The sequence below is a fragment of the Emys orbicularis genome, chromosome 5 (genome assembly GCF_028017835.1).
Source record: "Emys orbicularis isolate rEmyOrb1 chromosome 5, rEmyOrb1.hap1, whole genome shotgun sequence".
NCBI lineage: Eukaryota > Metazoa > Chordata > Testudines > Emydidae > Emys > Emys orbicularis.
Window position 1 is genome coordinate 85,611,377 of NC_088687.1, and position 288,358 is coordinate 85,899,734.

Sequence of the window (288,358 nt, forward strand, 5' to 3'; positions counted from 1 at the left end):
CGCCGCTCCCCAAAAGCATGAGACACAAAATGAGGTGCCATTGCTAAAAAGATAGCAACGATCTGATTTTAGTGAACGTGTTATTTCTCGTGCGTAGTTACACTGGATTCTATAATAGGAACTTCTCATCCCCCAGAAAGTGTTTTCTGCTGAATGTCAATCGCTGTATTGAAATACCTCGTTTATGTGATGATATGTCGCATGAGACTAAAAGATGTAACCCGAAAAAACTGATCTGCACAAAATGTCCTAGAAATCACACTTCTATTCGGGACCTGCCAGTTGTGATTTCAAATGGTAATTCACGTTGTGTTTTGCTAAATGCCACAGTAGTGGATCTAACCCAGAGAAAGTATTTGCACTATTCAAACAGCCATGAACGATCTCCAACACCTGAGATTATGCTTGAAACCTTCAGCAGGGAGCTGTCTCGTGGACTTGAAAGCTAGTGGGGAAAGGGATGATGGAAGCCTAATGTCTTCTGCACAAGAAGAAATAAGTTACATTGGGAAGAATGAAAACTCTCATTCGTTCAATTTGTGTAATTTGGGAAACTACCATTTTCAAATTGCATAAAATGTTCTGCATGTAATAGTCTGCTGGTTATGATTTTATTATAATGGAATTTACACATTTTGAAGTCCTTGCTCATGAATAATTAAAACCATAATGATGAACAGTAACAACATAAGTATGGATCCACAAACCAGTTAAGTCACAAAAAGTCATACATTTTACTAGGAAACTAAGTAACATTAAAATAAGCAAAGTTTAAGAAATGTAGGTAGCTTTTGTTTGCCAGATTTTGACCTGTCATTTATGAAGAAATAAAAATAAAATCCAATAGTAGAAAATTCACTCCCTGCCAGAGTTGTTTTTCAAAATGTTTTGATGATAATGTTGACAGATAGTCACATTAAAAACCTCAACAGTAAAGCTACAGGCACCTTTTCCTGCTTACACTGAAGTCTGATAGCAAAACTCCCACTGACTTCCATTGGAGTAAGATTGGGCTCATTTATACCAGAGCTGCAAATGCTGTTAGAGCTCAATCCCAGCCAGGGAACCCTTGTCTCCCATTGAAGTTCCTATGAGCTGAGGGTGCTCAACACCTGAGAGGAGCAAGCCCTAGAGACAATTCTGTGGTGGATTGTGTTTAAGGCTAAAATCCTGCTGGCCTTACTTGAAGGCAACTTTCATTTGCTTGTTTTGTACCAGACCTGATGCCGCCCACTGCATTCCATTCAAGTTTTAAGTCTGACTCTTGGCATCTAATCATCCGTTTCAAGTATCCTGTTGCACTGATGAAGGGACTGTCCAACCCTCAATAAATCCTCCATCTCTTAATTTGCCCTTAGTACACGGAGTCTGGCTACAGCTGAGGAAGTAGCTGACTGCCAAGTGCAAAATACCCATCCTGAGGGCACGACCCAGAATGTGAAGCAATAGATATCACATCTTATGCAGTAGTCTGTATCTGCCTCGACTTCCCTCCTTTTGGCTGGGGTCTTCCATTGCACCACTTAACTGTGCCTCAGTTTCCCTGGTAAAGGAAGGCAGTTGTCTTACCTCTTATTGAGATTTGAGTAGGCTTCCTCACACCTTCCCTGCATCATCTGTGTGAAGCACCACTCCTCTTTAAACCTGCCCCACTGGAGACTGAGACTGCTACCTGCTGGGGCACTCGCCACACCATATACCTTCTCCATGCACGGGCTGCAGTCACTGGCCTTTGGCCCTGCATTTCCTCTCCAAGTTAGATCAAAGCTGTTCGATCAGTAACATTCTGCCTGTAGCAGATACCCCCACTCTGTTGGCTGCTGCCCAAACTATACATGGCCTGCAGGGTGCCAGTAGGGTGGCTTCACTACCCCTTAGTTTCCAGACACTAGGATAGACCCCTTAGTTTCCAAACCCTGCAAATATCCCTGCCCATCACCCATAGCTCTGTCATGCCTGGTGGGAGGGGGCAGGGGTGAGCAGAGCCCAGAAAGCCATCCTGGCTTACAGGAGCCACTTGTAGTCCACTTCTGGTCAGAGGGCTTATAGGAAGGGATTGGAGGACCATCATGTTTGTGTTGTGATTGCCCTTAGTTGCACTTCTTTACTGTAGCTGCTTTGGGATCTGCCCCACAGGATAGGCAGCAGTGGCTACATCAGAATGTAGCACTGATGGAGCATGGAGGCATGTGGATGTATGAACGCAGAACATATTAAGGAGAAAAAACTGGCAGTTGAGCCTGAGTTAAGTCTGCACTGGATGTTAGGCTGAGGTTAGGACTGACCTGGTATTTAACTAAAGAAAAAAAGTGGATCCCAGACACTGAGCACTGAAAGATTTTTCTAGATTCAACACAGGTGATAGCACTTTAGGCCTGGCCAAATGCTTGCACGTAGTTTGCACTGAAAAAGTGAAGGGAGCATTCTACTCCTGCTTACCAAATGCAAGTGCAGTATTAAATCCAATAGTTGATGAGATAATTGCTCAGAGGACAACATCCAAAAAGAGAACTAGAGATGTCCTTGTCTTACTATGCTTCAGCACTTAAGGATCTGAGCTTCTTGGCCAGTAAACACCACTGAAAAGATTAAATTGATATATTGAAGAGCTGTTGAAATGGCAGGTGCCTGCATGCTCTACTGCAGTAGGTATCTTCAGAGGGGCAGCTTTATATGCCAGAAGCTGCAGATCCTTACAGGAGACTGCTGGGTGCTGACTTCCTTGCCTTCCAAAAAGAGCAGGATGGGACTTAGTGTTAGATTCGACTTCGCTTCAGAGTGGGCTTTGAACATATATATTCAAGCATTTGCACTGGAAAATTTCTGCAAATTCTAATCTTCCACTGACTGCCCCGGAATCCCCTTTGATCTCAACAGGAAGCCATTTCGGAGGTTTCTTTGGCTCATCTCAGAAATTGCTATTCACACTTGTTTTCATCCCCGTTGTTGTGAGGTGGCAGTTTTTGAGAAGGACATCTCACCCTTCAGAAGTTGTTACTGCTACTCTTGGAGGGTTGTAGACAGACAAATCATTTAGATGCCACCTGATAAGCAGTATATGAAAATGTCAGGAATAAAATAAAATAAAATAAAAACTCTAATTCACAAGAATTGGAATACACAAGTCAGGCAGTATCATGGACAGTGCATGTGATATCATGATTGCTGCTTGCCAAACAAACCACATCATGTGCATTGCTCTTCCTTTTATAACCACTCTAGTTAGTGCCTTGGAAAACTGAAACTGTCTGTTTTACCACCCCTAAATCAGTTGTGCATTTTGGATTTGTGATTTTCCAAAATGTGACCTAATGAAGTACAGACATACTTGAAATGAGTAACAAGTGACACAGTAATGGTTGGTGAAAGTGGGTAATTGAGAAAATCAGATTTGAGATTTTTACTTGTAGCCTGATTCTTCCACTTATATATGTGTAAATCAGGACAAACTACACTGTGATCAATGCATTTAATAGGTGTGAGGTCAGAACCAAGCCTTTGGCAATTTTGTTTTAATGCATTAAATAACACAATGTCATAAATATCACTGATTTGACTTGTTTGTATATGGAAAGTAGGTCAGTGAAGCTGCCCGAGTACCCCTGGCAGGTGATGTACCTCAGGGATACCTGCCGGTCACACAATCCTTCAACCTTACTTTGAGTACCTCGAGTTGTGGTCCCTTCTGCTTATTCCAAGTGCTGGTGCATAGTCAACATAACAATTCAGTCCTCTGAACACTCTCTCATTCCTGCTGTACCCAAGAATTCTTAATCCTGGACAGCTACTGATTGTGGGAGCTGAACTGGAGGAATGTTTTTGGATATAATGGGCAAGGAGAGGTAAAATGTCTTATTTCAATTAACACTGGTTTTCTTTTTGTTATTTTTGTTTGTTTATTTGAGTCTGGTTTAGTCAGACCAAAACAGTATTAATTATTAGGAAATACACAACAAAAGTACTGAACACGTGACGTATTTGATGGCAAAGAGATACTCGCATAGAACATCTGTTTCTCTTAACTGAGCCTCTCTAAAAATTTGAGAACGTGTACTGTATTTAATCAAAAATCCAAACAGGCTTTTGAATAGGTGTTCTTGGGATGAGGGCTGATATGTCTGAATTTGAGTAACTAAATGGCCCAATCCTGCACATGCATGTTAATGATTACTCATATGGCTAAGGGTTGAAGGAGTGAGTCCATGTTTTCATTGCAGGTTGACAGATAGGGCTTGATTCTGATGCACTGCAGGTACAACTATAGGGCCTGATTCTGCCAGCCTTACATCACTAGCCCTGTTGACATGAATAGATCTATTTGATTAAGGATCAGTCATGTGACTAATTCCTCTCATTACAGCAAGACTACACACATGATGAGTGTAACTTGTGAGTAGATTCATAGATTCCAAGGTCAGAAGGGACCATTGTGATCATCTAGTCTGACCTCCTGTATAACACAGACCATAAAACTTCTGCAGAATATTTCCTAAGACATATCTTTTAGGAAAAACATCAATTTTGATTTAAAAATTGTCAGTGATGTAGAATCCACCCTTGGTAAATTGTTCCAATAGTAATTACTCTGTAAAAAAAATATTCATTTCCAGACTGAATTAGTCAAGCTTCAGCTTCCAGCCATCGGATCATGTTATACTTTTCTCTGCTAGACTGAAGAGCCCATTAAAAAATATTCAATCCCGCTGTAGATACTTATAGGCTGTAATCAAGTCACCCCCTTAACCTTTTCTTTGTTAGGATAAATAGAGTGAACAATTTGAGTCTATCACTTAAGGAATGTTTTCTAATCCTTTAATCATTCATCTGGCTCTTCTCTGACCCCTCTCCAATTCATCAACATCCTTCTTGAATTGTGGGCACCAGAACTGGACACTATTCCTGCAGCAGTCACACCAATGCCAAATACAGAGGTAAAATAACCACTCTATTCCTACTCAAGATTCCCTTGTTTAGGCATCCCAGGAGGGCATTAACTCTTTTAGCCACAGCGTCACACTAGGAGCTCATGTTCAACTGATTATCCACCACAAGCCCCAAATTATTTTCAGAGTCCCTGCTTCCCAGGATAGAGTCCCGTAAGTTGGGCCTACATGCTTTGTTCCTAGATGTATACATTTAGCCATATTAAAACACATATTGTTTGCTTGCACTCAATTCACTAAGCGATCTAGTTTGCTCTGAATCAATGACCTGTCCTCTTCATTATTTGCCACTGCAAACTTGTCTTGTTTGTCTTCTGCAAACTTTATCAGTGATGATTTAGTGTCTTCTTCAAACTCTGATAAAAAGTGTTAAACAGCATAGAGTCAAGAACTGATCCCTGTAGAACCATACTGGAAACACTCTCTCAATGATGAGTCCCTGTTTACAGTTACATATTGAGACCTCATAGCCCGTTTTTAATCCATTAAATGTGTGCCAGGTTAATTTTATTTTGTTCTAATTTTTTGACCACTATGTTATGCAGTACCAAGTTAAATGCAAGTAAGGCTTGCAGGATTGGGCCCGTAAAGTGGACAAGGAATTATGCGTAGGTCTACAATACTATACAATAGTAGTTAGGGGCTGTTCTGCCTTTTGTATAGCAAAGAAGTGATTCTGTGCCTGCTTTTATGAAAAGCATAGTGTCCATTGATAAATACGCCCTCCTGCAAGGCACTGAACACATCCTGTGAGATTGAGTGCCTTCAGCAATTCTCACAGGTGTTAGCACCTTGCAAGATTGAGCCCGTAAGGCCCTACTTTCAGAGATGCTGATAGGAAATTCCATATTTCATTTTGCAGGAAATTTGTTTTCATTCCAAGTCAGAACAAAACCAAATATTTTTCCAGTTACTGTACAATGGTAGAATGAAAGTGAACAGTAAATAGACACATGATTCCAGGCTAATACGGATATTGAAAACAGCTGCTCCTCTAACTAGAACACAGTACTTAACTTATTTCCTAGATCAAAGTATCAAACAGTTTCATTATGATACAAACAGGAGACACTTTGATCTAGGAAATAAGTTAAGGCATTTCAATCCGTACGAAGTACAGATTGAAACGCCTTAACCACCTTAAAAATAAAATGTTTTGATTACAGTGTCACACCATGTCACATCAGTAGTAGTATATAACAATTACCGCTACTCCTGATGTGTCATGAAATAATGTTCAACATAAAAGTAAGTACATAAATGTAAAACATTTTGAAGTTAAAATTGTGTTTCAGAACAAAACTTATCTTTTTTTAAACAAATTTTCTGAAGTATTGAACCACAGTCTCCTAAGCACTGCACCATACAAAATTTCACTTAAGGTGAAAGAGGAAGTATCTTGTATAACCCCGAGGGCTCCACCACATCATTTTATAACACAATGTGAGTACTCTAGAACATGATCAACATAGAGGTGGTATAGCATCTGGAATATTTTAAAGCTTAAAATTGGTCATGTAAAACATAGAACTATTGATTCATCCTGACACTCACTGGGGTAGAGGGCATGATAACTGGATGAAGGTATTATGTAGATCTGTGTGAATAATGGATTTTTTAGTATTTGGTAATTACCAAAAAAAAAATTGTTTCCGGTCAAACAAAATGTTTCATTTTGAGCATTTTTAATATTTGGTGTTTTAAATAAAATTAAAGGAAATTGTTAAATAAAAAGTAGTTTCAAATTTAAAAAAATAAATGTTTTGTTTCAAAGGTGTTAAACCAAGATATTTTGATTTTTGTAATGTTTCTTTTGACTGAAACTATTCAGCAAAACTTACATGAATTCATGAAATGTTTTGGTGTTGCTGAATCAGTATTTTTCACTGAAAAAAATCTGCACAGCTCTAGAGTTACAGTAATATGGTCTTCTCTGAGATTTGATCTTTCATTTCAGGTGGATGATTCCAGACTCTGCCCTAGTATAGTTGCTTACACTGAAAAGCCTACTCATGAGTATGAAATGTGCCTGATTTTCAGAAATGTTCAGCACTTGTTTCCATTGACTTTGGTGGTGTTCTTAAAAAACAACAAAGCTTTCCTTATATAATGCTTTTTCTTTTGCTGTTGAAAGACTAACAGCGTTATTCCCAATTTTACTGTTTCAATGGTCTATGTTAAGGGTAGGACTTATATGATTCTATTTGACACGAGATTTAAATAAACAGAGTGCATTTATTTCATTACACATCTAAATAACCAACTTGTGTGATACCTGGAGTTGTGAGCCTGCCCTGTGTATATCTGTGTACTGTGTTCCTACACATTACTGGTTCCTGTTGTCCACCCTTAGGAGTGGATTGTAGTTTACTGGTACTTATAAGCTTGTTATGTAGTCCAGATGAACCAAGGGTCCTGGATACCTGGTAGCATGTATCACTGTGTGCTATAGTGCTTATAATCAGAAATAGTTGGTGGAACCCTACAGTAATCCTGCTGTGATCTTTTGGTCACATTCTCCATTTGACACCCTACAAGGATATCAATGGGGGTTTCAGGTGACTTGGTATCTTTTTGATGTCATGACATGTCCTTTGGTGGCCAGATATGGTCTTTATAGTGGCAGTTCTGGGTGCTTGTTGTGCAACTCTAACACATAGAATCCACTTTTACAAACTGTGGAAGCTAAGGTACTGATTCAACAGCCTAACCATCTGCTAAGCCTAACTGATACTGTATCTGTCCCAACACTCCTAGGTTATTAGCTCTCCCATCCACCTATCATGCTGCTTTGCTGCCTGCCTATTAGCATCTAGCTTTGCTACCTTACAAACTCTGGAGTGCATACTGCCTCCTACTCACACATTTATTGTCTAGTTTCATCCCTGTGTCTGACCAGATGCAGGGTGCTTATTGCTCCTGGGGAGGAGTAAGTGATTTGGGGCAAGAGGTTGCTATTCCCCATGACATATTTAGGACCAGAACCATTCCCTCATAATAGGAGAAACATGCTAAGTAATTTTATTGAATTCAACGACAGCAAGTTTTCTCTTTACTCCTTGCCTTTTTATTTTCCTTTAAGTGGTAGTCTTTTTTCTCCTCAGAAACTGCAGCATCATCTTGTTTTTCCTTGAATTCTTTTCCATGGAAGCTGTTTACTCAATCAAGTTACTAGTTTCTCAGTTTTGTGCTTTTGCAGAAGAACCAGGGGACCATGTTTAGAGTTGAAGGCTACTGAAATGGAAAAAGATTGCTAATGCAACTGGTACTAGCTATCAAAATTCAGCCAGTTCAATTTCCCATCCAATGGTGAAGGGTGGAAAAGTAGATATTGGCTCAGAATAAAGTGAATGGGGAAGAAAATATGAAGGTAGTGAGGGAGAATGGGAAGACCTGGGAGGATAAGACTCAAACCAAGTTTGATGAGAATATCAGTCATCAGGAAAAGAGAAGGAAGTAGTAGTATTTAAGACTGGGATGAGATGTGAAGGGCCTAAGTTGCCACCACATTATTTAAGTTTTATGCCTCTGATACACTATTGAGATCAGTGGAATTACATTGGCATAAAATTGGAGTAAACTGTGGTGAATCAGGCTCATATGGTTTATTTGGAAATAAATTTCTAGAATATCTAGCATTGGACATTACTGAGACAAGAAATATGTAAACAAATACGTTAGTGGAAAAATCACTAAAAGGTTTTGAAAATATGAATTAAAATAATCTGAGGTTGCATCATGCATTAACCAATCTTTGACAGAACTCAGCAAAAAAAGGAACAGTGCCATGACTGCTTTTTTTAACTTCATCCCGCAAACATATGCTGAGCATTTTGCATGATTTAGAATATCATCATCAATAAAGGGAGCATTAATAATATCTTTGTCTACAGTGTACCTTAGATTTTAGCACGGACAGAACCTATTATGACAGTAGACACTACTGGCTTTAAAACAAACACATGCCATATGGCCAGGATAAGTTTTGCAAATGGGTTTAAAGCTTCACATGGGTGGTTTTGCCTTTCACCCTGCGCCTGTGAAAATAACCATATGCATAGCACACAATTTCTACAGATTCAGACAAATGGTATACTACTGTGAGCATTTTCTAAACTTTTCCCTAGGAGAACAAAAAATCTGTAAGAACAGATGGAAGCTTGGAAACCCAAGTAGGTCAGTTTTCTAAAGATACCAATTGTGCCCCTCAGAGTTTTTTTTTCCCCAAGTACTTGATCATCTCCAGACAACTTTCTTGCTGCCTTTGGTAATTTATTCCATATATTTTACCTAATGTCTCTGTTAACACATTTCGTTTTCCTGATAGTTACTGCTATTTCCAGATCACTAATATAGATGCTAAATAAATCCAGGCTTAATGACCATTCTTTCAGTAACCTATTCATCACCTCCTCCTCAATACAATGCATTGGTTTTTATCATTATTCTTGTGTAATACCCCTTCTGCTAGTTAACAGTCCATGAGACAATGTAAGGCACCACCACAAAGTAGGCTCTGCTCATCAGCTGACCAAAACATTGAAATAGTTATTAAATCTTTTAGTGGCTCAGTGTCAAAAATCTTTGCATCTCACCAAGTGACCATACAAATAACACACCTGAATGACTTCAGAAGGGAAGCACCGCATCTTGCAGTGCTCAGTAATCAAAGGATACTTTTCTTTTTAAAGTGAATTCCGAGCTCTTTAAAGGTACCTCACTGACAGTTCTGAAGACTGAAGTCTTCTATACATAGAAAAGATACAGTATACACAGTGGGTAGTAGTACAGACTCCATTGTCAATGTGCCTGAACTTCTACTAAAAGGGACAATTTATAAGGATGAGAGGGTAGTTCTGTCTCCATGCTGATTCAGCCATTGGCATCTCTGCTGAAACTGCAAATTGTGATAGTGGTTATATTGACATGAACAGTGTTATGCTAGGATCTGCCAGGAGATAAGTCTATTTTATTCTGTTCAGGTTCTTAGACCATGCTGATAACCTGAGATCAGAATACCTAGTTCTCTCAGTTCACACTAGCCATCAATCAGCTATGAGATTTTTGGACAGTATTGACCTATGCTAAATTTGAAAAGGTGAACTAGAGGTGAAAGTCTTCACATGGGACAGGGAATTAGGACTCCTGAGTTTTAATTCTAGCTATGCCAATGATTTGCAGGGTGGCTTTAGCCAAGTCATGTAACCTCAGTTTCATGTTCCCTATGTGCAAAATGGCAATAAAATACTTTTTTAACCTACCACACAGGTTTGTGAGGATTTGGTAATGGGCATGTTACACTGGTCTACAATTTTTGAGAAGTCGTCTGCTTCAGAGATAAAATGTGCTATTTATTATGTATTTTGATGTGCTGAATTCAAATATGACAATTAAAACAACTGATTGGCTACTGTTTCTAAGATATTTAAGTTTTTACATTTTATGTCTATGTATATTGTGTAGATAGTAGAGTTTTAATCATAAATTGTAAACCTAGGTCTTTTCATGTGTTTATGGTTGCTTTACATGATAATATTTCACTTGTCCTGTTTATGTAACACTTTAAAAATCAGCAAAAGGGTTATAGAAATAAAATTAATTATGAAACAAAAGGCAAAAAACTATTATGTACATAGTTTAGTCCTATTCAGTGTCTACTCGGCGCTTCTTGGCTTGTCTCTTGTATTCATTAAATGGAGCATCTCTTGTCACTGTCCAGCAATAGTCTGCAAGCATTGATGGGCTCCATTTGCCCTGATAGCGTTTCTCCATTGTTGCAATGTCCTGGTGAAATCGCTCGCCGTGCTCGTCGCTCACTGCTCCGCAGTTCGGTGGAAAAAAATCTAGATGAGAGTGCAAAAAATGTATCTTTAGTGACATGTTGCAACCAAGGCTTTTGTATGCCTTGAGGATGGTTTCCACCAACAACCTGTAGTTGTCTGCCTTGTTGTTTCCGAGAAAATTTATTTCCACTAACTGGAAGGCTTTCCATGCCGTCTTTTCCTTGCCACGCAGTGCATGGTCAAATGCATCATCTTGAAGAAGTTCACGAATCTGAGGACCAACAAAGACACCTTCCTTTATCTTAGCGTCACTTAACCTTGGAAATTTTCCACGGAGGTACTTGAAAGCTGCTTGTGTTTTGTCAATGGCCTTGACAAAGTTCTTCATCAGACCCAGCTTGATGTGTAAGGGTGGTAACAAAATCTTCCTTGATTCAACATGTGGTGGATGCTGAACACTTTTCCTCCCAGGCTCCAATGACTGTCGGAGTGGCCAATCTTTCTTGATGTAGTGGCAATCTCTTGCACGACTATCCCATTCGCAGAGAAAACAGCCGGACTTTGTGTATCCAGTCTTCAGACCAAGCTAGAGAGCAACAACCTTCAAATCGCCACACAGCGGCCACTGATGTTGGTCATAGTTTATGCACTTCAAAAGTTGTTTCATGTTGTCATAGGTTTCCTTCATATGGACTGCATGACCAACTGGAATTGATGGCAAAACATTGCCATTATGCAGTAAAACAGCTTTAAGACTCGTCTTCGATGAATCAATGAACAGTCTCCACTCATCTGGATCGTGAACGATGTTGAGGGCTGCCATCACACCATCGATGTTGTTGCAGTGTCGGAGAAAAACTGAGTTCTCACTTTTTGTTTGGGTACAGCAAGTCAGAAGCTTTATTAACTCTCACAATTGTGCAGAGGGAGAGAGCCAAGCAGGTCTCTCTCACTGATACCTAATTACAACAAGCATTTATACCTTTCATTACAGAAAATAATGAGGGACAGCTGCATTTTGTTATACATAAGCCATCTTGATATCTTATTTCTTAATTGTTTTGACTTTTGCCAACATACAATATTTCCTATACCTTATTTACACAAGGTCTTTTACACCTTATCTATACAAGGTCACAATAACTTCTCACACAGTACTTTCTCACCCGCCTCACACAATCCTCGCTTCTACAAATCTCGCGTTATCAGGGCTACAGTTAGCCTGACTCTTGCTAACAAACTGTCATGCATTGCAGTTCTTTTCTGACAGTTCTTTTTCTGCTTCCACAACCCCCCCTTTTGTACTTCTAGTACAACAAACATTTTCAAACCTTTATTTGCATTAAGTCCTGGACTTTAGATTCTATATTAGATGTTTTAATTTTAGGAGTTTTGATTGGATGTAATGACAATGCATGATTAGCATGAACATGAAAGGTATTACTATTATTACGTCTTTTACAACAACAACAACATAATTCTAAAATAACTAATAACAATACAAGCAATAACATTTCCATAGCAATACTATAATGGGGTTGTTGTACAGCCTTAGTCACAAAGCACAATACATCATACTTAGTACATAAAGTGGATACTCTATAAGCTGTCTGAAAGGCATACTTTTTAACTTGATATATGTTTTGAAGCATGTGAATTTGCCCTTGTACTTCAGAGATTTTCTGAATCTCTGGTAACAGTGAAAACAAATTTTGAAATTTATCAGGTACTAAACTAGTCCAATTAAAGGGTATCTGGAACCTAAGGGCTACTTGGAAAGCTCTATCTGCAGGCCAGTAAATAATATGATTGCCTGCAGTGGTAGTGAGATTAAAATGTATGTCTTGTAATGTGGTGTCATTAACATACACACAGGTATCGTTAGCTTGAAAAAGTAAGTGTCCTGTCAGGGTAGTTCCTTGTCCCCTACCCTCCCAGCAAACGTAGTCATAAACAGTGACAACTTCTCCTGGCTTCAGTTTACGGTTACACTGAAGCTGTGGGGTTCTAATGGCCAAAATGTTTACTGACTTTTTAACCCCATCCAAATGTGAGGTGTAATTCCAGGAGCACTGACTAAAAATCGATTGGGCATATCAGATGGTCTAATTTTTCAGATGTCTCGGTGAATTATTCAATTCCACATGCATCCTTCCCATGGACCCGGCAGGATACGGTATGTAGGAGCCCACACCCCCTTTACCGGTCCATATGCTTGGAAGGAGCACTGAGAACGTCCGCACTTTCATCCAGAAAGTTTCCAAGTAAGTCTCCATGGCCACAGATCAGATGGTACTCCTGATGTGTCTGTAAGGGCAGTGGGCCAAGCCTGATGTTCTAGATTATTTCGAATGGACATCAGTTGGTCATTCAGGAAATCCTGAGTCTCTGAACATGCTAGATCCCACTGCAATGCCTTCCCAGCCTCAGTGATATTCAGTACCATCTCTTTTAGCAACTTCTGGGTCATAGAACTAAGGGCGGAAATAACATGTAACTCACCAACTCCAGCCTGTACCTGGGTTAGTTGTGCTCCAGAAACAAGGCCAATGGCCTTTTTTAGTTGGCCCAATTTCTCATTATGTTCCTGGTTCTTAAAAATATTTCACACTGCTGCTGCACTATTGGCCCCATCCCACAGGGATTCGGTCAAGTCTTTCTTCTTTTTAGAGGAAATAACCCAAGCCCTCTGTTGTGCTAATTTAATGGCAGCCCCCTGTGAACAATTTGGGTATTTGTCTGATTATTTACTAATTGGGTGACCAAATAACAATAAGGGCCTTTCTCATTTAACACAGTACAAGTTCCAGGAACAACCATTATATTTACTTCATTATAGAACCCATTAATTGCAATTATTAATTCTTGGGGTTCGCTGGTAGTGATATCATGTATTTCTATTTCTACTGATTTATTTGTTTTTTATTTAATTGTTTGCTCATATACATTATTCTGAACTTTAAAGAATAATTTCTTTGAACAAAATTTCAGTAAATCACTAAGATGTGAAAGCCTTGGCCACTGGGTTTCATTGGAATATACAGTACGGTTTGTATCTGGGTAAGTTACAGTGGTGGTGGCAGGGGTCAAGGGACTAGTGGGTGTAGTCCTAGTGGTGGCAAGGCGGTTTTGATATTCATCTTCTGAAAGCCAATTAGGAAGGGCAGTGCACCCTGAAGGTACCTGTCTATAAGCACAAAGTCCTGATCCTGGAAAGAATCCACCCCACCACTGGACCCCGCATTCCCAGGAACGGTCCCCACAGTTCCCTCCTTGCCAATAAACGATGCTTCGTCTTTTCCACCAGGGCCAGTTCTTAATGTCTTTTGTAGTCAGGAATTCCTGGACTTTGGTGGTTTCAGCAGAGCGAGTGTTTCTTTTTTTTTTCTTCAAAAGCAGTTGTGATTCACCATAGTGCAGGGGAGAGGTTACTAGCACTTCACTCTGTACTGGTGTGATTTCTGTAAAAGAATTCAAAGGCATTGTAGATCTGTCAGTGGACAAGGGAGAGGTTACTAGCACTTCACCTTGTCCTTCTTCTCTGCTGTCCAGGAGGCACAGCAGAGCTAGCAGGAGAAATAGGCTGATCAGCAGCTGGAGAATCCTCTCCAGGTGGAGGGGTCTTTTTGCAGTGAGAAGCATGGTTCCAGGTGGGCAGTCCTTGGCACTTTACAGCGGTGTTGGTGGTTAACAGGACTTGGAAAGGGCCTTTCCAGCATGGAGCCAAAGCAGTCTTTTGTTGATGGACTTTACATAGACTCAGTCTCCTTGTTTCAATGAATGGCAGGGCTGCTAGGGTCTTTGGGTAGCATTTCTTTTATTTGTGAGAAAAGAAACCTAACACATTTCATTAATGCCTGGCAGTGTTTTGCAGATATCATAGTTGTTGGGCACATTCAGGCCCCCCCTTTTCTTGGCTGTCAGCCAAGTCTTAGCTGTGGGTAGTATCCTTGGATGGGGCCAACGTCTTATTTTTGGACTGAGCTTGCTAGCTATTTTTTTTTCAGTTAACTCATTCTGTTTTTTTTTTTTTCCCCTTTTTGGCTTTTTTTAACTTACAAAGGAAACTTCCACTCTTCACTCATACACCTTTTTTCAACAATGAACACATACACATTGCCATTATACAGTACATTAGTCTTATTATTTAATGTATGCCATGTACACCCTTTCAGTAAAATAACTTTATTACAGAGCTTTGGAGCAACAAACCAGGACAAGCACACCCACTTTTGAGGAGTTCACTCGGTACAACCTCAGGTGTCCAATAGCTTTCCTCCCTCCCCAGCCCTCTGGCTAGAAATTTGAGGTAGCCAGAAGGATCCCATGGGCAATATGGGGAGTGGGTTAACCTTCCATGTCCTTGCTTCCAAAGACTGTTGGTATGCAAATTTTAACAACAATTTTTTTCAATTAAAAATCTGGCCAATGAAGTTTCTTTTTCTTACTTAAGCAACTGTATTAGACTTTAGTATATCACATTTCCTGATTTATTCAAACACTTTTTGTATTCCAAGTTGAATAAAACAAGTATCTGCTTTTTGATTTAACCCTTCTATTTAATTTTGAACTAGACTGTCTATGAAATTATTAAACCCAACAATTCTGGCCACAAGACAAACACCACAAGACAGGACAAAGAACACAAAAATAATTTTTATTGTACCAGTAAATGCATGGTACATTGAATGCTGTTCAGCTGGCATTCGTTTTCTTTGATGATCTGAAAGACAAAAGAACAGAGGTCTACCCCTTTTGGGTAGTCAGTCATTGCTTAAAATATTTTTTTTATATACACATACTCTTGTTGATTTTAGACAAAACAGAGGAATTACCCCATATTTTCTTGTATTTTCAGGTTTCAGTGGCTTCTACCTTATTAGTTAGAAAATTGCATTAATACAGATGCTTTCTGGCTTGCTTCCAGATCCAAAGCTATCCACAGCTTAAAGATTCTTACTTTAAAAGGGACACAATTAACTTTCCTAGACTTTTGATTGCCTTTTACTTTTAGCTTCTGCTTTCAAACACCCAGTGATCTGAAAAAGACAACACAACCTATATTGGTAGGTTTGCATTTCTTTTACCTCTGCTACAATATACACTGCACATGTTTTGGGGAAAATGCACATCCTCTCCACAATTCAATTTTTATAACACTAGCCACATCAATTTCTACACAAGGTGTAACTGTTTCTTTTGTGCTTACAAAATCTCCATGCACCCCTAGTAAAGTGACAGCTCGACCACACAGAGCCAGGGGCACTGTCCTTCTCTATCTTTTTACCAGATCTTTTATCTGCTATTTTGTTACCCAAAAACAAATTCAAATCTTTTATTTTCCTGGCTTTTGACTACCCTGCTGCAGCCACAACCTTTGGTCTTTAGTTAAAACATTTTAAATTTTGTAAAGCATTAAGTCACCTTAAGGATTAAATGCTAAACACCATATTAAACAACACTAGTTTCCTGTGTCTGGCAAAAGTATTTTCGGTTTTTGCAACTTTAAACAATACCAATTCATTTCAAACTTATAAAACACAGATTGTATACAGCAGGAGTGTTTTTCAGCACATTTGACTAACTTATTCATAGTTGAATAATTCCACTTAAATAACCTCTTGCCTGAATTACTTACAGACATTCCTACCAAGTTTCACTGCTTGATTCCCTCTAGCAACTACAGAGTTAACTTTTCACTTTTTTTTTTTAAATCACTTGCTTGTCTCTCAAAACTACACCCAATTAACTCAGATTTTACCATTCCAATTATTGTTCTGGGGATTTGAAATCCCCCTGCTTATAATTACTTACTTTTTTCCTTCCACTGTGCCCTCAAAGTTTCCAACCTGTTTTCCAATCTTTCTAGCTATTGCCTGCCCGCTTGGGCCCAATCCTGCTTTTCTCGCTGAACCGTCCCTTCCATGGGCACCGGCTTTTTTCCTACCAATTTAGATAGGAGGGTGGGCTTCTTAACTAGCCCCCACCCTTCCTGGTCTCTTCTCTTAAACATTCTTACTCACAAGGCTACCCGAGTCCTCCCTCGTGAGGCTTGCCACTTGGGCAAAACGCATGGCCCATTGGCGTTTAACTATTCAATTTTCTCTTGTGGCAAACACACTGCTGTTACAGCATATGCAAACACAAATGGTTAAATTCTGACAAGTCCCTGAAGGACCGGTACTTGCTTAGCCAGTGCTTCCTTTTCTGCCTGGAAGTCCTGTCTCAAGGCTTGCAACTTGCCCTGGGCATAGGTTTGAGTTGCTGCCTGGTTCATGATCTATGCTCTTAATTGCTCAATTCTAGTTATCAAGTACACAACTCTTCCTATTACTCCAACTTCTTTATTGCCCAGTCCTGCTACGACTGGGGTAGATCCACCTGACACCCTTCCCGGTCAACCGGGGTGGAGAGAGGAATGCTAAATCCCTTTTCGGTTCTCAGATTTACTGCGGCTGAGATTAGGCACACTTTCATACTCACACACGTATGTCCAGACTGGCCACGTCTGTGTATAACGTTGAGAGAAGGTGCTGTGCAATCTCCAACTTGCTTCCTCTCTTGGGAGGGCAGTTCTTTTACACCCTGAGGTCTCCTGGGGCGTCTTTTCAGTGATTCCAGTCCAGGCCGGCTGCCTGTGGCTTCTTCAGCGTTCCCAAACCACGCCGGCTCCAGGGTCGCAAAGGCAGACTGTTGGATCTCACTGGACAGTTAAGCTTTGCAAATGTAATCTCAGCACTGTAACTTGTATTGCCTTTGGTTTGACTATGTCTATATTTTTTCACAGCCAGCTGGGGCCGAAAGCAGTTTTTCTTTGTACTTAGCCTGGTCTGCATTGATTCTTGACCTTGAACGCAGATTAACTTTCTCTTTATCTCTGGACCAAGCTGAATTTCAAATTAACCCGTTCCTTTCCTTAATAGACAAATTGCTCCCATTGTGTGTCAGAGGCTTTCTTTTTTGGTGATTAAAAGCTCCTCTGAGATGTATGATCTTATCTAGATTGAAGGTACCTTCTAGTGGGCATTGTTTAGATGAATTTTCACGCGTGTAATGATTCCAATTCTCTAAATACCTGCAGGTTGATGGACCATAATGTACGTACATGAAATAAGCTGGGGTACCCTTAGGGGGTGAGAGGGAATCCTTAGACTGTCCCCCACCCATTTTCCAATCACACACACAGGGAGGAGGATGCCCTGTCCGCGCTAGCGGCATATAAACTAAGGATCTCTTCCTACAGGGTATTTACACAGGAAAGACTAACGAGGATAGCCATGACCTCCTACACCTTCCTTCAGCAAAGAGCGTCGGCTAATCTCAGAGAGACGGCGCCGCTTACTCTGTTGCATCCAGTGAGATGGTCAGACTGTCAGTGGCTCACACGGAGAGGAAAAGGGGAGGGAAGATGGGTTCACACACTCCTAGACCCAGGCAGCCTCCTCGCCGGACGATGCCAGGCCGAGTTAGCGTACCGTGGGTCGGATCTCCTAAAAGATCCTCTAGTTACCGGGCTTGCGTTAGAGTAGTTCTGGTCACGAGCCAAAAGACTTCGCAGAGTACTCTGGGCGTCTTCCGGTAACACTCAATTCACACTGGTGTACACACACACACACACACACACACCAAGGCCTTACTTCAGGTACTATTCCCAAGTACTTCAGGTACTATTTCCAAGTACCTCGATGCATTACTCGAGGCGGTAAAAACCCCTCTTGAGGCGGTAAACAACCCCTCTGTCCGGACTATGAGGCGGTAAAAACCCCTCCTGCTGAGGCGGTAACAACCCCTCAACACAGGTGCAATCCTATGCACCTCGCATATGCATACAGGGGGCGGCAAACAATTCCCCTACGCCGCTCAGCATCTGACCTTGCTGCACAGTTAATAAGTTCGGATGGCGTGAGCCCAACAGGGACAGACGGCCCCACGGACAGTCCTCCTTCGACACCCCAATAGAGATTTCAAAAGGTCTCCTACCTCTATTGTGGCGCCATGGGGTTCGAAGGGGAACGATCCGTAGTAACTGCCGGTGCCTCTGAGGGCGTTGCCATCCCGGACGAGCCCCCAAATTGTCGGAGAAAAACTGAGTTCTCACTTTTTGTTTGGGTACAGCAAGTCAGAAGCTTTATTAACTCTCACAATTGTGCAGAGGGAGAGAGCCAAGCAGGTCTCTCTCACTGATACCTAATTACAACAAGCATTTATACCTTTCATTACAGAAAATAATGAGGGACAGCTGCATTTTGTTATACATAAGCCATCTTGATATCTTATTTCTTAATTGTTTTGACTTTTGCCAACATACAATATTTCCTATACCTTATTTACACAAGGTCTTTTACACCTTATCTATACAAGGTCACAATAACTTCTCACACAGTACTTTCTCACCCGCCTCACACAATCCTCGCTTCTACAAATCTCGCGTTATCAGGGCTACAGTTAGCCTGACTCTTGCTAACAAACTGTCATGCATTGCAGTTCTTTTCTGACAGTTCTTTTTCTGCTTCCACAGCAGGCTACAAGATCACCTTCCATGAAGAAGAATGGGACAAGATCCTTTTGACGGTCACGGAACATGGAAACCCTAACATCACCTGCCAGGAGATTCCACTGCTGTAGTCTGGAGCCCAACAGCTCTGCCTTACTCTTGGGTAGTTCCAAATCCCTGACAAGGTCATTCAGTTCACTTTGTGTTATGAGGTGTGGTTCAGAGGAGGAGGATGGGAGAAAATGTGGGTCCTGTGACATTGATGGTTCAGGACCAGAAGTTTCATCCTCTTCCTCTTCCTCGTCTGACTCAAATGAGAATGATTCTGGTGCATCAGGAACCGGCAGTCCTTCTCCGTGGGGTACTGGGCGTATAGCTGATGGAATGTTTGGATAATGCAGAGTCCACTTTTTCTTCTTTGACACACCTTTCCCAACTGGAGGCACCATGCAGAAGTAACAATTGCTGGTATGATCTGTTGGCTCTCTCCAAATCATTGGCACTGCAAAAGGCACAGATTTCCTTTTCCTGTTCAACCACTGGCGAAGATTTATTGCACAAGTGTTGCAGCATATGTGTGGGCCCCACCTCTTGTCCTGATCTCCAATTTTGCAGCCAAAATAAAGGTGATAGGCTTTCTTAACCATAGTGGTTATACTGCGCTTTTGTGATGCAAAAGACACTTCACCACAAACATAGCAGAAGTTATCTGCACTGTTCACACAAGCACGAGGCATCTCTGCTCACTTTGGCTAAACAGAAATGTGTCCCTTTGCAAAATCAAACACTGACAAATAAGAGAGCACGACACTGTATGATTTCTAGAGCTGATATAGGGCAATTTGTTCAGCAGAGTGATGTAAGCTTCGTTATGATTGCATCATCCATGACTTCTAGGAATAACATGATGCAATTCATATCATGTATGACGTAATACCAGCTTCAGATTGCATCATTCATTGTTTTGCCTAAAAAGCAAGTACTGTCCAAACCCAGTCATAGATTTATTCATAGATCCAGTCAAAGATGTATTTTAGTCATTTCTGGTTTAAATTGAGATCCCTTCCCTTTATAACTCACTTATCCTCCGCCATTCCCAAGTCAAGGGTCGTATACACTGACCCAATAGCATATCTTGAAAACTAGAGCCAATCAACAATTTTAAGCATCATTTTCGTTCTCAGTGACCCAGAATTAGTAAAGTTTGACTACATTTATTTCAGAAGCATTTTTGCTGTAGAGCAGTGTTATAAGAAAGTAGATTAGTGTTTTGGCAATACACTGAAGATGTAAAGTGCTATATAAATGCCAAGTATTATTGCTGATTATCTTGGGCTCTCTAGTCCTCCATAAGCTATCTTTTCATGTTAGCCCCCCCAGACTGTCAGCAAACAGTCCACTAGAATCTGTGCAGAAGAGATGATACATTAAAACCAACACAGAAGTGTAAAGACAACTAATCAGTCATTAACTACCACTCACAACGAATACAATCATCATTAAGCATAGGCCAATGATGTTTAATAGATTAGAGGTTTTACAAGGAACATATCTGAAGCAATCCTTATGCTTAAAGTTCACATTTCTGTATTCTTTATACTAAACTTTTTAAAACAAAGGAATTAATTATGAAATGCAAACAGCAAAAAGCAACAGTGAAAACAAATAATGTAACAAAAACCCCACTGATTCCAAATTAATTTTGAATAATTTGATCCAATTAGCACCGGGTATTGTTCACATGAAGGTTAATTTCAAGCTGTTTACAGAAGAATACTGTACTCAGAGGCCCTGATCCTGAAAATACTTGGGAATACTCTCATAAGTAAGATTACTCACATGTGTAAGTGTTTGCGGAATTGAGTTCTTATACTGTTATTTAAATAAATCCATTTACAGAATTAAAACCCCTCTTCACCTAATATGGCAAAATGCTTCTATTTACAGCTCTCAGAAATCTTTAGAGCTCTTGAAATCGCATAGGCCAACACCAATTATTTTGTACTCCATGAAAGAAGTCAAGTTGAAATTAACAGAGCAACAAGGATTCACTCTCTTACAACAACAAAAAAGTACCTAAAACAAACATGTAAACAGATATCATTTCTGGCTTTTTCAGATATCAAACTTTTTCCAGTTTCAGTAAAAATTTCAAACAAACCAAACACCCACCCATACTCCCTTTTAGCTATATGCCTGGCCGTGCTGTAACATAGCAAAGAGGAGACATTTAAATCCAAGTCTCACAAAATGCACAATTAGCTTCTTTTGCAGTAGGATTCCCTTTTTTATTTCTTGTTTTCCCCTCCAGCATGCATGATATGCAAGTAGTACTTTTGAGTTTAAGGAAGTAATGAATGCTGGAGTTTGCACTCCTGTTATTTGTTTCATTATGCTTCTCTTACTCTAAATGTTAGGTGCATGGAAATTTAAGATGGCTGCCACCATTTGAACTGTACAGTTACTCTACTATCTACTGCTAAACATTTCTCAGCCCAAGTGCTTTCTTGCTTTTTAGACAGAGGCTTTTTTCAGCCTCCCATGGTTTTCTTTCCCCATCTATACCTGATAATGATTTATTTAGCCCAATTTGTCTTTCTTTGTAAGGAATTGTGACTCCCTTAAAAAAAAAGTGTGTGTGTGTGAGTGAGAGAGAGAGAGAGATAGATAAGTGGAAAGTTATATCCAAGAGCACAAAAACTCTTCAGGTGATTAACTGGTACCTGAACTTAATGTGTCTCAGTGCTGGGGAAGGAGTGTCCACCAAACAGACCTCCTTTAGAGCTCACTCACTTCAGTTAAACAAGATGAGGGACCCTGAGAGAACACTTAATCTATTTGGGGCCTGAGATCATCCTGCAATCTCCCCCCTCCCCCATATGTAGAGTTCTGGGGCCCAAATTCTTTACTGATTTACACTGTTCATTCCTACGGACTTAGAGGTTGTATGGTGCATAGACTATTCCTGGGGGAATTGTGCGCCAAAAAATAAAAAAAATCTGTACCTAAAAAATCTACACACAATATTTTAAAATTCTGCATATTTTATTTATCAGTGCAGTTCTGGTCTCCTATGTTTAAAAAGGATGAACTCAAACTGGAACGGGTACAGAGAAGGGCCACTAGGATGATCCGAGGAATGGAAAACCTTTCCTATGAAAGGAGACTTGAGGAGCTCGGTTTGTTTAGCCTAACCAAAAGAAGGCTGAGGGGGGATATGATTGCTCTCTTTAAATATATCAAAGGGATAAATACCAAGGAGGGAGAGGAATTATTTCAGCTCAGTACTAATGTGGACACGAGAACAAATGGATATAAACTGGCCGTGGGGAAGTTTAGGCTTGAAATTAGACGAAGGTTTCTAACCGTCAGAGGGGTGAAATTTTGGAACAGCCTTCCGAGGGAAACGGTGGGGGCGAAAGACCTCTCTGGCTTCAAGAGTAGGCTAGATAAGTTTATGGAGGGAATGGTTTGATGGGATAACGTGATTTTAGTCAATTAGGCATTAACGAGCCATCGCTGGTAAAATAAGGGTCCGGCTGTAGAATCTTGCCTGTATGCTCGGGGTTCTACTGATCGCCATATTTGGGGTCGGGAAGGAATTTTCCTCCAGGGTAGATTGGCAGAGGCCCTGGAGGTTTTTCGCCTTCCTCCGCAGCATAGGGCAGGGGTCGCAGGCTGGAGGATTCTCTGCGACTTAATTTAAAGACTTCAAGGGAAAGTGGGTGGGTCAGCTTTTGTGGCCTGCATCATGCGGGAGGTCAGACTAGATGACCATATTGGTCCCTTCTGACCTTAAAGTCTATGAGTCTATGAGTCTATTTATCAAAATAATGCTATATAATCACGCTGGTTTCAATTATTTTGATAATTTATTTAAACTACAATACAATGGATGGAGAATGGGAGTGGGGAGCATTGGAGAAAATCCAACCCCCCTTGCCTAATAGTAATGTAGCTAGGTTTGACCCTTTATTTCTAGTTATTAGTCAACAAATATATGCAGCCATATGCTCAGTGTTACATCACAGAAATTGAAAGAGCAAGTGAGGGCTGGGGAATCAAACTCACAGTTTATACTGGCTACTGACTACCCCCAGAAAAGTCAGTAGCAAACAGTTCATGTAGCAGAGTTTGATAGGAAATTTTTTCAATCCAAAAATTTAGTTTCAGTTCTAATCACTAAAGCATCATAAGCATTTATAAGGCCATGCTGTCCTTTTCACCACTCTGGCTATGTAAAGGAGCCTTAAAACTTTTACACCTGTTTTATACTCCTGGGGTAATTCACAAAGACAATGGGAACAATTTACTAAGCAGGCAGGCACATTCTGCTCTGTCTGAGGGGAAGGTGTCTGCTCCACACCTACCTCCTCAGAAACACCCCAATGCCCTGCTCCTCCATGATGAGCATGCTGCAAAAGCAAGCAAGAAGGACAGAGTGTCTCTCTCACACACAACTGCCCAGCCCTCCCCACCCCCAGCAGTGATTTACATCTTTACCGGCTGCTCCAGGTGCCCGAACCGACCTGCCTGCGATGCCGGGAAGGGGCGCGTGACCACTCTTGTGGCTTCCCTTTGCTTCCCCATCAGAATTCATTTTTCTGCAGGGAAACAAAGAAATCTGCGGGGGACATAAATTCTGCACATGTGCAGCGATGCAGAATTCCCCCAGGAGTAATAGACATCAGAGAATTTGTCCACAGAGACTGATAGATACTCTTACCTCTAAGTTGTGGAAATTGGACACTGGATCTCCTTCTGTCCCTAATGAAGCAATTGCCTAATCCTGATCTCATTGAAGTCAAAAGCACAGTCAATATATCAGAATCTCACAGTCACTATAGTGAGTACCAGATGAGAGAATCTATTTAAAATTCACTTCAAAGTCACTAACATTCGAGAAAGAAAATGAAACCTTAAATAAGAGAGTGAAGCCCTTGGAGAATAATTGAGAGTGGTAACCTATGGATTTTAGTTATAATTTAACCCAGGTTGAGCTACAGAAATCTAAATTCTGTTTCAGACTTGATATTCTGTTTTGGAAAAGAAGCGTGCCTCCCCTAGAAGTTCAGTGTTTAGCAGGGTCTGTCCTTATACATTATTATGCCCCCTTTGATCCCTTGTGCAGCAGCATTTGGACCAGTTACAGTTAGTCCCTCAATCATAATTATGTACATATTCTGATGTAAATTTATTTTAGTGGAGCTGTTTTGATTTACATGAGCTGAGGATCTGATTATCTATAATAATTATCAATCCTTACCAGAAAATACAGTTTTAAAGTACAAAATTTAAATAATAAAATTAAATTAAAATTAAATTAAAATATTAAAAAATTTTCTTAACTCTGAAATAACCGACATGATGTTATTTTAAAGAAGGAATTACAATTGTCAAAGTGCAAAATGATTAAGGTACAAATAAGGATTTCAAAACTTGCAGGATCATAAAAAGTGCTTTGGTCTTAATTGACTGTGAAGAGTTACAAAGGGATCTCATTAAACTGGGTGACTGGAAAACAAAATGGCAGATGAAACTCAATGTTGATAAGTGCAAAGTAATGCTCATCAGGAAAAAATAAGTCCAACTATAAATACAAAATGATGGGATCTAAATTAGCTGTTACCACTCAAGAAAGATTTTGGAGTCATTATGGATAGTTCTCTGAAACAATCTGCCCAATGTGCAGCATCAGTCAAAAAAGCTAATAAAATGTTAGGAAATTCTAGGAAATGGATAGATAAAACAGAAAATGCCACTATACAAACCTATAGTACCCACACACCTTGAATATTCTAGGCAGTTCTGGTTGCCCCATGTCAAAAAAAGATATTAGAATTGGAAAAGGTACAGAGAAGGGCAACAAAAGTGATTAGGGGTATGGAACAGCTTCCATATGAGGAGAGATTAAAAGGACTGGAACTGTTCAGATTAGAAAAAAGATGACCAAGGGGGGATATGATAGAGGTGTATAAAATCATGAATGGTATGGAGAAGGAACAGTGAAGTGTTATTTACCCCTTCACATAATACAAGAAACTAGGGGTCAACTGACAAAATTAATAGGCAGCAGGTTTAAAACAAACACAAGGAAGTACTTCTTTCACACAATGCACAGTCAGCCTGTGGAACTCATTGCCAAAGGATGTTGTGAAGTCAAAAGTATAACTGGGTTCAAAAAAGAATGAGATACTTTCATGGCAGATAGGTCCATTAGCCAATAGCCATTAGCCAAGATGGTCAGGGACACAACCCCATGCTCTGGGTATCTCTAAACCTCCTCCAACTGCCAGATGCTGGAACTGGACAGCAGGGGATGGATCACTCAAAATTGCCGTGTTCTGATCATTCCCTCTGAAGCATCTGGCACTGGCCACTATCAGGAGACAGACTACCAATAGATAGACCCTTGGTCTGACCCATTAGGGCGGTTTTAAGTTATTAAGTACTTAACAGCGACTTTCTGTATTTTTTTTCCCCACCAAAAAAAAACATTATTCTTGAGCTGCTCACTCTGATGCGCAGCTTCTGAGTACAAGGAATTCCCACAGCATCCTCTTCCTGGTCCCTATTTGTGTTGGTATTACAAGCAGGTATTGCTGCGTTCACATCTTTTCCCCCTCAGCTCACACTGCGTGGGTGTACTGTACAAGCTTCACTGCCACTCCAGGATGAATATAGGTTACCAGTGACTTGGCTGAATACTTTTATTTCTCCATCTAGTGAAATTACATGAAATAATGTGTCCTCTGCTTACAGTACTTGACAACTGGCCCTGTGATCATTCCTAGAAACATTGCAACATGAGAAGGAAAAGCCAAGGGGCATGTTAACAGCTTTTCAGATAAGTACTCAGGCACCTAGATAAATAATTCACCACTGTGAAGAGCTACTCAGATGTTTGCAGATGCTTGAATTTTCATGTGTGTTCCTCATGGTGTCTTTGAAATTTTTCTGGGAGTAATTATGTTCAAAATATACATTAAGGTAGAAAGGGAACAAATACTTCAGGATAACCAAAGCAGGAAATAGGTTCAGTAGTTTGGGATCAATGTCAGTGGGACTTTTTCACCAAGTGCCAACCTTGAAGTTTGCAGGTTCTTGTACCACCACTGCAATTAGACACAGTGACAAAGAGCCTGACCATCAACCTGCACATCAACTGCTTCTCCCATTGTCAAGCAGCAATTCCAGACCATCCAGCTTTCCCAACATCTAGCATAACTGTAGGTCTCTTGTGGATTCCCCAGCTGACAGGCTTCCAAACCTCAATTAGTCAGTCCCTAGTGCCAGGTGCACCACAGCTGAGGCAAGTATTGTACATGCTTTAGCATCTAACTTTTTTTGCCTCTAGCACCTGGTGTGTTCCAATACCACCTTCCAACATTCTTCAACACCATGCTCCTTCCAGGGCCCCAAACACCATGCTCCTAACTGTCAGAGACTTATCCTTCCCCACCCCCCACAGGAGGAAAAGAGCAGCCACAGAATCACCATTAACAGATTCATCATTCTGCCCTTTGCTTGACCCAACACTGCTCAGCCAATTCATCACTTTAGTAAACCTTTTCTTGTTCAGGAAGAGCCACATACATCAATCTTAACCTCCAAATCCTCAGACCTCTACCCTGTGACAAATACCCTTAACCAAATGCCAAAATTATCCTGCTACTTGAGATGCCAACCACTCAGACCAACAGCTCTTGTAGCTCCCAAAGCTATCCCATGACCTGATGTGACCTCCTTTCTAGCTTCCAAATTCCTACACCCCCTTATTGCCAAAATCCATTCTAAAACCTATGTGGGTGCTGGTGGTGGTCTGTGATATACTGGCAACTTCCAGTGCTAAGCTCCTCTTAATTGAACTTCTTCCCAGCTGCCAAAACCCACCAGCCACTCATGGCCAGACACCCCAAGGTGCCCACATGCCAGCTGCAAGAACCCCAGGGAAGAGTACTCTTGCATTTGCCCAAATTCCCTTGCTGTTGCTCACCTTCCTGACACAGTTCTCCAGCCACACTGCTGCATATCTCATAGCCACACTATCCAAATGCCAACATCCTTGCAAGGTCCCATAACATAAAGCTGCCCTCACTTTCCTGGCTATCAAAACCAACAAGACACCCCAATAACAGACCCTCCCCTCAAGAAGCTTAGCATCTAAATTAGAAATAATGCAGGCAATGGAGTCACAGAAACAATGACTTTCTTCATGTTTGGCACCTCCCTTGTTAGTTCCACATTTTTAAAAAGGTTAGCTATTTGTAGCAAAGCTTTAATTGTAATTTCAAGCCTTTTTGCTCTGCCAGGAATATCGGCTCTAGTAAACCCCTATTCTTTCTCCCACTCCACTCATCTCTAAGGCTACAACTTTATTGCACAGATTGACAGCATAACTAAAGATGGTGTCAGACTCTACAGTCTGAAGCTCATTATCCAGAGCCACAGGTCTTGAGTCTGCATAGTCTGAATACCAAGGCAGGAACATATTATAGAAGAATTAAGGTCTGAAGTTGCTTATTTCCAAACACTTCTCAAAAGTGTCAATTCCAAACACTATTAATTGTCAGCTTTTATTTAGAGAAATTTATTTAGCACTCAGGGAAATTTCTCACTCCATCTAGATAGACAGAGCCAAATCCATTCCAGGTGCAACTCCTTTGACTGCCAGTGGAACTACACCTGGGCAGAATTTGGTCCACTCTCATTCTTCTTGCATTTGTATTTCAATTATGTGCGTTTTAGGGCGCAGGAAAGTGAAGGACTAGCAATTTCAGGACAGCAGGCAAGAGCAACAAGCAATGTTGCCAACCCCTCCCCACTCAAAAACCATGGGCCAATTGTGAAATTGGCTTACAAATGATGAGATTTATTTTTTATTTTAAATTCCCATTTTTTGGTCTATTTTCTGATTTTTCTGGTTGTATTTCAGAAAACTCAGTCTAAAATGTACAAAACAACACACATTTAAATGCAGGGAGAGGATTCCCTTATACTTTCCCAATATCTTTCCTCGATCCCCCCTCCTCTCTCAGCTATGCCCTAGGCCTGTAGCACCTTCCCTTCAATGGACACTAGTAGGGCTGATTAAAATAAATGGGAACATTTTTATTCAACTTTTCACGCACAAAAAAACCCTATTCCTTTTTTGTTGAAAAATTCCGAATTCAGCTCTAGGAATGACTCCCCCTCCCCTGCCACTCTCCCCCCACACAGCACTCTCTTCTTACATGGATATTTCCCCCTCTAGCTCCCACCTATGGATACACTCCCCTGCCAACCAACATCCTTCTCCCCCCCGCCCCCCATTTTCTGGACATTGGATCTTCCCAACATCTCCCCCTGTTTCCTTCATACCCACGCAGGCACAGTGACTGCTGATCCCTGCCCAGACACTACCCCTGGCTCTCACCCAGGTTTCTCCCCTTGGTTACTTCCCTGACCAACTGTCCCCCTTGTTCCCATCTTCTGGCTATGTCCCTTCCATATAGCAGCACAGTAGCAGTGGGATACACAGGGGAGAGTGCAGATGGGCTAGAGCTGAGTCCTTGCAGGCCAGAGAGGAAGGGGGACAGACACTCCTGGGATTCCCCAACTCCGCCCCTTTGCTCATGTGCCCCTTCTGCTTGCTCCCACTAACTGACACCCCAGTGCTGTCTCTATCCCCAGAGGCTGCTGCTCCCATGCTTTACAAAGGAGGCAGCAAGTGCAGCAGCATTCTTTGCAGGCAGCAGCCAGAACTACAGCCCAATGCCTACCCTCTTGCTCCCAACAGCAGCCTCTAGTCCCTGCAGCCAGAATTGCAACATCTCTTACAGCTGATGCAGAAATCCTGAGCTGCCAGGAACTTCTTGTGAAAGCACAAGAAGCCAATATTATGGCTGCAAAATCATGGGGCTTGCAACAGGGTGACATCCTGCTTGTCTTCACAGACTCAGAGACCTTTGGTTGTTCTTAACTCGTTCTTAACTAATTCCACTTTCTCCTCAGTTCTCTGCCAACGAGAGGGAAGAACACTTCTTCCCAGAGATCCTTCATAGTCTAGCCCTGGGAGATTATACTGCCTTCCTGTTCCTTCTTATATCTCCTGTGTTAATGGACTAATTTGCTCATTAGTCCTTCCCCAGCCCATTCTAATACACTAATTAGGCCCCATTAAGTCCCCCTAGGAGGAATTAATTGGTGTTTAAGTGACCAGAATGCTGTCTCAGCTTTTAGTTCCCAGCACTCCGTAACACACCACCCCGTCTTGCCTGCTGGTCCTATTTTTTCTTTCTTTGGGCTCTTCCTCCCCTGCCATAGGTGTTACTTCATCTAAGTCTCTTCTTACCCCCAGGATGGTCATCCGGGGTCCCCTTGTGCAGGTCTAACCCACAGAAATCCCATTTGGTGGGTGGAGGTCACCCCCACAATTGTTTCTGCCAACAGGTTCTCACACCTGGGGGCAACCTAGGGGACTAGCCTCCCTACTCTTGATCCATTGACTTTGTGGGGCCTGTGGCCTCTTCTCCATCACCTGGTCGCTCAGGGTCCCCATTTCTCCCAACCCTCCAAACTGTCTGGGCTCTGTCTCCCTGGTTTCTGCCATGTGGGGTGGGGGAGGTTCTGATGACCACTCAACCCCAGCTACCAGGCTTGGGCTATTTATTACCCCTGCCTCAAATATCTTCTCTTTCCTCTCTGTTTCTCAGGGGACACTGCTTTCATTCCCTTCCTGATGGCCTGTTGTCCTAAGTCCATTGTTTGCCAGTCCATCTACTTTCAGTTTTGGTATTTCTTCCCCTCAGTTTTATTTCCTCCCTCCTGGGTTTCATTTTCCACTGCTTGGGCTCCCTGGTTCCATACTGCATCCTAAATGGGAATGGGATCCAATCTGTGCCCAATACAATGGGATGAGCCACCTGTCTACTACTCCAAGCCTTTTCCACCCAAACCTTCCTTTGATCTCCAGGGGTAGCTGGGCCATAGGATAGTACTTCTCCCCATGGATCCATTCCAGTTCTAACCCCCCTCCTGGAATCATCCAGTGGGGTTTCACCAGCTTCTGCTGGATTAGTAAACAGCTCAAGACTGTGTCCACTAAGCCTCTTAGTTTCCTCTTCCCCACCATTAGAGGTGTGGTTTAGTTTTTTTCTTTCCCTGTCCAATGGTCCCAGCACAATCACATAACTCAGCCCAGCAACATTGCATGTATGAGCAGTCTCTTTTTATGTATCCCTGATGCCCACACCAGTAGCACGATGGCCCAAGCCCCCACTGGGGGTTCTGCTGGGCTCTTCCTTTTTTCCCCCAGGCCTTTTCTGAGGGCAAGTTCCCCTGCTCTACTCCCCTGGTCTAACCCCCCCTAAATGGTCATCCCTGTTTCCTGGGGAGGACTGCCCCTATACATTCTATCAGTTTAACACCCCCTCCAGTGTGGCAAGCTGATGTGTCCTGACCCATACTTGGGTGTTTTGAGGGAGGCTCTGTAGAAACTGTTCAAGCATCACAGCATCCATAATCACCCCCACACTCTGGTTTAAAAACGAGTTTTTAGAAAATAATAATTTTGGGGTTCTTTGTATTTTAGCCTTTTACTTTTTCAAACTTTTCTTTGTTGCCATGAGGATTAGCAATGTACTTAAAAAAAAAAAAAAAAAAAAAAACAGGAACTGAGATTCTCATGCATTAACCTGATTCCAGGGACCAGGGCTTTAAGAAAAACACCAAATTTCATGGATTTAGGAAAATATTGCAAGAGTTTTCAATACTGAAGTCTCATGTGATGTACTGACTTGTGTAGTATATGCTGAAGCAGCTACTCTACCACACTGAACAAAGGGCTGCATTTTTGAAGCTGAAGGACTTAAGTTTGAGTTTGGAATATACAGACCATCTCTTCTGAGTATTTATAAAGAGACATATATACATGTTCTAGGAAGAAAAAAATAAAACATTACCATTTTATTCCATTGGTTTCTCTGCACTGAGAATTTTCCCATAGCCCTATTCAGCAAGTGAAGCAGAAAGAGCAAGAGAAGGATTGAGCAAATCTAAGGTTTTGTCTACACTAGCACTTTTGTCCGTCAGGAGTGTGGAAAACCCCCCACACCCCTGACCAACATAAGTTTCACCGACAAAAGTGCTGGTGTGGACAGTGCTATGTCAGCGGGAGACGCTCTCCCCAACCACCGCTTGTTGGGGGTGGTTTAATTATGCCAGCAGGAGAGCTCTCTCCTGTCAGCACAGAGCGGCTACATGGGAACCTTACAATAGTGCAGCTGCAGCAGTACAGCTGTGCCGCTGCAAGTCTGTAGTGTAGACACAGCCTTGGAGAGGAAGAGAAAGATGTTCTGTCACCCAGTGATTCATCTTTTTCCTCGATACTGTTAATACTCATTTATAGGAGAGCATTAATGGGATAGTATTTATTCTGTGTCTTTGGCATGTTCTGCAATGTCCGATTTTGAGTCATCTTGCAAAGCAGAGAAAATAATAATTTTTAGATAATGAAAATGCCATTTAAATCCTCAGATTTAACAAGCCAGACTAGATTGTATAGAAACCATGTTTAACCACACTTAAGGCCAGATGCTCAGCTGGTGTAAATCGATGCCCTTCCTTTGAAGTCAATGGTGCAACATTGGTTTGCAGCAACTGAGGATCTGGCCCTTAGAATCATAATGAAACAACCTACCTAGCTGGGATGTACAGATGATATCAGTAACTACGCAGTAGGAAATGAAGCTGAAGACAGTTTCATACTATTTAACTGCTGTGAAAGAGAATCAATTCTGAACTTAAACAGTTTGATACGAATTTTGCGACATAAAAATGAGGGATAGGCAAACCAGTTTGGATGTAATAAGAATTGAACTGCACCTTTCCTCAGAATTCAGATCAAACCTTTACTGCAGTTTGAATAAGTCCAGCTCACATTTGTTTTCTCATTTTCATGTGCCACTACCCTCTCTGGTTTGGGCCAAGGCTGGAAGCAGAAGTAATGGAATACAGTGAAAGGGCATCCCTGTGGAATTCTCTGACCAGGACATACCGTAATATATCAGAAATGCTGTGAGACAGTTTCCACTCCTGAGACTTCCAGTTCCATGTCAGGACCAAAGAAAAAAGTGAGCTTTGGATAAGTACCTAAAGTTTTGAGATATACCCATCAAATTCACTGATACACGTGCTATCACCTCAAACTGCAGAGACCTAGATGCTTTTAATTGGACCTTACAACATTACAACAGCTTCAACAGAGTACACAGGGATTGGTTCATAGTAGGGACAAGCAGCACTCCTGGAAGTTACAGAATTACAAGTAATGTCTGAGCTGACCCTTAAATAGATGGTGCAGATGGCATGTCAGTCTGAATTAGTGAAACTGCAAGTGATACAGCAAGATAGTGCTGGAAGCCTGGTGCACCAAGTAGGGAGGAAATCTTTCCCCCATGAGGAAGAGAGAAATAAATGAAAACTCAAGAGGATGCAGGTATTGTTTTCATGAGGGAGAAATGCAGCTGTTACAGAAATGTAGAATCTAGGACAGAAAAAGTATTGACAGAAGACATAGGCTATTGGGAACTTTCTCTGTGTTTCTGGTCCCAAGCTATGCTTGAAGTGTTAACCCAAAGACAATTAATGTTGTTATCGCTATGAGATAATTTGGGAATGGATGCAGCTGTGGTGTCAGACGTCCAGAACAGAGGTTTAAAGTGGAACTGAAGGAACCACATCTGTCCCCCCCGCACACACACACACACTTCTCTGTTGGTGCTTAGTGCTGTCTGCAAAATGAGTTAAATGATATATAGGTATTTTAAAGAGTCTACCCCTGATAAAGACTAGGATTACTTGACAGTGTTTTCTTTGAGTACTATACTGCTCATATAAAGTCTAATCAATGAAATGGATCTCCATGAAAGAACTGCATGGAAGAAGATGGAATTACATTGAGGGATAAGCTGCATTAATTGTGGCATTACATGTTTGGTTATTTCCATTAAAACAAGAAGTCCATAGCCTATGTGGTCAGTGTGATTGGAAGATTCTTCACAGTGGTGAGAAACTAGAGCAGAAGCAGAATGACATAACAGTCATGGGATCATTACATGCAATCTTGTCTCCATGAGGAATGGTTAGAATCAGGCATTTAAAAAATCACCAATGGTCAAACCACAGGATACATCACTTAAAACTATCAGGTGAAATAAAAATAATGAGTGATAAATCACCATAGTAATTCATGTGGCACCCAGAGGGCAAAAGCAGAAGGGAGGAGAGAACTTGTGTTAAGCCTCTATTTTTGGTAGTTCCATTATTTTGTTTTGTATATTTCCCCTTTGGTACCTGTCCTAGAAAACCAGGTTAGAATTCATAGGCCATATAGAATAGGTGGATGTTGAGCAGGGATCTGAAGGAGAGAGTGCGAGAGACTATGTGAAAGAAGGAGTTTCAGGTGTATCGTGCTGCTTGGAAGAAAGCATGTGTGGAAGGAAAACACTAAGGAGTTGGTTAGACAGTGATGTAAGAGGGGCTAACCAGGGTGAGAGTGGTGGGCAAGGTGGATAGTTTTGCAATAGCATTTTGGGAGGAGTGGAATGGAACAAGGTAGGAATCAGGAAGGCCGGAGATGAAACAATTGTAATGATATAAGAAAGAGATGATCAGGGTTTGGACAAGGGTTTGTGCAGTAAGAATGGGGAGGAAGAGGAGGATTTTTGGAGATGATGGGGACTTTTTTTTTTTTTTTTTTTTTACAGGATTTGGCATCAGTGTGAGCAGAGAAGGAGGGCAAAGGATTGAAATGATATATAATATTTACTATTTAGAGATATTCACAAAGTCAAACATTTGTATGACACAATAGACATTTTAGAGTATCACAAGGGATTAAACTTTCAAGTAGCATTAGATTTTTCTCTCTTTCTACCTCTTAACATTAAATTGCAACACAATGCTAACTAGGGAGAGGCTAATAGCTACTATGGATGCCTCCATGATCTCTCAAAGCCTTTACACTATTCTTATCACCATCTAAACAACAACTATTTAGAACATGTAAAAGTATTACAGATTTAATCCCCTCCATCCCCATACTCTACTAAAGAGAGTTAAAATCTCTTTTCTTATATTTGTATACTAAACTTGCTGCTCTAGTCCATCCAAAATGATGCTGCCATTATCATCTTTCTCATCCATTGATTCAGCCATGTCCTCCATCTCTTTGACACCTTACTCTAGCTCACTATCGTACTGTATATCAATTGCAAACTTCTTGTCCTTGCTTCCATGGTCCCACACCACACAGCCCCTGCCTACAGCACTTATCTTGTTCCCTTTTGCATTCCTGCCACCCTCTCTTCTCCAGCAGTGATGACAGCCTCGATGCTTCTTTTATCTCCTCCTCGACTGTGATAAATGAAGAGAGAGAGAGAGTGAGTGAGTGTGTGTTACAGCCAGTTAGCTGTAAAATCCCTCTTGGTAGCTGTTCTCTACTTGCTTTACCTGTAAAGGGTTAAAAAATCCCCAAGTTTAATTTAAAAAAAAAAAAAGTGGGCACCTGACCAAAAGAACCAATGGGAAGGTAGAACTTTTTAAAATTGGGAAAGAAACTTTCCCTTTTTCTGTTGTTCTCTGGAGAAGGAGAGACAGAGCAGCAATGCTATAAACAGGAATGCTGTGTAAGGCTTGAACCAGGTATAAAAATTCATCTTCCATACCTAGAAGAAGAAATCATTGGACAGGGCATGTTTAAACAGATGCAATTAGGTTTATTTCTTTATTTTGGCTTGTGGATCTCCTCTGTGCTAACCCCAGATGCTTTTGTTTTGCTTGTAACCTTTAAGCTGAACCTCAAGAGAGCTATCTTGATGCTTAATTTTTGTAATTGTTTCTTTTAAGATCTAGCAAAAAGCCTAAGTTCCAGATGTATTTTCTTCCTTTTTGTTTTTAATAAAATTTACTTTTTATAAGAACAGGATTGGATTTTTGGTGTCCTAAGAGGTTTGTGCATGTTGTTTGATTAGCTGGTAGCAACAGCTAATTTCCTTTGTTTTCTTCCTCAGCTCTTCCCCGGAGGGGGGCAGGGGGCTTGAGGGTACCCCACAGGGAGGAATTCCCAAGTGCTCCTTCCTGGGTTCAAGGGTTTTTCTTTGCATCTAGATGGTGGCAGTGTTTACCAAGCCAAGGTCAGAGAAAAGCTGTAACCTTGGGAATTTAATACAAGCCTGGACTGTCAAGTATTAATTTTTAAAATCCTTGCGGGCCCCCACTTCTCTACTCAAAGTGACAGAGTGGGGATTCAGCCTTGACATCGACAAATGTCTCCGTGCTTTCTTTCGTGCTGCCCCTTGCACTGGGAATGTGTTCCCTAAATCTATTGACCAAACTATCTCCCTTGCCTCATTCAAATCCTTCCTTAAATGATTCACTTCTGCCATCACACCTGTGTAAAGTGAGGGAGGAGAGGGATATTAAATGCATAGACTCATAACATTTTAAAATCAAGTTTTGTATACATCTCACACAGTAGCCACCGGATAATGCTACCGTCTCTCTTCTCCTTATTAACCGGTCTATAACCTTTGTCCAGTTCTGAGTCTCCTTTATTGTCATGCTGAATTTAGATTGTATGCTCTTCTGGACTGGGACCATGGCTTACATTTGTTTCTTTATTTTGTTTTACTTGCATATTTTTGGCCACTCACAAAATAATAAGCGATAACAATAACACATTATCCTTGAGGGCTTGTCTTTCTCCCCCTAATTAATCCTCTCATTTGACTGGCTTGTTAGAGAAAGCCTCTTTCCATGTTTACTTCATATAGGTTGAGGTAAACAATGACATTTTCCAGTTTGTTCTTATTGGTTAGAGTTCCCTTCCTTAAATTGCTCACCTTTGTCCTGCTTGTTGACTCATCACCATATACACTGGGCTTTTAAAGCTGGGTTGAAAGTTCAACATTTTCCAGTTTTTCATCGACTAACAAGACAAAATTCAGAAATCTTAGCACACAGAATCCCTCGTGACTGATTCAGCTTTATAAAATACACAGTTCATTGGTTTTAACAACATAGATTTTCCTCTCACATATAAGTACATTGTAGGGTCCCAAGTGCTACAAAATGCTGCCAGATGCCCCTGAAATGTGGACTCATTCTAACAGCTATACAAAGGCAATACAGCTCTTTGCTAAACTCATTTATGGGGAAAAGGCTGTTACTGTACTTGCTTTATCGAAGTGTTATTTTGGCAGCTCAGGTGCTTCTGTAATATATACTTTGAAGTACTGGTATATTGTTTCGTAGGGGCTAAATAGTGCTTCATAGGCACAGCCTGGGGCAAGGAATGGTGAGGAGGCACACCTGGGGAGCATTGTCCAGAGACAATGTGTCTCTGACAGACAGAATATTTCTGCAATTCCCTTGATGTGTAATACAGGGAGTGATGACTACACCTCACTAAGGATCTGCTCATCTAAGTTCAGAAGCTGGAATTTTGGCCAGCCCTTTCATGAGGGAAATCATGCCTCACCAATCTATTAGACTTCTTTGAATGGGAGGTGGGGTGGGGAGGGGATACACAAACATGTGAACAAGGGTGATCCAGTGGATATAACATACTTATACTTTCAGAAAGCCTTTACAAGTTCCCTCACCAAAGGCTCTTAAGCAAAGTAAGCAGTCATGGGATAAGAGGGAAGGTCCTCTCATGGATCAGTAACCGGTTAAAAGATAGGAAACAAAGGGTAGGAATAAATGGTCAGTTTTCAGAGAAAAGTAAATAGTGGTGTCCCCCAGGGATCTGTACAGGTACCAGTGCTGGTCAACATATTCATAAATGATATGGAAAAGGGGTAAACAGTGAGGTGGCAAAATTTGCAGACAATATAAAATTACTCAAGTTAGTTAAGTCCAAAGTTGACTGCGAAGAGTTACAAAGGGATCTCACAAAACTGGATGACTGGCAACAAAATGGCAGATCAAATTCAATGTTGATAAATGCAAAGTTCTCTTCAATGTCTTCATCAATGATTTAGATAATGGCGTAGAGAGTACACTTATAAAGTTTGTGGATGATACCAAGCTGGGAGAGATTGCAAGTGCTTTGGGGGATGGGGTTAAAATTCAAAATGATCTGGACAAACTGGAGAAATGGTCTGAAGTAAATAGGATGAAGTTCAATAAGGACAAATGCAAAGTACTCCACTTAGAAAGGAACAATCAGTTGCACACATACAAAATGGGAAATGACTGCCTAGAAAGGAGTACTGCAGAAACAGATCTGGGGATCATAGCAGATCACAAGCTAAATATGTAACACTGTTGCCAAACAAGCAATCATCATTCTGGGATGTATTATCAGGAGTGTTGTAAGCAAACATGAGAAGTAATTCTTCCGCTCTACTCCGTGCTGATTATGCCTCAGCTAGAGTATTGTGTCCAGTTCTGGATGCTACATTTCAGGAAAGATGTGGACAAATTGGAGAAAGTCCAGAGAAGAGCAACAAAAATGATAAAAAGTCTAGAAAACATGACCTCTGAGAGAGGGTTAAAAAATGGGTTTATTCAGTCTGGAGAAGAGAAGACTGAGAGGAGACTTGATAACAGTTTTCAAGTATATAAAAGGTTGTTACAAGAAGGGGAAAAAATGTTCTCCTTAACCTCTGAGGACAGGACAAGAAGCAATGGGTTTAAACTGCAGTAAGGGTGGTTCAGGTTGGACATTAGGAAAAACTTCCTGTCAGGGTGGTTAAGCACGGGAATAAATTGCCTAGGGAGGTTGTGCAATCTCCATCATTGGAAATTTTTAAGAGCAGGTTAGACACACACTTGTCAGGTATGGTCTAGATAATACTTAGCTCTGCCATCAATGCAGGGGACTGGACTAGATGACCTTTTGAGGTCCCTTCCAGTTCTATGATTCTAAACCTGAAAGCCTTTAATTTAACTCATTCTATTGTGATTATTAGCCTACGTTATTAAGTACATCTGGAATATTATGAAAGATCTCCCAATGCCCTGTAGTCTCCCCAAACATAGAACTAGTGGGCCATTTGAGTGATAATATTTTGTTAAAACAGGCTGAGTTAACAATAAAGACAAATTCTCCACTCATTTGCATCATGGGAAATCCTGTTGACCTCATGATGTCGGTAGGACTGGACAGCGTCTAAATCATCATAGAATTTGCAATGGAATTTAACCATACTCTGACTTCCTTGGTTTGGTTGGCATGAGCTTTTTCTTTACAACACCAGTATGTGATTGTGATTGTGTGCGTGTGTCTGAAAGTATTTCTGAAATAACATTAATTTAGGTGCCATTCAGAAACTACCTGATAAAATACAGGATTAGTAATATAAAGATAATAAAGAATGCAACATGCCTTTCAATTCAATTATAATATACATATATTATAAGCAGTTCTAGGCAGGGCCAATTCAAGCAGATTGGGAGCGCAGATCACAAGTGGCTCTTCTGCAGATGCTGCAACAATTGAAAGTGACATGGAATAGGATAGAAGAGGAAAAGAGCGATGGACCTGTCCAGCCAGCTTCAAAGAAGTCTACTCTTAAAATCTAGAGTCCTCCCTTCTCCAAATTCATTCAAAAGGACTATTTGTATGTAGAGAAATGTGTTTGATGCCAAATTTATTTCAAATGGGGAGAGGAGCCACGCTGGTGCAGTGAGGGAGGGAGGGAGAAAGGGGATTTCAATTTGCCATTCCAGATGGGTCCAGGATGACCAGCACAGTTCTGTGTTGCTTAGTCAGCTTTAGTGAAATAGATTTTATTCTGGTTTCACTAGATTTTGGAGACATTTGGTCACCTCTCCTCTCAGCCAGCTCCATGGATCGGAGGAGGGAGGCAGAGAGTAAAGCTGCTCAGCACTTGTTTTCCAGAAGGACATGAGGAGCTAGAAACAGAGGAGCTGGGGCTGCTGCAGCACCTCTAAGAGGAGGGGAATCAGGCACACAAGGCAAAAATTCAAGAGGAGGAGCTGAGGCATACTCAGGGAGGAGAAGGACAGCAGTAGCCCTGCAAAGAAGCAGCAGTAACTGGTTGACTTTGTGGGGAGAGGAAGGGAATTGATTGTTTGATTGGATTTGGTGGTGTTTTTCAGTCTGGGATTTTTGTCTCTTTTCCACTTGTATAGCAACTTGGTAGCATCCCCTTAAATAAAGTGTGAGCCCTCTAGTGGCACTCTCAGTTTCACTGTATTCCTGGATTAGGATCCCATCCTTGTCACCAATTGGTGTGTCTTTTGCTCTTTACACAATAAATATAATATGAAGGACCCACACAGGCACAGTGGGGTCAAAATAACCATATTTACTACCTATATACAGTAGAACCCCAGAGTTACAAAACACCAGTGTTACAAACTGACCAGCCAACCACACACCTCATTTGGAACTGGAAATACCCAATCAGGCAGCAGCAGAGACCCCCCTCCCTCCCCCAAAAAGGCAAATACAGTACTGTACTGTGTTAAACGTAAGCTACTAAAAATATAAAGGGAACGTTTTAAAAAAGATTTGGCAAGGTAAAGAAACTGTTTCTGTGCTTCTTTCATTTAAATGAAGGTGGTTAAAAGCAGCATTTTTCTTCTCCATAGTAAAGTTTCAAAGCTGTATTAAGTCAATGTTCAGTTGTAAACTTTTGAAAGAACAACCATAACATTTTGTTAAGAGTTATGAACATTTCAGAGAGTTACAAACGACCTCCATTCCTGAGCTGTTCATAACTCTGAGGTTTTATTGTACAACATACAAGGATCAGCTACAATATATATTGCTTCTCTGGCAGGTTTATATACACAGACCACAGTGGATGCTACCTGAGGGCTCACAAACTATTTAAAGGGATACTACTCAGTTCCTATAAACTATGCCAATTTTTGTTGGGGGGGGGGGGGAAGGGGACGACGACAAGGGAAAGTCAATTCTTAATGTGCCTAAGGGACTTTACATTCCTAAGATTGGCTCTGGCAACTAGATGCAAAGTAGCAGGAAGCTACACCTATGCTCCTAGAACAGGGGTCTCAAACTCAAATGACCAGGCGGGCCACATGAGGACTAGTTTATTGGCCCGAGGGCCGCATCACTGACACACACACCCCCGCTGCCCCCAGAGGGGGCAGGAGGGGTGTGGCGGGGGCTCAGGACAGGGAGTTGAGGTGCAGGGTGTGGCAGGGGGCTCAGGGCAGGGAGTGCAGGGTGCAGCAGAGGGCTCAGGGCAGGGAGTTGGGGTGTGGGGTGCAGGAGGAGTGAGAGGTGCGGCAGGGGGGCTCAGGGCAGGGAGTGCAGGAGGTGTGCAGGGTGCAGCAGGGGGCTCAGGGCAGGGAGTTGGGGTGTGGGATGCAGAAGGGGTGAGGGGTGCAGCAGGGGGTCAGGGTGCGGCAGGGGGCTCAGGGCAGGGAGTTGGGGTGTGGGGTGCAGGAGGAGTGAGGGGTGTGGCAGGGGGTTGGGGTTCAGGCGGGGGTTGGGGTGCAGAAGGGGGCTCAGAGCAGGGAGTTGGGGTGAAGGTGGGGTACGGGGTGCAGGCAGGGGGCTCAGGGCAGGGGGTTGGGGTGTAGAAGGGGTATGGGATGTGACGGGGTCTCAGGGCAGGGGATTGAGGGGTGGGGTGCAGGAGGGCTTCAGGCTCTGGCCCGGAACCACTTACCTAAAGCGGCTCCGGGGTGGCAGCGGCGCACACCGGCGCCAGGGCAGGCTGCCTGCCTGCCCTGGCCCCGGCCCTGCGCCACTCTGCTCTGGGAAGCAGCTGGAACCATGTCCCTGCAGCCCTTGGAGGAGGGGAGGATGCAGGGCTCCACGCGCTGCTTGCTGCTCCTCCAGGTACCTCCCCCGAAGCTCCCATTGGCCGCGGTTCCTCATTCCCGGCCAATGGGAGCTGCAGGGGGGGGCAGTGCCTGGAAACCAGGGCAAAACAGGGAGTCCTCTGCTCCTTCCCCCCTCCCCCCGGCCGCAGGGATGTGATGCCAGCCGCTGCAGGGAGCGGCGCGGGGCTCGAGGGGGGCAGTCCCACGGATGTAGGTTGCCCACCCCTGGCCTGGAGGTAGGGTGGGGGGGGGGTGGGGGCGCGCACGGGCTGCTTGGCGGGCCGCAGGAAATAGCCCTGCGAGCCGTGTGTTTGAGACCCTTGTCCTAGAAGAACTTTGAGCCACTTTTGGACCAGTGCTATGGAGCATCTTTGGGCCATTCTGAGCCTCAGAAAGAGAACTGAAGTTCTGAAGTGGGAAAATATGTTTAGGGGAGGAAAGGGGGCAAGGCGAACTGTAGAAGGAAAGGAGAACAAGGGGTAGGAAAAGAAATCAGAAAGAAGGATGTTGAAAAGAGAGCGAGGACGGTAAAAAGAACTGGGGGAGTAGAAATACAGGGAATATAGGAAAAGAAAACTGGAGTAAAGATAAGAAGAAGCAAAAACAGAAGAAGCAAGAAAGAGGTGACAGACTTGGGGAAAGGGAGAAGTGGGAGGGGAATGTATCTGAACATTTTCAGGTCATGTTAGGTTAAAAGAAGAATGAGAAGGGTGACCATCAGAGAAGAAAGTCAGCAAAGGACGCAAGCGAAAACACAAAACAGCAATGAGGAATATAAAGAGAAGGAGAAAGGAACAGAGGAGCATTTTTTGTTTTGAAGAATTGGTCACCCCTACTCAATAGCCATCACCTGGTCTGTGAAATGAGGAGTGGAGCATGCTCAGAACAAACTGCAGTGATAATTGGGCCTACCCTAATTGTGAATTCAACTGTAAAAAGTAAGTGCAAGTTTCACTCCCTTTTTGGGTCCTGAAAGAGACTTTGGGGGCAGGGGGAATAAAAAGAACAGACGGCATCTACTGAAGAAAGCTTCATCATCCTGGCTGCCACCTCCACCATGTCTTGGGGCCCCGGGCCTTCATAATTGTAATCATGAGAGATGTCCTGACCAGATCGAGCCAAAGAGGGACCCAGATGACATCGCCACCTTGATCAGCTCCAGATGAATCCTAACTACCACCTGGGATGAAACAGGATCGGACTTTAACAATGACAGCAACACCATCAGCTCCAGTCCCTCTCACCTAACTTCTTTCCTCCCCCAAAAGGACGGTTCTGACCATCTTTGATACTATCTGAGAGACTGTCAAACGGGGGGGTTGGGGGAGGAGGTTTCATTCTAAAGACTCTCTCCAGTTAAAGGGAAAGGAAACAAGGGATGTAGTCAAAATGAAAGTCTTATTTAATACATAGAGAGACAAGGTGGGTGAAATAATATCTTTTATTGGCCCAGCTTCTGTTGATGAGAGGGACAACTTGGTTCAATTAAAGATTTTACCCCTATCTCTCTAATATACTGGGCCCAACACAGCTATAACTACATTACATACAATAATGGAAGTGATTTAATACATTACATTTCAAATGCTTTAACTGTTTTTCCTTCTTTTCTTTATCTTTTAATGAAAGTTAAAAGGATGTTTAATGGTGTGTTTGCCATGGTACTAAGCAGGCTGCAGTCTCTGTATGCCAAACCCTAGATCTTGTTTAACACTGTTTAATGTTGGAAAGTGATTGGGTTACGTGAACGCCTTTGGCCTATATATTCCATCTAAATTAATACAACAGCCCTTCCAACATTGGTCCCCCTATAACCAACTGCAGGTTCTGCATCCTATGCCTGAAACTTGGTCAGTCTTTCTGTTCTGCTCTTTGCTTGAATTCAGATTACCTTTTTTACAAGTCTTCCACTTCACCATGGAATTTAGCATTCATTAAGAAAAAAACACAACAATCTGTTCTATTATCTCCCACAGACAGTAAGTTATATATTTCCTTGATTTTTCAACAGACTGGAAATACTCACATTTTATCATCATCTTCATTATAAGTTTTGATTCCGCTGTACTGAAATTGGCCTTGCGCTTCAATGATGACATCTTTTCTGGGCTGCTGATTCCAAATTGTTTCTGAAATAACTAAATTGTGCAACTAAAACACACACATTGCATGCTCATTGGAGGCAATAACACATGCACACCCAATATTGTCATGCAAATCTGAATTCATTTAATGATCACACATAGAAAAAGTATTAAATAACGGTTGATCAAATTAGTGAAACCAAAATTATGCTCTTAAAAAAGGCATTGACAACATTATACATTGCCTAATAACACTGGAAAAGTTAACCTTGTATGTATACCTATAGTAACTTTATGTATGTTCATACAGGGCTACAGTGTGTCTATAAGGCACAGCCCTAAGTATGGGAAACAATCCCCTGCAGGCTTGTCACTGTGCAGGTGTGCACATGTGTAGGCTGATCCATGAGCTGTCCACACCCTGCTCCATCATCAGCTTTCCCCTGCCTCCTTGTGGGGCTGTGCACTCCCAGGACTGCATGGTGGGAAGCTCCCCTGAATTCATGATTGTGATTAAGCCTTTGCACCTTTCCCAATGCTCCATGCACCATTCCCCACTGCTCTCCTACACAAGAGCCAGTCACATTGTGGCACTGAATATATGATATAATCATTGCTTTACTTGTATTTATTGGCACTTTCAGTACAACCTTCACTAGTTTGGAAATAGACTAAGAAATTATACTTAAACCAGACATCCAGATGCCAGAACATTTAAATCAGCAGTTCTTAACGCGCGGCCCAATTAGCACACAGCTGAGGCCCAGCTTAGCTGTGTGCTAAAGTCCAGCCTGCATGCCAGAGTACGCCAGGTTCCTGGCCACCTGGTGCAGAGGGGTCTGGGCTGCCCTGCTGCCTGGCGCAGAGTGGTCAGGGCTGCTGGCCCACACCGGTTGGTGGGAGTCTGGGGTGGGGGCTGCCGGCCAGCCCTGCGGAGTCGGAGGTTTGGGACTGCTGGCCAGCCCTGTGGGGTCATGGGCCTGGGGCAGCCACCCAGTCCCTCGAGCTCTGGGGTCTAGGGCAGCTGCGTTGTGATGACCAGGGTTGGAGTAGCCACGCAGCGGGGGTCCAGGGTCAGAGTACGGGCTGCTGCTGTCCTGCCACCCAGCACCTACGGCGGAGGTAACATATTGTGTCCCACAATGTGTAATAAGTTGAGAACCACTGATTTAAATAGATTTAGAAAAATATTATTTTCTACCAAACAAATTTCATCCTTCTGAGAGTAAAGACATGACAAATGGGAGAGTCACATTCAAAAATGAATCCAATAATCACTGAATGACTGGTGAAAAATTTGAATAGGAGCTTTTGAAATGAAGTGATCACTTTACAAAGGTCAAACTCTTTAAAACAGGCATCAAAACTGGGACATGAATATTGCATTTGATTTTCTGCAACTCCAGATATGCCTGTAATAGTTAGAGGGAAGTGTTAGCTAAATAAGGGTATTCCTTATTCTATTGGGGTGTAATATGCACTCACCTCTTCTGAATACAGCTACAGGTCTGTCGCATCTTACGCGCTGTGACAGACCCAGACCAGTGGGGTACAGGAGTCTGGTAGAGGGCAAATATACTGGTCACTGGATGAGTAGTTTTCTGTTCCCTGAGTGACCAGTGCAGGGGCTGCACTAGAATAATCAGGAACCTGCTAGAACCAGTTAAGGCAGGCAGGCTAGGACACCTGGAGCCAATTAAGAAGAAGCTGCTAGAATCAATTAAGGCAGGCTAATCAGGGCACCTGGGTTTTAAAAGGAGCTCACTTCAGTTTGTGGTGTGAGTGTGAGGAGCTGGGAGCAAGAGGTGCAAGGAGCTGAGGGTGTGCTGCTGGAGGACTGAGGAGCACAAGCGTTATCAGACACCAGGAGGAAGGTCCTGTGGTGAGAATAAGGAAGGTGTTTGGAGGAGGCCATGGGGAAGTAGCCCAGGGAGTTGTAGCTGTCATGCAGCTGTTACAGGAGGCACTATAGACAGCTGCAGTCCACAGGGCCCTGGGCTGGAACCCGGAGTAGAGGGCGAGCCTGGGTTCCTCCCAATTGACCTGGACTGTGGGTTCTTCCAGAGGGGAAGGTCTCTGGGCTGTTCCCCAACTCACATGGTGAATCTCTGAGGCAAGAAAATCCGCCAATAAGCGCAGGACCCACCAAGATAGAGGAGGAACTTTGTCACAGCGCATTTAACATGCGCGATTTCAACTTTACGTGGTCGGCAAGAACAAAAAACAAAAACAAAAAAAAGAGAAAAACAACAATTTCAATACTATACCTGTAGTGCGGGCGATTTTGCCCGCCATTGAACTCAATGGGGTTTTGGCTATATGCAGTTTTCGCTTTACGCGGTAACTGCGGAACGGAACCCCCGCGTAAAATGAGACAGACCTGTATAGTCCAATTATCTTGAGACAATGACCTGCTAAGGATTGTTATCCTTCCATCACTTGTATATTTCTCACTTATAATTCCTGAGCCATCAGTAGTTCTGACAAATATATCAGTAATAGTTCAGAACAAAGAATTAAAGTGAACCAAGCCTGACCTTTGTTTAATAGGATAAATCCATGCTGTGGTCCACAAAAATAAATTGGCCAATACATTACAGTCTGGGCTAGAGTGCATAGAATGAAATATTATGGTGTGTTAAGACATACAGTATATTAAAAACCTAACAGCAAAATCCACCAACTATATTTGGAGAACAAAATAACTTAGGAAGCACTATAGTTTCTGCTAAAGAAATGGACACAGAAATAGAAGAACCAGTCAGTACTAAGTTGTCTCATAGCGTAAGTTTTTTGTAGACCCAGTAAAAGAGAATCTTTCTAGCTGGGAATCTTCCTAGTCCTTTGTCAATATTGACAATTACAGCCGGATAAAATCTCTTTTCAAACAAATTCTTTGGGAATTCATTTTATGTATTTTATCATCTTTGTAGTTCTGTGAAACCTGACCATGATTCATCAGAAGGGATTCAGCATGGCAGGTTGACCTATAATAATATTTCTGTGAATAACCCACCCACACCTGAAATAAACTAAAGTAGGAGATGACTTTAGGATAAGGAGATACAAATAAATGGTGCATGTGTACATTTGGGGAAAAATAAAATGAAAATGTGTAACAAATAAGAGTTAGGCACAATAACATACATTTATTTGACTATGAGACAAGCCAATCTCTCTCTTTATGTTCTTGTATGCACCCATCATTATAGTACCTGAGCCCTCACACAGACAAGGACAGAAAGTCTGTTTAATGGCACTGTGTACACACAGGTTGTAAATTAGATTGAAAAAAAGTTATGATACAAAACAATTAACATTTCCAACCTCTTTAGATTGAAAAAAGAAAAAACAAATTAACCCCACCCCAGTGACAAAAAAATCCCCAAAGACCAAGCACAAATGACTTTTATTCTTTTTTCTGTCTCACAAAAAGATGCTTGGCTATACCATATTCCTCAGACATGTGTGTTTTCTGATAACCCTCCTCAGACGAGGCAGGCTTTGCTAAACCAAAACCATGTGACTTAGGTGACCAATACTAAACAATCAATCCAGCTCAAACATCAAAACTGTAACACAAAGATTTGTTGCAAAATTTCATCATAATAGTGAAAAGCTTAGTGGACAGGTTTTTTGTTTTTTTGTTTTGTTTTACAGATTCAAAATTCTCAGCCATTCTGTAGTTACATGGAATATCTGCCAATTGAAAAACAGACAAATCTCAATTAAAATGTTTTTGCAAGATATATTTTACCTCACACCTTTGGCAATGGTGTAGAGGTTCAGAAAAGATGATTTTAAGTGAGTTTTATGCTAGCAAAAATTTCTGGATAGATAACAATGGAGAAGTCTTCTTTTTGCAGATCAAGTAGAGTGAGAAGTAGCATTGCAAGCATCCACAGAACACCCTGACCCTGACAATATGATTTAGTTTTAGAGTTTGAATTTTTAATGCTGGAAGGGTAATTCATTCTTCATCCTCACTCACTCCTTATTCTGTCTTCTGAATTTGCCAACAAGAATAACTGTTAGCGCTAATATGATATTTTATTGGTGATATGGACACTCATCTCCTTGGAACTCGATTGAAGCCACCAACTCATTTCACATAAGTCACTGAAAAATGAGCACCTATCAGATGGCTAACACAACTTGCATAAGCTTAAGCAAAATGGTGGTTTCTTTATAGGAGATGAAGCACTCCATTGAAGTCAATTGAGCTAAGCTGATTTATACCAATTGAGGGGATAGACTTAAATTTTCTATAGTGAAATTGCAAATTGGTTAAAAAATGACTCCAAGAGTATGTGAAATTAACAAATTGCAAAAACATAGATTTATTATTATTATTATTAATTATTTAACCAGTGCCATGGTCTGCTATGAGTTTTAAAGATCAAATAAAAGGCAGTCCCCTGCTCTGAGGAGCTTCCACAGTAATTCAGATATAATACAGCAAAGAGTGACAATAAATTAAAGGTGTTTTGTGTGTGTAATGTTACTGCTACAATGATTAGGTTATGTCATAGACCACATAAAAGCTTACAATTCAAGTATTATGCCATGGCTTACTATCTTTAGCCATGTAAATTACGTTAAACAGAGATGCATCTGTTGATAAAGATGTTGGAAAGTACACTGACTGATATTTAAAAGGAATCCACAGTAGGGAGTTGGGATTTTAAGGGAGCACAGTATACCTTCAATCGGCTTTCAACTGATTAACCATTGGGCTACATCACCTGTGTCAACAAAGTGGCTGTAGGTCTGATCAGCATAACTCAAACTGACAGTGCTAGAAATTGCTGGCAGGTGTGTAACTTTTAATTAGCACAGCTGACTTGTGAATGAAACCTGTGCCATTTCATGTTCAGGTTATTGATGCAGAATTTTTCCGCGCCAAATCACAAAGGTCTTGGGAAGGCAAGAATTGGACATGATGAAACCGATGTCAAGAAGCAGATGGAGCAACTCATCCAATTTCTTTTCTTATACAAATAAATGTACTTATCCATCAATGCTGTTATACCAGCAGAGTTCTCTGTTTGTTAAAGACACCCCGTTAGACCAGGAAAAGATTAAAGAGTTTTGTCTAAAAGTATTTTTCTGACAGTCAGCTTTCTCAAAATAATGGCAAATGTTAACCTGTTGCCATTGATAAACATTTTGGTTTTAGGCTGGCCCCTTGTGAGGTGGTTGTATTACAATACAGTGTGATCTGATGTGTCTGTTAACATACGTTGTGACTGATATTCTGGCAGCTGGGATACCTTTGGGAGTTTTTTCATTTGGTGACTTTATAGACATAGGACTGTGCATACAAGTGCAGAACCATTCATTCTGTTGCCTCTGACTCACTGTGTCAGGCCAAACAGGTCTTACTGACATCGCCTAACGGGCTGGCTGAGACTCTTCTAATGCAGGAAGGGCTAGAAGAAGGAACAATTTCTGAAAGGGGCTCTAGGAACAGTCAGGTTCAGGAGGTAACTCAACCTGAAGTTCATGCTTGTTTTTTAGTTAATAATAAAGGGAAAACCCTAGATGGGGGGGTGAGTTTTAACAATATAATCTCTGTGGTAAGAGCAGGTAGGAATGCCATCAATTTAACATAGGTTACTTCTAGTACACTGAAAAGACTTAATATTTTATTTGATCTCTGCAAAAACTGAGTAATTGCGAGAGCAAAGAACACAAAGGCTCAGTTTAGTAGCAGGCAAATCTATTTTATTGTTTGGAGCCCTAATCTTCCCAATCCTACAATGAGAAACAAATTTTTGCATGTGATTACAAAAAGGTTTGTGAAACCTGCTCTTCAAATCCTACTGTATGTTGGTTTTCTAGTATTAATGACCGATTTTTTTCAGTATGGATACAAACTATTTCAGTAGCACATTATGTATAATTTAATAGAAGCCAGCAGCTATTAATGTCATTTCTCAACAGGGATCCAGTAGTACTGCAAAAATCCAAGGACTTCATTAGTGCTCACATTGGAGTTCTTAGCTTCACAAGAAAAATTTTGATAAATTTTGGGGTAGGGAAGAAAGCTAGATTATCATATGTTGCAAAGTCTTTAGACAATGCTGGAGGATACTCTAAAGATGTGGACACTCGCATAGGAGCAGCTGCTTCCATGTTTTGGGCACTTCAGTGGTTTCTGTGGGGACATTATGACATCAGGCTTGTTATGATGCTGCAGAACTATAGAACCACAGTTATACCCACTCTATTGTATGGCAGCAAAAGGTGGGCACTGAAGAAGTCTGAAGAATGATGGATTGATGTTTTTAATTCTCGTTGTCTTCGTAAGCTGCTCCATATTAAGTGGCAGGACAAGATCAGCTATTCATAGACAAACCCAGAAAACTCCTACATCAGCACTGGTTTAGTTTTAGCAGCTTTCTTAATACAGACATCATATTAGAATGGAAAACCAATGAATTACAAAGCTTGTTTACCAAAGAATGCCACTACACTGCTGGTGATCATATCATCACCAAAAACTTGAGTGGTGTAAAAGGTCACCAATGATGTACATGAACTGAATATTCAGGCCGATTACTTTAAGGACCTAGCTAGAAATTGAGCTAGTTGGTACTTTATCTGCAAGGAGGTTACATGCCTTTGGGATTTGCCATGATGATAAAGATAAGTAGAATGGTCCTTAGGGAGATCAAACATGTTTATCTTAAAAATTGGCACAAACAGGGAACGTAAATTTCATATAACACAGTTATTGTTCATAGATTCCCTTACCCTATGTCAAATATTTGTAATTCACACCTTTCGTCAGTAGTGCTGGCCCTGCCTTCCCCTACAATCACAAATGTATAGTCTGAGTAGCTAAAAAAAGTCCAGCTCACTGAGTAGCACTTACTCATGTGAGTAGTACTTTAATGGGGCTACCCTCAGAATAAAGTACTATTCAGTGAAAGTGAAGCAGGAATGGTGTGGTGATTTGAGGAATCTATGTATAGCTTATGAATTCCCTTTGACATGGGGGGGAATCTTTATGTGTATCTGAGACTGCAAACTCCATTTTGAATGTGGGGCTTGCTGCTTTCGCTGTTGTCCTTTTATCTGCATGTTGGACTGAAATTTCAAGGGATGATGGCACAGGGCTAACAATAGAAGGATGCTAAACCTGAGTTGTCCTCTATTTGAATAGAAGCACCCTTGGAGAAAGAGTTGGCTGTCACTCATAACAACTAGACTGGCCAGGTGAAAAACAGATCATTTGATGAAGCTGAACACAAGGTCACCTGACAAAGGAGCTAGGAGGTTATAAAAGACCAGGTCCCTTACCAGCTATTTTGAGTAGAGACCAGAAGCAGAAGAAGCTTGGTTAGGAGAGTAGAAGGGCATTAACTGCAGAGCTCAGGGGAAGAGACTCCATGACTCTGATGAGAAGCTGTGTGAAGGAGTAACCTGGACTACTCAGAGGACTCTGCCCTAAAATTAAAGGACTCTCTGGAGTGGTGAGGAAACAGACAGGGAAATGGCTACAGGTGTGTTGATTGTTTTGGCTAGATCTGTGTATTTCGTGGGCTATCTAAGAAAGGAGTAATGGTGTTTAGAATCCTGTGCAAAGTCTGTCTGTATGTCTGTTTGCTTTTGCTGTCTCATGCCCCTGAAGAGTTAAACTGTAAACCCAGAGTACCCCAAGGTGGAATTATGGGAGAGGGCGTATATAAAAATAAAAACTCTGGGGTGCCAGCTGTAGCTCCATGGGCTAGGCAGTTGGACTGTAGGGTCAGAGATCTCAGAAAGGGGGTGCTTGACAGAGGATCTTCACACTGAGAAAGTGCCCAGAGATCCCAGCCAGTGACAGTGCCTAGACTCTGTTCAGATTCAGGAGGCTTAAAGCACCCAGGGCCCAAGGAGGTGGGTTCCAAACATAACAGCCTTGTGAGTGCCCAGCCTGAGAGCTCTGTCTGAGCTCTGTGTGTGTCACACAGGGGCTTGCAGTTAATAAGCAAAAACTACCTGTAGGTAGAGATTTTACAACTGGTACTTCAAGGTGTCCTTTGATATTGTGTGAGTTCAGTTGCCAGTTTAAATGTTTTGTCTTAGCTAAATAAAGAGTCTTGAATGGATATATGTTGACCTATCTTTCACCTTTTAAAGCTCAGCGAATTCCTGCTATTTTTCTATATTAAGATGTCTTTATGTACATTGATAAAAGCACTTTGATCAGACCAAGTTGTTTGGTTGAACCAGTCAGTCTTCATTACTAGGAAACATTTTGCAATCAACCTTTTTCATTTCTCTGATGTATTTGTTCTAGTCATATTGATAAAAGCACTCCAGTTTTCCTGTCTTTGCTTTTGATCAAATTTTAAATATAGAAAGTCATGTTCCAAAACATTCAAGAGGGGAAAAAATCATCCTTTAGTTAGTAGTTAGGCATCATGGTGATAGGAAGCTTAGAAATGCTAATGATAGACAGATACATGCAGGTAGATTTTGCTGCCTCATTCATAGACAATAATGCTCATGCAGGGACATGAGGTTCAGGAGCCCACAGACACAAATGTCAACTATGGAGGAGAAAGGACAAGTATCTGTCTTATATGGTCCTTATAACAATAGTATCTGAGCACCTCTAATCGATTTTATTCTTACCTCTGTGACATAGGAAATTAGTGTTCTCATTTAGGGAGGGTGAATTGACAGGGAGACTAAGTGATTTGTCCAAGTTCACACAGGAAGTCTGTATCATAGCTGTGAATTGATCCCAAAGTTCCAGTCCAGTGCCTTACCCCAAGGCCATCCTTCTCATTTTATAGATTTTGTATAAGTGGTATACTATTAGGTCAACCTATTTACAGCTCATTCCTCAGCTGTAGGCATTTGCAAATAACTACCACCTTATATGTGCCCACAAGGAATAGTTGATGATATAATATTTATATTGAATTAATATTCCCAAGTTTTAAAATAAAGACATATATAAACATCTCCCAGCTTTGGTGTATACATAGATGTGTTTGAAATCCAAACCCAGATCTGGATTTCACAAATTGTCCCTATCATTATAAAGGCTCATGTTAGAGGAAGAGGGGCAGGATTGGCACCATAGATATCCATCCTATCCTATAGTAGTACCATAAAATACTCCAACTTGATTTTTTAAATAGAGTTTTAAAAAATGAAAATAATATTTTGTTTTCCTCCTTCTAGCTAGAGAATATTCCAGCAGATTAAAATCCAAACTAATGGGTGGGAAATGTTCATATGGCCTTTAAAACTTCCATGCCAGTTTAAACCTAATGTTAGTTAAAATGGCAGGAATAGAAATTGCTTACAAAACCCAGAGCTCATAAGGGAAATTTTGAATGGACTTAGCTATAAACAGCCTGCCATGGCACTGCTGTAGTGTGACAATTTCCCAAAATGACCACCACAATACATATTTCAGTAATGAGGCATAAAATACAGCATGGTTATCACAAGGTAATCCAACTCCTGTGCTGTCAGCAAGCAGGAAAGGACACAACTATATATCCATAAGGATGCAGTATGACTAGCCTCTGGAGTTGTCTATTGTTGTCTTGTTAATTATGTCATTGCATGTTCAAATGAATTATTTAAAAGAATCATATATGGATATGCTTTGATTCTTGTAAAAATGCTAATTATGAACAGAGTCAGGGTGCAAAACTAATAATCTGCTGCTAGAGTTTCAAGCAGCCAGTCAAATATTCGTTGGTATAAATTATTTGATAACTGCTGTTATTTTTTCAGCCTTGTTATTGTACAGTTTAATGTGCTTGCAGAATAAACATTTCCTGAATGTTGCATTCTATTGATCTTGAGAGAGTTGAAGTAGCCTCTCCATATCTGTGATGGAAATTTAAAGCAGAGAGAAATTTAAAGCTTTCTTGAGCTTCTTACCAGTCTCAGCTAAATATTTGATTGGAACATTTATAGTGTATGTGTTACAGGGTGGGCCAGTCTATCCAAGAAGAGCTTTATGAGAATGAGTCCATTTCAGCCCACCTGTAGGTAATTAGTTGCCTACATGGCTGCTTGGCAACTAACTGGCTAAGAAAAGACTGCCACAGATCAGTTATAGGGGATTGTTTCTAGAGAGAAGATGCTCTTAAGGAGACGAGCTCCTGGGAAACAGAACAGGAGAACTCCTAAGGAAAGGACTTTAGGGGGAGTTCTGCATGATAGCTTCAGGAGATCCAGCCTCTGAGGAGCTGTATGTTGCCTGGCTCTATGGAGGAAATCAAGGCTTAGAGTATCTTTCAGATTAAAGGGCCTGAATATGGGACTGGTAGACTCAATTGTGTCTGCCTGGGTGAAGGTCTTTCTCGTATTGCTGTTGAATTTTCTGTTAATAAATGAGACCCTCAGAAGAAGCCTGGTTAACTTACTGATGATTTAATTGGGAGAAACTAAGATAGGGTGCACCTGTAGTGCTGCACAGAAATGTGGGAACGGCACATTATTATAGCATATACAAGGCTAAACTATGTCTGGAAGGAAAGAGCTAGCAGGAGCACTAAAGGCAATGGGCTTAATCTGGCAGGGTGTTAGGCATTCCACTAAGGGAGTGAGTGATGTCAACTCTTGTTGACTTCAGTAGATGATGAGGGCAATCGGGACTTCACGGGGAACATTCAACACCTTGCCAGATCAGGGCCATTGTATCTCTGATTAAAAGGGAATGTGAAGCTGCTGCTTCACCCCTTGACTGGACTGAGTGAAGTGTAGGCATTTCTCTGTCCCCACCCGAACTAAGTAGCCAGCTCTACTGGCAGCTGTGGAGCAGGGTGAAGGGAGCATAGCGGTATAATTCTGCCCCTTCTGTACCCTTCCCTACCCAATTTGGTGAGGCTACTGCCACTGTGGCTACTATTATCACTTAGGATACAATGCTGCACCATTGAAGTGAATAGAAATTTAGCTAGTGACTTTAATGAGAGTAGAATCAGGCTCATAATCCTTGCATTTCCTGAGCAGAAAGAATGCATTTATGTCTGGTCCCTGTACATGGGTGCAAGGAAGGAAAGCTCATTGTGCTGTCTTCCCCCTCCTCCCATCTGCCTTCTCTGTATGCATACAGGGATGGACACAGTAGAGCCCACAGTAAGCAGTTGTTTGAAATAGGCCACATCAACATTGTGTCAAAATAAAAGGCTTACAATTACACTAGCTTGGTCCTTATTTAAATTAGCTCTTTAAAATGATATTGCAGCCTGATCCTATAATGATGTATAGTAACAATGTGACTTTGTAAGGCTGGGAGTCTGTTTTCCAGATACACCTTTTCTATTGTTTGTTTGTATTGTACTGACCTCCTCTGTAACCTGATTGAAGATAGTTCATAAAGTTACTGCTAGGCAGGTGTGATCTGTTCATGTGCAATATAAAAATATATTAAGGAATTATGCAGAAACTCATGGGACCAAATAAACATCCCCTTGAAGAGAAGGGGGCAAAAAAAAAAAAAGCTATTACGTGTCCAGTAGTACCAGCTTTGGTCACTTATGACTGTCCTTACTGTAGCATAGATAGGCTATTGTGACTAGGTCCTCATTCAGGCACAATGTTTGACAGGTTTTGGTAGGAGGAGCTGCTTCTTATAATGGATGCTTTCTATGAATCTACAAGCAATGGTGATCTGTTTCCCATTTATCTGTCTGTCCAGTGAGCTCCAAGTTGCAGAATAACTCTCATTTAGTAAATTCTTCAGAGATTGGAATTCTCCTTCTGGTCAAACAGTACCCTCTAATAAGAAAACATTCTACAGATACAGTAGAAGCAAGAGGAAGACCAAGGACAGGGTAGGCCCGTTACTCAATGACTTTAGTAAGACTTTTCATACTGTCTCTCAAAGTAGGGAATGGCGCTACTGTAAGGTGGGTGCATAACTGGTTGGAAAACCATTCCCAGAGAGTAGTTATCAGTGGGTCACAGTCAAGCTGGACGAGAATATCAATTGGGGTCTTGCAGGGATCAGTTATAGGTCTGGTTCTCTTCAATGTCTTCATCAGTGATTTAGATAATGTCATAGAGAGTACACTTATAAAGTTTGTGGATGATACCAAAGGCAGAGGGTTTGCAAGTCCTTTGGAGGATAGGATTAAAATTCAAAATGATCTGGACAAACTGGAGAAATGGTCTGAAGTAGATAGGATGAAATTCAATAAGGACAAATGCAAAGTATTCCACTTAGGAAGGAACAACCAGTTGCACACATACAAAATGGGAAATGAGTGCCTAGGAAGGAGTACTGCAGAAAGGGATCTGGGGGTCATAGTGGACCACAAACTAAATATAAATTAACAGTGGAACACAGTTGCAAAAAAAGCAAACATCATTCTGGGATGGATTAGCAGGAGTGTTGTAAGCAAGACCAGAGAAGTAATTCTTCCACTCTACTCTAGCTGTGGCCTAATTAGTGCAGAGTATTGTGTCTAGTTCTGGGTGCCACATTTCAGGAAAGATGTGAACAAATTGGAGAAAGTCCAGAGGAGAGCAAAAAAAAATGATTAAAGGTCTAGAAAACATGACCTATGACGGAAGATTGAGGAAAAATGGGTTTGTTTAGTCTGGAGACGAGAAGACTGAGAGGGGACATAACAGTTTTCAAGTATATAAAAGATTGTTACAAGGAGGAGGGAGAAATAACCTCTGAGGATAGAAGAAGCAATGGGCTTAAATTGCAGCAAAGGTGGTTTGGGTTGGACATTAGGAAAAAACCTCCCTAACTGTCAGGGTGGTTAAGCATTGGAATAAATTACCTAGGGAGGTTGTGGAATCTCCATCATCGGAGATTTTTAAGAGTAGGTTTAGACAAATGCTTGTCAGGGATGGTCTAGATAATATTTAGTCCTACCATGAGTGCAGAAGACTGGACTCGATGACCTCTTGAGATCCCTTCCAGTCTTACGATTCTATGTTTCTATCTTTCATTTTTTAGTCTGCTATCACTCCTTAATTAAAATCTTAACTTTCCTCCCTAGGCCATCAATTTTAAAGTCATCTTTTACCTTGAAAATTTCCTCCCATATCTACCTGTATTAAGTCTGCTTATCATCTGTTACATATACTGCTAGCTATCTTAAGTAATTTTGTATCTGCAAACTTTGCCACCTCACTGTTCTTCCCCCTTTTTCAGATCACTTATTGACATGCTGAACATCATAGTTCCCATTATAGGTCCTCAAGGGATCCCTACTATTTACCTTTCTCAATTTTGACAACTGACCATTTATTTCTACCCTTTGTTTCTTATCTTTTAACCAGTTACTGATCATGAGAGGACCTTCTCTCTTACCTAATGACTGCTTACTTTGTTTAAGAGCCTTTGGTAAGGGACTTTGTCAAAGGCTTTCTGAAGTCCAAGTACACTATATTGACTGGATCACCCTTGTCCACAAGCTTGTTGATATCTTCAAAGCATTCTAATAGATTGGTGAGGGATGATTTCCCTTTATAAAAGAAGTGTTGACTCTTCCCCAACATATCATGTTCATCTGTGTGTCTGATAATTCCGTACTTTGCTGTAGTTTCAATCAATTTGCCTGGTACTGAAATTAGGTTTACTGGCGTTTATTGCTAGGGTTGCCTCTGCAGATTTTTTTAAATAAAATTATTAAATTAGCCACCCTCCTGTCATTTGGTACAAACGCTGGTTAAAGCAATAGGTTACATACCACAGATAGTAGTTCTGCAGTTTCTTATTTGAGTTCCTTCAGAACTCTTGGGTGAATACACTCTGGTACTGGTGACATAGTACTCTCAAATTTATCAATTTGTTCCAAATCCTCCTCTATTGACACCTCAATCTGGGACAGTTCCTCAGGTTTGTCACCGAGAAAGAATGACTCAGGTGTGGGCATCTCCCCCAGATCCTCTGCAGTGGAGACCAAAACAAAGAATTCATTTAGTTTGTCCACCATAGTCTTGTTTTCCTTGAGTGCTCCTTTAGCACCTCAATCATCCAGTGGCCCCACTGACTGTTTGGCAGGCTTCCTGCTTCTGATATACCTAGAAATATACTTGCTTTTAGTTTTTTGGGTCTTTAGCTAGTTGATCTTCAAATTCTTTATTGACCTATTTTATTATACTTTTACATTTGACTTGCCAGAGTTTATACTCTTTTCTAGTTTCCTCACTAGGATTAGACTTATTTTTAAAGAATTTTTGTTTTAGCTATAACCACCTATTTTACTCTGCTGTTTAGCCATGACAAGAAGAAGAGCTCTGTATAGCTCAAAAGTTTGTCTCTGTAACCAACAGAAGTTGGTCCAATAAAATATATTTACCTCACCCACCTTGTTTAGCCATGGTGATATTTTTTTGGTCCTCTTAATGGTTTTTATTTAGGGTATAAATTTAGTTTGAGCCTCTTACGTTGTTTTTAAATAGTCTTCATGCAGAGTGCAGGCATTTCACCCTTGTGACTATTCCTTCTAATTTCCATTTAACTAGCTTCCTTATTTTTCTGTAGTTCCCCTTTTTGAAGTTAAATGCTACGGTGGTGGGGTTTTTTTGTCATTTCTCCCCCCAGCTCCCCAAGGATGTTACATTTAATTACCTTATGGTTGCTTTTACCGAGCAGTTCTTACTGAACAGATCAAATCACAACCAAATATACCCAAGGGGAACTTGCATTTTTGAAGGAATTTGGAACTTTACAACTAAAGGACAAACATTTAACCTACCCTCAACCATAACTAGGTCTAACAGAGAGATAACTTCCCAATTAGAAAATGGGAAAGAGGAAAATAGATGCACAAAATGCCCCATAACATTGTATCCTATTTACATTGAATCATCTTTAGTATTTAAAGTACAAAATCCACGCAATCTTTCTGTGATATGACCCACTATAATTCTGGATCTGGCTACAGTCTGAGCTAAATGTCAGCACATGTTGTAAAAAACTCTTCATTTTTTGTTTGTAACATCTTGGCTTCTGTCAGTGTAACCCTGACCCTTAATATGATTTAAAAAAAGAGAGAGAGATGGATGGGCAGTATAGCAAGGGTTCTGCTGATGAATGTTCCTTAGATTCTTCAGCAAACATCTTAATTTAAGGACAAAATCCTATTCCTAGATCTGCTCATTAAGAAGTAGTAAAAAAAAAAATATCCAGTGAGTCTTCAGCATGGATCCTTTGCCTGAGAGCCTAAAGAGAACCACAAATTTATTTTAAAAATCTCATTAATTTTACACCAGTCTCATGATTTTCAGAGCCTGATTCATTATTTTTTGAGCAATTGGGGGTTGACAGTACTGAGGCATTAACATTAGTGTCCTTCAGCTGTCAGGCCCCACCACCAGGTTTCATTTAGGAGACAGCCTACCTCCAAAGCCTCTGTTTATGTGTAACTAGTTGGACTGAGCCAGTTCTTTGAGGGGAGAGGAAGGAGACTGCAGATACAGCAACACAATGGAAAAACAGAGGTATTCCCTCCATCTTTAATTTCCATCCTCACTGATGAAAATCTGGAAGGAAAGATTAAAATGGGGACCATTTAAAGGAGATATCTTGTTTTAAAGGACATTTGTGTATTTTATTGTTACTATCACTTGCTTTCCTTGCTGCAAAGCATTGTGGGTACCGGGGGTTATAAAATCTTGCCTCAAGCAAGCTGAGATTTCTATGATCAAAGGAGGGGCTGCTAAATTAATGATTTTAACATGATTATTTTTCTTTAAGAATTGGAATCTATATTTCAAGCATTCAGCTTTGTATAAAGCAAACAAACTTAGCACTCTACCAAACTGGCCTTGGCATATATGTGGTATTTTTTCTCTTTAAGGGAAGAGAGCTTCCTTATTAGACTGCCTACCTTATTGTCTATGGAAGCCATTTACGGAAAACACATCATCAGAAAAATAATGTTATTGAAATGTTGCCAGCTAATATGCTTTCCAACTGCATTTTCTCCCTAACACCATGGTAACACTTTCCCCCTAATTATTAAGCAAGCGCTTACATCTGCTTACATCAATGGGGGGGGAAAATGCCCAATTTTCAGACCAAAGGGCTTCTGTATGTCATTTCTGGAGCATGCCTGTCTTTGCCGTCACGTGAATGTATACTTGATGAAAAGAGCTATCCAGATTAACAAAGAAGAGAGACCTCTTAGTTAATTTCACTTTATACAACAACAGGCTTTGCTTAATAAACTCTCCATTGTTGTGTGGCTTTAAGCAGGCAAATACAGCAGGGATCCTAGCATGGAATTAAATGTATAATGGCAACACAAAGCTTCCTGGGCTATTTTAATATAATACACCTGTGCTTGTTAATTTTTTCCAGATGATTTTTATCCTTCTCCACAAGAGATAAATCCATATTATCATTCGGTCATTGAACAGAGCTTCTGCTCAACCCTTTTAACATTTTTAACACTTATTGAGGTTATTTACCTTTTGTTCTATACCTGTGATCTCCCTCTGCATTTAGTGGAGCAAAATAGACATGCAAAGTGGAGCTGAACCCTTCTTTGTAATTACTATTCCAGCTGCAAAGTACTTGCAAATAATCTCATTTCCCTTATTTTACTCTCTGCACAGACTCATCACTGACAGAGCTCACATCCACATACTGTGCCGCCTTAATGAAAACAAATTGTACCTGGGACACAGAATCCCAGTAACTTTAGAGTTATCAAGTAGAAAAACAAAGTAATTAGTAAGCCCTCGTAGTGATGGGTTGTCATGCTTGTAACTCAGTATCTGACACTCTCACTTCTATTCCAGAGATTTCAAGTTCAGGTCCCAACTGAGGCACACATCATGCTTCAACAACTATCAACCTAGTCTCTCTCATACCACATGGCTCACATTCAAATGTTCTTTCAGCTGAAATTAATGTGCATATTACAAGCCATTTAAAAGCAGAGTCATGGCTCGGCCAGTTTCATAGCTCTTCCCCATGTTCAAAAATATATTTTACATTTGTCCTTTCCCCAGAAGAATAGTATAATTACACTACAGACTAAGCACCTGTCAATGTCCGCTGAAGTGGGCTAGCAGGTAGAGTGCTGGACTAGGCCTCATGCGACCTGGCTTGTATTCCCAATCTGACTCTGACCTGCTGGATGACCACGCACAAGTCACTTCTCTGAGCCTCAATTTCCCTGGCCTACCTGTAAAAAAGAGATGGGTTGGGGGGATGCCTAGATACTATGGTGACTGGCATTCTATAAATACCTTAATAGGTAGATAACTGAGCATCATCTGCCCAAACATCAGTGGAGAAAAGCTAGCAGAGAGTTAACACAGCCAGAAGTTACACTGATTGATCAGAAACCTCCTTTGCATTGAGGAAAACAAGCTGGGGGAATCCTGACAGCAGTGGGGGCACATAATTCTTTGCATAGGCCCAATTTATGTGACTTTATAATTGTCACTTTGATTGTTTTTGGAAGATACGTTTGGAAATTTATACTTTGGTAGTATTGATCTCTCCATGTTGTGGAAACAAGCTGAAGAGAGATCGTTAGAAACCTTTTGTGACACTCTGTACCTCAGGAGAACACCCAGCACCCCCACGTTCATCCTTGTAAAATGATTGTCTGGTATCCAATGCAAAGTTTGTCATGTCGGGTGTCTTTGGAAGGCTCACTATGCACTGAGCATTGTTGTTACAGCAATGTTATAGGTTAGAATTTAATGTATATAGTTATGAGGCTGAAAATGTGTCTTCGTGGCTTAAAATAAGCCCAGGCAAAAACTCTCCAAGAGCAGAGGGGCAGTTCACACCTCATCAGGGCATATTTGGGACAAAACCCAGCCTAGCCTCACAGGAACAAAGGATGCTGGCCTAGGCAGCAACAAAAGGAGTTGTTGGACTCTCAAGTGAGTCACCCCCCCCCCCCCCTTCGTTTGGTCAGTTTGGGACTGCGATGAGGTAATGCTCACTTGACTCTGAAGCGGGGGGGGGGGGGGGGGAGACAAAGCCAAGAGGGAAGAAAGAACATGATAAAAGGGAGAGATGTTTGCCATGCTCTTCCTCTCTCTTCCACCTCCATCTACAGACATCACCACCAAGCAACTGAAACGCTGATCAAAGGGGAGAGTCTGGCTGAAGGGCAACCAGACAGCCTGTGGTGAGAAGCATCAAGGTTGTAAGGGCATTGAAAGTGTTAAGATCAGCTTAGAAGGTGTTTTGCTTTTATTTCATTTGACCAAATCTGACTTGTTATGCTTTGACTTATAATCACTTAAAATCTATCTTTGTAAATAATAAATCTGTTTGTTTAATCTACCTGAAGCATTGCATTTGGTTTGAAGGGTGTCAGACTCCCCTTGGGATAACAAGCCTGGTACATATCAATTTCTTTGTTAAATTGATGAACTCATATAAGCTTGCAGCGTCCAGTGGGCATAACTGGGCACTGTACGACGAAGGTTCCTAGGGTTGTGTCTGGGACCAGAGATATTGGCTAGTGTCATTTGGTTGCACAATCCAAGGAGCAGCTTACATGCCAGAGGCTGTGCGTGAACAGCCCAGGAGTGGGGGTTCTCACATCAGAGCAGAGTAAGGCTGGCTCCCAAAGTCAAGGATTGGAGTGACCTAGCAGCTCACCGGTCCAGATAAGACCAGAGGAGAACGTCACATATATCCTTTATATATCCCTGTTGCAGGGTTCAGGTAAAGTTTTACTTCAGAATGATCAAAGTAAAATAATATATTTCAATGGTACTTAAATTTATTTATTTATTTATTTATTTTACAATACCAATGGATGATTGACATTCAAATAGCATATGACATTGTACACAAAGTCATTATTTTAAACATAAAAATATAAACGAATGTATATACTTTCCTAACCTAATTAGCTCTTGTACTTTGGTTATTAACCTTATAATTAGGGATGGGTGATAATGTTCAGAAAAAATGAAACCAAATCTGAACCTCCATCCTTTTGAACACTTGTGAGGTTTCAAATGTTTTGGTTACCTTCAATAATTGTTTTGAGTCCATTAGATAACTGTATGGGTGGATTATTGGAAGGAAACATTAAAAAGCCTGAGTAGTAACCATTTCAGTGATTTGCATTCCATCCCACATTTCACAATATTTGACATTGTTTGAATAATATCTTTCATAATATTTAAGCCATTTTAAAATACAAACCTTACATATTCATTTAAACTTCCATTGTCAAATTATTGTACAGGTGTATAACAGGGACAACATGCTTACCTGACTTTTCCTCCTAGTTAATTTTAGGAATGGTAAAGTACAGAAATTGTTATCTCCAAGTTTGGTTGAGTTCTCTTGGTCTATCAGGAGAAACAAGACATCATTTGTACGTGAAAATATTTTACATCCTCATCGCAACTTTAACATCTCTCTCAATAGTTCTTTTCCCAACTGTCATAAAAAGCAGATGACCTTTTATGTATTTTGCATATTTATTTAGTTTTAGTTTGAAAGTGCCTATCTTTAGCTCTATGCACTTGTGTACATATATATTAAGCTGTTCAAGCCATTCTAATATATCCTTATAAAACCTAATCACTAAGCCATTTTGACAAAGGTTATATTGCAGCCATTATGCATAACAGATCAGATTAACACAGAACAATTTGACTCCCTCCTAAAAATCTTACCCACACGTTGTACTGTTCAAAAGCATGAAACTAAGAGCCCCTCACCCCCATTTAAATGTTTTCTCCTCATTGAGATAAAATGGTGCATTGATTCATGCACTTGCTTGCACAGGCTGCATGTAGGGATGTAGCTCAGTAGTAGAGTGTATGCATGTGAGAGACCGGTATGAAGACACAGTATGCTCCAGTTTTGAGGAAGGATGGTCCAGTGCACAAGCTTGGGTTGGGAAGAACTGGGTTCAATTACTGCTGCACCACAAACTTCCTGCATTACTCTGGGCAAGTCATGTGGGATACTAAGGTACAGAGAGACTATCTGTAAAATGGGGATCACAGCACTGCTCAACCTCACAGGGGTATTATGAGGATAAAGATATTGGAGATTGTGTAATGCTCAGATACTACAGTGATGAGGGCCATGTAAATACCTATGATAAATAGATAGGATGGTACCACACAGACCATTCCTCTGTCAAGAAATCAGCAGTGCCCACTATGCGCCCCCCCCCCCCCCCCCAAGCGTCCTCACTGACCTCTGCCTCTCTTGTTGACTTCTCCTCGTGGCTTTCCAGCCATCAACTTAAACTCAACATAGCCAAAACTGAACTTCAGAACTTTCCCCTCAAGCCCTCCTTACTCAGTAACTGGTCAGCAGCACAGGTCACTCAGGCACTGTCTTTGACTCAGCACATGCTCTATGCCCACCCCTCCTGCCCACTTTTAAGTATTGCTGCTCCGTCCTACATAACATTTCAAAGATCTGGCCTTTCATCCTTGCCCAAACCACCAAAACTCTCATTCAGGCCTTTATCATTTTGCATTTTAACTCCTGAAAGTAGAGCTGAGCAGAGAAAGGTAATTCCATTGCATTGAGGATTTTGATATTTCAGAATTTTGTTTTGTTTCTATTGAAAACCAAAAATTTCAAAATTCTCCATGAAAAGGAATAGAATCCTGGCTCTGGGACAGTCTGTCTGACAGCTGTCCTGCAGCTGCAAACCCTGAGATCCCTAACTCAGAGGCACTCCCCAAGTGGGCTACTGAAGAGCTTTGAGTCCTAGGCTCCTCTGCAGCCTAGCAGGAGGGCTACCAATGAGTTGGCAGGAAACCAGGCAGGTTTTGAAACCTGCTTAGAGCAGGCTGGGAGTTTGGAACCCTGCCTGAGCTCCATGGGGAATTCATCAACATGGAACCAGTTCTGTGAAATGTTTCAATTTCAACAAGTCAGCAAATTCTGATGAAAAATAATGTATTTTCAGAATTTTTCTAACCATCTTTAACTGCAATGTGGGACATCTGAAGTCTTGGATCACACATGGAAGAATTATTTACAGTGTAAGTTAAATATTATAAAAGGAAAAAAAGGTGGAAAAGTTTGAAATGTTTGATACAACGCAATTTCTTCCAATATATACCACTTCAAATATATGCTAGCTCTGAAAACTGTTAACACTACTTGTTTTCAAATTAGTGCACTGGGGCTTATGCGAATGAGTCATGCTATCGCTAATGAGAGGTCTGAGTACAGTTCCTCATACATACTGTAAAATTCTTCTCCCCAAATGAATACTCAACTATTGATAAAGAAATTCAAAGTTAATCAACAGCAGAAGGGGGTTTACAAGAGATGTTCATGAAACAAAACTATAATCTTTGAGAACTTTTTTTAAAAAGAAAACCGCTTGCTTCTAGCTCTGATTACAGTTAGTATATTTTTATAGTCATGGTTGGTAGCTAATCCTACAGACATTTTTATTCATACTTTTAAAGTTATATAAGGTTGCCATCCAGTAGGCCTCATTGTGACAAAAGCTCATGCAACATAGTGTCGCAAGTGAAGAATATTTGTGGTGGCTTAGACAGCAAATAGCCATTGATCTTTGATTTCTAAGGCCTGCTGTGTTAACTAACACAACTTGTGACAAAGGAATTCAGGAACTTATTACTTGATATAAAACTATCCTAATTAGCCAATTTCTCTCAAACTAGCTCTGCCTTTTTAGTTTCAATCAAGATCAAAGCAAATAAGTTACAGATTCCCACTTCAATATGCTACATCACATACAAAATCCTTGCTGCCAAGTGAACTTTATTTTCAGTAGCAGAAGAATGCTTAGACCTGTCAAAAATTTGTTAGCTTCATGATGGGCTCCATGAGCACCTTTTTCTCTCTTTCATTTTTGTTATTTTATGCACATTTGTGTGGATTTGAATGCCAAATTTTAGGGGGAACTTCTCAACCTCAAAATTAAATTAAGCAAGAACCATAAAGTTTTGCTTTGCATCAGGTAGAAACCATGCAGAACCACTGAGTTGCATATGCTTTCCAAATGAAGCCATCAATCAGCCTGGGTTCACACAAAAGCCTGTCCAAGTGTGCTCAAAACTAAGGTCGGGTTAACAAACATCTGCAAATTTGGCCTAGTGTTTGTTTTTTAACAAAACCCAGAATGAAACTTTCATACTGATCTCAGTAGGATGGTGTTCCAAGACCCCTCTCACATGAATATGTTGATCATCAAGGCATTTTCAGACAGATTTTCAATGGTAGGTGCCAAAAGATGAAGATAGGTGCCTAGAGGGATTTTTAGAAGCACCTAGGTGCTTAACTCCCATTGATTTCAGATACTCCAATGGGAGCCAGGCATGTAGGTGCTTCTGAAAATCCCACTAGGCACCTATCTGCGTCTTTCGGCACCTAAATACCATTAAAATTCTGGCCCAGTGAAATAAAGTTCAGATTTCCCCCCAAAAAATATTTAAGATGACATCTGCAGTAGCTCATTCCATGATCTGGCTGTATGTACAGCAAGCTACTAATAAGAGAGATGAACTCTGTCTGATCAACCTTCTCCCAGCTTGTAAATTCATTGAAATTTCACCTAACCATCTCTGAGAAAGAACAAGTGAAAACCACAACAGTGTGTGAACAAATTGAAGGGAGCATGAGAATCTTCGTGTTACCCCTCTCGGAGCACATTTAATCCCCCCCCCCACACCTGTAACTATAATAAGCCCAACAGAAGTGGGGGGGGGGGCAGGTAGGAAGTACATAAAGTAAGCAATTTTTTCTCACTGTGTTTATTTTAATGTATTAGACACAATGCAGGGAGAAGTCTCATAGGCATTCCCTATGTGCCATCCACCCTGTACATTGACTGAAACGAGGTCCTGCTAAAATAATGATTGTCTAATTAATTAGTTTTTCTTTTGATTTAACTGAAAGCCCTTATCCCTGACTCTGGGCACTTTTAGAGCAATTAAAATACACAGCTACAAAACCAGAACTCACACCATTGTGGACTGCACATGTAACAATTGTCACCCGCAATGCCAACATGTCTGACCCCTTTACTCATCAACCCAGCTCCCAACCCAAATGTCCAAGAAACAATGATGATCACTGCAGCATGCTCTGCAAGTGCCATGTCACTACCCCTCAGCCTCTTAAGCTGTGTGTAAATGCATAGACACAAGGATGCAAAACTTTAATGGGGGCATTTTCATGACTTTTGAGTAGCTAACTTTGCACCCTCAACATTCTTTAATGTAGATCTTGTATGGCATTTATTTGTTGAAGTTTTCCCAATTCTTTTTGTGGAGCTATTTATGTAGTAGTAATAATGGTTGGTGCAGGGCCAGACTGTGCTGAGGGGAAAAACAGGTGTAAAACCCTACACTCTACCCTGGGGCTTCTCTAGATTGCTGCTCTGGGAGTGGGGAGAGCAGGTTATACAGACCCTACTGTTCTCCACACTAATTTACCACAATTGACAGCCTATTATACTCACTGTTCTGAACATTTGGGATTGGCAGTACTGAAATTCTTTCCCTGGACTGCTGAGGGGCAGGACAGCTATACACCTCTCCTTAAACAGGGCTAGACATAATGGCACCGTCTAGCCCACCAAGATTAATATTTGTAGTTATTGTAGCTCACACTAAAAGCAGTAAAAACCCCGCCACACATCCCTCGTGTCATAACAAGCTCACAAAACAAACTGTTAAGATTCCTTAGAGCAGGGATAGGCAACCTATGGCACGCAAGCTGATTTTCAGTGGCACTCACACTGCCTGGGTCCTGGCCACCGGTCCGGGGGGCTCTGCATTTTAATTTAATTTTAAATGAAGCTTCTTAAACATTTTAAAAACCTTATTTACTTTTCACACAACAATAGTTTAGTTATATATCATAGACTTAGAGAGAGTCCTTCTAAAAATGTTAAAATGTATTACTGGCACATGAAACCTTAAATTAGAGTGAATAAATGAAGACTCGGCACACCACTTCTGAAAGGTTACCGACCCCCGCCTTTAGAGGGTGTCTGAGACCAGTTAGGAAAAGCAGTTGCCTTTTGGTGCATCATGTTAAAACTGTTGCAGCAACTGCAGAGCCTTGGTGTGTTCCCTGAAAGTTTTTTTCAGTTTCAGGAGTAGAGAGTACAAAAGTTTGAAAAGGAACCCTCTGAAATCAAATGGCGGTTCCATGGCAGCATTCAGACTCCCCACCATTCCTGAGTGTTGAGGGACCGAGATCCACCCAGATAGCAACTGTGTTTTAAAAGGGTTAAAAGTTTCACCAGGTTGTTTGTTTATTTTGCATTCCTCAACATATTCATTTTATTTTTAATGACAATAACAAATTTGATCAGAACCAAAGCAGGCAACAAATTCTGGCACTCATGACAAGGCAGCATGTATGGCATTTCTTCTCTACTGTTAGAGGGCAGGCTAATTCTTCCCCCTCTCAAATACTTTTACAGCACATCATCTTCTCTACCCTTGATCTCTCCCTTCCTTTAAATCGGGGGGTTCTCAAACTTCTTTGCATCAAGACCCCCTTCTGACTACAGGACCCCAGGAGAAGGGACCCAAGCCTGAGCCCACCTGAGCCCCACCACCCCGGCCGGGGCCAAAGCTGAAGCCTGTAACCTGAGTCCCACCACCCAGGGCTGAAGCCCTTGGGCTGTGGCCCTGGCCAGTGGGGGTTGAGCTTCGGCCCCGGGCCCCAGCAAGTCTAATGCCAGCCCCGGTGACCCCATTAAAACAGGGCTGCGACCCACTTTGGGATCCCAACCCCCAGTTTGAGAAACTCTGCTTTAAATCAATGATCAGTATAATGCCCTTTTGTCTGTAAAAGACAATCAGTGGGTGGAATACTTTGCCTAATAATATAGTCATTGTAAAGTCATTAGAGGTATTCAATCTGAGATTAGATAAGTATATGGAAAGTATAATATGGAGTTGGTCCTGATTGATGCAAGGAATTGAACCAAAGTTGAATGCCTTGCATCACTTGAGAGTAACTCTATGCTATCCTTTATTTTTGATACAGTTACCTTTTTCAAATGACATTGTCTGCACTGAGATTCCATTCACTTTCTACTGCTTTCCATTTTTCACAAACCATAATTAAAAGTTTGGGTTTTTTTAGTCTCAAAATTTACAGCAGTTTTCTTCATAGACTAAAAACCTTGACTGACTTTCAGGTTTTCCCAACTCAGTTGATTTAGATGTAAACTTAATTTCTGTTAAAGGCACAAACTCTTTGAATAAAAATGTATGAACCTGTTTATATCAACCCTTTGATCTTGCACACCGTTTTTGTTCTGTTTCAGTTGCTTAAGAAAATGTCAGTCTGGTATATTAGACGGATTGTCACCTCTCCCTTCTATTGGGGTCATGCCAATTAGGAAGCTTTAGTTTGTGCACAGTCATGTTTTCCCCACATTGACAGGGTCCCATGCTGGTTAACTTTCAAAGTTGAATCCTACAGAGAACCAAGCACTAAGCAATCCTGAGCAAAAACTGCCACTGGCTTTACCATTAATAGGACAGTCAGGGACTGACCCAAAATACTGGCTCAGTTTATTAAAGACTGCACCAGTAAACTTCCCAATCAGCTTCTCAACACAAGAGTTATTAACCACTCTAAGCCATTTAATAAGCAGATGCTTTATTAACAAAGTTCTTTGAAGTAATTGTTATATCACAGTTCTTTTCTCATGGTAAGAGATATAAAGGAAAAAGGCCATCTGATCCAACATCCTAGTCCTTTATTTGATTTATCTTAATCTTAGTCATTAAAAAAAAGATCTACTATAATTATCTCATTTATTTACACTTTCAACTGCAATTGCATAGTATTACAGTGTAAATTATTCCATGATTATTAATCTTTGCAGATAATATTTCTGTATTCCATATTTACTAATGAGTTCCTAAATTTTCTAATGATGTTCATTAGATTTTGAAAGCCTCACCCATGGATACAATTTATTTCCATAATTTACATGTACATCTCTACCCCGATACAACGCTATCCTCGGGAGCCAAAAAATCTTACCGCGTTATAGGTGAAACCGCGTTATATTGAACTTGCTTTGATCCGCTGGAGTGCGCAGCCCCTCCCCTCTGGAGCACTGCTTTACCGCGTTATATTCGAATTCGCGTTATATTGGGTTGCGTTATATCGGGATAGAGGTGTATATTTTCTAAAACCTCTGTAGGGTCACCTTGAAGTCTCTTCCTTTCTAACATTATGTTCATTACCCTAAACTGCATCCTATGTATGGACCCAATCCAACACACACTGCAATCAATGGAAAGACTCCCATTTACTTCAATAAGAATTCAGACAAACCCCATGGCAATAACATCCTGTGTAGTGCAGTGTATTGCAGTGACCAATACACCACTTAACATTCCAATGAGATGTAACAATAATAGCATCACCTTCTCTTGTTTTGCTTTTCATCCCTGTTTGCTTTTTTTGACTACAGTAGGGCATTGGGCAGATTGTTTTATTTCTGTGTTTTTACATTTCCCTTTATTTGGCCATTTTATACATTTGTCAGTGAGTGGTATTATCTCTGACAGCAGTTACTAGCTCATGTTGACAAAGGTATGGAGCTGCACTGTCCAAATGCTCGCTGGCACACAGGGGAATGTGCAGGCATATCATCTGTGGGGATGGTGCAGCCAACTTCCCTCTGTTCACTAGGCCAGGACCAGAGCAGGGCACTTTGGCCCAGCCCCTTCGCCATCTTCTTAAATGTGGATTGAGCCCCTAGTGGTACATGGAGGAAAGGTTCCTTGTGCAAGGGACAGGGGAAGAAAAGCAGCTTGCTTCCTCTCCCCACCTGTGCACCTATTCTGTACCCAGAAAAAATTGGCCCTTCTGTTTTTCAAACTCCTTTCTAGTCCTATAAACAAACACAGAGCAATAAATAAATAAGTACAAACAAGGTAGCTGGTTCTACCATGGCACATTTCTTTCCTTGCAGAAATGTTATATTTATCAAAGTCAAATATTTTGAGCCAACTATGATGCAATAATGAATACTTCAGTAGTAGATTTTTTCTTCAGTGACACAGTGCTTAACACCACAGGGTCTGCAGGAAATAACACTGGAACTTCAAACAATGGAAGTAAATTAGCAGGAAAGAAAACAAAATTAACAAAAAAGTTGATGCACTCTTTGGGCAACACTTGTAAGAAGTTGCATGTATGATACAGGAAAAAAGTTGTGAAAAATACTTAGCTTTGGAAGATTGCTTTTTATATGGATTTTTGCTGTGGTTTTAAATGCTTCACAATTTAGACATTTGGTAATTCAATTAATTCAAATCTGTTTTTAAAAGAAAATGTGAACTAGCGAGAAGGCCACTTAAGTTTTGTACCTATATTTATTCATACTAGCCAAATTTCTTTTAAAAAGCAAAACAAAAACATTAAGTAGTTGCACACTCCCATCTAGTGGGCATCTAACATAACTGCAGTTTGATTTTTGAAGAAGGAAAATGTGTTGCTTGGACCCAATATTGTACAGTACAAAATAAATAGAGATTTTAAAAAAGCTGCACTGAATGCCTTGTCTTTTTTTGTACAATACATAACAGATACACAGAGGAAAGCTGAAGTATTTTATTAATAATTTATTGTCAGTAAGAAAGACTGGCTAATGGTAGTTTTCAGTAAAAACCTTTACAAGACCATTGCATCACAAATATACAGACACTATAAAAACTGTGTCATGGTGGTTTTGGTTCTAAACAGGTATGCAGAGGGTCCCCAACACACTTTCCAAGAAGGGGAAAATGTTTACAATTCTAAAATACAGCAACCCATTTAAGACATTTCCATATATCTGACCCAGAAAATATCAGATCTCGTCTAACCTATGTACAGCTGGAATCGCATGAACATGCTGAAATCCTTATAATGAAATGCCAAACCTCAGTGGGGGGAAAAAAAATACATACAGTGAAGCCCTGATTATAATAATAGTCAGGGTTCTAGTTTAATGGCACACTAACACCACTCGATTCAGTGGAAAACAAATTCACAAAATATCTACAAAATCTAGTTAAAACTATTAAAATCAAAACTGTACATAAAATTTACAAAAAAAATTGGAGAAAATTAATTTGCATTAGAACTATATAAATACATGTATCATGCTAACATGGTGAAGTGGTATGTGGTTTGTTTGTTTTTTTAAATTTCTTTAACACACAAAGTAAGTACAAAAAACACTTTCAGAAATGGCACAGCCAATGGAAACCTTTGATCTGTCCAATTACAGTAGGTCAGGAAATGGAAATAGGCTAATATGTTGAAATGAGCTGCATGATCCAGTGCAGCCATGCCAGTTTTAGCTCACTAAACAAACGCATTCAAGCACTGCTGCCAAGAAGAAAAAAAAAAGCTCTTCGAGAATCCTTAAAATTCATTCAAGCCTAGGCACTTTTGTTGAGTGTGAGTATCAGACTTCTGTATGTTGTTGAGAATCAAGTGGAGGAATTGTCACATCTTCAAAGTGGCCGTCATCTCCACTCTCATAGTCACTCATCATTACCTCAGACCCCATTTCACAGCATGCTGACACATCGGAGCACGAAGCCGTGGAAGTGTACACAGACAGGGACATGTTGTCTACAGTGGGTGCTTCGAAGTCTCTATTGTACCCTAAAGTGTAAGGAGCATAAGGTTCTCTATAATTACTGTTGACTCCACTGGTTGTGTTCTGAGGTTCTGACATATCTGCTGGGTAGTGATGGGGAAGGTACTGATTAAGGTTGAACCTCTGCCTGCTTCTTGTAGAAGAACCCAAGCTGCCCACCGCCGGCATGTCTCTGGGTGGCTGTATGGATTCAAACTGGTCACTGTATTCTGGTGGTAACGGCGGGAGCTCATCGGGTGCAGGAAAGTCATCAGGTGGAGGTGGGAAATCACTTTCTATGTCATAGCCTCCAGGATAGTAATCTGTATCAATGGCATTTGGATCTGTGTAAAGGGGAGCTGGCTCTTCAACCACCTCATAATTCGGGTACTCCTGGATACCGGGCAGTTCAACACTTGGCATCCAATCTGATGTATCCCAATGATAACCTGCAGTGTGAAGTGGGTTTAAAAAAAAAAAAAGTTGTATTAGTATTTTGCCCTCAAAGTACACTTGTACTGGAAAATCAACACATTGTACTGAAGACAACATGACCACTAGTAATAAGGACATAACTTATGTTAATTACTTCTGGAGCAATCTGCTCCCGGTTTCACAAAGACATTTAACACAAAACAACTTTATGGTATGCCATGCATTAAACATTTTATTATTTTGTCCAAATTTGGAGTTTTAATATTTTGGTCATCTCACCAAAAGTGGGAGGCGCTGCAGTTCACCTATGGGATGTGCTGACACACACAATGGTATACAATCATTCTTTTGGTAAAAAATAACCAAAACAGCCTCCCTGAGGAACCTAAATTCCTATGGATCAACACTTGTTGTGTAGTTACTGATTACACTGATATCAGTGGTCTTTTTTCCTATGAATATATATATTTAGAATATATAAACCTTGTGTTTCCTACTAAGAGTAGTAATCTATGTTTGGTAAAGTATATAGAATGTTTAAAGTAACTTTACCATTCTACTTAAGATTAACATACTGATTCCACTAATTACTGTCCTTCAACTCTATGACTACTTCAGTAATGGAATCCTGCAGCATATAATTATTAAACATATTTGTAAAACCTTTTCATCTCTATTAGTAAAGACATTTGCATTCAAACAAAAACAAAATCACAAAATTAAATTTATCATGCATAAATAACAGAACTGCTCCCTGTTTGTAAGCTTTTTTTCTGAGTAAGTATAAAATGCTCCATTGGAGACTGGAAGCCAAACTAGTATCAGTGGTGGAAAACACCACTCAGTTTAATGCCTTTTTACTTTTCAGATAGGCACTAAAAAGGAAAAATGTTACAGGATCTAAATAAGATGTGAAGTCTAGCAAATAAACAGTAATTACTGCAAACAAATACACAGCAAACAACTGAAGGTAAGTCAGTATTAAAATCCAAATATTAACGAAGAGTTAAGTGAATATCAATGAACAACTGCATGCAGAAGTCACCTCTTGAATTGCTGAGGTCAGGAACAGCAAAAGACTCTTTAGATGGCAAAGTGAGAAGAAAAAAGGAGAAAAGATTTGAATTAGGAATCAAATAGGTGAACTAATGTGAAGGCATACAAATAACAGCTATACAGCATGATGCTTCTGATGGACATGCTATGCTCCCTTACTTTTCTCTATTATAATATTGGGGAGGGTAAATCTGCCATTAAGGGCATGTCTACACTGCAAAGACAGCTGTGGCCGGCTTGTGTCAGCTGACTTGGGCTTGCGGGGCTCAGACAAAGGGGCTGTTTAATTGCTTTGCGATGGTGGTGTTTGGACATCGGCTGCAGACCAAGCTCTCGAAGCCTTCCACATTGCAGGGTCCTAGAAACCAGGCTCCAGCCCGAGCCCAGTCATCTACACCGCAATTAAACAGCCCCTTAAGCCCGAGCCCCATGAGCCCGAGTCAGCTGGCTGGGGCCAGCCGCAGGTTTATAATTGCAGTGTAGACCTACCCTGAGTTACACCTGTGCTACCAATGTAATGGGTTATACTGGGGTAACAGAGGGCAAAATTTGCTTCCTGTCCTGTTGAATCTAGAAGGGCTGGAGCGCCTACTTTAGACACATGGATTATGAGAACATGGGGAAAGAGAGAATGAATACAAATGTAGAGACTTCTCAAGATATTGCTGAGCAGAGGCAAAATCAGTCCTTGGTTAGGCAAAACTCCCAGTAAAGTAATTTTTGGGAGTTTTGACTGAATAAGGGTGGCAGGATTTGGCCTGATAATTGCTTCTTTGTTCTGCATGGTTTTATATATACACCTCTACCTCGATATAACGCTGTCCTCGGGAGCCAAAAAATCTTACTGCGTTATAGGTGAAACTGCATTATATCGAACTTGGTTTGATCCGCCGGAGTGCGCAGCCCCGCTCCCCCGGAGCACTGCTTTACCACGTTATATCTGAATTCATGTTATATCGGGTTGCGTTATATGGGGGTAGAGGTGTAATTCTTCTTACAATAAACAGAGCTCTGGGTTTTCTTTTTAAGCATAAGTCTACCACTAAATGCATACAGAAGATGTAAATTTGCAGGGTGTTTGGTAAAGCTTCAGGGTAGTTTAAATATCAACCCAGGTAAAATATTAAATGATTAAAAATAAAAAACTTGAGTCTCTGAAGAATTGTTTTAAAGGATACTAAATGTCTGCATCTCTCCATCTTATCTTGATACTTGGCTACTGTTCAGATCACTTGTAACTCCCAATAAAAATCCCACAAACATCATTTTTTTCTCCTTTCTAACCATTAGAACCACAGAAAATTGCATTAGTCTAATTTTTTCAAAGGTTTCTTCCCACCCATTCTCACAACTCTGCCCATTATACATGGAATACACTGTAATTTGAAAACCTTTGATCAAGCACTAGAAAAGTATACTAGTGAAATGTTTTCCTGGCACTTGTAATTAGAAGGGGAAGTCTGTGCTTTAATCTACTTGCCCTTCTGTTTATATATTTACTCTAAATACTACATAGTACTTAGTTTTTATAGGGCAGTAATTCAAATGGAAGCCACAGCTACAATAAACAATTTTATATTCTAGAGGTGGCTTCACTCTGAACAAGGTTTTAATTGATAAATCCTTTCTAGGAAAGCGTAATACATCCTTTCTAATTAAGGAATACAGAATATTCAGAGGGGCAGGAATACACTTTTTCTCAGTAGCTGATCCCTGGAGTCTATTTCAGCCCAATGCCTGAATCAGCCTCTGCAGATCCATGAAGGGGATGGGAATTAATGGATTATTTTCATTGCATTGGATCCTTTGCCCTCACCCTTCCTCTGGCCTGCTGAAGGCAACTGGTCTGGAATGGGATTCCATGCAGTTCACAGTGTATGCACTCCTGCATGGACTTGACTATCTAGTCCCTACCTTGACTATCCAGTTCAGACACCAGAAATACCTTGGGTTTGCAGGTAGGGGGACCTCTGCAGCCACAAAGCAAGGGCTTGGGATTTGATCCACAGTCAATATTTTGAGCACATAATTTTATAAGGAAAGCAGTCTTTGTGTTACAGATTCTCAATATACCAAAAAGTGAGACAGACTCATTGGCAATGTTTTGTATCTTCTGGAGATGATGGAGTGTAAATAATTACATTATTGAAAGTTGTGTTTGTGTGTGAGGATGAGAGTAGGGGCTGCGCGCTGGCCCAGATCCAAAGACCATTGATGTCAGTGGGTTGATTCTCACTGATTTCAAAGGGCTTTGAATCAAGCCCATTGTGCCTAAGGCAGGCAAAATGCCAACCGGAATGCATGAGCCCCACCGCTTCCCTTTACTTGGTGCAATGTGTGCCAACTCCCCTCACTGCTGGCCCAGCTCTGTTGCGCAGTTTTGAAGGACAACTAGCCCATGGCAGCACTCTCTCCCCACCCTGTCTACATGCTAGAGCCTTGTGCAACAAGACTATAAGGACTAGGATTGTGCCTGACATGCTGCACAGGTATTTGTGGAGAGGAGGCACCTCCAAACAACAGGCCAAATTTTGTTAGGTGCGTAAATTTAGGCACTCACATTTGAAAAATTGTCCATACATTTTATATATCTGTACTGAGAATACACACAAAAACAGGAAAACAGACGCTACTAAAAAAACACACATTTTCTGATCAGTAAACAACATTTCATAGTTGCCCGTCTACTTTACTACCACATTACTACAAGACAAAAACATGCAATATTCTGCCAAAGCAGTAAATAAAAAAGTGAAAACACATATATACCTTCTTTTTCCACCGAGTCAACAACAGCATTGACAAGGTGTATTACAGTCACTATGGAAGCTTGTAAATGGTATGGAAGGAGCAAATTAAAACAAACCTATAGTTAGTATCAATTTAAACAGCATACATGTATATAAAGACATAACAATAAAAATAAGTTTTCAGTGCTTTACTACCTTAACAAATAACAACGTAAAATGAAATTATATATACAGTCTTTAATTTATTCTTCTGTATAATGGCAACTTGATATCATAACTAGTCCTGAAACCCAAATAATGTATGCATAAGCACAGGGTTTTTTGGTTAGATAGGAATTTCTGAAATGTTTTGTCACCAAATGACTAACTGTGGTACTTACTCTAGAAAGATTATAAAATGGACTTTTCTAAAGGACACCAATGGGGAGGTTAAAGGTATTAAACTAGGGCTCATATATATATTTTCCACTTTAAAACCAAAAATTATTGGGGAATCTTCCAATGAAATGGGATTGAAAATACTAGTGAGGATATAAAAGAGAACGAATAAGGAAAATACCAAGTATCTACATAGTTACCTGAGCAATGTGTTTTTATAATAACTAGTTTTTATAGTAATATAAGCTGCACTAGTAAGCTAAGTGGTCTCGTGCATAGCTGAATTTCAAAGGCCTTAGCACGTGCTATGCCAAATCAGTGTCACAATACTATTCTACTTAAAAACAAACAAAATGAATACAAATGAAAACAAAAAGCTTACTAGACTGTTTGTGTGTGCGTGCTCTCTGTCTAGGGAGGGGGAAAGTAACAGGAGAAAAAAGAAGTACTCTTGCAAAGTCAGATTCTACCTCATGTACACATTATTACTGAAGTGACTAGCAGTTGTATGTACAAATTTGAGAGCGGATTTGGTTTCATGGACACCTTTCTGACCCAATGTCCAGCAGAAGAGCTGAGTGACATTCTCTAGCTACCAAAATGGCATGAAAGAAGCACTGCTGTGATGCTAAAGCTGCCTGTTTTGGGATATGGTATTAAAAGAAATTTCTTGCATTAAAGTTAAAATTGATATCTGGCTCCTTTAAAGGGGGAGGAGGGAAGAAAGAAAAGTGACTGATTACCGTTCTGGCCAAAACTGTTCTAAATGAGGGTCCAAACTTGCCATTGCTTCATGTCTAGAACTCCCACTGAAGCCAATGGGAGTTTTGTGTGCCTCAGTGGTTTAAAGTGGATTAAAGGTTAGTCTCTCCCCTATAACTACATTTTCATTGCCTTCATTGCTCCAGGTAGGATATAACGTGACATATGGTACTTTTCACATCTATCTTTATCCGTTCACTTTCCCATCAATATGTGATTGAAATTCCGGGCAAAGATATTTGGAGAATATGAGGTGAAGAAGTGCTATTAATATAACAGCAGCTTGCTTTTTAATGAAAACAGACGTTTAAAAAAAACCACCTGCTTATATATGTCTCAACATTTTGCCAATAGACAGGGTATCATTTTATTCTGATGAGCTCTTATGTACACCACTAATACACATGTAACTTCACACTAATAAAAAGACAACATTCTACTTTGGTGAGAAGTAGAATTTACTTTGTTCCTAAGTAATTAAGGAAGCTCAAGTAGATACATAAACAGACATCTTAATTTAATCATTTTGGATTTATTAACACAGGTAAGGTTACTATCCATTTAGAAAACCGTGTTCAATCATTTTCCTTAACCTTGAAACTTTGTAAATGAAAATGATGTGTTCATATAAAAGCAAAAGGTGTCTGTAATTAGAATGAAAATAAAATTGAATGAAAGCTTCCCAATTAGTAAAAAGCAAAGACTGAAAATTAAGTTCCCAGAGTCACCATCAAAATACTATTTACACTGATTATAGAATAATATTCTTGTTTTATGTATTGGCATGTTTTTGATACACAGACGTTTTGTACATATTCATATCTGATCATGACAAAAGCCAGATAATTACTACTGTACTTCTACAGTAAAATCCCTTTTGCACAACTTCCTTCATTACTAATATAATCCAACTTACAAGCAGTCCCTTAAACTCTGCTCTCACTCAGTACTGATCTGATCCATATGGGAGCTGAGGCCGCAGCAAGAAAAAAAGGAAACAAATGAAACTGTAACACCAAAAAGTTTTACTGAAAGCTGAATGTCAAAGCTAAAACTACACTTGTGCAGAGGCTAATTTTTTTTTTATAAAGAGGACCTGGATAAACTTGTAACCAATGATTACATATATCAAGAAACTTTTATACCTCCTAACACCACCAAACACCTAATACTGAATTTGTCGTTGTTAGTACTTTACAGTGGAATAAATATTTTGTCAGGATACAGTATTTAACATGAAATGTAATATAGCTGAAACACTTATTTAATTTTACAGGTTTAAGTAGCCTTCAGGAACTAACCTATAGAGTATGTAAATAAAAATATCATATATTACATATATATACATATATATATATAAAATCTATCTATGGATATAGATAACTATATACACATCTATATGGGGTGATAGGCAGGGAGGGAAACAAATGCGCGTGAGCAATAGAAAAGAATGATTAGGCATTACATACCATTGTCATCGCATGACTCTGATTGGAAGGAGCTAAGGGACTGGACCTCAGACATACTTCCTCTAGTGCTGTAAGGATGAGAGGCCTTTTCCTCCAGAGGCTTCTTTGAAAGGCAAGGATCAAGATCTACTACTTTAGCTGAAAGCAAAAAGAAATGTAATGTCAAAAAATTAATGTACTATGGATTGAACATTCTTCATAAAAATTAATGCCCCCAAGGAGTCTGAAAGTATTTGTGACAAAACCTCCGAGCAAGAGGCAACTTCCACAGCCAGTAAAATATATCTGTGTACACTGTTCCTCGTATGTGATGTATCTCGTGTCCTGCTGTTTACAATAAAATCTAATCGACTCAATATTTTTTTCTTTGTGTAAAACACATCCATAAACTCATAGCCCTATATTAGTACTATAGACGCAAACTCTGAATTCTAAATATAGTTGTACCACAAATATATTTTAACAAAAGATGATTGCTTACTGTCATAGTCAAAATCCCAGCTAGGTTTCTGAATTGAGTCACTGTCTGAAGGAGAGTTAGATGGAGGTGGCGGAGGCAAGTTAGGTGCCACGCTGCAGACAGCCACTGCCTTTCGGTGGCCATGTACAGAATCTGGGTTAAAGGTACTAAACTCCGGATGCTCTGGGATGGTCGACCCCTCAAAAGAATTCCTGTCAAGATTGTTCCTGGAGTCACTTGGAATGCTTGGAGTATAAGAAATGGGACGAACAGGCACCTGGGGTGGGATATCTGAGTAAATGTTCTTATTCAGTTTTGAATCAAAATATGGTCTTTGCAAGAAAGTTGTTGTTGTTCCCAGGTGTTTATCTTCAGACTCTGTCTGGTGTTTCTTCTTTCTACTGATCAGTTTGCGGCAGAAAACAAAAATCCCAACTAATAAGAAGATTCCCGCTATGAAAACAATAATTCCGATTACTTCTGCTAAGCTAATGTTCCAAGATGTTGAAACGTATTTATTGAGAACAATCTCTGCACAATATTTTCCTCCAAATCCATGGCTACAATTGCAGTGATATGAGCCATATGTGTTCTCACAAAGGGCACCATTGAGACATGGGTTTTCTGTGCATTCATCAACATCAGTCAGGCACCTGCCAGAGCAGAGAAATAATAGTGAACATTGATGCTAATTAACTAATACTACATGAAACTCCTAGTACTCAGCAGTTGCAGATTTGTTTTGTTTTTTAATATACAGAATTTACATTTTGCTGTACAATTTGCTATTTTATTATTTATTGTTTTCTTATCTGGGGAGTACAAATACTATTTTTACCTGCATTTTTAAACTGATGTTTCCCCCAAAATAAAAAAGGGGTTGTTAACTCTTCAAGTGTGGAGGGCACATAAATGTTACCACAGCATCTAGGGGGTCAAGCATAAATTTCTCATTGCTAAGTGACATCCATTTTACACTTTCCTAAAATATAAGCATTTCAAAGATGACAAGGCTGAGACACCAAACTTTCTTCACCATTTCAACCTTGTACCATCAATATTAACTGAACTGCTTTGTCTATGTCCAAACTAGAGTCCCTAAACCCATATCCCATAATGGGATCTACTGATGTGAATTCCACTTGGGTACAGGCTTCTGTATAAGTGAATCCCACTGGAGGAGCTGGAGCTTCAGTTGTAAGCTTCATGCCTCCTTATCTGTGGTTTTTCATCTTGACACAAACAATTTTATTAGGACAAGATTTGGCCATCCTTATTTATGCTGAGCAGCACCTTATACTGCAAATAGCAGGAGCACCCATGCTTGAGGTGTGATAGGGAAATTCTAATGCTTTTTGCTGCCAAGCTGCTGAAGTTATCTTTGAGCACTTTGTTTCACAGTTGTTTCTGAGCAATGTGAATAAGGACAAAACATTGCAGTTTACAGAATGAACTGCAAATGACATTTTCAATTTTCCATTACAGCATTAGTTGATTAAAAACAGATTAGGACAAGACTGCCTCTTTTGATCCTGACACAAAAATATTAGTGCTTCCTTATTTACCAATGTACAAACTGAAAATATTAACATACTGATGAGTCTTTCCTCCAGAAAGGGAAATTAGGTCTATAAATTCCAAACCAGCTGATATGGAAAAGACAGCCCTAAAAGAAACACTTTTCTCTTAAGACAGTGTGGTTCCAATGATCAAATGTGCAAGGAATACAGCTTCCAAATTTATGTTGTTTGCATTGTGATGTACTACTATGAGAGCTTTGAAGTTTTAATATTCTGGACAGTATTTGTCATGAAGGAATCCAGATACATCTCTAATGTGCATTTGAGTAAGATATAAACATTGTGCATACAAGGTAAGCACCTATTTTAGAACTATTAAGGGTGGGGCATACTAAGCATAATTAATCTGAGTGACAGAATCTTCCTGCAAAATCTGAGTTTTCATTGTTACAAAATTCTAAGGGTTCCGGCCCAAGCTAAATGTTCTTGTGTTTGTACTAATTCAGTTATGTGCTAATAAAAGTAATGTTGCTAAAACTGTAAATGTAACCAGATGTACGAAGCTACTAACCTTTCTCCACGAAAACCAGCCTCACATTCACAAACGGGCCCATCCAAACTATCAATACACTTGCCACTGTTTTTGCAAGGGTTGTCTTTACAATATGGACCCAACTGACACCTGGAAAGGGAAAAAATGTATAAATTATTTTCTTCCCATAAATGGTACAAAATACAGCCCTGATCCTGTAAGGTGTTGAGTGTCATCAACTTCAACTGACTTCAGTGGACACAAGGGTGTCCGAGACCTCACAGGTCAGGCCCTAAATAAAGTAGATGGAAGAAGATATACAGAATCTTATTTATATTGTAGGACTCCAGAGGCATTCTTGTTACAGTAACACATTATAGATTTATATAAAGAGTATAGACATTGAATGTAATGACTTGCATTTTTATAACAAACAATGAAGACGTACCTCTGACCAGTGTACTGTCCTCTGCACTGGCAGACAAAATCATCACTGACCGAAATACAAGTGCCACCATAAAGGCAAGGATTGGAGGCACATGGATTGACACTCACTTCACAATGGGTTCCCATAAACAAAGCAGCACACTTGCAATAATAACCTAAAGTCAAGCAAACACTGTATGAAAGGCATGCCTTTAGTGCATTCAAAGAATCTACCATTTCAAACCTACAGGGGTGGGATGGGGGAAAGGGCAGGTTTGTAGTCAATATCTCCTCTGAAGGGAAAGGAAATCTAACTTCTCAAGTTTTAATCAAACAAATAGAAAAAAGAACACAAAATGGCATTTGGATGGAGACAATATTTGTTAATAGAAATATAAACAATTCCAGAACCCACACCCACACAACACCCCTCAGAAAAAACTTATGGCCCAGGATCAGAGGATTGGATAAGTGACTTAAAACAACCAGCAAAAGAATAAATAAAGCCTACCTCCATTGGTCAGTGGATTGCATATGCCTCCATTCTGGCAAGGACTGCTTGAACAGCCTTCAGTAGCAGTGAGTAAACACCCAGGAGATACATCTACAGATTCTTCCATATGTGCATAATTCCGCGGTTTGCTGTTTAGTGGTAGCTCTTGCCCATTAAGTACAATGGAATCCATACATCCTCTGAAACCATTGCTGACCTGTGGACTCCTCCCATGCCTTGTACCTTGTTGCCGAACATGTCCACCAAAAAATACATAGTTATCTAGGTTTAGTGTTCTAAGCGTGCCAGGAGCAGTACCAGATGCAGTGTGCACCCTGTCCAGAACCAGCCGGGCGTAGTTTCCATCCACTTCAAGAGACACTGAATGCCAATGACCATCATTAATCTGAATACTCTGTACTGAGACAATGCCAGGACCACTGCCACAGTCAAATTTATACTGTAGCCTCCCATGGTGAATCTATGTAGGGGAAAAACAAAAACAAAACAAACACCCACACATCACTAGCTTTTATTTTACTTTGTGACAATCAACCAACATTATCACGTTAAGCAAATATGCTAAATAGTTATGCCAGTAGAGGTTTTCAATTATGTTAAAGAAATGACAAAGCATTATTAGATGTTGTTCATACAGGAGGTTTATTGATGTTATATTTCATGATGATGATGAATCATTGCGCATATGGCTCTTTGTTTGGCTTAATTAAAATATCTGTGCTTTACTTTGTCTTTATTTTTTCCTGTGGTAAAGGATGCGACAGATTGTTAAACAGATTAATTAGAGAATGTTTGAAGAACCAGGGTCTCCCTCTTCAGTGTTCCCACTTGGGAGCGGTTTCAAGAATATATCCTCAATATCATTTCTGTATGATATATCAGCATATTTAAAAAAGACTGATCTTTATTTTAAAGTTGATAGTTTTAGATAAATACCATCAGCTGTAACAAGAGTGAAGGATCAGTTTTATTAAAGAAAAGGAATTATTACACATTAAAAAAAGCTTTTGATAAATGTTTGCTGTCATCTGGATAAATAACAATACATTTTTTACTTTGAAGGCAATATTCATTATGAGAATTCTGCAATGATGGAATTATTAAATCTTTAAACTCTGGTAATAAAAATATCTTTTAATTAGGCTGATGTAAAAGCAAAGTATGAGGTAGAGATCTATGCAATGGTAGATTATAATATTACCTCTAAGATACTATAGTCTGTTCCTCGGGCATACATGACAACTGCATGGGTTGAATATGTTCTAAGCCTCATTGTGAGCTTCATTTCCTCTTTGTTTTCATTTTCCAAGAGACGATATTTCACATAGCTGCTCCCAGTAAATGTCACCGACGAACCAACTGATGCTTAAAAAAGACAGACAGGCATGAAATGGTTTAACACAAGATTAAAGCCAAAGTTCCCTTTCAAAGTACTGCAGACTTATCCAAAGCATTTCAGAATTAAAATCTCACCAGGACACTGGCCAGGCTTGTCACTATGGCAAACACAGGTGTACTTTCCTTCCTTAAGATCTGCTATACATTCAGTACCTTCGGGGCATGGGTTTCCTTCACACACATTATTCACAAGGGGGCACTTCCCTTCTGTAAAACAGAATAAGTGGTTTATTTTTCAGGCATGGTAATTTAAAGCAAAACCACCTTGAACATAAAATACAAAACAAAGTTCTTAACTTTAGACAATGGGAATGAAAGTGGTAGTTATTTTGGGTGACTGACAAGAAAATAGGCTAGGCAGCAAGTATATACGATAGCTATGGAATTCCTAAACAGTCATGATTTCAACACCTGCCAGCAGAAACTCTGAAATAAGAATGTGCCGGCTTACCAAGGTAAATCCAGGTAGATATTATTTTAGTGGAGGTTTTGTTTGTTTGTTTGTTTTGTTTTTTTGAAGGCCATCAAAAGATGTGAACCCTCACCTACTATAAAACCTTAATTATTTTAGAAAATAATACTGTACCTATTTTTTTTTATTTTTTAGAAAAGATTCATAGGACAGATCCTCACCTGGTGTAAATCAGCATAGCTTCATTTACTTCCATGGAGGGTCTGACTCGATCCATCCTGTTCTGCAGCCATGTTTTACTATGCCAGTTGAAGGTAAGGCTCCTGGCACTGTCCAGATGTTGTGTGGAGCAACATTCTAAGCAGCACCAGGGAGATAGACAGGTGCTTTGTGTGGACTTGCATGTCAAAAGACAGGCAACTATCTGAGCCTTCAATCAAGAAGCAAGGTAGGGCTGCAAAATGGGATGTTCACTTTTATAAAACAAATAAGTAGAATGCTTTAGAAACTAAAAACCCTCTTATGGCTTTACACTGGATAAGCTATCAAAAGGTGGACAGCTGTATGTGGGGCAAGAATGACCCCAAAATCATTTCCTTATTCTTCTCTTATTTAGCATGAAAGGGCGCAATTGTGTCAATGGTGGCTATAGCATATTTTTAGTGTTTGGACTATAAAATGAATGTACCATTAATGTCTCTGGTTGTTTGAAATTATACCATTTATTTTCAGGGTACATCTTTTCCTTACCTTTGCAAAGACAAACTGCTGTTCTGTGATGACGTGGAGTGACAAAACTCAGCCTGGCTGTGCTGTGGGTTGACATGGAATTCTCATCTATGGTCACTTTTTCTTCACAAAATTTCCAAGGACAATCCAGGCCTGCACAAAGCTTGTGGAAAACGTCAAGTATCCGGACACCTAAGATCTCTTCAAGGTCAGCTACAGAGGAGTTTATCTTCTGGAGTAGAATTCTGGTTGGATGTTGAGAACTACCAGATTTCTCAACAAGCAGTAGTACATCGAGGTTTGAAGGAGGATCAGAGGGTTGCAAACTAACAATCTGTATGTCACTTCTTCTCACACCCAAAATATTTCTTAAAGCTCTCTGGAAATTGCGCCAGTAGTCACCAATGAATTCTTCAGGAGCGAGGTTTGCAAAGCGTATAGCAATGCTGTGGTTTAGCAATTCTTGCGTGATTTGTCTGATGTGCACTGTAATGTCAGCTGCAGTAGTAAATTTTCCATCTGTAACAGTGACATTCAGGAGGTACTGTCCTATGTCTAGCCTTTTGTGTGCTATCAGTTTACCACCTGTGCTAGAGACAGAGAATAAGGATTCCATCTTGGGATCCAAACTGTATGTTAAAGTGTCATAAACATCTTGATCAGTTGCATGGATTTTCCCAATGACACCACCTGAATATTCTTCTCCAAAGGCTGTAATAAAGATTTCTAGAGGCAGAATTGCTGGGGGATAGATGCTCTCCTCAATAATTCTAACGTCAATGTAAGTCAAAGATGACAACTGAGGTTTTCCATTATCTGCCACCTATTAGAAAACAGAGAAATAAAGAATCAATTTCTGCTTTGTCTCATCAGATTTTAACAGAAACATTTATTGTACTGTAGAGAGTAAAACACCCTTGCAAGATGCTGCTTTCAGAAAAAGTTATTATTTTTCTTATAAGAAGATGCCTTATTAAAGTTTCATACATAACACAGGTCTTGATAGAAAACCTAGCAGCGACAACATAAATAGCTCATATCAAAATTATAGATGTATTTCTATTATCTGTGCAATACAATTTAAACTCATAAAGCAGCAAGGACACCTTTTAATACTGTCACTGCTATTTATTAAAACAGGGAAAAAAGTTGTCAGTGTGAAGCTCCAAACACGCTATTACACAATACTAGCCACTGATTCATAGTTTTCAGGCAATAATATCACAGCAAATATGAAAAGCTAAGGTTCTGAAATAAAGTTTCAAGTCCTAGTGATTCACTAAGTATCTAAAAAAAATTTAATCTTCAAAGATTAAACAGATACGCTGTTTATAAGAGTACATTTCTTTGCATTTCCAGATGTATTAACAAATAAGAAATGCACAGTAGCTCGTTTCAGACAGCAGATGGCGCTTGAAGTATTTTTTTTATTTCAAACATGGAAATATCTTACAAAGTCACAATGACTCATGCAATAAACATCCAACACACACACTTCTCCATACAGTCATTGGGAGAACCTCAGTTAAAACAAATCCAAATTGCAAAATGCCAAACATTACATTAAACTGAAAAGGCAGAAAGTTATATTTAATTATATTGTGTTTCATGATTTGTCATTGTGATGAATAAAAACATCCTGTGATGGTATTTGTTTCAAATAACTATACAAATTATCTTCAACAGTATCAGACTGTGTAGCTCCAGCAAAATTCAAAGACTTTTTAAACATGATGCCAGTGAACCCACAACCCATTCTGGCACGAGGACACATATTGTGATACAAAGAGAGGAAAAATAGAATAGGAGAGTGAGATAATGTCCTCCCATCCTTTCCCTTCCATTTTTCTCATCCTTCCCTTCTCAGTTGTTCTTCTCTTTGCATTACCTCTCTGGAGCAGAGTTCTGTCACAGAGAAGTGAGCATTGCAACTCTAATAGGACACATGGTACAGAGTGGCACAGGAAAATCATGTTGTGTTAAAAAAATCTGTATAGTTATTGTATTACTATTAAAAATGGTTAGTGCTCTTGAAGATAGGCACAGGAAAATCATTTTATATTTTCATACACAAATCCAAACTTATGAAAATCTGAACATAAGATTTTTAAAAGGTATTACATGTGTGCAATATTTACCATTTTAATATTGTATAACACTGCTCTACAGCCAAAACGCTTCTGAAATAAATGTAGTCAAACTTTACTAATTCTGGGTCACTGAGAACGAAAATGATGCTTAAAATTGTTGATTGGCTCTAGTTTTCAAGATATGCTATTGGGTCAGTATATACGACCCTTGACTTGGGAATGGCGGAGGATAAGTGAGTTATAAAGGGAAGGGATCTCAATTTAAACCAGAAATGACTAAAATACATCTTTGACTGGATCTATGAATAAATCTATGACTGGGTTTGGACAGTACTTGCTTTTTAGGCAAAACAATGAATGATGCAATCTGAAGCTGGTATTGCGTCATCCATGATATGAATTGCATCATGTTATTCCTAGAAGTCATGGATGATGCAATCATAACAAAGCTTACGTCACTCTGCTGAACAAATTGCCCTATATCAGCTCTAGAAATCATACAGTGTCGTGCTCTCTTATTTGTCAGTGTTTGATTTTGCAAAGGGACACATTTCTGTTTAGCCAAAGTGAGCAGAGATGCCTAGTACTTGTGTGAACAGTGCAGATAACTTCTGCTATGTTTGTGGTGAAGTGACTTTTGCATCACAAAAGCGCAGTATAACCACTATGCTTAAGAAAGCCTATCACCTTTATTTTGGCTGCAAAATTGGAGAGCAGGACAAGAGGTGGGCCCCATACATGTGCTGCAACACTTGTGCAACAAATCTTCGCCAGTGGTTGAACAGGAAAAGGAAATCTATGCCTTTTGCAGTGCCAATGATTTGGAGAGAGCCAACCGATCATACCAGCAATTGTTACTTCTGCATGGTGCCTCCAGTTGGGAAAGGTGTGTCAAAGAAGAAAAAGTGGACTCTGCATTATCCAAACATTCCATCAGCTATACGCCCAGTACCCCACGGAGAAGGACTGCCGGTTCCTGACGCATCAGAATCATTCTCACTTGAGTCAGACGAGGAAGAGGAAGAGGATGAAACTTCTGGTCCTGAACCATCAATGTCACAGGACCCACATTTTCTCCCATCCTCCTCCTCTGAACCACACCTCATAACACAAGGTGAACTGAATGACCTTGTCAGGGATTTGGAGCTACCCAAGAGTAAGGCAGAGCTGTTGGGCTCCAGACTACAGCAGTGGAATCTCCTGGCAGGTGATGTTAGGGTTTCCATGTTCCGTGACCGTCAAAAGGATCTTGTCCCATTCTTCTTCATGGAAGGTGATCTTGTAGCCTGCAACAACAACATCGATGGTGTGATGGCAGCCCTCAACATCGTTCACGATCCAGATGAGTGGAGACTGTTCATTGATTCATCGAAGACGAGTCTTAAAGCTGTTTTACTGCATAATGGCAATGTTTTGCCATCAATTCCAGTTGGTCATGCAGTCCATATGAAGGAAACCTAGGACAACATGAAACAACTTTTGAGGTGCATAAACTATGACCAACATCAGTGGCAGCTTTGTGGCGATTTGAAGGTTGTTGCTCTCTTGCTTGGTCTGCAGACTGGATACACAAAGTCCTGCTGTTTTCTCTGCGAATGGGATAGTCGTGCAAGAGATTGCCACTACATCAAGAAAGATTGGCCACTCCGACAGTCATTGGAGCCTGGGAGGAAAAGTGTTCAGCATCCACCACTTGTTGAATCAAGGAAGATTTTGTTACCACCCTTACACATCAAGCTGGGTCTGATGAAGAACTTTGTCAAGGCCATTGACAAAACACAAGCAGCTTTCAAGTACCTCCATGGAAAATTTCCAAGGTTAAGTGAAGCTAAGATAAAGGAAGGTGCCTTTGTTGGTTCTCAGATTCGTGAACTACTTCGAGATGATGCATTTGACTGTGCACTGCGTGGCAAGGAAAAGACGGCATGGAAAGCCTTCCAGTTAGTGGCAATAAATTTTCTCGGAAACAACAAGGCAGACAACTACAGGTTGTTGGTGGAAACCCTCCTCAAGGCATACAAAAGCCTTGGTTGCAACATGTCACTAAAGATACATTTTTTGCACTCTCATCTAGATTTTTTTCCACCGAACTGCGGAGCAGTGAGCGACGAGCACAGCGAGCGATTTCACCAGGACATTGCAACAATGGAGAAACGCTATCAGGGCAAATGGAGCCCATCAATGCTTGCAGACTATTGCTGGACAGTGACAAGAGATGCTCCATTTAATGAATACAAGAGACAAGCCAAGAAGCGCTGAGTAGACACTGAATAGGATTAAACTATGTACAAAATAGTTTTTTGCCTTTTGTTTCATAATAAATTTTATTTCTATAACCCTTTTGCTGATTTTTAAAGTGTTACATAAACAGGACAGGTGAAATATTATCATGTAAAGCAACCATAAACACATGAAAAGACCTAGGTTTACAATTTATGATTAAAACTCTATCTACACAATATACATAGACATAAAATGTAAAAACTTAAATATCTTAGAAACAGTAGCCAATCAGTTGTTTTAATTGTCATATTTGAATTCAGCACATCAAAATACATAATAAATAGCACATTTTATCTCTGAAGCAGACGACTTCTCAAAAATTGTAGACCAGTGTAATCATTGTAGAAAGATGGGCTTATGTCTGGGAAGCTGACTTTTAGTAACCCAAATGTTTAAATAGGGAGACAGGACTCAAGCGCATGCTATGTTTGGTTTTGCCTAGATTTCTGACTGGTTGTTCTAAACATAAAGGGCAGAGTGTGGAAGTGAGAGACCCTGGTTCAAGTCCCTACTCTGACTGGTTCAGAGGTCTCCGACATCCCAGAAGACTTCCCTAACCACTTGGCTAAGGCCTATTCTTGGGTGCCTTTCTCTGTTCATGGAAAAAATGGGAAAGGTCGTGGTTTCATCCCATTGTGGAAAAAGACAATGTTGGAAATCTCAAATATTTTTGCAGGATGGGAAAAGTTTCCCTACCCAGCTTTAGTGGAAAGGAAAGCTCTGTTTTCTCACGAATGTTAAATATTAGTTAGGGGAATAATTTGGAGCTTTGGGGAGAGAAATTATTATTGGCCTTTAAAGAATGTGTAGGAACAGAGCAGAAGATTTCTCCCAAAACAAGAAGTCTAGAAATGAAATGTAAGACCTGATCACGTGCAACATTTTGGGAAATTTTTTAGCCCTAGGATCTTGATTCCTCTGTTCATAGTTATCTTATTTATCAGTTTATAGCTGAATTAAATAACATCTGATAAGACAATGAAGAGTTGTCTGATCTTTTCTTATGGCACAGTCATCTAACAGATATAAAAACGTATCTGGGAAAACTAAGCTATCAAAGAAAGTGAGATTTATTGAGTTAGACCATCTTCCCTTTATTTTAGATTGCTTTGATAGCAGCCTGTTGGGTTAGAGATTAAACCAAAGTATAAAAAACATCTGGCACTTGAAAAAGTTACAATATCAGAGACAGATCTTCAGCTGATGTAAAATCTGTGCAGTTCCATTGACTTAAATAGAATCAATGAAATGTGCTGATTTACATCAGATGAGAATCTAATCCATTGTGTGGAAACACTGTTACAATACAACATGTAAATTAGTATCTGATGTGTATCGTAAGAACCAAAATTGTATTGCTATTGTTCTTATATAGAGCCATGTGAAAAGAAGACTGTGCTATATAAAGGTATTTCTTCATCAATAGGTAATATTTCAGCGCTGCAATGCTGTGAAGTCTTTATTAACACCCCTGTTATGGACATGTGAACATTCTCTAGCTTATTCCTCCAACTTTCAGTTGGAAGCCACAATAGGAAGAAGGATGCAATAAGGCACTGCCCTCTGTTACCACCAGTAGATGGTCTCAGGAACAGCACTGCAGATCTAGAGCAGGGGCTCTCTACCTTTTTCTTTCTGAGGCCCCCCAAAATGCTATAAAAACTCAACGGCCCACCTGTGCCACAACAACTGGTTTTCTGCATATAAAAGCCAGGGCCGGCATTAGGAGTTAGCAAGCAGGGCAATTGCCTGGGGCCCCCATGAAGCTCAGATGCTCAGGCTTCAGCCCCAGGCGGTAGGGCTCAGGACCCCCCAGCTTCAGCCCCACGCAGTCGGGCTTCAGCTTTCTGCCCTGGGCCCCAGCAAGCCTAACATTGGCCCTGGTTGGCGGCTCCCCTGAAACCTGCTTGAGGCCCCCCAGGGGGCCACAGACCCCAGGTTGAGATCCACCGATCTAGAGTCTGGCTGTTTTCTTGTGCAGTAAAATGCCTGATAAGAAATGAAGGAGAGGGACAGATTTCTGAAAAACAGATGCAAAATGAAGGGGTGGACAAACACATTAGGACAGATATTCAACCTATTTACTCCTCACTTATGCCTTAATCCTGCAATGAAATCCACAAAGAAAGACCCCGCACCTGCTTGGAGTCCTGCTGAGGTCAATGGGGTTTGCCTGTGGCGATCTCATTGCAAGAACCACTACTTAGGATATACAGATCATGTCACACAAATGCAAATGGCCATCCTCCAACCACAGGGGAAAAGTGAACTGGGTAATTAAACTGGTTAAAAACACGAACTGGCTAAAGATAAGCCTTTCATACCTTAATATGGAGAAAATAATGATCCTTCACTTTGCGTTTCAGTGCAACAGATGTGGTAAGCACTCCCTGGTGGTTAATCTCAAAAGTGTTCTCTTCATTTCCACTCAGAATGGTGAAGATGAAAGGTGGACCATTATGGGAAGAATCCTTGTCTGTCACTGTGAGCTGGAGCACACTAAATCCAACAGGCTTATTTTCCTATAAATGTATAGGAACATTGCATCAGACAGTTTCATTATAACAATGTAATCAGTGAGATACTCTGATTCGGTTTTCCTTTCCACAACAGAAAAAAGTCAGTCGGTATCACAGTATTGTCAAACAGTTGTTTTTTCTACTTCCCGGAAAATTTTCCAGTTCTTTTGGGTTATTGTGTTAAAAAATGTCATGGCCTTGAAACTCCATTTTTTTTGACCTTTGGTCTTAATGAGCACTGGTACCTCTGAGTTAATTATTAACTCACCAAACATTCAAATCTAGCTAATGCTACCTATTAAGGATAATCACAGTACCTGCACATAGATGAGCACATGGACTGCTTTTCTTCTGCAAAATAACCACGAAGTGGGAGAAAGGGAGATGAGTCCCTGGGTCACAACCTGGCCCAGAGCTCCTAGTGGGGCAGTGGGTAAATGCCACAGTTTAGCCCCCGTTAAACAGCTCTCAAGTCGAGCTTTTTACACTTATAGATCATCTAACTATTTGCATCACTGGGATGCAGCAGGGTTTATATACACTTGGAAACCAACTGATCAGATTTGTCAACTACTGTACTCTACAAATCTCTATTTCCTTCTGGAACAAAGATTATACACCATTTCCCGCAGAATATTTAAATGTGACAGCTGTGCTGCACAAAGCCTTTTTCACTTTAATATGTTGGTAGAATGATGTGGTACTGAATGCAGGATATCAGTAAAATGCCATCCATTAAAAAAAATATCCACCCTCCCAATAGCACCCCCTCCGTTTATCAAATTTTGAGCCCTTTTGCTATTGTTCTTTGAAAAGGTTCTGGGACAGAGATGACTTGAGGAAGTAGGTGAAATTCGCTGAGGTCAACAGTTTAGTGGTCTGAGCTTTGCAGCTGATACTCTTCATGCCAGCAAGTCCATAAAACAGACCAGGGCCATATTTTTAAATGTGGATGCCTAAAGTTGGACACATAAGTGGCCTGATTTTCAGAACTACTGAGCACTTATGGCTCCCACCTCATTTGAATCCAGTGGAGCTCCTTTCCTTGTTACATGTGGGTGGACTGGAGGGGATTTCACCATTCTCCCTGAGGTACTCTGGCTGATTAGAAGGGAGTGACATTGACCTCATGTAATACAGAATTATTTCCTCCTCTCCTCCAGCTAGAGTGAGCTGTTGGGGAAGAGGAAACTCCAAAGATGTACTTGAGATGGGAACCAGTGACCAGGTTTCCCTTCTTGACTCTATGGATATTCACTGAGTGACCTTGGGTATGTAGGTTAGGGCAAAAAAGTGGCCATAAAAAACTGCTCATATTTTGGGGGTGAGGATGGGCTGCACATCACTCCACAGATCTGGGTTTTTTAAGATAGGTGTGTGCTTAACTCCCACTGGTTTGTTGGAATTAGGCACCTAAATACCTTTTAAAATCTGGCCCACTGGACGAAAAGCACAATCCTTTGAGAGCACAAGGGAACATGCACCCAGCAGCATCTATTACTTTCTTGAACAGTGTGCCTTACTCCCATGCTCTAAGAGTTAGAGTCGAGGCAGGTGCATTCACAGCACTTTCTGACCACTTTGGGGAGTCTAGTACAGCTGTTTGGTCTAGACTCCTCAAGTTCATGTGCATTAGGAGTCCCTTTATTTCCCCTATAAAATGGAAATAATAATTTTACCTACTTTCATAGAGCATTTTAAGAGTCTGAATAAAGGTGCTATGTTAGGATGACTCACTGGATGAGTTATGACTCCCTCATTCTGGTCCGTGTTGACCCATGCCAGCAAGAGAAAGCATCTGAGGAGTTGCTCTAATTTACATCACTAGCATAATGTCTTTAATGCAACTATCCCAAGTCCCTCTTACCTCCTTCAACATGGTTCCCATGTCAGAGGAACGGGAACAGCTGGTGCAGGAGCTGCCTCCACCAGCAGGAAGTTCCCTGTATCTGAGTGAATTACCTGCTAGTCATTTGAGAATATGGTCCATTATTACCACCTTATAATGGAAAACTAAAGCTTGTGTGTTGTTATAGATGAATTATACTTTTGGGATAGCACTCAGTTATTGCTTCTGTCATAGACACATTTTTGTGAATATGGAGAATTCTGAGCACTATTTTTATTTTCATATGCAAGGACAAAGGCATAAACCACAAGAGCCAAACAGACAAGTTAGCTATGATCAGTCATCAATATGAGTGAAATATGGTTCAGGGTTTCCCTAAGTCAGGAATACTTGCTTATTTAATCTTTTTTCCAGTGCCATTATGTCCTGCCCAGTTCAGATTTGTGTCATGCCCCTGGCATACACCTGAAGGGTATAACCAATACAAAAAACTTTCGTATTTCAGAGAGTTAGTTTGATATCATATTATTTTGTTATATTTTATTCTGAGTATTCCTGCTATCTCTATTTCCTTGTTTCAATACTTAAATCCTCAAAACATCAGTTCACATCTACCATCCGTACAACGTGAGATGTGAATGACATTTCCTTTACAGCTGCTCAGCATCATCTCTTAATCAGCCGAAGAGTGCTATGGAGCAACATACATTAAATAATGGTCTATGTGCAGGAGTACAGAACACCTGCTTTACAATAACAGAGCAGCTAAAATATAGTTTTCTAAGCATAATCTCCATCTATTATTAGCAAAATAGGTCAATTGTAATGTATGTATTTTTAAGATGTACTGTATATGTATGTTGAATGTTGTACAGTGTAACACAAAATAAAAATGGAATAATGTACATGTTAAAAGTGACACATCCTATGAATGAAGTATTTCTCTGCAACTTTTGTAACAAGGTGGCACAATATGGTCCTGATTTTACAACACTTATTTACACTGATAAGCACTTACTCAGGTAAACAGTCCAATTTATATTACTTCAGCCTTAAATAATAAAAACATATATATATATTTTTTTCTGTTGCAAAAATTTTCAAGTCACAGATTAATATCCAAAAACTGTATTTAGTTTGATTGTCGTAACATCTATAGTGCTATGTTTAGATTACCTGGATGATAACACTATAGTTCCCCTTTGAGAATACTGGAGGATTGTCATTTACATCTGATACATCAATATTTACAGTAGTTGTGTTGACTCTGGATGGATTTCCATTATCTGAAGCTTGAACTGTCAAAGTGTATCCTGAAATCTTAAAACATAAAAATAAAATAAAAAAATTCACACATTCATTAAAGAAACAAAAAGGTGACAAACTGAAGAATTTGTATTAATTGAGAAAAATATTTGAACCCACATAATACACTGGTACTTCAGACGAACAACAAGGCTCTAATATATATATCATATACTATAATTAATAAAAGACCCTCTTACAATCTGAATAAAATAAACACAAACTAATGCCATAAACAGATGCTGTCACTTTTTAAAATTGTCCTCATTGAAAAAATTACATTTACCTTAATTTTAAAACACCTGAAGTCATCAGAATTTACATAAATATCACCCCAGAAAATGGCAGTGTAAGTTACCTGTATTTTAATCTAACCAACTGAATAAAAAAAAAGTCATAAAACTTACTTACCTCTTCTCTGTCTAGAAGTTGAGTCACTTTTATTTCACCCTTGGTAGGGTCAATTGTAAAAGGACTCCCCTGATTGCCATCTATAATTAAGTAGTGAATGTGATTGTTTGAAGGTCCATCAGCATCATCTGCCATAACCTAGAGGACATCATATTTTCATGTAAAACTGATCTAGGCAGACACTGGTGCTCTTTCAATAAATTCATTCTAATGGAAGGCACTGCTGTTTCAGGTCTAGCATATTACAGAGTTATCAAGGCAAAAACTCCAATATTTGGAATATACCAAAGTCAGGTAAACTAATTTCTCTGGAATCTCTCTGCAAATGAAATCATAATTCATATAAATGGACTACAACTAGTACAAAATATTCTACACTTTCCCTATATGTTTTATATTCCCAGTTCTGAAAGATTTCCTAAAAAGTTAACAATTTACAAATTAGTATTTATTTCTCAGAGAGAAACTATGATTGGCTCAACTGAATAAAATAGAGAAAAGATAAAACCAAAACCACATAATAATACGTACCGTAATGACCGATTGTTCAAGCATGGCATCCTCACTGATTACTGCTGTGTAGGTGTCTTGGCTGAACACTGGAGTGTTATCATTGATATCAGTTACATTGATATTCACTGTTACAACATCACTTAATGAAGGTGTGCCTCCATCTGTGGCTTCCACTGTCAAGTAATACTCATGGGAACTTTCATAATCCAGGCTTTCAATAATAAAAATGGCTCCTACAAAGAAAAAATTCATACTTTGATATTACTGTACTACTACATACTATTGCTTTTCAGTTTGTTTTAATTAATTTCCAAATAGCTCAATGACCTGATTAATCCCTGTGTTATGATAGTGTAAAATGGGAGATACACAGCAATGAAATCAAACCCTAAACATTCAGAAGCTGCTGCAACGAAAAACTGTCTCAGAGCCAACTCGTTTCTTCTGACTCTTACTTTCCTTTGTTCTTTTATTGCTAAGGATGTCTAGGAAAACATGTCCTGTTTTTATTTTCTATCAAAATAAATAAAATAAATGAAATAACCTTTGATTTCACTTAAACAGAAACCAGATTTGATGTCAAAAATAGAAGAGTATTATGTCAAGTATGTAGTAAGCAGTGGGAGCAGTAGAACTGCCCAGGCTATACACAGGTTTTGCACCAGTAGAAGGATTTTGGTTAGGGGTGTGATTCTTTTTTAAACCAAAATGGTTAAAGTGGTACCACACTGTTATACCAGACACAGTTATATTTATATGAAGGTGCCTAATTCCAGTATAGTTTGTTTCCCTTCCCATATGACAATAAGTTATATTGGTATAAGCACTTTTATACCAGTATAACTACATGTGGGGAGTGGGGAAGGAGTTGTACCATTTTAACAATAACCAAAGTAGTACAACTTGTGTGTGCAAATAAGGCCTTAGGAGAGAGAAACTCTTTTTCTTGAAAACACCCTTTGCAAAAAAGCTACAGAATATACAGGAATTATGATGTAAGGAGAACTGAGGTATAAATTACTCTTTACTAAAGTAGTAGAAATGGACAAAATTTTCAAAAGCATTTAAGTGACTTAGCTCCGCAGTCCCACTGACTTTCAGTCCTAAAATCCTTCATCTTTAGGCTGGACACATAGTTCTATCTTTCCCTAATGCCATACCAACTCTTCTATCATTACCATCTTTGAGGACCAATGATCAGTTTTCCTTGTCGGTTTAATCTCAGGTCTCTCTTTGACAAAACCTCATTTAGATTATAAATAATGGCTTTTGTGAACAGACTGTTATCTGTAATTATACTTGTTGTTTTTTGTTTGTGTGTTTGTTTTTTATTTTTGGCATGGTGGTTAGGAAACTTCTAGTCTACTTTGTAGACTAAGTAAAGGTATCCTAAATAGCAGCTACCAAAAGCATTACATACAGTTAATTTTTCATATTCTATTACACTTCTTTCCAAGAGTATTTTTAACTGAATGAACATCTCAGCAGACAGTAACAAAACACATCAGTTTAAAGTATCACTGACTTTACAGGACATATGTTTTAAGTCTATCTGCTTGGTTAATCAATTGCATGATGTGTAATAACACACTGCTTGGTGAAAATGATACAGCTAAATATACATTAACACATATGTTTCTGTTAATTCACCCTTATGTTCTGTTACCTGTTGCTGAATCAATACTGAATTTTCCATGTTCGTTTCCACTGACTATTGAATAGGTGATCTCAGCATTGGCTTCAATGTCTCTGCTAGCAGCATAAATCTGAAGGACTTCTGTTCCAATTAAAGTGTCCTCTGATACAGTAGCACTGTACTCTCTATATTCAAACACAGGTGGATTGTCATTTATATCCAAAACAGAAACCACAAGACTACCAAGAGAGGACAGCCTTCTAGGTAAACCTTGATCTAAAGCTTTTAAAGTCAGAGTGTACACTGCCTGCAACTCCCGATCCAAAGGCTTCTCCAACCGAACAATTCCAGAGAATTCATCAATAGAGAACTGTCCATCAGCAGAGTTCACTAGTGAGTAGCGAATTTTACGGTTCATCCCTGCATTTAAAAACAGAAGAGCTTTTAATGGAACATGAAATGATAGCTAAAATGCATTGCTATCGTGATTAATCTAGATAACAATACAAATGAAAAAAAGTGTAAAAACTGACATCCACATTAAAGCTAATTTAAATAACTATACAGGCTACTGTCAAGAGTAGAAGCTACTGATATGGTATAAACTATACCATAGGCTTCGTGACTTCGACTACAGAAAGAGTAAAGTAGCTATCTGTTTTATTCACAGTCTCTGTTAATATGAAAATATTGGTTAGTAATACACATTTAATTATAACTTCAAAATGATAATTTCTACTTTAGAAGGTTAAATCCTTTAAAAAATATTATATATATACACACACACACACACATATATATACACACACACATACATAAACACACATATATATAAAGGGCCAGGCTGCATCAAATAACTAGGCTCTAATCCAGTAAGTTTATTTAAGAATCAAGTACACGAGATGAACAGGAACACCTTCTCTGGCAAGAGTTCTGTATTAAAACAACAACATAGCATTTTGTGCCATTCAGTTTTCTATGAGCCCCAGAGACTGGCAAAGTATGAAACTGGCTCTCTGCTGCTACCTTTTATTATGCAATTTAACTTTATCAGAACACATAATGTTTTTCTGAGCACCGAAGCAATACCAAACATTACAACTTGATCATCAAGACTTGACAGGTATGTGACAGTGTTGTGCCCTCAAACACAGAAATCATACGCTTCTGTAATTCTCCTGTTGAGTTTATAAGCACAAAGCATGACTCTAAGTTCGTTTTAATGTCACATTCAGGCCATATTCACATAAAACTTTATAGCTAAACAATGATGAACAACAAACTACGTATCTCTATACCACTGCATATCATATAACAGTACAATTAATGGAGCTATACCGTATGATACTGTCATGGTCTATTAGACTGAGGGTCATGTTTTAAAAATGTGACTTCTGTTAGCAGACACTCCCTCGAGCACACAGAGCCTGAAAATAAGGACTAAGCCAACAGACTTACAACACTGTAAAATTAGTGTATGTGAGAGGAGACTTGGGCCCACACTTTTCACTTCCCTCCATATTTTGCACACCATTAGTTACAAATAGAGCTAGCTGGGAATTTTTTGATGACACAGTTTGCCAGAAAATACAGATTCATAGAAACCTGAAGTTTCTCAGGACTAGGATGGAAATTCTCATCAAAACCAGAGAGAGGGAGAAACCCACCCTAGAACAGCCAACAGCCTGGTGCTTAGGGTACTCACCTGAATGTTGGAGACTAGGGTGACCAGATGTCCCGATTTTATAGGGACAGTCCCGATATTTGGAGCTTTTTCTTATATAGGCACCTATTACCCCCATCCCCTGTCCCAATTTGTCACACTTGCTATCTGGTCACCCTATTAGAGACCCAGATTCAAGGCTCTTCTGAATCAGGCATAACAAGGACTTAAACAAGGGTCTCCCACTTGCCAGATGAGTATAGCTCAGTGGTTTGAGCACTGGCCTGCTAAACCCAGGGTTATGAGTTCAATCCTTGAAGGGGCCACTTAGGGATCTAGGGCAAAATCAGTACTTGGTCCTACTAGTGAAGGCAGGGGGCTGGACTCGATGACCTTTCAGGGTCCCTTCCAGCTCTATGAGGTATATCTCCATATATATATATATATATATATATATATACACACACACACACACACACACACCTTGGCTACTGGCTATTCTGCGGTGGATTTTGGTTTCATCCTGATGTGTAATGGGAAAAATGTTTGAAGTTTCACATTTTTTTGCGGTGTGAAAACTATATCCTGCCTAGCACTAGATACAGTACATACTTTCAAAGCTACTAAGATGAAAATTGTATCGAATTTACTAGACCTAAACATATCATTTGGCGACCTGATCCTGAGAAGTACTAAGTGCCTGCAAGTCCCACTGAAAGACACATCTAAGTCTCCACTAGCGAACTATTACTATAATTAGTAAATATAGTTAAGTAATATGTACCTGCATCTGCATCTGTAGCCTGCACTCTTGTCAATAGTGTTTTAGGCTCAGTGTTTTCAAACACTGTAATGGAGTAAGGATCAGCTGTAAACTCTGGGGCATTATCATTCACATCTTCTAGAGTGAGAACAACATGAGCCTTGCAGAATCTTCCTCCTCCATCTATGGCCTTGACTAAAAGATTATAAACTGCTTGCTGCTCACGATCAAGTGGTGCTAATGTTTTCAGTTCACCTATAAACAGAAAAACAGATGTAAAATAAATTAACTTACTTGAGTCCCCAGAATTAAGTATCCCATAATGATTTGTACCATGATGTTTTTATAAAATTTTTCTTCTTTTTTAGTCACAAAAGCTAAATAACCATTTTCCTTTTGAGGATAATTTTGTCAATGGCTGAGACAACAGCTGTAACACACTAATGAGCCCCATATTGGGCAAAACATGTAAATGGCTGTCTTTTCAGCTTATAAACGTTAAACACTGAAACCTTTTGCTTTCTAAAAAATCCCTCTGAAATTGAAATTGACCAAATGTGCAGCACGCATAACACAGAACATATACATCTATGCCTACACATACACGATAGTGCATGGTGCTTTATTTGAAAACAAACATTTTAAATAAAAGAAATGTTTGAATCCTTGTTTTAATGAAATGCAAAGTTAGAAGAAAATGTATGACATATTATCCGTGGAGTGAGGAAAGGGAGAGATGGTCATGTGAAGGTTACAAATGGTTTGGGGTGAGGGAAGGCAGCAGCTTCATTATGTAGTAAAACCAAAAATGAGAGATTTGTGCCAGTGATTTGGTAGGGAAGACCTCCCCTTTGCCCAAACCCCTAGGAAATCCACAAGCTCCGCTCTCAGGCCATTAAGTTGCAATCCTTGCATGGGAAACCTACCCTTGGCTCCCTCCCTATGGCTCCACCATTTACTTTGCTTTATTTTTGTTACCCTTTGCTTCTGCACCCTGCATTGCATTGGTCTGGAGAGTGGGATGCTTAGGACCTCAAAGTGGTCCAGCTTGACCTAACTCTTGCTTAAGTAGCTCTGAGAGGCATGAAAACCAACCAATAAGAGTGTGATGGAGTGCAGACCACTCACTTAATGCTTCCAAGCAAGTCTGGGGTGGTTCTGGTTCACTCATCCTATTTAATTCCCTGCCCGAGCTGCAAAGCTTTGAGAACACCGGACTTCCCTTTTGCACTATTCTCTATGTGTACAGCAAGATTTTGATCCAGACAGATGGTTGGCCACCAGAATATGACTGAAATGAAACTTGCTACTTTTCAGGTCAAAAGCTATGGCTAGTAACCAATACATTAAATATGAAAAAGAACAATATTTAAGGTATCCTTTTATTCTGAACTTCTTTGGCATAGACGTCTGATAGCAATTAAAGAAGCCTGACTTTTGGCTTCAAGGTGTTTTATATTTTTAAAGAACATAAGAATGACCATACTGTGTCAGACCAATAGTCCATTTAGCCCAGTATTCTGTCTTCCAACATTGGCCAGTACCAGATGCTTCAGAGGGAATGAACAGAACAGGGAAATTAACAAGTGATCCATCCCACGTTGTTCAGTCCCATTTTCTGGCAGCCAGAGGTTTAGAGACACCCAAGGCATGGGGTTGTGCTCCAACCATCTTGATGGACCTATCATCCATTAATGTATCTAATTTTTTTTTAAACTCATTTATACCCTCGGCCTTCACAAAATCTCCTGGCTAGGAGTTCCACAAGTTAATTGTGTGTTCATTTCTTTTTTTCTTCTCCACATACTGAATGTTTACTGTTTTCCTCTAAAACAATTTAACATTAAATTAACATTTTAAAAATAAATAACATTTGTTTTTGTGCATGCATGCAGATTGATTTAAGTATCAACATTTACATATGTTTTATTTAGTTGTAAATATTTTTTAAAAGGGCAGTGTCTGCAGTTTTATATGTAAAATTATATATTATGAATTTTACCTGTGTCTGGACTGAGCTTGAATTTTTCTGCTCCAGTGCCATGCAGCGTATAAGTAATTTCTGCATTGGAACGAATATCTGCGTCTGTAGCAGAGACCTGCATGATCAGTTTGCCAGGAAGGGCATCCTCTGGAACAGTATCAGTGTATAAAGCCTAAAAGGTTTTAAAGTAACATTGAAAGATTAAAATGTATTAGAGAAGCAATGCTTAATGGAGGAGGGAAAAGAGGACAAGGACAGATGAAATTATCTGCTTGACTTTAGAGGATTCTGGAACATGTGAAGTGAACCAGAGGTTGAAACATCTGAAAACAATAAAGATGTGATTTTCTAATTAATTGCCTCACCGTTAATAAATTATTCAGTGAAGTAATTATTTATTACTGACATTCACAAACTCGAAGATTCTGAGTGCCAAGGCACAACCAAGAATTCCAAACACCTGAACATCTGATTAATTACTTCCTGATACCCAAACCCGTTGGTGTTGTGAATTTCATTCAACTTCCTATCTTGAGCTACTGATAGGTCATATTACCCAGGTCTGGTCTGACCTACAAAGAACTGATTCACCCCTTTTATAAAACAGCATAAGACCTATAGGTCTCCAGTTAGAAACAAAAACACAACACAAACAGGCTTTAAAGACATAGGTGAGATCTCATCGGTGAGATAGCAGAAGTACATTTTTTTTTTTAAATCAGAAAATCAAAAGTGGCAAAGGATGGCTTTGTCAGCAGGCTTGGGGACATATATGGATTACAGAATTCTAGGACTTTGACAGTGCAATTTCCCTGGCTGTACAACCCTTCCACTCCTATCAAGGATAGCTCTGGCACCACTGAGCACAGCACTCTTTTAACTTCACCTCTATTAGAATGTATACAGCAGTATCATTCTGCCAAGTGCAGGTACCTAGACTTCTTTGGAGCCACACTTCCTATGGAAATCAGTTAGTATGCACTGCCATGGCAGCAGCATAAAGCATGCTCTCTCTTTGCTTTATCTTTGCAATGCTTGCATTAACATGGGAATTTAAGAACTGAAATTCAATTCATAGTCTTCCAATCCTCTGCATAGTGGCACACTGAGTTATGAGTAGGTTGCTGGGTCAGGCCTATGAGTTTTTAAATTATAGTGAAATTTACCCAAGAGACTACCCTTATTCGGCAACCTCTTGTCTTAGTGGCCCAAAATACATTTCTTCTCCACATTTATTAGAAAGTCACTTCCATAAAGCAACCAATTTTTGTCAGTCTCTTGAGTGGTCACCTAAGATAAAGAAGATTTTACAACGAAAGTGTACATACACTGAAAATGGCTGCCCATGTAAAATTCAAGCCTACCTTTTCACAAACAGGACTGTTGTCATTAGCATCTAGAACTTTAACCTCAACCACGGCTTTTGTTGCAAAGGTCCCATCAGTAGCTGTAATATTTAGAAGGTAATTGTCCTTTTCTTCCCTGTCCAGAGATTTTCTGACATAGACTTTCCATTCATTCTGCATGTTTTCAATTGCAAACTGTCCAAAGGGATCACCTCCTAAACAGTCAAAAATATGTCATTCAAGCAAAAAGATATAATGCTACTATTTAGGAGAAAAGAAAAATCTAAAAAACCCCAACAATCACACCTCATGGCTTTCTATATATAAAAAAAAAATCTTGATTTTTTTGGGGGGTAAAAGTAGCATTTTAACTCGGGTCTTATATAAATACACATAAAAAGAATTTAAGTGCATTCAGTATTTGCTATTAATGTTGCCATGGTGATTAATGTAGCATTACAGAGGACGACATATTTAAACAGTTACACTAAACAGAAAAACATTTTAAAAATCTACGGAAGATTTATTTAAACTATGTTCCATCTATTATCTTATGGATTTTTTTTTTGCTTTGTTTTTCATTGCATTATTTATTTTAGTCTATCTCTCTCTTCCTGTAGATATAAATATCACAAAGACAAAATGAATTCTAATTAAACCATTTTTAAACAAGGTAAGTAAAAGAAAAATGATGCATCCTGATGGCTTCTGAAATATTTTAAAAATTCAAAAAATGGCTTGTCACAGATGACCCATTTCTAATATTTTGTAATCTTTTTAAAGTGTAAGAGTTACCTCACTTCATTCTAGTTTTATAAATCAAGTTAATATTAAACGTTTTAAAATGTTTACCTGTAACATAATAGGTGACTTGTCTGTTAGATTCTTCTGTATCAGCATCAGTGGTACTTAAGATAGCAACCACACCACCAGGTGGATCATCTTCACTAACTGTCCCTTTGTATATCTCCGCAGTAAAGCGTGGAGGATTGTCATTCACATCTGTAACGGTAACTTCAACCACTGTCATAGAAGACAACTGAATTTTTTCACCACGATCAGATGCAACCACTGTAATTTTGTACTTATCCCGTTTCTCATGGTCAAGCGCTTTGAGGGTGGTAATCCAACCTGTTTCCATGTTTATGGCAAAAGACTCTGTGATTTCCAGTTCTTGTGATGGATCTAAACTATATGTAACCTGCCCATTGAGTCCTGAATCCAAGTCAGTTGCTTTCACTTGGATGACTCTCGTTCCGCTTGGCATGTTTTCCACAATGAATGCTTCATATGGACTGGACTCCAAAACTGGTTTATTGTCATTTGCATCTTTTATCTGAATGCTTATATCTACCGAGGAAACAACATTATAACTGTCATTCGTATAATGTGCTAGCACTGCAAACTGATACCACTTAGTTGTCTCATGATCAAGACTCTTCTCAAGTTTCAATCTTCCATTGTGTCGGTCAATAACAAAGCATTCATCCCTATTGCTTTCAGGAGTGTTCCCTTTAACTAGAGTGTATACTAATGTTTGATTATGCTCTGCATGTATAACATCAATCTCAGCTCCAATAGGAATGTCCTCGGAAACAGTATAAGAATAAAATGGCTCTGCAAATTTGGGAAGAGTCACTTCTGGTGGGAGTATTCTAATATAGATAGGAACCACTGATTGTTTTTGGGGGGATCCACCATCCCGGGCTTTAACAAAGAAAGTTAGAAACTCATTTTCTAAACCAATTAAGCTTTCTTTTGTAGTAATTACACCAGACAAAGGATCAATTTCCAAATTCTCGTTGACACTTTCAGACTCTGCTTCAATGGCATATGTAATGTCTGCATTTGTACCCTCATCAGCATCAGATGCCAAAACTTTAGTGATAAATGTTCCTCTTGGAACATTAGATCCAATATTCACTTCATACTCTGTTGCTCGGAATTGAGGGGCATTATCATTATCATCTGTAAGTATCACATTAACATTGCAAAAAGCAACTTTTCCTCCAGCATCCTTGGCCATTAAACTAATAGAAGTTACCTTTTCTGTTTGTGTTTCACGGTCAAGCTTTTCAGAGGTAAATATTTGACCTCTCTCATTAGTATAAAATCTATCTTTGGCAAAGTCATTTACAATATGATAACTGATTTGGCCGTAAGCCCCAGAATCTTCATCTGTCACTTTAACGTCAGTCACCAAGGTATGCAATGGAGCATTTTCAGCTAGTTCCACTTCGTACTCATTCTGACTGAAAACAGGGCTATTCAAATTGGCTCCAGTAACAGTTATCTGTGCCTGAGCTGAACTTCTAAAGACCCCATCAGACACAGACACATTAAGATTGTAAAGACGCTTCAGGGTCTGTTTGCGTGGGTTTGAGATGGAGATGATGCCAGTTTTGCTATTAATTACAAAATTCATGTGATCATTGCCTGTCAGAATTGAATATTCCAGTTTGTTTACATCTGAACTGTCTGCATCTGAGGCTTTTACACAGGTTACAAAGTGTCCACGGGGAGCCAGTTCACTAATTTTAGCCTCATAAAGCAGTTGGTTAAATAACGGTGGGTTATCATTGAGGTCAGTTATATTGACAGTTACAATAATGTCACTGCTCAATGGGGGCATTCCACCATCTACTGCCCTTACTAGTAATTTGTGTTGCTGGATATGTTCATAATCCAAAGTTCTTGCTGTCAGAATGAGCCCACTGCTGCTATCTATGTGGAAATACTCGTGACTCTTGCTATTATTCTCAACCAAGTGATAGGAAATCCTTCTGTTTGTTCCAGAATCAGCATCTGTAGCACTAACTTGTACAACAGATGTTCCAATTACAGATGCCTCAGAAAGGATTGCAGTATAAGATAGCTTTGTAAACAGAGGATGATTATCATTTATATCTTCCACTATTATATCTACAAACACCTCAGCGTGAGCCCCAGTTAGAGAGTCAGTTGCTCGTATGCTCAGTTTATAGGCGGGATGGGACTCAAAATCTAGAGTGGCAACAACAATTATAACTCCAGTACTGAAGTTGATAGTAAACTGATTGAAAGGATCTCCATCTGTGATACTATAAAACACCTTAAGTCCTTCTGGGCTGTTTGCTTGTACATGGACAACAGGGCTATGCAACTGGATGTTTTCAGGTATCTCAGCGCTATAGAAAGGCTTTTCAAAAACTGGCATGGCTTTATTCATAACAGTGATTGGGACTGTAACTTCAGCAGAAAAACTTGGTTCTCCTCCATCTTTTGCCACCACTGTGACAAGATATTCCTTATTTAGTGTGTCTGGTTCAAACTGTCTCTTGAGTGTGATTTCACCAGTGGGCCCAATATGGAAGTGTTCATGATGGTCTTTAAGGTAATAGCGTACCTCTCCATTACTCCCTATATCTTTATCTACTGCTGTAACACGTCGAATAATGTGGCCCACTTCAGTGTCTACTTTAACAGCAGCATAATATGGAAGATTGACAAAAACTGGACCGTTATCATTTACGTCTTCTATAGTGACCTTCACCACAACATGTGCAACTACTGATGGTTTATGCTCCTCTGTCACTTCTACCACTATATCAAAAGATTCTTGTTGTTCTCGATCAAATGGTATTCCTGTGGTTGAAAGTACTCCTGAAGTGTAGCTGATTTTAAATCTACTGTCTGGATTTAGAATATGATAAAACAAAGGCTCATTTATTTGATTCCCTACAGCAGTAATGACAGCTATTGTTTTCACCTCAGTGGAATTCTCTCGCACTACTGCAGAGTAGGAACTCTGTGTGAACTTGAGTTGACTTGCTTTGCTTTCCTTCACATTAATTTTTACAGATGTAGTGCTTGCAAATCTCCCATCAGATGCTCTGACTGTTAATTCATATCTGCTTCTTAACTGACTTGTATTTTGTACAGTTATAGTTCCAGTCTTAGGATCTATTGAAAATTTGTCTCCAATGTTACCTTCAGTGACAGAATAAATTAGTTGTGAAAAAGCTCTTGAATCAGCATCTGTAGCATTTACGGTGATGACTGTCACTCTTTTATATGTAGGCACCAAAAGGGATGCCTCATACAAATCTTTTGAAAACACAGGAGGACAATCATTGATATCAATTACATAAATAGTAACATTAGCTGCATATTCTGCAAATAAACGTGGTGTCCCCATATCATGTACTTGTACTGAAAACTGGAAAATGTTTGTCTCTTCGTAGTCCAAACTCATTATGGTACGAATGGCACCAGTGCTAGAATCAATGGCAAAATACTTGTGCACAGATGGTTCAACAATTTGATAAACCAGCAAAGCATTTGATTCTTTATCAGCATCTGTAGCTCGAATTACTAATGGGATATTCTTGTCAGTTAGAACTACACTGTTAATTGAAGCTGATTCACTGATGAGTCCTGTGTATTCTGCCTGCATAAAAACTGGTGAGTTGTCATTCTCATCCCGAATATGCACGAAAACAGTTGTATTAGTAGACAACCCAGCCATGTTGGTTCCTTGAACAGTTATCATGTAAAAAGACAAAGTTTCAAAATCAAGTATCTTCTTAGAGGTGATGACACCTGAGTTTGGATTGATATCAAAGGCATCACCTACATTACCATCTTTTATCTGATAAACTACAGAAGACTGACTATACGCAGTAACCATTCCAACAAAACTACCAATGCTGGCACCTTCAGTGACTTCTGTAGAATATTCCTTCAGTGTGAATTTTGGTGAGGCATTATCAGAAATTGTGACAAAGATAAGCACTGAAGTTACTTCGCTCATTGGAGGATTTCCTTTATCTGTAGCTTTCACCACCAAATTGTACTCTCCTTGGTTACTACAATCTAGTTCTTTTGCAATTCTAATAGTGCCCAAGATGGGATCTATAGTAAAAGAATTTCCAATATTCCCTGCAGAGAGAGAAAAAAAAAAAAGTTAACAATGAAAGAGACAAAGATACATGTACAAAAATTAAGAGTCTGTGCCCAACTGGCCATAAACTAAAAGAATGCGTACATGTTGAGAAGCAAGGGAGGTATTAATGTTTCTTAATTTTGTTCCAAAACAATTTCTAGTCATCTGGAATTTTCCTATAAAGAATTGTTAGTACTAATTTTTGTTTTACTCTAAGATACTTTGCCTTAACATAACTGGAATAGTTGTCCAGGCCTAAAATAAAATGCAGAAATGTAGACTGTCTTAAAATATGCCAAGTTTTCTATAACCTTAAAAAATTACTGGTGATGTTCCTTCTTTAAATCAATCTTCTTAATGAGCTCATGGTCAATCAAATCAAAGAAGCCATTAAACACAAAAAAATATATTTAGGAACTCGGGTTAGTAGCATAACAGTTATATTTCAGGAATTAAAATTAATTGCCTCGTTTGTGGAAAAAAACAGTGCTTTTAATGTGTCTCAAGTGCATCTCAATTAACTGTTAATTCAAATGTCCTTTAGAAGTAATGATTTAAATTAAAGATTCCTTAGTGAATTAGACACTATGGAATCCCTCAGTAATTGATGAACATCATTCAGAACAGCTATGAACATATGACATGCCAACTAATACACAGCAGTGAACTGACTAAGCTATTTGAGGTTACTACGGGTGTCAAACAGGATATCTTACGTCACCCACGCTCTTTTTATTAGTAGTGAACTGGGTAATGAGAAAGACCACAGAACAATCAGAGGCATACAATAGAATTTCACACAGAAGTTAAAGGACCTTGATTTTGCAGATGACATCAACTTGCTATCCCATACCCACAGGATTTTACATGCAAACCAAAACAAATGATCTCCAAGGTTGAAAATCAGCACCAAGGAAACAAAAACCATGAGAATCAACACACAACAAGAAACATCAATAATGCTTTCTGTGACTGACAAAGAGGAGGTCTAATATTTCGCATATTTTGGAAGCATTTTAAGTACAACAGGTGAAACAGATGAAGAAATTAAAGCAAAATAGCAAGAGCTAGTCAAGCCTGTGCAACTCTTAAGCTGAGCTAAGAGAAACAGAAACCTTGCCTTCCAAACTAAATTTTGAATATTTAACACTATTGTAAAGTCGGCCTTACTATATGGCACTGAAACTTGGTCTTATTAAGACCTTAGTATCTAAATTCCAAGTTTTCATAAACAGCTGCTTTAGACAAATCCTCAAAATCAGATGGCCAGGAAAAAAAAAAAAAAAATCACAAATGAAAAACTCTGGAGGAGAATGAAACAGAAAGCGATAGGCCAGGAAATTATGGAACAAAAGGGAGATGGGTAGGACTTGCATGGATGAAAGACCCAAATAACATAACAAGACAGGCATTGGACTGCAACCCCTAGGAGAAGAGGTGATGAGGCAGACCAAAGAACACACAACAGAAGCAGAACATGGAAATACACAACAGAAGCAGAATTGAAAGCTATCCAAATGACATGGGAATAAACTAAGACTGCAACAGGAGACTGGCAAAGACGGAACGCAGTGATGAAGGCATGGAATAGAGAGGCAACAGAGAGAGAACTAGAGCAAACATTTCCCTCCCTAAATTGCTACTAATTAATGGGCTATACCCTGTGCTTTCTGAATTTTACCAGCTGCAATTTGATATATAACAGTTGAAAACAAGTAGTTATGAATAAGCCTTTTACAAGTAAAAGAAATTGTAATGGATTTTGCAGCCTGTAAGATTTCAACACATGCACTGAATTAGACTAGAATTTGTGATTCCTCAAAAGTTTAATTACAGAGCAAATATAGCAAATATTACTAAAACCATGTTCTGAACAGGGAAATATTTTATTTAAAATGTTTGAATTATGCAGATGAGTGGGCAGTTGATATTTTCTTTTCTGTTAGTTAAGGCTCTAAGCACAGTGGCGTTCTTAGAATATCCCATTACAAATCCCATCAGCCATTACAAGCATTTAAGGAATGTTCATTCCATATGCTTAGGACATCAACCATAATGCTTTAACTTCCCAGTAGTTGACAATTCTATAAAAAACTAAGCTAAGAAAGATAAAGTTTAACATTTACTCCCACAAAAATCTGGAGAGATTGGGGGGGGGAGGGGAAAGGAAGGGGGGGGAGGAAGGGATGAAAGAGAAAGAGAGAGAATGCTCAAATTCTTTTCTTGAAATGCTTTGGCATCATAAAATGGAATGCACTGTTGATCTAGGTAAGTCAAGAATAGAGTTTCACGAACACTTACATATTACCTTAGGAAATGTGTAATATTTATACAAATAATAGAAAACAACTGATACGTTTAAAGGAATTTATCATGTTTACTTGTTTTCCTCCTTAGAGCATCATAATCAAATTTATTAAAAAAAATATGAAAATAAAGCATGTATTATATTATAGTTGCAATGGTTTATATATTTGAATGAAATTTCAGCAATAGAAATCTCTTTTTTAATTATAATAATGAATCTGTACGGTTTAAAAATGCTTTAATGGCATTTAATATAAGATATAATTTTGCATTAATGATCACATAGTTTGTGTATTTTTTGTACTTTTTAATAAAGTTTCAGATGCTTGATACTGACTTTTGTTTTATAACATTTTGTAAAGCTAGAAAATAATTTAACTCCATTTACAATGGTGGGGTTTTTTTATTGCTAACATAAATGCAGAGCATGTTCATTTTGCAGCATGTGTGGTCGGATAGTTCAGGTGCTTGGCAAGGGGATATAGAGCTATTCATATATAATTTACTGGTGTGACCAAAAGTCATTACCGACTGGTGGATGCTTGGTAGTCCAAATAAAATGAGTTAGTGATCTCAGTCTGGTTCCTGTGGTATTTATTCACTTCTTAAAGCTACTATCATTGCCACTTGTGGGCACCTTAGGAGAGACGCCAACAAGACAGGCATTGGAATGAAGAAGCATGAAAAGTGAACTGTCACAACCAATGATCTCTCCATGTAAGGGATGAGAAACACTGGTGAGTCAGGTATGGGATGCTGTCCATATTGTCACTACTTTGTGGATAAATGGAAGACCTCTAATGCGAAGAAATCAAGTGTAATTAATTAATTAACAGAATGGAAAAAGTAATGTATTAAAGAGATACTGTGAGGTTAAAAATAAGTGTCCGAATCCTAGATTCCATTTACTTTTCACTAATTATAATATTTATGTTTTTTTAAGGGTAACTTTTTTTCAATTTTCTCCACTAGGAGAACAAAAAGAGATGAATCAGTTTCACATTTATTTCTATTTGGTTCCTAGTCATTTTCACTTTGAGGTTCTCAAGCAGTAGCCAAATGAAATAATGTTTAGGATGTAATAATATGTCCACTTGAATTTGTAAGTTTTTTTAAAAACATTATAGAAGCATTTATATTGGCCTTTGATTTTATAATGGCTTATTTTTACATACTTACATTTTAAGCTAACTATGACCAAACAAAGTAAATTTTAAACTATATAGCAGACTTATGAGACTGTGGATGTACCTGACTCAATAGAGTACACAATTTCTGCATTTTTCCCTTTGTCTTTGTCTAATGCTGTTACTTGGAGTACCGCTGACCCAACAGCTGCTGACTCATATACCCGTCCTTCATAGGGAGAGCTGGTGAACCACGGCACGTGATCATTTGTGTCACTAACATTAATGACAATTCTAGCAAAGTTGCGTTTGACAGGAACATCTTGATCTCGTACCTAAAACAATGAACACATTATTAATCATTAGCACCAAACTTTATTAATACAACTACTAATCCAACTTCTGAGAGAACTATTACGAATTTAGGCCTCGAACCTTACCATTTAAATAAATGGGACTACTCAAAGAGTGTAAAGTAAAACACATTTGTAAATTTCTCCAAGATCAGGACCTAAATGTATATCAAAAGCATACTAACTGTAATGTGAAAAAGGTAATCATGTTATCTGTTGCAGAATAACAGGTATGCTTGTTTACCATCACTGTAAGTATATGTTGGTGGATGGCCTCATGATCCAATTTTTCAGATGTATAAAGAGAGCCCGTTCCAGGATCCAAACGAAATTTCTTGAGACTGATGGGATCAATGCTACTCTGCATTGTATAAATTAGTTTATTCTTCTCGTCCCTGTCGGTGGCACTGACTTGCAAAATTTCTGTCTCTGGCACTGTGTCCTCAGGTATAATGACTTCATATTTTGAGGTGGAAAACTGAGGCCTGTGGTCATTTGTGTCTATCACTTTGATGTATACCTAAAATGACACAATGGAAAAAAAGATTATGTTGATAAATATTGGTGAAAATACAGAAGAAAACAGGACACTCAGGAATCAGGAGAGAAAAAAATAAAAATAAAAAAGATACACAGAATAAAGCCAGAAGTCCAGACAGTTAAAAATCTTTAAGAAGAGGTCTCTTAAATAGAAACCATTTGTGTATACTGTAAATGAAAAGAATGTTTACTTATTCTACAGTAACTGTGGTTCTTTGATATGTTATAGTCAGTGTGGATAGTGCTGTAGGTGTTCATATGTCTTATGGGGAGAATCCCAGCAGGGAAACTGTGGCCAGATTCCATGCTCTTTGCACTGCCAGACCAATGCAGTGCAATGCAATGGGGACAGAGTTGAGCACAGTATCTGGTTCAAAGTATCTCAAAACACTGCAAAGTACTGAGTTAAATATCAGCAGTGCTGTGATTGTGTAAGCAAATATAGTAGCTCAGCATTCATTCCCACAGCCATTAACATTAGAAAAAATGGTTTCCTACCTTTTCGTAACTGTCATTCTTCGAGATGTGTTGCTCATGTCCATTCCACTCTAGGTGTGTGCGCATGCCTACATGCGTGGCCGTTGGAGTTTTTGCTTTAGCGGTATCCGTAGGGTTGGCTATGGCGCCCCCTTGAGTGTCGCGCTCATGCATCAGTATTTCAGGCACCACCAGCCCTACACCCTCTCAGTTCCTTCTTGCCGGAAACTCCGACAGAAGGGTAGGAGGGCGGATAATGGAATGGAAATGAGCAACACATCTCAAAGAACAACAGTTACAAAAAAAATTTCTTCTTCGGGGGCTTGCTCATGTTGATTCCATTCTAGGTGACTCACAAGCAGTGTCCATGAAGGTGGGCTCAGAGTTCACGGTCATGCAGTTTGCAGCACTGCTCTGCCAAAGCCAGCGTCGTCTCAAGCTTGTTGGGTAAGTGCACAAGGAGATGCGAAGGTGTGGACAAATGATCAGGTAGCGGCCCTACAGATCTCCTGGATTGGAACCTGCACCAGGAAGGCCGCTGATGATGCCTGTACCCTAGTCAAGTGTGCCATCATGATTGCCAGCGGAGGCACTTTTGCCTTCTCATAGCAGTATCGGATGCAGGCAGTGATCCAGGACAAATCCTTTGAGTAGACATCGGGTGACTCTTCATTCTGTCTGCCACCACAAGGAACAATTGTGTCGACTTATGGAACGGCTTTGTCCTTGCTATATAGAAGGCCAGTGCCCTCCTGACATCCAGGGCGTGCAGCCTGCGTTCCTCGTCTGACATATGAGGCTTTGAAAAGAAGACAGTTAAGTATATGTCCTGGACAGTATGAAACTCGGAAACTACCTTGTGCAGAAATACCAGATGCGGTCGCAGCTGGACCGTATCCTTGTAGAATACCATATAGTGTGGTTCTGAAGTAAGCGCCCTGATCTCGGACACTCTGCAGGCTGACATTATCACAACCAGGAACAAAACCTTCCAGGAGAGAAGCAGGAGAGAGCAGGAAGCCAGAGGCTCGAAGAGAGGCCCCATGAGCCTCGACAGCATGAGATTCAGGTCCCAGGGAGGGATGGGATCCCAGACATGCGGGTAGAGACGCTTCAGACCTTTCAAAAACTGTGCCATCATGTCACGAGCGAAGACCGACCTGCCTTGGAATGGAGGGTGGAAAGCCAAAATAGTGGCCAGATGGACACTGATCAATGACAGGTACAAACCTTGGAGTTTGAGGTGCAGAAAATAATCCAGGATCTCCTGCAGTGAGGCCTGCTCAGCCTGGATATGCCGTTCTGAGCTCCAGCATGGGAACCTTTTCCACTTGGCCAGGTAAGTCGCTCTGGTGGAGGGTTTCCTGCTACCAAACAAGACCTGCTGAACGCAGGCCAAGCATTCCCGTTCATTCACATTTAGCCACGCAGCAATCATGCTATCAAGTGTAGCGCCGCCACGTTTAGGTGCAGAAGTCTGTCTTGGTTCTGGGACAGCAGATTTGGCCAGCGGGGCAGCTAGCGAAAGGTCCAGCAGCGTGCTGAACCAGTGCTGGTGAGGCCACGCGGGGGCTATTAGGATAACGTTCGCCCTGTCCTGTTTGATCTTTATGAGGACTCTATGAATCAATGGCGCTGGTGGGAGGGCATACATCAGAGCCCCCGACCACAGGATGAGAAAGGTATCTGACAGAGCCCCTGTCCCTCCCCTATGTCGAACAAAACACATGGCACTTCCTGTTCTGCCTGGACACGAACAAGTCCACCTAGGGAGTCCCCCACCTCTGGAAGATTGTACTAACTACCGCTGGATGGAGTGACCACTCGTGGTGAGACGAGAAGGTCCTGCTTAGGTGATCTGCTAATACGTTCCTGGTCCCGGGCAGGTGCATGGCTACCAGATGAATGACATGTCGCACACAAAAGCCCCAAAGGCGGAGAGCTTCTTGGCAAAGGGCCGACAACCTGGCTACGCCCTGCCCGTTGATGTAATACATTGTGGCAGTATTGTTCATCAGGACCTGCACTACCTTGCCCTTCAAATGGAGCAAGAAAGCCTGGCAAGCCAGGTGAACTACTCTGAGCTTCCTGACGTTGATACGGAGGGCCAGATCGTCCCTGCGTGCTGAGCTTGCCGAGGTCCGAAGCATCAGAGACCAAGGTCAGTGACGGGGACAGGGCCACCAAGGGAACTCCCTCCAACACTGACCATTCCATTCCAGTCCAACCACCATTCCATGGACAACCGGATGTGATCCAGCACCCCGACACCAGCCACCCTTGCAGAGGCTGGAGATAGAGCCAGGCATGGCTGACTATGTATGTACATGCAGCTATGTGGCCAACAACCGCAGGCAGGTGTGAGCCGTGGTGAGCGGGTGGTTTTTCACATGGGATATCAGGTCTGACATGGCCTGAAAACGCGCCTCCAGAAGGACGGCTCTGGCCCACGTGGCGTCGAGAACTGCTCCAATGAACTCTACCCATTGCACAGGCTTTAAGGCGGATTTTTTGTCATTTATCTACAGGCTCAGGTTGCAGCAGGTGGAGAGCACCAGATCGAGGCTCCTCTGCACTTATTCTGGAGATCTGCCCTTGATGAGCCAATCGTCGAGATACGGGAAGACCTGGACCCCTTGACATCTCAGGTAAGCGGCCACTGGTGCCATACATTTTGTGAACACCCTTGGGGCTGATGAGAGGCCAAAGGGCAGCACCATAAACTGGAAATGGTATCTGCCCACCATGAACGGAAGAAGCATCTGTGACCATGAAACATGGAAATAAGCGTCCTTCAAGTCGAGGGCGGCGTACCAGTCTCGCAGATCCAGGGATGGAATGATGGAGGTCACGGAGACCATACGAATCTTCAACCTCATGAGAGACTTGTTGAGGTGTCACAGGTCTAGAATAGGCCTGAGGCCCCCTTTTGCTTTCGGGATCAGGAAGTAGCAAGAGTAGAACCCCTTTCCCTCCTTGTTCCAAGGGACCTCCTCCACTGCCCCCAGGTGAAGTAGGTTCTCGACCTCCTGAATGAGGTGTTGCTCATGAGAAGGGTCCCTGAAGAGGGACGGGGAAGAGAGGGCGTAGGAGGGAGGGGCATCCGAGAATTGCAAGGTATAGCCTCAAGATACTATCTCTAGCATCCAGCGGTCCGAGGTGACCCGCGAACCAGGCTGAATGGTAGGGACGGAGACGGTTGAGGAAAGAACCAAGTGGATCCGGGGGGATGACTGGGGTGTTGCTCTCGAGCGCACCCTCAAAATGAGCGCTTCTGGCCTCCTGGATGCTTTGCTGGACTGGGCTGCGTGGGTGAGCAGGAGAAGGAAAAGCAGTGACAACCAAAGCTCCTGTCTCTATCCTTTCTCCTTGCACACCCCTGTCAAGGCTGCCAAGGCCTTGGTGATGGGGATGGCCAGAACTGCTTCCTTGCAGACTGCGGTGTATGCATGCCCAGTGAGCAAAGGGTGGACCGAGTCTGCAAAGAGTCCATTCCCAGCAAATGGGAGGTCTTGGTTTCTCCCAAGAAATGCAGACCGCAATCTAACGGTCTGAAGCTAGGAGCTTTGCCTCATGACCACCGCTGATGTGACCACCCTAGCTGCCGAGTCTGCCCGTCCTATGTCATTTGAAGAGAGCATCTTGCTGCCACGGTAACCCTCCTCCTTTTCAACCCTTTTGGAGGTGGGAGGGATGGATAATGGAGTTTGGTAGAGGGCCGTGGCAATTTTCAGGACCCCATCATGCACTAGTAGTGCAACACAGGCAGGGGTAGAGGCTGAGAGCACATTGAACAAGGTGTCCGCCTGCTCGGCCATCTCCTCCACCTGTAGGCCCAAGTTCTCGGCCACCCATCGAAGCAGGGCCTGGTGTTCTCTTCGTGCAGTGGGCTGGCCCTCGAGGGTCCCGCCACTGCCTCAGCCAGGGATGAGGACAATGATTTTACCACCTGGGGAGGCCCGGAGCATCATTGTTTTGGCGTGGGCACTGGCTTCTCTACCCCAACCTCCGAGCACGTTTCCCGCACTGAGCCCGGTGCCGTCAACTATTGCTCCAAGGTGGTGGCCGACGAGTGGTGCGAAAGGGGCATCGGCATCACAGGCATGCCCCATGCACTCCAATAGGGCCACTGTACTGGCCACTGGTCATGCTGCCAAGGCAGCGCTGTAGAAGTCGACACAGCTGCCAGTGCCCAATCACTCTGGTGATGCCTTGGCAAGGAGCTAAACTGCCCTTCCATGACAGAACAACGCCCTTCCGGTGACCACAGTGGAGCCGTCGATGCCTGCATTTGTTGGCTGACCGTCACTTCGAATAGGAGGCCCGGTGCTGGGGCGACCAGTATCATGACAGGAATATGATCGGCGGGAGGCTGAATGATGCTGGTAATATGGAGACCAGCACCTCCCTCTAGGCGACCTGCATCGAGAGGGCGGAGACAGCGAACACGGTGCCAGTGATCTAAGGTGAGCCCCTGAGGATCTGGGCTGTGAAGCCGGAGCTCTGCAGCTCAGAGTTGGAAAGCACTGCCTCGGCATAGGAGATCAGCGGTGCTCAACTGCCCTTTGGGGTGTCTTGGTGGCTGGATTGCTCTAGTAGGGAGCCTTTGCTGCTTCCTGCGGCACACATGGAGCCAGCAGCGCTGGTAGAGGCCTCTGCTCTTTAGGCGCTGGGACAGCCTGGGAAGGCGTCGACCCTGCCACAAGTCTGGGTCCCCTACTGCTCCCGGGAGTCGGCATTGGATCCTTTGAGGGACTATGGGCCTCGACTGGAAGCATGTCCACATGGCTCAGGTGTGGGTGGGTGGCCAGAACTGGGTCCTTTGTCCAATACCCCATGGCTTTTCTTGCTCAGTGCCGGGAAGCCGTGTTTCTTGGTTGTCTTTCTGGGTACCGGTGCCAGAGAGCGGTGCCGGGCGGAACTTGGTGCCAGGGGTGCGCTACACACCGCGGCAGAGGTACTAGGGGTAGAGTCCAGTCGGGACAGCTCAGAAGCCGGTCGGAGAGCAGCCTCCATGGGGGGAGTCCTCAAATGTACATCACATTCTTTCTGGGTCCTGGGTTGAAAGTTTTTACAGATACGACACTTGTCCTTCACATTTCATTTCCCCAAGCACTTGAGGCAACTGCTGTGGGGGTCACTAACAGGCATAGGCCTGTTGCAGCCTGAGTAGGGCTTAAACCCCAGAGACCTGGGCATGCCCTGCCTGGGGCAAAGTCCCCAGTGGAACTCTAACTTCTAACTACACTTAACAATTACTTAACTGCTATAAACAAACTATTTACAAGGTCCTAAGGCTCAAAATCAGAAGAGACGAAACTGCTAGCCCTTGCTATGCAAGGAAAGGCATTCTGACTGACCACCACGGGCGGTAAGAAGGAACTGAGAGGGCGAAGGGCCGGCGGCGCCTGATATACCGACACATGAGCACTGCACTCAAGGGGGTGCCACAGCCGACCCTACGGATACCGCTAAGGCAAAAATCACCGATGACCACACACGTGGGTGTGTGCACACCTAGAATAGAATCGACATGAGCAAGCACTTGTAGAAGAACTGGTTTAACTGAGAAGGGGAATGTTGAGCACAATACCAGTATTATCAACTTTAACTTCCCCAGGTACTACCAAATGACACAAGCAGAAGGGACCTCAGGGTTAACACTTCACTAAGGAAGTGAAGGACAATTGTCTTTATCAAAGAGGATTCCCTTAATAGTGTACTATATTGTTAATGTTGAATATGAGCTCAAATCTTGCTGTGGAACTGAACACATCAGCTTTAATTCCAGCCACAAAAAGTGCTGCCAACTAAACAACTTAAGGCAAGTTCCTCAAAGAGGACTTAGACACAGAGTTGCAACACCTAACGTTTAGACACTCTGCCACCTAATGGAATCCACAGCGCCAAGTTAGGTACCCAGGATCCCTATATAATGCATGGGAAGAGTTAGGGAACAAAAGCCATCAAGCTGAGTGGGGCACTGCTTAAAACCAGACAATAGGAAGGAATGAGGAGAGGGGTGTAGACTATAAACCATACACCACAGAAAGACTTCAGCGCCGCTGTACCACTTTAATGAAAACGCTCTCCACCTTTGGCATAGTTATTCCACCTACCCGAGAAGCAGTAGCTATGTTGACGGGAGAAGCTGTCTCTCCAACATAGTGCTGCCTACACCGGGGGTTAGGTCAGTATAACTACATCGCTCAGGCGTGTGGATTTTTCACACTCATGAGCAATGTAGATATACCACTGTAAGTCTGTAGTGTAGATCAGACCTAAGTCTGGGTTAGAGGAAGGCACCTCCCCCTGCTCGGGATTCACAGTTGCACTCTCCTGGAGTTATGTGCCTAAGCTCCCCCATTTTTGTTTTAAAGAAACTCAAGGAGAAGAACATGCCCCCTTTTACCCAATACCCTAGTGGTCAGAGGACTCACCATCTGCCTAATGTGGAGCAAGGATTTGAATCTAGGTTTCCCTCCACCCAGGTGAGTGCCTTACCCACTGGGCTATATAAGGTATCCCGCTGCACGTGTCTCTCAAGCTCTCCTGTTGAAGATGTTCCACTGTGTATAAATAAGCATGAGAGCAGGGACATGAACTTGGGTCTCCCAAGCAAATGCTGTAACCACTGAGCTATTGAGTCAGTCATTCTCACTCGTTCTGTCTCTGGCTCAAACATCAGTCAAGTCACAATCAAGCCCAAAAACTTAAGACTCTCATTTTATGTTTGACCTAGTTGTGAAGTTGAAAAACTAAATTTTAAGTTTCAGGATGAACTTCTCAATCATTAAGGTTATTATTTTGTCTCTATCTACTTCCATGATGGCAGTGTACAGTGTCTCTGGATGTGTAAAAAAATAAAAATAAAATAAAAATGTATATGGATCAAATTTTCAAAGCTATTTCAAATCAGTCTCTACCTGGCACTGACAATTTTCACAAACAAGTTTTTCACATAATATTTTCAGATCCTCATTTTTACACAAACAAAAATTGGATGCAAAAAATTTATAGGTGTAATTTTAGAGGTCACTCCAAAAAGCATAGGCTTCTGCGTAAGCACAATACAAACCACAATCTGTATGATACCATCTTAACATGAAATCCATAATACAATAAAAATAGCTATATAGAGCAGAAAGTAGGGTATAGATTACATTCAAAAGAAAATATTATAAAATTGCTTTGAATACAATAAGGTAGTAGCTTGGAGGGAGAAGATGCAGATCGCAGGAGCATACCATAGAAATGCTTGATGCTAACAGATCAGAATGGGATCTCTGAAATAAAGCAATCTCAAACCACAGAGTTTCAAATCATTTTACAGAGGTATATAAATGGCCTTATCACACCACTGATCTGCGCACACATTCTTCACTGACATCAATGAGATCTGTGCATGCAGATCTAGGGAACAACAGAGTTGAAAGTAAGCTGGAATACAAGGATGAAAACCTATTAATGGTATCACAGGCGACAGTTAAATTGTGATAGGAATATATTAAGATGGAACTTATAGAGAAAATACATGTCATTGCCACAACAAGTAAAACTCCAAAATGAGAATATTCATCCACAAAATAAAAAAAATGTTTTCAAAAGATGAAAAATTATTCCCCCTTGTAAAATATAGTTTAAAAACAATTATTTTCTTTTTTGTATTTTTACTAGTTTACCTTCTTGTTTCCTTATGTAGTTTAAGAAAAATTTTCTCTCCTTCTTACTCATAATTATATCTATCTACAGTTATATTCTTGCTCATGAATAGTCTGTTTTAAAAGTTAATGCTTGTGAGATAAAGTAACCTTATTCTACTAACAGAGAAGTGTTTCTGTTGAGCAGTGTGGTCATTGTAAGCAAAACGCAAATTTAACCAATGAACGGCATTCTATCCTCCTTTCCCAAATTGACCCCAAAGAATAACATATGTATACATTTTACATAAAGCAAAATTCAATATTCTGCTTCTAGAAAAGCAACAAGTAAATTGCTGTAATTAGCCTTAAACTACCTTATCTATTACTTCTACTTATTGAAAAATGGATAACAATACCAATGGTTACAAGTGGCAGAAGTAGTAAACAGTATTTTTCACAAAAATCAACTGAGTAGTTCATGCATTTGTTCTTATTTCCCATGCATAATCTTTCCCATTTAAGGCCAAAATAGTATAATCCAAAAGGATTAGTACTTTGAATACATTTGATTTTTTTCAATGCTACTGTCCCAGTCATCTCCACCACGGTCAAATATCGTTACAGAAGGCCTGGAATTTGTTTATTCTCTTTGTGCATCATGCATTCAGCATTTAGCTGCATATGAAACTCTAACAGCTTCACGCCTACTGCCTGGATATTTTTCAAACAAGCAATTTAAATAAAGTCATGAAAGAGTCAAATGTTCCACAGATGTTCATGGCTTACAGCCAACCAAATAGTTTATAGTTTAGAAGTCAGATACAATAATATGATAAAGTCATTTCCTTTTGCAGGTAAAATTTAAGATTACTTAAGAAACAACTACTACTGTTAATCAAGGCTTGTTAAACTGCTCTTTGTATTCAAGTGCTTAGTCAAAGTATTTTGTGTGTTAAAAGGTGTCCATGGAGGCTTATTACACTTAATATTTCTGAACACAATATTCAGATTTATAATTTATTTGTGCTTATCACAGTTTGCTTACTACTCATCAGTTCTTACAAAGATCCAGCATGACTTCAGCATTTGAACTATAATCATTGTTATAAAAAGTGTCAGGATTTAAGTGCAACTCTATTTTCACATTGGTAGTCCTAAATAACTCATTTTCAGGGGAAATAAATTAACGTGTCTGTGAAATCAACTAAGAGAGAAGGTGGGTGAGGTAATATCTTTTATTGGATCAACTTCTGTTGGTGAAAGAGAAAAGCTTTTGAGCTACACAGGAGCTCTTTTTCAGTTAAATCAAATGTGAGGATGCATTCCTGAAAAAACGGTTACTTACCTTCTGTAACTGTTGTTCTTCGAGATCTGTTGTTCACGTCCATTACACATTAGTTGTGCGCGCGCCGCGTGCACGAACGTCGGAAACTTTTTCCCTCAGCGGCTCCCGTCGGGCCTGCAGGGTCTCCCCTCCCGCCAGAGCGGCGCCCCGCTCTAGCGTATATATATCCCTGCCGGCCCGACCCTCCCTCGGTTCCTTCTTGCCGGTGACTCCTACAGAGGGGAAGGAGGGTGGGAAGTGTAATGGACGTGAACAACACATCTCGAAGAACAACAGTTACAGAAGGTAAGTAACCGTTTTTTCTTCTTCGAGTGATTGTTCACGTCCATTACACATTAGGTGACTCACAAGCTTACCATTGGAGGAGGGTAGGAGTCAAGGAATAATCGACTGAAGCACAGCTCTACCGACCGCCGAGTCCTCTCTGGTCTGATGATGGATCGCGTAGTGGGCTGTGAACGTATGCACCGACGACCAGGTGGCCGCTTTACAGATTTCCTGGAGTGGAACCTGCGCCAAGAACGCCGCCGAGGACGCTTGGGCCCTAGTAGAGTGAGCCCTGATCTGCGGGGCTGGTACGTTAGCGAGCTCATAGCACGTGCGTATGCAAAGCACAATCCATGCCGACAAGCGTTGCGTCGAGATAGGTTGGCCTCTCATTCGCTCCGCAATGGCAATGAACAGTTGAGTCGACTTGCGGAATGGCCTGGTCCGTTCTAGATAAAAAGCCAATGCCCTACGGACATCGAGGGTATGCAAGCTGCGTTGGCTTGGGTCCGAGTGTGGCTTAGGGAAGAACACCGGTAAACAAACGTCCTGTCCCATATGAAAATGCGTGACCACTTTCGGAAGGAATTTCGGGTGCGGTCTGAGCTGCACCTTATCTTTATAAAAAACTGTATAGGGAGGTTCCGAAGTGAGGGCCCTCAACTCCGAGACCCTCCTAGCCGATGTGATGGCCACGAGAAACGCTATCTTCCATGAGAGGTGCATGAGGGAGCAAGAGGCCAGGGGTTCGAAGGGTGGCCCCATGAGCTTAGTGAGGACCAGGTTGAGATTCCACGCAGGGACCGGCGGGCGCGAGTAGGGAAACACCTTGTCCATCCCCTTGAGGAATCGGGCTACTGTGGGGTTAGAGAACACTGAAGCCCCCAACTCCCCAGGGTGGAACGCCGATATGGCAGCCAGGTGCACCTTAATTGAGGCGGGGGCGAGCCCCTGATGCTTGATGTGCAGCAGGTAGTCCAGAATCAATGGGACTGAGGCCTGCAGAGGCTGGATGTGATGAGGCTCACACCAGTGGGAGAACCGTTTCCATTTGGCGAGGTAGGTCGCTCTTGTGGAGGGCTTCCTACTACCGAGGAGGACCTGCTGGACCTGATGGGAGCACCTGTGCTCCATATCATTTAGCCAGAGAGAAACCATGCCGTGAGGTGTAGCGACGGTAGGTTCGGGTGGAGTAGGCGACCTCGGTCTTGCGTGATGAGGTCGTGATGGAGGGGAAGGGCGATCGGAGTGGTCACGGACAGTTCCAGCAGGGTCGTGAACCAGTGTTGGCATGGCCACGCCGGGGCGATGAGGATGACTGTCGCCTTGTCCCTGCGGGTTTTGAGGAGGACCCTGTGGATGAGCGGGAATGGGGGGAAGGCATACCTCAGGCTCCCGCCCCACGGAATTGTGAAGGCATCTGCCAATGAGCCCGGACTGAGGTTCTGGAATGAACAAAACTGAGGGCACTGGCTGTTGTCCTTGGTGGCAAAGAGATCCACCTGGGGAAACCCCCACCTCCGGAAGATTAAATGCAGGACGTCCTGTCTCAACGTCCACTCGTGCATGTGATAGGACCGGCTGAGGCGGTCCGCTAACCCGTTTAGGGCCCCCGGGAGATATGTCGCTAGTAGGTGGACTGAATGGGCTATGCAAAAGTCCCAGAGGAGGAGCGCCTCGTGACAGAGGGGAGAGGACCGGGACCCGCCCTGCTTGTTTATGTAAAACATGGCGGTAGTGTTGTCCGTCAGAACTGACACGCTGTGGCCTTCTATGGTAGCGTGAAAGGTCTGGCAGGCGAGGCGAACCACCCTCAACTCCTTCAGGCTGATATGCAGCAACTTTTCTTCCCTGGACCATAAGCCCTGAGTCCACAAGTCCCCCAGGTGCGCCCCCCAACCCAGGTCCGACGCGTCTGTTACTAACGTCAGAATGGGTTGCGGGGTGGCGAAGGGGACCCCTGCGCAAACTTGCTGCCGATCGAGCCACCAACGGAGGGAGTTCGACACCCGATCCGGGATCATCACGACCAGGTCTAAGGGGTCTCTGTTGGGGCGATATGTTTGGGCCAGCCACAACTGCAATGGCCTGAGTCTTAGGCGGGCGTGTCCGACTACATGAGTGCAGGCCGCCATGTGCCCCAAGAGTTGCAAGCAACATCTGGCCGTGGTCGTGGGGAATTGCTGGATGGAGCTCACGACCTTCTGAATGGCCAAGAACCGCGATACGGGAAGACTCGCCCGTGCCGCCACTGAGTCCAGGACCGCCCCTATGAAGTCTAGTCTCTGCGTGGGGACCAGAGATGACTTGGGTACATTGACCAGTAGACCGAGCTTGCGGAACACCTGTAGTGCCAACGTCACATGGGAGCGAACCTCGGCCTTCGACCGGCCCGCAAGGAGCCAGTCGTCCAAGTATGGGTAGACACGCATCCTTCTTTTTCAAAGAAAAGCTGCCACCACGGACATGCATTTTGTGAATACGCGCGGGGCCGTTGCCAGGCCGAAGGGCAAGACCGTAAATTGGAAATGGCGCCGGTTGATAGTGAAGCGCAGGAACCTCCGGTGGGCCGGGCGGATGGCGATGTGAAAGTAGGCATCTTTCATATCGAGGGCAGCGTACCAATCTCCCGGATCCAGGGACAGGATAATAGTACCAAGGGAGACCATACGGAAACGTGTTTTGAGCAAGTATTTGTTTAGTTTGTGTAGGTCCAAAATAGGACGGAGGCCCCCTTTTGCTTTGGGAATGAGGAAGTATCTGGAATAGAACCCTTTCCCCCTGAGGTCCGGAGGAACCTCTTCCACCGCTCCTACTGTGAGGAGGGTCTGCAACTCCTGCATGAGGAGTTGCTCATGAGAGGGGTCCCTGAAGAGGGACGGGGATGGGGGGTCGGAGGGAGGGGGGTCGGAGAACTGAAGGGTGTAGCCCGCCTCCACCGTGCGCAGGACCCAGCGGTCCAATGTTATATTTGACCAAGCACGGTAAAAATGGGACAGGCGGTCCCTGAAACACAGAGGGGGATCCGGAATAGAGGTTGGTACTCTGTCCTCGATCGCAGCTTCAAAACCCTTGCTTGTTTCCCGGCTGCGGCTTGCCTTGGCCATGATTCTGACCCTGGTTAGGCGTGTTGTTGCGTCTACGCCTGTTATCCCTGCCCCTCCTGCGGTACGGTTCCTGTCTAGGACGAGGGTGGTACTGTCTCTGCGGAGGTTGGGGCTTAAAGGGCTTCCTCTGCGTCACTGGGGTGTGCATCCCCAACGACTTGAGGGTAGCTCGAGAGTCCTTGAGGCTATGCAGTCTGGCGTCCGTCTGGTCCGAGAACAAGCCTGATCCCTCGAACGGAAGGTCTTGGAGGGTGTTTTGCACCTCTGGGGGAAGGCCGGAAGCCTGCAGCCACGCCGAGCGTCTCATTACCACTCCTGACGCGATTGTCCTAGCGGCTGCGTCCGCGGAGTCAAGGGAGGCCTGTAGAGAGGTCTTGGCTACTGCCTTCCCTTCGTCTACTATGGCCGCAAATTCGGGTTGCGAGCCCTGAGGCAAGGCTTCTTTGAACTTGGAGACCGATGCCCAGGAATTGAAGTTGTGTCTGTTCAGAATCGCTTGTTGGTTTGCGATCCTCAACTGGAGGCCTCCGGACGAGTAGACCTTTCTCCCAAATAAGTCCAAGCGTTTTGCCTCCTTGGCCTTGGGGGCTGGGGCCTGCTGGCCATGTCGCTCCCGTTCGTTGACCGCAGAGACGACCAGCGAACATGGTGTTGGATGAGAGAATAGGAAATCAAATCCTTTAGATGGGGCGAAGTATTTCCTCTCTAAGCCTTTTGCAGTAGGTGCAGTGGAGGCTGGTGTTTGCCATACCGTCTTATAATTGGACTGGACCGTCTTTATGAGCGGGAGCGCGATCCTGGAGGGGCCCTCCAGGCTTAAAATGTCGACCATAGGGTCCTCCTGCTCAACCGTCTCCTCTGCTTGCAACCCCAAATTGAGGGCTACTCGGCGGAGCAGGTCCTGGTGCGCCCGATGGTCAATCGGGGGAGGACCGGACACGGTTGTGCCTGCCACGGCTTCGTCTGGCGAGGAGGAGGAGGTCATGGCCTTTTGCGCGTCTTCCTCCTCCTGCAACTCCTCATCGGCTGGGTGCTCCTCTGGGGTGCGTTCCCTGACGTGGGTCTGGGATGGTGCCGGGCTCGGTGCCGAGTCAGCCCTTTCCCTCTCTGGCGGCCTGGAGACCGTAGCCTCTTTGCGAGAGGGTGGGCGCCACTGTGGAGAGCGGGACCGGTGTCCCGAGGGGCCAGATCTCGAGGTCCTGGACGGGGGGCCTTGTTGGTGGTAGGCCCAAGGGGTCCAGAATGGCCATTGCCCTGGATGGACCCACTGTGGGTGCCAAGTGGCTTCGTACTCCCTACTGGCCTGTGCTCTGTGGGCATATCTGCTGGAAAGGCCCGCGTCCACCTCCGAAACTACGGACGGTGATCTAGAGGGCCACGGCGGTGCCGTGGAACGGTGCCGGTCCGGGGTCGGAGAGCGGTGTTTTCGTGACCGGGACCGGGAGTAGCGCCTTGCTGACCTGGACCTGGATCGGTACCGGTGACCCCGGGACCGGGAACGACTGCGGGAGGACGGTCTCGGGGATCGCGCAACCGATACGTCCCGGTGCCTACTCGAGCCGGGCTGCTGGGTCGGTGCCTTGCGCTTGTTGGGGCCCGACGGTTGTGCGGCCCTCTGCGCGGAGGGAAGCCAGGAGTCCACCGAGGTGGAGCTCGACCGGGACCGGCGCCGTGAACGGTGCCGAGATGGCGACCGTGATGGGCGCATCATTGCCGGCTTGCCTTTGGATGGCAGTCTCGGCGGAATGTCCTTAGCGCGGAGGGTGCCCTCAGCGGACAATTCAATGAGGTCCTTTGCTGCCTCAAATGTGTCCGGGGTGGAGGGCTGTTCCAAAAGTTCCTCCAGCCCTTCCTCCTCACTCGACGCGCCTATCCCGGGGCTCGATGGGCCTTTCGACGCCGGAGCCACTGGCTCCGGGATATGTGCTGGGGCCGCAACGGCCTTAGGAGCACTTGCGGTCTTCGCGGGCGCTACCCTCTTGTGCAGGGAACGCCCTCGGGCCTTGGGTTGGCCCTTCGATTTAGCCGGCGAAGACGACCAGTGCCGGAGGTGTTCCCGCTGATTCGGTGCCGTGGGCTTAGGTTGCCCCGCCGGCGTCGGATCACGAACCGATGCCGGGGCACTCCGCACCGAGGTTGACGGTGCCGTTGAAGTGGAGGGCTGTAACGCTGTCTCCATGAGCAGCTGCTTCAAGCGAAAGTCTCTCTCTTTTTTTGTCCTAGGCTTGAAAGCCTTGCAGATCTTGCAGCGCTCCTTTTGATGTGCTTCCCCCAGACAGCGGAGACACGAGTCGTGTGGGTCGCTTACTGGCATAGGCTTGCGGCACGTGGCACAAGCCTTAAAGCCTTGGGCGTGCGGCATGCCCCGCCGCCCAGGGCCGGTGCCGGGGTTGGTCAAACACCCGACACAAAGAAGTTTAAGTCTTTCTAAATAGCCAGGGGCTTAACACTAACTACTGAAGAACTGATAACTGAAGATAACACTGAGTACTATGCTAAGGGACACTCTCAGACGAGAGATAGAGATGTTCCAACGTCGCCACGGGCGGTAAGAAGGAACTGAGGGAGCGTCGGGCCGGCAGGGATATATATACGCTAGAGCGGGGCGCCGCTCTGGCGGGAGGGGAGACCCTGCAGGCCCGACGGGAGCCGCTGAGGGAAAAAGTTTCCGACGTTTGTGCACGCAGCGCGCGCACACCTAATGTGTAATGGACGTGAACAATCACTCGAAGAAGAAACATACCCTCTCAACTCTAGTCCTGTGGCACGGCCGGCTCTAGCTTTTTTGCCACCCCAGGCAAAAAAAAAAAAAAAAAAAAGGCGGCCGGACTGCTGAAGCAAAAAGAGGGCGGTCAAGGCTGCTCGCAGGGGGGTAAAGGGCGGCACCCGGCCGCTCCCTCCACCCGTGGGCAGCCAGGCGCTGCAGCCCGCTTGGAGCCGGGCGAGAGGGGCTCCCCCCTCCGGCCTCGGGGTGCCTCTCCCGGCCGGGCAGGCTCGGGCAGGCTCCGAGGGGGCCGCCACTGACAGCGCTGGCTGGGGTCTGCGACCTCCACGCGGGGCTCGGCACAGTGCAAACGGCGCTGGGATCCGCTGCCCGCCGGGCCGCCACAGAACCCTCCCTCCCTCCGGTGCTCGCCGGGCTGCCGCAGAACCATCCTTGCCCCCGCTGCCCGCCGGGCCGCCGCAGAACCCTCCCTCCCTGCCTCCGCTGCCCGCCGGCGAACCCTCCCTCCCTCCGGTGCCAAAGTTTGGTTGCACTTTCACTGATGGCAGCAGCAAGAACTCACATTCTCCCTCTAGTGTTTAGGGGCCCCTAAGCTTTGTGGGGGTCATAGAGAGCAGTTATGCTCCTGACGAATTCCAACACTAAGGAAAAACATTTCTTAAACTTTTTTTCTCTTTTAAAAAGAAAGGGAAATGCAAAAGACATTTTTAATATATGAAGGCTGTGCTAACAAGTAAAAATAATGCTAAATTTCAACAGCAACTTTAGGTCTCTACACTGTACAAATGTAGTAAGTGCAGCTCCTGCTTTTTGATCAAATATTATGTAGCTTAATATAATGCTGTTTGTGTCATAACGCATATGCCATAAATGCATGCAGGAGTGTGCAATGCTGCAGGGATGAAATGGTATTCAATCCTTCACTTTAGCTTTTCTTGACATTTATATTTTAACTGTATACTTTACTTTAACCTATATGTCACATTAAATAATTTTTCCACATTTAATTGAAAATAAAAGATAAATAGCTATAAGTGATGCATACTTCATGCTCTAACTGAGGAGCTACTATAGATTACAGAGAATCGTATCATACTCTTCCAGTCCAATTCAGGGGTCTTCCATGAGTGGATCTACTCCCTTCAATGTGGACGGGGGACTCAGCCACCTCCATGGTATTGTCCACTGCAACCTGGACCTGCCGGAGTGCTCTCTGTGCATCCAGGTCCACACTTGGGAAGGAGATTGGGATGGGTTCTGGTGATACATGTCATATCCTCTCTGGCCACAGGCTGCATTTTCTTCTCTGTGTTACCTCCCCAAAGGCTATCAAGCCAAGGAGAACTCCCTGCTAGTGAAGTTCCAAGCAAGCCAGAGCTGGTACAGAGACACATGGCCTCTCATGGGTCCTCCAGCCCTACACCCTTTTCCATAGGTGGCAAACCTCACCTCCCCTGAAAGGTGATTTGAGGGAATCTCCACAATGGATATGTTAACTGAAATGTCATCATACGGAACTTATTCGCATGGCTTTTAATGCAGGAGGGGGAAGAGATGGCTCATAATATGTTGAAGTTAGCTTTTTGTTGCAGAATAACAATGATATTGATTCTATACTGAAAGTTTTCTATCCACAGCTCTCAAAGTGATTTACAATGATTTATTTAATGCCTTGCTGAAACACTCCTGGAGGTTGCTGATTTTTAAAAATTATTAATCCTTTTCTTGTAAGTGAATCACATATGTAAGGCTGAGCTCCTGTTTTTCATTTACTTTGATATTATAGGAATAATCTGAAAGTTGTTAATTCAAATTGTACTAATCTATTTACACAACCTTTCCACTTCAGATGCCCAACACTAAGGCAGTATCAACATCATAATCCACTTCTTTTTCAGATGCAGTCCCTAATTTATACATACCATATGCATGTCCAGAAAAAGAAGGGCTACAAGTTCTTCATTCACAAGTTCTTCTAACAAACACTATTAGAAATCCATTACCTGGGTGCTGATAGAGCTGGTTCCATCTGTCGCCTCTACTGTCAGGTTGTAATTTGATTTCTGTTCTGCATCAAGAGGTCTAGCTACAATGATGGTTCCAGTGCCCTTGTCTACATCAAACCGGCTGTCGTAGTTGCCACCTGGTTCAAGAAATTGAAAGAGACAGAAGTTCATAAAACACTGCAGTGGTGTACTTTCTCAGGTACGTACACTTTGTTGTCTTAGGACATTTAAGCTTGGGTATGAGTTAATCCTTCATATGGCTTTGGATAGAGCCTCTTTGCTGACTCATGGGATGGCACTGATTGCATCCTGTGGGAAGATTCTCAACTCTCTACCTTCTGAAATCTTGATTTAAAGATTGGATGCCTTTCTAAAGATATGCTCCAGCTCCAACACAGACTACTGAGCTTGTTGCAGGAATTACTGGTTGAAATTATATGACCTGTGTTTTGCAGGAGGTTCTTTCTGGCCTTAAAATCTATGATGAATAGCAAGTCCTCCTAACCAAGAGGGCTGTCACTATTAGGGTCTTTGAGGTCAAGGTAGAGGAAGTAATACCAAAAGATGGAAAAATTCGAGAAAAATCACAAAAACATAGCTCCTTGAAAGGCACTAAGCTCCTTTTCTGAAACAAATTTGTTTACTTCTAAAACTTCAAATTGACCTAAGAAATATAGTTCAATAACCATGTTGAAATGTAGCTCAGCAACCAACAGCCAATCATTTAAATGTTTAGTTGATCATAATAATATTTGTGCTACTCTAACCAGTTTGCCCTGACAACATACTAGCTTTTAAGACCAAATGTTGTTAGCAGTGATAAATACTGGCCATTAACATCAATTGGTTTAGACTTTTAGATAAACTATTTAAAATGAAGAAATTAGTTTCTATTGTTGTCAACGTAATGTTAGTTGTGGCTAACCCATTTATCCTAATTACATTGTGCATATGTTTTTCTAATTATATATTTAGAAGCATATTATTTAGACATAACCAGAGTGATTTTTGTAAGATATTAAATGCATATATTAGGAAATCACTGCATTTCAACTATAAAAAGAGACATGCATAGAAATGAGGGACTGAAATATCAGGGATGGTAAAATTCTACTTAATCAAAATAAGAACAATACTGAAATTAGTTCCATTTCCTGAAAACGTTTGCCTTCAGAAGTTGCAGGACAGATAGATCAGATAAGGATAGACATCTGGAGCAGGGGTGGGCAAAATACGGCCCGTTTAACATTTCTGTCTGGCCCGCCAGGCTCTTTGGCTGCCCCCTCGTGATCTCCAGGGCACTAAAAGTCCCGTGGCACAGCGGGGCGCTCAGGCAGGCTGCCTGCCTGCCGTGGCCCCACGCTGCTCCCAGAAGTGGATAGCTGCTGCAGGCAAGTCTCTGTGCGCCCCTGGTGGGGGGAGGTGGGAGGGGGCTCTGCACGCTGCCCCCGCCCCCAGCACCATCCTCACAGCTCCCATTGGCCGGAAACTGGTGCTTGCGGGCAGCACAGGGAGAACCGCTACCTCCCTCCTCCCAGAGACGTGCCGGCCGCAGCCACTTCCGGAATCGGCATGGGGCTATGGCATGGAGGAAGCCTGCCTGAGTCCTGCTGCGCTGCCTGTCGGGAGCCGCCTGTGGTAAACGCCTCCCGGCCAGAGCCCATAACCCACACCCTCTCCTGCACCCCACCACTCTGCACCAGCCCGGAGCTCCCTCCTGCACCCAAACTCCCTCCCAGACCCCGCGCCCCCTCCATTAATATAGTAGAAATGTGTGGCCCGTGACAACTTATCAAAATTTGTGGAGTGGCCCCCCTGCAAAAATTATTGTCTACCCCTGGTCTGGATTCTGCCTTACTGATTGACAGATATTTAGTAACTATGAATGATAAGTGTACTGATGACTTGGGAGTCTCACTACAGCCCAGCTCCTGTCCCAGAGGAAGTTTCCTTAGCATGACCACAGATATAAATTGAGCAATGTGAAACTCAGCAGTTTTGGTTTGAATGGGTTTTATACATAAAATTTTGGTTTGGTTTTGGGCCAGAAGTCAAACTTCAGAAAGTGTGCCCATAAAATTATCTTTTACTGCTGGTAGGTTATATAATTTTTTTTGGATGACAGAAAGGGAGAATTTCATGTCTCAATTTAGTCACAATCACCACTACAGTAAAACAGCAGGGTGAATGAATGAGAGCATATCCAGTTGCACTTCTTCTGAAATAAAGACAATCTCAGCAGCAGACTTTTAGTTTCTGGCCTGGAAAGCCTACAAGTCTTGCAGCGTTTTTACAAGGAAATCACAGATGCTTTGCCTAATATTACTATTCTATTAGTGCTGATATCTGTCAATCTCCTGAAGCAGCACCCAGTCCATCTGGCAAATGAAAGGTGCAGACGCATAAATTTAGGCCAAAATCCAAAACTAGAATTCTGATGTGATGCTATGTGTACTTACAGATAACATAACAAAACGAAAAGTCACAAAAGCATCTAAGCAAACTTTCATTCTTGAAGAGTTAATAAGATATTCTAAAATTGCGTGTTTTATTTCAGATCTCATAATTGGTTAATAAATTATGTGATCTCAGCAGATACCTTCTGCTGTACAGTTCAGGTCACAAGCCATCTGAAAGATGTAAAAAACTTCACTAGCAAGTTTGTCTCCTGGCACAGCCAAAAAGAAAGAAAGCATGGAAAGCAAGCACAGAACATAAAAGAAAGTCGTCAATGAAATTATTTCATGCTATTAGAAACAGTCAAGAGGTACAGTAAGAATTTGTAAGAACAGCTGATAATTTGACAATGCGATGTAGTCACATAGCTATCAACCTATTCAAAATACTTTGTTATTAAAAAATAAATCTTACAATGCAAGCAACAAGTTACAGCTCCTGGACCCAGTTCTACCATCAATCCACACACAAAACCCCAGTAGGAGCTGGACTTAAGGAACAATAGCAGGACAAGGTCACTTGTCTTCAGTATGTTCAAAAAAAGGTTAAGCATATAAATATGAACATTAAATGTTTAAGCTATGCAGCATGCTGAGAAGAAAAATCAAAAGAAAAATATTAGAATATTTACACACTATACACAGTACATAGTAGTTGAAACAAAGGAAACAAATGATAAAAGTGTCCAATAGCATAGTTTGGGCCCTACCAAATTCTGGGTCCATTTTGGGCAATTTCATGGTAATAGGATTTTTAAAATCGTAAATTTCATGATTTCAACTATTTAAATCTAAAATTTCATGGTATTGTAACTGTAGGGGTCCTGACCCAAAAAGGAGTTGGGGGGGGGGTTTCCAAGGTTATGGTGGGGGGGTTGCGGTACTGCTACCCTTACTTCTGCGCTGCTGCTGGCGGCAGCACTGCCTTCAGAGCTGAGCAGCTGCAAAGCAGCAGCTGCTAGCCAGGAGCCCAGCTCTGAAGGCAGAGCCACCAGCAGCAGCAGCGCAGAGGTAAGGATGGCATGGTATGGTATTGCCACCCTTACTTCTACACTGCTGCCTGCAGAGCTGGGCCCTCAGTCAGCAGCCGCCACTTTCTGGCCGCCCAGCTCTGAAGGCAGCAGCGCAGATGTAAGGGTGGCATTGTATGGTATTTCCACCCTTACTTCTGCTCTGCTGCTGGTTAGGCGCTGCCTTCAGAGCTGGGCGCCCGGCCAACAGTTGCCGCTCTCTGGACACCCAGCTCTGAAGTCAGCGCAGAAATAATGGTGGTAACACCGTGACCCCCCCCAAATAACCGTGGGACCTCCCTGCAACTCCCTTTTGGGCAGGACCCCAAATTTGATAAACACTGGTCTCCCCCATGAAATCTGTATAGTATAGGGCAAAAGCACACAAAACACCAGATTTCATGGTCCGTGAATATGGTAGGGCCCCAAGTATAGCATGTTCCAAAACCAGCAGTCACAAGATCCTGTTTCATGAGACATCCCAGCAAATACTATTGCTTTACTCCACTGAAACTGCCTTATAAAAGTCACCCATAACCTCCTTCTTTCCTAGTCTAAGGTCTCTTCTATGGACTTATTTTTCTTGCTTTCTGTTAACCACTCCTGAAACCATCTCCCACTTAAGCCTCGATGACTCTTTCCTTTCATGGTTCCCTTCTGTCTGCCTGTGGTCAGCAGGAGATTTCTTTTCCCATCCACCCTGGCTCGGCTGACCTAGCTGGCACACTGATGGGAGCAGCCTCAAATCTCTGCTTATATCCTACCCCTGCCCACCTCTTAACTTACCTATTCCCCTCCACTGTCCACCCACGTGTGCATGGGGATAGGAATAATAGTCCCTTGCTTGTTCTCTCTCCTATGCAGTTACTAACAATGCAAACAGCCCTTAGAGGGATGCAAGGGCACATCTATGCTCCCTCTCTCCCCTACATAGGTGTGTAGGGCAGAAGACTTTTATACCCCTCCCCTTTTTTTATTTTCATGCATTTGTTGAAATCTGATTGTAATCTTTGGACAGTGACCTGTCTTTTAAAATTCTTTATAAAGTGCCACACAAGTGTATGGTTCAGTAAATGTTTAATAGTAACAACTATATCACAACCACCACAAATCTCACTGGAACATGAAGCCAGCCTAAATTAAAACTAAATATGACTATTCTTGAAATCCTTCCCTCACAATTCAAACACAGTCCAGCTCCATGCACATGGCTAAGATTTTCAAAGGCAAGTAAGGGAGTTAGAAACCCAACTTTACTGGTTTGCATAGGCTCCCACTGACTTTACGAGTTTCGTGCCTCATCCCCGCAGATGCCTTTGAAAATCTGTCCGAGAATATGAACGGATCAGGCAGGTTGTGACATGACAAGCCATACTGCATCATGGGATATTTCCAGAAGCAGGTCCTGGCAATCTCTGATTTTGAAAGACGTAAGTGGCAAAATAAGTTATTTGTAATATCGGTTTCGTGTTGAATTCTCCCCACACTCTTTCTTTTTGGGGTATCCAGCAAATAACCCTGCAGTTGCTGGGTCCTGGGGAAGAGCTGCAGCAGAGTGCTAGGAGGCGGAGTGTCGGTGGGGCCATGCAGGGCTGTTTGGGGAGGCTCAGTCTCTCCCAGCCTTTGACACCTGCCACCCATGGTGCTGGAACAATTTTTGTAGTGGGGGTGCAGAGAGCCACTGAATCAAACTGTAAACCCTGTATATAATGGAAAGCCAGGGGCTGCGGCAGCACTCCCCGAACCCTTAGCTCCATCACCTATGGGCCCAATTCACTCTGCCAGCACAGTGTCTGCCCCCAGTGGCAGAAATTCAACCCAAAATGGGGTATGAAAGGGAGCTGCAGTGGGGCAAAATGCCTATTAGAAGCCATTAGTTTGGCTCCAAGAATTGGAAGCACTTCAAAGCTTCCCTCTCCTGGATGAACCCAGGGCTGGGTATAATAAAGCAACGTGAACACTGCCTGCTCTCTCCCATAGGTGAATCTATCCTTGGGTGCAGCAACCTCACTAGCACAGAGAAGAGCCGTTTTTATTGCTTCCCCTCCCCCGCCACAAACTTTAGGAGTAACTCAATCCCACTTAGTTTATATACAAAATATTTGCAAGTCATTTTCAAAGCTATCGTAACAGAATGTTGCAATGTTATATTTTGTGTTTACAGATAGAGAATTTCAACTCCTTATAAGGTTGTGAGCTAGGGTAAGACAAAAAGGCTGCAAGGAATAATGCAAAATCTCAGCTAGCACAACATTCACCAATATATATTAATAATGAATAACTTTAAGGCCTCCTTACCAGTAATGTCAAACCAGAGCGGTGTGCCAAGAGGTTCAACAGCTATTACACCAATCATGTGAGCTACTGGATCACTTTCCATGACCGTAAAGGAAAAAAAAGTTTCCTCAAAAGAAATAGGGTCTGTGGGTGGTGTAGGTTTTGAAATCCATTCTATATGAAGCCGAGTAGTTGAGGACCTTTGTGGGCGACCGTTATCCACAGCCTTAATCTATGAAATACAAAAAAAAGACAACTTTGTGCTAAAGCAATCATGTAATCTTTATATCACATAAATGAAAATATAACAAAAAAGCCCAATAGGCTCATCACTAGCAAACAGATCTGAAAAGGTTTGAGTGCCTCTTGAAAGGTGCTATGTGCCCTCAAACACCTAGGAAGCCAGTCGGAGTTGAGGGCACTCAGCTCCTCACAGGTTTGTACCTTTGGTAATCATAAATTTCACACTCATTTCACTAGCTTCCTTGAAGAAAGTTAAAGCTCAATTGTTGTTGTTTTCATTTCTGTAATATGTCACCATCATCCTAGCCCTTGAAAAGAACAGCGCTGCTTGGATTCATGATCTCAATGCAAGTGACAGTTAAATTCACAGTTTAAAAAAAAAAAAAACTTCTGGTCCAGTATCAAGTACTGTCTGACGTTTGTTAAATTGCAAACACTGGAAACACTCATGCACCAGCTACTGAATAACAAGTGATGAAAGCACAGATAAAAGAGCACTTTAACAGATTAATGGCATATGAGAACTTGACTCACTGAAAGAATATCATATTCTCCTGCTCCAGAAAACTTCTTTGATGATACCACTCCAGTTTTCGGTTCAATAAAAAATTTGCCATGTTCATCACCATCTTCAATGCTGTAAGATATCTCCGCATTGGGGCCTTCATCTTTATCTGCAGCTATAACCCGATAAATAGGTTCTCTCTTGGCAGTTCTCTCACGTTCTGGTTTCTCACGTTCTGGAAGCCTGATTTTGTAGAACTTTTGTAAAAACTGAGGTTTATTGTCATTCTCATCTAAGACTTTCACAACCACCCGGGCAATAGTTGACTTTGCAGGAATACCATTGTCTGTAATGGTTACCTATATTTATAAGAAAAGATAATAAGGTTAGTCTTCAACTCAAGCATGGTCTTTTCAAGATTATGCTAATGCATTTTTTTATCCAATACCTTTCAAACACACAGATTTCTATTCTAACCATAGAATAATTCCTCAACTATATTTACTCAAAGAACGCTGGCTAATGATATTCAATGAATATTTTTAAAAAGGACTCGATTTATTCAGCTTTTTGTCTTAACATTTTGACTCTTGAAGCGTGCCATGTAGGAGTTAATAGGCACACATTAAAGCAACTGCATTATTTTCCAGCATTCTAGCTAAAATACTAACTTCATGAATGTCAGCAACAGCGAGCAAGTTTAATATGCTTTTTCAGTTAATGGCTTTATTGTAGTAACATTTTTATATATATTTTTAGCATAGTATTTTCTTAAAGGTTTTATTTTGCAATTATTGTTATAAGAAGCAAGTGCATAACTTTAAAAATTTGACAGGATTATACATTAAAAGATAGCAACACTTTAAGACATAAAAGCACTATGCAGTTTGAATGAACATTAAAAAGATAATATTAAAAAAAAAAAAATACTAAGCACAGAACACATATTTCCCGAACTTAAAGGAAATGGGAAATGAAACTCTACCCCTACACTCCCAGCAACACTCTCAATTTTTATAAAGGCCACAAAAATAAGTGATCTTTCTCAACATTAATTCCAGGGCTGACCTGACTTTATTGAGGATAGTGATGCATAAATAAATAACAAAAATGCTATGTTAATTTGAACTTATTTAGAAAGCAAAGAGGAAATCAATAGCTATGAGGTGGGAAAGAACCAAATGTATAGATGAATTTAACACATATATAAGAGCAATTCCAACAAGAAGGTGTTAAATATGTATTTTAAATTACTTTAATATCTATTGTAAAGAGGTAACAGATTTGAGTTTAATGACCCTGTAGCTCTCACTCATGTGAACAGTTCCATTAATGTAACAGCTAGAGAGTCAGGCTCAATGTTTGTATGCTGTATGTACAGCCTTCTACACAACAAATAAGTTTACAAATTGGGTGGTAATGGGGGAGAATTTAGCTGCTAGCATGATAAGCATTCTTAAAAAACAATACCTGTACAAAATCAACAGCAGTAATTTAAGTCTCATAAGTATTCTGCAATTGCTCATCTGCCCCAGATCTTCCAGTTGATATTGTGGATGTTTTCCAGACAAACAGAATGAAGATGTATAGAATAATATTCATTAAAACAGATCTAAACCTTGCTCCATTCATTCATTTTTCTCTCATTCTCTTTTCATCCCTTAGTTTCTCTTTTCAGTTTCTCGGGTTTTCCTTTTTGTTTTTTGCCTTTTATTTCTCTTACAAAACATGTACAATAATATATAGTGTTTTTTGACCTAGAGAAGCAGTCTCTTCTTCCATGTTATCTGTTGTGTCCTCTACTAGTTTTCTTTCCTTTGCCTCTTTTTTTTTCCTTCTTGATTCTCTTTCCTTGCCTTTGTGTTCTATGTCTTTGCTTTACTTTATCTTTCTTTGTTATAACATAGAAACACACAGGAATGCCTGAAGGTCACCAGTATGTAATCCTAGGAAACTGATAGTGGGGAATATGATCACCTTATTCGAATGGATACTTGCTCGATGGAAAAAAATCAAACAAAACCACCAAGGTCTCTGCCAGTAAGTTCTGGGGGAAATTTCTTCCCTACATCAGTTTAATTCTATATGGGATTTTATGGGGGAAAAGAAGTCTGTCAGTGAGAGAAACTTCTTCTGGTAAAGGGTTTCTGCAATACTGTTGAGAACTTGCTCTAGGGAAGATTGCTGCTGAGCTGCTTGCTGTGGGATTATGGAGAATACTGGTGTGGGGTTCAGTAAAGGGGAGAACAGAAGGTTTTCTTCCAGATCCTTTCACAAATTAGTTGGATGACCTCAGGAGTCTGAATATGAAAATGATGCAGGAGGCAAGGATATCATGAACACAAAACAAGATTGTGGGAGAGGGGAACATCAGATTGGAATCTCAATATGAAATGGGAGCTGGGCCATTGACTTCACTGGGGGTATGATTTCACCCTGACTCTCTAAACATGAAGAGGGAAGGGTTGTTTGACTTCTGGGTAAGGATGGGATTGGAAATGTAGTATAATACAATTTGTAAGCATAAATAATAAATCTAAGCACTTATACTTCTTCATTTTATCAGTGACAAATGCATTAAACAATATAAATTACATTTACTCATCCTCATATCCAAATATATGGCAGCAATTGTTTAAATGTGAATTTTGATACTAAAGTATCACTTTTAATGATAAGAAAGGTAAAACAGAAATCAAATAGTAAAGGATAACATGAAGACAGCCTAAATTAAATTAGCTATATTTAAAAGAAAAACATCATTTAATGCACACATATAAAATAGGGAAATGTTAGAAACAAACAGAATGGAGCACATTATTTATTACTATGCAAACAAGAGTGAAATCAAGGATCAATTTTAATAGCACACAAGGAATAAACCCACCAACCCATCTGGACTTTTCAACGCTCAATTAATTAGCCAGATGCACAGCATCTTATTATTGCCACCATTCTGTGAATTTCTGGGTTTCTTCCCAACCTATTTTCAAGGTTATCAGCATAAAATTAACAAATGGGGAAATGTCTAATTCAGATTTTGGCTTTCATTATACTGTAATGGTTAATAATTTTCCCTTTGATACTTTGCAGACTCTAATTTTAAGCTTTATTGATTAGGTCATAATGGCCTAGAAAGGGAAAAGGAGAACTAAAGGAGAACGTATACCAATACCAGGAGATAACCAATAACCAAAACCAAAGAGGAATCAGTACTTTTATTATTATTGTTTGCATAGAGTACATTACAATAAGTAATATTTATATAATGCTAGGTGAAGTCCTAATCTAAAAATCGTGTCCTATTGCCTTGAAATTACTTCAGATCAAATTTGCTCAGTTTACAAGTTATTTGTTATTATCTTTTATTTGTATTGTGGTAGCGACCAGAGGCCAATCGAGGATCAGGGCCACATTGTGCTAAACACTGTTTACACAGATAATGGAAAGATGATCCCTGTTCCAAAGAGCTTACAATGTGTGTTGCGGGTCATATCACAGATCATAGATGACTTTAAGGAACTCAGAAGCGTGCAAAGAAGAAGAGTGTACATGCAAGCTTCTCAGAGATCCTGCCTGACCCACGAGCAAAGGAAGACAGAAGGCAGAAGATTCTGGAAGCGAGCCACTGGCTTGGTAAGTGGCATGGGCTGGAGGCTTCAGATTTTGTGAAAGACTGGTCTACTTTCTGTGGGAGAGGGTGCTGTATAGTTTCAATGGCCTCCATTTCATTAGAAGGGGGCCAATATCCTTGGGGACAGGCTGGCTAGAGTAATCAGGAGGGTGTTAAACTAAAAAGAAAAGTAGTGAATGAAAAGACAGAAGATATGAGGAGGCAGCACAAAATTGAACTGTTGAGAACAAAATTTATCAAACGAACCAAAGGACATGATGAGAAGAAATTCTTTAGCTGTCAATACACCAATGCTAGCAGCCTGGGTAATAAACACGAGGTCTCATAATTGCTCATTTATTAGCATAAATTTTGATCCAGTTGGTATTACTGAAACCTGGTGGGATGATTTGCATGAATGGAATATTAAAATGAATGGTTATGACCTATTTAGGAAGGACTGAGTGGGCAAAAGGGGAGGGGAGTTGCACTCTATATCAAAAATGGCATTACTTGTTTCCTAGCCACTGGCAACTCAGAATGATCTCGAAAACTCATGAATCAATGTCCTAATAGATAAAACACAAGATGGGAATTGGCTGGTGTCTGCTACCGATCACCATTTCACACTAGGGAACAGGATGACCTCCTCAAACATCTATCTATAACGTGTGGGGGGGGAAGAAAAACTTTGTGATCATGGGGGGGATTCTGAGTGCCATATGTTGAAGGTCTCATGCTGCCAGTATTAAAACATCCTTGGAATTTCTAAATACAGGTCTGCCGCATCTTACACGTATTTAACATGCACGATTTCAGCTTTACGCAGTCGGCAAAAACAAAAAAACTAAGAGAGAAAAATAACCATTTTAATACTGTACCTGTAGTGCGTGCAGTTTTGCCCACCATTCAATTCAATGTAATTTTGACTATACGCGGTTTTCGCTTTACGCGCTAACCGCGGAACGGAACCCCCGTGTAAGATGAGACTCGCCTGTATAATAGATGATCATTTCCTAACTCAATAAGTATTGCACCCAACATGGGGAATTCTGTTAGACCTTGTCTTGACAAAGAGGAACTGATCACACAACTAAAAATTAATGGTAGAATAGGTACAAGTGATCATGACTTGATCATATTTTTAATATGCAAACCAAACAAAATCCAAACCAGTAATACATATGCTTGGTGCTTTACAACGTGCAATTTCACAAAGTTGAAAACAATTATGAATCCAACTCAGCTGGGGAGGAAGAATTTAATCAGAAAAGTGTGAATGATAACTGGGAATTGTTTAAAGAAACTTTACTAGATGCTCAACTAGCCACAACCTCACAATTGAGGAAGAAGGCCATGCAGGTTAAAATACCACCTGGTTTAGAAGGCAAGTGAAGGCAGCTATGAAAATTTTAAAAAATTATAATATGTAACAAGTGGAAGAAAGGGGAAGTTCTATGGACTGTGTTATAGAGGAGGTCAGACTAGATGACCACAGTGGTCCCTTCTGGCCTTAAAATCTATGGATGCATAGAACAAGAAACAAAAGATGCATACAACAAATAATGGTGAAAGTAGGGAACCCTAACATTGACATGATTATAACCAGTGTAATAAGCAGTGGGCACAAACAGCAGCTGCCTAACCAATCCCAACTGTTTTATAGGGATCACAGTATAAATGGGTTTTAGGAAGTGATTTAAAGGCGGATAATGCAATGGCTTTGCAGATTTACATGTACAAAGATGATTTTTCCAACTAATACATCACGCTTGCAAATTCAGTCTGAGCTCTGTAAGTCAAGCTGTGTATCTTCCTGTTCATTGTTACTAGTAAAATATTCTGCAGCCTAAATTCTGCCCTATTGTTAGAGCTGTGTAATCCCGTTGTCTCCAAAGGTGATAAGAAAACCAAATTGATGGCAAAAATTGGCCCTTCAATTGGAACTGAAGGGCTAAATTCAACCCTCAGCTTCACGGATGTAGACATGGGTCAAGAAGGTGGTGTGCACAACCAGCACATTGTGAAGCCCAATTCAGAGAGGTCTCTTGTGCTGTAGGTAGCATGCAGGGGATCACAAATGATATACTAGTGAACTTATTCCCGGATATCTGGTTTAGTTTATTTCTTGCATTTTTTTCATAGAATCCTTCTAGAGGCTTAGTGTCTTTCTAAGTTTTGATTAAACCCAAGATTGATGATGCAGCCCTACTGTTAGTTTCTCTAGCTGACACTGCAGTCCCTTTTTATCGCCTTAGAGCTCAGGAACAAGTAAATGTCCACTGAAGTATTAGATATACTGTAAATATCACTGTGAATATCAGTGCCTTCACTGTGGATGTTGGAATCAGCACTGTGCCATGACAGCAGTGAGAAAGCAAGTGGTGTGGGAGCACTAAGTAATCCAAGAATTTAAACAAGAAGAGAAAATTTCAACCATCTTTTCCATTTACAAGTACAAAAGAACCAGAAGAAATTGAAATATACTGGATGGGATATTAAATATGACCCACAAAACAAAACCTGATCAAGATCGAGAACAAAACCTGATCAGACATAAGTTCCAGGCTGATGAAACTCTGGGATATCAATAAAGGTGATGAGATAAGACAGTCAAAAGAAGGGCTCATCTAACACATCATATTCTGCAAGATTCATGAATTAACCCACAGGATTGTACCACAAAAGATGTCTATCTAACAGAACCCAGGATTTTATTGGGCAGATGAAGAAAACAGTGACCTATAATATGAAGGCCGATGGAACAGATACTATGATGTTATATGTGAATGAGCTCTCAAACCTAGTTTGGACAAGATTGTAGGTCAACCTATGTGTTTATGCAGAGGGTTTAGGGGTGGAAAGTGCCTTCTTACTCCCCTGCGCAGACTGCCCATATTGGGGGATACACTGAGGGGGGAGCAGGAAGCCAACTCCCCTTCCTGAGCAGGTAACTGGAGCTTTGACTCATCCACCTTACACGCAAACACACTTGTCACCACAGCCAGATTTTTCTATTTTTAGTTTTCAGCAAAGGGTCAGCTCTGTACTTCGACCCGATGCTAATTAACCCACCCCACTAATTAAAACAAAAAGCCAACCTATGGTTGAGTGGTACAGTAATTCTTATCCAGGGTTTGCATGAGATTTAATTGGTGTTTATAATGCTTATAAACTGTGTTGAGAAGTTCAAGTAACAGCACAGTTATTGATTGTTAACAAAGGATTGTACTAGAAAAAGTAAAAAACCAAGCATGCTTTCATGTATTTCTGGATCAAATGTATTTCATCTGCCCAGAAACTGTAGACCAACTCTTAAAATGGGAACAGATGCACTACTTGGCAAATCACATTTAATGAAGTTGAATAAAGGACAGGGTCTACACTTTTACAGAATGCGTACAAATGTAAATTTGGCAGTTTCATGTCAGAGAAACTGCAACACACACAGTAACAGCACAAAATATTGATCTAGTTGTATATTTGGGTTATATATAGCACAATCTTTTGAGTTTCTGTTCTAAATAATGTTTTCCAGAACAAATAGATGGTATTAGCTGAGCACTAAACTCCAGCTCATCCATTAAAAGCAGATATAAGTAAGCAAAGGAAACGGGCAAGGGTTTCATACCAAGATTATTGGACTCTGAATCCACAAGACACACGTTTAATATTTTACCTATTAATTTACCAGACGTGTTCAAGTCAAAATGCAGGTTCCCAAGCAGAATTATCCGTAAGTTTTGAATGTGACAGATAATTGTGTTACAATAGGTGGAAAAATGCCATGTCATCCTTCTAACATGTTATCCATATATTCTAACATTAAAAGTCTACATCCGTCTTTTGGAGATATATAGTGACATTCAGCAAAAGGCAGCTTTGAAACAACTATTCTCACATTTATAGACAGCAAAAAAAGAAAAGAAAACAAAAGTATTTCCATGGCAATGCCTCTGATCTCAGGCCATATTTGGAAGAACCACACCACCTCAGTTTCAGGGTAAAAAATTAGCGTGCATGTTACTTCTGTCTTACATATGTTCTAAAAATAACAACAATATTGACACACTATGTTACTATCAGGTGCTTAGTTCCGTGAATTGTTATTTGTTAAAAATAAGGATTAATTTCTTTCTCTAATTCTGTTTCCTGAATTCATTATGTAGAGTATCTCATATGGTAAATATTATTCCTTGTAAATTAATGGGTTCTATGTTCTATGCAGTTGTTATATTTCAGAGATCTAAAAGAATCATTTACCTCCAGTATGTGTTCACTTTGCTGTTCTCGATCTAGCTTTCTTGATGTGGTTATAATTAGCCCTGTAAATATAAAAGAGTAATTCATCAGTCCTTGCAGAAAAGTAATTGTGATGGAGATTGAGCCAGTAATCAGTGATATGCCCAACCTGGACGTCTTCTTTGGTAGTCTCATACATGTCTGCAGAATTTAAGCTTTCATTAAAAAAAAAGTTTCTAGTCTTTATAATTGTGAAGATATCCTTTGGAATGTGAACCAAAGTAGAGCTGTTATAGTGTCTAGACAGCAGATCCAATTTTGTTCTCAGGTACATCTGTACAGCTCCTGAGTCAATGGGAATTGCATGTCTACATCTCACACACAAAGACATATGTGAACTGACCCCACTCATTGCAGGGGGGTATTCACTCGTAAGTCAATTGTAATTTCTGTCAATCATTTTAGCAGAAGCATACAGCTAGTCTAGGATTCTAGACGAGGCACTGATCCTCCCCTGTGTTAAATTAAAGCTGCTCCACCAGTGCAAAACAGCTTTAAAGTTGGTTTAGTTGGCCATCAGAGGGAAATCTATGGTGCAGAGCCAATAAGGAGGAGTTCACAGTGATCAAGAAAGGAGATGACGTAGAGCCGAATATTTTTAGCTTTAGGGAAAAAAAGAAAAGGGTGGCTATTAGAGATGTTATGAGGGAAGATGTAATGGGGATTGCACATGGCTTGGTATTGCAATAGGGAGAGAGGAGCCAAAGACAAACACCAGGTTATGTGAGCGAGTGATGGTGAGAATGGGGAAAGTGACGAGCATTTTGAATAAGATGTTGAGAAGAAAGGTTCGATCAATAATATCCAAAACAGTGGAAAGGCCAAGGAGGAGGAGGATGGAATAGAGACACTAATATCTGACTAGGAAGAGATCCTACCCAAATTAATCCTTCCTAGGTTCAGGCTAATGACATTAGTCATTGAGACACATTCACATGAAAATGAAATAAAATAATACCACCACCATCACCACACCACTGGCATCGCCAGGATGGGGCATTTAAGTGAGCAGGAAATGACCGGGGAGGGATTGGGGCCCACCTCCCTCCGACCACCTCCAGCCAGCCTTGCGGGGGGGCGATGGATGCTCTGGCCAGGGCTGTCCAGGGCCCCAGGTGCGCACCCACCTCCGGGAGGAGAAGCCGCGCTCTAGCAGCAATGGCCCCCGGCCCAGTCCCACGCTGGGCCTGGCTCCCCAAGCAGCAGCCCTACCTTTTTTGAGGATTCCTCTGCCTCCACGGGGTCGCCTGAAGCTCGCCCTACTCCCAGTGGCAGATTAGCTACTGGGCCAAAGGGGTATGGCCAGAGGCCCCAGCCAATTGGGGGGCCCCAGAAAAATAGGTGCCCCACAGCAAGCCGCCGATCCCCATCAGGAACGCCAGGCGGGTGGAGCAGAGCAAGCCCCCCTGCCCAGCCCCTGCTCCCTGGCAGAAGCACCGGGCAGGCGGAGGGAGCTGGGTAAGCCCCCGGCCGCGCTCCCAGGCTGGAGCGCCAGGCAGGCAAGCAGAGTGGGGCAAGCTGGGGACAAAGCAGAGCCGGGGCTAGAGGGTGGGCCTGGATGCTAAAGTGGGTGGGCCGTGGCCCACCCACGCCCACTCGTGACTACACCCCTGCACCACACTGAGCTTCCACAGCACCTCTTATCTGAGGCTCTCTAAGCACTTTGCAATTATGGGTAAGTACTATTATCCTGATTCCACATGGCAGAATTGAAGTATGGAGAAGTTAGTGACTTGCTCATGGTCTTGCAGTAAATCAGTGGCAGAACCAAGAATATAATTCAGGTCTCCTAACTACCAGTTCCATGTTACCGCTTTTTTATTATAAACACACCTTTCATAACAAAAACATCGCAAACTTATCAATCAACTAAATTGCTACACTGGAAAAAAAAAATATCTATTTTGTGTCACAGCCCTGATAGAAGTAGAGCTTGAAACTCAAAAAATTTACATCAATAAGTTTCCAGTTTTACTTATAGATATCTACTTCTACTGGCATTTCTTTCTATCTGGCATAGCTAGCAAATACTCTGCCACAAAAGAATTCTAGCCTACATACACCAACAAAATGGACAGTCACTTTTAAATAATATGAGTAACTCCTATACATGACAACAGCTGTCGACTATACAGACAATATTATTCTTCAAGAAATGGGTAGCATAAATCACAATCCTTTCAATTATGGTCAAAACTGTCCTCCGTTTTCCAGCAATTTCATTCTTCCATTGTAGTGAGTACTTTTTTCTATTTAACATTTTCTGACCATTCCTCCCATTTTGTTGTGAACACTGGCAAGCTTCAAACATTTCATACACTCAAAGACAAAGCATTTGCCAAGCCTCTTGGCTGAGGCTGACCATTCCATCCCTTTTCTTGTCACCTGCACGCTAGGGAGCAGCTTGGAATTGTTAACTGGAAATGAACAAATGGGGGACCAGATGCTCACCTCCCCTTACATAGGCAAAAGGAGCAAAAAAAATTAGCTAGGACTTTGGGAAGCAGCAGCTCTGCAGTATGTCCTGTTCTGGGGAGCCCATAAAGTGCTTCTGAGGAAACTTTACATATGCAGGGAGGAAGGAACCACTCTATATAGCATGAGTACCTTGAGACCCTGCAGATTTCTGACTGAAAATCTGAGATGAGATTAAAGCTCTAGCCTCCTTTCTGCAGCTATGACCACCCTCACAGAAAAAGGCAGGGCAGAACAGAGTGCCAAACTCAGCTGCTGAAGTGTCTTGCTATTGAGGGGCTGGGGAATGGGGCAGGGAGGAGCCCACCAGAGACCACAGTGAAGGGTAAAGTCATTCTAGGAGATCCATGTGCTTATGCTTTGTGTTGCCCTGTGGATCCTTAAGATTCTCCGACTTCACCAGGCTAGGAACCCCTCCCTTTCAACATAGCATGCAGACCTAACTCCATAAGGTGAACCCTGGGAGCGGCACTAGTGAATGCCAAATACTGCCTGGAAAAGCTTACATCATACTACAAATATACACTAACATATCCCATCTTTACTGCAAATAAATGCCCCAAATTAGGAGTCCAAGGGTCTAACCTAGTTCTGCACATTACCATTTGTGAAATGAATTTATCAGGTTAGACTTTTCTGTAATTGAAGTTGATTGATACATTTTGGAAACAAAGAAGTAAGCAATATACTTAAAATTAATATGCTTTGATGTTATAAAATGGTTGTTAATACAATCTTTTGACTAAGTTTTATGATGTTGCATGCCACACAGTTCTGTTAAAACACTTCAGACTGTTAACAGAAGGGTTTAGTCTTCACCATATATATCCTGTACATTCAGCAGAAACTAGTGCCAACAAAGGAAATATAACACCTCTGGATTTAGAATCTCTCACACACACACACACACACACACACACACACACACACACTGCATTCTTTGCATTTAACTCTTTACTGGTATCCATTTTCCTAAAGAAATAAGTTGTATTTAAACATTTATCCGATTATAGTTGCTACGCTGCAATTTAAATCAAACCCTTTACACACTACTAAACACTGAAAGATTCTGAATGTTTAGTGTTGTCCTGAATAGAGATGGGTTAATAACTGATGTTTTAGTACACTGGAAATTCCAAAAAAATGGGGGGGAGGGGAAATCAGTTCAAGTCAAACTGAATATAAAAATTGCAAAAAAAAAAAAAAAAACCCACAACAAAAACAACACAGCAAATTGGGAAAAAAAAAAAACATTTAGGGTCCAACAAATCAACCGAAAAAATATTTTCTCCAGTGGAGGAGGAGAAGGCAGCAGTCACTTATAACTGATAGCACTGTGATTAGGGTACTTACCTGGGATGTGGAAGACCTGGGTTCCACTCCGCACTCTGCCTGATATGGAAAAGGATTTTGACCTTGGGTCTCCCACGTTACAGGGCAGTACCTTAGCCATTGTGCTACAGGATATACTGCTGTAGGTCCATCTCAATCTGTCCTATTGAAGCTATTGCACTGTGCATAAATAACTAAAGTCATTGGAGCATGGATTTGAACTATGAATGACAACTCACTGCCACTAGCTATTGGGCCTGGGAATTAGAGTAAGAATGACTCTATTTGGCAAATTCATGTCAAATTCTCAATAATTTCACGTTGACCAAACCTGAATTTTTCAGTAAAGACACTATTAGTCCAAAAATGTTTACTCCGCTCTAGTGTTAACTTAAGGATGTGTCTAAGAGCTTTACTAAGTTGGGGCAGAGGGCATAGTAATAAGGCCTGATGTGGCCATGGATATGCAGGCAGTAAATTCCCATTAATGTCAACAGAGATTGTGGGTGAAATCCTGGCTCCAAATTCTCAGTAACTTTTCAGTGGGTCCAGGATTGCACCCTGTGTGTACAGATGAAGGGCACAACATGACTTTTGCTAATCATGGGTTTTGTGGTGTTTTAAAATAAAGTTACTTTCTGTACTTAGGTAAGGATAAGTGTGCTCAATGGTCCAGTTACCAATGTATTTTGATAGAGTACATTTTCAATATTGCCTGGACTCTAGTACACTTTAAAAGGTTTCCTTTGTTTCCCTCTTGCCATTCTTCAAATCCCCGTCCACGTTTGTTATGGGTATTGATATCAGGAAACAATTTAGATTGAAAATGGGGGACATGAATTCAAAAATTCTAATTAAACATTTTTACATACTTACCTTAAAGTCAGAAAGGAAGGAAATACAGAATGAATGCTAAAGTGGTGGAAAGTAAAGGATGAAGTGTAATTTAGCACTGAAGTAGTTTAGGACTGTAATTAAGTCTGTTCTGAAATCCTTATTATCTGGTGGGGACCACCTTCTGAATAAAGGAAGTGAGCATTGAGCCGTAACAAAACTGTCAATTTTTGTTCAGAATAGGAGAGTGTCACTTTACAATCAGATTTTTCTATTTTTTATTCTATCTGCTCTTGCTGAGTGAAAGACAAATAAATTCCAATAACTTACAATATTAACTGTGATTCTACATGTGAATCAATACGTACACTCTGTACAGAGTGGGAGAGACAGGTCAGGCATCTTGGGAAAACACAACCTTATGAAAAAATCATTATTGAGCTAATGATGAAACAAGTGATATTTCTAGAAAAATTGGTGTGATTTTACAGTCGGTAATATTTCAAAACTTGCCACATCAGTAACACATTTTCATAAGGCAGCTTAATTACTTAGAGAGTCTTTGAACAAATCACAGCTACCGTGCGACACTAAACAAAAAATGCCAAGCATAGGTGAGGCTACATTTAAAAATCCCAGTCATCCTATGAATCATAGAACAAAATATGATTAACACTTTTCATTGCTCTCCTTCCTTCCTCTTTTGAGTTCACACTCTTGTGATACTGTCTGGTTGAATTTCTAAACGGTTCTATTCGAGCGCCTAACCTCCAGATTAAAATCATTTCAGTTTCGTCTGGCCTAGGTTAAGTACCATTCAGGGCCGGCTCCAGGGTTTTTGCCGCCCCAGGCAGCGGGGAAAAAAAAAAAAAAGCCGCGATCGCGATCGGCGGCAGCTCCACCGCGCCGCTTTCTTCTTCGGCGGCAATTCGGCGGCAGGTCCTTCCCTCCGAGAGGGACCGAGGGACCCGCCACCGAAGAGCCCGAGGTGCCGCCCCTTCCCCTTGGCCGCCCCAAGCACCTGCTTGCTGGGCTGGTACCTGGAGCCGGCCCTAGTACCATTGAAACGTTTGGGGGAAAATATAAAAGACCAAAAATGTAATAATTTAGAACTTTATGTAAATAGCATAAATAAGACTGTTCCTTATGCAAACAGCATCATCCCCTGGATAAAGCATCGTTGGCAGACCTGTGTTCAAATCTCAGCTCAGCTACCAGCTCACTGTGTGAGCAAATCACATGTTAACCTGGCTCTCTCTGTTTCTCCAAATTAAAACAGTATAGCGGCCTACCATCCTCCCTTTGGCCATTAAGGGACTATTAGTTAAACCCTGTAAAGTGCTATATAACTCTTAATTTATCATATGAAAACTAAGATTACATTAAAGATATATTCAAGGAAGTTGGATCCCAAGTAATACTTCATTTAATACCCATCAGCAAAAGCTTTAATTTAAATTAAAAAAAACCCACTTCCTGTTCATTTTATAATGTCATCTCAGTTTCTGCAAAGGAAAAGAGAACTCCTGAATTTGACACTTGGCAGGTAAGTTAAGGGGAAATTAAATTTCAAATATGTTTTAAATTTACTTAAAGGATTTGAAGATGTATTTAATTTAAGGTTATACTTTTTGTTTGTTTTATTCTATCATAAAAAGCTGGACCATTTATTTATACAGTACGGCTAACAAAAATGGCATAAAAAAAGGAGGAGGAGGAATTTCAAGATTTACTGTTTTGTTGAATTTTATGCATCAAACACACTCAGTTTACAGGTAAAAAACCCTCCTCCTTCCTCCCTCCACTAGCTTTGCAAACTCAACCTGGGATCTGAGAATTAAGGGAATTCCTCCCTCCTCCCCCAAATAAATCCTCACCAGTAATAAAGGTTCTGCAGTCTAAAACAGGCCCTCAATGACATCAATTGTTTTTAATGGCTTTGCACAGATGTAAATAATTAGAACATAATAAACAATTCTTTCTATGACAAATGCACAAGAACCAGCTCACTCTTGGCTCTGCAGTAAAAGGCAGTAAAAACATATTTTGGGGTCACTAAAGTCAGCAGATACAATACACAGGGAGGAAATCTGATTAGTGAGGTGCTATTGTTAAAATGGTTTTAATCTGACAGGGCCCATCCTTTTTCGTTGTTTGCTTGTTTTGTTTGTTTATTTTTCTTATAAATTCACCAATATGACTCTGAAACACAAAAGCATAAGCAACCAGCGTTGATGTATTATGTCCCACCACTTTTTGTTTTGCTGAAACATAAACAGCCATCCAGTGAGCAGAGGGTACAATGATCAAACTTTAGTCCTAGAATCGTGCGGGCATTAACGATGATGCTTTTCACAAATACCAAGTAAATAATTTACCACGAGGTTGACTTGTGCAGAAACAGAAGGGAAAGTTTTTCTTAAAACGATCATTAAGAAAAGGGACAAAACTGATAGACGTGTAAATGTAACATTTATTTCCTCAAGAGAATATTACAAACTATGGGAAACTAAATCTATTTTTAAAACCAGTACTTTAAATACATACATCTCCATTAAAATGTAGATTTTAATTCACATTCAGAGAAAAGTCTTCCACTCTATCCCTAGTTTACCCCATTGTGCCTAAATATATGCATGTGCTCTATGCTCACACTAGGAAAATTTCCTTTCTTGGAGTAATGAGATCCACAGATCCATGATGTTGGATCTTCACTCTCTGCAGTCTTGGAGGCAAAATTATTATTATTATTATTATTATAACCAAACCTGTTAATGGAAAGGGAGGTATGGCTCCCCCTCCAAGAAACCAACAGTTGTGACACTGTCATAGTCTAGAAAATCTCTAACCATTCTATATTGGTAAGGAAAATTAAGCATTAAGATTAAATAGAACAATACTCCTGCTTTCCTTGAGAGGCAGAGTCGCTGGATAAGATTCTTCAGCTTTTTCTGTCTTTCCTGCAGTAAGAAGCTTTGTACAGCACAGTGTCTATGTACATTGCGAGACAGGAAATGGTGAATAAGAGATGGTGTTAATTATGTCGCAAAACCATGGCTCAAGCAGCAATCTTATCACCTGGGTGGTGCCATTTATAATTCTGATTCTGGATGATGTTCAGAGAAGGAGCCTTCCTGTTTGAGAGCAGCTATTAGTACTACCAGACGTTTCATAAACGTTTGCAATGTTGTTGCTGAACCAAAGAGCAAGGACCTGCACAGGCAATGTTGTGCTCAATGAACAAAGCACAGGAAGCATTTATGAGACTGCTGAATTGAGATATGGAGAGAGACATCCTTCAAGTCAATGAAGTCGATGGAGGCCAGTGTGGATTTTTAAGGTCCGCATCTTGAATTTTAATTTCTTCATGGATCTGTTCTGATATATGAGGCTGAGAACTTTGACAATTTGTGGGGGAGGGCAGGGGATGGGGAACAATATGGAGTAAAGGTCTTGTTTCTTCTACAGAGAAGGGACAGGTTCTATTGCTCCCATCCAGAGAAGATCTAGGATGGCTGTTTGCATACTCTGACTATTTTTCTTCCTTAAGCACGTAGGACATGTGATTTCTGTTGGCATTGCTTGTGAAAGCCCGCAGTGTATGTAGGGCTTCAGATGACAGTTCACATTTGGGTGTTTTTTTGTTGGCCTGATGCCCCCAATGGTTTTCCATGGCCAAAGGAGAGGATTGAGACATTGCCTATCTGGAATTGGCTGCCTCTGAAGGGTCGGCATATAGAGAAGGCCACACTTTTCAGGTAAAAGTTTCTCCCAGTTACCAAGGCAAAAGCCCCACTTATCTTTGTTAGTGACACTAGTATATCTTTTGACTGGAACACACTGAAGAACCATCTGTCTTTACAGCATGGAAGCAGGGAGAAAGAAAGAAATGGTGGGCCACAGGAGCAGCCCTAGCCATTTTCCTGGGGAGGTCAGACAATCTTTTTGGTGCCTCCCCCACGCCTACACACACACCCTCAGTGGCCAAGCAAAACAACCAACCAACCCACAGCCAGCCAATCAGCAGAGAGAAAAACAAAACCACCCAAGTGGCACAGTGGTATGGCAACTTCGGGAAGTTAGGCAACTGTCCTGCTTGCCTGCCCATAGAACTGGCCCTGTGGGACAAGAGGCCTCTTATTGCCTGCTGGTTCTTCCACATCTGTGCTGCTGTCCCTCTCATTACTCCATAGCTATCAGCTGGGGGTAGGAGATGAGGCATAGCAACCTGCAACTGGGAGCAATAACCGGACAGTAGGGCCTGCTGACCCACAGGAGCCTTGACAGCCAGATACTTTCCCAGTCCATTAGGTATGGCAGGAAATCACTATCCCACTATTACGACTTCCCAGGATGCATGAAGAGGGCAGTACACTATGGCTTGTCTACGGCACCTGCAGATCTCATCAGCATAGCTTACAATACTGAGTCCATTCTTGCCTGAAGAGTCTACCCTCTCTGAGTTTTTATTATTATTTTCCCATTTGATTCTCTAATGCTGACTTGGAATCTGGCCTTCTTCTACAAAGGAGGAAGAATTCTTTGTTCGGGGGGGGATAGCGTATGGGGCGAGGGGGGGTGTATGCATCCCTAGAGGAATCAGAACGTGTCTATGGACTGCTTTTTTCTGCATTGATTTGCCAGGCTGTACTCTGTAAGGATGAGCTGGGAAACCCAGCATGGCTGATTATCCCCCATGCTGCACTATGTGAGGATAAGCAGGGGAACCCAGTGTAACAGATGGCAATTTCCTGCGATATCCTGGACAAATCTGACTGAATTAAGCTTAAGTATTCAGAAGCCCATTGTATTACAAAATGCACATGTTTATGTGCAATCGTATGGAACTTCTTTAGGATAAAGTATTGTGAACTTCAAAAGGCTATGTTGAACAATGTGGCAGACACAACTGATCTTTTGGGACAATATATGTGCCATACTGGGAGGAGCCTTTGAATCTTTGTACTGAGGGGGGAACTTTTTGTCTGCTGATCACCTGTTACACGAGGACAGTTCAAAGACACAAATTGGATTCTCCAGGGACCAAACAGACAAAAAAGGATTTTTGAATAAAATAGCCTGAATTTAAGCTGACTCAGGCCCTTCGTTTTGATTCAGCAAGCAGACAGGACTGTCTGTTCAAGGGGAGGGTCCCATCCTGGGGGAAAGATTGGAAGGACTGACAGCAACTAGAGCCTTGTAGAGATGGGGAAGAGGAAAGCATAAGTGCAGGTTCTTTTATTGTTTTAATATGTTTCCTCTATAATGATTTTACCTTAAAAATAAAATATATTTGCTTAGAAAGAGCTGTGTGGTAACTTATAACTAATGATTACACTGTGTACTGTCTCTGAGGAGAGAAGTGAAGCAGGCCTGCTTAGGCAGACTGTCTTTTGGTGGGAATAACACAGTGAAGGCAGGGAACTGGTCAGCCTGGTAACACCTCAGTCTAGTGGGACAGAGACACAGGTTCTCTGCCAAAGAAGGACAATAGCTGGGGACCTGGCAGTCTGAGAGTGGGTGCCCTTACTGGACCACTAAGCGGAAATACAGGTGTAGTTGCCCTGAACTGTAACCCCAAGCATTGAGGAGTATCTGGCCTGCTGCACTCTGAAAATTTATATGGGTTGAGGGAAACGGCTTCACTTTGTGCCTCGTAGGTTATGTCTACATTACAAACTAGGGGTGCGATATCCTTACTCCTTTACCCACTCTTTTTCAGTGGAAAGTTTCTCCCAGTTAGATACACCCAGTCCGTGACCACCAAGGGAACAGCCACACTTATCTTTAGTAGTGACACCAGTCCTGAGAAAGAGGAGGTTCACATGTAGGCTTGTGCTGGAATGGGACCTAATGGGAGCTTCCAAGGCCCCTTGCTTTGTTCAAGGGAGATTACTGGACAAGGCCTGAGCATAGGCTGATGCATCCTGGGGACACCGGGCTCCAACCTGAAAGGTTCAAAAGGAGTTCTTGGCCTGCTTGCTTGCTTGGGAGACAGAACTGGGCTGAACTGCTGGAAAGGAGTAGCCCTGAGCCACTTAAAGTGTGAGGGGTGGCCCCACTCATGCTGGTCCTGGGGAACCACCACCATGCCAGCTATGGGGGAATTTTGCTGCTGAGGTGCTGCTGCTGCCGCTTCCCAAGAACTCCTGCCTGGGAAGGGAAGCACCAGGAAACTCTGCCCCTGCCAGAGCACTTGAAAAGGGCTTGGGTCTCCACAGAATGAGCACAGATCTCCAGCCAGCTACTCAGTGAGTGGGGAGGTGCAGGAGCCAGTTTCTAACTACCTTCCTAATCCTTCTCTGCCATGCTGGACTCCATATGGGTGGTCGGGGGCAGAGAGTCCCACAGACAATGAGGAGAAAGGGAATTCCCTCTGCCAATAAAGGCAGACCCCCACCACCCTCTTATTTTTCTTCTGCTCCTCCTCAGGGAGCAGCTGGTCTGCCAGCCTGCAGCAGCAAAGGAAAAATTGATGGTTTCTCAAAGATGGAATCATGCCTTCCCTGCTACTTAATGACAGGTTTGGTCTGCCTCCAAGGCTGCACAGAGCAAAGACCCAATGTCATGGACCTGTGGACCTCACTGTGAATTAGAATGCTCTATAAACATTAAATAATACCCTATTAGCAGAAAACAAAGGTAATATATGTTAGAGGCACACAGAAATCTCTCTCAAGCACAAACAGCATGGGGCTTCCTCTGCAGCTACGGAGAGAGACTGTGCAGAAGTACCGGAGTTCTGCTATGTGGGAGGTGGGGAATCTTGTACAGAGGTAGACCACTCATTGCAGACCTCTTCTCTAATAGGGCTCACACCTCTCAGAGTTCAATGGTACGGGGGACAGGAGCTAGTCTGGTAAAACCTCAGGTGCACAGATTTAATGGAAATTCCTTATTGGAGTCTTATATTCTGTAGGGGATCACAGATCACTCAGAGAGGCACATAGAACCTCACTAGATTTAGGGCTGCCCTTCACAAGGGTTTTTTTTTGCACAAGTAAGTAAATTACACTGGTGCAAATTCTTAATGTAAATGAACTTAAACCAGTCTAAATTGCCTTTAAATAGATGTAGCTTAATTTGGTTATTTAAATTGATATAACTGCACAGATGCAAGTTTTCTAATATAGGCAAGCTTGTAATATTGAATGGTCAGGCAGGGTCGCATTTGTGTTCGGCGCTCAAGACAAAATGCTCATTTAGAGAAATATTCCCTCTCTAAATTTAATTCTTTTTATAGTCCAGTAATCATAGAAAAACTTTATTGAATTATCATGAAAAATGTTACACATTCTCTATAATGGAAAATCTATTTTAACATAGCAATTTTATTGGTTTTCCAATCTGTTCTCTCTCATTTATGGGGGGTGGGGGGGAATTGTTATGTAGTGTTGAAAATAGATATCTTGGTTTTATAAAGTCTTAGGGCCTGAATCGTTATACCACTTTACAGCAGCATAGATTGAATGTTTTGAAGGGCCCACTGTCTAGATACTCTCGGCCAGTGGTTCCCAAACTTTAACAACCTGTGAACCCCTTTCACTAAAATGTCAAGTCTCGCGAACCCCTTCCTAAAAATGAATAGTTCCAGGGATTTTCTCCTTTACTTGAGTATATTATAAAAGCAGTGATCCTGGAAATATAACATTTGTTTTTATGACATGCTTATTACACACTATTTATTATAAATTTATTATTACAGTATTTTTATTACATTATGAAAACGGCAACACTCTTCCAAGATCTCACTTTCGTAGCTTGTATCACTTTGAATAAGCCTGTTATAAGACAAGGCTCCTATGTGTCATCAAGGAGTATCAGATGTGAAACAGCATAAAGGTATTTAAGAAGCCAACTCAAAAGAGTTCCTCCTACACAAGTATTCAGGTCTTGAGCAGTCCAGGCAAACAAGGCATGTTACAACAAAGCTTAAACTTGTTCTTCATAATAATTAAAAAAACAATACTAGCTGCCTATTTAATTTTAAAAATAGCAAAAAATATCCACCTCCCTTTCCATTTCTTATAAGGAATCTTGAAGTTTAAATCTCCTCAGGGTGATAGATATGCTTGCTTTGAGCTGTTTAGCTCTTGGAAGTCCAGGGGATCTGGGCTGCTGGCCCCGTGCTGGGGTCCCCCTAGGGACAGCTCTGTCTGCCATTAGGGATTTTTTTTCCCCCGAGGACCCCCTGTAACATTTTGCGAATCCCAGTTTGGGAACCACGGGTCTAGGCTGACGACCTGCATAACACAGAGCATAACTTTTGGTTGAATTAGAAAGCCATCCAATCTTGATTTTAAGACTTCAAGTGACAGAGAATCGATCACATCCCTAGGTAAATTAGTACCATCATTAATTACCCTCACATAAAAATTTGCACTCTATTTCCAGTTCAAATTTTTTTAGCTTTGACTTCCAGCCATTGGAACTTGTTATACTTTTTGTCTTCTACATTAAAAAGCCCTCTAGTATTAAGTATCTTCTCACCCTCATAGACTCTGATCAAGTCACCTCTTAACCTCCCCTTTGGTAAGCTAAACAGACTGAGCTTCTTACGTTTTTCACTGTCAGGCAGACCCCTTGTCGTTCTTTTCTGAACCATCTCCAATTTGTCAGCAACCTTTTTGAAGCATGGACACAAGAATTAAACACAGTAGTCCAAGTAATGGTCTCACCAATGCTATATGCAAAAAGAATACTGACTCTCTACTTCTACTCCTGTAATTCAATTCAATTAACTTACTCCTGATTTACACCTAATTCACTTCCTAAACACTCAGTATCAGAACAACAAATATTTGCTTCCTAACAATTAATAGTTAAGGTTTTCTTATCTTATTTATACATATTGTAGTCAAGACTGATCAAACTGTTTTTCTCTAGACATGTGTTTAAAGTGATAGCTTCAAAACCAAATGCAATTAACAGGTTAGTGAAAAGCAACAAGGTTAGCGCCTACCAGTTTTCAAACAACTGAAAAGAATATTAGGCTTTGCCTTTCAACAGAGAAAAATATACTTTCTTTCTCTTTCATTTGGCAGTTATACACTGATAATTTAAAGCTGGTCAATATGTTGTTGCAGCACATCTCTGATTATGAATGCAGGCTGCCGAGTCAAAACTGCGTGTACACACACACACACACACACACACACACTTACTTCAGCCTAACAAACCATTGCACTTAAGGGAAAACACAGTAAAAATACCTGAATAGCTATGGTACATGTTCAAAGATAGTTCCTTAACACTTTGATAGGATTCCATTCCTCTGACCCAGCCCGCCCTTAATGTCTCAATATTAATGGTGTTTAAATCTAGAAAAAGCTCTTTCCAGTAGCTTTTGAGTGAAGTGCTGAATGAGTGGACTATGCATATAACTAAATAGTCACATAGCTATTAGCAATGCAGTTTAAATACCTGCTTAACTTTAAGTACATGCTTAATTCCATCCCTATTCAGCAAAGCGTTTAAGCATGGTCTAGATAAAACAGTACTTAGTCCTGGCTCAGTGCAGGGGACTGGACTAGATGACCTATTGAGATCCCTTCCAGTCCTACACGTCTGTGATTCTATGTGTGTAACTTAAAGCATGAGTAGTTCCATTGTTTTAAATGGGACTTAAATACAGTATAACCTCAGAGTTACGAACACCTCAGGAATAGAGGTTGTTTGTAACTCTGAACAAAATGTTCTGGTTGTTCTTTCAAAAGTTTACAGCTGAACATCAACTTAATACAGCTTTGAAACTTTGAGGCAGAAGAAAAATGCTGCTTTTAACCATCTTCATTTAAATAAAACAATAACAGAAAAAGTTTCCTTACCTTCTCAAAAACATTTTTAAACTTTCACTATTTTTTTTTAGTAGTTTACATTTAACACAGCAATGTGCTGTATTTTCCCCCCGTCAGGGTTCCCTCCCCACTCTGAACTTTAGGGTACAGATGTGGGGACCCGCATGAAGACCCCCTAAGCTTATTTCTACCAGTTTAGGTTAAAAACTTCCCAAGGCACAAATTTTTTCTTATACCTTGGATTAAGTAACGCTGTCACCATCAAGTGATTTAAACAAACATTTAGGGAGGGCCATTTAGAGCCCCACCTTTCCCAAATATCCCCTCAAGCCCCTACACCCCTTTTCCTGGGCAGGTTTGAGAATAATCCCCTCACCAATTGGTACAGGTGAACACAGACCCAAACCCTTGGATTTTAAAACAATGAAAAATTAATCAGGTTTTTAAAAGAAAAATTATAATAAAAAAAAGGTAAAGGAATCACCTTTGTAAAATCGGAATGGTAAGTACTTTACAGAATAACAAAAGACTTAAGAACATAAAGGATCTCCCCTCTAGGCAAAACCTTCAAGTTACAAAACCTGGGATAAACCTCCCTCCTCCTACAAAGGAAATCACAAGCCAAACTAAAAGTAAGCTAACACATTCCTTCGCTACTACTTTAATACTAATGGAGTTGGATTGCTTGCTTTCTTGATCTGTCTCCAGCAAGCACACAGTACAGACTGACAAAACCTTCCCCCCTCCCCGATTTGAAAGTATCTTGTCCCCTTATTGGTCCTTTTGGTCAGGTGTCAGCTAGGTTACCTCAGCTTCTTAACCCTTTACAGGGTAAAGAGGAATGTTATGCTACCCTTAACTGTATGTTTATGACACCCCCCCCCTTTTTTTTTGGGTGGTGGGGGAGAGGGTGTCTGCTGCTGCCTGATTATGTACTTCCAGTTCCAAATGAGGTGTGTGGCTGACTGGTCAGTTCGTAACTCTGAAATTCTATTGTACTTGCTTAAGTGCTTATGTACATGGCTCCAACACTTAGGACCAGACTCTGCTATTTTTACTCAAGTAGTGCCATACTCTGAATAGTCCCATGGAACTGTGCAACAAGGTAAAAATAACACATAAATGGGAGTTTGTCATCGACTTCAATAGTGACAGGATTTCACCTAATGAGAGTAAAAAGGTAGCAGCCTGGCCCTCACTGATGAGCTTGTGTCATAAAATTAGAAATTCAATAAAGTACAATGATGTCAATGTTTATGAGTGTTGTGTGTGTTGCCATGACAGACTGCAGGACTTTATATATTGGATCAAAGGTCATTACTTTATCACATATCTGATATTTCAGAGTCACTTGCGTTATCAGTAGCCAAAGAATTTCATGTCTCTCAGTCAGACCTACCTCCCCACACTATTTCAACAGTCATCAGCAACAAAGATTTGGAATTTGCTGATCATAGAAGGCATTAATCATTTTAGTGATTTCACGCAGGAAGTACAGACAGGACCTGCAGCCTCCCAGAGATTAATAATGTATGGGCTAGAGAGGAAAAAAAACAGCATTACACAAACATCTGAAAGTCGGTCAAGTGAATAAACATTTTGAATCTTTAACTTTTTGTATTAGAAGGCTGAAAACTAGCTTGGTGAGTATATTATGGTAAATTGCTCATATGCATCATCAAATGGTAACCATGCAGATTTGAGCACAGCTATTTTCAAGCTGTACAGACTCCCTTTATGAAGGCATAACTCCTCGAGAAAGTAATATCTAGACTTAAAAAAACTGTTTCCGCACTGTAATATTTTAGGGCTCAAACCACAAAGGGATTTAAGATGTTTAATTGCAACTACTTTAGGTGCCTAAATCCAAAATTCAGGTCCTCAAAAACCCTGCTTAGCACTCTCTAGGCACCTAAAGTCCTTAGGTGCCTAAATTTCCACTAGTAAATTCCCCTAAGCACCTAAAAGTCTGTCAGTGAGCATATGCATGTCTCTGTCTAAATGCCTGGGCACCTCTCTTATGCCTAAATCCCACCAGGATCCGCAAACTATGGTTCTCCCACCTATCTTGCCAGTGGACCCCAACCCAGTAGGCATGCTCAGAAGTCACCACCTGGATCAGGCCCCACAAAACACAATGCTGGTGTAGGAGTTGCCTCTTATAACCTTTAGCCTAGTGGTTAGAGCACTCACCCACGATGTGTGAGACAGAGTCAATTCTCTCCTCTGCCTGATGGGGAGAAGAGACTTGCTCTCCCCCCTCTCCCTCCGGCTCCCAAGAAAGCGCTTAGGCATCTAACTCTAGGAAAGGGTTCAAGCAGAAGGCAACTTTGGCCATTCCTCTCTTCAGCACTGCCTATTGGCTACCTGAGGCAGATCCCCACCCAATGTACTAGGTGTTGTGGCCTCATTTCATAGGTGCCTAACTCTCCTCATGCATTGTATAAGGAGCCTGGGTGCCTAATTCAAGGATGGGGATTCCAGGTGTTGGAACACTGAGTCTAAGTGCTCTTTGTGGATCTAGCTCTTAGTGTGAACTATTAGAATTTTAAACTACAAAGATCAAAACTTTTCTTTCTAAAATTAATTTTTGTATAAGTAGTAAACGGGATGCTCAGTTTAACTGCAAAGGAAAAGCAAATTAACTATTCCTGTATGAGGCTCTGTTTAAATTTAAGAAAAAATGAATAAGCTTTTATCAGCCAGACAAAATAATCAATAAGCTTTGACTTTTCATAAACTGTAACTAGGAAATCACTGTTGTGGATTTATGAGAGAAAGACATCTAAATGAAAAAAAAAAGTGGAATGAATAATTTTGTTTTGATAGCAATTATTTGGTTTTACTTGATTCACAGATTACTGAAGGACTAAACAATATTACTATCATTTTGTCTCCACCAAGACTTTTTTTAATAAACAAAACTTCCCCCAGAAAGATAATGATTCCTCAACCTTTGGACTGAGGGTAAAAATTTTCAAAAATGTCTAAGTCCCATCAATTTACAACGGAATTTAGGTGCTTTTGAAAATTTTACGCTGTTGTTCAGTTGTCTTAATTTCTTATGCCGGTTCACACACCCACTCATATGAGGCAAGAATATGATACATCTTAGTAAAGGTGCATAATGTACATTTCTGCAAAAAACATTTAGATTTTCCTGCCTTAAAAAAGTGGGAGTACAAGTGATTAAATTAACAACCTTTAAGGAAAGTTATAAAGAGGACAGTGATCAACTGTTCAAAGTGTCCACTGAGGATAGGACAAGAAATAATCAGCTTCATTAGCAAGTGAGATGTAAGTTAGAAAGTTTTTTCCTAATAGCTAACTATAAGGATAGTTAAGCACTGGAATAAGATTCAAAGGGATGTTGCGAAATCCTCATCACTGGAGGTTTTTAAGAACAGGTTAGACAAATACCTGTCAGCGATGGTTTAGATATACTTAGTCCCGCCTCAGTGCAGAAGGATGGACTAGATCAGGGGTAGGTAACCTGCGGCACGCGAGCTGATTTTCAGTGGCATGCACACTGCCCGGGTCCTGGCCACCAGTCCGGGGGGGGGGGGGGTGAGGGGGGGCAGGCTCTGCATTTTAATTTAATTTTAAATGAAGCTTCTTAAACACTTTAAAAACCTTATTTACTTTACATACAACAATAGTTTTGTTATATATTATAGATTTATAGAAAGAGACCTTCTAAAAACATTAAAATGTATTACTGGCACGCGAAACCTTAAATTAGAGTGAATAAATGAAGACTCAGCACACCACTTCTGAAAGGTTGCCAACCCCTGGACTACGTGATCTCTTCAAGTCTCTTCCAGCCCTACATTTCAATGATTCTACATCATCAACTTAAAAATCATACTTCCTTCTGGATTTAAACTATGATCAATACAAGTAACCACTAAGGCCTTGTCTTCACTAGAAAGTGGTACCACTTTAAGCAAACCACCAGTAAAGTTAAAGCAGGACACACAACCCCGTGGATGCAGTTATATGTTAGTATAAAAATGCTTTAAGCTGATCTAGCTATTCCCACACAGGAAGGGGCATAACTATACTGGTATGTCACCTTTATAAGTGGTGAAACTACATCTACACTAGGGTCACGTCTCCATTAGAAAGTGTTACCAGCAGCATTAGTGCTGCCAAACTGCTGACAACAATGCAGTTTTACTTGGCCCTCTTTGCTGCTGCAGTGCATTCTCACAGCAACAGGTTATATCACCAAGGTGTGCTGCAGTGTGGGTAGGTATCCCAGTTATCTTCTATGCCACTGTCTGGTGCACTGCCTCATGGAAAAAATTTCCAGTGCATTGTGGGACATCAGTGTGCCTCTCAGGGAATTGTGGAAGTTCCATCCCATAATATTCTTTTTGTGCTTTTTTTAAGAAAAAGAAATAAATTCCCTGCAGTTCCTCCATTGCATCTTACAGCTTTTACTGGTCTAACTATTTTGGTTCCAAAAAAAAAAAAAAAAAAAAAAAAACGGGGGGGGGGGGGGAAGGGGGAAGAGGAACACCACACACACTCCCTCCTGTGTCCACCACAAACCAAACAGTTATACTAGTAAAACTTTAAAGTGTAGATGAGACCTACGGTTTCTGTAACTGAAACTGATGAGTGAAAGAACATATTTCTCCCAAGTTTTTTTCAGTTTGCTTACTCTTACTCTGTATACTTGTGCATAGTCAGGTTCCTTCTAAGTATTCATGTTTGCTTCTGTTGCTATTTTGCTAACAATACATAATTTCCTGCTAAACAAACCTTGGTTTTTGTTGGAACCTTGGTTTTATTACCACTAGGTAGCAAGTAGCATTGGACTCCTGTGAAGTCTCCTCTCTCCTTGCAACAGAATACTGCCTTCAGTGACATCCAAATCACCAAAGCCACAACCCATCAAAATACCAACACTCCAAGTCCATTCAGAAATCAGTATGTGAGGTTACTTCCTCTTCATTGTTCTCCAATTTTTTCCTCTTCTTGAGTCATAAGAGTCATAAGCTCTTTAATAGTAAGCTCACAGCTATTTACCCACGGTCTCATGACACCTGGCAAGACAGTTTCAAGCTGTCACAATGGTATTGTTTAAACACCTACTAAAAATTATCTCCTCCATAAAAATCATAAGGTTTATTTCTGCTAATGCAAATATATACCACTTTACTCAAACAGCAAAATCTCAGTGAGGCCAACATTTTAGCTGTTAACGTGTAATAAAGTCATGATCAGCTGAAAGCAGAAACATAAAAGAGTAACGATTAAAGGATTAGTTAGTTTTAAGGTTCACTTCATCTGCTCCAGATGTTTTTATACTTCATGATTAATCTGCCATAAAATGTCTGCACCCTAAGTATGGATTGCAGAAGCTTGTGATGAATTCCTCAGGATAGAAAAAAAGACCATACATAACTCTTTGGACTTTTCTGCTCATTGGAAACCTTTGGTTGGTGGATACTGAATCTGACATTTACTGTAGCTAAACAAACTTGAATAGTCAACTTTTTTCCTTGCACTCTTTAAAGACACCCACCCATTCAACCCAATACATTTGTACAGTGGAGCCAGCTATCAATCATCATAAATTTGGACTCAGTATTTATGGTGGCTTCGCCCTGCTGTGCAAACAGTTTATGAACTTTAAACCTGCCATTTTAACATTATTTGGAAATTAGCAATGTCTCGTTTCAGAGAGAAACATCCCAGGCATTTTAAAATACAGTGAGCAGTTTTTCCAAGCTGTTACAACTGTCAGGAAACTTGTTTTAATGCAATTAAACTGTTTTTACCTAGATAGGGAAAATACTCCCACAATGTTCATTTGTGCTTTATTTTCAATTATAGCACTAGAAAAATGGCAACATTATTGAAAATTGTAAAAACAACAACAAAATAAAAATCTCACCAACTTGAACTCTTTTTGGACACATGACAGTTTTACACACATCAAAATGCATCATGGAACATAAACAGAAAATGTATTACTACTTGAAAAAAATCAATCTTTTGCCAGCTACAAAAGTAGCACAGAAACTCTCTCATTAAGTCTGACGCACAGAGATAAGGCCAAATTCTGCTCTCCTGCATACTGGTGCAACGGAGCAGCTGTTGGTCCACAAAAGTTTATGTAGTCAGCTGCATGAAATCAAAAGATTTCAGGAAAATTATAGTGATGTGCTTTAAGCAAAATAAAAAATGATAATTTGTGGTTTAACATGCAAGCTTCTTAGTACTGAATGTACTATATAAAAAGGAACTGCCTTTTGGGAAATAAGACATTCCAACATACCCTATACAAGATGTCAGATCGGGCATGCAGGTTTTATATGTTAAGTTATTCTGTCCTATTACAGTGTTGTAACTCTGCCCTTGGAAAGCAAACATTAAAGAGCAGATTTTCATTTCGATTACCTTAGTGTACTCTAGAGTAACTCCACTAAAGTCAATTGAGTCACTCTAGCTTTACACAGAATGATCAAGAACAGAATTTGGACCTAAATGTAAAGAGATACTATATTCAATTTTGCCCTCAAAAGGGCTCATTGCTGATTGGTAAGAGAGCCCCTGGCCTAAACAAGGCCAAAATAAACTCTATTATATTGGAAATCACAAAGAATTCAGATGCAGCTGATAATTCAGTTGCAGTCCCCCCATCACATTCAATGTTACCACAGTATGCCTTATAACACAAGCAGAGGAAAATAAAACACATTACATGGTAAATATTAATTTTAGAGAAGATGAAGCAGCAAATTACAAAATTCAGTTTGATTTGAGAAGATATTTTAAAAAATGATTAAGAAATGTTATCCATTTTAAAGAAAAATCTCAAGACAAAGGATGAAAATCTAAGCTAGTTTGAGTGCATTCTGCTTAGGTGACAAAAACATGTTCCTTTCCATTCTGTTTAAACTACACATGACACAGGGGAACACAACTTTCTGAGCTAAATGATTAGATTTTTGTTTGATTGCTTTGCTATTTTTACCTGTTTTAATTGTTTCGTTCTCTATTTATCTGACTTACAGGGATTTCTTTAGGATACTAAACTTTAAATTCACTGCTTCCACTGAAAGCTTTTCAGTGGTAAAAGACGGCTTTCCTTCATCATCTTTAACAACTGCTGTACTCAGTTCCAGTTGAGAATCAGGTCTCCTGTAGTATAGGAAGGCTGTAACTTTGAGAACTGATTGATGGCTTCACACAAAGAAAAGTTATAATATACATAACTCCCTCTCTACTACCAAGAGAAAAGTGGAGAGTTTTCCAAAAGATTCAAAATATGCATATTGAAACAGCAGATTTGGAAGGGACTGTGCCTAGACATGATACATTTCTCATAAAACTGAAACAGTAAGTAATGGCTGGTTACCCAAAATAATAAAAAAAGAGACGTAAAAATACAGTATTAACCAGCCAGCCTCATAATGAATATATTTTTTTTTCAGCAAAAAGAATTCTTGTCTTTGACAGGAAAATATGAAATTCCAAACATTTTGGTGTTTGGTTTTTTGTTTGTTTGTTTTTTGCTGGGCTGCCATGAGTTTAATACTGATCTTCTTGAAATTTTCCCTGACTACATATCTAAATCTTTTCAAAATGAAAGAAAAGTTAACCTGAAAGTATAGCAACTCTCTGAGATGGGATTCTCGTCCGCTATCTTTTTATCCTTTGATATTCAGAATGGTTTATGTTGGACATATGCGCACTGACAGAAATCCAGAGGAAGCAGGAGTTCAAAATGATATCAGGAATACTCCTCCTGACAGCTTTATAGATTATCTTAAGATTTCTTTATGTGATTTGTGTGCATGCATCACTGCAGGCTATTCGTTCCAGGTTATTCGTTCCATATGCATGTTATTAAAATAATAAATTAAAGCAAATTCAAGATTAAGAATTAAAACACAAAGAACCCCAACATTTTTCGTCTAACTTATCCTTGCCTCGTCTAACACACTGCCCATACTTGAAAATGGAACTTGAAGCTTCCCCCTCTCCTCCAGACCAGCTTCTTCCTTTTCATGAGCAAATTTACTCCTCTTCCTCTATTTCAGTGGTGGAATTTCAACCCATTCTAGATGCTGAAAGTTTCTTTGAGGGATTTCCCAACAGCAGAGCCCTAGAATACACACTATTCTAAAGATAGTGCTCTATGCTGCTAGTAGGGAGAGAGAAGGGCACAGATAATGCCAGATAATGTTTGGAGTGTAGAAATATTTCAACAAAACGACTTGGGCAGAAGACTGGAGGCAAGGGATGTGATTTAATTAGGCTGTAACTTTATTCACCAAAAATATCTGGGAATACCTGGCAATAAGTTGTACAGTGCAGGTTATCATCATTTCCTTAACCATTTACACATAATCCCCTACCTGGCTCCAGCCACACTGTAGATAGAACCCTGTGACTGTCCCCTCGCAAGAGGAGGGTCAGCTCTCCACTGTACCAGACACAGATGCCCCAAAACTCCCCCTTCTTAGCTCCCTAAGGGATGCTTTCCTTCAAATCCTTCTCAAATCCATTTTGTCTGATAAATGTATCCCTTCCATAACAAGAACTTGCACTGAACAGCTGTCACAAGTTTCACTTACTAAATTGTGAGGTTATAACCTAACTCCCCAAGGAGTTAGGCTGCCAAATCCACAATGGGGAAGGAGAAAACCCCCCACCTCACCAATCTGGCAGTGAGAGAAAAATTCCTTCCCTAGCCCCAAGGAAAAAGGGTGATTAGTGAGATGCCCACAGCAAGTCATGAGGAAACTCAGTCCTTTTGCAAATTTCACGGGTAGGGGCTGTCAACCCAATCCTGGTAAATTCTCTAAGGGGAAAATACCCCCCCACACACACACCACCCACCCAGTCTCAGTCTCCTGGTCAGAAAGAAGGGCAGTGCCCTCCTCCTGAGCAGGCCCAGCTGCTTCCTCCTCTTCTCCATAAACTTCTCCTTCATCCCCCTCTACTACCCATTGGGGGGAGATGGGGGATAGAAAAACTAACTTAAATGGAACAAGAACCCTTTTCCTCCATCATCAAGGACTCACTCCACGGATGCTGTAGTGAGCACATTTTGAAAGCAGCAAAGGGGAGGCCTACATATGAGACCACTTGCTCCTTCCAGCTGGTCTTTAATTCTCAGTGCAAGTCCTGTAACTTGATTGTGTTTGCTCAAATAAAGACAATCCAAAACAGCAGAGGTGTATTCTCATATCTATGCAAACATGAAATAAATAGGTGCAACCTAACAGAAATCTGTCTTATTTTTTCGTTTTTCAAACGCTTTTCATGTTTTGTGTATACATAATGGTGACAGAATTAAAAAGGTTTCATTTGTCGTTTTACCTGTATGTAAGAGATGTTCCCTATACCTACAATGCGGAATATTGCTGCAACATCTCAAAGGTAAAAAACTTAACTGCACCACCGGTACAGCCCAATATACAATACATGTGAGTAAGCCAGAAAACTGAAAAGGTAAAATACCAACAGATGGTCTGACTTTAGCCCTAGGAATAAGAAAAGGAATTACTAAACTGGCTGTGGGACAGAGATGTGATTCAACTGTGAAATCTTCTACAGCTAACACTAAAAAGTCCTCAACATTCTTTCTTGCTAGGTTTGTCTTTGGATTTCCATCAAATAAAAACTAAAAACAGACATCCAAGCTGAAGCTAGTTACCTGGTTACCTAACCATTTCTGAATAGGAACAAATTTTGTAATATTAAAAACACAGATACATTCTTAGAGCTAGTCAAAGTGATTTTCCGACAAAGGGAAAAAAATGCCCTTTTTGCACAACCAAAATTTTTCTTGAGAAAATTTCAGTTTTACCTAAAATTTCAATTTTCTGTCCCGAAAAATCAAACTGATGGTACCCTGCTACAGGACTTTTGTCAATTTCACTTTCTGTCAGTGAAACTGACAAAAGGGTTTCCTGTAGAACTGCCAAGCTGAGTGCCCAGCCCCAAACTCTGGTGCTGGAGCGGCAGAGAGCCCAGGCACTCCATCTGCATGGGTACTCTTCCTCTCCAGTGCTGGAACTGTGGACTCTCTGACTCTCCAGCAGCTAGGCTGGAAGGCTCTTGTCAACTTTACTTGTGAAGATCCAAAACAGAATGAAATGGAATTTTTATTGAAAAACCTTCCCATAAAAAAATGTGGTTTTGACCTTTTGTCCCATTTTGGGGCAAAATGTTTTTCGAAAGCACAAAATTTTTCATGGAAAGGGCTTTCCATTTTCCATCCGGGTCTATACATTGCACTTACAAAAATCAGCTCTGTGCAAGGAGCAGTACTTAGCATCCAACAGGGAAAGAGCCATACTTCAGAAGGGCACAATACTCTCCTTGATTCCAGAGGTTGTACTACGATTACTATTATTTCCGCATTCTAGCTCAACTCATCTGTGATGGCACCCAATCCCCCTTCACACAAGCAGAGTACCGAGCACATAGTACCATGCCTGCAGCAGGGATGTGGAGTGGCTGCACAATAGTATGGGAAGGGGATCTTATTTTTCCTTATGCCTCTGCAGTGCTATTCAAGCCAGGCCACAAGATGGCCTATCCTGCTACAATTTAGAGAGAGCAATTCTGGGGTAATGGTGTTCTTTCATTTTCTTTATTTTTCTTGCTTCATACCCCATCTCTTTCCTAAAAAGAATAGAGTGGAACTATATTTAAAAAGAAAAAAATATTCATTTAAAAGACTGCAGACAATGTCTGAAATAAATCTGTCAATAGTCTAGTCACATACCTTCAAACTCTTGATAGTACTTTTATAAAGAACATTAGTCTTGTGCTAAATTAAATTCTCTCTTCAAATGTAGGGCACTATATTGACCACTGTCTGTATGTGCAATCCCCATTGATTGAAATGGCAGTTTTGCAGCCTATTAATTTCAATAAGACCAAAATTTGGCCTGAAGATAACAAGACTGCACATCTTCATTTATTCCTCTCCCCAATATGTGTCAAATAAGCAACAGCTAATCATATAATTACTATATTCATTCCAAGATCTGTGGCAGAAATGGATAGGGAATAAATCGGCACAATTTGAACAGTTAAAAATCACAGCTAAATGCAATTTTGGTTTTTCAGCAGATTTAGCATATGATTTAACAAAAGATGTTTGATTCTAGTTTTGAAAAGGTTAGCTCAACCAGGATGAAGAACCACAATGTTAAACAATGGAGATTTCCTTTGTTAAAAAGTATATACCCCAATGTAGCCACAGAGCCTTCATTTCCTCACTAAGTAGTTCTCCAATGATATCGGAAACCCTTGGAAGTTGTTTGCAGCTGTAGCCATTTCCTATTACACTTGGCTCAGTCTTTGAATCAGCCACAGCAAACTGACATTGCTTTGAAGGTTAGGAACAGTTGTAAACTGATATGAGCATGTGACCTGGATGATCTGCCATTATACCCACTGACTATTAGCTTTTTATGACTTCACAATGCTCTAAGGATTAGCAAAGACTAGTCAATGGACAGCAGGATCCTTACACTAAGCAAGACCAACATTTTAATCTCATTGTCTGAGGCTAAACTTTTTAAATTAAATCTGCATTATACGGTGGGAATTTACATATGAAAATAAAGGTGGCATTTTCTAAAAAAAATGCCTTTAATTCAAACATTTCTGTGCTCAAATGTTATGCACATTTTAAGGTCCAAAGGCTATGGTTTGAACTACAGAAGCTGCCACACACTAGCGAAATTCCTATCAGCCTTTTTTTAAAAACAATTAACATTCAAAAACAAAACAAAAAAGTGCAGCAAAACTATCAGTCTTACATCGAAAAAGTTATTTTAAAAGAACATTAAGGTTGCAAACTCAAGCACTCACAAGTTAGGAAATACCAGGATTAACACTGCCCATGCAACCTTAATTCACTCCCTTTATGTGTACATGTTATGATACAGTCTTTCAGGGAGGATAAAAAAAATAGATGATTTTAACAAATAAATAAAGCAGGTTTTTAAAATTGTATATTTTAATAAAAATTAAATACAGATTTATTTTAAAAACTATATAAAAGTACATTTGAAATTATTACAACCTGCATTAAGGCCTAAAATTACTATAATCTATTAATATATATATATTTTTTTAAACACAAAAAAAATATTAAGTGATACATGTTTGCTGCCAAAGTCTTAAAGAAAGTCAAATGACTGAATTGGTTGAAGTCATTGGCTGAGCATCTGGAACGAGAGTTTGAAGTGCTAAGTCAGCTTTTGACAGCACCAGCTTCTTCTGCAGGTATGGAGAGAATGTTTTCTTCATTTAAGTATATTCAAATAGTTCAATGACTAGTTCATTCAAAGTTAAGAAACAAATTGGGAGTTCAAAAAGCAGAAAAAGTTTGTTTTTCTCTTCCAATCTATGAACAAAAAGTAGGCGTGAGATGATTACATCAACTAGCTAAAAGTACCAATGTGAAACAGGATTAAAATAAATTGTTTAAATCAAGATTTCCTGGTTGGTGATTTAAATCAGCCCACGCTGTGGTCTTTAGGGGAAGGGATAGCTCAGTGGTTTGAGCATTGGCCTGCTAAACCCAGGGTTGTGAGTTCAATCCTTGAGGGGGCCACTTAGGGATCTAGGGCAAAATCAGTACTTGGTTCTGCTAGTGAAGGCAGGGGGCTGGACTCAATGACCTTCCAATTCTAGGAGATAGGAGATCTCCATTCATTTTTTTTTTTTTTTAATTACATGACAACATAGTAGTTTTTCTACAGCCCCCCGACTCATTCAGTGTACAGGATGGATTATGCTCACTGAATAGATAGCTATTCAATATTTCCTTTTATCCTCCACATTCAATGTGTGGCTCCCAGCTGTATTTGCAACCTACCATCCAAACCTTGTACTGAATACAAAATTAGTTTCTTCATGGGCACAGCTATGGTGTTCTCATCATAGTAACAGAGTATTTCATAGATACAAATGCATTTTATCTTCATGACACCCCATGAGTTTAGGTGGTTTTATTCCCATTTTATAGCTGAAGAACTGAGGTGCACAGAGATTAAAGCAAAAATTGTCAAAAGTGTCCACTAATTTTGGCTGCCCAGATTAAGATACCTACTATCTGATTTTTCAGCGCTCTTAGCATTTTCATAACATTTTATATGTTCACAAAGCACAGATCTAACTGACTTGCAGTTATGACCACTCAACACTTCTGACCGCAGATGTGTCATATTGGACACTCAGAAAACAAGGAACACACAATTAGTGACTACCTGTGATAATTTGGGTTTAAGTGACTTGACTAGGATCACATAGAAACTCTGTGGCAGAGGCAGAATCCAATTCTCCAGGGTGGCATTCAACTTCCTTGCACAGGAGACCATCCTTTCTCTGCCTGTAATCCCGTCTCATTCTCTGACGCTACCTGACTTCTGCAACAAAATGTGGCAGAGATTCCTACAGATAGTAGAGTCATTCATTGCACATGCCCAATTCATTCAGAATGCAGTCCGTCCTGTGCATTGAATGAGGCAGGAGTCCTCTGGGAAAAAACTAGACATATCAATCTAGCAAAAATTAATTTTATTTTACAGTCTAATGGACAAATCCCTGCCTTAATAGATGGATCTCTATTGGGGAAGAGAGTGCATGGAGCCTTTTCACCTCTCTGGCAGCTGAACAGGAGTCTAGCCTCATGCTCAATGGTATGCTTGGTGGAAATCAGCTACCAAGGTAACTGATACCCCATTTGCATTGTGGCTCTCTGTCCGAACATTGACTAGTAGTGCTGTTCCCACACTCCCAATGCATGTCCTCCAAGTAACAGCAGGCAGCACAGGCTTCTTTTCCAGACAACTCAAAACATCATCCTTTCATGTCTCACTCTTAAGGCTGGTCTACACCTAAAACATAAGTCAACCTAGCTACCACACTTAGGGGTGCAAAAGTTCACACCCTGAGAGACATACTTAAGACTACCTATGCCCCAATACAGATACGACTAGGTAGACACTCAGCTACAAATGACTGAAAAGCCCCTTCCGGCACTGTAACAAGTGTCTATAATACAAGCACTACAGTGGTGTAGCTGGAGCACAGCAACTGTGCTGCTGTTGCACTTGTAGTGTAGACGTACCCTGAGTTATAATACAACTTGAATTCTTTAACAAAGAGCCTGGTTTATACCACAGTAGAGCAGAACTAACATATCCATGTGAAACATATATTCAGAGGCTGCCCTGCAGAGAGTCAATCAACCCCCTTTGTTTGTGGAGGACAACTTAATGGCTCTAGTCCTGAGGTAATTAACAAAACTCCTTTTTACCACTTGAATTCAAGTGTTTTACCTGCTGAGCCATTATTACTTGGTCAGTTAAAGCTCAACCCTTTCCTTTCAGTGGAGTTTTCAGGCTAACAAAAAATAATATACACAATACAAAATTACAGGAAGTAATAATAGAAAAACAGCATCCTGCCACAAGGAGATTTTACCTTAAGGACATATATATTTTAAAGGTTTCAGAGTAGCAGCCGTGGTAGTCTGTATCCGCAAAAAGAACAGGAGTACTTGTGGCACCTTAGAGACTAACAAATTTATTTGAGCATAAGCTTTCGTGGGCTACAGCCCACTTCTTCGGATGCATAGAATGGAACATATATTGAGGAGATATAGATATATATACACATACAGAGAGCATGAAAAGGTGGGAGTTGTCTTACCAACTCTGAGAGGCCAATTAAGTAAGAGAAAAAAACTTTTGAAGTGATAACCAAGATAGCCCAGTACAGACAGTTTGATAAGAAGTGTGAGAATACTTACATGGGGAGATAGATTTAATGTTTGTAATGGCTCAGCCATTCCCAGTCTCTATTCAAGCCTAAATTGATTGTATGTAGTTTGCATATCAATTGAAGTTCAGCAGTTTCTCCTTGGAGTCTGTTTTTGAAGCTTTTCTGTTGCAAAATTGCCACCCTCCGGTCTGTTAACTGAGTGACCAGACAGGTTAAAGTGTTCTACTGGTTTTTGACTGTTATGATTCCTGATGTCAGATTTGTGTCCATTTATTCTTTTGCATAGAGACTGTCCGGTTTGGCCAATGTACATGGCAGAGGGGCATATATCACATTGGTAGATCCCACCATCAACCTCAGCATAGATCAATCCACACAAGCGGTCCATTTCCTGGACACTACTGTGCTGATAAGCGATGGTCACATAAATACCACCCTATACCGGAAACCTACTGACCGCTATACTTACCTACATGCCTCCAGCTTCCATCCAGGACACACCACACTATCCATTGTCTACAGCCAAGCTCTAAGATACGACCGCATTTGCTCCAATCCCTCAGACAGAGACAAGCACCGACAAGATCTCTATCAAGCATTCTTAAAACTACAATACCCACCTGCTGAAGTGAAAAAACAGATTGACAGAGCCAGACGAGTACCCAGAAGTCACCTCCTACAAGACAGGCCCAACAAAGAAAATAACAGAACACCACTAGCTGTCACCTTCAGCCCCCAACTAAAACCTCTCCAGCCCATCATCAAAGATCTACAACCTATCCTGAAAGATGATCCCTCGCTCTCGCAGATCTTGGGAGACAGACCTGTCCTCGCTTACAGACAACCCCCTGAAGCAAATACTTACCAGCAACCACACACCACTGAACAAAAACACTGACCCAGGAACCTATCCTTGCAACAAAGCCCGATGCCATCTCTGTCCACATATCTATTCAAGTGACATAATCATAGGACCTAATCACATCAGCCATGCCATCAGGGGTTCATTCACCTGCACATCTACCAATGTGATATATGCCATCTTGTGCCAGCAATGCCCCTCTGCCATGTACATTGGCCAAACCGGACAGTCTCTATGCAAAAGAATAAATGGACACAAATCTGACATCAGGAATCATAACATTCAAAAACCAGTAGAACACTTTAACCTGTCTGGTCACTCAGTTAACAGACCGGAGGGATAGCTCAGTGGTTTGAGCATTGGCCTGCTAAACCCAGGGTTGTGAGTTCAATCCTTGAGGGGGCCACTTGGGGATCTGGGGCAAAATCAGTACTTGGTCCTGCTAGTGAAGGCAGGGGGCTGGACTCGATGACCTTTCAAGGTCCCTTCCAGTTCTAGGAGATGGGATATCTCCATTAATTAATTAATTAAATTTTGCAACAGAAAAGCTTCAAAAACAGACTCCAAGGAGAAACTGCTGAACTTCAATTGATATGCAAACTACATACAATCAACTTAGGCTTGAATAGAGACTGGGAATGGCTGAGCCATTACAAACATTGAATCTATCTCCCCATGTAAGTATTCTCACACTTCTTATCAAACTGTCTGTACTGGGCTATCTTGATTATCACTTCAAAAGTTTTTTCTCTTACTTAATTGGCCTCTCACAGTTGGTAAGACAACTCCCACCTTTTCATGCTCTCTGTATGTGTATATATATCTATATCTCCTCAATATATGTTCCATTCTATGCATCTGAAGAAGTGGGCTGTAGCCCACGAAAGCTTATGCTCAAATAAATTTGTTAGTCTCTAAGGTGCCACAAGTACTCCAGATATTTTAAAGTAATTGCATTATGTAAAATAAAATCATAAACAAAAATACACAGTGCTTTACAAAAGAATTCATGAATACACTCACCAAACCCCTCTAGAATAGATAAATATAACTCCTCTGTAAAATGAAGATTAAGTGACTTGTCAAAGATCAAGTCAAACACGAAGTCAGATCTCCTGACTCTCACCACTTCTGTACTTTTATTTAGCTATCTAAAGGCAAACAGGAGGTTTACGAGTAGAGAATCTATAGCACCCAGCACTAAAACAAGTACTACTATAGCATCTCAAATACACATATTTCCCTGAATCTCAAGTAAATGTATTGTTCCAGGGGGGTCCCACTATGTTGGTGAAGGAATGGATATGAGGAAAGGTCAAAACTCATCTTGCTTTAGACTTTCTTCCCAAATTGAAATGCACCACTTGAAAAAGTCTGCCTTTCCTCTACTCAACCTTAGCGCTATGCTTGTGTTTAAATAGCCTCTTTGTAAACTGACAGCATTTGTAAAAGGTTAGTGCTATATAATTTTGTGGAGTTTTTTTATACATTTGTCTCCTATATAGCAATTTGTACCTCTAGAAGGCACCTCGTTGCCTCCCAAACACGCCCGTGTGACTAGGTGTGGCTCTGCTGATGCCAGCCTCAGTTTCTCCCCTTAATAAGGTAATACTGAGGTCACAGAAACATCTCAGTCAAGGAGAAGCCACTCTACTTTACAGCAGTAAATAAAGCTTGCTGAAAGGAGCACTTGTACAAGGGTTTAAAGGCTTTTACCTCAGAGCCTGCATAAAACTTTCAAGTCCCAAAACAAAATATCTCTAGGTTCCAGCAGCAGCTCCTTCTGCTGTAAAGCCTCAGGCTGGATAGCTTTGTAGTCTCTCTCCTAGTTGTTTAGGGTCTCTCCCAGGCATCCTTATGTGGAGAGCTTTTGCCTAGTTCAGATTCCCAAGGAGCTCCGCTCCTCTAGAGTTTCCTTTCTTCTCAGGAACTTTTATTCAGCTGAACTCTCCTAAGCTTTTTATTAGGTCCATGTGCTTTTTAATTAATTAACTGCCTTCTAGCTACTTAGGCAGTTAACTATCCCCAGCTGGACACAGGTTGGCTCATTCTCTTCAGTGGAGCTTGACCCAGGCAGGCTAGGCATCTGACTCCCTTAAAGGGCCAGCACTATGACAAGACCATAATAATATCTGAAATCTCCCAGTTGTTGTAAATTGCTAATAAAGCAATGGGAAAAGGATCAGAGTCAAATTCGTTTAGTCAGTTGTGTTTGCCAAAATGAATCCAGCAATTTCTTATTTGAAAAACTGGATCTTTGTGACTTTGGCTCACCACTCTCAAAGTAACAGAGAAACTTCTCATTGCTATATAAAAGCTAGTAACTAATTGATATTGTGTGACTATGCTACGAACCCTTGCTATAAGATGCTTCCAGTGCTAAGAATCAGACAATTGGACTGCACTTAATGGGTAGGGAAAATGGGGAAAATGCTCCCTATCAGATATATCAGGGGAAAATAAAAGAGCTGAACATGAGCCTACAGAGGTGGACCTGAGTCACAGGAATCCAGATTTTTAGGTAATCGATTACTTCTGCTAAACATCTGCGGTGTTCCACCCAGAAGTGGCTACATTGTAGTGGTAGGTAAATTCAGACACACACTACTGAACAACCATCAGAATAAAAGGCAATATATACATATAAGATGCTATAAGGACAAAGTACAATCTCTCCACTCTGGCTTCCATTTCTGAGCATGGTAGGATCAAACTGATCTACTGGCCAGAGCCATGTACTCTGAAAGGCTATTAAATGTTGCTATTTCAACCTCCTTCTTCCAAAATCTCTGAGTAGATCTGGAGTCTCACAATTTTGGTTAACCTGAGCCATATTTAGCCTTAATCCATTTCTGCAAAGAAGAATGAAGGAACAGTGAAGGGCTCTACACGTGCTAGTGAATAGGGAAAGTCATTCTTTCATCCTCATGGATTCAATGATCAAAACCATAGAATAGTTATCATGGATTGGATATTTGGATACAGTCTAAGACCAGGAAAGTTTTGCAATTAATCTCTGCTTTGTCTGTCAGTTGCTAAATGACTAATACTATGATACTAGTCTCATTCTTGTTGGCTAGCTCTTTTGTGCAGCAGCTTTCTTCATTACAAGTGAACTCCAAGATCCAAAAACATGATAATTCATTAATCTCATCAAAGTACAGATGTACTTGAAGTAAATAAGATAAGAAACTGTTGCATATAAAGAGGAAATGTGCTATGCTTTCTCATTTCTAATAGGGCTATTGCATAGCATTTCTCTTTACAAAATAAGGATAATGTTAGTAAAAAGTTTTTAAAATGCACAGTCATGTTTATAACTAATTAACGTAATCAGAAAAATTGCTTTCAAGGGCTACTAAATGTTTACTGAAGGAGAGGATATCTGGGACCTGGACTTCTTTAGGCACACGGGAGATACCACTTCTACAGGTACCACTTGTTGAAAACAGATCAGTTCACCAATACACCTCTACCTCGATATAACGCTGTCCTCGGGAGCCAAAAAAATCTTACCGCATTATAGGTGAAACCGCATTATATTGAACTTGTTTTTGATCCACCAGAGTGCACAGCCCTGCCACCCTGGAGCACTGCTTTACCGTGTTATATCTAAATTCGTGTTATATCGGGTCGCGTTATATTGAGGTACCGATGTACTTATGAAAATAGATTTATTTGCACTTTAAGGTCTATGCAGCATGACACTCCTAGATAGGTGACTGTCTGCGAGGACTGAACCCAAGACCTCGGGATCTAAAAAAACATAAGCCTCTCCTGCATGATGCTACGGCTATGTCTACATTACGAGCGAGGGGTGTGATTCCCCTGCTCATGTATATATACACATTTGCACGCTAGCTCTCAATGAACTAGCACAAATATAAATAACCGCGTAGCTATAGTAGCACAGGTAGCAGCAGCAGAAGCATGCTTGAGCCACGCCACATACCAACCCACCTGAAACTGGTGGGTATATACTTGAGTCGTGACTCCGCTGCCATATCATGGTTACACTGCTATTTATATTTGGATTCATCTGTAGTGTAGACATAGCCTAAGAACAAGGTCCCTTAGTGTAAAGCTGTAAGAGACCCATAAAGCTCTATATATGGATTAGCCACAAGCAGAGGACAGACAACCACTGTGTTAGCACAGGTTACATCTAGGTTATTATTATTTACACTGCAGCAGCACCTAGGAGCACCAGTCATGGAGCAGGACCCCACTGTGTTACGTGTTGTACAAACACAATAAAAAGACAGTCCATACCTCAAAGAGTAGGAGACAATCTAAAACCATTTCAAGCGTATTTCCAGCACTCACCATACACTTTAAGAATCATAACATGATGGCTCTAAAGAATATACCATTACTAATAATTTAATCATTTATGCCTGGTTTATTAGCATAGGGTTTGACCACAGAGTTATCACAAGATGCCATCTACAGGGCCTCACATGGCTGTGCAGCCCCAAGAGCAGATCAGGGGCTGAACTGTGACACACTGAATCATAAATGCATGCTTGTTTCCCCCTTTCCCCGAAGGAAGAAAGTCATCTGCACAAGCCCCTTATCTGGCACTGTTCACTTCCCCTTCTGTGCCAGCTCAGCTGGTGGATGGTATGGTGGAGGCAGAGTTGAGTCTCTGTCCACTCTCCATCTCTGTCTATCCCTGTGGGAGGGAGCATAGTTGCACCATGGAGGCTGCTTTTCCCCTATGCAATAACTCTTGGTTCAGTAGCCCTTATAAGGAAGCAACTTAAATCCTCTTATATCCACAATGCAGGCAAGTGGAGCAGGTTACCATCTCACTCATAATGAGATCGCTTGTACTCAGATGTACTGCTCAGTTCAGTCCTATTTTAATTAAAATAGTTATGACTTTACTATTATAGAATGATGTAAATTGCATTCTGTACTTTTTATTCTGTAGCTAACACAATATCTAATGTCTTTTAAAGAGATTTTGAAACTTCTTCACATTCTAACCCATTTGAAAAAACTTAGCCCTAAACAGGGCCTAATCAGCCTAAGTGTATTTGATTTCCAAGAGATAGAACGGATATTTGGAAGATAATGGCCCTCATAACCTCAATTCAAATGCATCTTGATCACTGACTGGGGATCTGGTGCAGCTCAATATTTTAAAGCCGAACAGTCAGGCATTGAGCCTAAGGCCCTTTGGGGGCATGGGACTGAGAATAAGGAATTCTTACTTTCTAATGCCAGCTTTGACTCAAATGCTCTCTGAAGACTTGGACAAGTCACTTAACCTCCCTTTGCCTTAATTTTTCCATCTGTAAAATAGGGGCAATAATACTTATTTGCCTACCTCCCTGGATTTTTGAGTGTAATAATTAGTTAAAATTTGTAGTATGCTAAGTAATAATATAGAGGGAGGGGGAGACATTGATGAGGAATGCAGAGACAAAAGAAGGAGAAGAGAGAATGTGACATAAAAGAAAGCAAGGAGGTGGACAACTAAGAATAGAGACAAGCAAGAAATAGAGAATGTGAACAAAGGAAATGTTACTTTACAGAGACAATAGAGAAGGGGAAACCAAACAATAAAGAAGAGTAGACAGAGTGAGAGGAGAGAATGTGTTTTGGTGATGGAAATAATAGGTCAGACATGGATGGAGAGAAAAATGAGATAAAGAAATGGAAACAGGAAATAAGCAACAAAAGGCACACAAATTTTTGGTTAGGGCATTTAGTTTAATTTATTTACGCTTTTTTATACTGTTGTACTTCCTGTCAGATGTCATCCATCTGTGCAAGGCTAGTAGCAAAGTTACAGGACAGCTATGTTAGTCTGTAATCACCACTTCCCAATTATATTATTTAGATTTAGAAATAGGATTTAACTTTAAGCTTTGGTACTTTGAATCCCCTGTGACTAGCCCAGGGGTAGGCAACCTATGGCACGGGTGCCAAAGGCGGCACGCGAGCTGATTTTCAGTGGCACTCACACTGCCAGGGTCCTGGCCACCAGTCTGGGAGGCTCTGCATTTTAATTTAATATTAAATGAAGCTTCTTAAACATTTTAAAAACCTTATTTACTTTACATACAACAATAGTTTAGTTATATATTATAGACTTATAGAAAGAGACCTTCTAAAATGTTAAAATGTATTACTGGCATGCAAAGCCTTAAATTAGAGTGAATAAATGAAGACTCGGCACACCACTTCTGAAAGGTTGCAGACCCCTGGACTAGCCTCTGTGTGAATGGGCAAGGACAGTGGGGGGGGGGGGGGGGGGGAGGGAAATGCAGAATTACTTCCATTGTTCCCTAGACTTTGTGTGGTTGGAGCGTGAAACCACTCCTTGTACTAGCAATGCAAGCAATACTAACCTGCCCAGAGAGAGGGTGGCAGGGTGTGGGTGAAGACAAAGCACAGCTGTAGTATATACCTCCCTGGATACCTAGGAGGCATTTCTAGTTGACTCAATCAGAAGTGCTTCCTGGGACTCCCACTGTAATATAGCAGCTGCACATACCTCCCACATAAAATGCAGAGCTGTGCCCTAAGCAATGATATATGCTTAAATTGAGAATCATTGACAAGTCTCGGCATTTGCACCACTTCCCGTACCTTTCGTAAAGACTAATGAAAAAAATAGCATACATATTTTGAATGTTTTCTACAGTCATCCATAGGCAGATATTAATTGGGTAACCTTTACATTGTTTTAAGTAACATTTACTTTGTTTTAAATTCATTGTTCTGTTTCAATTAAAACTGACAACAGTATTTAGCTTCCCATCTCTCCATTCTTACACACATTTCAGTACTTCTAACTTCAGCATCACTCCTTTCTTCTATTTATGCTTCTTTGTTAGAAACTGCAATATTTCTAGGTTTACCCCAAATGTTAGGCATAACACTGAAACAGAATTGTAACTGGTATATTTTGAGAATAAAAACATTCTCCAGTTTACCATTTTCAAATGATGTACTAGATTATAAACTCTTTACACAGGTGAACAGTTACTGTTGTCCATATTGATTTCAGTGGGACTACTACGCTATTTGCCTATCAACATAAACCTCAAGTGGAAAAACTAAACACAACAACTTGAAAGAAAATTACATGAGGGTCATATTATGCCCAACAAGTTTAAAAATCACTGAAATATCTGGTTTTCTCTGTAACTGTGTGATGTCAAAGTATGACTAGAACGTTATAATCAAAGAGCTACTCAATAGGTAAAAAATAATTATGTCCATTCCACTGCATTTACACAGGATAATAAATTAATTGATACATATGTCACATAAAACTATCATATATACATACCAGTTTTGGGGTTTATTGAAAAGAATCCCTGTGGGTTTCCACTTGTAATCTTGTAGGTCAACTTTTCACTAGAGCTGGAATCAGGATCAAATGCCTCAATCTGAATGACAGATACATCCTTAGGTGAATTCTCCAAGACTTCTGGGTAATAAACAGGTTCTGTTGTCTGTGGAGCATTATCATTAACATCCCCAACTTCTATGTAGATTTCAATGAAGGAAGATAGAGGCACAACACCCTGGTCTGTTGCGTAAACAGTTAACCAGTAATGTGAGGTAGTCTCACGGTCCAGCAGATCAGCCGTCTCTATTACACCTGTTCAACAGGAGGGAAAAAAGCAACAATATTAAATGCCCCATAAGTATAAAGAGTAAGTTGGGGGGGGAAATTATTAAAAGGGTCTGAATTTTTATACTTTATTGTTTCAATATTTATAAATTTTCTTTTTTAACCTCCCTTGAGAATTATCTGATTATTTAACATCATTCCTGAAATATTTCTGCCCAGAAGATATTAATTATGAGTTATTTGCAATCTTTGGGACTTGATTTACGCTCTTAATTCATCACTCCTGACAATGAAAATTTAACACTGTATTAAATTATCTAACTGATTTAGTACCAGGGTTTTGAACTATTTACCACCATTTAAATTAGTGAGAACCTATTTAAATTTGGTGGCATATACACTCATATGTATCTATGTGTCTGTGTGAATTATGTAAATGAATGTTTCTTAATGTGTATAAATACTTGAATCCACTTACACAACCTTTTTGAGAAATCTGAAAATAGAGAGATTTATGTTGCCCTTCTCAGCCTCAGCTACAGTGTTTGCCGTAACTTTGGCAAATCATAGTGTACCCCTAAAAAGAACTAAAATTCACTATTTCTAAAGAAAGTGTAGCAGCTACAGAATGAGCCAATCTTTCTTACATCATCCAGACTGTCTTCTCCCAGGTATTATTTTCTAGCTAGACCCAAAAAGGACCTGACATAAAAATACCTTAATATCTACAAAGAGAGGGACCAAAAAAAAAAGCAACAGTATATGATAATCATAAAAGGGGCATTGTGAAGGCCGGTCATTATTAATCATTATCATTATTGTTTATGTTACAGTAATGCATAAAGACCTAATTGTGATTGGAGCCCAAATGAGCCAAAACAGTGACATGCCAGCTAGGTTTGGGATTGTGGACACATTTACATGATGTGCATGTAGTATTTTCTCCTATCCTGTGCCTATCTGTTCTGCTCATGCATGCTGTCAGTAAAATGGGATCTAGGTAAATACACATTTCTAAGTGTACCGTCTGAAGCATGATGTTTGTAAGAACAGTACTGCTGTATTTCCCTTCCTTTAGATGCACTGTAATCCCCTCCCTTCATTAAACGTAATCAATGTTTGCTTTTCGTAGGTGGGGGGAGGCATATTGCCCCTCACCAAAACAAAGAATGCTGCTCTAAGAGGTTTAAATATTGTTAAATTTATATCTTCAGATTGTGTATCTGAGGCCAAATTATGGTCCAAACATAACTGCCATTGAGGTCCCATTAGGAGTAGTATGAACATATCAGAGAGCATAATTTGGCCCATGATGAAGATAATACAATTAACAATTTCTCAAACCCTTAATTATGTCTTTGTCCTTATAGGAAATTGCATGAGAGTCTGATGACAAAAACCCTGAATCCAAAATGATAGAGTTATTTCTGGAAAAGCTAGCTTCTAATACAAGAAAGAAAATTCAAGTAATCTTTTACTGTTAAATCAGAAATACATATAATTTCAAACACAGTATTCAACATTTTAGAATCACCACCAGATGTCACTCTGGAAACTGGTTGTGTACAATGTAGAAAGCGGTAGGGCTGGGGTAAAGAGAAGGGCAAATGAGAGTTCTGTATATTAAAACAGAAATTGATATTCTGTATAGGATGGTCTTGAAAACAAAATAGATAATAGTGGCTATCCCGTTACATTTTTTTTTGCAGAGGAATCCACTAATACCAGCAAAGTACTGAAAAGATAAGGTATTGCTTTAAAATAAGTTGGTATTTTATATTATCCACTTTTCAACTTTGTATTTGAACTCTGTTTACCTATAATTTTCTTTCAAAAAACACAAATAATCATCATATGCAATCACTATATCTCTGTTAAGAAGTTGCCAATTAGCTGTGGTCTTCATCCTGCAATCATAATTTCTAAATATCAGAGAGAACATAAACAAATTCTTTTTAAGTGCATCTGTGATCTGTATTCCCCCACAAATTTCCAGGATCTATTTCTATTATTTACTCCTGGTATACTTTTTATGTCTTTTTACTTATTAAGAAGACTTACTTGAGAGTTAATGAACCAGATTAAGAATCCTGACTTCACTTTTAACCACAGCATTTCCATAGAAACCCCATGTGTTGAATGTGGCATGCAAGAGTTTCAGTTGTACAATCTGTGCAGGCTGTGCCCTTATTTATCCCGTGGCAACTTCGCAAAAGCTACATGCCCTACTAACCATAAGACTAGATTACATTAATTCCCTCCTAGCAGGGCTTTCAGCAGGGCTTCTCTGTCGCTTGCAGCTTGTGCAGAATGCAGTGGCATGCTTATTTATTTGGTTGAACAACTATCACCATAATATGCCCCCCCTGCATTCTTAACACCAGCTATCTCAAAATAAAATGGCAGATTACTTTTTAAATGGCCGTGTGTGTTTTTGAAGCTCTCAGAAGGGTAGACTTTAACTTTAAGACAGACCTCCTCAAGGCACTCCCCCACCCCCTTTCACAAATTCCACCACTTCTCCTTAGTTATGGTGACTCCTAGCTACAGACAGAGTGTCGAAGTCTTGCTCCCTTGACATCTCTCTCCAACACCTGAAAACTTTAAATCAACTATTTAAACAAGAAAAATGTTAATGCACAAAAACAAAAGAAACCTAGATTCAGAAGGGAACCATATAAAATAGGTTGCTAACTTTCTAATTGCAGAAAATCGAACATCCTTGCCCCACCCCTTCCCCAAGGTCCCGCCCCTTCTCCAAGGCCCCACCCCCGCTCACTCTATCCCCCTCCGTCACTCGCTCTCCCCCACCCTTGCTCACTCATTTTCACAGGACTTGGGCAGTGGGTTGGGGTGCAGGAGGGGGTTGGGGCACAGGCTCTGGATGGCACTTATCTCAGGCAGCTCCCTGGAAGCAGCGACATGTTCCTCCGGCTGCTAGGCAAAGGGACAGCCATGGGGTTCTGCGTGCTGCCCCCAGCCGCAGGCACTGCCCCCACAGCTCTCATTGGCCACAGATCCCAGCCAATGGGAGCTGCCGAGCCGGCGCTTGGCAGAGGGGCAGCGCACGGGGACTCCATGGTCATCCCTTCACCTAGGAGCCTGCCAGGAGCCTTGCTGTGTGCCGGCAGTGCTGCCAACCAGCCTTGCTGTGCCGGCAGTGCTGCCGACTAGAGTTTTAATGGCCCCGTCAGCAGGGCTGACCAGAGTTGCCAGGGTCCCTTTTCAACCGGATGTTCCAGTAAAAAATCAGACACCTGGCAACTCTAATATAAAAGGATTATCAGGGTAACAACTAGAAACATGACACTCCTGAAAATGTTAGTACATTTATTTTTAGTTTTATTTCAAATTCGGTCTGGGTCCATAAGATGATTTCTACAAACTCTTCACTATGACAAAGCTATGATTTTTGTGAAAATTTACAATGACAAACCTACAGTGCTACTGATTAATTAACCAGTGAACAACTCATCTAGCACAGATGTCTACCCAACAGGATAGTGTTGGCTTTCAGAATTTTTCCAATTTTAACTTGCTCTAGGGTCACCTGCACTGTAAGTCTGCATTAGTGATTAGCATCCGGAAACAAGCTACCTAAGCTGACAGTGAGAGTGAAATGAATCATTCTTCCATTTTTTCATGTTGGAACAAATCCCAAACTGTTGAACAAATATTTCTTGAATAGGACGGCTGTTTAAAAGTTTGAATCAGATTAAACAAGTGTGAAAGAATTTCATTCTATGGACCAGGTGAGGAAACAATAACACTGATACCTGTATTAGGACCTGAACTTAATGTTCAAAATAAAACATTACTTGATGTGAGATTCCTCAAATTTGCAAACAAAATATAGCAGAAATACAAACTTCTCCACCTCCCTACACTTCAGAACAGGTATCAGTGACAGGCACATTAGAGATAGATACCTTATTAAAAATGGACACACATGCATTCTAAGAATTAAGTTAGTCTGACAATATTAAAAACGAAGGTACAAAAAAGCCACTGCTTCAGTATAAGGTACATGCAAAAGGGGGCTGGAAGAAATGAGGCCAAGCAGCTTTCCCTCACCCTTTGCACACAGGTCAGCCACAATTTCTTTTGGAGCCAGACCTACTACTCCTGGTTAGTAGAGCTAAACTGTCGAAAGGGATATGGCAGGGGTGAGTGTTTGGGCATGACTCAGCTTTCCCCCTTCATACCAGGCCAGCTCTGAGGAGTACATCTTTCAAAATGGGGCAGAGCTACTAATCCAATGTGCACTCTCCTGGAGGAATTCTGGCTGTGACAAGCCAGGGCTCCCCCTATAGAAATATACAACCCAAAACACATTCAATAGTTTAAAAATCACAGTCCGGTCTGTATCAGAAACTACACACAAAACCACACCTTAAAATCTCTTACCAGCCCCTCTCCTTCAGATCCGACCTTAAACATTTTAAATTACCAATAAAAAATGACACGAATAGTCCCACCTTAAATCTCAAGGGACATTGGGCCACACAAAAACACACAAAATTCAATTCAATTTGCAATCTCTGCTCATGAAGTTACAGGCCTGGAACAGATCAGCTAAACCAGGATGAAGATGCTTTTCACAAGGATAACAATATTTTCTTCCCTATCACTGGTCCAGGACCAGTATTCCCAAAAGTGTATTGGTCCTTAAAGGTCTTGTGCTGGTCTGCCAACTATTCCTCTTTGTAATCTTTACTATATTATTCTAGTAGTCCATCTCACACAGAGTTAGAGCAGACTAATGCTTTATGCTAGCTAGACTAATGTTTTATGCCACTTGAAAGCCAGCATTCTAAGCTTTCAGACAGAGTAAATCACTGGATTAGAGCTCCAGTGGTTTTCAAGAGAGCAGTCACAAAAATTATGTTTGACTTCAAATACTAAGAAAGAAAGAATCAGAAAGGTGTGATTTCTGGTACCTTGTGACCAGCCAAGGCCAGTAAATAAATGCTCTTTCCACTGGGATAGCTGTGGGTAGAGTTTCCATCTCTTCAGCAGTATGAAAAAAATATTTGTTTCTAGCTCTGGTGGTTTACAAGGTATCAGATCTTAAGATACATGAGATCTACATTTATCCCTCCATCTTCCATTGCTTTTTGGCATGGGTCCAAGAACAAATATAGCAAGTGCTGGACTTTAAACAAATGTAAATTTCAATTCCTGATTGTGCTACACTTGGCTCTAATCCATGCTGCAAGTCCATCACTTTAACAAGTGCTTAATTCACATAAATATAAAACATTCACCACCACATAGAGTTTGGGATATATATTTCTGATTTTTTTTCCCTTAACGCACCTCCAACTGACCATCTTTTGTCATGAGAGCAGAAGATGCTGAAGGACGATTTTTTAATATCACACTGACAGTAAAGCCAGTATTTCAGAATGTATGTTATTAGAATGAAGAGGAAAGGTAGAATATCAAAATGTACATACTGTGCGAGATTCTCGTTTACATTAAGGCCCCTTTACATCATTCTGGCAGTGTAAAGAGAGATTAAAAGTGGTACTAAGTTACACTGACACCTACTGAAAGGTCTTTTTACACTGCCAGGGCGGTATAAAGCAGCTTTAATGTAAACAAGAATCTGGCCCTTTATAAGCATCACTAATATTTTTCAGTGTTGTTAGGCAGTTTTTAATGGAAGGTGTTTGAATGGCCTCCCCTACATTTTAAACATTTTACGGATAGGCAATACTACTTCTTGTCACTTTCCTTTCATAGAAAGGAAATTTTATCAGTGAATTCTTCACCCATTTTTGCCTAGGCAGCCTGGTAATCTTGCCTTTTTCCAATGTTATGCTCCCTTCCCTATCTTGCCCTTTACACCTAGTTGCATTCTCCAAAGAAGGAAAATCATCATTAAAAGTTTCTTTAGGCTTTCTGTATCTGCTAAAGACTTGTTGTCCATCAAATATAGCTCTGTTGGGGGGGGGGGGGGGTGAAATCTGCAGCTCTAAAACTTTTTTTTCACTAGGCTAGATGTAGAAGTTCTTCAGCCTTTCAAGAGATCAGGACAAAATTAGGGTTTTACTCCTAGACCAGTGAGAAGAAAACATAATTATGTGATGAATCTTATCCTAGACTGTAATCTGCAAAGGGACATCAGCACTGATATTTCCTTTTGGGGAAAAAAATTACTAACCTAGAGTTAAGAAAGTTCACGAGTGTTCTCCAATTAGAGCTGAGCATGGGCCAAGTTCTTTCCTCATTTACACACTGTTGCAAATTTAGGGAACAATCTTGCTCCCACTGGAGCTAATGACTTCAGTAAGAGGCACTCAGTAAAAGCAGACGATCCTAAATGAATTAAATGGGATAGCACCAATCTGGAAGAATAAATTGCCCCAAGAGCACAATATTTGAGGAAATAGAATTGCAGGTTGAGAGGTACAATCCTCTTTTTCCTTCACCACCGCGGCCACATGCTGCACGTTTTAGCCACTTCCCAATTTGGAGAATATCATGGATGATCTAGGGTACAAAAGCCAAAATTGACTTATTTAAAATGTAGTACATGTCTCATTCTCAACAAAAAAGAACTGTTGACAAAAATGTGAATTTCCAGGGTCTTAATAGTATGTCTAATTTAAATTAAATAGCCCAAACCACTCTGACCAAAGTCACTAATAAAGCAAGAATAAATGTATAAATCTAATGAAAGGCAGACAGTCTTATATACACCAATTCCAACCAATTAACAAATGCTCAAACTATAATACTCCCAATTCCCAGGGATGATCCTCCTTAAGTGTGCTTATCCATGAAAACTCTCATTAACAATATTAATGACTCTGTAATGGAAATCAAAACCTGCAATCATTTCTCAGCAAAGCATGAAAATGCAGTTTAGCAGAGCTTGCCCTGGGAATGACATTTGAAACAAACGAAGAGAAATCCCTGGCCTGGAACATGATGCTTGAAATCTGATTACAAACTTAATTAATCTAAGTTCTAATAAGCTTGGTAAATCAAAACCTTCCTCAGCCACTTTTAAAGCCTGTTACTGCTATGTGAAGTAACAGCAGTACTATTTTGAAAACTGCGTGAACATATATTTTGATCAAATATGACCTTCAATAGACAGTCCAAATGAAGTATTAAAAATTAAATAGATTAAATCTATTACAAACCAAGAGAGTCATGCTTTCCCTACTGCCACTAGTCTGTATTGACAGCAAAACAGTATGCTACCTTCTCCAATCTTTTAACTCATTAGTGAGACATAAAAGTACAAAAAATATTTAAGCTGTATACTACCCATTTTCAAGTAGCAAAAGAAAAAAATATCCAGAGAAGGCTTTAACTTAATGTTTATTGAAATTCACTCTCTCATCCAGTCCCTCCCTGCTATGTGAATGTATGCACAGCTGTATTTCTCCTATGCACAGTTGACAATATTTGAAAAATAGGTTCAAATCAGCCTGAAGGCCCACAACCACCAGAAGACCGTGTGGCTATTCTGGTCAAATTTCTGGTTTGTTCTTTTTTTGGTGTTTGTTCTGTTGTTTTTAAGTATATGAATCACATAGAGACAGATTCTGATACTTATATTATGCTCATTAGTACCATGCTCCTTGAGTGATACTCATGGGACTTCTGTGGAGCATGAATAAGGCTATCAAAATTTCTATGTTCATTATAAGGGCTTCAAAACAGATACAATTTTCAGGCTGTTCTTAAAACTCCACTCTTCTACAATGACAAAGGTCCAGAAAAAAAAAAAAAGAGAGAGAGATATCCTCTAACATTTGCATCCTCTGCCTTTTATATTACATAATGACGTCACCCTAATACATGATGTAATGATGTTACAATAATGATGTTTCAGTGCAAATTTATACACAAACAATGATGGCATAATCCCATTTTATACGGTTTCGTTAAACACCCTAGTATGATTTGGGTTTTCCTACGAATTCATCCCCTGCACCTGAACACAAGTACATACACCCACACAGTCTCACCTCTCTGATCCAAATAATCTGGAATTCTAGCTTCTGGTTTTGCCTTTCTGGTGCAGTTTGGAAGAAGTGTGGCCCCTACCACTACCAGATTAGATGGGAATGTTTGCTGGCCTGCTCCTCCTCTGTCTTGGCAAGACGTATTTCTTTCTCGCTCTTCCTCTTCACAAAATTCCCACTTTTGTCTCTTCTTGTGCCATTCCCCCTTTCCTAAACTCCCTCAGCATCTCCCTGTGCAGCTTGAGTTCCTCCTAAAGCATGATCTCTCCCTGTCCCTAACATTAAGGTTGCTGCTGCCACTGACAAAGACTGGCTAGGTGGGAGAAAGCTACTGATGCCCATTTACCACCTCCTCATCCTACGTGCCTCACTGAGCTGTAAAGTTACTAAGAAGACAGCAGCACCAGCAGGGTGAAGAGGTGAAAACCATCTGGAAAAGGAGGAGAGGCAGTGTCTGTCTGCTGTTGAGCAGTCTCGAGGCTTCAAGGAGAAACATCACAACTGTTTCCCCCTCAAGTAGGGACAAAGACAAATCAGGAGAGTTGGCACGTGTGATTCTATGTGTTATGTGTCTTTTAGAGCCTCATACTCACTGTCAGACATGGTAAAGGAAAGCAAGGTAGATGGACAGAAGGCAAAATGTTTCATTTAATGTAGTTACCTATATTTCTAACACACGGAGATAACATGTTTTAGTCCAGTATATTCTGTTCTTTACAGTGTGTGAAAATGTAAAATAAGTACTCCTGTCAAGTTATAGCCAATTCCGTGCTTCTGATCCTTTGAAAATTTATAAATCTTCTAGAAGATTTGTTAGACTAGATTATGCCTGACTGCACCAAGGGTGGGTAAGAGAAAGGCCTGTGCTGAGCCACAGCCATGGACAGCCACAGTCTTGTATGCCAGAAGGAGTTCTATCTTTGGAAGGGAGTCTGAAACCATTTAACTTACAGAATTCCCAAAAGTGAAATTATTTCATGCCCTCAATCTGGGGTGGTGCAACTCCCCACACCTCCCAATGTGAGGCATTCCTCATAAGGTACAATTGAGCCCTTTGTCTGCAGTTTTGCTAAAACAACATCCAAGAGTAATGTCAACAAAACTGCATATTATTTGTCCAGCCACATAAAAAGCCCCACCACATGATCTTACTGGATCTTTAAACTAGGCAAAACGATTGCCCCTAAGCACTTAAGCTGTAATGTCCTGTCATGGAGACAAGGAACTATTCAGCACTTAAAATGTCAGTTGAAAAGACCAAAACCTCGGTCCTGTGAACTCCTTGAAGCAATCTCCTGCTAAAGAAGGAATGGAATGAGATTCCTTTTGCTAAAGTAAAATGTCAGCTTGTCTACTGTATAAACAGGGCAGAGTGCCAAAAGAGGCACAGTCTAACTCTTAAAATGCTGAAGATCTGTGGTGGGCAATGTGAGCTTTTAAAAATGACATACACGCGGACTTAAATAATGTCTTGATAGCATAACCGAGCAAAAAAATGCTGGGCTTTCCCTTTCTTTACTTATATCATATATATACTTTGAACAGGTAGCATTATTTGATATTTTTCTGAAGAATAAGGAGTGATAGCCATGCAGAAAATATTTGCTCTTGAATGCTAGGCAGTTTAAGATTTATCATCAATAAAGCTGGATTACCCAGGTAAAACACCTATCAGATTTCTTAAATCTGATAAGAAATTGCCATTGTTTCAAAATATAACCTTTATTTGCAATTTCTGAATTACATGTGTACATGCTGTTTCGTCTGCTCTAGAAACTTCTAACTGGGCATAAATAGGGAGACTGGTAACTCAGCAACAGCCAGCCAATGTACTATCTTCTGCATAACTCATGCAAATTAGCTGTTTGCAAACTTGTATGAAAAGTATGAATGTGCATAATTAAGAAATCAATTTAGTTTTAAGTATTTTCACTGATTTGTATAGTTTCTTGACACTTCAATGGCTCATTTATTTTATGTCTAAGCAAAGATGAACTTTACAGCAACATAAAACATTTCTAATTCGTTAAATAATTCAATTGCTTTATCATTTTAAATGTATTCAAGTTGTTTGTATTTTAATGCTTTCAAAATCAATTTAAAAGCCTGATTAAAAAGAATGTAACCCAACAATGCAGTGAGCTGTATATTTAGGGATTCCCTAATTTACCACAGCAGTCCTTAGATAATATTTCCTCACCATCTTTCAGCATCTTATTTTTTCTTCAATTTTGATCATTTTTGGTCACATTTATGTTTAAATTTTATAATTAAATAAAATATACCCTACTTAATTTAATAAGTTTTCTATGAACTGGTCTTATGCAGAATTGCAGATTCAATATTCCTCCCTCAATTAGTCAGGAGAAGAAGGGTATTAAAATGCTTAAAGATTTCTTTCTTAGACTTTCCAATTTCTGCTTCAAAGTACTCTCAGAAAAATGTTTTGCTGGTGCAGCTAAGAATAAATAAAGCAAGGGAAGAGAAATAAGAGTATACTGAAATTACAATTTCTTCTTCAGCCTTAAATAAAGACATAGTAAACATACAAAGAAAATCAAATGATGTCAACGAAGATTTTTTAGTTACCGCTAAAGATGATTCTTTAATATAGCTGTATATATTCATGCTAAGATCTATCTACGCCAGTTACTAATATATCCTGCTTAGACAGGGTTAATAAATGAAAGAGGATACTGGTAACTGTTCTGATGGTCCTCGAGAATATCAAACTGCCCACTCTCTAGTATACGTAACTTTCTCAATTTCTAATAACTAATCACTAGCAAGATCAGCAATCTGATGGAGTTGTAGTGAGTCTGCACTAACAAATTCATTAACAGGTGGATGATAGTTCCACTCTGCAGCTGAAGGGCCTTCACAGCATGACTGGACCTTCTCCTCTTCTAAATGGGAACAGGTGTGTGTGAGCGTGTGTGTGTGTGTGTGGTGGTGAGGAGGTAGGGGGCAGAACATTACTCCAGAGGGAATGAGGTGTTTGGAGTATACATTATGTATTAGCCATTGGTGCAGTTGGGTACATCTACTTTTTACATCAGAAAAACACACTCACACGCCTGTTTCATAAGATGATTTTTCTTTAACACAATACTTGCTAACTACTGCATATTCCACTACAATATATAGTGACCTGTACAGAAAAATATAAGCAACATTTGCATGATCATATCTAATGCTCGATTTTAAAACTAACTTAAAGTAGAACCTTAATATTAATAAAATAAAATGGTTCAAATTCAGTCCTGATTTATATCTCAAACAACTCCACTGAACTTAGTGGAAAAGAGTATAATTTGGTCTAGTGTCAACACATTAAGTAACTGTGATGTAGGTACACATTTTTCAAAGCTGTTAAATGTTGTAAACTGCTATATCAGTGGCCCCCAAACTTTTTCCGTCGTGCCCCCCCCCCAGTAATGGAACCTGTCCGCCTTCCCCCTCTACCCCCACTTCTCCACTTCTGCCCAGCATATATTTCTATAAACTTCCGCACAATCACATAGCCAGCAACAGGGGTCAATTGGGGGGAAGGAGCATTCCCAGAAGTACAGCTTGCCTGGGGATGGGAGCAGTAGCCAGGAGCAAAGCCAGGGCTGCAGAGCTGCTGCTGGGAGCAGAGCATGGCTGGGTGGCACTCACTCTCTCCACCCTCCCTTCATACTGTATGAAAATGAGACTATTTCTGCATATTGTTACTATAATAGAAGAAAGTCCCCTTAGTAGAAGAATTATGTATATCAGTATCTGTTCTGAAACTTTTTATTAAGGCAAAGATACCATGAAATATGAAAATATTACATTTTACATTACTTATAAAGGATCAGGTTAATATTTAAAGAACCTGGCTAAAGAGACAGGCTTCAAATCTTGACAGCCTCAATACCACAAAGTAAAGCAATTGAAAAATTAATACACAGTAAAATGTTGCTTCCAAACAAAACTGGACTACCCAGAATGCTCCAGCATGTAGCTGAACCCAAACCGTGACATAAAACTTAAGAAGCAGAATTGTTTGTGACTACCTCACTTCTCTGTTATGAACAGATGGTAGCAAGATAAATTGTGATCAAATATGGAGGAAAGAAAGGAACAGTCACTATGGACCGGCACTACATGTAGTTCAAACAGTCCAGAACAAGTTGGATACAGTGGTATGGAAGAGAAATTCTGGAGTCAGCCAATGGCTAATTAAAACTACGCTTTAGTTGAGCTCATAAAGATAATACAACGTTTTAAAGGCTAAAGTTAGTAAAAACTGAGCATTAAGCTAAGAATACATTTGTAAACATTTAGAAGAGACTTTGCAAATCTTAGTTAAGACTAAAAAAAGTAAAACTACACCTCAACAAAAGAGTGATCACATTGCTTTCATTCTTACACAAAGTCAAATTAATTTAAAACTTTGTGCGTAGCTCAATGAGAAAAACAAATATAAGAAAGAATTTTATACAATTATGTTTTTAAAATAGCCTTTAAAAAAGTTGTTCACAAAAATTGTGGGTCATCAGAACCATATCTGGGTTAAAAGAAAAAAGATTGTTAGGGTACAAAGTGAGCATGCATTCAGAGATATGGGGGGGAAAGTTGATGCAATCAATCAGAAGATCCCTGATGCGGCTGCCTTAGAATTCAGCCTATTACTTCCAGTTCAGGAAATCTTTTGGGACAAAGGCAGACAGCTCCTATTGTCTTTCTGGTTTATGGTTATTTTAATAGCTCCAGCTTATTTCTGTCAACTACGCTACTTGTACGTCAGATTTTTGGACAAGCAGTATAATTGCTGTACCAGAAACAGTTTATACTGCTGAAACCTTGATGTAGAGAGGCATAAAAAATTATTAGTGTATATTAAATGAAATATTGCTAGGAAAATGTAGTGAAGCACAGACAAGTGCAACCTGATTTCTTGGCAGAAAGGGGAAGGAAAAGAAGCTTTTGTTACGGCATGGTCCATCAACATGATTTTTAAAAAGAGAGAGAGGTCTGAAAGCCATGGTTATGCTACTGTAACAATGAAGCACTACAGTGGTAATATTATTGACAAAACAAAAATTGCCACAAGACTTTGGGCCAAATACTGCTCACCTGACTTACTAAAGCAGTCCAGCTAACTTTATTGGGGCTATTAATGAGGAGTAGGTTCTCATGATTTGGCACAATCTTTGCTCCAATTATCCTCACTGGCATTCAGGACACATTCTTGTCTTGAGGGACAGACAAAACTGGTATCTACATCTAGATATACAAACTTCCCAGACATGCTGCTATTGTCACCATCGTTTTTATAAATGTCCTGAGAAGAGGCAAACAAGGTAATGGGCCAGCAGTGGAAACAATATGGGTCTGTTGCAAATCTGAGGAATCCCAGAATGTGAAACTATGCATCTTTCAAATCAACTGAGGCCAGAAATCTTCTTTTGTCAATCAGAGCTATGGTGGCTTGGAGGGATTCCATTTTGAGATTCTGATATTTCTCAAACTGATTCAGCTACTTTAAATCTGAAATTGGCCTCAGGTCCTACAATTTTCTGAACACCTCTAAGTCCCTTGATTACACTCCCTGTCCTATCTGACTGTGGGGATCAGAGATGATGGTGCCCACGGTGACTGGGTGCTGAGGGTAGAGATTATGACTAGACCCTGATAAGAGAGTCACAGTAGAGGGGTAAGAGGAGGGAAGAAAAACTCTATAGAAAGACACTCTCTTTCCAGAAATCTTTTCAGCATTGTGAGATGTATACTAAGGTGCAGGGGGGGAAAGTTGAAAGGAATATCTCAGCCATAGACAGCTACTGCCAGCTCAGCCAGAGGCAGAAAACAAATGGGAAGCCAACAAGAGAAGGGATGGGCACCAAAATCTCATCTTCTGTGTCAACACTTCCTGTCTGAGCGACAGCTAAGGAAGAACACACATAGGTGTGCACTGCTTGCAGTCATGTCCCAAAACTCATTGAGCTAAGGCTGAGGAGGACAAGCTTTGAGAGTGTGTGTGGTGAGACGGTTGCTGAAGAAGCATGTTCACCAGGGATACTAGTTTTCTGTGATAAAAATCCCAAAATTCTCAGATTAAAAAAAAAATCCCAATTTTTCCACAATTAAAATGAAATGGTAAACTTTAGTTTTCCTAGCCACAATATATATAGCTATCAGTTGAACACAATGTTTTATTGATGTGTTTGCCATTTTAAAGCAAATTCAAAGCCTACCATCAATCATTATAAAATAAAATTAATAGAATTGTAATTTGTATTTCTTACATATACTAAATACTTCTCTGTCTGTCAGCCCTAGGTGGCAGGGCTCAGGCTGGGGCTGTCAGCCCTGGTTCGGTTAATGGAGAGCTGGATAATGGAGGCTAGGATAAATGGGGTTTTACTGTAAATGTTTTTATTTGTTCTCAAAATGTAAAAACTAAAGATCTCTGTAAAAATGCAAATTCCTCTTTTTTTCCATGACAAATGGATTTCTAGGATCCCTGGTGTTCACCTGTGTCAAGACGGCTCAGAATTTAGTAGTACTTTTGGATAAGGAAGTCTCAAGTGATTTCAGTGGCCAAAGTGCTTTTTTCCATATGAGCTTAGCATGACGGTCATTACTCCCTGGTTTGGGCCTTGCCACAGTTATTCCTACCTGTGCTGCTGACTGGATTGCTGTAATATACTTTACATGGGACTTCCACTAAGGCCATTCAGCAGCTTCAGCTGGTTTAGCAAGTAGTGGCCTAATTGCTTAGTGGGGCTGGTCACAGGAAGGACATTATAGCAGTGCTCCTTAGATTGCATTGTCTTCCTATTGGTTTCCAGGTGCAAATCAGAAGTTCAGTGTGTCCACATCAGCTATGCTGTCACTGTTTTGCCCCATAGTCACGCTAGGTCTGTTCGGAACATTTTCAGTTGCAGAATCCTCTGGATAACTTCCCACAGTTCCTAGCACTGCTCTCAGAAACAGGGGATACTATGGAGAGATATCAACAACTGCTGGTGCACTGTGGAACAGCAGGAGGACTACTTGAACCATTCATGCTATTACAACCTGCCACCTATATTCACAATGGCACTAAAACAGAGCAAACTAACAGAGTGTTTCCAGCATTTGCGGCATCTGTGCATCTGGATGTGAAGGTGTTTTACACAAGAGCTAGGAGGATCAAGTAGTTCTTAGTACAGTCAATTTCTTTTGTGTATTCAAGGGCTAAAGTCCCTAGATTAGAACATCTGGAGTCCAGTGACTCCAGTGACAATGTTTTGACAGAGTCCAAATATATTAACTTTCAAAGGCATCCATTTATTTCCTCAGGCTTTTACTTACAGGATCAGGATAGGTATATTTTTATTCATATAATCAGTGTGGATTTTACTCTTGAATTAATATCTGTTACACTAATTTGTATTGTTTACTTTTGTACAGGAGCTTTTAAAACAAAGCTATGTGTAAAAATAGTCTGCAGTTTGCTTTTGAATTAGGAAAGAAAGTATTTAAAGGGATGTAGGCAAATAGCTTACCTTGATAACAGGGTTTTTTAGGTCTTGATTATGAATTAGCAAGTGAGAAATACCCTACATATCTAAACAAATTCTTAGGTATGCACTGAAGAATCAACAGTTAACTTGTAGAACATAAAAGAGTTCATTATACCAGGTAAATGTGACAGCATCAAATGTATTTATTAATTCAATGGGTATTAGTTAAAAGTAGGCTACAATCCTTTTAAAGCGAATAACAAGTTTGCAGGGCTCTGTTCAATACATGTAGGGCTTTTTATTATTATTAATTTCATTGGGGGGGGTTATTTTTAGCAATTTTTGAGTTTTAGGTAGACATCCAAAATCAAGGTTTTTCAGGGCTTTCTCTGTGTATATACATTAATGAAAAATGTATATACATTTCTCATTACAGTACTATATATCAGGGATGGCCAAACTTACTGACCCTCTGAGCTGCATATGACAATCTTCAGAAGCTCGAGAGTCAGGGTACGCCTGCCAGGGCTCGGGGCTTCAGCCCTGTAGCAGGGTCAGGGGGGTCTCGGGGCTTCAGTCCCATGGGGCACGCCTGCTGGGGCTTGGGGCTGAAGCCCCGTTCCCACTGAAGCCCAGAGCCCCAGCAGGCACTTCCCATGGGTCTGAAGCCCCAACACCTACCTCCCTGCAGAAATCCCTAGTCCTACCAAGCTTGCCGCAGGGCAGAAGCCCTGAGCTCCCCCAAACAGTCTGGTCAGTGGAGAATGGGGAGGAGCGTGAGGGGTTCTGTGAGCCGCACTTTAACTGTAAAAGAGCCGCACGCGGCTCACGAGCCTGCTATATACTGTAATGAGTAATCTTTTTGTGATGTTCCCTAGTGCACGTTAATGTAGTACTGTTTTAAACACCACTATGTTAACGTGCACTAGGGAATCTTTAGTGCACACCAGCAGCATCTACATAGAAAAATTAATATGCAATATGTTAGTTGAGTTTTAGAGATCACACCCATCGGCCACATTACTGTACAGTGTAGATAAGCCCATAGACATAAGTAGCCATTTTCAGTGTTTTTCCAGTGTTTATTGGATAATACCAGTGTTCCCTCTAATTTTTCCCACCCATGTGCGGAATGAATTTTGTTATGTGCGCCAATATGGAGGTGATGTGTGACACATCATCACCTCCATATTGATGCACATAACAAAATTCATGTGGTGGGGTGGAATCAAGGGGTTCGGAATGTGGGAGGGGGCTCAGGGCTGGGGCAGAGGATTGGGGTGCAGCAGGGGTGAGTGGTCCATCTAGGGGTGCGGGCTCTGGGGTGGGGCCAGGGATGAGGAGGTCAGGGCTGGGGCAGAGGGTTGCAGTGCGGGGGGGTGAGGGCTCTGACTGGGAGTGCGGGCTCTGGGGTGGGGCTAGGGATGAGGGGTTTAGGGTGCAGTGGGGCTCCCCGGGGCTATGGTGGGGAGAGAGAACTCTCTTCCTGCAGCAGCATCTGTGCGGGAGGGGGGGGGGGGGGGGGAGGGGAGGGAAGATGCCTCTGCCCTGGTCCAGGCCAGGCTGGGTTGGGGCTGGGGCGCCCGTCCCCCGGCAGGTTCGGCGCTGAGCTGGTCGGGGCCGGGGCTCCTGTCCCCTGGCCACAGCAAGTTCGGGGCTGGGCTGGGGCTGGGGTTCTTCCTACACTGATTTAGGTACTGCAAGTGAAGGATCACTGTGTATTTTAGGTAAACTGTAAACCATTGACAAACTGAGTTTTTTATAGAACCATTTTAGAAGGTTTTTGTTTGTTTTTGAGAAAAATTCACACACTCACAGAAATTAGAAACAGAAGAGATCAGTAGGTGACCTTTTCTATCCTCCTGCCAGTCCAGAATTGTTCCCTACATTATATTCTCAAGTACATTGTATTCTCATTTAGAGTTTTCAAAGAACTTTACATTCCCTGAATTACACACATAGCACAACATACATTCCCAGCTCTATTCAACCTAAAGGTCACAGGCTGGATCAATAAAAACAATGAGGAGTCCTTGTGGCACCTTAGAGACTAACAAATTTATTTGGGCATAAGCTTTCGTGGGCTAGAACCCACTTCATTGGATGCATGAAGTGAAAACGCTGGATCAATATTCACTTTAAACCTAACCCTTAATAATCTGCAGTAATCTTACTCTCACAGTGATCACCATATTCTCTTAACTGTAAGCTCATTAGCCAGTGCACATCTGTAAATTGACGCCCTTGTCACTTACTTCACAACTCATTCTTTTCCATCACTGTTTTTCCAAACTCCTCACACTGACTTTCACCTACCTCATCTGAAGCAGCTGTGTCTCTTTACAATGAAGCACTATTAAATGTCAACATGTCCGATTAAGTACTTCTGTCATTATTACCTTCCTTTGGATGGATTTAACATACACTACAGTTGGCTATTCCATTGTTTAGCACTTACTTCTCAGAAAACATAGGGGTATATCTGGCAAATAAACATGCAGTTGAAAATATTTATGAGTACAACTCCTGATCTCTGGACCTTTGTCCTTTAGCCCATGTGACTCATCATTATGAAACTGATTAGGAGTGGTAGGAAGCTGACAGCTGACACTATGAAGACTATGAACTGTGTGGCAAATGTCTTTCACCCATACCTCCTCATATACCTACCAAAAATACAGCACTTCCTGACAAGTGTGCATTTTCTCCCAACAAGTTTTTACCATTAAATGTTTTAAACATAAAAACCAACAAGTCAAAACTATATCCCCTACTGGATGATGTGCAAATCACATGCACAGGCAATACTTTTCAAAAATATCAAAGAGGCTCCTTTTCCACATCTGAACACAGTGAAATACTTAAATTATAAAATGTGATATGCAGCCTAGTTTCAACAGAGTAAACTAACTATGGTACAAACTTTCTTTAGGAAACTACACAATTACCAAAGCAATCAACATTCCTTACATAAGTAGCTGAACATTTGTTAATCATTAGCTGTGCAGCTAATAAAAAAAAAGAAAAAGGAGGGAGCGAAACCACACGCTAGTATACCCCATCTTCATAATGGATGCACAGGGAAATAACTTTAAAATAAAGAACTGAATAGTATGATAGGGCAACAAATTTACACCAAAGAAGTAATCCAAGAGCAGTTGCATCTACCAGTTGAAGTGCAGTTTTTACTTACTGCAAATGCCAGTCTCTGATACTTTGGCAACTCCTTTTATGTCTCAAGCTGAGTCCGGAATTCAACAATAAAACCTCACACTTGTAACTAAAACAGTGTCTTTAAAGGGGTTCAAATAAATGAAATATGACTGTTGCTAATCTCTTGGGCAAGTAAAGTATATGACCAGAGTTTTAACACAAAAATTATATCCATATATCAAGTCTTATCTAGCCTCACTTTGATTCACCACCCTACCTTGACTTCCTTACAGGAAGGGCATTACTTTTGGATCAAAGAGAAAATTCCACAGACAGAAGTTTTAACATGCCTGCTACATAGCCGACTAAGTTCCTATCACTCGGGAAACTAACTTTCAGGAGACAGACTATACCTTCCTATGGTAAAACCTATAGGTACAATGTGACATATACGTCATTTCCATGCAGTATTTTTGGGAACAGTTGTATTAAATTTATGAATGGTTCATGTATGATTGTGTTCCACTCCATGGGTAGGGTTACAACAGCTCCTCCAGGAACTGACAAAAGTGAGGGGATTATAAACAACTCCAGGGAAAAGAGGTCTCAGTCTTTCCAAAAAGCTAATAGAAGGGGGGGGGGGGGGAGGGAGAGAGAGAGAGAGAGAGACAGAAGCAGGAATTAGGAACCAGTGAAGAAACAGCAGCTGTTGATTTTGTATCAGCATTAAGATTTGTTTGCTGCTGGTCTGAAGAAATTAGAGGTGATAAGCCAAGCTATGTTCCCAGAGTTTAAGGCAGAATGGGAAACCCACTCCAGACAGGGATATAGGAAAACTCCCTTTTCCTCCTACAGAGCATGCAGGGGACCAAGGAGATGGTGCCATAGATGGTCCAGCAGAGGTAGTGGAAATAGTGAGAGGACCAGAGACGTGGAGGCTGGAGCTGAAAAGGCCCAGGAGATGTATGGAGCTGGAGGCAGAGCTGGAGTGACAAAAGCTTGCTGACTAGAACAAATACCACTGGCTCAAAGAAAAGATGGTCAAGTCACACCCAGGAGACTTGGAGAAAACACAGGATGGGGAGGGGAGGTGTACCTAATCAGGGGCTGGCAAGCAGGCTGATTTGGATATGATGAACCCCAGTGCCCTGCCTGTAGCCTGAGTCAATATGGACAACAAAGAAAGTTCTGGGATTCTGACTGTGGGAACATGTGAGGTTACGTCTTGTGACATGTTATTTTTGGAAATGAAAATGGGGCTCTAAACCAAAATTCAGCTATTTCACCGGCAAAGACGGACAGGGGCTATGTCTACATTAGCACTTTTATCCGTATAACATATCACTCAGGAGTGTGAAAAAAACACCTCTGAGTGACGTAAATTATGCTGACAGAAGAGCCGGTGTGGACAGCGCTATGTCTGTGGGAGACACTCTCCCGCCGACACAGCTACTGCCGCTTGTTGGAAGTGGTTTAATTATGTCGACGGGAGAGCTCGCTCCTATCGGCGCAGAGCAACTACACAAACGATCTTACAGCAGCACAGCTGTATCGGTATAGCTCTGCCGCTGTAAGCTTGCTAGCATAGACATGGCCAGGGTGATATAAACTCCTCTAGCTGACTCAAAATGTAGAAAGGTGTCACCCCAAATGAAAGAGGAGCTGACAGGGAAAAGGTGGGGGGAGGGGACTGGATCCCCTCTGCATGTAGCTAAGAAATTGATACATAAAACAACCAGGGAGGAGGGAGAACTTCTTCCCCCAGTCTGACTTCCTGATGGTCTGTGAAAATTTAAAGGACCTTGAACCGGGTGGGGGAGGAAACACTGCTCACCTTGACTCAGTGTGTGCGGAACAAACTGCCAGCCCAGGGTGTGCGGGTGAGTCAATACTTCCTCCTTGCCCGAGAGACCCTGAGATTATGTCACAAGACTCCCCAGGCCTTGACCTCCAAGGAGGTGGGACAGAGAAAGAAATTTGGCTATGGGGGGAGAATCTTTATTGCATGAATTGTTGAAATTTGAAGTTATAAAAAGGAATTGGCAGACAACACCCAGGGAATACCCTGTGGGTTCTCCTCATATGCTAAAGAGCTGGCAGGGCCACCCAGACCATGGCCCAACCACTTTTTGGCTGGACAAAGCCTGAGTGGCACTGTGACCCCATGTCAGTTGCATTCACTCAAATTTGGATGGGGTTAGTGTAGGGGTTCAGGGGCATGGGGGAGGGGGTCAAGCAGGAGGAGGAATACACTCACACACACACACACACACACACACCCAACACCACCACTTTAAAGGGCACTCCACAGACCCTGACTCCCCTAGGATGCAAGTCAAACATCCTACCTACAACCATTTCTTTATTAGGGAAGATGTAATATATTGCAACCCCATGCAGTAGTATCTTTGGGGACTATGAATGGTTATGAGTTTATGAATGGTTTATGTATGACTGTGTTCTACTCCACAGGGGAGGGTTACCGCAGCTTATCCATGATTTACAAACAGTGCTGGGTGATTACCCTGGGGATTATAAACAACTCCAGAGAAGCACCACCTGAGGTGTTCACAAATACTGGTTCAAATTAGGTTTCCCAGAAACTCAAACAAAGAAAGGGCTTTTGGTATAAAAAGCTAAGTTTTAACTGACACGGGGCTTTCATGTTGATTCAGCAAATGGACAGGACCATGGGTTCTCAGGGGCACCACTACACTGCAGCTGGGAGGTGTGAATCCCAGCATGGGTAGACAGACACAAGCTAGTGTGCTGAAAATAGCAGTGTGGAAGTTGCAGCATTGGTTGTCAAAGCCTACTCAACCCCTGGGTCTGAGCTCAGGCACCTAGCATGAGCTGCTGCCAGTGCCACAATGTCCACACTGCTATTTTTAGTGCATGAGCTTGAACTGAGCTAGAGCATGTCTGTCTACCTGCACTGGGAATCACACCTCCCAGTAAATATACACTGGGAAATCCCAACCCTTGATGAAGGGTTGGAAAGTCTGACACCTACCAGAGCCTTATGCTGCAGTTGGAGGAGACCTCCAGTAAACTCTCACCAAACATGTAAGAACTTCCTTAATGCTTTTTGTGTTTCCTCTGGGTGCATTTTGGTCCTTAAAATAAATGTACTCTGCTAAAGTAGATCTGTGTGGTCACCTGTGTTCCCTCTAAGTTGCATGGTCGCACCGCTGCCCACAAGTGAATCAAGTGCCATGCAAGAGCCATCAGGTGCCCCTCCCTCCTGCTGCTCTGCAGCCACATTGCTCCTACCCTCTGCCTTGGAGCCCCTGGCCAGCTGCTCTTGCTGTGCAGAGCGGGAGGAGGGGGGGGCGCTGATGTCAGGATGTCCCCCTCCCTCTGCCCATGTACCCCACCTCTGCAGAACGGGGGAGAGGGGACAGGGCTCAGGAGCAGGAGAGCTCAGCTGCTGTAGTCTGAGTCTTTTGGTGAGTGCCTTAAAGAGACAGTGCATGGTCTCTCAGACTTCCCAATCAGCCAGCAAACAGTCTCTGTCTCTCTCTCACACCACACACACACAAAGTCTCTGTCACACTCACCTCCCAACACACACTTGTGTTGTTGTTACTTCTTGGTACTTCCTGCAATGCACATATATTTTCTGTAATTTTATTATTTCAAAGGGCTGTTATTTTAGTTTTTTGACTGGTCTATGCGTTTCATAATTTTATCTCTCTCGCATGCTTAAATTTAATTGAGTAGTGAGTTCTAAAATGCCTAAGCTGTCCTGGCTAGAGTAATTATCCCTATGGTAACTTTTAAAAATAGATAGATTATATCTAGGTTTTTTGTTTCTACTGGTGGCGCACATCTGCACATTGCCTTGAAATTGGTGCACATAACAAAATTCAATCCGCACATGGATGGAAAAAATTAGAGGGAACATTGGACTTGTAAAAACAGAAGTCATTGTACTAGGAGAAAAAGCACAGCCCAAGTGCTGGCTTTAGGGAGGCTGGCTTGCTTGCTGGGGATATCGCCACATATGGCAGGGGGCAATGCAACCTTAAACCTCCAGTCAGAAGGGAGTGGGACAAGGGTCCCTACCCAGAGACAGGTGATTGCGGGAGGCCTAAGACCAAACAGGACACTCCTGGAGTGGACCATGGAGGGTGGGGAAGTACAGTTCAGTTACTGTGACAGAGGAGATCTGAAGAAAGATCTCTGTGAGGTACTGATTCACCCCACCCATCCACTGGAAAGGCTGTGGAGCCCATCCCCAAACCTCCCAAATCCAGATCATTCGGCGGGGGAGGGGAGAAGAGAGCACAGCCATCAGCATGAAAATCACATGTCTCCTTACTGATTCTAGTTCCTGTGGACACACCCCAAGCTTTCTGGTAGCACAGGTCCATTGTGCTGCTCAGTCTAGGCATAGCTACTACTGGGGAACAATTAGGGGGAGCCTTAAAAGGGAAAGACACATTGGTTAACACAATTGATTCCCAGGTTAACCAGCACTCAGTTACCAATGGCACCTAAATCAAAAGTCTAGTTTGTTATCTGTACAGACTGTTTTCCTTTTGTTGAAGCTAAATATAATAATGGTCTCTCCACAGTAAAACAAGGACCCAATCCTGCAAACCAGTCTAAATAAGACTCAGCAGGAGCTGGTCCTTTATTTGCTTTGAAAGTAATAACATGGTTTTTTATATCAGCAAAATGGAAATGGTCTGTAGTATAAGTAACTAAACTTGTGATTTATGTATTATTTGTAATTGGCTGATGTAATTAAAAAGAGCCCTTGGGACTACTCCTGTCTGTAAAGATTACTCAGGAGAATAGGAGATTATAGGATTGGGCCCTAACAGAGTACAACCACTGAATTTTATACATAATTTTTCATTGTATAGCTATACATGCTCAAGTTGTGGATTCTTGATGGCAAAATGACAATTTCTGCATAGCTACAGAACTCTGAATGCAAAGAATTCAGGTCATCTTCATTATTGGCTGGTCAAGACAATTTACATCCACTGGTCCATAAATTTCTTCTTCATCACAAATACCTACCAAAAATATACAATTCTCAAAAAATATATATAGTTTATTGTTTGAGGCTTGTCCAGATATACAAGTTAAACTGAAATGTGGGCAGCTATTTAAGTGTGAACGTATCAAGTGTTGTGCAAGGTGAAGTGCTAATAGAAATGATTCCTTTCTGAACAATGAAATTTTTTTGCAACCATTTTTTTTTTAATTCTTTGACTACTTTAGAATTTCCTACAAGCCCTCTTAAAAAAAAAAAAACACACTAGTATTATAGCACATTATTTTTTTAGTTAGGTTGGAGCACACTGACTTGAAAATTAATCTTCATATTCAGACAAGTATGTTTAAATTATGGATGCAGTGAGTATTATAAAAAATTAAGAAACTGGCATGCAAACCAGAGTTTCAGTGGGATCAAGAATTCAGAATTAATTCAGAATTCTAAAGTTATGACTACTTCTTGCTATAAAAATATAGGAGCCTGCCAAATACTTGTGTAGGATTGCCTTTTGTTAAACTTGTCCAAATGGTGTTTGATTAAAATTTTAAATCTCAAAGAAAAGAGTAAACATTACATAATAATTTTCAAATTCCCCTCATTTGACCTTAAAACATACTTCAAAAGCTAAGCAGATGTCATAGTAGGAAATAAATCCACAAGTCAACAGATGTACCAACAGTGATATGGCAAGATGCACCTTCCACAGCTTTTGGCAATCATTCCTTTTTATTATTCCTTTGCTCACAAGTGCTTTTCAAGTCAGAGAGAGGACTGAACAAGTTAATGGGCCCCGTAATGTGTACTCTGCTGTCTGGATTGATTCCTGTTTATAAGGTAATCTTGAGACCACATGTGGCTGTTTCACACACAGTGTCAGTAAATCTCCTACAGTGAGACAGCCCGTAGACAGTTCTGTTTTCATCAGACCAGATTGTGACCTAATCAATAGGGTTCACTGCAAAACAATCCCTACTTTCAGCAGCCATGCAGAAGTGGATGTTGAAGCAAGCCCAAGCCTTTGTATGGCATTTCTATTTACCTGTCACGGTTATGGTTTACCCAGTAGGATATTTAAGAAACTGCTCAAGCTACCTTACCATATTTCTTTTTCCAGCAGCAAAACACAAAAACATGTTCAAGACTAATACAGTTTATTCCAAGGGATAAATTTCAAAATCCAAACAAATATTATAGCACTTTAATTTGCCTTCATATTACTGTATTCTTAAATCTCAGATTTAAAGCTGCTTCTATTTTGTAATCTACATTTATTTAAAGCCCTGTCCATACTACCATTTTTAAACTCGGCTTAAAGATGTTCTGCATCAATCTTACATTCAGAAATGATACATCAGAGCTGAGTTTCTGCTCTGCTGCACCTGGGGTTAGATCCTGGATCACACTTCTGATTTAACACTAGCTCTCCAGGAGGCTGAGGGGACATCACTCAAGATTTCCACTAATGCTCAGAGGGATTTAGAAAGATGTCCAATAACCATTGTCATCAAACTGCCATTAGAGATATTTGTTCTATCTGGTGAAAGAATCCCAACAAACAACAACTACCTCATTTAAACAAGCACAAGAGTTCAGTGAAAAAATTAAGAAGCTATGAAATTTTAAGCTAAGGCTTTTTAAACTTGACTTTTTACCTAACCCAGGTACTGCAACCCTACACAAAAGTTTCTGAACCCCAGCTGACTTTACATACGATAGGCCAAACTCTGCCCTGGACTAACATCCAGTGCAAGACTACTAGCAGGAGCAAAGAACTCATAGACTCATAGACTCTAAGGTCAGAAGGGACCATTGTGGTCATCTAGTCTGACCTCCCGCATGATGCAGGCCACAAAAGCTGACCCACCCACTTTCCCTTAACTCAGCTGTTGAAGTCTCCAGATCGTGATTTAAAGACTTCAAGTCGCAGAGAATCCTCCAGCTTGCGACCCCTACCCTATGCTGCGGAGCCACACAGGGCTTCTTGGCAATAGACTTCTCCCCTACATTCCACATCATGCTTATTCCCCTATACATACCCCAAGGGGATCATTACATACAGAGCATAAAAACAGTTCCAATCCAATCCAATCCATAGGACATGTGCATGTCTATGTGACTGTGCAATCTTAAAATTGCCCCTGCAGTTTCATGGTCCCTTAGACAGGAGAGCCTGCCTTGCAGCAGACAAACTGAGCCAGGGCCTCAGCTCCACTCCCACTCATGCCTCTCAACCTTCAGCCCTAGCAGTGTGGAACACAAACCCATTCAAATGTGTGAAATGAAATTTGTAAGATGTGGTACCTGTTTTTGGCTGAGCACTATAACTGGCGGATCATTATGGTCTGTAACTATAAAATCTGTTAAGGATGTTTTATGTGCAAATCAAATCAATTAGTTTTGCAGTCTTCAGGTGGGTGGGAGGAAGATCCAAGGAGGAAATTCCTGCATGGTCTTTTCATGGCCACTAGGAGATGCAAAATTGAAGACACAGGGGTAGTCCTTGTCCCCCAAATCAATTCAATTTGCTTATCCCTCCTCAATCCAGTCCTGCTTTCCCAATTCAATTAAGAGGACAGGGTAGATAGATACTAAAAAATCACCAAACAAAACAAGCTCATTATTACTGCCAGAATACTAGAAACAGAAAATTACACAGAATTATCAACACTACAAGAGCTCTCCAGGTCAAACTGCCAAGTAATCACAATACTCGCTTTTTTTGGGGAAAAAAATCCAGTTTTAATAATTATTACAAATTCTCTGCATACGAATGTGCAGGAGATGAGGTAGTTCTGGGTCTGTGGCCCAGCTTTCCCCCTTACGTAAAGCAATTATCCTTACCATGAAATGAAATACAAAAATATCTTAAGAAAATATTTTCTTCTTTTAGTAACAAAAATTGTCAGTAAAACGGAGACAAACATTTCATGCAATGTTTACAGTTTCTCATAAATGCAAATATTTTTCTTTTTGTTCTGGTACAAGTAACTCCTATCACCAAAACTCAGAGAAATTGTGGAATCTCAACCAGATAGAGAGCTTAATCAGATACTACTACATAATAGATGCCCTTGCATTCTAAACCTGGAATCTTTAAAGGTTTTCCATCCCTTTTTGTTTTCAGATATCAATGTGCCAAGAGTCTTATGTCCATATTCCAAGGAATAATCCTAATAAGTTGTTAGCAAAAATGCCTCTCTGCTTACTAGCTTTTTTTCCCCCTCCCCAGAAAGTACATCTTCATCACACATTCTCCTTAGACAGATAGTTCTGGTTCTCTTAATTGATACCCAAAATGTCAAGGTTACATACCAATCATTCAAAAGATTTAACACATTAAATGCATTTACAGACTATGTTGGGTAACCTCAAAATGTTATTTCCTTTAATACAAAATCCTCTCATAAATCCAGATTCTGATCCCACTTAAACTAGTTTTACCCTGGTAAAAATGGAGTTACATAGAACTTACACCAGCATAACTGAAAAAAGAATTTGGGTCATTATGCACATTGTCTCCAATTTCCTCAACAAACCTCCCCCACAAGATCAGGATATTTCATATACTGTTTTGCCATTCTCGATCTGGCCACGCAATGCAGAATTGCTGGTTGTATTAGTATTTAATTAATGTAACCAGCTGGCTTCAAGTGCTCCTTTGTCCAGGATTCTACTAAGCTCTGCTATCTTGCTATCTACCAAGCTCGGCTTCTTAGATGCAGCTAAAACAACAGGAGTACTTGTGGCACCTTAGAGACTAACAAATTTATTAGAGCATAAGCTTTCGTGGGCTACAACCCACTTCTTCGGATGCATCCGAAGAAGTGGGTTGTAGCCCACGAAAGCTTATGCTCTAATAAATTTGTTAGTCTCTAAGGTGCCACAAGTACTCCTGTTATTTTTGCGGATACAGACTAACACGGCTGCTACTCTGAAACCTTAGATGCAGCTGTTTAGTTCTCCAACTGGTCCCGATCTTTGACATTGCTTTCCTCCTGTGGGGATCTGTTAGACTATAGAGTGTCTGATCCTAGCATAGTATTCACAGAAGTAGTTGGGAGGAGGGAGGGATAGAAACACAGGGGAATTCCCCATAACTTTCTGATCAGCTACTGTTCTTTCCCTCACACTAATCCTACATTACTATTCTCTGTGGCTTAGCATAGTCATTCATATGCCAGTTTGTTTTCCACATCTATGGCTTCATCATTACCAGCCTGCTGAACTCTATTCCCTCAACATGGAAGGGAATGGACTCAATCTTTACACCACTAGCAGTGTCCCTTTCTGCCCTTCTTAATATCACATGGAACAGGAAAGCAGGGAAGACACGCTCATCCACAGCAGCCACATGGATTAATAACTTTGTATGCCTGCTGACCACGTAAGCAAGTGAATCACTTGATTCCTCTTTGGGCTGCTTCAGTAGGCCCTTCATATCTCCTTTTAGAGCCTTTGGAATGGCTCCACACATCTCCCTTCAAGCAACAAGGGCTGCCTTTGGCTTGCAAACTCCTCCACATTTTTGACAAACTAGGGGAAAGCGTCTGCTGAAGGCTTCCTTGTCAGTCATTCTGCTGATTAGCTGTAGGTGATCAAATTGATCTCAAATTCATGCTCAGGAAAAGATTGGAACCCTTCTAATAATCTGGCCTGGTGCCAGGTATATAATGTATGGGTAGAGAGGGATGGGGTGATGAAGAAAAATGTTTCACTAAATTTTCCAGTCTCTCTCACATGCAAATAATGGGATATATAAACACATTTTCCCCAATCAACTAACAATGCCTCAATCTCACACTATAGAAAAGGTGGTCTGGTCACCAATTTTTCCACTACAAGTTTCAGTAAGTGTAAACCATTAAAATATGGAGATTTATTTAAACAGAATTTAAATGTTAAAACAGCTGACAGATTTAGCATGATTAGGAATACACACAAAATATGCAACAGATGGCTTTGATAGGAAGATGATCTGAGCATGCTCCATTTAGCTTTAGGAACTGATAGTCCATAACAACACTTAGGTGAAAACTCCGGAAATTACAGTAGTCTTTAAACCTGAGTAAAGCATGAAGTTCTCATATTTCCTTATGATTGAGTTATTTTTTACAAAAAAGAAATTAGAATGTATTTTAAAAAAACCTCTTAAGGTATAGTTTTAGGGCAAGTAGATCAAATTGTTTTACTATATGAATTTAAGGCAAATCTAAAAAGATCTGTTGTAGGACTGCTGAGTTACAAAACTGATTTGCTTAAAGGAAATAAGAGGTCCTACAGTCTCAATTCTGTATCATAAATCTGGATTAAAAAGCCTTTCCCAACAGCAACATGAATTTGGTGATGTGCTCATTTAATGATCACAATTTTTAATCTTTGTAAATGTCCACACTCATTATTAAAACTCAACAGTAATGAATGGTGTAATAACAAGAAAAGTTAAATAAAAGCCAAAGGGCAGCCATTGAAAATGTAGAACTTGACATAATCCTTTTAAGTATTTAATCATAAATGTAGATCATGTTCCTTAAAAAAAAGGATATAATTACAAGTAAGTTGTAAGCGCATTTTAATACGCTCAGTTTATTATATGCCAGGTTAAGAATGTCCTGCTTATTAGCAGCATAATTCAATATTTTACTCTAAATAGCTATAAATCTTATTCACAATTCTAATGAATTATCTCCTTTCACTCTTGGAAATAGGTTTGGTATTGTGTTGGAAATAGGATGTCTGATACCCAGTAAGTCTTACTGATGATATTCTATGGCACCCAGAGACAGTCCTGTAAAGACAGAGAGAGAGAGAGAGTGTGTGAGTGTGAGAGAGAGAGAGCGAGAGCGAGAGATTTCTACTCTTCAATAAATCTTTATAATTTTTTACACTTTTTAGCAAACACACAAAACCTTCTCTCTCAACTTCCTCGAACCTTATGAGTTTGGCAAATGTATATTAACCCTCTGAAGTTCAAATAATCACAGGGATATAAGATGTTCTGAATAACTTGAAAGCAAAAAAATGGTTGATTGTTAGTTTCAGAACAAAATTATTGTTATTCTGTAATACACAAAAAATAACTATCCCAAACTTTAATTTGCACTGTTCAGATGAAGATGCTAGAACTTCATTAATATGGCTATGGGGATAAGAAGGGAGGACAAGAAAAGACCCATTAAGTATGTGGATTGAATGTTGGTTGCCAGGTTATTGCGAGCCATCTAACTCATGACCCTGCCTGGCACTGGCTAAACTTTGGAACATATCCAGGGCACCTGCTAGCTGGAGGACCAAATTTACAATCCAGAGGTTAACACAAAACATGGGTGGCCTTGATGAGAAATTAAGTCTCCCCACCAGAGCTGGAATGGGTTCTGGGATGCTATCAGACACTATTCCTATAAACTGTTTGGGGGCTCCATTTCATTTCAGCCTCTGGCTGGTGTAAATGTCTAGCTACTGGAAAAGGGGAATGAGCATTCTTCTTTGTTCTCCCTTCCCTCTGCAGAGCATCATCCTAGGACCAATGTAGGACTTGGGACAGGGACAGGGAGGGAAGGGATTTCTGTGTTTCTATGGCCCTGAACAGCTTCTGCTTTGTGTCTTCCTCACCTATGACTAGTTCTGTCTGCCTCTGCTGCCCCTCAGAGCTTCTCCAAACAGCAGCAGCTGCATAAAATTGGCATGATTTATCTCCGTTTCACTGCTCAGTGCATGTATTTTTAATAGCACTCTGGAATCTATATCAATGTGATGCATTCTATCATTAATATAGTCCACTGTTAAATTCCTCAAATTCTTTAAGAATACATTTAATCTCTTGTTTAGTAGATATATCTGATCATCTGAATTTGCAGACTGCTTTTCAACCTAAGAATGTGGGACTTTATTTTCTTTTATTCCAAGGTCTACTGTATGGTATCTGTCCTTTCCAGATATGCCAGTGTAGCTTTGCTGGATAGGTTTGCTTTGTGAAACGATCTTAGTTTTTAATTTTAACATTGAGCGGATACTACTCTGAGTATACGAGATTATTTTGCACTCAGCTGCAATATTTTTTATTTTGAAATGCAGATTTTTGTTTACTTATTTCAAGTGTCACAAAAGTCTGTTGTAGTTCTTTCTGCATCATTATCTAGGACCTTTGTTCTCCAGTTGTATGTTCATTAGTGTATTTTATGCCTGTATTTATTTGTAAATTGTGCTGGGAGTGACACACTTGCAACCAAGAGAAACACCAGTAAGAGCCTGATCATTATTTCCTGCCCTCAGACACCTGACCTGGGTCAGGGTTGCAAAAATATAATTCCCATGTCACACAACAGAGGTCAGTTTATGTTGATTTTAGTGGCTTCTGTTCCAAATGTCATCTTTAATCTCTTTCCACAGCTGGACTCAACCCCACGAGGATCAGAGTCAATTTATCTAACAGCCACGGCCACTGCTGAAGGGGGAAGAGAGGTGGGAAACTGCCTCACTAGAGTCCCTCACTCCACATAATGATCTTGGGTTACTCTCAGTTTCAATGGAAGTCACAGGAAAGCTATTATGGGAGCAGTCAGATCTTGACCTTGCCTTAAGCAACAGGAAAGAGAGAGAGGCTGAGCAAAAGCAGCAGCCAGTGCTGTAGCCCTATTGTAGAGCATTATCACCTAGAATAGAGTGAGGAGCAGGGGGTAAGTTCGTTCACCCACTGGTCCACATGGCACATATCACTTGCATTTGCTCTGCCATGGCAGCAGCGCTTCACCATTTTGTGATCCACTAAAATGTAAACATAAAAATCCATGATCAATGAAGATTCAGGAGGTACTGAAACAAGGGGTAGCAAGGTAATACTGTATTTGTTCTCCCCAAGAAAAATATACAATTTTAAACTATTATACATTAATATTATTAAAAAAATATATCAGTTTATTTCAGTTAATTAAAAAATAAAATCAATAAATACAATAAAGGACAAGTGACCACATAAAAAATTAAAAATATATACTTCATTAAACATTTGTTTCAGTGTATTCAAATTGGTTAATTTAACAGGTTTCTGAAAAAATACTTTAGCTTGTACTGTAACGAGTGTTCAAATGAATACTATCATTAAAATACCGATTGATGATGCACTCAAAAATTAATATGAAAAACTTTAGAGGGTGTTTACCATAAAACTACAAAAGCTGTTTTAATATTATTAGTAATCCCTGTATCTGAAGTCTTTATTAATAAGCAAAATCACAGCAGTTGAAGTTGTGGACACAGTTAGCTATACTGCTGGAATTCTTGATGTCTGTCTGACAAATCATTTTATATTAAGATACTAATTGCTATAACAACTCAAAGAAAATGTTAATAAGCAGCTGGTAGCTGGCCATTTTCGAAAGCTTCTACAACTACTCTAAATTCACCAGACTTTGGGGGAGTAAATATGGCAAAGAATCCATAATATAAGTTCTGCTAGCAGTAGCATGATGTTAAAATATTTAAAAAAAAAAAAAACCAACCTTATCAGGGTTTACAGTGAATACTGAATTAAGCCATTTGCACGAGTGCATCTGTCTAACTGAGGAAGCTCTCCTTAGGCTCAAGTGACAGTTGGTTTTGGACCTCGAAGGATAAAGTATTCTATCTCCAGTGCCCCAGGTGCATGTGTATGATTTATACAATATTTTTGTCTGTTGTCTGTAGTACATATATTTGTTATGGAACATGTTGGAGCTTTCATGCTACATCTCTGGGAACTAGTTCAGAGGTGATTCTCAACACACAGAACTAGCTATGGCAGTGGCTCTCAAACTTTTTTTACTGGTGACCCCTTTCACATAGCAAGCCTCTGAGTGTGATCCCCCTAATAAATTAAAAACACTTTTTAATATATTTAACACCATTATAAATGCTGGAGGCAAAGCGGCGTTTGGGGTGGAGGTTGACAGCTTGCCACCCCCTATGTAATAATCTCGTGACCCCCTGAGGGGTCCCAACCCCCAGTTTGAGAACCCCTGAGCTATGGTTTCATTCCCTGGAGCAGCATGAAATGTGTATTTGGGTTCACACATTTTTGGTGAACCTAAACTGGTTGGTCCCAGTTGTTTCTCCTGAGGTTTGCTTGAAGTTTTGGTTTCCTAGCAAATCTTGAGCCAACCCCAATAAAACACATAAAAATGTTTTACCCCACTACTCTCTCCTTACACCCAAATAGTCTCCAGTAGGGCCTCCTGACTTTAAGCCAGAGGTGGGCAAACTACGGCCCGTGGGCCGGATCCGGCCCCTCAGGGCTTTGGATCCGGCCCGCGGAATTGCTCCCCATGGTGCTGTGGGCCCCGTGCTGCTCTCAGAAGCGGCTGGCACCATGTCTCTGTGCCCCCCCCCCCCCCGGGCGGGGGGGAAAGGGCTCCATGTGTTGCCCTTGCCTCCAGGCACCGCACCCCGCAGCTCCCATTGGCCGGGAACGGGGAACCATGGCCAATAGGAGCTTCGGGGGAGGTACCTGGAAGCGCGGCAAGGGGAGCGCACGCAGAGCCCTCCACCCCTCTTTCCCTAGGGGCCACAGCGCTTCCTGGAGCGGCGCAGCGTGGGCCAGGGCAGGCATGCAGGGAGCCTGCCCTGGCACGCGCCGCTGCCACCCCGGAGCCGCTTTAGGTAAGCGGTGCCAGCCCGGAGCTCAAACCCCACCTGCACCCTGCCCCCCAACTCTCTGCCTGCACCTCACACCCCTCCTGTACCCCAACCCCCTGCCCTGAGCTCCCTCATTCCTCCCGCACCCCTCCTCTGCCCCAATCCCTGGCCTTAAGCCCCTTCCTGCACCCCGCACTCCCTCCCACACCCCGCACTCCCTCCCACACCCCGCACTCCCTGCCCTGTATACAGTTTCCCCATACAGATGTGGCCCTCAGCCCAAAACGTTTGCCCACCCCTGCCTTAAGCTGTCTTCTGGAATGAAGGCGGGGACTGCAAACCTCCCACTGAACCTTCAAAGATGGCCAACTGCCCCACTCTAGGTTTTTGGTAGCCATATAGTAAGCCTGTCCCATGTACAGATCCAAATAAAATATTGATAGGGGAATGCAAGGGGTGCCCAACTTCCTCATCTCCATTCATTAGCAGTGAGACTAGAAAATACTCCATTTTTGGAGTTCTTTCTTACCACGGGGCATTCTAGGGCGCAACAGCTCCAAAACAAAAAAAGGCATTTAAAACAACAGAAGCACATCTAGGGGATCATTTCCCAATCCTCTGATTGCCGAGTTGGGGTGCACAAGGACATGTGGCTGCCTGAAAGTATATCCTATGAGGATATGTACATACTAGTACATGAGAAAGCATGTTCTAGAGCAGTGGGGTGCGCACACGAGGATCCCTGGGGGTGCGCGGCAGGAGGAGCGCTTCTTTTTTTTGGCTTCGGCAGTTCGGGTGGGAGTCTGAACGGCTTTTTTTTTTTTTTTTTTTTTGCGCTTCGGCGCGGCAGACGATGCGTGCTTAAAAAATTTTTACTGATAGGGGTGCGCGATCAAAAAAGTTTGGAGACCACTGTTCTAGAGGAGGGCAACTGGCCTGAAGGCATTAGAAGAATATTAAGGTGGCAAAAATCAAGCATTTAAAAAGATAGGAAATGGCTAGCTTAAGGTTGCACAGGCACTCAAGAAACCAACCCTAATTCTAATACGCTAGAACCCTATTTTATTAACTAATTGGGGACTGAGTAGTTCATAAAATCAAACATCTCAAAAGTTGCAGTAGGTAAGGTGCTAAGTATTAGTACAGCGCATAGTTTTCTTCTTATCCTTTCAGCCACTGCAAAGTGATTTCCAATCCACTGAAGGCATTGGGATGTGAAAGGATGTTGTTCTTCACTTACATCGCTGTCATTATTTAATTCCACACACACACACACACTCGAGAAAAAAGGTTCATATAAGCGATCGTTCAGAAGAGACTGGTGTTTGTAAAATTGAGGTGCTACTGTATTTCCTAACTTTTGAGCTTGACTTTGCAAGCTTAAGGTTCTTGTAATGCAAGTTTTGTAGGTAATTTCCTAGCTTTCTGAAAAAACAAACCACCTCCAGCCCCAAGAAATTCCATCATGTTGAACTGTTTTCACACCCACACCCCTCTCATAGGTTTTAAATTCCCCACATGCACTTCATGTGATTCCCACCTTTGATTCCTTAAATATAAGATAGGTGGTTCCCTTTAGATACTTGGTATCTTAGTTTTGAGTCAAAAAAGTTTCCTAAAATATGAAGTCTACCTACCTTTGGACTGGGAGTAACATGAATGAAGCAATACGATGCTGCCAGAGGAGAATACCTGGGAGACAACTGGCTCAAGGAATAAAGGGCTCTTCCCTACCCTCTCAGTGAATCTAGAAAATCAGTCACCCAGCTGTTTGTCAGAAGTCCAATCTGGTCTCTCCCCCCCTCCAATCTGTTGCTTCTCTACTCTGTCTCCCAGTCACCTATCCATCAGCCTATTCCCTATTACCAACAGCAGAGGCAGAATACCACGGTGATGAGTGGCATAAATACTATTGCACTTATAAGTGTAATAGAGTCCTTGTATGGTCTCCAAATAAGCATAATTAAAAGGTTTTATTTTTAAGCAGTGTTTTAGTGTCAAGGACCTCTATATTCTTAACACATACTGGGAAGGGCTTGGTACCTTTTAAGCATCTTTTCTCAGCTTTCTTTTCAGCCTTTTGGGGGGGGGGGGGGAATTGCCCTTTTTCCCCAAAAAGGCTGAAAAAGAGGCTGTACATAGAAGTAAGCAATCTGATTTCAACAGCATGTATAGTTGGGCCTCCTACTATACATGATTATTAAAATCAAAACACAAAAATAACACTATATATCAGCTATGAAAATAGGGTTAGCTAACAGCAACTTTTAAAATTGAGTTTACACATATCCACAACACTATCCCTGCCAAAATTATTAAATAGAAGCCTTGGGACCAAATCCTACTTGCCTTACATGAGTAGTCCTATTAAATTCAAAAAAGTAAGGCAAACAAGATTTGGCCTTAGGTTTAAAAAAAATCACTTAGGTAAATGAAGGCGTAAAAGGAAACATTAGACACATGATTCTGCCACCTACTTAATGAGAGTGGCAGAATCAAGGGCCATGCACGAATGAACTGGTACTGAAGAAGAAAGAATGGCACCTAGATAGTAAAATGGCAAAACTGGATTAATTCTACAGACCCACATATGGGACTAAAGTAAGACTCTTTTCTACATAAAACAAACTTGAATATATTTGCACTAAAGAAGAGACAGAATACTAAAAAGCATAAATAATCTGTCAAGCATGCCAAAAACTAAACATGAAATTACTAAGACTTTGAAAGTAGTTCATTAAACATTTTCTAAACCTACTTTGTACAAATATAAGGTAAAAGAGGTGAAACTTAATTACAACTCTGGAGATCTGCTCTTTAACAAGAACCAATATTATTTTGATTAATAGCTGACTTTCTAAATAAATGTTTCAAGTGACATTTTGTTCTTCTAAATCTTGAAAAGCTAAGCAATCTTACGGGCACAACTCACCAGTACTCATGGGACACTACAAGACGTGTATAAATAGGGGTCTAACTAAACTGCAACAAAATGACCATTTTTCACAGGTTGGTTAGGGCATAAATAGCAAATTTTGTGGATGTGTTCATACAGCTGAATATTCCATGCCACCTTTACTTCTGTGCTGCTGCTGGCGGTGCTGCCTTCAGAGCTGGGCGCCCGGCCAGCAGCTGCCATTCTCCAGCCACCCAGTTCTGTAGGCAGCACAGAAGTAAGGGTGGCAATACTACTACCCCCCTACAATAGACTTGCAACCCCCAGCTGGGGTTGGATTGGGACCTCCAGTTTGAGAAACTCCGTGTACTTCTACTATAGGATAAAAGTACAGAAAAGACCAGATTTCATTGTCCATTACACGTTTTTCCACAGGCACGAATTTGGCAGACCCCTATGTACAAAATATGGAATCATTAAGTGAGTTGTAACTTGTAACTAGAGTTACCCACAGACAGGAGGTATGTCTACACTGCAATTAAAAACCCGCAGCTGTCCCATGCCAGCTGACTCAGGCTCATGGGGCTCGGGCTGCGGGGCTATTTCATTGTTGTGTTGGCCTTCCAGGCTCCGGCCTGGGCCCAGGCTCTAGGATCCTGTGAGGTGGGGGTGTCTCAGAGCTCGGGCTGCAGCCTAAGCCCAGATGTCTACATTGCTCTTAAACAGCCCTGCAGCCTGAGCCACAGGAGCGTGAGTCAGCTGACACGGGATAGCCACAGGTGACTAATTGCAGTATAGACATACCCTGGGAGACCAATTAATAAAACATGAGCGAAATCTTCAGATACCAGTGAACTAATATGAGTTATGACAGATTACCAATGGTGTAACAGCGCAGAACTCTGCCCATGATTTCTGCTTAACTTTGTTATTTGTGCTTCGGTAATCTAGCACTGAAGGTATGTGAAAATGCATACAATTCTTGGACAAAGTATCAGAGTACAGTGGCATGAAAGAAAGACTGTACAAGAAGACATCACTCTGAATTTCTTTGCTTTTGTGAAATTTAACAATATTTTATTTTTTAAAGAAAAAATTGTATGGGGGAGGTAGAATGAGTAGCAATTTTCATTTTAACTGTGTTAGAGACACTTATTCAAGAAATAATTTATAGAATTTTAATATTTTACTGAGGTTATAACGATAGCACCTTTGAATGGATTAGACTGGAATAAAATGCCTACAACAGTTCCTAACCTACGAATCACCGACACAAAAAAGCAACACCTCTGAATCTGTTATATCAATGCATATATGAATCCTTTATCACCATAAAATATTATATTAACAAGCTGCAAATGTATTCACATTTTGTTTGGAAGAAGTTTATTTCTGTTCGTTCACCAAAAATATACAGTTACTATTGTTAGGGTGAACAACAGAGAAAGCTACTAAATAAATTTACCAAAAGCAGCAAATATAATCAGCACACATAGAGAAGCTATATTCAAAGGATAGCAATGATCTAACAGTTTAAAAAAAAAAAAAAAGGCAAGAAAATTCCAGAGTTAAAGTTTCTACTCTTTCCCTTAGGCCAGACTGTAGCATCCTGGTGAGTCTTCACTTATGGAACTACTCACATGAGTAAGTTCTCAACAACGTGAGTAAGAGCTCCACAATCTGGACCCCATATAATATTCCCTTTTGGTGCTCATGTGGGAGAGGTTTTGAGGCCAATGTATAATATGTGCTGTAAATATTTAATCCAAGTAGGAAAAATGCAACTTTATAAAATGTTTTCACTTTGTTTCACTTCCTAACAGTGTGCATCCACTAAAACTGTGAAGAAAAATATATAAATTGATTAGAAATGTTTAATAAAATAGTGTAAAAACACATTCTTATCACTGTTAGTGCTTTAGGTTTGTTTGGGGTTTTGTTTGTTTGGGGTTTTTTTAAATACTGGAAACAGAATAAGTGAATTAAGATGGGACAAAAAATTCTTACCTTTTTCTTCATCTATTCTGAAAATGCCAACACCAGATCCATCTCTGATTGAATACCTAATCTCTCCATCTCTTCCTGCATCCTCATCATAGGCAGTTATTGTCATCACAGATGAACCAATAGGGACATCTTCTTTTACAAAGCCCTTATCCACAAAGCTGGAAAACCGTGGAGGGTGCAAATTTTCATTTACGTCAACTACCTCAACCTCAACGTAACAGGTAGAAGATAATGAAATCGGCTTTCCTTTGTCCTTGGCCCGTACCGTCAGGTTATAAACTTGTCTCCTTTCAAAATCCAGTCTTTGTACAATACGTATTGCTCCACTCAATTTATCTACATCAAAGGTTCCATCTCCACTATCTAAAAGGCTGTATCGTACTTGACTTGACTGGCCCACATCAGGATCATATGCTTCCAGCCATGTGATAATAGTTCCTTCTGGAAGGTCCTCTCGAATTTTCACATGATAATTCAATGGAATAAATTTAGGAGGATTGTCATTGACGTCTTCTAAAGATACTTTCAAAAGTACACTGGAAAACAACTGAGGTTCTTCATTTGGCTGGTCCCTGGCCTCTATTTTCAGGAAATGCACATGTTGGATTTCACGATCCAAAGCCCCTACAACTTTCACAACACCTGTCGTACTGTTAATAGTGAACATGTCTGTATCTGTAAGAAGAAAATATTTCACTTCCCCATTGGGCCCCAAATCTTTATCTGTGGCTTCAATCTGAATGATTTCACTGTTCAGCTCCTTGTTTTCACTCACTTCAACAAAATAGCTGTCCTGTAAAAACTCTGGTCTGTTTTCATTGGCATCCAAAATGTTGATATCTAAAAGATGCCAAGCTGACTTTTGTGGTATTCCCAGATCATACACAGTAATATTCAGAGTGTATTTATCTTTTACTTCTCGATCAAGGGGAGACAAAATCTTTAACATTCCTGTTTCCAAATCCACAGTAAAACTACTATCATTATTACCTCCAGAGATAGCATAAACTAGTTTTCCATTGAAGCCAATGTCAAGATCAGTGGCATTCATAAGCATTATGCTGGAACCCACCGGTAGGCTTTCCTTTACTTCAACACTGCTTGAAAGAGTACTTCTAAACTGAGGTGCATGTAAATTCATAGAGTGAGTATCAAAGAAAGCATCCTCAACCTCGCCATGATTGTGTGGCTTATTTGCCTGCAGTAGTTTCTCTGCCAGCATTTTGGCTACACCAGTCTCTTCACATTGCAAGTTTACTGGTTTACGACTGGCAGCTACTGTTATGTTGATATATAATGGTACTGCAAAGTTCTCACCATCTGTAGCTGTAATTCTCAGACTATGAAAAGATACTTTAGCACCTAAACCATCTATTAGAGATTGCTTCAGGGAAAGCACCCCAGAGTTTGGATTTAAGATAAATAAATCTAATTCATTTCCAGATTCAATCTGGTATCTCACCAACTGGAGCTCATCAGCATCAATAGCAGATACAGTAGTAATTTGTTCTCCAACACCAAGATCCCTAGGGATTGTTCCCTCACAATTTATTTTTTCAAACAGCGGTGTGTTATCATTCAAATTATTTAAAATAATAGTAACAGGAACTTCAACTTCTCGACGATATGGTATGCCCCAATCAGATGCTCGAATCCTTAAATTGTAAACCCTTGGCATCAACTCATAATCCATGTCTTCCGTGGTACTGATAATACCATTGAAATGGTTAATCACAAATGGTAAAGGATTCAAGTTTGCAATGCTATATGTCACATAACCATTCTCACCCTCATCAAGATCTTTTGCACTCACACTCATGACACTAGTACCAACTGGCACATTCTCATCGAAGGAAGCTTTATATGATGTCTGAGTAAATTCAGGGGGATTACTGTTCATGTCTCTTACTTTAATCAACACTTTTGCAGAGGCTTTTCTGTCACTTGTCATGACTTCAAGTTCAAAATGGGATGAATATTGTGCTTTTATTGGTTCTAAAGTGGTAATAAGACCTGTGTGCGGGTTTAAGTTGAATCTGACTTTGCCTGGTGCATTTTTAAAAATGTATTTTAATTGGGAATAATTAGGCAAAGCTTTTACCATTATCACAGGAGTGTTTGGAGGGGCAAATTCACTTATCTCTGCTCTATACACATCTTTTTCAAATCTGACCGGTCCAGACTTAAACAGTGGGGATGTCACGTGAATAACTTTTACAGAAGAAAACTGTGAAGGATTTCCTTTATCTTTAGCCTGAAGAGTCAGATTATATCCAAAAGGTTGGCTCTCCCAATCAATGTGGCCAACAGCTTTGATTTTATATTCTTTACCTCCTGGAACAGACCTCACTGTTTTGAACTGTTGAAGTGGGTCACCAGCCACAATACTTAAAGATGCTATTTCTCCATTTGAACCCTGATCACTGTCCTCAACAGTTACAATTGCATATGTTGGATCCTTGTCCAATTCTGAAGGAGACAAGACAGCAGCTGTAATAACAGGAGCATATTCATTTGCTTGCTCTACGTGAACAGTTAGCCTTGCCATGCTGCTAATACCGCTGCTACCATACAATTTCATTCCACGATCCACTGCGAGGATTTCCATCTCATAAAGCTTAGTTTCTGCATAGTCGAGTCTTCCAGTTAGAACCACTGCACCACTGGTTGGATGTATAGCAAACATATCTGTTCTTTCTTTAAAACTGTAGTAAAATTCTCCATTGGTTCCAATATCTGCATCTGTTGCACTTACTCTAGCAATGCTGGTCCTTATTGCTGTATTTTCAGGCAAAGAAACACTGTAAGATGTTGGAGAAAACAAGGGTCTTAAGTCATTTGTATCCAGTATCTGCACCCTGACCTGTGTGCGTGCTTCAGCATTAGTATTCTTTTCAACTGCTTTTACAGTCAATATGTAATGGTCTTTCACCTCTCTGTTAAGAATAGCTGTATTTCCTCCCTTGGTCCGTATTCTCAAAAAGCAAAAGTTTCCAAGAATATACTCTTCAGCTTTGAACAAGTTTTCATTGTCACCAGATATAATTTTGTATCTTATATCCCACAGTGGATTTGCAAGGTAAATGCCCATTTTTACTGGCTGCTCAATATAAGTCTTGGCTGCAGAATTTTCATACACCGTGGCATTGTACTGGACTTGTGTAAATTGCACTAGTGAAGTATGATATGGTCTTTGATTTCCTTCACAGTTTCCAAAATGCTGCACCAGCAGCAACAGCAGCATGGTCAAGGGTCTCCCCATGGTGGCAATTATCAAAACCCCTGAAACAAAATAAAGAATCATTAACTGAGGCTTTTCAAAAATTACTCGTGTCATTATTTTAATTTTGATTAATTATGTGATTTAAAATACAAAAAGGATTTAAAGTCTTACATCTCTAATATGGCTAAAAGTAACATGACTAGATTATGATCTCTCAAAGTTGCCGTATGTTTCAGACTATTTAAAGGTACCTATTTAAACATACGGCAACTTTATAATAAAAATATAATATAATAAGATAATAAAAATCTCAAAAATGTAACTATGTAAGTTCATAAATCCGAAAAATAGGGAATACTGCTATACCATGGAAGGATTGATAAATTAAATGCCAAAGTTAATTACACAGTTTTTTACTCCGTCATGAAAGGAACATCTGAAAGCAACTGAAGAAGTCAACTAACTTCAGTTTGAATTTTCTTGCAAATATTAAGTTTGTCTATATAAAACTAAATTTAAGACTAAGTAAAAAATTAGGCTAAAGGACTTCCTCATTTAATGTAATCTGAAAATCAATTGGAAAGTATTCATTGAATAACTATACCAATAGCTACTCAAAGTTAATATGCTTTGTCATATAGCATATAAATGAATAAAATTCCTCCACATGTAACAAACATATCTCATTCAAGCCCAAATAAAAAGCAGATAATGATTAGCTGCCACAATTGTTATTAAGGTTATACCATACTAAAAACAGTCTCTGAAATGTCACCATTACAGGCCATGTGTTATTGACTTGTTTTATAAATAAAAAAAATTAGTGGTGTCTGGATAACCCCAGTGCTTCATAATGGATTACCAAGCCTTTCACTTCAGGTTACTGGGTCACATGTGGCACCGGTACAATAGTGACAGAAAGTCATTCTCATGCCTTCTAATTTAGGCTGTTCAATGGCTAATGTCAAAAGATAGTCTCAGTGCAGTTCTTAGAATACGTTAAGAGTGTAATCATTCACTCCTCTGGACTTCCGAGTGCAACCACTCTGTTCTAGGTCTGTTTTAATTATTTTACAAGCTTTCTGGAATAGGAACTGTCTGTATATTGCATCTTGAGCAAGTGGCAGTGCACATCACAAAAAATACTTTCCCAATTAACACTAAATTGGCATCCTCTCAGTGGAGAGGATGAAGATTCAGCATGTGGAGAGAATGAACTACTTTCTTACCCTTAGAGCAGAGGTGGGAAAACTACGGCCCGTGGGCCAGATGTGGCCCACGGTACCCTCCTGCCCGGCCCCTGAGCTCCTGGCCCAAGAGGCTAGCCCCCTCCCCTGCAGGCTCAGCTCACTGCGCCGCCGGTGCAATGCTCTGGGTGGTGGGGCTACGAGCTCCTGGGGCAGCGCAGCTGCAAAGCCCAGCCTGACCCAGTGCACTGTGCTGCACGGTGGTGTGGCTGGCTCCCGCTGGGCAGCACAGCTGCCTATCCTGCTGCTCTGGGCGGCGCGGCTGTAGTGCCGCCAGCCACCGGTGCTCCAGGCAGCGCAGTAAGGGGGCAGGGGAGTTCGGGGTGGTGGTGGTCAGGGGGTGGGGTTGTGGATAGGGGTTAGGGCAATCAGGGGACAGGGAGAAGGGGTGGTTGGATGGGGCATGGGTCCCAGGGGGGCAGTCAGGAATGAGAGGAGGGGTTGGATGGGGCAGTCAGGGGCAGGAGTTCTGGAGGTAGTTAGGGGACAGGGAATGGGGGTGGGTGGGGCTGTCAGGGAACATGGGGTGTTGGATGGGGCAGGAGTCCCGGGGGGGGGGGGGATGTCAGGGGGTGAGAAGTAGGGGGAAATCAGATAGGGGGCGGGGGGCGGGCCAAGCCTGACTGTTTGGGGAGGCACAGCCTCCCCTAACCGGCCCTCCATACAATTTCGGAAACCCAATGTGGCCCTCAGGCCAAAAAGTTTGCCCACCCCTGCCTTAGAGCTTTCCCCGTCAGAACAAAGTTGAAGCAAATAAATGTTATGAAGGGAGAAAGGGGGACTGGCCCAAAAAATTTGGGGAGGCCATTAAAATTACCTTTCTTAAAGGACCTCTCCAAACTTGTTTTGACATGCCCCATATTTAACTGACATAGGCAGAATCTTCAAGTCACCATTAGCTTTCTTTTCTTCAGCAGCAGGAGAGCCCAACTGCTTGCACACGTGTCGATGCATAGTTGCCAACATTTCAATACAGGACAAACTGTGATGAGAGGGAAGTACTTTGAGGACCTCACAACTACCATAGCATCACCTTTCATTATGAGTGTTTGCCCTCAGACCACTATGATGGTCATCCTGAAGGTCTTTCTGAACTCAGTAATGGTATTCGATACCCAAATATCAATAGATGTAAGGAATCGACTACCGCCTGCAGCAGGACCAGAGCGTGTTCCCCATCCTAATAGATTCAAAGTTGACCACAGTGATCTGCACATTCATGGCCTCCATGCTTCATCACTGTAATGCATTGTACCTAGGAATTAAATCACCAACCTTAAAAAAAAAAAAAAAAAAAAAAAATGTTGCAGCCCTGCTTGCTCAGCAAAAAAAGAATGATGAGCGCACATCACTCCAGTTGTCTGCTCTCTACTCTGTCTCCCTACTGATTACTGAATCAAGTTCAAGGCTTTTGTCATTATCCTCAAAGCCCTCTAAGGGAATGGTCCAGATTAGCAGGGATTCTTCCTCATATAGCATGCATATGACCTTCTAAAACAGCTAGTTTACACTGGAAGAACAAAACCATCAACCACAAGAGCAAGACTCTAGGCAGGAGACAGAACTTGCTCTGCAGCTGGCCCATGAATATGAAACTTACTCCCAATAGTTGTCAGAATCACCACAAAACTCAAAGCTGTCAGATCAAAATGTTAAAACCCTCTTCTTTGACATCCCTATCCTATAGTAATAATTGCTAACAAAATATAGTTCTTCTGACAGGAGATGAAATGGACAGAGATCCTTGTGTGGTTAATTTAGATTTTACAAATGTATTCAGATGCTACAATGCTGAGTGTGGCAAAAGAACCGCAACAGTTAGTTTGGAGAGGTTTGCAGTAGACCACACTCCAGATAACCTGAGGCTCTGGGGGTTCCATTTTCTTCCTCCAAAAATATAAGCTATTACATAGGACATCTGCCAAGAAAACACCAAAAAAAAAAAAAAGATATGGAAACATATAAATTAAACAAAATTCACTAACCCAAACATTTTAAATCTTTTATTTTTTTTTAATCCTTTATTTTCTTTATCCCATTCTTCTCTCCTATGTTTGATTATTCTCTCGCGTTTGGTATTCTCTTAATTCATTACCTACCATACTTGATCTTTCCTATTTTCACCCATTCTCCAATGTCACACTGACTCTTCACTGTGCTCTTCCATTATTCTTCTTCCTGTGATCCTCCCCTCCTCCTGAATTCTATTATCTCTCTCTTCTCCCTCTCCTTCCATCACTTGCTTCTAGCGTGGCTTCAGCCCCCTTCTGTTGTCTCTTTCCAAAGTCCTTCCCATTGCGCCTTCTTTTTCCATCTCCCCTCACAAGGATTCACCCTCCTCTAGTTCCCACTCCCTCAAGCAGGCTTCTGAAACAGGACAAGTGGGCCAAACCCCCATTACCTCTTTCCCCTAACACACTGATAAGCACCTGACCTAGCTCAATAACTAAGTTGGTCCATCTCATGGCTAGATGTCACAGTGACAACTCAGAGAGAGAGCTCATTCAGGCAGCCAGATAACGGCTCACCCACAACTACAGATCAATTAGTCAAAGTCCCTGAAAACTGTGGGACTTAAGGCTTGGGCCATGAAGCCTGTGGTCATATGAAGCCAGAGGGAAGGGTTGATAACCTGACCAGTAATTGTTTGGAGAAAAAAAAAATCACTGTGATAATCTTTCAAACCAAGTAATTACTTTACACAAGCAACATTATTTCCATAACTAAAAAAGGCTACAACCTTTTAAAAATTAAATCTAAGGTTAGAGTTGGTACTTAAATTATCTTAAAATTGGGGTGGGAGGTATGATTTTGTGGGCCTCAAATGACAGCTTTGTCAGGAAGCTTGCACACTTTACCTGGGCTATCACCTGTTGTGTGAATAAATAGAGACTTGGATCCCCAGGACTTTATAAGCAATAAATTAACTTAACAAGATAAATAAATGAACAGTTTCACCCTAAAATTACTCCAATACATATGTGGATATGTCAATAGTTCTAAAACTCACGGCAATTTAAGAGGCCATTAAATTGTGCTAAAGGGCATGTTATAAAATGACTCAGCCATTTTTTTTAAACGCAATCAACAAGAGGCTAATCAGAAACATCTCACAAAAGTGCTTTGACTATACAAGGATCTCAACTGTATCTCTGCTTTTGCAAGCAGAGGGAACTTTGCTAGAGCAGACACTGCTTTCAGTGGCACTGAAATATAGGAAGGGTTGTCACCTCCACAGCAGTGGATCACTCGCTGAAGCTGTTCACGTTGCACTTTTCATGGGTATAGACAGGAGTGGAAGAGCTGTCCTAATTAATTATACACGTGCCTTATCCATCTCTCTAAGGTATTTATGGAGCGCTGATCATCTTAGTATCTAAGCAGTGAAGCAGAGCTGAGGCTTGATGCTTAGAGGGGACAATAACTTTGGCAGAAGCCAGGGTCAAGCACATAACAGCAGTACAGAGGGGCACACCATGCATGCATGGCACTAATAATCCCCTGCCTCTGTATCAAAGAGCCCTCCATGACCTCCCTAAACTTTCCCATACACAGGATGATTTGATGGAAACTTCACAAACTCACCATTAGGGAATTTCTTGTGCCCTCCTGTTACCCTCCTGTGGCTATTTTCACATTAAGGCATGATTTGGCGAATTTGTTAAAATTAAAGGGTGAGGAAGGAGTCTGCATCTGAATTTGTCTTTGCATTTAAGATTATATTTTAAATTCCTCCAATTCTAGGGTTATTGTGTTTTGTTTTTTTTAATTCAAAAGCAAATTTTCAGAAACCACTCTTTGATAGAGCTTACATTATATGACACTATGCAAATTTCCCGTCCTCCCTCAATAATATTATGGAATTCTTCTTTTTAGAAAGGTAGACACACCAAACCTGCAAAAAAAATTCAGAAATTGGGCTTGTTTTTGGCTTAATTGGCTTGTGAGTTGCTTGTTGGCTAATAGCTTGTTGCTTCTTTTTTTTTTTGGATCGGTCTCAGCAAGAAGGGGCAAGGCGAGGGGCAAGCGGGGCCAAGGGGGGGTAGAGTTAGGGGTACACAGAGGACACACCACAGTCCCAGACTGCACGCCAGGGGGAACTAGTCACAAAGTGTTGGGGTTCTTAGGGATTGGCTTGTTTTTGCCTTGTTTTGAAATGAAATTAGCTTGATTTTTGGCTTATTGTGAAAGTTGGGGTGCTTATTTACCTCGTGAAAGTTGGCAACTGTGTGTTTCCATTACTAATAACACTGCTTACTTTTGACACTCCTGCCAACCTTAAACTTACCAGCAGCTGTTAATATGGTACCAAAATTTGAAAGATCATATTCCTTTCATAAAGAACAATGCATTCATCTGTAAACAGACTCCACTTTTACCTGGTCCTCACATCTCACTTTGACTGAAAAAGTGAATCTTGAATTTATGAAAATACATTAAACTTTTCAGAAGTCTGAGTTGAACAGATGTAAATACTATTAGCATTCTAACTACTCCATCATTATTATGTGACATCTAACAATATTGTATTATACTTTTAAGCAGTTATTGCTTATTTTCCGTAGGAACTTCAAATACAGAATCTGTCACTTCTAAACAGTACACAAATATTTAAATCATGATTGCCTGGCTGTCAGTAAGGAATAGACAAATTGCTGATTTAAAACCTGGAACAAGAGATGTCCATCAGTTACACAGAATAATAACCCACTTAGATAAAATTACTAATTGACATTTCTGTACCTCAAAACATGAAGTTTTAAATGTGGGATTTTCAGTTTGTGACATAATTTAGACAGATATTGGAAATTTTAAATAATAGATCTCAGATTATCTGAAGACCACTATGTAATACGTCATGATTAAGACCCAAAGATATGAAATAATGTTAATTCTATAGACAAAAGAATTATGGGGGGGGGGAAGAAATCTAAATGTAAAGATGTCAAGTGATGTAGTAACAATGCTTTATAAAAACACCTGACTGTATTTTATCACCTACAGTTCATTCTTAGTGAACCAAAATGACTACATTCTAGAAACATTTTAGCCAAAGCTACATTTTAAACTCTTATATCACAAGTCTATGATTTTCTATCCATTTTCAAAATATAGCAAAACTGTTTGCTTAACTAAAGTTCATTGCCACATGTTCATAAAAGTACACAGTATACTCCTCTGGAATGCCATAACCAGACATTCTTTGATTTCCTATTGGGAACAAATGATTAATTAATATTCACATTTTTCTTCAACATTTCAGTTTTAAATATATGATGTAATTGTTTTCATATAGTGGGAGCTTTCTTACATAAAAGGAGACTTCACTGATAAAGATACTGTATCATTTTGAATAAGAAAAAATACTAAGACAATTCAGAATTAGTAAATATTCATGCAGCAATAAAAAGAATGATTTTCTAAAATTAGACCAAAAGTTAGGGCTAGTATGGTTCCACCACTACCATAGCTGTAAATCACTGAATTAAACTGAGCACCGATTTTTGAAACACATGCAACTTATTACTATTTAGATTCTAGTGCCTAGAGACTATAACCAAGCTTGGGGCCTTCTTGTACTAGGCACCACACACTTACACACACTTTAGTAAGAGGCAGTTCCAACACAAAGGAGCTTGGAACTATGGAAGACAGACAAAGGAAGTTTAACTGTCCCCATTTTATATATGGGGAACCAGAAACGACCTGTGCCTGCTGGTAGTGTGTGTGTGTGGGGGGGGGGGGGTTAGGGGGGAGAGAGGTCAGAGTAAGGGAAGCCAGTTTCAGCAGTGTTATGGAGTATGCTCAGTACAAACCAAGCAGCAAATCTGGGGGGCACATGACCCCACATGGTGTCCGCCCCCCACCCCCACCCCACAAACCTCTGTGGGGAACTAAGACAGAGAGATATACCCAAAGTCACACAGAAAGACTGTGAAAGAACCCGGAATTAAAACACAGATTTCCTGAGCCCTAGTCAAATGCCTTAACCACAATACTATCCATCATCTACTCACAAGACTATCCAGTTGAGTTCAGTGAGACATGCATAAGTGACTACAGGATTAGGCCCTTTCTTATAAGCACAGTTTGTTCTATAGCTACAGGGAAACTTCAATGGGAGTTTTGCATACTCAAGAAATGCCTCTAGTACAGGGGTGGCCAACCTGTGCCTCCGGAGCCACATGCAACTCTTCAGAAGTTAATGTGTATCTCCTTGTATAGGCACCGACTCCGGGGCTGGAGCTACAGGAGCCAACTTTCTAATGTGCCGGGGGTGCTCACTACTCAACCCCTGGCTCTGCCAGAGGCCCTGCCCCCACTCCACCACTACCCGCCTCTCTCCTGAGCCTGCCATGCCCTCGCTCCTCTCCCCTCCCGTCCCCCCCCCCCCCGCCCCCCAAGAGCCTCCTGCATGCCACGAAACAGCTGATCGGGAGGTGCGGGGAGGGAGAGGGAAGGCGCTGATCAGTGGGGCTGCCGGTGGGTGGGAGGCACTGGGAGTGGGGGAGACGGGGGAGAGCTGAGCGGGGGCTGCTGATGTATTACTGTGGCTCTTTGGCAATGTACATTGGTAAATTCTGGCTCCTTCTCAGGCTCAGATTGGCCACCCCGCTCTAGTACATTCTTCTGCCAATGAAAACTGGGCTCTACAGTAGTTTCTTGTGTTTTGTTCTACTGAGATTTTTCCATGAATTTTTAATGAGTGGGAACTAATATGTGTGCACGTATAGACAGATGTAAATATACATGCATACACACACACACTTACATCAACAACTTCTTTAATTTATATACTACCTTAACAAGCCAAAACTTTTTTATGCACCAACATCACTAATTAACATCAAAACAGCTCTGGGGAGTAGTATTTGTAAACTTCTGGGATATGAATCTGCAAACACTTTATTCATTCAAAACGTTGCTACTTGAGTAAGAGCTTGCATGACCAGGCCTTTGCTGCAGAGCCTGAAGAGGGAGACAAAGACAATAAGTTTGTAGGCCCTACCAATATAATGACTATTATATTTTCATTTCTCAGCAATTAACCACTAACTGTTTAAAAGCATAGTTGCCTATAGTCCTGAAGTTTCCATATTAGATTGTGACTTTTTAAAAGTGAGTCAAGTTTTAGGTCAAAAACCTGACACTACTTTGCCAGGATGGGTGGGGGAAGGGTTTGTATTCAAAAAATTAACACATGATGAAAGCTTACAGTTGAATTATTTTACTAAAGCCAGAAAGTTATTTGGAAAATGCACATTGTTGGGAAGATTAACATAATAGTTTAAACTTGTGAGTAAACACAAGCCCTATATGCTATAAACATTTTGGTTTATTAAATCCCTGAAACTGATCTATTTCCTAACTACTCTACATAGTACACAAATACTCTGAAACCCACAACAGGCAAAAAGAAAATTTAGAATGAAAATTTAGAAGTTTTGCATGAGTACTGATATTTGCTTGAGTCAAGGTTGAAGAACTGAACCCTCACTCCAGGAAAAGGAGACTTTAATCTCTATTGTATCTCAAACTGCTTACTATGCCAAAACAGCTCTGTAACTTTCTTATATTCATATGTAACAGTGGATTTAATGATACTCTAATGATACTGTATCATTAAAAGACTCTTAATCAGCAATTATTGTTGATGCGTTTCACAAGGGAAAATTGCAATAAGATACCATATCTCTTGTGCAATATATGTAATGCTTTTTTATTATAATATACAGAAAACTATCAAATACCCTGAAACTGTTAAGTCTCAATGTTGCAAGTTATTATCTTGAAACTTTTTGTGACCAAACCACTTCATCGAAAGGGGTAACATTTTAATTGCAACTTTGTTTGTTTAAGATTTTTCTTTTAAATATTGCACTCCTTTCTTCCACAGAAGTGAATGGGAGTTTTGCCACTGTCCTTCAATGGAAGCGGAATTGGGCCCTATAAAGCTTTTTTTCAAGTGAAGTTATTAGACCATTGGGACAACTGACACCCATTATTGCTTCTCTTTTACAAATAAAATCTAAAAAAGCTGAGAAGTGAAGAGACATTACAATAGTAACAGATGAAGTTTCAATCAACTAATAGTTAAATATGCACATATAAATACACTATACATAAAGCTCTTAAAGAACACAGTAACTACAAAAAAAATGAATGTAGGTATCCGTCCCATACATTAATATAGTAATTTAAAACTGTGTAAAACTGATCATAAGTTTAATATTCAAAGATACCAAGGGCAGTATAAAGAACAGGAGTACTTGTGGCACCTTAGAGACTAACAAATTTATTAGAGCATAAGTTTTCGTGGGCTACAGTCCACTTCTTCGGATGCATCTGAAGAAGTGGGCTGTAGCCCACGAAAGCTTATGCTCTAATAAATTTGTTAGTCTCTAAGGTGCCACAAGTACTCCTGTTCTTTTTGCGGATACAGACTAACACGGCTGCTACTCTAAAAAGGGCAGTATAATTGCTTAAGAATTTCCCCTAAAAATAAGTGGCATTATTAACATTTCTGATTATTGTGTCAAATTTGTAACTGTAATAAATACATGGTAAGTGAAAACTTACCAAAGGGGGTTTGGTTCTTTGTTTTTATAAAAGCACATTTTTTGTAGTGAAACTTCACAATTTATTATGGTTGCTACACAAAATGTAAACTACTAAAGAAGAATTTCAGTTAAAGCATTTTAGAAATAGAAACATGGGGGAGGGGACAGAGGAGAGGAATCAGGAACCTTGAGTTCTTCTGTGCACGCTTTGCTCTTTAAGTTTCAAAGGAATCCAAGGGACAATCAATGGTAGATACATTGCAAAAGCGCAAACAAAGAGGAAAATCAGCCGGAGATATTTATTCATTGAGAATCTTCGTGGGTTTACCATGGATATAAAGTTTACAATGGGCCATTAAATGCATAATGCATACAGACAGACACCTTCCCTTCAGGGTACAAAATTATCACCTCCTCTCTTCCTAGGCGTAATTTAATAGAATCCTGCAGAGGAAATTACAGACAAGTCCCTGAATACTTCTCTGCTCATTTAAACTCGTAATAACAAGACCCTTTTACAAGCATTAAAACGAGAGAAACGGTAGCTTAATAATGAACTGACCAGAAACAGCCACCATGCCACACAAAAATAAGTCTCTAAAGCGTAGCTAGAAGTGGTGAGAATGGGAGAAGATCTTTCACATTTTTCAGCGATAACGTGGCCTGATGGAGCCATGCAGGAAAAAGAGACTCGTGAGCGCAGGTTTAACTCATCAAGGTCTTCTCCCTCCCCCCATACCCCCTGCCCCTGCATCGTGGCTTTGATTTGATTGTGTAGCAAATGAATCCAGGCCAATGACACCGCGCCAGCCTCGTTTCCAAGCTCACTTCTAGGGACTTACTATTCCACTCACGTCTCCTACCCCCCACCCCCTAGCCCCCACCATGCTCATCGATCCCGGGGGAGGCAAGAAAGTGAGCGGCTGCTGCAATCAACCTTGCAGGAAGGAGATAGCGCGGGGGGGGGGGGGGGGGTTCCTACAGGCACCTTCCCATTCACCGTCCACCCCCTCTTGCCCCCAAACTCCCTGCCCAACTTCGCAGGACAAAGTCCCCTCCCCGGGGCCAGGGGCTGCAGCCTTTGCGGGCTGCGTGCGAGCGGGGCAGTGGGAGCAGAGCCCGCAGACAGCAGCCCGGGATCGGCAGGCTCTGCACTCTGCCGGCTGCGCTCCTTTCTCTCGGGCCCCCAGCCCCAAACTTCTGCCCCACGCCTCAAACTCGCCAGAAAGTTTCCCCAAAGAGGCCGCCAGAGCCAGGCGCGCCCGTCCCTCACCTCTCATTGCCGGCCGGGAGAAGATTTGTGGAGGGGCTTCGTGGGCGCCCAGCGCCGCATGGTGACCAGCGACTCCTCTTTCTCCCCTCGCCTTCTTCTCTCTCTCTCTCTCTCTCCCGTCCCTCTCCCGGGCCGCTGCACTCTGCATTTCTATATTCCTCCGCAGGCCAGGCCTGCCACCACAACCCCCCTCCGGAACTAATTTCCTTGGCATGAAAACCTAAACCACACTTCCAGAGACTCCAGGGCTCCCAACCATCTGGCTCCTAAATTATTATACCCTTCACATCAAAAGATCCACTATCTCTCCTCGATGGCAGGACTCATTTCACGGGTTTTTGTTTAAAAAAAGCTTTCTGTAAGCAGAGGCAGTGAAAACCCAACCTTCCCCCTGCTAATTTTTGTTCTTATTGGAACACATGCTTCTGTTGGTACTTGAAAGTTAAAAAAATGAGCAGAGTATGATATCAGTAATCTAGAAACTGAAAACGGGGGATCGTTTCTTTTATTAAAACTTCGAAGGTTGCTGTTTCGAACCATCCGAGATTATTGCAATCGGCATTTAAATTTATCTCGTCTCATTTACAGGACCATAATTGCTTTATAGTTTCCTGCTTATTCCACGAACCCTTAAAAGGAATCCGGCTAGAACCAAATCAGCCTCCTCCAGTGATAACACACCACTCAGTACAAAGTTCCCAGTGCAACGAATGGGAGTGTTTCCCCGGCACTTGTATGCACAGCTGGGTAAGAAAACCTACACTCTGCAAACTCCAGCTCTGAAAAGTGGCATGCATACTACGCCCTGTAGCCCAAACACCACTAACCTCCTCATTATCCGGCCAGAAATTGAAGACGGAAAAGACAAAAATACCAACTTGGAAGACAAGGACAGCTTTGCATTCCATTGTGTACAGTTATTTTACTAGACGGCTTATTGAAAAAAAAAACAGAACTCTTCAGACAGTAGTCTGGACATTTGTAAATATCTAAAAGGAAATCCAAAGATACACCAAAAACCTTATGCATAAAGATTATCAAGTCCAAAATGTAAGCGACGCCGGACCAAATGCTGCACGCCTTACTCACAGGAGTAGCCACAGTGATTACACTGAAAAGAGCAAGATTTGGCTCAGTGTAATAATCTCTCTTGCCCCTCGTTTATTCACTCAACCTTGGGGACAAGTGTTTAGGGTGTTTAAAAGCATAAGTGGAGACGTAAATCATGGGAGCCAAAGAGACTGTTCTCAATATGGAGCTCTCCAGAAAGGATTTTTTGGGAGGGGAGGAAAAACTAAGGTCAGGTATTTCATGGCTCCCAGCTGAATTAAATTGTCATCATTCAGTAGCTGTGTACATGAAAGTCTCTAACAAGTTAGGGGGGGGGGAGAGAAATAAACAACTAAGCAGACATTGAGACAGAACACCATGTAAAGAAAGGACTTTTACACTGACCTGAAATTATAACCCTGGGCTCGCTGGTACTTTTATTTGTAGTAACAGTGTACAATTTGCGGTTTAGTAAACAATAGCATGCAAGCTAATATGCATACACACACAAACGTATCCCTGTTCTCTGAGACTGAAAATCTTAACCACAGCAATGGGTGGGATTGGACAAATTATTTATATAAATGACCATATGTAAGATGCGGTTACCTGAGTGGATCCTGAGGTCTTATCTTTTACAATGTTTGCGAAATTCTACTGCACGTTAACTATAAGGTGCATTGGTTTTGAAAAGGTCCAAACCTTTGATTTAGTTCCTAGACATTCCTTGAAATAGTAAATGCTACCAATAAAGAAATAGCCATTTGGGATAAAGCTAAAATGATATCGTCCTGGTGTGTAAATGTAAATAACATTAAAGATTAATACTCCCAAATATTCCTTGGAGTGATCTCCATTCATTAATAAATGATAAACGCTTAATAACGATCAAACATTTGTTTGGGGAATTCTGACTCGGCACATTCACTGAAAAACCTAATTGCCTGGAAGAAGCCGGAGTTCATCGCCACAGGAAGCAAGCAAAGAGCGAGAGAAGATTAGAGGAGCACATTTATTACGCATTCGTCGTGCACCGTTTTTTCCTACCAAATAAATCAATCAATCGATGCGGCAGCACTGGGAGCCCCAACGATTCCTGCCTGATCTGTGACTAAATCTTCACACATTCAGGACCGGATCACAAGTAATCGACTCACAAATATCTCAAGGTTGCCTTTTTAGTGGCTTGATGGAAATGATTGTAAAGTGAGGGGCAGGAAATCGTCCTGACGCAAAGATCCCGCAACCTCATTTATGATTCTAGACAGAACTGCAGCCCCTCTAGAGCAAGGACCAGCGGGATAAGAGGGCAGTGGGGGCTCCTCCCGGTCCCTCGTGTCTCCGGACAATGCTGAACTTGGCAGCCTTGGGGGTGGGGGGTGGGGAAAGGAGCCGCTGTACCCAGTGCGCAGGCTAGAGGGCGCTGCACCACAATACATCGTCCCGGACTCTTCGTTCTCCTTCCCACAGGCACCATTTCTAAAACAAGTTACACTTTAAAATAATGCAAAACCCAGTAGAACATCTTTGCAACAAGCCTTCTGAAATTGGTTCTGTATTTTACAGGTTTTGACTGAGCTATCTAGATATCTTTGTCAATATCAAGGGAGGGAAATATATATGTGTGTGTTGAGGGGTCAAAACATAGGTATACATAGGAGTGTGTGTATATACCCACACACACTATCCATACAAACACAGTAGTGTCTACTTCATTAAAGCCTAAATATTTCCATTTATGCTACTGGACAACATAAATACACACATTTAAATATATATATTTTTAAAATCCAGGGAAAACAAACATCAAAGAACTCACCAGACCAGCTGGACTTAATACTTCTCACCCAAAGTCCACTCTAGTTTAGTTGATCCCTGCACACTTTGTTTAATTAAAAAAATGGTCAAGCGTCTAAAGTATGAACTTTGCCACCCTTCTGTTCTTCAGCACATGCCCAACGCGTAGCAAATCCAGCGCCCGTGCCCATATCCGGATGGCCGCATTTCGGCGTGTACCCATTCGATTTTTAAACTTGAAAGTGGGTGTGGGGAGAAAGGAAAGGGACGGAACGATCCAAGTTTTTCAAGACATGTCCAGGCAAAGAGCGGGTAGAGTTGAGCAGCAGGCGCAGCAGCAGCAGACAGCGAGCTGCAGTGGATCACTGACTCACTCCCTTTCCTCTCCCTCGCTCGCTCTTGGACATCGCTCACTGGAGCGCCGTCCCCTCCCTCTTCCAAGCGTTGGATTGAAGGGATTCTCCAGCGGCGGCAGCCTGTCCTCCTACCCTGGCCCCAGCGGCTCCCTGGGGGCGGGTCTCTGCCTCTATTACTGGCACCTGAGCCGGAGCCTCCCTCCCACTACCGCTCGCAGCGTTTCCTGAGCCTGTGTGTGACAGCAGGTGATGCGCCGCTGCCTTTCCTGTAGCTGGAGCTTAGTGGCGGCGCGTCCCGGGTCTGGCCCGGGAGTCGGGCTCCGCTGTCACTGTTCCAGCCCCTCTTGGCAGCAGAAGTTTGGGCTGTTGCCGTTCCCTTCCTCCACTCCTGTATCGCCCCCTCCCTCGGCCTCTGCACTACAGCAGCACAGCACAGCCTGTAGCAAATGCTGGGTAACTTTCCCCTTATAAACCTTTGAGCTACGACTCCGCTCTCATCATTTACTCCCCAAACGCTTTACTAACACCCCACCCCCCGGAGGGTCCTGCACATCCACCGGGTGCAATTTCCACCAGGTCATACCTGGATCAACTCCAGGCCATTTGTCAACAGGATAGTCTAAAAGGACTATTATGCTAAATTCCAGTGAAACCGCCCCCCCCCCCCCGCGCTGTTTTGGCACTAGACCTGTATAAATAAAAGGGGGAAGGGTTGGTTTTGTTTCTAACGGGGGAAAGAAATGTTTTTCTCCCACTCTGTTCATAATCAAATACATAAATAAACTGTTTTGCTCACCCATTCAAACAAAAAATTCACCCTCCAGCAGAAACCAGACTGGAAATTTTCAGCCCCAAAGGTTAACATTTCAGAAAGTTGCAAGTAACTGTAAACGGGGTCAGAATGGTAAGGCATATGAAACAGAATGGTACTTGCCTAATAAAACTTTGACTAGAGCAGTCTCTGTTTCTCCTACTGTAATGCTTACTTATGCGCCTCACAGGGGTGTTGTGAGACTAAATTTGTAAAGCACCCTGAGATTCTCAGGTGGATGATGGAGTAGAAGTGCAAAGTAGCATTGTATAGCACCTTTCATCCCTAAGGATCTTTAATCACTTTACAATCTATGGCCTTGATCCAAAGCCAGTTGAAGTCAATGGAAAGATTCCCAGGGTCCTACTGGAATAGCATCTACAACCCCTTTCTGCCACACACTCAAGGTATTGGGGTTACTGCACCTGTATAAAAATGGAACAAAAGCCCCTCCTGTAGCCCACCTCAGGTGTCCCACAATTTAGCCTTCTATAATGGACTACGCAGGGTGTAGGAGCCTTGGGGTACAGCAGATACAGGTTGATATGCCAGCAGACCAGAGGCGATGGGGGCACGCGAGGTCATGTGCCCCCCAGAGTTCTTCTAGGGTGGGAGTCGGGCTGAGCATGGCTGAGAGGGATGTGGTTGGGAAAGGCACCGACACCTAGCACTCATGCTGAGCCCTGCTAGGAGGTGCCCAGAGCAGGGAAGAGAGATGGGGCTGGCAGTGCAGCTCCACCAGAGGGGGCACAGGGAAGCCCTCTGAGTCTCATCCCTTCCTCACCTGCAGCCACAGTTATCTGCAGTGTCTGGAGCTCGCTCCAGCCCATGCCGTGCCCACAGCAGGGAGGCGATGAGAGAAGTAAGTGGGAAAGGAGCTGTGAAGGGAGTGGGGGCAAGGTGGTGCTGGCTTGGAGCAAGTGCGGGAGGTGCAAGGGGAGTAAGAAAGAGGCCAGAGGCAACGTGTGGGGTGTTCATGTGCCCCCAAACCTTTACATTGTATCCCCCACCACTATCAAGAGTTACGGATCATCTCTGCAGCAGATCCCCCAGAACAGCTCCTATATGGAGCTTAAGTGGTACAGAGGGCTTTGCTCTCACGGTAGGCCAACTTAACTGGATAACAATAAGAAATTAACCCACATCAGACTTTGCAACAGTGCCCAACTGTTCCTAGATAGGCCTCATTGATGGTGATCATTCGTACCCTTCTTTCTTCACATTGCCAAAGGAAGAGGTGAACACTGAAGGAAGATGGAAATACTGGGTGGGAGCTATGAGCCTCTCTGGTGAAACAAAGGTGAAGCCTCCTCAGTGGTTGATTAAGTGGGAGTGGTTTCTCAAATCTGGATAATTCATCGCCTCACTCCTCATTTCATATTATTCCAAGACTAAGCACTTGGTTTCTTCTTCACATAAATGGCTTACTTCCTCAATTGGATTAAATTGTCACATTTATATATTTTATGAAATAAATACAAGCACATTTTGAATTACAAGACTATAATTCAATTTGGGGGCTCTGGTTTCTACACAGGCCTTTCCAACTTGAGTGGCTTGTGTGGTCACCAGAAATGTCAAAACTGAATAATAGCTAGGGTTGGCAGAATTTGATTTTTACTTTTTTATAGTTTAGATGAATAATATCAATGTTTAGTTTTAAGCATTTTGTTCTGCTTTTTATCAATTTAAATGTTCGCAGTTGGGCAAAATTATGGGTCTTAAGCATATTTTATTTTTATCGATCAAAATTTTCACAGTTACAGGAGCTTATGGAGGTAGTCAGACAAAAATTATTTAATAGCAGCAGACACTGTGATTCAAAAAGCTAAAACTTTATAAACTGTTAAAACACAAACTGTCAACATCACATATTAAAGTATATGAAGTAAATATTCTTAAATCAAACTCCAATAAGTTAATAAGCATTTTTCTTACTTTGCCTATCTGAAAATTTGATTTATTGATGGAAATATTTTTCCATCAGTCTGTGTGTGTACAATGTAATCAAAGTTTACCAATAATTATCTAATCTTTCCAAGTCTTATTATAGCCCGGTAATTCAAAGCTGACTATTATATATCGTGTTGGCTGGTTTTCATGGGTCAGATAATAACTGGTCAAGGTAGTAGGCTAGCCTTGTAGGCTTTGTTTCAAACTCCCAAGATCTGGAGACATTCACTAGCTGGTTGATTAAATGCTGACCATCCATAGATGGGCCAGTGAACTTCTCTTAGGGGAAGTTATAAAAGTGTGCATATGTCTAGAAATTCAAAATTTAGAAGGATTGAGATTTAGGTGAGTATTACTACTACTAATCATACCATATCCTATCCCATTCCCACACTATGCTGTGTGGGTCACAGGGAGTTAAAACAGAGAACAAAGGAGATACACAGTCACTCTGACACATTGGGTGGTGATATTTATCAACTCAAGAAAAAGAAAAAGGTCAAGCCCAGATCTCTAGTCATTGGTATTTGTAAGTTTTATTATGTGTATAATTTTTATGATCTTCTGTAATAGGTTTCTAAGATAATGAACCATACTGACTAGGTAATTTTTGCAAGATGGTTAGTCAATATTCTATTTTCATTTTATGTTTTCTCTCCTCTTTGATTTTTTGGTCTTACAAATAATGTCTATAAAAACAATTATAATTATATTTGACTGCATCATACTTAAGAATTTATCCTTGCAAGGTGACTTCTTAATATGTTATTCAAGAGAAAATTGGTATATTATGATGGTATTTAACAAACCCACTAGCAAGACAGAGAGGCGAGCATTCAAAATACAGACACCAGTGGATAGTGAGAATATTGTTTTATTGTAAAACAAAACAGGGTGTCTGTACAAGAGAAGAACACTTTGGGAGTCTCTGATAAGATCAGACTGAGTCATGTGGACCCATGGTTATCAGACACAACATTGAGAAGTCTGGGAGAAGAGACTTGGACACTACTTTAAAAGATCTTTAACACAGTGCATTTTGGAGCAAAGAATATTCTGGACTAGGTAATCACAAACCTGATCAATGAATGTCACCAAGCCTTTGTAAAGGTGCCCATAATGGATTAAGCTTTAGCTCTGACACCTAGTTCCACTGTCTATTATTAATAATACGTAGCTCTTTAGACAGATTTTATTTTTTTAAAGAGAAACATACACTCATTGTCTAAAATTCTGGGCATATTTACAGCAACTAAGATACAGCTAATAAAATTTTCAACATCATACCCCCAGCAACTGACTACATAAAAGGACTCATCATAAAAAGGAGCAGAAACTCAGAAATAATATCTCCAAACACAATAATCAAAAAACCTTCTTTAAAGTCCTAACACTTTTCCCCAACAACCTACCTTGGGCAAAAGCCTGGGCAAACAAATGAGCTTTTTACTCTATAGTTAACAAATTAGAGTTCTGATGGATCACTTACAAAAGGGAAAGTAAATACTGAAGTCAAGGGTCCTCTGCAGAAATTACCTTGCTACCATACCCCAGACATTTACATTGAGGGTCTGCTGTCATGCATTTCAGCTGATCATTCAACTGTTGCGATTGTATCTGGGGAGAGTTGCAGTCACTCAGGCTACAGGGACCTAAACTACATGAAGATTTAAAGATCAAAATCAGCACTTTGAATTACATCCAATTTAAAGATGACAAAGCCGCAGATAATTGTGACAAGGTCTGTATCAGAGAGAAAAGGTGGCAATTGTCACACAAAGTGCAGATGATAAAAGGTACTTCTGAACATCAAAACTGTCTGGGCCTCCAGGAGTAATCAAGGATCCATAACCATCTGTAAAATTGTGAGCCTCCATGGCAAAGGGCTAATATACCTTTTCAGTAATGGGGTCAGGCACAATTTCCGCAAATTCTCAGTTAGTTATATATGAAGTGATATGATAAGGGTAAAATTCACTCCTGTGCAGAGCCTATGTACCACTTAAATCCCACTTATGCCCTCAAAGGAGAAGCAGAAAAAGAGGGGATGCTAGTTGGTACAAATTGTGCTCTGGACTTGTTCTCTTCCCCCAGTTAACATCAGTAGCTTAATCATCACTTTGTTCCTCCCGCCCTGGGAAAAGAAGATGCTCCATAGTGGTTCTGTCTTTGGACAGTAGGAAGGGTTCAGCAGTTCCTCATTGTGGTCTGCCTTTGGTTTCCCTTCCTTACAGGTCCAGGATTAGGGGGACAGAAGGTCCCAGCTGCTGCGTGATTCCTGGCTCCGACTTTGTTCCTGGCATCACTTTGTTCCTCCCGCCCTGGGAAAAGAAGATGCTCCATAGTGGTTCTGTCTTTGGACAGTAGGAAGGGTTCAGCAGTTCCTCATTGTGGTCTGCCTTTGGTTTCCCTTCCTTACAGGTCCAGGATTAGGGGGACAGAAGGTCCCAGCTGCTGCGTGATTCCTGGCTCCGACTCTCCACAAACCTAGTAGAGTGGAGCAACCCCCCTCACCTTCACTTATCTATGGATCCCACCACTATGTCATGGCAGGAAAAAGGTGTGATTTGGATTAAGGAAGCCCACATGCATGAGCAAAGCTTTGCATGGCCAATACACATCTGTAGGATTGACACTGAACACACTCAATTAGCTGACAGTATTCAGGTAAGAATATTTTATTTTTCATAATGTAGCTTTTCGTTGAAATTATACCCAGGGACTTTACACAACGTAGAAATAACACAACTATTTGATGTAGTTACTGTTTTATTGTGCTTATAAAGACTTTTCAAAGAGACACTCTCAAAATAACAAATCATATATCACCATGAATACCATGAAATGCAAAAGCCCTCAGAACTATTTGGTAGTATGTCATGTGTACTATGAGCCTGAAGACAAGTACTCGAAGCAACTCAAACATTAGACCCTATGGTGGATTCCCACTAAAGATACTCACATTTAGTAATAAAGATGTCTTTGGTAGGGTTACAATAAAAGGTAAAATGTCCCAATTATTTCACTTTTTGTTTTTTGGTTGAACTCCAATTACCCAAAGGTCTTGGGACAACCAAAATCTTTGGATAATCTCTAAAAAATAACAGGAGTACTTGTGGCACCTTAGAGACTAACAAATTTATTAGAGCATAAGCTTTCGTGGGCTACAACCCACTTCTTCGGATGCATCCGAAGAAGTGGGTTGTAGCCCACAAAAGCTTATGCTCTAATAAATTTGTTAGTCTCTAAGGTGCCACAAGTACTCCTGTTATTTTTGCGGATACAGACTAACACGGCTGCTACTCTGAAACCTGGATAATCTCTGTTTGATTAATTGGGAGAACTAGCTAATCTGAAAAGACAGCTGCTCGTCTCTCTTAACAGCCAATTTGGAAAGCCTACCGTCCATCTCCCACTCAAATGCCAACTGACCTTAAGAAAGACAGGCAACCTTTTATTACTGCATTTCGAGGGTACAGATCGCCCTTAAGTACCAGCCAACAGTTGGGGAACAGCTTCACTGTGCTTTGGAAATGGGAACCTACCATATATACTCGATCATAAACTGGTTCATTTATAAGCCGACCCCCCCAAGATGGATAAGTAAAAATGGAAAAATGTTATGACCTGTTCATAAGCCGACCCTATAATTCAGGGGTCAGCAAACTTTGGCTCCCGGGCCACGAGGATAAGCCACTGGGGGGCCGAGATGGTTTGTTTACCTCGAGCGTCCGCAGGCACGGAGGTAAACCTAAGTAACAAAGTGTCCCGGTGCGCCAGCTGCTTACCCTGACGGGCCAGGACAGCAACTGGTGGGGAAATTTTTTGGGGGGGAGAAGCTGGGGGTCAGGGGAATAACCCCTGTGACCACCCCCCACATGACCCCACCCCTAGCCCGGGACCCCAACACTTTCCCCATCCCATCACTTCCCACCTTATCTGGGGATGATGTCTCTGGCCTGGCTGGAGCGGGCCAGACTGGGCGGCACGGCTGCAGCATGTTCCAGCGGGCTGGGCTGGGTGGCACGGCCGCAGCGTGCTCCGGCGGCGTGGCCACAGCCTGCTCTCGGGGGCTGGGCTGAGCAGCATGGCTGCAGCCTGCCAACTCCGGAGCTGCAGCTGCTTCGGAGGCTGGGGGGAGAGCAGCGTGGCCAGAAGCGGAGAGACTCTGGCCCCACCTCTTCCCTTCTGGCTGTGCTGCCTCTCCTTGCTCCCTCTGTTGGGGGAAGGGGCTGTGTCCCACCTCTCCCTCTCTATACCCGTTCATAAGCCGACCCCCTTCTCTGGCGCTTCCCTTTTTTACTAAAAAAATTCAGCTTATGAATGAGTATATACGGTACTTAAGAATGCAACACTCTTCCCCCCACCCTACTTTAGGCTAAAGCCTGGGCCAACAGATGAACTATTCATTATATAGTGAACAAACTGGAATTCTCATGGATCAACTGGCTCTTTATAATGCCATCCATCTTACTGTTCATTGTGTTCTGGGGCTGGCAAACCAATATGTAGCTGCAATGACTGGGGCATGGGCTGTCAGGCCTAGGGGTCAGAGTAGAGGGACAAAACTAAAGACAGTGTCAGGTTCCAAGCCGAAGGTCAGAGCCAGAGACAATGTCAGGGGTAAGGCAGAGGAGCAGGGGCCTGGTGTAGGGCAGGTAAGCAGGAACTGGGAATAGACAGGAGTCTGGGATGGGAAGACAGGAACCAGGAGCAGATGGGGAAGCAAGAATCGGGAGCTGGCAGGAAGGGTCCATAGTAGCAGCCAGCCAAAGATTCCTTTGGTTGCTCAGACAACTTCCTGAATCCTGATATGACTTCCTGGCTTATATAGCTCTCCTTAGCCAATCAGGGGGCTGGACGTTTCTCCCAATTGGTAGCTTTGGGGGTGGGGCCCTCTGCAAGCTAGCCCTTCCCTGGACCCTTCCCTCATTACTCAGGTGGGTGGCAATTATGGCCGGAGCACTACTTGGGAGCCTAGTTTTGAGGCCTGTGATCCCTCACAGTAGTCTGCTGCTCAGGGCTAGGCAGACTTGGTAGCATCATCCCCATCAGTTTTCAAATCCCCAACCTCCGGGAAGCTAGCCAGTGGCTCTTCACTGCGCTTTATACTGTATTTGAGGCACTCAGAATGCAGTAAACAATACGGTACAATCCCTTGTGTGCCACAGTGACATAACCAAGTTTTGGTTATCCATGGCTCAGTCAATCTGTGTTGGACTGTAGTTAGTTTTGTATTGTGAACACTTGGCACTTAGAGAATAACTTTGAAAATCTGGGCCTAAGGACCCAGGTAGCTTTGGGCATGCCTACAAGGGGAAACATAGGCTCCTAGTAGACTTCAAATGCCTACAGGGTTATGTGGCAGCTGAGCAGTGGTTTTGAGAATGTCAGTGGCACCAACATGTTGGATATAGGTGCCTAAAGAGGCAGTTAGTTGCCTAAGTATCTTTGTAGATCTAGCCCTATGTGCCTAAGTCACATTTGAAAATAAGTTTTAGACCTTACAACACTGCGTGGGCCTTGCAAAACTAAGCCTATGGCCCATTTGAAATGAATGGAAGTTAGGTGCCTAAATACCTTTGGAGGTTCCGGGCCCTAGTAATTAATGTGGTGAAGTTCATAAGACAGTAAGAAGAAAAAGTCTGGCCTTGGGATACAGGAGTAGAAGAAGGGTAGTCAGTGGGCTCAGTGACTGTGATATAGTGAGGGGATTGAAAGTGGGAAGCTGAAGGTACTGTGTTGTTAGGAGTTGGATTAACATACTTTCACTCAACGTGATTCAAGTGATAATTCCTGTAATGTACCCAGCAAAGCCTGATATAACCATTTATTTTCTGGTGCTCCTGCACTAGCACAATGTTGTTGTGTCCCCAGTTTGCACCCTGGAAAGGAATTTGCAAATTAAAAAAACCCTGTTTTCATGGAATAATTTTTTAAGTTCATGGAGGGAAAAGTCTATTTATTTTCTTCCAAAGTTAAATGTTGCACCTAAACTCCTTGACAGTGTCCATTTCAGCATGGTTTTATATTCTCTAGTTAAGGTTATTTCAATTAATTGAATAGTTTACAATATAGTAGACTTAAAACGTTTATGTTTTAATTTAGGGTGGGTTTTTTTACATCAGTGTCTCAAACAGTTCTTATAAATATTTAACATTCGGTTGTAATAAAGATTTATATTTGCATCATTTCAGACAACTGTTTTACTACACACTACCAGACTTTTGTAGTATTAATTTCATAAATATAGTGAAAGACATAAAATTAGACATTTTTTGACAATCAACACCACTGACACTAATTAACTGATACAGTGACATTCTAACATTCTTTAATATAGTATAGAGTTTTTACACATACATTTTAAATAGTGATTCCCTCAAGTCAACGCACAACCTACAATTACATGAATATCTATATGAGTGGTTCTCAACCCATGGCCCAATTAGCACACAGCTGCGGGCCAGCTGTGTGCTAAAAAAAATTCAAAATTTGCTTCTCTGGTATGACAGGGGGCGGGGCTGGCTGGGGGGAGACAGTGTCTTGCAGCCTGCACCAGTGCTCCTGCCAGCTGGTGAGTGCCACAGGAGAGCAGGGGGCTGGAGAATGGGTCTGTGGGCAGGCTGGGGGGTGGGATGGGGGCTCTGGGCATTGAGGGGGTGGGGGTGCTGGGAACTAGGGGTTTGCTGGGGTGTTGCAGCAGCCCCAGGTTTTAGGTGACTCAGCTCCTGGCCCCCCTTCTCAGGTCCTGGCTGACAGCCTGCGCCGGGAGCTCTGCTCCTGGCCTCGTGCTGGGGGTCCTGGCTGCCTGTCCATGCACCACAGCACTCAGGGTCCCACGGTCCAGCTGCTGCTGCCAGGCCCCACACAGCGGGGTCCTGTGGTCCGGCTGCCCGGCCCACACCCAGGGCTCCGTTCCTGGCTCCACTCTGGCGGGGGGCAGGCGGGGTTGCTGGGCATAGGGGACTGTGGGCGGTTTGGGGGGGTGCTGTGGTTCTCAACCAGCTGCCCACGTAACACATTGTGGGCCACATATGTGGCCCACAATGATAAACAGGTTGAGAACCACTGATCTATATATACACCACATTAAAACCAGCCTTGCAAAAATATATAGGTGTATTTAAATCCAGGCTGATTAGATTTTGTTGGCTAGTGAGTAAGGTTTTTATTTTATTTTATTTTATTTTATTCCTTCTCTATTCCTGCAGCTCCCTACTCAGTGGAACTACATGCAGAAGACAGCAGCCTACCCAGCAAGCTGCTTTGCTTAGCTTCCCTACCTCATTCAGAATACTTTAACAGCCTCTCTCATCACCTACTGTTCTGCAATATGATCCTAATCCAAGTTCCACTGAAGTAAATGGAAAGAGTCCCATTGACTTTGGTGGGCTTTGAATCAGGCCCTATGGCAGTAGTCTAAGGGCCTATCCACACAGAAAGTGCGTGGCAATCCAGGTGCCACTCATTAACTGGCTGTGTAGACCTTGCTAGGCACAAAGTGCACTATGCAGGGCCGGCTCCAGGCACCAGTGAAAGAAGCAGGTGCCTGTGGCGGCGAATAGAAAGGGGTGGCACTCCGTCCATTATTGGGGCGGCACATCCGGGTCTGCGGGACAATTCAGTGGCGGGTCCTCCAGTCCCTCTCATCCTTTTCGGTGGCAGCTCAATTGCTCCGCTTCAGTATTTGGCGGCAGCTCAATCAGGTTTTTCTTTTTCCTCTTTTTTTTCCCCACTGCTTGGGGTGGCAAAAAAGCTGGAGCCGGCCCTGGCACTATGGAGGTTTTAGTGCACAGTAGCAGGATCCACACAATGACTCAGTATGTGGCAGGCTGATGTGATGTAGATTCACATCCTGGCTTATTGTGCACTAACTCTCCATGTAGGCAAGCCCTAACTATGTAGCTAACAAGAGATGCTCAGAGTAGCAAGGAGCCCTCTTCACCTGGGACTTCTGATACAGCAAGTAGGGAATGGGGAAGATGGGGGAGGGAGGAGGAGCCATAAAGGGATAGGGAGAGATATGGTAAGGAAGAACTAGTGGAGTGGTTGGTGAGAGAGGCAATCTAGCCTCCTTGGAAGCAATATATTTTTTATGGAATTAATCAGCATCCTTCAACTAAGGCCATGTCTACACTACCCACCGGATCGGCGGGTAGTAATCGATCTATCGGGGATCAATTTATCGCGTCTCATCTAGATGCGATAAATCGATCCCCGAATCGACACCTGTACTCCACCTCGGCAAGAGGAGTAAGCGGAGTCGACTGGGGAGCTGCGGTGGTCGACTTGCCGCCGTGAGGACAGCCAGGTAAGTCGAACTAAGTTACTTCGACTTCAGCTACGTGAATAGCGTAGCTGAAGTTGTGTATCTTAGATCGACCCCCCCCCCCCATAGTGTAGACCAGCCCTAAGAGTAGAAATGACAGAGATGACGGTAGCAGGGATCACTCTGTTGTTGAGACTCAGTCAATTAATAATCAATCCATAAATAAATTCCCTTAAAAAGTAAAATATCTTCACCACTGTTAATGAAAATTTAGGTGAAATTTTTCAAAGTTGCGGCTAAATATTTCAAATACAGATACCTAAACTTAGGCATCCAAATCCACTTTAAGGCTCTTAAATAATAGTCCCCAGCAGTTTTCAAAACATTTGAGCATTGCAGCTCCTATTATCTTCAGTGGGAGTTATGGCTGCAAAGCACTTCGGAAAGTCAGGCCAGGTTTATATAGGTGTCTAAATGTAGATTTAGATGTTTAATTTTAAACATCCAACTCTGAAAATGTTTGCCTTACTATAGGATGGATACAGTATTTTTACATAGCTTAAGAGCAGCACAGTAAAAAGCACTTTTTTTTGGTAGGAAAATGTATAAAATTGTACTGTTAATAGAACTGATTCCTCATTTTTAGTATGTTCAAGAGATTCTGTCAACAAAAGTAATATGTACTTTAAAATGAAGATTAAACTAAAAGGATTTAATGTACAACATCTAAATTTGATTTTTCCTACCTTCATTTTGAACATCTAAATTGAAAACCAGCCTTTCTCCCAACAGCTTCAGCATTTTCAAAGCTCCCATTAATCTTTTATTATTATCTTAAAGAAATTCCCCCCCCCCCCCCCGAGTTTCATATTATGAATCATTAAATCACTAAAGGCCACATAGAAGGTCTGAGGTCAATGTAATGCACCGTCCCCCATAACAAAGCTATAATGCTTGTTTGGTCTCTATACTATCTTTAGTACTGTTATGGTGCCTCAGATAGGGCTATTACTATGTAAATTAGACAGATAATGAACACTGTAGAATTTTTCATTTAGACCAATATTGCATTACGTGAATGTATTCAAGAATTTCTTCACCTAAATGGGATCATATAAAGGTCAATGGTTGTAAAATCAAAGCATATATGTTCTTTCCTGAGTGCAGCTGTAACATCATTTTATATTTACCTACTTTTATTTACACAACAGACCTTCAGGCATGAGGTGCCCTATAAATAAAAAAATATTGCATTATTTTTTACATTGACAGTACTTATCAAGTCAGCGTCTCAAAAACAACTTCTGCAGTAAAATCTGAAATGGAGCTGAATGCCACATAGGCTCAGTCCTACAGTCTTGACTCACATTGAGTGATCCCATCGACTTCATTGAAATTACCCTTTGATTTGATTCAGGCTGGGTGAGGAGGCAAAGTTTGTTGCAGGGATCTGGACAGGGAAGGGAAGATAGAGTTGGGAGAGGAATCCAGACTGGGATGAGCCAGGGTGGGCAGAAGGAGAGAAATGATGGCTGTAAGAATGATGGCTGTGAGAAAGCTGGCTGGAGTGGAGAGCTGAGGCAGGGTTGAGAGGAGAAGCAGCACCCAGACCTCAGGGACAAAGACAAGAGAAAGATGGTGGGGCATGACTGTGCTGAGGCAGAAGGAGTTTGGAGTGCAGAAGAAAGAAAGGAAGAATCCTCTCCTTAAATGAAGATGACACAGAAGAACAGGCCTACCATTTGTCCCAATAAAGATGTGCAAATGTGTAATAATATGGTTTTCTTGTAATCTTGTGCCATGCAAATTTATGTAGATTATATGCAGATTTTCAATGATCCAATATAGTTAGATATGGCTGTGTCTTAAAACTACAATCTTGCTCTTAATATTGATGCCCAAAGACATTTGTCCTGATACTGTCTCTTATGTATGGACTGGTGCAGCCCTATGGAAGGAATTCCATAGAGATTGCTTTGGGCTGTTGAGACAAAACTCTTGCCATGCTGTTGCTAATGCTCTGACTGAAATGAAATGTTTTACAAACCCAGTTTTTATAATTCACAGTGCATATTAATTGACACACTAATACCCAAAGGAAAAAATATTGCAGTTGATTTGTGAACAGAGAAAATCTAGTAACAAGCAATATTGTGGATGATTAATTAATATTTTATGTTTGCCATTACCAATAAATTATATCAGTATGAAGTCACTTTGAAGCAAATTCATATTTAAACAACATTTTCTTTGGTTGGTGTTGTCCTTGTGATTTTTTTTCCATTTTGCAGAATATTAGTACTAAAGCTTTCTTTCTGACAAGTAGTTATAGTCCTGTGCTTACAATAGGAATTATGGTCTGAATAAGTGAGGAATGCCTGTCCTGAGTTCTAAACCTGATGCTATCTCCCTCACTGGCCTCAGGCAAGTTATTTATCTAGCTCTCCTTCTCAGTTTTCTCTTCTGTAAAGCAGATATAATGTTTATTTTGAGTTGGTGCAGCATATTGTTCCCTATCTGAGAATGGGGCATCAGTCAACCTGAGATGTAATAGGTTGGTTTCATCTGTGGCAGCTCTCCAAGCAGACTTAACAGTAGTGGCATCTCTGGCGGAGCTATATGCACTAGCACATACAGACTGGAGGCTGGTGTATTCTTCAAACTATCACTAATAATATGAGTGGCCGAATTCAGCTCCATGTTGACAAGCTTATTGTGGTGGCTGCAACCAAGACTGCAGAACATGATTCAGCTGGAGCAAACACCAGGGCCAATACAGATGCTTGAAGGGTCTTCTCCCCAGGAGGTTCCCAATAGTTTTTAAAGGCAGTATGGGAAGAGGTCTTCCTTTTCAGATGTACCAGGTGAGCCTGGTATGTCAGGCTATGTTAAAGTGTTACTCCCAAGTATGTGGCAACTGGATGGAACGGCAGTAACTATCGTTGGACATGGATCAAGATGAGTTGATCGGCAAGACAATTGTTTAGATGGAAACTAGTTGCCACTGTCTTGGTTTCATTGTGAATTAGTCTCCATTGCTGGAAGTAAGTGGTCAAAGTATCCATGTCTTGGCTGAGATACCTTTCAATCCTCTGGAAGTTGTTTCCAGTGTCAGCAATACAGATGTTATCAGAATGCACATATTTATTTCCTTGCATTTTAGGAAGGTCATATGTGCATATTTTGAAAAAACGAGAGCCAAAACTGATCCCGTAGAAGGCCATTGTGGGGACATTTAAGGTGACTGGTATTCTCTCCAACTTACAGAATGAAGCTTCACTTGCTAACACTTTCTTGAATGAACCACGCTGTTTGCCTACAAGGATTAGCTTGCAGCAGCTTGGCAGTCAGCCTGGCATGTCACACAGTTTCGAAGACTGTCCTCAGATCAATAAGGACTGCACCAACTTTCCTTCCTGAATCAAATGTGTCTACAGCTCAAGTCAGATGAAGTATCTGATCTTGGGTGCATCATCCCTTCCTCACTCCAGTCAAGTACAGCTGTGGTAGCTCAAGCAGCATGAGGGGCTAGCTACCCCAAGTACGATCCCGTCCGAGACCACAGTTATGTGTTCAGAATGGCTAGTCCCTCCTTTCAGCACTGCTACACTTCTCTTTTTTAGCATGCTAGGTTCAATCACAGCATGATTATGTCTCCTCAAGCTGGAATTTACCCCTTCCAGCTCCAGTGTAGACACACCCTCTGTCCAGCTTAGCGCACACATGGTGCATACAGGGAAGCTTGCATTCTCACTCTCTGTGGTGTACTTGTTCAATGGATTGAGGGATTCAGTTTCTAAGGCGGTTAACTCAGTAAATTCAGGCAGGCAGTAAATTCACTTCAAAATAATGTTTTATTTTAAAGACTGCCCCTTTAAAAATTAAGGGTCAGTTCTGTAACTCTCACTGAATGGAACTTCCTGCAAAAGTGCTACCAACACAAGTAAAGGTTGCAAAATTGGGCTCTTAGCAAATAAAGCTAGATCAAAAGGAAAATTGTCCACCAAAGTCTTAAACCGCATATGAATCCAATCTGTTTGATGGGAGTGAATTCAGGGAAAAAATGTAATATTCTCAAAGTAAATTTTGTGATAGTTTATTCCATATAAAAAGAACAGGAGTACTTGTGGCACCTTAGAGACTAACAAATTTATTAGAGCATAAGCTTTCGTGGGCTACAACCCACTTCTTCGGATGCATATAGAGTGAAACATATATTGAGGAGATATATATACACACATACAGAGAGCATGAACAGGTGGGAGTTGTCTTACCAACTCTGAGAGGCCAATTAAGAGAAAAAAAACTTTTGAAGTGATAATCAAGAGCTATCTTGATTATCACTTCAAAAGTTTTTTTTCCCTTTTACTTAATTGGCCTCTCAGAGTTGGTAAGACAACTCCCACCTGTTCATGCTCTCTGTATGTGTGTGTATATATATCTCCTCAATATATGTTTCACTCTATATGCATCCGAAGAAGTGGGTTGTAGCCCACGAAAGCTTATGCTCTAATAAATTTGTTAGTCTCTAAGGTGCCACAAGTACTCCTGTTCTTTTTGCGGATACAGACTAACACGGCTGCTACTCTGAAACCTTTATTCCATATGTGGACACCTTTCAATTTTTCATTTGTGGGCTATGCAGTCATCAAACAGGAACACAATTACCCAAGAATTGATCTTTTTAACTGTTTTCCCCATTAGGTTTAAAATCTTGAAATATTTTTAGAAACAAGCATGTGTAAATTATCCTATTCTAAAATAAACTGACATAGTTTAATTATGCTCCTGTTCAAGCTGCTATTAAATGAATAGGTTTTACCATGGTAACCCTTTCATTAGTTAATACCTATCCTGTTACAGAGGTATGAAGTAGACACACATTAACATGTTCCTTTATACCAGTACTCTATAGCCTCTGTTGTGTCTGGCCCCACTTACAATAGGTGTACCGGAGAAAGTGCAAAAGTGCCTTCTCCCCTTGTACTTCTGGATAGGGACCAGGCACAATGTCAGTCTTTGCATTCCTCTCTTTCTTCTTAAATGAAGGCTTTGGGAACTTAGTCAAATAAAACTCAATATTTATATTATCGTTTCTTCACATGCAAAATGAAGATAATAATGTCTACCCTACAGGGCTGTTGTGATGACTAATTAGTTTGGGATTATAAAGCACTGCCACCTAAGTATTGAAATAAATCAAAGTGTGCACAAGACACTTCAGTAGCTAGGCCCTTTGTGTCCCTCGAACACCGAGTTTATTTGACAAATTATTTCCTTGAAAGCATTTTGAGTATATTGGCAACTGTTGGGCTATATGCTTTCAGATGGCAATGAGGGAAAATACTGCCTGTCTAAAAATACCAAAACAAACCCACAACATTCTAGGTAGAATTTCAGCGTGATCTTTTGTCCTCAGCCATCAGCCCCTAAATGCCTTCGTCCCTGGCTTTGTCACCATGGTGTAGTGGTGGCTCATGAAAGATGGAGTTAGAAGACAGCTAGAGTGCAAGTGATAGAAGTCTAAGGATTGATTGCAACAAATATTTTCCTGTAATTATTATGCCAGGGTGTCCAGAAGATGAAGAAAAGTTTCTCCAGCTCTGTGAAGGAGTCTTTGTCACATTCTGGGGTGCAACCCAGAGCACTGAGGGGTTGTGTCACTGGCTGCCCTGTAACCCTACATACCTCAAAATGCTCTGTGGTTGTAGCACCCTTTGCACACTCCCAACCAGCATAGAAGCTTGCATGGACTGTGTGTTAAACACCTCTGATTCAGCAATTCTGATTTCAGCAGCCTGCTTGTTACAGCCCAGCCACATTCTGGTTACACCTGGCAAGATGACCCCAACATGCTCTAGTCCCAGATTTTCCCCAAACCATGTGCTCTGCAATGTCCAGCCCTCTCCTGGACCATCCAGAGAGATATTAAGGTTTGTTTATTCCTTTAAAAGTACAATGCCCCACAGCTTGCCACATTAACTGGAGTTAACGTTCACTTTAAATCAAGCACAGCACTGGGTTGGTTTAGATTAAAAGTCAAACAAGATTATTAACAAAAGGAGATAGGATTTTAAGTGGGTTCAAGAATAAAGGAATAGTTACAAGCAAATAAAAGTGAAAAACGCTTTCTAGAGACTAAGACTTAACAAAACAGGCTACAGCCTTTGTTCAAGGTAGTTACCTTGCCAGTCTATCTTCCAGCAAGTTGGCTGACCAACCCCTCTGTGCTTGTTTCCTTTGTCTTCATAGGTAAAAGATAGCATGGGGTTTTCTGACCTCCTCTTTGTGATCCAGTGAACTTCTGAAATGGATTCTTCAGAAGGTTACCCTTCCAAAGTAAAGTTCATTCAAGCTGTGAAGAAGGCGACATGGAGTCTCCTGATGAAGAAAGTTTCATGCTGGTTTCTTCCTCTGTTGGTGTTTGCTAAAATACAAACTGATCTGTTTTCTGCAGTCTCATCCCCATGCTGTCTTGATAGTCTGGTTTACCTTCTATATAATTTGCATTCCCATTGTCTATTAATGTACCTTGGAAATGCCTTCCAGATGGCAGAACCACATTCCTGTGTCCAACATGCAGTAACCTTAGCCCTGCCTGGCAGACACTCTTTGATAGCATAGTTTCCAATAGGTTTGTAATTTTGAATTTGTCCTCCATACATACACGACAATAATATTAATGACACTGCTCTACAGCCAAAATGCTTCTGAAATAAATGTAGTCAAACGTTACTAATTCTGGGTCACTGAGAACAAAAATGATGCTTAAAATTGTTGATTGGCTCTAGTTTTCAAGATATGCTATTGGGTCAGTATATACGACCCTTGACTTGGGAATGGCGGAGGATAAGTGAGTTATAAAGGGAAGGGATCTCAATTTAAACCAGAAATGACTAAACTACATCTTTGACTGGATCTGTGAATAAATCTATGACTGGGTTTGGACAGTACTTGCTTTTTAGGCAAAACAATGACTGATGCAATCTGAAGCTGGTATTGCGTCATCCATGATATGAATTGCATCATGTTATTCCTAGAAGTCATGGATGATGCAATCATAACGAAGCTTACATCACTCGGCTGAACAAATTGCCCTATATCAGCTCTAGAAATCATACAGTGTCGTGCTCTCTTATTTGTCAGTGTTTGGTTTTGCAAAGGGACACATTTCTGTTTAGCCAAAGTGAGCAGAGATGCCTCGTACTTGTGTGAACAGTGCAGATAACTTCTGCTATGTTTGTGGTGAAGTGACTTTTGCATCACAAAAGCGCAGTATAACCACTATGGTTAAGAAAGCCTATCACCTTTATATAACCCTTTTGCTGATTTTTAAAGTGTTACATAAACAGGACAGGTGAAATATTATCATGTAAAGCAACCATAAACACATGAAAAGACCTAGGTTTATCTATGCCTTTTGCAGTGCCAATGATTTGGAGAGAGCCAACAGATCATACCAGCAATTGTTACTTCTGCATGGTGCCTCCAGTTGGGAAAGGTGTGTCAAAGAAGAAAAAGTGGACTGTGCATTATCCAAACATTCCATCAGCTATACGCCCAGTACCCCACGGAGAAAGACTGCCAGTTCCTGATGCACCAGAATCATTCTCACTTGAGTCAGACAAGGAAGAGGAAGAGGATGAAACTTCTGGTCCTGAACCATCAATGTCACAGGACCCACATTTTCTCCCATCCTCCTCCTCTGAACCACACCTCCTAACACAAGGTGAACTGAATGACCTTGTCAGGGATTTGGAACTACCCAAGAGTAGGGCAGAGCTGTTGGGCTCCAGACTACAGCAGTGGAATCTCCTGGCAGGTGATGTTAGGGTTTCCATGTTCCGTGACCGTCAAGAGGATCTTGTCCCATTCTTCTTCATGGAAGGTGATCTTGTAGCCTGCAACAACATCGATGGTATGATGGCAGCCCTCAACATCGTTCACGATCCAGATGAGTGGAGACTGTTCATTGATTCATCGAAGACGAGTCTTAAGCTGTTTTACTGCATAATGGCAATGTTTTGCCATCAATTCCAGTTGGTCATGCAGTCCATATGAAGGAAACCTATGACAACATGAAACAACTTTTGAGGTGCATAAACTATGACCAACATCAGTGGCAGCTTTGTGGCGATTTGAAGGTTGTTGCTCTCTTGCTTGGTCTGCAGACTGGCTACACAAAGTCCTGCTGTTTTCTCTGCGAATGGGATAGTCGTGCAAGAGATTCCCACTACATCAAGAAAGATTGGCCACTCTGACAGTCATTCGAGCCTGGGAGGAAAAGTGTTCAGCATCCACCACTTGTTGAATCTAGGAAGATTTTGTTACCACCCTTACACATCAAGCTGGGTCTGATGAAGAACTTTGTCAAGGCCATTGACGAAACACAAGCAGCTTTCAAGTACCTCCGTGGAAAATTTCCAAGGTTAAGTGAAGCTAAGATAAAGGAAGGTGTCTTTGTTGGTCCTCAGATTCGTGAACTTCTTCGAGATGATGCATTTGACCATGCACTGCGTGGCAAGGAAAAGACGGCATGGAAAGCCTTCCAGTTAGTGGCAATAAATTTTCTCGGAAACAACAAGGCAGACAACTACAGGTTGTTGGTGGAAAACCTCCTCAAGGCATACAAAAGCCTTGGTTGCAACATGTCACTAAAGATACATTTTTTGCACTCTCATCTAGATTTTTTTCCACCGAACTGCGGAGCAGTGAGCAACGAGCACGGCGAGCGATTTCACCAGGACATTGCAACAATGGAGAAACGCTATCAGGGCAAATGGAGCCCATCAATGCTTGCAGACTATTGCTGGACAGTGAGAAGAGATGCTCCATTTAATGAATACAAGAGACAAGCCAAGAAGCGCCGAGTAGACACTGAATAGGACTAAACTATGTACATAATAGTTTTTTGCCTTTTGTTTCATAATAAATTTTATTTCTATAACCCTTTTGCTGATTTTTAAAGTGTTACATAAACAGGACAGGTGAAATATTATCATGTAAGGCAACCATAAACACATGAAAAGACCTAGGTTTACAATTTATGATTAAAACTCTACTATCTACACAATATACATAGACATAAAATGTAAAAACTTAAATATCTTAAACAGTAGCCAGTTGTTTTAATTGTCATATTTGAATTCAGCACATCAAAATACATAATAAATAGCACATTTTATCTCTGAAGCAGACGACTTCTCAAAAATTGTAGACCAGTGTGATCAGTACGTTATTAGTTTTCTGCTGATATCTTTTAGATACAGGTTGTGGCATTAGTGCATTGGGGTATATTCAATTGGCCAGGTCAGCTGAAACTCACTGTCGGATATCAGTGAGGCCCTTGCCCTCTTGCATTGAGATGCTGTTAGGGTCTCAACGTACTACCTCTTTAATGGATAGGCTGTAGCCTACAGCTGGGACAGCCTGGGCTGTAGTCAAAGAGACTCTGCCCGGTTCTAGGGCTGGGCTATATAAATAGAAAGAGGAAGCAAAGCAAGAGAGGGAGGGAATGAAGAGAAGGCATGGTGGCAACTGCCTGCAGACATTGCAGTGAGGAAGAAAGCTCCTGGAGGTCCCTAAATCAGGTGGGGTAAAGCCTGTGGTGAAAGCCAAACACCAGGTGTTTGTCACTTTTCCTGGCCTTAAACTGTGTCCCCTCAGTCCTTTGTTCAACTGCTGCAGCTGTCTGGGTCCCTCAACTCTGGGTCCCAGTATACTCAATAGCCCATATCTCCCCAGGTGTCTCAGCACCCTATGTCAGCCAGCAAGCCATATAGTTTCTGGTTCCCCAGGGGCAGACCCAGCTTATATGTCCCTCTAGGTGACAGTGCACACACCTGATTGGCAGGACCATTTGTCTCCTTTCCTTTTGGCATTCATGATGGGCCAGTCTGTCCAGTCACTGCTGCAGCCACTGGGCACCCAGCCAATCTTGGGACCAGAACTTCTGAGGTCATCATAGTTGCTTCATTTGCCAGCTAGGGAGGTTGGATACCTCATAGCCAAGGATAGTGCAGGCGCCTCTCTGCAATCTCATTCCTCCTTGATGGGAGACGGGTCTCAGGTCCCTTTTCAGGCACCATAGGTAAAGAGGTGACCAGTCCATGTGCATCCCTTTGCAACCTAGTGTGGTCTTGTCAGTGTCCCACACCTTAATTTCTCCTGATTGGGCAACAGTAGGTTTGCTTTAACAGCCCAAGGGAAAAAGAAGCCAACACACATGAACAAAATAGCATGTCCTTCATGGTCAGGAATAATTCAAATAAGCAGTTCATAAGGTCCTCACCACTGGTTCAGTCTCAAACTTAAAGTCCACAGACAAAGCCTCTGGTTAGGCTAGTCCCCTAGAACCTGAGAGAAAACAACCCTCTATATAACTGCAACTTCCCTCTCTCTCACTTAGCTTCCTCTTCCGATTTATATTTAGCCAAGCCCTAGGATGGGACAGGGTCTCCTTGATTACACCCTAGGCTGTCCCATTTGTAAGATCCAGGCTGTCCCTTAAAGGGGTATTACACTCCTCAACAATCACCATAATGACTCACAAACAGCAGAACAGTTCAGGGTGCTGGGCAGCTTGATTAGCCTCAGTTGCCTCCACTTGCTTAGAGTTGAGTTTTTCTTGTTGTAAGGCATTCTTATAGTATTTGGAGGCTATAATCATTTAGATCTGGACTGAGCTGTCCTCCCCCATGGGAACAGAACAATTTCTGACAAATTAGGGACGGACACTAAGTCTTCTGTGCTTTGTGATGGCATTTTCCGTATCAGGTCCTGGACTGTGTAACTCATTTCCTTCTTTGGTCCATCAGAAACTGGAATTACTGAGCTTCTGAGTGTGCTGCAAGGCTTCTGGGTTTGTTATAGGGACAGGTTGGATGAAGGAAAACTATCTTTAGTTGGGTGGTTTACATTTTGTCATATAGGTATTTTGACTTTGGTTCCATTTATTTGAAATGCTTGTACAAGTCAATAGAAAGTTCTGAGATAGAAACTTTAAATATATTTGAAAAATAACTAAAATAAATACACTATACATGGACACCATCACAAGCATCTGGGCTTCATTTCCCCTGTAACAGAAGGCTGGGGAATGTGGCAAAGATATCCTTTTTATACAAAATAAGTCAGTTTAATTTGAGCCTGTTCCAGGAAAACATTTCATTGATCCACCTCAAAATCTAAAATTGGGCTTGTGCATAATATCTATTTATCTATCATCAAACAAAAGTTGGGGTACACAAGAAAGGAAGACCCCAAAACACATTTACATTTAATTTATGTGGAAACAAAGTCAGGAATACATGGCAACATACATAGCAAAATGAAATGGGTGCATATGGGCCCTCTTAAAGATTAAATACTGATGTAGCAACTGTCCCAGCCCCCAAGACAGATAAACAAAGCCCAACACAACACAGAACTGAAGCCATTTATTGGATAATATCAGTACCAAACTCTATTTTTGCTGTATTCTTATGAGACATTACCATCGCTGCTGTATCTGCTCTTGGAGAAGAGAAACTGCTATGCACTGTTAAAAGTTGCCACTGAAGGTTGGTGCTGTCAGACAGCTAAAAATCAAGGTCTTTCACTCTCAGGCCATGTAAAAAGGTATAACCATTCTTTAAAAGTTGATGTGCTAATGCAATATAATAGAACACTGACAGCTGATGATTTTGGGGCTGAAAATCTGAAGGGAGAAATCATTCAAAGAAACAAAGAGCAGAGAATTGCAGAACATACAGCTGGCCCGAGAGGGGGCACCCTTGACGTACTCCTCGCCCGAAGCTGACCGGTTCGGTCAGGGTCCAGTTGAGCCTGACCAAACACTCTGCGGAGGCGTACAGCACCTGGAGAAAACCCACAAACTGGGGCCCGAAGCCAAACGCTCGCAGAATGCCCAGGAGATACCCGTGGTCCACCCTGTCGAACGCCTTCTCCTGATCCAGGGACAGGAGGGCGAACGACAGACCATCCCTACACCCGAGTTCCAAGAGGTCCCGGACCAGATACAAGTTGTCGAAGATGGTGCGGCCCGGGATGGTGTAGGTCTGGTCTGGGTGGATCACGTCTGCCAGCACGGACCCTAGCCGCAGCGAGATGGCCTTCGCTACGATTTTATAGTCCGTGCTGAGGAGCGAGATGGGATGCCAATTCCGTAAATCGCGGAGGTCCCCCTTCTTCGGCAATAAGGCGAGCACGGCTTGCCTGCACGAAAGAGGGAGGACCCCGCCCTGCAAGGACTCGGCCCAGACGGTGACAAAGTCCGGGCCGAGGACATCCCAAAACACGCGGTAGAACTCCACGGTCAGCCCGTCCATGCCCGGAGATTTATTGGTGGGCAAGCGGCGGAGGGCTTCCGAGAACTCGGCCAGAGTGAGAGGCAGCTCCAGCCGGTCTCGGTCGCCCGTGCTGACCGTCGGGAGTTCATCCCAGAGCATTCTGCAAGCGTTAGGATCGGTCGGATCCGGGGAGAAAAGGCCTGCGTAGAAGGCCCTGGCCCTCCCGCACATTTCCGCCGGATCCGTGAGGGGGGTGCCATCCTCTGCTAGAAGGCAGGTGACGTGCTTCTTGGCCCCCCTCTTTTTCTCCAGGGCGTAGAAGAAGCGGGAGCCGCAATCCATCTCCCGAAGGAGGCGGATGCGGGATCGAACAAAGGCACCTCGGGCCCGATGGTCCTCGAGGGTCCGGAGCTCTTCCCGCTTCTCCCGGCACACTCCGCAGAGGGATGGATCACCGGGGCTGACGGCCAGACGCCTCTCCAGCTCTAAGACCTCCCGTTCCAACTGCCCTATCACCGCATCCCTCCGTCGGCTGGCGCCCCGGGTGTAGTCACGGCAGAAGAGCCGGGCGCGCACCTTCACCAGGTCCCACCACCGCCGCGCCGAGGAAAAGGCACGCCGCTGCCCTCGCCAGGCCAGCCAGAACTCCCGGAAGGATGCCACGAAGCCCACATCCTCCAACAAGCTATTATTAAAGTGCCAATAGGCTGGCCCCGGCCTCTCCGCGCAGAGAGAGGCTGTCACGGTGGCTAGATGGTGATCTGAAAAAGGGGCCGGCCGGACGCTGGAGGAGTGGGCCCGGGAAAGATGGAAGCATGATATATAGATGCGGTCCAACCGGGAGTGGTACGACCGATGGACCTCCACCCGGACAAAAGTGAATGTCGAAACGTCATCCGGGTGGTGGTCGCGCCAGACGTCCACCAGGGAGTGATGTTCGACGATCTCCTGGAGGACATCCGCGGCGGCCGGGTGCTGCTCGGTCCCAGAGTGGTCCCGTTCCTCAAGGGTGGCGTTAAAGTCCCCGCCCAGGACCAGGCACTCGCGAGGATCCAAGGTGCCGAGGAAGGCGGATGCCTGCTGATAAAAACACAACCTCTCCGGGCCCAATGTCGGGGCGTAAACGTTGACGAGATTAACCACAAGCCCCTCCATGCGGACCCGGAGGTGCAGCAGGTGGCCTGGCACAGCCTCGGCGACCCCCAGCACCTCGGGCCGTAGGTCAGGGGAGAACAGGGTCGCCACTCCAGCCGTACGAACTGTGAGGTGGCTAAAATAGACTCTGTCCCCCCACTCCAGCCGCCAGCTAGCTTCAGCGGCCGGATCCATATGGGTCTCCTGCAGGAAAATCACAGAGTACCCCCCCTCCCGAAGGAAGGAGAGCACCTGGCTCCTGCGGAGACCCATCCTACAGCCCCGGGTGTTCAATGTTGCGAAGATGATCGGTGCCATGAGGAGGGCTGGGGGGATCCTTGCCGGCAGAGACGCCCACAGCCTCTGTCGGGCCGTGCAACAATCCGTGACCTACCCCGTAGGCGATTAAGGAGTCACGGAAGAGGCGGACCCGTTGGTAGGCCGCGGCGGCCTGCCTCCCGGTCCTCTTACCCTCCCCCATGAGGGCCCTCGTGGCCCGGAGGATCTGATGAAAATCCCCCCATCGCTGGAGTGCAAGCTGTACCTTGTTGCGGGAGCCACGGACGTCCTCAAGGAACTCTCGTAGCTCCTCTCTCAGCGTATGGGGGGGTGGGGTTACCGATCTATGGCTATCCCCCAGCGGGGCCCCTGTCACAGCCCCGTGGCCCACCGAGACGGGCAAGCAGGGGGCAGACCCTCGACGTGGCGTCCGATGGGCTGGCGCCACGTGGCCTGCCTCAGACCCTGGCTCAATGGGGGGCGGCGGCGGGAAAATAGCAGCCCCTGGTGGGTCAGGACAGGGAAAAACAAAGGCCGCTCCTTGGGGGTCGTCCTCTGGGATATGGAAGGAGACAGCCCCAGGGGCGGCAATAACATCACAGGAAGTGGATGGGATAGAGACTGGGTCGGTGTCAGGGGCAGGGTCGGAGTCAGGAATAGGGACAGGGGAAGGGGCGATAGTGAGATCGGGGGCCCCAGCAGCCAGGCTCCTGGGTGGGGGGGGTGGCACCCCGCAAATGGGCTCAGGGATTTGCGGGGAGGGAGGTGGGCCCTCCGTGATGCCGGGCTCGTGCTCCAAGGCAGATGGTAAGGCCACGGCATCCATAGGTGGAGAATCAACGACGGGGCCCCCACCCAGGAAGGAGGTCGGCTGCCCCTCAGCCACGAGGAAGTCCCCTGGCGACTCGGGTCCCGGTTGCATGGCACTGGCCGTCGCCTCAAGAGGCCCGGCAGCCGCTAGCGGGGTGCCATCTGCAGCCGGGTTGGTGGAAGAGTCCAGGGGCTCCTCGGAGGCGAGAGCGGAAGCAGTGGGTAAGGGGACAGAACATGGGGAAAGGGGGGCTGAGGCGAGGTCACTCAGATCGAGGCCCGCTGGCAGAGGGTCGTCCTCCCCCTGGGTAACCGGGGTCAGACCCAGGGCCTCGATCTCCTCATAAATGGAGGGGAGATCACCTTCCACCACCCCAGGGCTCTCCCCGCCTGCACCCGAAGTGACGCTCGCCTTGGTGCATGCAGGGGCTTCAGATTGTAAGGGGGCGAGAGGGGCTCCATCAGGGGTTTCCATAGGAAGGGACACCGGAGGAGGGGTAGTGCTTTCCTCCGATGCTGCCACGTCTTCCCTAGCCGGTAATGGTGGACAAAACCCACCCGGGGGCAAAGCGGAAGGCTCAGCATCGGTGCCCCCCTTCCTGGTCTTCTGGGGGGCTACCGCATCATATGGAAGGAGCGGAGCTCGAGCCTTCCGCTTGCCCCGCTTCCCCTGTACTAAGGACCAGCCCTCCATGGCATCATCCGGGGGCTGGCTAACAGGAGTCGGGTCAGGGAGCAAGAGCGAAGGCTTAGGGACTCGGGGAGGTAATGGTGGGGCAGCATGTAGGAGGGAGGATTCTCTCTGGGGCATGCCTTCTTCTATGCCCGGCGATATCCCTACCTCACCCTCCTCCACAGGCCCCGCCAGATCGCAGGCGGCAGAGGCGGGGCCCTCTCGCTCGTCTAGGCGCACTGGGGGAGATACCCCTTGGGCCCTAGCGGGAGCTTTGGTGGGCCGGAAAGGAGGAGGGGCGGTTTCGGGCGCCGGGCAGCTAGGGGCGCCGGCGACGACGGGGCCGGCGTCCTGCCGGGGCTCGGAGGTCCCGGATGTCCCTCTGTGCCGGGCCAAGGGGCAGTCCCTCCGGACGTGTCCTATTGCCCGGCAGAGGTAGCACCGGGCCTCCCCCATTGAATAATGCACCCGGTAGCGGGCCCCCTGGTAGGGGACCAAGAAGGACCCCTCGAGCGCCTCACCATCACGTGCCGCCGGCGGCAGTTGTAACTGTACCTGCCGGCGGAACGAGAGGACGTGACGGAGGGCGGGGTCTTTGCAGCCCAATGGGAGAGGGCTGACCACAGAGATCGGCCTCCCCAGGGTAGAGAGGGCGGGTAACAGGGCGGCATTTGGAAGGAAGGGAGGGACAGAAGTCAGGACCAGTCGGGCGCCCAGGTCTTCTAGCGGCTCCAGGGGGACGTACACGCCCCCCACCGCCAGGCCCTTCTCCACTGCCTCCTGGGCGGCGGCCTCCGATGCTAGGAAGAAGACGACCTTTCCGTACATCTTGGAGGCCGCCACAATGGCCGTGGGCCCCACCACCCTCGCCAATGCCCGCACGTAGGTCTCCACTTGGGGCGAGGCGGGTACCAGGAGGCAACGGACGCCGTGCTTCCTGGTCAAGGTGGGGAAGGGGCCCCGGCCGCTATAGATGGTAGCAGAGGCGGTGGATGGGGGAGATGACGTAGCGGCAGGCGGGGGGGCCGCCGCCACCTGGGCGTATGCCCTGGGGGCCGGGGGAGGGACACCCACAGAGCTGGTGGAGGGAACAGCAGGGAGGGACGCCGTGGCCGGTTGCAGGGCCGCGGCAGTGGGGGCACCCCCTGCCATGGAGGGCCTGGCTTTTTTAGCGGGGCCTTTACCCTTCTTTGTGCCCTGGCCCTTCCTGCCGGTTGGAGGGACTCCCCCAGAGTCAGAGGGGGCGAGGGACGTGGCAGCAGCGGAGGTCACCTCATTACCCACCGCTGCCGGTGCTCCAGCAGGGGTGGTAGTAGGTGGCTCGGCAGCGGCGGTTGAGGTAGAGGCTAGGGGGGACGATGGTGGGGCGGGTGGAGGAGGGGCAGCAGGGTCTGCCCGAGGGGTCTCACTCTCCTCGTCCCCTGCCATAATGAGGACGGGGGGAGAGCAAACACTGGAGGGGGGGGGTAGGGAAGGGGGAAGCAGGTCGACCACTCCTCCCCGCTAGGCTGTAGGCAGGGGAGGAGGGCGCCAAAAAAAAAAGGGGGGGCTGTGGATGGGGGGGGCTATCAAGGGCTAGGGGTCAGTCACCGACTCAGGGAAGGTTTCCGGCTCCTCTTGTTGCACCAAGGAAGGGAGGATATAACAGCATTGGGGGGTGCAGTGAGACAGAATCAAACTAAAACGGGGAGGGGGTACAAGCGCATAGGAGGGGACATGGGCGCACGAGGGGAGGGGCTAATCAGGGCAAGGGGTCCGCAGGGGGAAGGGAGCAACCAGGCGGGAAATGGGGCAGAGGAACCACGGGGCTAGCTTCAGAGGCTGGGGCGGGTCAAACAAAGGCTGCAGAGGGAAAGGGCGGGGCAGGCAAACAAACTGGAGCTAGCGAGGGGCTGGGGCAAGGGGGAGAGGCAAAAGACAGCAAGGGGCAAATGGGTAGGCAGCAGGGGCAAAGCTGGGGGCTTGCTGCAGGGGGAGGGGGTCAGTCCAAAAGGGGGGGGGTACGTGCACCCACGTGCGCTTGTAACAAAAAGAAAGTCTTTGGAAGCTGGCTGCTGTATCAGGCCCAATGGTGGCAACAGGGCGTAGCAAGCCTAGGTGAGCAGCTGAAATCCCAGAGGCAGGAGCTCAAGGTAGATGGTAAGTAGCCAGTGGGGGTGGTGGTGGGGATTGGGGGGGGGGGGGGGGACACAGATGGACCAGGGGGCAGGCTCCACGCCACACCCCCTGTGTCTCCACAAACACAATCTAGATCCCCACCCCAAGAGCACAGTTCAAAAGTTACTCAGTCCGGGAGGGCCCCCTCCACGGTGGTCTGTAGAATTCCTACGCGCTCCCCGACTGGCAGATGGTCCTCTTCTTCTCCTCAGGGTTCCAGCAGCTCCCCAGCAGCAAACGCAGCAGCTCCAGGCGGCAGTCTGGTGGCCAGCAGGAAGGACCCTTCTCAGGTGGAGGTGGTGGTGGCATCCCCAGCAGCAGGAGCAATGGTTGGGGTCTCTCCCTCCCCTCCTCTGGGGAGTGGGCCAGCAGCCTCCCCTCCAAGGGGCTGTAGCTGGAGCAGCAGCAACCAAGGGTGTGGGTGGGTCTAGCAGCCAGCCAGCAAGCAAGTAGCAGAGAAAGAGTAGGAGCAACCCCCTACCTCCCTCCCTCCAGGTCAGAGGGCTACAGGAGAGTGATCTATTAGTCCCAGGTCAGACAGGGTTTCTGTTCCCGGAGTGACCAGAGAAGGGTCTGCACTACAGTAATCAGGAACCTGCTAGAACCAGTTAAGGCAGGCAGGCTAATTAGGACACCTGGAGCCAATTAAGAAGAAGCTGCTAGAATCAATTAAGGCAGGCTAATCAGGGCACCTGGGTTTTAAAAGGAGGTCAGTTCAGTTTGTGGTGTGAGAAGCTGAGAGTGAGAGGGTGTGCTGCTGGAGGACTGCGGAGCACAAGTGTTATCAGACACCAGGAGGAAGGTCCTGTGGTAAGAATAAGGAAGGTGTTTGGAGGAGGCCAATGGGAAGTAGTCCAGGGAGTTGTAGCTGTCATGCAGTTGTTACAGGAGGCACTATAGACAGCTGTAGTCCACAGGGCCCTGGGCTGGAACCTGGAGTAGAGGGCAGGCCTGGGTTCCCCCCAAACCTCCCAATTGACCTGGACTGTGGGTTCTTCCAGAGGGGAAGGTCTCTGGGCTGTTCCCCAACCCACATGGTGAATCCTTGAGGCAAGAAAATCTGCCAATAAGCACAGGTCTCACCAAGATAGAGGAGGAACTTTGTCACAATATATATATATATTGTGTATTATATACACACATGCAAAAAACAAAATGGTGTTGGCACACAGACAACAGTATTTGCTATTAATTTTTCTCTAGTCATTTGTTGTTCATTATTCTTCTGTTTAAAAAACTTCAGTTATCCAATAAGGAAGCAAAACCAGCACCATGTGACTAAAGTGACCACCAGGAATAATGAACAGGGAATGAATAGTTTGCAGATAATCCATAGGCTGAAATGTTTTCATATAAGCTATTAGATGCATAAAGCTGCCTTCACTGCATTAATCAGGATTAAATGCTGAATAGTTTGGAAGCAGAAAAAAGGGGTGAACTAATTGAATATTTTATTTGCAATGAATAACTTGACCAGCTCTATTAATTATTTAATGCTTGAACTGTGCTTTCAAGATATACGATGCTATATAATTGCTAAGTATTATCTTTATATTGTTGCTATCCTTATCCTCCAGGAATGCTTCAGAGGATTTACCTTCCAATAAGGGAGTACATCTGGAGGCCTATCCAGAATGACCAAGGTCCCTGATGACATAAAATTCTTTACTGTACTTTTAATTGATTTTTAATTTTGAAGTTGAACTATATACCTTTAAAGTAAAAACTATAGGTGGACAGGAAAGCAAAATGGCTTAACAAAATTAATACCTAAGTTACTATGAGGGTCTAACGTGATATATTTAATGATATCCTAGGGCCCATCAGATTTCACAGATCAAAGTACTGATATTTTGATGTTTCCTTGTTAGAAGTCACTTTTTCCATCTGTTCAGAATTTGAACATGGATGTATCCCAGTAAGCCAGTCACTGAAGATTTGAAAAATGTAGAAGAATGAAATCAGAGTGGTAATTAAGTACTTCCATAAGAAAAGCTTCCCCAAAGGAAATCAATGAAGACATGGTGGCAACACAGGGGGATAATGATCCTTCATATGACTCAGTAAAAAAATGGGCTGCTGAATTTAAGTTATATGGAGAATAAGCACTGAGAAAGAGTCAAGGTCAGGACACCTCAGAGAGGCCACTACCCTTGGAAAAAGTTGATGCAGTTCACAAGATTGTGATGAATGACAGAAGATCAACAAGTCAGACACATAGCTGAGACAGTGGGCGTGAGAAAGATGTCAGCAAGCTGGGTGCCCAGAATGTTGAGGGATGAGAATGATTTGACCTTTTCAGGGAACATTTGGAACTTTTTGCTTCTCCAGTACAAAGAATTACCTCACACATCCCAGGTTGCAGTGACCATAGCAACCAAATGTTGCTTTCAGCTGCTTCCCCATCCAGCTTATTCACCAGATTTGGCTCCCTCAGACTACCACCTGTTCCCCAAGTTGAAGGAAGACCTTTGAGGGAAGAGTGTCAGTGATGATCATGAGCTGCTTCTATCAGAAATTTCTGAACATGCAGGACAAGAACTTGTACAGAATAGGCATAGTCAAGTTGCAGCTACTCAGGACCAAATGCATTCATGTCAGGGGGGGAGGATATATACTGAAAATAAAACAACTGAACCCAAACTATGTATTTTTCTTTGTCAGGCTAGAAACTTTCTGACTGCCCCTCGTATTAAGCCTCACTATCTAAAGGAAAACAAACATATTGAGTAGTTATAAAAACATATTTCAGTTATTGTTATTTGAAGGATACCTTTTGGTAAAAAGGTTACAGATAATGAGGTTTATTCAAATACAAGCAAAGCATGACTTCTTCATATTTTTTTTGACTTTTTGCATACAGAGATCCAGCATTGTCTGTTTGTCATGTCTTTATTTAAACTTGAGGAGCCATAGCTGCTGTGAATGACATTGCCCTCTGGTCCTTAAAATATCATAGTTCAGATATTACAACACAATTCCTGGGATCAGTTCACTAAAGGGAAATGGTCTTATTTCATGGAAGTTGCTTGAGTTACACCGGGGATGAATTTGGCCCCAGGGGTTATTTAAACACACTATAATGTTATACAAACTGAAAACAAGAGTGAATTCCTGGCTCCCATTGAAGTCAATGGAAAAACAACAACCCTCCTATTCACTTCATTGCGGCCAGGATTTCTTCCTACATATTTAAGGCTAGAATGTGTCTCTCTGATACTCCTGTGAGTAGTGGCTCACAATTTGGCCTTTTCATTCTAGCTCAAACAGCTAAACAAGAGCAGTGCCAATGCCAAGCTTGCTTGTTTTGGTTTGCAGTGGGTTCACGTGAATCTTTTTTCCAGTTTCAGTTCACGTGACTTCTCCCCTCAAGTTCAGGTGCCTGGATATGGCGAGACAGTCTGGTTTTATGTAGGGAATGGCTTTTCCTGTATTTTCCTTTCTGTATGGATACTTTATTCAAATTCATATAGGGACAATGCCATACCTTAAGGGCTCAGTCCATGCTCCCCTTATTCTCATCTGTTCAAGTTGCCACACATTTGACACTCTGGGTTTGATTATGCTAACACCACAGAGCCCAGAGCTGCACTATAATCAGGGACAGCACCAGGAGGTTGGGAGGGAATGCTGTCTAAAACATCTCTTCTCCTGCTCCTCAGCTGGCTGGCTGGCTCTGCTGACTGATGCATAATAAAAACAGAACCATAGCTCTGCCTGCTCCCAGGGAGGTGATATTTGTTAGTACCCAGAGTTGAAATTCTGGGCCTCTTTTCTACATGAGGAGAAAACTCCTTTCTCCCTCTCTCTCCCACTGAGCACCCACATGGGGTTGCTCCTCCTTATGGGGAACGAGGGACACAATTTAGTCTTGTGTGATTTTCACATGTTCTTCATCTCCTGATTCACATGTGGAGTCTGTGAGATCCTGAAGGGGCTTGCTTGCCAGCCCTGGAATCTGTCACAAGCAGCATAATAACACAGCTCTTTTGATGCCTGAGAACAATCAATTGCTACATAAAAGACTCAGGTCAATCATACTTTTGTCTAGCCTCTTCTGTACCTTTCAGCATAGTTCCACTATCTACATCAGTAACAATCAAACCAGTTTATTTTTCATTAAGAAAGAAGCAGCATGTTACCTGCTCTGCTGTGTTATGTCATGTCTTCTTTTCTCCTAACAGAAGTGTAATTGTTAAGAGAGGTTTGTGTTTCTACATGTCTTAAATTTTTTTGTTAAAGATATGAGCTGCAATGTTTAATGTGGGAAGGCCAGTGGTGTACACTACAGGAAATGAATTACATTAGTGACATTCCTTTTACCAAACAGAGCAAATTAGGAAAAGGTAAGCCTTGTTCTTTTAATTACCCTATAGCACAAGGCTTTTGTATTAGCATTTAATTAAAACGGGCATAAATACTGCAAAATGATGACACCAATCAAAGGGTCTGGTCCTGTATTTTCTTGATGCATTGACTTCAAAAGAAGTTTGGCATGAGCATGGAATGCAGAACTGGGCCCTCAGTGTTGTTGTGAAGAGTCAGAGCTGGTACCTGCACAGGGCTTAACATGTCAGTTTTTTAATCTGCCGTTTGTTCTGTGTTTTACCCACAGGGTAAAAATCTGTTTCCTCATTTTAATTAGTTAATTTTAATTCAAGTTTTCAAAACCACTTGCCATGAGACTGAAAGATTATACACTTCTGTTTTAACTTGATCCTACTGTTTCCCTATTGGTCCTTGATGCCTAAACTTGAAATTCATTCAAAAAATTTGGGTCATAAGATCCAGGCCACCTAGTGCAACTCACCTTCTTTAAAGCCTTTTTCTCCCTCTCAAAACCACAGCAACAGCCTGAAAGAAAAGGCACTTCAGGTTTTCTTATTGTTATTTTTGTAGGTATCCTTGACCATCCAAATGTAATCTTTCATTTGTCCCTGTCATGAAAGGTGCCCTAAGCATATAATGCCACACAATGAAATAATGACTTGACAAATGCTTCTAGACACATCTCTGGATCATTGTCTCACAGTAGCTTTTTAATGCAGTTATAAAGTTGTATTTTCCAGTTAGCAAGAAGAGACATCAGTTCTCTGGTGGCAATAACAATGTTAAAAGCTTTTAGAAGCTGGGCAAGTGCTTGAAAACATTTCTTTTGGTTTTGGAGTAGCAGCACCATGTAATGTGGGATGTTTTTGACTTTGTGGCCTCCACATGCATTTTGTATCTGGTCCTTTACTTCCAAAAATATTTCTATTTAATGTGTGGTGCTATGGAGATGATTTAGTGATTTAAAAGGTCAAGAACAATAATAATAATAATAGATAGATGCAAAATAATGTAGTTCTAGTGAGCTGTTCTTTTAAAGATAAATAGCACCTATTGTCCTTGAAACTTTGAGAGCATTTACATGATACAGATTGAGGCAGTGAGCTGGATCACTCCATCCTACAGTCAAAACCCCTGAGACGCATTCCCTTACATTTTTCCTTCCCCTTTTCCTCTGTAGTGATCTCTGGTGGACCCTCCTTATCTACATTGTTGATCTTGAGATCCATGCGTATCTATTGGGCCCTGAGGTGCCACTTCATAAGCAATGTGTTGTGCTTCAGATCATGCAAGAATCTGGGATATTCAGAGCCTGATGTCACACAATCTGATATCACATGGGATTTAGAACACCCCAGAATCTACTGGGTGCTAAAATATGCAGCAATTCAACAGGAAGGTACCATATCCAACACTGCTACAGCTGGGTACCAAGTTCATCTTTGAAATTAGGGAGGAGTGCTCAGTGGTGTTGCCTGTATTTCACTGCAGGTGTCTTGGACTTCATGTGCTGCCTTTTGGCTATCACTGATTCAGCTTGGCTTTCAGCAGATATATCACAAAATGTGATGAGACTACAAACACTCATCTATATCAGTTTAAAATTCTCTGATGCTTCTAGCTTTAACTATGTCCGTTGGCAGACTCTTCTATATATCAACAACACTTTGAATGAAACATTTATTTTTTACAACCCAGGTTAAATATCTGTTTTAACATTTTAGTTTATTCCCCTGAATTTTATTATAATACTGTACTGAAAGCAAGTGAATTCCTACTTCATATCTTCCCTTTCCCCAACACCTCACCCTCACATATACTTGTATATCATTATTAAGCCACCTTTCAATATTAAGTCTTTATTCCAATTTAACATCAGCTCCTCTGATTCGTGATGAGACCTAAGTAGCATCTCACATAATGGAGTCATTATCTCCTGAGATTTAAATTTTTAATTTAATTCCCCAGTTGCAATATTATATAATTGTCAATAGATGGATGCGGTTGGTCTTAAAAAGAAAGATGAAGGCAAAAAACAGGGAAGGACCATAAAAATTAAGGAATAGATACTCAGTGTATAAATCAGGGTAGCGCCACTGAAGTCCATTTACAGCACCTGAGGATCTGTCCCAATGACAATTAACACAGTTTGCAGAAAAGTTAAAGATCACTTTAGTAGTATCTGATTAAAAACTCATTGAGTATTAACTTAAATTAATTTATTCTACTTTATCCTTTTCCATGAGATAATTGTACTCACCGTTTTCAAATGTACTGTGGCATTCTTCAATACTGGTTCAAAACACTGGGAGTATCATTTCCCAAAGTACCTAAGGACTATCTCCACAAAGGGGACTTCTGCTCAGAGTTGCAATACCTAACCTTAGGCACCCTGTCATACAGAATTTCCAGCTTTGAGTGAGGTGCCCAGGCTCTCTATGCAGTGCATAGGCAGAATTAGATGTCTTGGAATGAGATTCAAAGAACCCAGCAAGCTGAGCAGGGAGCTGCCTAAGGCCTGGTCTACACTAGGAGTTTATATCGAATTTAGCGCCGTTACATCGAATTAACCCTGCACCCGTCCACACCACGAAGCTATTTAGTTCGACATAGAGCTCTTTTAAATTCGACTTCTGTACTCCTCGAAAACGAGAGGAGTAGCGCTAAATTCGAAATGGCCATATCGAATTAGGCTAGGTGTGGATGGAAATCGACGGTAATAGCTCCGGGAGCTATCCCACAGTGCACCACTCTGTTGACGCTCTGGACAGCACTTCGAGCTCGGATGCTCTGACCAGCCACACAGGAAAAGCCCCGGGAAAATTTGAATTCCTTTTCCTGTCTGGGCAGTTTGAATCTCATTTTCTGTTTGGACAGCGTGGAGAGCTCAGCAGCACTGGCAACGATGCAGAGCTCTCCAGCAGAGATGGCCGTGCAATCTAATAGAAAGAGGGCCCCAGCATGGACTGATCGGGAAGTCTTGGATCTCATCGCTGTGTGGGGCGATGAGTCCGTGCTTTCAGAGCTGCGCTCCAAAAGAAGGAATGCAAAGATCTACGAGAAGATCTCTAAAGCCATGGCAGAGAGAGGATACAGCCGGGATGCAACGCAGTGCCGCGTGAAAATCAAGGAGCTGAGACAAGGCTACCAAAAAACCAAAGAGGCAAACCGACGCTCCGGATCCCAGCCCCACACATCACGTTTCTACGAGGCACTGCATTCCATCCTAGGTGCGGCCGCCACCACTACCCCACCAGTGACCGTGGACTCCGAGGATGGGATACTGTCCACGGCCGGTTCCTCCTCGGAAATGTTAGCTGACGGGGAAGATGAGGAAGGAGATGAGGAGGACGAGGCAGTCGACAGCGCTGGCACCGCTGATTTCCCCGACAGCCAGGAGCTCTTCATCACCCTTACCGAGATCCCCTACCAACCGTCCATAGCCCTTACCCCGGACACCGAATCAGGAGAAGGATCAAGCAGTGAGTGCTTTAAACATCTAAACATTTCATTTTAACATAACTGGAATATTTATATTGTTAAGAATGGGCTTTTCATTCACTCATTTAAACATAGAAACTTTTATTTATAACAAAACAGGAATAGTAACTATATTAGCAATTTGGTGTTCATGATTTATTTGGCTTAGTCAACTATTTAGTCCTAACTATGTATAAAAAATCAAATAATGTCCGGATATTCATGATTAGGCCACCACAGGACGCTCCACTCTGTAGTCCCTTATGCTGCACTTAAAGGAAAAGACGGTCAATGTGCCCGGGAATGGACAGAGTCCTCCTGGGATAGCTCGGCATAGCTCTCCTGGAGGTACCGCTCAAGCATGTGCATCAGGTTCCGCAGCAGGGCGATCTTGTTCGGTCCACCATGGTAACACACATTCCCACGCCATGAGTCCATTAGGTAGTCCGGGATCATGGCACGGCACAGCATGGCGGCATACGGCCCTGGCCTCTGCATGGTCTCCCGAAGCATCCTTCCCCTCTCGGTCTCCGAGATCCTCATGAGAGTAATATCACACATGACGCCCTGCTTTAAATTAGGGAGGGGAATGTTAGTATTGGGACTGCTTTGCAGCCACGCGGTGGAGGCGGCAGAGGGGCAGCATACAGGGAGCTTTCCCGGGGACAGCCGCGAGGTGGTGGGACAGGGGCAGAGCTCATGCTTCCCTGATTGCTGCCAGCAGAGAGTGGCCTTGCATTCAGTGCGAAAGGAGCCCAGTGCTACTATTACATTTTTAAGCTGCCACAAGTCTATGGCTTACCATGCTTTCCTGCAACAGAAGTAGAGGTGTCCTGCCACGCTTCTCTGATCGCAACTGCAGGACCCCAGGCACTGAAGGCGAGGGCCGAAAATTCGACCTTGTCCTGAGTGCGCATGTGAAAGGTCCTGTGCATGGTGTTGTTCACTGAGAAAGACTATGTTCTTTGTTAGCAACTTCATTTATCTGTCTCAGGAATTCACTCCCTTTTTCCCATTCCCACAGACACATCTGCGACTGTCTCCCAACCCAGCCTGGCATCACACTCCCAGAGGCTAGCGCAGATTAGGAGAAGGAAGAGGAAGACGCGTGAAGACATGTTTTATGAACTTATGGAGTGCTCACGAGAGCAGGCAGCCCAGACGACACAGTGGAGGGAGAACTTGTCACAAATGCACAGAGCAGTCATGGAACGGGAGGAGAGGTGGCGCCAGGAGGACCAGCAGGCTACTCAAACCCTGCTTGGACTAATGAGGGAGCAAACGGAGACGCTCCGGCGCCTAGTGGATGTTCTGCAAGACCGGAGGCAGGAGGACAGAGCCCTGCTGCTGTCTATCTCTAACCGCCCTCCCCCGCCACCAAGTCCCACACACCCCTCACCAAAAGTACAAAGAAGGAGGGGCGGCAAGGGCCGTTAAAACTTTCAGTCGGCCCCTGCACACTGCTGCAGCACTGGAAGGCTCTCGTTCCACAAAGTTTAAAAAGTCCTTTCCTACCCATCTCACACTAGCCCACGTCCAAGTTTCCTCCCCCCCCCTTTCATGTGCGGTTCATAATAAAACATCTGTTTCTGTTAAGTACTGTTTCCGAGAGTGTCTTTTAGAGGGGATTCTGTCTGAAGGGGGGGAAGGGGTTTGTTACTTGGACAGGACAGTCACCTGTAGCAGGCTACAGAGGCGGGGGCAGGTCCAGCATCAGGACACATACACAGTGCAGTCACTAGTTACCATGGTCAGTCTGGGAGGCGGTTTTCATGTTCTGGGGTGCTAGGGGGTTGATCTGTGACTTTGTGGTGGGGGAGGGCAGTTAGAGATCTTATGCCGCGGTCCTTATCCTGGATCACAGAGCCACGCAGCAGGGGGTCTGTTACCCTCCGCCCCCTGCCAGAAAGTCACTTGGCCGACACATACACGCAGTCCCGCCCAGGACTGCTGGCAGGCTGCGTTGAAACAACCAATCCAGCACTGCGGAGCCTGTCATTCCCGGAGTTTAGAAGCATCATTTGCATCAGAACACTAAACCCGCCCCCCGCCACAGTCTGCGTCCCCGGTTTAAAACATTCCCACGAAAACAGTAAGAAAGAGAACTTTGTTCATTAACAAAACGGAACAGATTTTATTTGTTGGGAAGGTGGGGAAGGGGGTATGTAACTTGGAAGGATAGTCAACAGTAACTGGGTAAAGAAAGGGGGGCAGGTTCAGCATCTGTGTCCACAAAGTAAACAGTCACTGGAGACCCTGCTCAGTCAGGAACCTGGCTTTCAAAGCCTCCCTGATGCACAGCGCGTCCCGCTGGGATCTTCTAATCGCCCGGCTGTCTGGCTGGGCGTAATCAGAAGCCAGGCTATTTGCCTCAACCTCCCACCCCGCCATAAAGGTCTCCCCCTTGCTCTCACACAAATTGTGGAGCACACAGCAAGCAGCTATCACAATGGGGATATTGGTCTCGCTGAGATCACAGCGAGTGAGTAGGCTTCTCCATCTCCCCTTGAGACGGCCAAAAGCACACTCCACCACCATTCTGCACTTGCTGAGCCGGTAGTTGAATAGTTCTTTCCCTGAGTCCAGTGCGCCAGTGTAGGGCTTCATGAGCCAGGGCATTAGCGGGTATGCAGGGTCCCCGAGGATGACTGTAGGCATCTCCACATCCCCAACAGTTACTTTGTGGTCCGGGAAGTAAAGACCTTCCTGCAGCCGTCTAAACAGACCAGAGTTCCTGAAAACCCGAGCGTCATGAACCTTGCCAGGCCATCCAACGTTGATATTAGTAAAACATCCCCGATGGTCCACCAGTGCTTGCAGCACCATGGAAAAGTATCCCTTTCGGTTGATGTACTGGCTGGCCTGGTGGTCCGGTCCCAGGATAGGGATGAGAGTCCCATCTATAGCCCCACCGCACTTTGGGAATCCCATCTCGGCAAAGCCATCTATGATGAGCTCCACGTTTCCCAGGGTCACTACCTTAGATAGCAGTAGCTTGACGATTGCCTTGGCTACTTGCATGACAGCAACCCCCACGGTAGACTTGCCCACACCAAAGTGGTTAGCGACGGACCGGTAGCTGTCTGGCGTTGCGAGCTTCCAGAGGGCTATGGCAACTCGCTTCTGGACAGTCAGGGCTGCCCGCATCCAGGTGTCCTTTCGCTTCAGGGCAGGGGACAGCAACTCACACAGTTCAAGGAAAGTCCCCTTCCGCATGCGAAAGTTGCGCAGCCACTGGGATTCATCCCAGACCTGCAGCACTATGCGGTCCCACCATTCCGTGCTTGTTTCACGGGCCCAGAATCACCGTTCAACAGTATCCACAAGACCCAGTGACAGCGAGATGTCATGGGCGCTGGGTCTCATGTTCTCTGAGAGGTCGGAGGTAGTGTCCGACTTCATGCCGTCACGGTGGTGCCGTAGTCTCCTCTCATGATTTATCTGCAGCTGCCTCTGGTACAGGTGGATGAGAAGCTGCGAGGCGTTGAGAACTGCCACAACTGCAGCGATGGTCGCAGCGGGATCCATGCTCGCACTGCTGTGGCGTCCGCGCTGTCAGTAATCAGAAAAGCGCGCGGACTGATTTCCCGCCAGCGCTTTCAGGGAGGGAGGGAGGGAGGGCGGGATTGACGGACGGATGACGACAGGCGCCCAAAAGCACCCTCGACACATTTTTTTACCCAGAAGGCATTTGGGGCTCGACCCAGAATTCCAATGGGCAGCGGGGACTGCGGGAACTGTGGGATAGCTGCCCACAGTGCACCGCTTCCAATGTCGACGCTTGCCCCGTTAGTGTGGTCTCACAAAGTCGAATTACTGTCCTTAGTGTGGACACACACGTTCGACTTTGTAATATCGATTCCACATAGTCGAATTAACTAAAATCGAAGTACTCTCGTAGTGTAGACAAGGCCTAAGATAGCCAGTGGGAAATGCCAAGGAGAGGGGTAGGTCCAAATTTCTGCCTCACAAGGGAACTTAGGCCCCTAAACCCCAGGCTGTAGGGAGGTGCCTATCTCCACTTAGGATTCACAGCCACAAACCTGCTCCTAGAATTAGGTGTCTAAACCCTTTCTCACAATGAATAGTGGTGGAGGTTATCACTCTCACCCAGGATGTACCTAGCTTCAGATTCCCACATAAGCCTGATTCAGAACCAGAGCTTGAAACCAGGTCTCCTAGCTGAGTGCCTTAACCAGGTGCCTAAAGTGGCAGTTAGGTGCCTAAATCTCTTAGTGGGTCTAGCTCAATGTTACTTTGAGGGTAGATTTTTAAAGGTATCGATGTGCCTAAAGATGCAGATAGGCACCAGGAGGATTTTCAAAAGTGGCTAAGGGCCAGATTTTTAAAGGCATTTAGGTGCCTGATGAGAGAAATCAGAGCCTGGTGTGGTTTTCAAAAGTGCCTAAGCAGGTGAGGTGCCTAACTCCTATTGATCTTAGGAATCTAACCTGCTTAGGAACTTCGGAAAATGTTACCCTACATATTATAATAGTACTCGGAGTGTTTTGGCCAATTCCTGGAAAATACTTCCTTATTTGTATAAGGCTAGAGCTCTGCCTTCTAAATGCATTGCTGTGTTTTCAAAAGCCATTCAAGTGTGTCTGTGCTGGGCAATTGAGCCCAAGTTTTCAAAACTGGACTCCTAAGTTGTTCCTGAAACATATGTGGATTTGGGCACACAAAAAAAGTGACTGCAAATACTAATTTGTGTGCATAACTGCTTTTCTGTGTGGAACTTCTTATTTTCATTGAAAAGTTAACTGCTTCTGTCCTCTTTTATATTTCTGCATGCCTAATTTAAATGTCTTTTTAAAATTTGGCCCTTATTGTCCTTCTTAAAGCATAAGAGGAGATTAATCTTATTGTATCTGCTTCTTTGTCTTTAAAGCCTATTAGCATTTAATCAAGATTAGAGATTTGGAAGGGGGGGGGCAAGAAAAGTCTAAGCACAATACAGTATCATGCAATCCCAGCTGTGTCACTGATTCACAGAGTAACCTTGGAAAAATCAGTTAACCTAGTGGCCTTTCTTTCCCCATGTGTAAAATGTGGATAGTAATACTTACCACACAGATGCATCATGGTGATTAATTACTTAATGCTTGCAAAGTATTGTGTACTGGTAAATGCTTAGTGTTTATTATTATTAAATATTATTTTTATTTTATTAAACAGTGGGCTTGGCAACATCTACTTATAACATTGCTCTAGAAGAAGAAACTCAGAGGTTTCTGTATCGAAGAAGTAGACTTGAAAAATGAATGCTAGAGCCCTCTCTCCCCTTCTCTGAGTAATAACTCTAAACTCTCTTAAAGCAACATCATTGTAACCAAGAATAATATAACACAATGAACAATATGTCAAACCTATTGGCTAATCAAACAAAATACATTGTAGTTAATTAAACAGTAAGTGATATTATTCTTCATCTTTTTCCTCTCTTATGTTTGAATCTGTACACTTATGAGTGTAAGAGATTTGGTACCACATCAGATGTCTAAATGTTCACAATATTGCATTTTTACAAGATTGGAAGAAAATTCTTATTACACACCATGAGTATAAAAAAATTGTTAAAAAACACTCTCCTAGCTCTTTGTTGGAAGAGTGCCTGGATTCCAATGGATAATATAGAGCCTCTAGAAGCCAGCAGTGAAAAAAATGATTTAAAAGAAAATCCACCATAAACTGGAACTCAGTTCAACAAGACTTGCACATTTGTATATAAAGAGATGAATTCTGTTGTGCTCAGTCTCATTAAAGACAATGGACCATATCTGAGTCTGTACTGATTTACACTGTGGGCAACTCCACTTTGTTCAACTGGGCTGCACTGAGTACAAGTCAGTGAACAATTTGACCCAACAGGAGAACTGAATTTGACCCTCAGACAGTAATTTGTGAGTATTATATTGACGATCCCTTTGGACTCTGTATACAGGCAGTTTTCCATTCAATCTCCCCAAAAGATGTTGGATTTAACAGTGAAAAAAATCTCAGTAAAATCAGAGATCTTAGGTGAACTGAACTGAAACCAATCTTTGCATGAGCTGAAACAAAAATCAACCCATGTAGAGATTTGAAAAATATTCCTTTTTAATTTCTTCCCATTTCATTTCTTTTATTCTATTTATGAACAGATCCATTCTTTTGCAACAGAAATCTTAGACAACATGTTTATCAACTTAAATAGATATAAACTTAGTGTATACACAACTGTACAATTATAAATTGGCCTATGGAAGTCCCTAAAGCTATCATGACAAGGCCTGCTACTAGCCACTTTCTTCAACCTTGTGATATTGATTACATATTGTGGTTGATGTGTTTCTACTCTTCTCTAATGTCTTTTCAGTTGATAGCGTCATTTAAAGTCTTTCATCATCTCATGTTTAAGTGCAAACTTCTGTTTTTCTTACATTTAGGTGCATAACTTGTTTATTAGCAGTACTATCAAAACTCTATGTGATATTAAACTTTTCTCCTTTTTCATCCTATCTATAGTCCTTATTTTAATGTCTTAATTTTCAGGTTAATTTGGGCAATTGTTGATTGTGCCGTTCTGGGTTCCAGCCAGGACTGGAAATGGAAATGCTGAAAGGATAATAAATTAGTCCTCACAGAGTTACTCTTTAAATATCCATTGACTGCTTCTGTACCTGGTTTCTAAGTGGTTCTTCATCTCAGTGAACTGGTCCAAACCTTTACAGTATTTAATTGTCCGATTGTGTGTTATTTATTATTTAAAGGTTTCCTAAGGTCCAACATTGGTTGTCTTCATTTCCAACCACAGAAAGGCAGTTTGATGCTAGTAATTGACTTATCCATTGCTCAATCATAATTAACTATAGATACTGCTCAAAATAGATACATCATAAGAAAAAAAGTGCCTTACCTACATTTAGGTGTCATTTGTGATGTCTATGCCATGTTTAGTCATCATAACCAAAGTAGTAGGAAGTCTCTATGGTCTAGCAGAAAGGCAACTACAGCACTGGGAGTCAGGGAATAGGGGGATCTATTCCTGGTTCTGCCATTTACTTTCTGAATCACTTCAAATCTGTATAAAATGGGAATGGATAATAGTGCTTTATAAAATGCTATGAGATCTACTATGTAAGTGACAATTATTGTTATTACATAAGATCAGAAACATATGGTCAGTTTATCTACACCAACTAAACTTGTTTATTCTGATATGCACACTAGTTAAAATTGTCAAAGAACTCACATTTACCAAAATCTCTTTGCCACCTGTATGAAAGAATCTTTAAAATGAATGGAATTTCAATTTTCAGGAGTTTCTTTTTAACATGTGTTCTTGCTGGGTGCATAGAACCATACCATAAATTTTTACATTGGATTGGAGGTATATAAACTGACCTGTCTCTTTAATATAGAATTATGGGGCCTGATTTTGCTCCTGCTAAAGTCAGTGGCAAATTCCTATTGGGCTCAATGGGAGCAAGATCAGGCCCAATTCATTTCTTTTTCCATGAGCGTATAATAAACACATTTAAAACAAATGTTTCCTGGGGATTGTAATAATATACAATTGTCTTTACTACCAGAATCCCTACATTCATATATATATAGGGCTTTACCACCAAGCCATTCTTAAACGACTTTCATCTGCAAAGAATGTGCATATAAACATTCCATTCTTTTCTGGGAGCTTTCCTGTAAACTATAATATCCTTAACCAAAAATAACAGCTGTCCAGCCTCACTCTGTTAATGGGTTTCATTTTTTTTTAATTCCTTCATTGCTTTAGGCATTATGTGTATTGACACAGATGAACACAGTTGAAAGATTGGCTTTAAAAGGAAAGCATGGTCCACTATATGCTGGAATTATATCTGGCAGGGAGAAAAAAAGTTCATTCTTTCCTAAATACTCTTTGTTGACCTAGCCTGTTAGGAATGTGAAAAAAAGTCAGGCTTAATAATTCATATTTTTACATCTTTCCTACTCTTTAAGGCAGCTACTTCCATCGTCAGAGGATATTTCACATGCAGGGTGTTATATTTTTATTGACTTAATTTCTCTCTAAATTTTGGGTCTAAGTTAATGAAGACAGATAACATTATTTCTTGACAGGTTTCAGAGTAGCAGCCGTGTTAGTCTGTATCAGCAAAAAGAACAGGAGTACTTGTGGCACCTTAGAGACTAACAAATTTAATAATCTTTCCCTGTTTGCTGTATAGGATGCTGATCAGGTGGTTTCGCAGTTTCTTTGAGAGTGTGTGACACAGTCTCTCAGCATAGTCTGTGTGATATGTAGATTGTAATGGATTTTTTACCTTTAGTCCTTTTGGTATGATGTCCATCTGCTTGCATTTGGAAAGGAAGATGATGTCTGTCTGTATCTGCACGAGTTTTTTCATGAAGTTGATGGATTTCCACTCCATACGGCTAAATGCAGAAACCTGTCATTATGCAAGGCACTGCATTTAGCCGTATGGAGTGGAAATCCATCAACTTCATGAAAAAACTCGTACAGATACAGACAGACATCATCTTCCTTTCCAAATGCAAGCAGATGGACATCATACCAAAAGGACTAAAGGTAAAAAATCCATTACGATCTACATATCACACAGACTATGCTGAGAGACTGTGTCACACACTCTCAAAGAAACTGCGAAACCACCTGATCAGCATCCTATACAGCAAACAGGGAAAGATTATTAAATTTGTTAGTCTCTAAGGTGCCACAAGTACTCCTGTTCTTTTTATTATTTCTTGATTCATTTTAACGTGCATACTATATTACCTACAAAAGTGTAATCAATGGAGAACAATTAAAATCTGCATTATTAACCTGTGGTTTTCATGCAAATGTCTAAGAAGATTTTCAAAAGCGCAAAGCATGACAGTCCTTCTAAAAGCCGTCATTTTTCAAATGTGATTGTTGTAGCTGGGTCTGTGTAATTTCACTGAAAGATATTATATGATCCCCTACTACCTATCTGTGTTTAATCAAATACAAATCTTGAAGGAACAATTCACTCAGAAGCATGAATGTGCCACATCAATGGTAATTACAAGCGACTTATTCAGTAACCACAGCTGACTTAGATTGTAGGTTATTACATATTAATGTTACATACTATCTACAGTATTTGAATTATGCAGAAATGCACCAAAATGGAGTCATTTCTGCAATTATTTTCTACACATTCAGCATGCTTCCTACACATTTTCCTAACCATCCATGACAAAACTTGTCAAAAAATTCAATTTAATAAGAATATTTATACAAGTTTGGTTTGCATAACCTCTATCAAAAATGTAGTAAAATAACTCTCCCTTCACCTCTGCTTCCTATAAATTTTATACGCTTGCTGTCATTCCTTGAAATAGTGCAGTAGTATTCTATGCAATTTAGAAAGCTAAATTAGATTTTAAGTCAGAAATTTTACTTACATTTCTGGGTGTTATTCATTTTTTTTCATGTTGGTAGAAAGCAAGTTTAGCTCAGGTAAAAATTATTTTTGAGGCTGAGATTCAATGGCTATCCCAGCATAAATGCATTCAAACTGTATTAGAATCAGAATCAGACACATAACATCTACCTCTTCTGCATCTTGGCTTTCTTCAATCTTTGAGACTATTTAACTTCTGGTTCCCATATTTGTGAGAGCTTCCAATAACAATTTAGAAAGAATGTGGTTCTGAAGGTGTTGCTTCTAACAGCAGAGTAAGTGCTTGATTTCTGTTAGGTAAGTTAGTAGTTATATATGCATCCGAAGAAGTGGGTTGTAGCCCACGAAAGCTTATGCTCTAATAAATTTGTTAGTCTCTAAGGTGCCACAAGTACTCCTGTTCCTTAAGTTAGTAGTGTAAATCATTTTCTTTTGTTCTGTAACACTGCTCTACAGCCAAAATGCTTCTGAAATAAATGTAGTCAAACTTTACTAATTCTGGGTCACTGAGAACGAAAATGATGCTTAAAATTGTTGATTGGTTCTAGTTTTCAAGATATGCTATTGGGTCAGTATATACGACCCTTGACTTGGGAATGGCGGAGGATAAGTGAGTTATAAAGGGAAGGGATCTCAATTTAAACCAGAAATGACTAAAATACATCTTTGACTGGATCTATGAATAAATCTATGACTGGGTTTGGACAGTACTTGCTTTTTAGGCAAAACAATGACTGATGCAATCTGAAGCTGGTATTGCGTCATCCATGATATGAATTGCATCATGTTATTCCTAGAAGTCAGAGGCGTAGCGAGCGCCCTCCATACCCTCCGACTGGAGGGGGCCCTGCAAGGAAGGGGGCCCCTAAAAGTGGCAAAATAAATATCTCATTCCAGTTTCTGCATTGTAAGGGGCCCTGCCCGGACATATGTTAGGAGGGGGCCACCGTTCGGAGGGGGCCACGTTCTTTGTTGCTATGGCCCTGCTAGAAGTCATGGATGATGCAATCATAATGAAGCTTACATCACTGCTGAACAAATTGCCCTATATCAGCTCTAGAAATCATATAGTGTCGTGCTCTCTTATTTGTCAGTGTTTGATTTTGCAAAGGGACACATTTCTGTTTAGCCAAAGTGAGCAGAGATGCCTCGTACTTGTGTGAACAGTGCAGATAACTTCTGCTATGTTTGTGGTGAAGTGACTTTTGCATCACAAAAGCGCAGTATAACCACTATGGTTAAGAAAGCCTATCACCTTTATTTTGGCTGCAAAATTGGAGATCAGGACAAGAGGTGGGCCCCACACATATGCTGCAACACTTGTGCAACAAATCTTCGCCAGTGGTTGAACAGGAAAAGGAAATCTATGCCTTTTGCAGTGCCAATGATTTGGAGAGAGCCAACTGATCATACCAGCAATTGTTACTTCTGCATGGTGCCTCCAGTTGGGAAAGGTATGTCAAAGAAGAAAAAGTGGACTGTGCATTATCCAAACATTCCATCAGCTATACACCCAGTACCCCACGGAGAAGGACTGACGGTTCCTGATGCACCAGAATCATTCTCACTTGAGTCAGACGAGGAAGAGGATGAAACTTCTGGTCCTGAACCATCAATGTCACAGGACCCACATTTTCTCCCATCCTCCTCCTCTGAACCACACCTCATAACACAAGGTGAACTGAATGACCTTGTCAGGGATTTGGAACTACCCAAGAGTAAGGCAGAGCTGTTGGGCTCCAGACTACAGCAGTGGAATCTCCTGGCAGGTGATGTTAGGGTTTCCATGTTCCGTGACCGTCAAAAGGATCTTGTCCCATTCTTCTTCATGGAAGGTGATCTTCTAGCCTGCAACAACATCGATGGTGTGATGGCAGCCCTCAACATCGTTCACGATCCAGATGAGTGGAGACTGTTCATTGATTCATCGAAGACGAGTCTTAAAGCTGTTTTACTGCATAATGGCAATGTTTTGCCATCAATTCCAGTTAGTCATGCAGTCCATATGAAGGAAACCTATGACAACATGAAACAACTTTTGAGGTGCATAAACTATGACCAACATCAGTGGCCGCTTTGTGGCGTTTTGAAGGTTGTTGCTCTCTTGCTTGGTCTGCAGACTGGATACACAAAGTCCTGCTGTTTTCTCTGCGAATGGGATAGTCGTGCAAGAGATTCCCACTACATCAAGAAAGATTGGCCACTCCGACAGTCATTGGAGCCTGGGAGGAAAAGTGTTCAGCATCCACCACTTGTTGAATCAAGGAAGATTTTGTTAGCACCCTTACACATCAAGCTGGGTCTGATGAAGAACTTTGTCAAGGCCATTGACAAAACACAAGCAGCTTTCAAGTACCTCCGTGGAAAATTTCCAAGGTTAAGTGAAGCTAAGATAAAGGAAGGTGTCTTTGTTGGTCCTCAGATTCGTGAACTTCTTCGAGATGATGCATTTGACCATGCACTGCGTGGCAAGGAAAAGACGGCATGGAAAGCCTTCCAGTTAGTGGCAATAAATTTTCTCGGAAACAACAAGGCAGACAACTACAGGTTGTTGGTGGAAACCCTCCTCAAGTCATACAAAAGCCTTGGTTGCAACATGTCACTAAAGATACATTTTTTGCACTCTCATCTAGATTTTTTTCCCCACCGAACTGCGGAGCAGTGAGCGACGAGCACGGCGAGCGATTTCACCAGGACATTGCAACAATGGAGAAATGCTGTCAGGGCAAATGGAGCCCATCAATGCTTGCAGACTATTGCTGGACAGTGACAAGAGATGCTCCATTTAATGAATACAAGAGAAAAGCCAAGAAGGGCCGAGTAGACACTGAATAGGACTAAACTATGTACATAATAGTTTTTTGCCTTTTGTTTCATAATAAATTTTATTTCTATAACCCTTTTGCTGATTTTTAAAGTGTTACATAAACAGGACAGGTGAAATATTATCATGTAAGGCAAGCATAAACACATGAAAAGCTCTAGGTTTACAATTTATGATTAAAACTCTATCTATACAATATACATAGACATAAAATGTAAAAACTTAAATATCTTAAACAGTAGCCAATCAGTTGTTCTAATTGTCATATTTGAATTCAGCACATCAAAATACATAATAAATAGCACATTTTATCTCTGAAGCAGACGACTTCTCAAAAATTGTAGACCAGTGTAATTTCTCTCTTAATAGCACAAATGTGCAAAGTTAAATTAGAAGAAGAGTTAATGACTGGACAGATATCTGATTTAAAACTGCAGGTCTGATTTACATCAGTGTAAATCAGCAGCAGTAACTCCATTGGAATCAATGGATTTATGCCTGGGTAACCTAGTATAAGTGAAGGGTGAATCAGGCCCAATAGCCACATTTCTCTTATAGATTTTAAATTGGCCAGACACCAGAAATTAAATTGCACAGTTACAGCTGAGTGGCATGTGATAACTTACAAGCACTCGATTTATCCTCCTTGCGAAAGTTTTTTTTTTTGTCTGTGTGCAGGCATTCTTTTTGTGTCAAATTGGAACTACTGTATTGTACCCAGGATAATCTCATTTTGACTTGGATCTAGAATGCTAACAGTTTATGGGTATAATATTGTAAACTTCTTTGAAATATTTTGGAACGATCAAAGGGAAGATAGCAAAATCTGGCAGAGGGAACAAAAGACATAAAACTCACAGCTCAGCTAAGTTCTGTGTCAGCAGTCATGATAGGTAGTAGTGACAGTTCTTAATTTTTAAAAGGATCCTCCATAAAAGATCCCTTATTTCCTCCTCAAGTGAGAAGAGAATCAGGTTCCAGACCAGCACATGGATCTTGAGTCTCTTGTATAGTAGAAGCAAAGTACTAACTGTTGGGACATTGAAAAAGCAAGAAAAGGTGTAAATGAAGAATGAAGATTAGGAGATCTACCAATGAAGTCTCTGTACCAGACTTTTGTAATTAAAGTACATTGCTCATAATTAAAATAACTATTATTTTTATTTGTGTTACCATACTGTCTAAGAGCCCCAGTCATTCAATAGGACCCCATTGTGCTACGTGCTGTATAAACATTGAACAAAAGATGGTCCCTGCCCCAAACAGTTTGGAATCTAAGTATAAGATGATCCAACAGAGGGAAACACACAGACAGAGGAGTATAAGGAATGATACAGTATTAGTCAGATTTCCAGAAAGCCTTTGACAAGGTCCCTCATCAAAGGCTCTTACGTAAATTAAGCTGTCATGGGATAAAAGGGAAGGTCCTTTCATGGATTGAGAACTGGTTAAAAGACTGGGAACAAAGAGTAGGGGAAAAAAAGACATAAAAAATTCTCAGAATGGAGAGGGGTAACTAGTGGTGTTCCACAAGGGTCAGTCCTCGGACCAATACTATTCAACTTATTTATAAATGATCTGGAGAAAGGAGTAAACAGTGAGGTGGCAAAGTTTGCAGATGATACTAAACTGCTCAAGATAGTTAAGACCAAAGCAGACTGTGACAAACTTCAAAAAGATCTCACAAAACTAAGTGATTGGGCAACACAATGGCAAATGAAATTTAATGTGGATAAATGTAAAGTAATGCACATTGGAAAAAATAACCCCAACTATACATACAATATGATGGGGGCTAATTTAGCTACAGTAAGTCAGGAAAAAGATCTTGGAGTCATCGTGGATATTCTCTGAAGATGTCCACGCAGTGTGCAGAGGCGGTCAAAAAAGCAAACAGGATGTTAGGGATCATTAAAAAGGGGATAGAGAATAAGACTGAGAATATATTATTGCCCTTATATGAATCAATGGTACGCCCACATCTCGAATATTGCGTACAGATGTGGTCTCCTCATCTCAAAAAAGATATACTGGCACTAGAAAAGGTTCAGAAAAGGGCAACTAAAATGATTAGGGTTTGAAACGGGTCCCATATGAGGAGAGATTAAAGAGGCTAGGACTCTTCAGCTTGGAAAAGAGGAGACTAAGGGGGGATATGATAGAGGTATATAAAATCATGAGTGATGTGGAGAAAGTGGATAAGGAAAAGTTATTTACTTATTCCCATAATACAAGAACTAGGGGTCACCAAATGAAATTAATAGGCAACAGGTTTAAAACAAATACAAGGAAGTTCTTCTTCACGCAGCGCACAGTCAACTTGTGGAACTCCTTACCTGAGGACGTTGTGAAGGCTAGGACTATAACAGGGTTTAAAAGAGAACTGGATAAATTCATGGTGGTTAAGTCCATTAATGGCTATTAGCCAGGATGGGTAAGGAATGGTGTCCCTAGCCTCTGTTTGTCAGAGGATGGAGATGGATGGCAGGAGAGA

The 288,358-nt window shown here is 41.7% G+C and overlaps 1 protein-coding gene across 3 annotated transcripts; it reads right to left on the bottom strand.

Moving 5' to 3' along the window:
- Nucleotides 1–71,487: 71,487 nt before the first annotated feature.
- FAT1 (FAT atypical cadherin 1) lies at nucleotides 71,488–223,197 on the bottom strand. 3 transcript variants are annotated; one of them, XM_065405092.1, is made up of 28 exons: nucleotides 219,915–223,197; nucleotides 181,482–181,796; nucleotides 144,056–144,117; nucleotides 136,209–136,538; nucleotides 135,453–135,663; nucleotides 129,686–129,825; nucleotides 111,823–112,098; nucleotides 111,350–111,560; nucleotides 103,720–107,787; nucleotides 102,886–103,082; nucleotides 101,540–101,693; nucleotides 99,559–99,792; nucleotides 97,142–97,531; nucleotides 95,494–95,708; nucleotides 94,963–95,100; nucleotides 94,423–94,566; nucleotides 91,203–91,400; nucleotides 84,527–85,328; nucleotides 83,440–83,571; nucleotides 83,168–83,331; nucleotides 81,964–82,426; nucleotides 81,475–81,628; nucleotides 81,066–81,176; nucleotides 78,996–79,627; nucleotides 78,515–78,652; nucleotides 75,925–75,984; nucleotides 73,145–73,180; nucleotides 71,488–72,113 (listed from the first exon to the last, which is right to left on the bottom strand). In XM_065405092.1, the coding sequence occupies exons 1-28, from the start codon at nucleotides 223,174–223,176 to the stop codon at nucleotides 71,488–71,490; spliced, it is 13,863 nt and encodes a 4,620-aa protein (XP_065261164.1). In that variant the 5' UTR covers nucleotides 223,177–223,197. The 3 variants fall into 3 exon arrangements, with proteins under 3 accessions (XP_065261164.1, XP_065261163.1, XP_065261162.1); XM_065405091.1 differs by lacking the exons at nucleotides 73,145–73,180; nucleotides 75,925–75,984 and having other exon boundaries at nucleotides 83,168–83,325; nucleotides 219,915–223,176; XM_065405090.1 differs by lacking the exons at nucleotides 73,145–73,180; nucleotides 75,925–75,984 and having other exon boundaries at nucleotides 83,168–83,325; nucleotides 103,720–107,795; nucleotides 111,349–111,560; nucleotides 219,915–223,176.
- Nucleotides 223,198–288,358: the final 65,161 nt, after the last annotated feature.

What these genes read in the sequence shown, in the direction of transcription:
- FAT1 (XM_065405092.1), bottom strand. Translation starts at nt 223,176, where the DNA reads ATGGGGAGACCCTTGACCATGCTGCTGTTGCTGCTGGTGCAGCATTTT. An exon ending in TTCAATAAACCCCAAAACTG is followed by an intron (nt 144,118 to 181,481) that starts GTATGTATATAT and finishes TTATATTTACAG; the next exon opens with GGCTAATTATAACCACATCA. An exon ending in TGTGTACTCTATTGAGTCAG is followed by an intron (nt 107,788 to 111,349) that starts GTACATCCACAG and finishes CTCTCTCTGCAG; the next exon opens with GGAATATTGGAAATTCTTTT.